Raw genomic sequence first — 288,358 nt, 5'->3', positions numbered from 1 at the left:
CGACCCACTGAGTTCTTCTTACAGATGCTGGTCGACCCACTGAGTTCTTCTTACTGATGCTGGTCGACCCACTGAGTTCTTCTTACAGATGCTGGTCGACCCACTGAGTTCTTCTTACAGATGCTGGTCAACCCATTAAGTTCTTCTTACTGATGCTGGTCGACCCACTGATTTCTTCTTTCTGATGCTAGTTGACCCACAGAGTTCTTCTTACAGATGCTGGTCGACACACTGAGTTCTTCTTACAGATGCTGGTCGACCCACTGAGTTCTTCTTACTGATGCTGGTCGACCCACTGAGTTCTTCTTACAGATGCTGGTCGACCCACTGAGTTCTTCTTACAGATTCTGGTCGACCCACTGAGTTCTTCTTACTGATGCTGGTCGACCCACTGAGTTCTTCTTACAGATGCTGGTCGACCCAATGGGTTCTTCTTACAGATGCTGGTCGACCCACTGAGTTCATCTTACAGATGCTGGTCGACCCACTGAGTTCTTCTTACTGATGCTGGTTGACCCACTGATTTCTTCTTACTGATGCTGGTCGACCCACTGAGTTCTTCTTACTGATGCTGGTCGACCCACTGAGTTCTTCTTACCGATGCTGGTCGACCCACTGAGTTCTTCTTACTGATGCTGGTCAACCCACTGAGTTCTTCTTACCGATGCAGGTTGACCCACTGATTTCTTCTTTCTAATGCTGGTCGACCCACTGAGTTCTTCTTACTGATGCTGGTCGACCACTGAGTTCTTCTTACCGATGCTGGTCGACCCACTGAGTTCTTCTTACTGATGCTGGTCGACCCACTGATTTCTTCTTACCGATGCTGGTTGACCCACTGAGTTCTTCTTACTGATGCTGGTTGACCCACTGAGTTCCTCTTACCGATGCTGGTCAACCCACTGAGTTCTTCTTACCGATGCTGGTCGACCCACTGAGTTCTTCTTACTGATGCTGGTCAACCCACTGAGTTCTTCTTACCGATGCAGGTTGACCCACTGATTTCTTCTTTCTAATGCTGGTCGACCCACTGAGTTCTTCTTACTGATGCTGGTCGACCACTGAGTTCTTCTTACCGATGCTGGTCGACCCACTGAGTTCTTCTTACTGATGCTGGTTGACCTACTGAGTTCTTCTTACTGATGCTGGTCGACCACTGAGTTCTTCTTACTGATGCTGGTCGACCCACTGATTTCTTCTTACCGATGCTGGTCGACCCACTGAGTTCTTCTTACCGATGCTGTTTGACCCACTGATTTCTTCTTTCTATTGCTGGTCGACCCACTGAGTTCTTCTTACTGATGCTGGTCGACCACTGAGTTCTTCTTACTGATGCTGGTCGACCCACTGATTTCTTCCTACAGATGCTGGTCGACCCACTGAGTTCTTCTTACTGATGCTGGTCGACCACTGAGTTCTTCTTACTGATGCTGGTCGACCCACTGATTTCTTCTTACAGATGCTGGTCAACCCACTGAGTTCTTCTTACAGATGGTGGTCGACCCAATGGGTTCTTCTTACAGATGCTGGTCGACCCACTGAGTTCTTCTTACAGATGCTGGTCGACCCAATGGGTTCTTCTTACAGATGCTGGTCGACACACTGAGTTCTTCTTACAGATGCTGGTTTACCCACTGATTTCTTTTTACAGATGCTGGTCGACCCACTGAGTTCCTCTTACAGATGCTGGTCGACCCACTGATTTCTTCTTACAGATGCTGGTCGACCCAATGGGTTCTTCTTACAGATGCTGGTCGACACACTGAGTTCTTCTTACAGATGCTTGTCAACACACTGAGTTCTTCTTACTGATGCTGGTTGACCCACTGAGTTCTTCTTACTGATGCTGGTCAACACACTGAGTTCTTCTTACTGATGCTGGTTGACCCACTGACTTCTTCTTACCGATGCTGGTCGACCCACTGAGTTCCTCTTACCGATGCTGGTCGACCCACTGAGTTCTTCTTACCGATGCTGGTCGACCCACTGAGTTCTTCTTACAGATGCTGGTCAATCCACTGAGTTTTTCTTACCGATGCTGGTCGACCCACTTATTTCTTCTTACCGATGCTGGTCGACCCACTGAGTTCTTCTTACCGATGCTGGTCGACCCACTTATTTCTTCTTACTGATGCTGGTCGACCCACTGAGTTCTTCTTTCTAATGCTGGTCGACCCACTGAGTTCTTCTTACTGATGCTGGTCGACCCACTGATTTTTTCTTACCGATGCTGGTCGACCCACTGAGTTCTTCTTACCGATGTTGGTCGACCACTGAGTTCTTCTTACTGATGCTGGTCGACCACTGAGTTCTTCTTACTGATGCTGGTCGACCCACTGATTTCTTCTTACCGATGCTGGTCGACCCACTGAGATCTTCTTACCGATGCTGGTCGACCACTGAGTTCTTCTTACTGATGCTGGTCGACCACTGAGTTCTTCTTACTGATGCTGATCGACCCACTGATTTCTTCTTTCTAATGCTGGTCGACCCATTGAGTTCTTCTTACTGATGCTGGTCGACCCACTGATTTCTTCTTCCCGATGCTGGTCGACCCATTGAGTTCTTCTTACTGATGCTGGTCGACCCACGGATTTCTTCTTACTGATGCTGGTCGACCCACTGATTTCTTCTTCCCGATGCTGGTCGACCCATTGAGTTCTTCTTACCGATGCTGGTCGACCCACTGATTTCTTCTTACTGATGCTGGTCGACCCACTGATTTCTTCTTACCGATGCTGGTCGACCCACTGATTTCTTCTTACAGATGCTGGTCGACCCACTGATTTGTTCTCCATTGAGTTCTTCTTACAGATGCTGGTCGACCCACTGAGTTCTTCTTACAGATGCTGGTCGACCCACTGAGTTCTTCTTACTGATGCTGGTCGACCCACTGAGTTCTTCTTACAGATGCTGGTCGACCCACTGAGTTCTTCTTACAGATGCTGGTCAACCCATTAAGTTCTTCTTACTGATGCTGGTCGACCCACTGATTTCTTCTTTCTGATGCTAGTTGACCCACAGAGTTCTTCTTACAGATGCTGGTCGACACACTGAGTTCTTCTTACAGATGCTGGTCGACCCACTGAGTTCTTCTTACTGATGCTGGTCGACCCACTGAGTTCTTCTTACAGATGCTGGTCGACCCACTGAGTTCTTCTTACAGATTCTGGTCGACCCACTGAGTTCTTCTTACTGATGCTGGTCGACCCACTGAGTTCTTCTTACAGATGCTGGTCGACCCAATGGGTTCTTCTTACAGATGCTGGTCGACCCACTGAGTTCTTCTTACAGATGCTGGTCGACCCACTGAGTTCTTCTTACTGATGCTGGTTGACCCACTGATTTCTTCTTACTGATGCTGGTCGACCCACTGAGTTCTTCTTACTGATGCTGGTCGACCCACTGAGTTCTTCTTACCGATGCTGGTCGACCCACTGAGTTCTTCTTACTGATGCTGGTCAACCCACTGAGTTCTTCTTACCGATGCAGGTTGACCCACTGATTTCTTCTTTCTAATGCTGGTCGACCCACTGAGTTCTTCTTACTGATGCTGGTCGACCACTGAGTTCTTCTTACCGATGCTGGTCGACCCACTGAGTTCTTCTTACTGATGCTGGTCGACCCACTGATTTCTTCTTACCGATGCTGGTTGACCCACTGAGTTCTTCTTACTGATGCTGGTTGACCCACTGAGTTCCTCTTACCGATGCTGGTCAACCCACTGAGTTCTTCTTACCGATGCTGGTCGACCCACTGAGTTCTTCTTACTGATGCTGGTCAACCCACTGAGTTCTTCTTACCGATGCAGGTTGACCCACTGATTTCTTCTTTCTAATGCTGGTCGACCCACTGAGTTCTTCTTACTGATGCTGGTCGACCACTGAGTTCTTCTTACCGATGCTGGTCGACCCACTGAGTTCTTCTTACTGATGCTGGTTGACCTACTGAGTTCTTCTTACTGATGCTGGTCGACCACTGAGTTCTTCTTACTGATGCTGGTCGACCCACTGATTTCTTCTTACCGATGCTGGTCGACCCACTGAGTTCTTCTTACCGATGCTGTTTGACCCACTGATTTCTTCTTTCTATTGCTGGTCGACCCACTGAGTTCTTCTTACTGATGCTGGTCGACCACTGAGTTCTTCTTACTGATGCTGGTCGACCCACTGATTTCTTCCTACAGATGCTGGTCGACCCACTGAGTTCTTCTTACTGATGCTGGTCGACCACTGAGTTCTTCTTACTGATGCTGGTCGACCCACTGATTTCTTCTTACAGATGCTGGTCAACCCACTGAGTTCTTCTTACAGATGGTGGTCGACCCAATGGGTTCTTCTTACAGATGCTGGTCGACCCACTGAGTTCTTCTTACAGATGCTGGTCGACCCAATGGGTTCTTCTTACAGATGCTGGTCGACACACTGAGTTCTTCTTACAGATGCTGGTTTACCCACTGATTTCTTTTTACAGATGCTGGTCGACCCACTGAGTTCCTCTTACAGATGCTGGTCGACCCACTGATTTCTTCTTACAGATGCTGGTCGACCCACTGATTTCTTCTTTCTAATGCTGGTCGACCCACTGAGTTCTTCTTACTGATGCTGGTCTACCACTGAGTTCTTCTTACTGATGCTGGTCGACCCACTGAGTTCTTCTTACAGATGCTGGTTGACCCACTGATTTTTTCTTACCGATGCTGGTTGACCCACTGATTTCTTCTTTCTAATGCTGGTCGACCCACTGATTTCTTCTTACAGATGCTGGTCAACCCACTGAGTTCTTCTTACAGATGCTGGTCAACCACTGAGTTCTTCTTACAGATGCTGGTCGACCAACTGAGTTCTTCTTACAGATGCTGGTCGACCACTGAGTTCTTCTTACAGATGCTGGTCGACCCACTGAGTTCTTCTTACAGATGGTGGTCGACCCAATGGGTTCTTCTTACAGATGCTGGTCGACCCACTGATTTCTTCTTTCTAATGCTGGTCGACCCACTGAGTTCTTCTTACAGATGCTGGTCAACCCACTGATTTCTTCTTACAGATGCTGGTCAACCCACTGAGTTCTTCTTACAGATGCTGGTCGACCCACTGAGTTCTTCTTTCAGATGCTGGTCGACCACTGAGTTCTTCTTACAGATGCTGGTCGACCACTGAGATCTTCTTACAGATGGTGGTCGACCCAATGTGTTCTTCTTACAGATGCTTGTCGACCCACTGATTTCTTCTTTCTAATGCTGGTCGACCCACTGAGTTCTTCTTACTGATGCTGGTCGACCACTGAGTTCTTCTTACAGATGCTGGTCGACCCACTGAGTTCTTCTTACAGATGGTGGTCGACCCAATGGGTTCTTCTTACAGATGCTGGTCGACCCAATGAGTTCTTCTTACAGATGCTGGTCGACCCAATGGGTTCTTCTTACAGATGCTGGTTGACCCACTGATTTCTTCTTTCTAATGCTGGTCGACACACTGAGTTCTTCTTACTGATGCTGGTCGACCACTGAGTTCTTCTTACAGATGCTGGTCGACCCACTGAGTTCTTCTTACAGATGGTGGTCGACCCACTGATTTCTTCTTACTGATGCTGGTCGACCCACTGAGTTCTTCTTACTGATGCTGGTCGACCCACTGAGTTCTTCTTACCGATGCTGGTCGACCCACTGAGTTCTTCTTACTGATGCTGGTCAACCCACTGAGTTCTTCTTACCGATGCAGGTTGACCCACTGATTTCTTCTTTCTAATGCTGGTCGACCCACTGAGTTCTTCTTACTGATGCTGGTCGACCACTGAGTTCTTCTTACTGATGCTGGTCGACCACTGAGTTCTTCTTACTGATGCTGGTCGACCCACTGATTTCTTCTTACAGATGGTGGTCGACCCAATGGGTTCTTCTTACAGATGCTGGTCGACCCACTGAGTTCTTCTTACAGATGCTGGTCGACCCAATGGGTTCTTCTTACAGATGCTGGTCGACACACTGAGTTCTTCTTACAGATGCTGGTTTACCCACTGATTTCTTTTTACAGATGCTGGTCGACCCACTGAGTTCCTCTTACAGATGCTGGTCGACCCACTGATTTCTTCTTACAGATGCTGGTCGACCCAATGGGTTCTTCTTACAGATGCTGGTCGACACACTGAGTTCTTCTTACAGATGCTTGTCAACACACTGAGTTCTTCTTACTGATGCTGGTTGACCCACTGAGTTCTTCTTACTGATGCTGGTCAACACACTGAGTTCTTCTTACTGATGCTGGTTGACCCACTGATTTCTTCTTACCGATGCTGGTCGACCCACTGAGTTCCTCTTACCGATGCTGGTCGACCCACTGAGTTCTTCTTACCGATGCTGGTCGACCCACTGAGTTCTTCTTACAGATGCTGGTCAATCCACTGAGTTTTTCTTACCGATGCTGGTCGACCCACTTATTTCTTCTTACCGATGCTGGTCGACCCACTGAGTTCTTCTTACCGATGCTGGTCGACCCACTTATTTCTTCTTACTGATGCTGGTCGACCCACTGAGTTCTTCTTTCTAATGCTGGTCGACCCACTGAGTTCTTCTTACTGATGCTGGTCGACCACTGAGTTCTTCTTACTGATGCTGGTCGACCACTGAGTTCTTCTTACTGATGCTGGTCGACCACTGAGTTCTTCTTACTGATGCTGGTCGACCCACTGATTTCTTCTTACCGATGCTGGTCGACCCACTGAGATCTTCTTACCGATGCTGGTCGACCACTGAGTTCTTCTTACTGATGCTGGTCGACCACTGAGTTCTTCTTACTGATGCTGATCGACCCACTGATTTCTTCTTTCTAATGCTGGTCGACCCATTGAGTTCTTCTTACTGATGCTGGTCGACCCACTGATTTCTTCTTCCCGATGCTGGTCGACCCATTGAGTTCTTCTTACTGATGCTGGTCGACCCACGGATTTCTTCTTACTGATGCTGGTCGACCCACTGATTTCTTCTTCCCGATGCTGGTCGACCCATTGAGTTCTTCTTACCGATGCTGGTCGACCCACTGATTTCTTCTTACTGATGCTGGTCGACCCACTGATTTCTTCTTACCGATGCTGGTCGACCCACTGATTTCTTCTTACAGATGCTGGTCGACCCACTGATTTGTTCTCCATTGAGTTCTTCTTACAGATGCTGGTCGACCCACTGAGTTCTTCTTACAGATGCTGGTCGACCCACTGAGTTCTTCTTACTGATGCTGGTCGACCCACTGAGTTCTTCTTACAGATGCTGGTCGACCCACTGAGTTCTTCTTACAGATGCTGGTCAACCCATTAAGTTCTTCTTACTGATGCTGGTCGACCCACTGATTTCTTCTTTCTGATGCTAGTTGACCCACAGAGTTCTTCTTACAGATGCTGGTCGACACACTGAGTTCTTCTTACAGATGCTGGTCGACCCACTGAGTTCTTCTTACTGATGCTGGTCGACCCACTGAGTTCTTCTTACAGATGCTGGTCGACCCACTGAGTTCTTCTTACAGATTCTGGTCGACCCACTGAGTTCTTCTTACTGATGCTGGTCGACCCACTGAGTTCTTCTTACAGATGCTGGTCGACACAATGGGTTCTTCTTACAGATGCTGGTCGACCCACTGAGTTCTTCTTACAGATGCTGGTCGACCCACTGAGTTCTTCTTACTGATGCTGGTTGACCCACTGATTTCTTCTTACTGATGCTGGTCGACCCACTGAGTTCTTCTTACTGATGCTGGTCGACCCACTGAGTTCTTCTTACCGATGCTGGTCGACCCACTGAGTTCTTCTTACTGATGCTGGTCAACCCACTGAGTTCTTCTTACCGATGCAGGTTGACCCACTGATTTCTTCTTTCTAATGCTGGTCGACCCACTGAGTTCTTCTTACTGATGCTGGTCGACCACTGAGTTCTTCTTACCGATGCTGGTCGACCCACTGAGTTCTTCTTACTGATGCTGGTCGACCCACTGATTTCTTCTTACCGATGCTGGTTGACCCACTGAGTTCTTCTTACTGATGCTGGTTGACCCACTGAGTTCCTCTTACCGATGCTGGTCAACCCACTGAGTTCTTCTTACCGATGCTGGTCGACCCACTGAGTTCTTCTTACTGATGCTGGTCAACCCACTGAGTTCTTCTTACCGATGCAGGTTGACCCACTGATTTCTTCTTTCTAATGCTGGTCGACCCACTGAGTTCTTCTTACTGATGCTGGTCGACCACTGAGTTCTTCTTACCGATGCTGGTCGACCCACTGAGTTCTTCTTACTGATGCTGGTTGACCTACTGAGTTCTTCTTACTGATGCTGGTCGACCACTGAGGTCTTCTTACTGATGCTGGTCGACCCACTGATTTCTTCTTACCGATGCTGGTCGACCCACTGAGTTCTTCTTACCGATGCTGTTTGACCCACTGATTTCTTCTTTCTATTGCTGGTCGACCCACTGAGTTCTTCTTACTGATGCTGGTCGACCACTGAGTTCTTCTTACTGATGCTGGTCGACCCACTGATTTCTTCCTACAGATGCTGGTCGACCCACTGAGTTCTTCTTACTGATGCTGGTCGACCACTGAGTTCTTCTTACTGATGCTGGTCGACCCACTGATTTCTTCTTACAGATGCTGGTCAAACCACTGAGTTCTTCTTACAGATGGTGGTCGACCCAATGGGTTCTTCTTACAGATGCTGGTCGACCCACTGAGTTCTTCTTACAGATGCTGGTCGACCCAATGGGTTCTTCTTACAGATGCTGGTCGACACACTGAGTTCTTCTTACAGATGCTGGTTTACCCACTGATTTCTTTTTACAGATGCTGGTCGACCCACTGAGTTCCTCTTACAGATGCTGGTCGACCCACTGATTTCTTCTTACAGATGCTGGACGACCCACTGATTTCTTCTTTCTAATGCTGGTCGACCCACTGAGTTCTTCTTACTGATGCTGGTCTACCACTGAGTTCTTCTTACTGATGCTGGTCGACCCACTGAGTTCTTCTTACAGATGCTGGTTGACCCACTGATTTTTTCTTACCGATGCTGGTTGACCCACTGATTTCTTCTTTCTAATGCTGGTCGACCCACTGATTTCTTCTTACAGATGCTGGTCAACCCACTGAGTTCTTCTTACTGATGCTGGTCAACCCACTGAGTTCTTCTTACCGATGCAGGTTGACCCACTGATTTCTTCTTTCTAATGCTGGTCGACCCACTGAGTTCTTCTTACTGATGCTGGTCGACCACTGAGTTCTTCTTACCGATGCTGGTCGACCCACTGAGTTCTTCTTACTGATGCTGGTCGACCCACTGATTTCTTCTTACCGATGCTGGTTGACCCACTGAGTTCTTCTTACTGATGCTGGTTGACCCACTGAGTTCCTCTTACCGATGCTGGTCAACCCACTGAGTTCTTCTTACCGATGCTGGTCGACCCACTGAGTTCTTCTTACTGATGCTGGTCAACCCACTGAGTTCTTCTTACCGATGCAGGTTGACCCACTGATTTCTTCTTTCTAATGCTGGTCGACCCACTGAGTTCTTCTTACTGATGCTGGTCGACCACTGAGTTCTTCTTACCGATGCTGGTCGACCCACTGAGTTCTTCTTACTGATGCTGGTTGACCTACTGAGTTCTTCTTACTGATGCTGGTCGACCACTGAGTTCTTCTTACTGATGCTGGTCGACCCACTGATTTCTTCTTACCGATGCTGGTCGACCCACTGAGTTCTTCTTACCGATGCTGTTTGACCCACTGATTTCTTCTTTCTATTGCTGGTCGACCCACTGAGTTCTTCTTACTGATGCTGGTCGACCACTGAGTTCTTCTTACTGATGCTGGTCGACCCACTGATTTCTTCCTACAGATGCTGGTCGACCCACTGAGTTCTTCTTACTGATGCTGGTCGACCACTGAGTTCTTCTTACTGATGCTGGTCGACCCACTGATTTCTTCTTACAGATGCTGGTCAACCCACTGAGTTCTTCTTACAGATGGTGGTCGACCCAATGGGTTCTTCTTACAGATGCTGGTCGACCCACTGAGTTCTTCTTACAGATGCTGGTCGACCCAATGGGTTCTTCTTACAGATGCTGGTCGACACACTGAGTTCTTCTTACAGATGCTGGTTTACCCACTGATTTCTTTTTACAGATGCTGGTCGACCCACTGAGTTCCTCTTACAGATGCTGGTCGACCCACTGATTTCTTCTTACAGATGCTGGTCGACCCACTGATTTCTTCTTTCTAATGCTGGTCGACCCACTGAGTTCTTCTTACTGATGCTGGTCTACCACTGAGTTCTTCTTACTGATGCTGGTCGACCCACTGAGTTCTTCTTACAGATGCTGGTTGACCCACTGATTTTTTCTTACCGATGCTGGTTGACCCACTGATTTCTTCTTTCTAATGCTGGTCGACCCACTGATTTCTTCTTACAGATGCTGGTCAACCCACTGAGTTCTTCTTACAGATGCTGGTCAACCACTGAGTTCTTCTTACAGATGCTGGTCGACCAACTGAGTTCTTCTTACAGATGCTGGTCGACCACTGAGTTCTTCTTACAGATGCTGGTCGACCCACTGAGTTCTTCTTACAGATGGTGGTCGACCCAATGGGTTCTTCTTACAGATGCTGGTCGACCCACTGATTTCTTCTTTCTAATGCTGGTCGACCCACTGAGTTCTTCTTACAGATGCTGGTCAACCCACTGATTTCTTCTTACAGATGCTGGTCAACCCACTGAGTTCTTCTTACAGATGCTGGTCGACCCACTGAGTTCTTCTTTCAGATGCTGGTCGACCACTGAGTTCTTCTTACAGATGCTGGTCGACCACTGAGATCTTCTTACAGATGGTGGTCGACCCAATGTGTTCTTCTTACAGATGCTTGTCGACCCACTGATTTCTTCTTTCTAATGCTGGTCGACCCACTGAGTTCTTCTTACTGATGCTGGTCGACCACTGAGTTCTTCTTACAGATGCTGGTCGACCCACTGAGTTCTTCTTACAGATGGTGGTCGACCCAATGGGTTCTTCTTACAGATGCTGGTCGACCCAATGAGTTCTTCTTACAGATGCTGGTCGACCCAATGGGTTCTTCTTACAGATGCTGGTTGACCCACTGATTTCTTCTTTCTAATGCTGGTCGACACACTGAGTTCTTCTTACTGATGCTGGTCGACCACTGAGTTCTTCTTACAGATGCTGGTCGACCCACTGAGTTCTTCTTACAGATGGTGGTCGACCCACTGATTTCTTCTTACTGATGCTGGTCGACCCACTGAGTTCTTCTTACTGATGCTGGTCGACCCACTGAGTTCTTCTTACCGATGCTGGTCGACCCACTGAGTTCTTCTTACTGATGCTGGTCAACCCACTGAGTTCTTCTTACCGATGCAGGTTGACCCACTGATTTCTTCTTTCTAATGCTGGTCGACCCACTGAGTTCTTCTTACTGATGCTGGTCGACCACTGAGTTCTTCTTACTGATGCTGGTCGACCACTGAGTTCTTCTTACTGATGCTGGTCGACCCACTGATTTCTTCTTACAGATGGTGGTCGACCCAATGGGTTCTTCTTACAGATGCTGGTCGACCCACTGAGTTCTTCTTACAGATGCTGGTCGACCCAATGGGTTCTTCTTACAGATGCTGGTCGACACACTGAGTTCTTCTTACAGATGCTGGTTTACCCACTGATTTCTTTTTACAGATGCTGGTCGACCCACTGAGTTCCTCTTACAGATGCTGGTCGACCCACTGATTTCTTCTTACAGATGCTGGTCGACCCAATGGGTTCTTCTTACAGATGCTGGTCGACACACTGAGTTCTTCTTACAGATGCTTGTCAACACACTGAGTTCTTCTTACTGATGCTGGTTGACCCACTGAGTTCTTCTTACTGATGCTGGTCAACACACTGAGTTCTTCTTACTGATGCTGGTTGACCCACTGATTTCTTCTTACCGATGCTGGTCGACCCACTGAGTTCCTCTTACCGATGCTGGTCGACCCACTGAGTTCTTCTTACCGATGCTGGTCGACCCACTGAGTTCTTCTTACAGATGCTGGTCAATCCACTGAGTTTTTCTTACCGATGCTGGTCGACCCACTTATTTCTTCTTACCGATGCTGGTCGACCCACTGAGTTCTTCTTACCGATGCTGGTCGACCCACTTATTTCTTCTTACTGATGCTGGTCGACCCACTGAGTTCTTCTTTCTAATGCTGGTCGACCCACTGAGTTCTTCTTACTGATGCTGGTCGACCACTGAGTTCTTCTTACTGATGCTGGTCGACCACTGAGTTCTTCTTACTGATGCTGGTCGACCACTGAGTTCTTCTTACTGATGCTGGTCGACCCACTGATTTCTTCTTACCGATGCTGGTCGACCCACTGAGATCTTCTTACCGATGCTGGTCGACCACTGAGTTCTTCTTACTGATGCTGGTCGACCACTGAGTTCTTCTTACTGATGCTGATCGACCCACTGATTTCTTCTTTCTAATGCTGGTCGACCCATTGAGTTCTTCTTACTGATGCTGGTCGACCCACTGATTTCTTCTTCCCGATGCTGGTCGACCCATTGAGTTCTTCTTACTGATGCTGGTCGACCCACGGATTTCTTCTTACTGATGCTGGTCGACCCACTGATTTCTTCTTCCCGATGCTGGTCGACCCATTGAGTTCTTCTTACCGATGCTGGTCGACCCACTGATTTCTTCTTACTGATGCTGGTCGACCCACTGATTTCTTCTTACCGATGCTGGTCGACCCACTGATTTCTTCTTACAGATGCTGGTCGACCCACTGATTTGTTCTCCATTGAGTTCTTCTTACAGATGCTGGTCGACCCACTGAGTTCTTCTTACAGATGCTGGTCGACCCACTGAGTTCTTCTTACTGATGCTGGTCGACCCACTGAGTTCTTCTTACAGATGCTGGTCGACCCACTGAGTTCTTCTTACAGATGCTGGTCAACCCATTAAGTTCTTCTTACTGATGCTGGTCGACCCACTGATTTCTTCTTTCTGATGCTAGTTGACCCACAGAGTTCTTCTTACAGATGCTGGTCGACACACTGAGTTCTTCTTACAGATGCTGGTCGACCCACTGAGTTCTTCTTACTGATGCTGGTCGACCCACTGAGTTCTTCTTACAGATGCTGGTCGACCCACTGAGTTCTTCTTACAGATTCTGGTCGACCCACTGAGTTCTTCTTACTGATGCTGGTCGACCCACTGAGTTCTTCTTACAGATGCTGGTCGACACAATGGGTTCTTCTTACAGATGCTGGTCGACCCACTGAGTTCTTCTTACAGATGCTGGTCGACCCACTGAGTTCTTCTTACTGATGCTGGTTGACCCACTGATTTCTTCTTACTGATGCTGGTCGACCCACTGAGTTCTTCTTACTGATGCTGGTCGACCCACTGAGTTCTTCTTACCGATGCTGGTCGACCCACTGAGTTCTTCTTACTGATGCTGGTCAACCCACTGAGTTCTTCTTACCGATGCAGGTTGACCCACTGATTTCTTCTTTCTAATGCTGGTCGACCCACTGAGTTCTTCTTACTGATGCTGGTCGACCACTGAGTTCTTCTTACCGATGCTGGTCGACCCACTGAGTTCTTCTTACTGATGCTGGTCGACCCACTGATTTCTTCTTACCGATGCTGGTTGACCCACTGAGTTCTTCTTACTGATGCTGGTTGACCCACTGAGTTCCTCTTACCGATGCTGGTCAACCCACTGAGTTCTTCTTACCGATGCTGGTCGACCCACTGAGTTCTTCTTACTGATGCTGGTCAACCCACTGAGTTCTTCTTACCGATGCAGGTTGACCCACTGATTTCTTCTTTCTAATGCTGGTCGACCCACTGAGTTCTTCTTACTGATGCTGGTCGACCACTGAGTTCTTCTTACCGATGCTGGTCGACCCACTGAGTTCTTCTTACTGATGCTGGTTGACCTACTGAGTTCTTCTTACTGATGCTGGTCGACCACTGAGGTCTTCTTACTGATGCTGGTCGACCCACTGATTTCTTCTTACCGATGCTGGTCGACCCACTGAGTTCTTCTTACCGATGCTGTTTGACCCACTGATTTCTTCTTTCTATTGCTGGTCGACCCACTGAGTTCTTCTTACTGATGCTGGTCGACCACTGAGTTCTTCTTACTGATGCTGGTCGACCCACTGATTTCTTCCTACAGATGCTGGTCGACCCACTGAGTTCTTCTTACTGATGCTGGTCGACCACTGAGTTCTTCTTACTGATGCTGGTCGACCCACTGATTTCTTCTTACAGATGCTGGTCAAACCACTGAGTTCTTCTTACAGATGGTGGTCGACCCAATGGGTTCTTCTTACAGATGCTGGTCGACCCACTGAGTTCTTCTTACAGATGCTGGTCGACCCAATGGGTTCTTCTTACAGATGCTGGTCGACACACTGAGTTCTTCTTACAGATGCTGGTTTACCCACTGATTTCTTTTTACAGATGCTGGTCGACCCACTGAGTTCCTCTTACAGATGCTGGTCGACCCACTGATTTCTTCTTACAGATGCTGGACGACCCACTGATTTCTTCTTTCTAATGCTGGTCGACCCACTGAGTTCTTCTTACTGATGCTGGTCTACCACTGAGTTCTTCTTACTGATGCTGGTCGACCCACTGAGTTCTTCTTACAGATGCTGGTTGACCCACTGATTTTTTCTTACCGATGCTGGTTGACCCACTGATTTCTTCTTTCTAATGCTGGTCGACCCACTGATTTCTTCTTACAGATGCTGGTCAACCCACTGAGTTCTTCTTACAGATGCTGGTCTACCACTGAGTTCTTCTTACAGATGCTGGTCGACCAACTGAGTTCTTCTTACAGATGCTGGTCGACCACTGAGTTCTTCTTACAGATGCTGGTCGACCCACTGAGTTCTTCTTACAGATGGTGGTCGACCCAATGGGTTCTTCTTACAGATGCTGGTCGACCCACTGATTTCTTCTTTCTAATGCTGGTCGACCCACTGAGTTCTTCTTACAGATGCTGGTCAACCCACTGATTTCTTCTTACAGATGCTGGTCAACCCACTGAGTTCTTCTTACAGATGCTGGTCGACCCACTGAGTTCTTCTTTCAGATGCTGGTCGTCCACTGAGTTCTTCTTACAGATGCTGGTCGACCACTGAGTTCTTCTTACAGATGGTGGTCGACCCAATGTGTTCTTCTTACAGATGCTTGTCGACCCACTGATTTCTTCTTTCTAATGCTGGTCGACCCACTGAGTTCTTCTTACTGATGCTGGTCGACCACTGAGTTCTTCTTACAGATGCTGGTCGACCCACTGAGTTCTTCTTACAGATGGTGGTCGACCCAATGGGTTCTTCTTACAGATGCTGGTCGACCCAATGAGTTCTTCTTACAGATGCTGGTCGACCCAATGGGTTCTTCTTACAGATGCTGGTTGACCCACTGATTTCTTCTTTCTAATGCTGGTCGACACACTGAGTTCTTCTTACTGATGCTGGTCGACCACTGAGTTCTTCTTACAGATGCTGGTCGACCCACTGAGTTCTTCTTACAGATGGTGGTCGACCCAATGGGTTCTTCTTACAGATGCTGGTCGACCCACTGAGTTCTTCTTACTGATGCTGGTCGACCCACTGAGTTCTTCTTACAGATGTTGGTCGACCCACTGAGTTCCTCTTACTGATGATGGTCAACACACTGAGTTCTTCTTACAGATGCTGGTCGACCCACTGATTTTTTCTTACCGATGCTGGTCGACCCACTGAGTTCTTCTTACTGATGCTGGTCGACCACTGAGTTCTTCTTACTGATGCTGGTCGACCACTGAGTTCTTCTTACTGATGCTGGTCGACCCACTGATTTCTTCTTACAGATGCTGGTCAACCCACTGAGTTCTTCTTACAGATGCTGGTCGACCCAATGGGTTCTTCTTACAGATGCTGGTCGACCCACTGAGTTCGTCTTACAGATGCTGGTCGACCCAATGGGTTCTTCTTACAGATGCTGGTCGACACACTGAGTTCTTCTTACAGATGCTGGTTTACCCACTGATTTCTTCTTACAGATGCTGGTCGACCCACTGAGGTCCTCTTACCGATGCTGGTCGACCCACTGAGTTCTTCTTACTGATGCTGGTCGACCACTGAGTTCTTCTTACTGATGCAGGTCGACCCACTGATTTCTTCTTACAGATGCTGGTCGACCCACTGAGTTTTTCTTACAGATGCTGGTCAACCCACTGAGTTCTTCTTACCGATGCAGGTTGACCCACTGATTTCTTCTTTCTAATGCTGGTCGACCCACTGAGTTCTTCTTACTGATGCTGGTCGACCACTGAGTTCTTCTTACTGATGCTGGTCGACCCACTGAGTTCTTCTTACCGATGCTGGTGGACCCACTGAGTTCTTCTTACTGATGCTGGTCGACCCACTGATTTCTTCTTACCGATGCTGGTTGACCCACTGAGTTCTTCTTACTGATGCTGGTTGACCCACTGAGTTCCTCTTACCGATGCTGGTCAACCCACTGAGTTCTTCTTACCGATGCTGGTCGACCCACTGAGTTCTTCTTACTGATGCTGGTCAACCCACTGAGTTCTTCTTACCGATGCAGGTTGACCCACTGATTTCTTCTTTCTAATGCTGGTCGACCCACTGAGTTCTTCTTACTGATGCTGGTCGACCAGTGAGTACTTCTTACCGATGCTGGTCGACCCACTGAGTTCTTCTTACCGATGCTGGTTGACCCACTGAGTTCTTCTTACTGATGCTGGTCGACCACTGAGTTCTTCTTACTGATGCTGGTCGACCCACTGATTTCTTCTTACCGATGCTGGTCGACCCACTGAGTTCTTCTTACCGATGCTGTTTGACCCACTGATTTCTTCTTTCTATTGCTGGTCGACCCACTGAGTTCTTCTTACTGATGCTGGTCGACCACTGAGTTCTTCTTACTGATGCTGGTCGACCCACTGATTTCTTCCTACAGATGCTGGTCGACCCACTGAGTTCTTCTTACTGATGCTGGTCGACCACTGAGTTCTTCTTACTGATGCTGGTCGACCCACTGATTTCTTCTTACAGATGCTGGTCAACCCACTGAGTTCTTCTTACAGATGGTGGTCGACCCAATGGGTTCTTCTTACAGATGCTGGTCGACCCACTGAGTTCTTCTTACAAATGCTGGTCGACCCAATGGGTTCTTCTTACAGATGCTGGTCGACACACTGAGTTCTTCTTACAGATGCTGGTTTACCCACTGATTTCTTTTTACAGATGCTGGTCGACCCACTGAGTTCCTCTTACAGATGCTGGTCGACCCACTGATTTCTTCTTACAGATGCTGGTCGACCCACTGATTTCTTCTTTCTAATGCTGGTCGACCCACTGAGTTCTTCTTACTGATGCTGGTCAACCACTGAGTTCTTCTTACTGATGCTGGTCGACCCACTGAGTTCTTCTTACTGATGCTGGTTGACCCACTGTTTTTTCTTACCGATGCTGGTTGACCCACCGATTTCTTCTTTCTAATGCTGGTCGACCCACTGATTTCTTCTTACAGATGCTGGTCAACCCACTGAGTTCTTCTTACAGATGCTGGTCAACCACTGAGTTCTTCTTACAGATGCTGGTCAACCAACTGAGTTCTTCTTACAGATGCTGGTCGACCACTGAGTTCTTCTTACAGATGCTGGTCGACCCACTGAGTTCTTCTTACAGATGGTGGTCGACCCAATGGGTTCTTCTTACAGATGCTGGTCGACCCACTGATTTCTTCTTTCTAATGCTGGTCGACCCACTGAGTTCTTCTTACAGATGCTGGTCAACCCACTGATTTCTTATTACAGATGCTGGTCAACCCATTGAGTTCTTCTTACAGATGCTGGTCGACCCACTGAGTTCTTCTTACAGATGCTGGTCGACCACTGAGTTCTTCTTACAGATGCTGGTCGACCACTGAGTTCTTCTTACTGATGCTGGTCGACCACTGAGTTCTTCTTACTGATGCTGGTCGACCCACTGATTTCTTCTTACAGATGCTGGTCAACCCACTGAGTTCTTCTTACAGATGCTGGTCGACCCAATGGGTTCTTCTTACAGATGCTGGTCGACCCACTGAGTTCGTCTTACAGATGCTGGTCGACCCAATGGGTTCTCCTTACAGATGCTGGTCGACACACTGAGTTCTTCTTACAGATGCTGGTTTACCCACTGATTTCTTCTTACAGATGCTGGTCGACCCACTGAGTTCCTCTTACCGATGCTGGTCGACCCACTGAGTTCTTCTTACTGATGCTGGTCGACCACTGAGTTCTTCTTACAGATGCTGGTCGACCCACTGAGTTCTTCTTACAGATGGTGGTCGACCCAATGGGTTCTTCTTACAGATGCTGGTCGACCCAATGGGTTCTTCTTACAGATGCTGGTCGACCCAATGGGTTCTTCTTACAGATGCTGGTTGACCCACTGATTTCTTCTTTCTAATGCTGGTCGACACACTGAGTTCTTCTTACTGATGCTGGTCGACCACTGAGTTCTTCTTACAGATGCTGGTCGACCCACTGAGTTCTTCTTACAGATGGTGGTCGACCCAATGGGTTCTTCTTACAGATGCTGGTCGACCCACTGAGTTCTTCTTACTGATGCTGGTCGACCCACTGAGTTCTTCTTACAGATGCTGGTCGACCCACTGAATTCCTCTTACTGATGATGGTCAACACACTGAGTTCTTCTTACAGATGCTGGTCGACCCACTGATTTTTTCTTACCGATGCTGGTCGACCCACTGAGTTCTTCTTACTGATGCTGGTTGACCACTGAGTTCTTCTTACTGATGCTGGTCGACCACTGAGTTCTTCTTACTGATGCTGGTCGACCCACTGATTTCTTCTTACAGATGCTGGTCAACCCACTGAGTTCTTCTTACAGATGCTGGTCGACCCAATGGGTTCTTCTTACAGATGCTGGTCGACCCACTGAGTTCGTCTTACAGATGCTGGTCGACCCAATGGGTTCTTCTTACAGATGCTGGTCGACACACTGAGTTCTTCTTACAGATGCTGGTTTACCCACAGATTTCTTCTTACAGATGCTGGTCGACCCACTGAGTTCCTCTTACCGATGCTGGTCGACCCACTGAGTTCTTCTTACTGATGCTGGTCGACCACTGAGTTCTTCTTACTGATGCAGGTCGACCCACTGATTTCTTCTTACAGATGCTGGTCGACCCACTGAGTTTTTCTTACAGATGCTGGTCGACCCACTGAGTTCTTCTTACAGATGGTGGTCGACCCAATGGGTTCTTCTTACAGATGCTGGTCGACACACTGAGTTCTTCATAAAGATGCTGGTCGACCCATTGGGTTCTTCTTACAGATGCTGGTCGACACACTGAGTTCTTCTTACAGATGCTGGTCAACACACTGAGATCTTCATACTGATGCTGGTTGACCCACTGAGTTCTTCTTACTGATGCTGGTCAACACACTGAGTTCTTCTTACTGATGCTGGTTGACCCACTGATTTCTTCTTACCGATGCTGGTCGACCCACTGAGTTCCTCTTACCGATGCTGGTCGACCCACTGAGTTCTTCTTACCGATGCTGGTCGACCCACTGAGTTCTTCTTACAGATGCTGGTCAATCCACTGAGTTCTTCTTACCGATGCTGGTCGACCCACTTATTTCTTCTTACCGATGCTGGTCGACCCACTGAGTTCTTCTTACCGATGCTGGTCGACCCACTTATTTCTTCTTACTGATGCTGGTCGACCCACTGATTTCTTCTTTCTAATGCTGGTCGACCCACTGAGTTCTTCTTACTGATGCTGGTCGACCCTTTGATTTTTTCTTACCCATGCTGGTCGACCCACTGAGTTCTTCTTACCGATGTTGGTCGACCCACTGAGTTCTTCTTACTGATGCTGGTCGACAACTGAGTTCTTCTTACTGATGCTGGTCGACCCACTGATTTCTTCTTACCGTTGCTGGTCGACCCACTGAGTTCTTCTTACCGATGCTGGTCGACCCACTGAGTTCTTCTTACTGATGCTGGTCGACCACTGAGTTCTTCTTACTGATGCTGGTCGACCCACTGATTTCTTCTTTCTAATGCTGGTCGACCCACTGAGTTCTTCTTACTGATGCTGGTCGACCACTGAGTTCTTCTTACTGATGCTGGTCGACCCACTGATTTCTTCTTACAGATGCTGGTCGACCCACTAAGTTCTTCTTACTGATGATGGTCGACCACTGAGTTCTTCTTACTGATGCTGGTCGACCCACTGATTTCTTCTTACAGATGCTGGTCAACCCACTGAGTTTTTCTTACAGATGCTGGTCGACCCACTGAGTTCTTCTTACAGATGGTGGTCGACCCAATGGGTTCTTCTTACAGATGCTGGTCGACACACTGAGTTCTTCTTACAGATGCTGGTTTACCCACTGATTTCTTCTTTCAGATGCTGGTCGACCCACTGAGTTCCTCTTACAGATGCTGGTCGACCCACTGATTTCTTCTTACAGATTCTGGTCGACCCACTGATTTCTTCTTTCTAATGCTGGTCGACCCACTGAGTTCTTCTTACTGATGCTGGTCGACCACTGAGTTCTTCTTACTGATGCTGGTTTACCCACTGATTTCTTCTTACAGATGCTGGTCGACCCACTGAGTTCTTTTTACAGATGGTGGTCGACCCAATGGGTTCTTCTTACAGATGCTGGTCTACACACTGAGTTCTTCTTACAGATGCTGGTTGACCCACTGATTTCTTCTTACAGATGCTGGTCGACCCACTGAGTTCCTCTTACAGATGTTGGTCGACCCACTGATTTCTTCTTACAGATGCTGGTCGACCCACTGAGTTCTTCTTACTGATGCTGGTCAACACACTGAGTTCCTCTTACAGATGCTGGTCGACCCACTGATTTCTTCTTACAGATGCTGGTCGACCCACTGAGTTCTTCTTACAGATGCTGGTCGACCCACTGAGTTCCTCTTACAGATGCTGGTCGACCCATTGATTTCTTCTTACAGATGCTGGTCGACCCATTGAGTTCTTCTTACTGATGCTGGTCGACCAACTGATTTCTTCTTACCGATGCTGGTCGACCCACTGAGTTCCTCTTACAGATGCTGGTCGACCCATTGATTTCTTCTTACAGATGCTGGTCGACCCATTGAGTTCTTCTTACTGATGCTGGTCGACCAACTGATTTCTTCTTACCGATGCTGGTCGACCCACAGAGTTCTTCTTACAGATGCTGGTCGACCCAATGAGTTCTTCTTACGGATGCTGGTCGACCCACTGAGTTCTTCTTACAGATGCTGGTCGACCCACTGATTTCTTCTTCCCGATGCTGGTCGACCCATTGAGTTCTTCTTACTGATGCTGGTCGACCCACTGATTTCTTCTTACCGATGCTGGTCGACCCACTGAGTTCTTCTTACAGATGCTGGTCGACCCATTTTCTTCTTACTGATGCTGGTCGACCCACTGATTTCTTCTTACAGATGCTGGTCAAACCATTGAGTTCTTCTTACAGATGCTGGTCGACCCACTGAGTTCTTCTTACAGATGCTGGTCGACCCAATGAGTTCTTCTTACTGATGCTGGTTGACCCACTGAGTTCTTCTTACAGATGCTAGTTGACCCACTGAGTTCTTTTTACTGATGCTGGTTGACCCACTGAGTTCTTCTTACAGATGCTGGTCGACCCACTGATTTCTTCTTACAGATGCTAGTCGACCCATTGAGTTCTTCTTACAGATGCTGGTCGACCCACTGAGCTCTTCTTACTGATGCAGGTCGACCCACTGAGCTCTTCTTACAGATGCTGGTCGACCCACTGAGTTCTTCTAACTGATGCTGGTCGATCCACTGATTTCTTCTTTCTGATGCTGGTCGACCCACTGAGTTCTTCCTACAGATGCTGGTCGACCCACTGATTTCTTCTTACTGATGCTGGTCGACCCACTGATTTCTTCTTACAGATGCTGGTCGACCCACTGATTTCTTCTTACTGATGCTGGTCAACCCACTGAGTTCTTCTTACAGATGCTGGTCGACCCACTGAGTTCTTCTTACAGATGGTGGTCGACCCAATGGGTTCTTCTTACAGATTCTGGTCTACCCACTGATTTCTTCTTTCTAATGCTGGTCGACCCACTGAGTTCTTCTTACTGATGCTGGTCGACCACTGAGTTCTTCTTACTGATGCTGGTCAACCCTCTGATTTCTTCTTACAGATGCTGGTCGACCCACTGAGTTCTTCTTACAGATGCTGGTCGACCCAATGGGTTCTTCTTACAGATGCTGGTCGACCCACTGAGTTCGTCTTACAGATGCTGGTCGACCCAATGGGTTCTTCTTACAGATGCTGGTCGACACACTGAGTTCTTCTTACAGATGCTGGTTTACCCACTGATTTCTTCTTAAAGATGCTGGTCGACCCACTGAGCTCCTCTTACCGATGCTGGTCGACCCACTGAGTTCTTCTTACTGATGCTGGTCGACCACTGAGTTCTTCTTACTGATGCAGGTCGACCCACTGATTTCTTCTTACAGATGCTGGTCGACCCACTGAGTTTTTCTTACAAATGCTGGTCGACCCACTGAGTTCTTCTTACAGATGGTGGTCGACCCAATGGGTTCTTCTTACAGATGCTGGTCGACACACTGAGTTCTTCTTAAAGATGCTGGTCGACCCATTGGGTTCTTCTTACAGATGCTGGTCGACACACTGAGTTCTTCTTACAGATGCTGGTCAACCCATTAAGTTCTTCTTACTGATGCTGGTCGACCCACTGATTTCTTCTTTCTGATGCTAGTTGACCCACAGAGTTCTTCTTACAGATGCTGGTCGACCCACTGATTTCTTCTTACCGATGCTGGTCGACCCACTGAGTTCCTCTTACCGATGCTGGTCGACCCACTGAGTTCTTCTTACCGATGCTGGTCGACCCACTGAGTTCTTCTTACAGATGCTGGTCAATCCACTGAGTTCTTCTTACCGATGCTGGTCGACCCACTTATTTCTTCTTACCGATGCTGGTCGACCCACTGAGTTCTTCTTACCGATGCTGGTCGACCCACTTATTTCTTCTTACTGATGCTGGTCGACCCACTGATTTCTTCTTTCTAATGCTGGTCGACCCACTGAGTTCTTCTTACTGGTGCTGGTCGACCCTTTGATTTTTTCTTACCCATGCTGGTCGACCCACTGAGTTCTTCTTACCGATGTTGGTCGACCCACTGAGTTCTTCTTACTGATGCTGGTCGACCACTGAGTTCTTCTTACTGATGCTGGTCGACCCACTGATTTCTTCTTACCGTTGCTGGTCGACCCACTGAGTTCTTCTTACCGATGCTGGTCGACCCACTGAGTTCTTCTTACTGATGCTGGTCGACCACTGAGTTCTTCTTACTGATGCTGGTCGACCCACTGATTTCTTCTTTCTAATGCTGGTCGACCCACTGAGTTCTTCTTACTGATGCTGGTCGACCACTGAGTTGTTCTTACTGATGCTGGTCGACCCACTGATTTCTTCTTACAGATGCTGGTCGACCTACTAAGTTCTTCTTACTGATGATGGTCGACCACTGAGTTCTTCTTACTGATGCTGGTCGACCCACTGATTTCTTCTTACAGATGCTGGTCAACCCACTGAGTTCTTCTTACAGATGCTGGTCGACCCACTGAGTTCTTCTTACAGATGGTGGTCGACCCAATGGGTTCTTCTTACAGATGCTGGTCGACACACTGAGTTCTTCTTACAGATGCTGGTTTACCCACTGATTTCTTCTTACAGATGCTGGTCGACCCACTGAGTTCCTCTTACAGATGCTGGTCGACCCACTGATTTCTTCTTACAGATTCTGGTCGACCCACTGATTTCTTCTTTCTAATGCTGGTCGACCCACTGAGTTCTTCTTACTGATGCTGGTCGACCACTGAGTTCTTCTTACTGATGCTGGTCAACCCACTGATTTCTTCTTACAGATGCTGGTCGACCCACTGAGTTCTTTTTACAGATGGTGGTCGACCCAATGGGTTCTTCTTACAGATGCTGGTCTACACACTGAGTTCTTCTTACAGATGCTGGTTGACCCACTGATTTCTTCTTACAGATGCTGGTCGACCCACTGAGTTCCTCTTACAGATGTTGGTCGACCCACTGATTTCTTCTTACAGATGCTGGTCGACCCACTGAGTTCTTCTTACTGATGCTGGTCAACACACTGAGTTCCTCTTACAGATGCTGGTCGACCCACTGATTTCTTCTTACAGATGCTGGTCGACCCACTGAGTTCTTCTTACAGATGCTGGTCGACCCACTGAGTTCCTCTTACAGATGCTGGTCGACCCACTGATTTCTTCTTACAGATGCTGGTCGACCCATTGAGTTCTTCTTACTGATGCTGGTCGACCAACTGATTTCTTCTTACCGATGCTGGTCGACCCACTGAGTTCTTCTTACAGATCCTGGTCGACCCAATGAGTTCTTCTTACGGATGCTGGTCGACCCACTGAGTTCTTCTTACAGATGCTGGTCGACCCACTGATTTCTTCTTCCCGATGCTGGTCGACCCATTGAGTTCTTCTTACTGATGCTGGTCGACCCACTGATTTCTTCTTACCGATGCTGGTCGACCCACTGAGTTCTTCTTACAGATGCTGGTCGACCCATTTTCTTCTTACTGATGCTGGTCGACCCACTGATTTCTTCTTACAGATGCTGGTCAAACCATTGAGTTCTTCTTACAGATGCTGGTCGACCCACTGAGTTCTTCTTACAGATGCTGGTCGACCCAATGAGTTCTTCTTACTGATGCTGGTTGACCCACTGAGTTCTTCTTACAGATGCTAGTTGACCCACTTAGTTCTTTTTACTGATGCTGGTTGACCCACTGAGTTCTTCTTACAGATGCTGGTCGACCCACTGATTTCTTCTTACAGATGCTGGTCGACCCACTGAGTTCCTCTTACAGATGTTGGTCGACCCACTGATTTCTTCTTACAGATGCTGGTCGACCCACTGAGTTCTTCTTACTGATGCTGGTCAACACACTGAGTTCCTCTTACAGATGCTGGTCGACCCACTGATTTCTTCTTACAGATGCTGGTCGACCCACTGAGTTCTTCTTACAGATGCTGGTCGACCCACTGAGTTCCTCTTACAGATGCTGGTCGACCCACTGATTTCTTCTTACAGATGCTGGTCGACCCATTGAGTTCTTCTTACTGATGCTGGTCGACCAACTGATTTCTTCTTACCGATGCTGGTCGACCCACTGAGTTCTTCTTACAGATGCTGGTCGACCCAATGAGTTCTTCTTACGGATGCTGGTCGACCCACTGAGTTCTTCTTACAGATGCTGGTCGACCCACTGATTTCTTCTTCCCGATGCTGGTCGACCCATTGAGTTCTTCTTACTGATGCTGGTCGACCCACTGATTTCTTCTTACCGATGCTGGTCGACCCACTGAGTTCTTCTTACAGATGCTGGTCGACCCATTTTCTTCTTACTGATGCTGGTCGACCCACTGATTTCTTCTTACAGATGCTGGTCAAACCATTGAGTTCTTCTTACAGATGCTGGTCGACCCACTGAGTTCTTCTTACAGATGCTGGTCGACCCAATGAGTTCTTCTTACTGATGCTGGTTGACCCACTGAGTTCTTCTTACAGATGCTAGTTGACCCACTGAGTTCTTTTTACTGATGCTGGTTGACCCACTGAGTTCTTCTTACAGATGCTGGTCGACCCACTGATTTCTTCTTACAGATGCTAGTCGACCCATTGAGTTCTTCTTACAGATGCTGGTCGACCCACTGAGCTCTTCTTACTGATGCAGGTCGACCCACTGAGCTCTTCTTACAGATGCTGGTCGACCCACTGAGTTCTTCTAACTGATGCTGGTCGATCCACTGATTTCTTCTTTCTGATGCTGGTCGACCCACTGAGTTCTTCCTACAGATGCTGGTCGACCCACTGATTTCTTCTTACTGATGCTGGTCGACCCACTGATTTCTTCTTACAGATGCTGGTCGACCCACTGATTTCTTCTTACTGATGCTGGTCAACCCACTGAGTTCTTCTTACAGATGCTGGTCGACCCACTGAGTTCTTCTTACAGATGGTGGTCGACCCAATGGGTTCTTCTTACAGATTCTGGTCTACCCACTGATTTCTTCTTTCTAATGCTGGTCGACCCACTGAGTTCTTCTTACTGATGCTGGTCGACCACTGAGTTCTTCTTACTGATGCTGGTCAACCCACTGATTTCTTCTTACAGATGCTGGTCGACCCACTGAGTTCTTCTTACAGATGGTGGTCGACCCAATGGGTTCTTCTTACAGATGCTGGTCTACACACTGAGTTCTTCTTACAGATGCTAGTTGACCCACTGAGTTCTTTTTACTGATGCTGGTTGACCCACTGAGTTCTTCTTACAGATGCTGGTCGACCCACTGATTTTTTCTTACAGATGCTAGTCGACCCATTGAGTTCTTCTTACAGATGCTGGTCGACCCACTGAGCTCTTCTTACTGATGCAGGTCGACCCACTGAGCTCTTCTTACAGATGCTGGTCGACCCACTGAGTTCTTCTAACTGATGCTGGTCGATCCACTGATTTCTTCTTTCTGATGCTGGTCGACCCACTGAGTTCTTCCTACAGATGCTGGTCGACCCACTGAGTTCTTCTTACTGATGCTGGTCGACCCACTGATTTCTTCTTACAGATGCTGGTCGACCCACTAAGTTCTTCTTACTGATGCTGGTCGACCACTGAGTTCTTCTTACTGATGCTGGTCGACACACTGAGTTCTTCTTACAGATGCTGATTTACCCACTGATTTCTTCTTACAGATGCTGGTCGACCCACTGAGTTCCTCTTACAGATGCTGGTCGACCCACTGATTTCTTCTTAGAGATTCTGGTCGACCCACTGATTTCTTCTTTCTAATGCTGGTCGACCCAATGAGTTCTTCTTACTGATGCTGGTCGACCACTGAGTTGTTCTTACTGATGCTGGTCAACCCACTGATTTCTTCTTACAGATGCTGGTCGACCCACTGAGTTCTTCTTACAGATGGTGGTCGACCCAATGGGTTCTTCTTACAGATGCTGGTCTACACACTGAGTTCTTCTTACAGATGCTGGTTGACCCACTGATTTCTTCTTACAGATGCTGGTCGACCCACTGAGTTCCTCTTACAGATGTTGGTCGACCCACTGATTTCTTCTTACAGATGCTGGTCGACCCACTGAGTTCTTCTTACTGATGCTGGTCAACACACTGAGTTCCTCTTACAGATGCTGGTCGACCCACTGATTTCTTCTTACAGATGCTGGTCGACCCACTGAGTTCTTCTTACAGATGCTGGTCGACCCACTGAGTTCCTCTTACAGATGCTGGTCGACCCACTGATTTCTTCTTACAGATGCTGGTCGACCCATTGAGTTCTTCTTACTGATGCTGGTCGACCAACTGATTTCTTCTTACCGATGCTGGTCGACCCACTGAGTTCTTCTTACAGATGCTGGTCGACCCAATGAGTTCTTCTTACGGATGCTGGTCGACCCACTGAGTTCTTCTTACAGATGCTGGTCGAACCACTGATTTCTTCTTCCCGATGCTGGTCGACCCATTGAGTTCTTCTTACTGATGCTGGTCGACCCACTGATTTCTTCTTACCGATGCTGGTCGACCCACTGAGTTCTTCTTACAAATGCTGGTCGACCCATTTTCTTCTTACTGATGCTGGTCGACCCACTGATTTCTTCTTACAGATGCTGGTCAAACCATTGAGTTTTTCTTACAGATGCTGGTCGACCCACTGAGTTCTTCTTACAGATGCTGGTCGACCCAATGAGTTCTTCTTACTGATGCTGGTTGACCAACTGAGTTCTTCTTACAGATGCTAGTTGACCCACTGAGTTCTTTTTACTGATGCTGGTTGACCCACTGAGTTCTTCTTACAGATGCTGGTCGACCCACTGATTTCTTCTTACAGATGCTAGTCGACCCATTGAGTTCTTCTTACAGATGCTGGTCGACCCACTGAGCTCTTCTTACTGATGCAGGTCGACCCACTGAGCTCTTCTTACAGATGCTGGTCGACCCACTGAGTTCTTCTAACTGATGCTGGTCGATCCACTGATTTCTTCTTTCTGATGCTGGTCGACCCACTGAGTTCTTCCTACAGATGCTGGTCGACCCACTGAGTTCTTCTTACTGATGCTGGTCGACCCAATGAGTTCTTCTTACGGATGCTGGTCGACCCATTGAGTTCTTCTTACTGATGATGGTCGACCCACTGATTTCTTCTTCCCGATGCTGGTCGACCCATTGAGTTCTTCTTACTGATGCTGGTCGACCCACTGATTTCTTCTTCCCGATGCTGGTCGACCCATTGAGTTCTTCTTATTGATGCTGGTCGACCCACTGATTTCTTCTTACTGATGCTGGTCGACCCACTGATTTCTTCTTCCCGATGCTGGTCGACCCATTGAGTTCTTCTTAACGATGCTGGTCGACCCACTGATTTCTTCTTACTGATGCTGGTCGACCCACTGATTTCTTCTTACCGATGCTGGTCGACCCACTGATTTCTTCTTACAGATGCTGGTCGACCCACTGATTTGTTCTCCATTGAGTTCTTCTTACAGATGCTGGTCGACCCACTGAGTTCTTCTTACAGATGCTGGTCGACCCACTGAGTTCTTCTTACTGATGCTGGTCGACCCACTGAGTTCTTCTTACAGATGCTGGTCGACCCACTGAGTTCTTCTTACAGATGCTGGTCAACCCATTAAGTTCTTCTTACTGATGCTGGTCGACCCACTGATTTCTTCTTACAGATGCTGGTCGACCCACTAAGTTCTTCTTACTGATGCTGGTCGACCACTGAGTTCTTCTTACTGATGCTGGTCGACACACTGAGTTCTTCTTACAGATGCTGGTTTACCCACTGATTTCTTCTTACAGATGCTGGTCGACCCACTGAGTTCCTCTTACAGATGCTGGTCGACCCACTGATTTCTTCTTAGAGATTCTGGTCGACCCACTGATTTCTTCTTTCTAATGCTGGTCGACCCACTGAGTTCTTCTTACTGATGCTGGTCGACCACTGAGTTCTTCTTACTGATGCTGGTCAACCCACTGATTTCTTCTTACAGATGCTGGTCGACCCACTGAGTTCTTCTTACAGATGGTGGTCGACCCAATGGGTTCTTCTTACAGATGCTGGTCTACACACTGAGTTCTTCTTACAGATGCTGGTTGACCCACTGATTTCTTCTTACAGATGCTGGTCGACCCACTGAGTTCCTCTTACAGATGTTGGTCGACCCACTGATTTCTTCTTACAGATGCTGGTCGACCCACTGAGTTCTTCTTACTGATGCTGGTCAACACACTGAGTTCCTCTTACAGATGCTGGTCGACCCACTGATTTCTTCTTACAGATGCTGGTCGACCCACTGAGTTCTTCTTACAGATGCTGGTCGACCCACTGAGTTCCTCTTACAGATGCTGGTCGACCCACTGATTTCTTCTTACAGATGCTGGTCGACCCATTGAGTTCTTCTTACTGATGCTGGTCGACCAACTGATTTCTTCTTACCGATGCTGGTCGACCCACTGAGTTCTTCTTACAGATGCTGGTCGACCCAATGAGTTCTTCTTACGGATGCTGGTCGACCCACTGAGTTCTTCTTACAGATGCTGGTCGACCCACTGATTTCTTCTTCCCGATGCTGGTCGACCCATTGAGCTCTTCTTACTGATGCTGGTCGACCCACTGATTTCTTCTTACCGATGCTGGTCGACCCACTGAGTTCTTCTTACAAATGCTGGTCGACCCATTTTCTTCTTACTGATGCTGGTCGACCCACTGATTTCTTCTTACAGATGCTGGTCAAACCATTGAGTTTTTCTTACAGATGCTGGTCGACCCACTGAGTTCTTCTTACAGATGCTGGTCGACCCAATGAGTTCTTCTTACTGATGCTGGTTGACCAACTGAGTTCTTCTTACAGATGCTAGTTGACCTACTGAGTTCTTTTTACTGATGCTGGTTGACCCACTGAGTTCTTCTTACAGATGCTGGTCGACCCACTGATTTCTTCTTACAGATGCTAGTCGACCCATTGAGTTCTTCTTACAGATGCTGGTCGACCCACTGAGCTCTTCTTACTGATGCAGGTCGACCCACTGAGCTCTTCTTACAGATGCTGGTCGACCCACTGAGTTCTTCTAACTGATGCTGGTCGATCCACTGATTTCTTCTTTCTGATGCTGGTCGATCCACTGATTTCTTCTTTCTGATGCTGGTCGACCCATTGAGTTCTTCTTACTGATGCTGGTCGACCCAATGAGTTCTTCTTACGGATGCTGGTCGACCCATTGAGTTCTTCTTACTGATGATGGTCGACCCACTGATTTCTTCTTCCCGATGCTGGTCGACCCATTGAGTTCTTCTTACTGATGCTGGTCGACCCACTGATTTCTTCTTCCCGATGCTGGTCGACCCATTGAGTTCTTCTTACTGATGCTGGTCGACCCACTGATTTCTTCTTACTGATGCTGGTCGACCCACTGATTTCTTCTTCCCGATGCTGGTCGACCCATTGAGTTCTTCTTAACGATGCTGGTCGACCCACTGATTTCTTCTTACTGATGCTGGTCGACCCACTGATTTCTTCTTACCGATGCTGGTCGACCCACTGATTTCTTCTTACAGATGCTGGTCGACCCACTGATTTGTTCTCCATTGAGTTCTTCTTACAGATGCTGGTCGACCCACTGAGTTCTTCTTACAGATGCTGGTCGACCCACTGAGTTCTTCTTACTGATGCTGGTCGACCCACTGAGTTCTTCTTACAGATGCTGGTCGACCCACTGAGTTCTTCTTACAGATGCTGGTCAACCCATTAAGTTCTTCTTACTGATGCTGGTCGACCCACTGATTTCTTCTTTCTGATGCTAGTTGACCCACAGAGTTCTTCTTACAGATGCTGGTCGACACACTGAGTTCTTCTTACAGATGCTGGTCGACCCACTGAGTTCTTCTTACTGATGCTGGTCGACCCACTGAGTTCTTCTTACAGATGCTGGTCGACCCACTGAGTTCTTCTTACAGATGCTGGTCGACCCACTGAGTTCTTCTTACTGATGCTGGTCGACCCACTGAGTTCTTCTTACAGATGCTGGTCGACCCACTGAGTTCTTCTTACAGATGCTGGTCAACCCATTAAGTTCTTCTTACTGATGCTGGTCGACCCACTGATTTCTTCTTTCTGATGCTAGTTGACCCACAGAGTTCTTCTTACAGATGCTGGTCGACACACTGAGTTCTTCTTACTGATGCTGGTCGACCCACTGAGTTCTTCTTACTGATGCTGGTCGACCCACTGAGTTCTTCTTACAGATGCTGGTCGACCCACTGAGTTCTTCTTACAGATGCTGGTCGACCCACTGAGTTCTTCCTACTGATGCTGGTCGACCCACTGAGTTCTTCTTACAGATGCTGGTCAACCCACTGAGTTCTTCTTACAGATGCTGGTCGACCCACTGAGTTCTTCTTACAGATGCTGGTCGACCCACTGAATTCTTCTTACTGATGCTGGTTGACCCACTGATTTCTTCTTACTGATGCTGGTCGACCCACTGAGTTCTTCTTACTGATGCTGGTCGACCCACTGAGTTCTTCTTACCGATGCTGGTCGACCCACTGAGTTCTTCTTACTGATGCTGGTCAACCCACTGAGTTCATCTTACCGATGCAGGTTGACCCACTGATTTCTTCTTTCTAATGCTGGTCGACCCACTGAGTTCTTCTTACTGATGCTGGTCGACCACTGAGTTCTTCTTACTGATGCTGGTCGACCCGCTGAGTTCTTCTTACCGATGCTGGTCGACCCACTGAGTTCTTCTTACTGATCCTGGTCGACCCACTGATTTCTTCTTACCGATGCTGGTTGACCCACTGAGTTCTTCTTACTGATGCTGGTTGACCCACTGAGTTCCTCTTACCGATGCTGGTCAACCCACTGAGTTCTTCTTACCGATGCTGGTCGACCCACTGAGTTCTTCTTACTGATGCTGGTCGACCCACTGAGTTCTTCTTACTGATGCTGGTCGACCCACTGATTTCTTCTTACAGATGCTAGTCGACCCATTGAGTTCTTCTTACTGATGCTGGTCGACCCACTGAGCTCTTCTTACAGATGCTGGTCGACCCACTGAGTTCTTCTTACAGATGCTGGTCAACCCATTAATTTCTTCTTACTGATGCTGGTCGACCCACTGATTTCTTCTTTCTGATGCTAGTTGACCCACAGAGTTCTTCTTACAGATGCTGGTCGACACACTGAGTTCTTCTTACAGATGCTGGTCGACCCACTGAGTTATTCTTGCTGATGCTGGTCGACCCACTGAGTTCTTCTTACAGATGCTGGTCGACCCACTGAGTTCTTCCTACAGATGCTGGTCGACCCACTGAGTTCTTCTTACTGATGCTGGTCGACCCACTGATTTCTTCTTACAGATGCTGGTCGACCCACTAAGTTCTTCTTACTGATGCTGGTCGACCACTGAGTTCTTCTTACTGATGCTGGTCGACACACTGAGTTCTTCTTACAGATGCTGGTTTACCCACTGATTTCTTCTTACAGATGCTGGTCGACCCACTGAGTTCCTCTTACAGATGCTGGTCGACCCACTGATTTCTTCTTAGAGATTCTGGTCGACCCACTGATTTCTTCTTTCTAATGCTGGTCGACCCACTGAGTTCTTCTTACTGATGCTGGTCGACCACTGAGTTCTTCTTACTGATGCTGGTCAACCCACTGATTTCTTCTTACAGATGCTGGTCGACCCACTGAGTTCTTCTTACAGATGGTGGTCGACCCAATGGGTTCTTCTTACAGATGCTGGTCTACACACTGAGTTCTTCTTACAGATGCTGGTTGACCCACTGATTTCTTCTTACAGATGCTGGTCGACCCACTGAGTTCCTCTTACAGATGTTGGTCGACCCACTGATTTCTTCTTACAGATGCTGGTCGACCCACTGAGTTCTTCTTACTGATGCTGGTCAACACACTGAGTTCCTCTTACAGATGCTGGTCGACCCACTGATTTCTTCTTACAGATGCTGGTCGACCCACTGAGTTCTTCTTACAGATGCTGGTCGACCCACTGAGTTCCTCTTACAGATGCTGGTCGACCCACTGATTTCTTCTTACAGATGCTGGTCGACCCATTGAGTTCTTCTTACTGATGCTGGTCGACCAACTGATTTCTTCTTACCGATGCTGGTCGACCCACTGAGTTCTTCTTACAGATGCTGGTCGACCCAATGAGTTCTTGTTACGGATGCTGGTCGACCCACTGAGTTCTTCTTACAGATGCTGGTCGACCCACTGATTTCTTCTTCCCGATGCTGGTCGACCCATTGAGTTCTTCTTACTGATGCTGGTCGACCCATTGATTTCTTGTTACGGATGCTGGTCGACCCACTGAGTTCTTCTTACAAATGCTGGTCGACCCATTTTCTTCTTACTGATGCTGGTCGACCCACTGATTTCTTCTTACAGATGCTGGTCAAACCATTGAGTTTTTCTTACAGATGCTGGTCGACCCACTGAGTTCTTCTTACAGATGCTGGTCGACCCAATGAGTTCTTCTTACTGATGCTGGTTGACCCACTGAGTTCTTCTTACTGATGCTGGTTGACCCACTGAGTTCTTCTTACAGATGCTGGTCGACCCACTGATTTCTTCTTACAGATGCTAGTCGACCCATTGAGTTCTTCTTACAGATGCTGGTCGACCCACTGAGCTCTTCTTACTGATGCAGGTCGACCCACTGAGCTCTTCTTACAGATGCTGGTCGACCCACTGAGTTCTTCTAACTGATGCTGGTCGATCCACTGATTTCTTCTTTCTGATGCTGGTCGACCCACTGAGTTCTTCCTACAGATGCTGGTCGACCCACTGAGTTCTTCTTACTGATGCTGGTCGACCCAATGAGTTCTTCTTACGGATGCTGGTCGACCCATTGAGTTCTTCTTACTGATGATGGTCGACCCACTGATTTCTTCTTCCCGATGCTGGTCGACCCATTGAGTTCTTCTTACTGATGCTGGTCGACCCACTGATTTCTTCTTCCCGATGCTGGTCGACCCATTGAGTTCTTCTTACTGATGCTGGTCGACCCACTGATTTCTTCATACTGATGCTGGTCGACCCACTGATTTCTTCTTCCCGATGCTGGTCGACCCATTGAGTTCTTCTTAACGATGCTGGTCGACCCACTGATTTCTTCTTACTGATGCTGGTCGACCCACTGATTTCTTCTTACCGATGCTGGTCGACCCACCGATTTCTTCTTACAGATGCTGGTCGACCCACTGAGTTCTTCTTACAGATGCTGGTCGACCCACTGAGTTCTTCTTACTGATGCTGGTCGACCCACTGAGTTCTTCTTACAGATGCTGGTCGACCCACTGAGTTCTTCTTACAGATGCTGGTCAACCCATTAAGTTCTTCTTACTGATGCTGGTCGACCCACTGATTTCTTCTTTCTGATGCTAGTTGACCCACAGAGTTCTTCTTACAGATGCTGGTCGACACACTGAGTTCTTCTTACAGATGCTGGTCGACCCACTGAGTTCTTCTTACTGATGCTGGTCGACCCACTGAGTTCTTCTTACAGATGCTGGTCGACCCACTGAGTTCTTCTTACAGATGCTGGTCGACCCACTGAGTTCTTCTTACAGATGCTGGTCGACCCACTGAGTTCTTCTTACAGATGCTGGTCGACCCACTGAGTTCTTCTTACAGATGCTGGTCGACCCACTGAGTTCTTCTTACTGATGCTGGTTGACCCACTGATTTCTTCTTACAGATGCTGGTCGACCCACTGAGTTCTTCTTACTGATGCTGGTCGACCCACTGAGTTCTTCTTACCGATGCTGGTCGACCCACTGAGTTCTTCTTACTGATGCTGGTCGACCCACTGAGTTCTTCTTACAGATGCTGGTCGACCCACTGAGTTCCTCTTACAGATGCTGGTCGACCCACTGATTTCTTCTTACAGATGCTGGTCGACCCATTGAGTTCTTCTTACTGATGCTGGTCGACCAACTGATTTCTTCTTACCGATGCTGGTCGACCCACTGAGTTCTTCTTACAGATGCTGGTCGACCCAATGAGTTCTTCTTACGGATGCTGGTCGACCCACTGAGTTCTTCTTACAGATGCTGGTCGACCCACTGATTTCTTCTTCCCGATGCTGGTCGACCCATTGAGTTCTTCTTACTGATGCTGGTCGACCCACTGATTTCTTCTTACCGATGCTGGTCGACCCACTGAGTTCTTCTTACAAATGCTGGTCGACCCATTTTCTTCTTACTGATGCTGGTCGACCCACTGATTTCTTCTTACAGATGCTGGTCAAACCATTGAGTTCTTCTTACAGATGCTGGTCGACCCACTGAGTTCTTCTTACAGATGCTGGTCGACCCAATGAGTTCTTCTTACTGATGCTGGTTGACCCACTGAGTTCTTCTTACAGATGCTAGTTGACCCACTGAGTTCTTTTTACTGATGCTGGTTGACCCACTGAGTTCTTCTTACAGATGCTGGTCGACCCACTGATTTCTTTTTACAGATGCTAGTCGACCCATTGAGTTCTTCTTACAGATGCTGGTCGACCCACTGAGCTCTTCTTACTGATGCAGGTCGACCCACTGAGCTCTTCTTACAGATGCTGGTCGACCCACTGAGTTCTTCTAACTGATGCTGGTCGATCCACTGATTTCTTCTTTCTGATGCTGATCGACCCACTGAGTTCTTCCTACAGATGCTGGTCGACCCACTGAGTTCTTCTTACTGATGCTGGTCGACCCACTGATTTCTTCTTACAGATGCTGGTCGACCCACTAAGTTCTTCTTACTGATGCTGGTCGACCACTGAGTTCTTCTTACTGATGCTGGTCGACACACTGAGTTCTTCTTACAGATGCTGGTTTACCCACTGATTTCTTCTTACAGATGCTGGTCGACCCACTGAGTTCCTCTTACAGATGCTGGTCGACCCACTGATTTCTTCTTAGAGATTCTGGTCGACCCACTGATTTCTTCTTTCTAATGCTGGTCGACCCACTGAGTTCTTCTTACTGATGCTGGTCGACCACTGAGTTCTTCTTACTGATGCTGGTCAACCCACTGATTTCTTCTTACAGATGCTGGTCGACCCACTGAGTTCTTCTTACAGATGGTGGTCGACCCAATGGGTTCTTCTTACAGATGCTGGTCTACACACTGAGTTCTTCTTACAGATGCTGGTTGACCCACTGATTTCTTCTTACAGATGCTGGTCGACCCACTGAGTTCCTCTTACAGATGTTGGTCGACCCACTGATTTCTTCTTACAGATGCTGGTCGACCCACTGAGTTCTTCTTACTGATGCTGGTCAACACACTGAGTTCCTCTTACAGATGCTGGTCGACCCACTGATTTCTTCTTACAGATGCTGGTCGACCCACTGAGTTCTTCTTACAGATGCTGGTCGACCCACTGAGTTCCTCTTACAGATGCTGGTCGACCCACTGATTTCTTCTTACAGATGCTGGTCGACCCATTGAGTTCTCCTTACTGATGCTGGTCGACCAACTGATTTCTTCTTACCGATGCTGGTTGACCCACTGAGTTCTTCTTACAGATGCTGGTCGACCCAATGAGTTCTTCTTACGGATGCTGGTCGACCCAGTGAGTTCTTCTTACAGATGCTGGTCGACACACTGAGTTCTTCTTACAGATGCTGGTCAACACACTGAGTTCTTCTTACTGATGCTGGTTGACCCACTGAGTTCTTCTTACTGATGCTGGTCAACACACTGAGTTCTTCTTACTGATGCTGGTTGACCCACTGATTTCTTCTTACCGATGCTGGTCGACCCACTGAGTTCCTCTTACCGATGCTGGTCGACCCACTGAGTTCTTCTTACCGATGCTGCTCGACCCACTGAGTTCTTCTTACAGATGCTGGTCAATCCACTGAGTTCTTCTTACCGATGCTGGTCGACCCACTTATTTCTTCTTACCGATGCTGGTCGACCCACTGAGTTCTTCTTACCGATGCTGGTCGACCCACTTATTTCTTCTTACTGATGCTGGTCGACCCACTGATTTCTTCTTTCTAATGCTGGTCGACCCACTGAGTTCTTCTTACTGATGCTGGTCGACCCTTTGATTTTTTCTTACCCATGCTGGTCGACCCACTGAGTTCTTCTTACCGATGTTGGTCGACCCACTGAGTTCTTCTTACTGATGCTGGTCGACCACTGAGTTCTTCTTACTGATGCTGGTCGACCCACTGATTTCTTCTTACCGTTGCTGGTCGACCCACTGAGTTCTTCTTACCGATGCTGGTCGACCCACTGAGTTCTTCTTACTGATGCTGGTCGACCACTGAGTTCTTCTTACTGATGCTGGTCGACCCACTGATTTCTTCTTTCTAATGCTGGTCGACCCACTGAGTTCTTCTTACTGATGCTGGTCGACCACTGAGTTCTTCTTACTGATGCTGGTCGACCCACTGATTTCTTCTTACAGATGCTGGTCGACCCACTAAGTTCTTCTTACTGATGATGGTCGACCACTGAGTTCTTCTTACTGATGCTGGTCGACCCACTGATTTCTTCTTACAGATGCTGGTCAACCCACTGAGTTCTTCTTACAGATGCTGGTCGACCCACTGAGTTCTTCTTACAGATGCTGGTCGACCCACTGATTTCTTTTTACAGATGCTAGTCGACCCATTGAGTTCTTCTTACAGATGCTGGTCGACCCACTGAGCTCTTCTTACTGATGCAGGTCGACCCACTGAGCTCTTCTTACAGATGCTGGTCGACCCACTGAGTTCTTCTAACTGATGCTGGTCGATCCACTGATTTCTTCTTTCTGATGCTGGTCGACCCACTGAGTTCTTCCTACAGATGCTGGTCGACCCACTGAGTTCTTCTTACTGATGCTGGTCGACCCACTGATTTCTTCTTACAGATGCTGGTCGACACACTGAGTTCTTCTTACAGATGCAGGTTTACCCACTGATTTCTTCTTACAGATGCTGGTCGACCCACTGAGTTCCTCTTACAGATGCTGGTCGACCCACTGATTTCTTCTTAGAGATTCTGGTCGACCCACTGATTTCTTCTTTCTAATGCTGGTCGACCCACTGAGTTCTTCTTACTGATGCTGGTCGACCACTGAGTTCTTCTTACTGATGCTGGTCAACCCACTGATTTCTTCTTACAGATGCTGGTCGACCCACTGAGTTCTTCTTACAGATGGTGGTCGACCCAATGGGTTCTTCTTACAGATGCTGGTCTACACACTGAGTTCTTCTTACAGATGCTGGTTGACCCACTGATTTCTTCTTACAGATGCTGGTCGACCCACTGAGTTCCTCTTACAGATGTTGGTCGACCCACTGATTTCTTCTTACAGATGCTGGTCGACCCACTGAGTTCTTCTTACTGATGCTGGTCAACACACTGAGTTCCTCTTACAGATGCTGGTCGACCCACTGATTTCTTCTTACAGATGCTGGTCGACCCACTGAGTTCTTCTTACAGATGCTGGTCGACCCACTGAGTTCCTCTTACAGATGCTGGTCGACCCACTGATTTCTTCTTACAGATGCTGGTCGACCCATTGAGTTCTTCTTACTGATGCTGGTCGACCAACTGATTTCTTCTTACCGATGCTGGTCGACCCACTGAGTTCTTCTTACTGATGCTGGTCGACCACTGAGTTCTTCTTACTGATGCTGGTCGACCCACTGATTTCTTCTTACAGATGCTGGTCGACCCACTAAGTTCTTCTTACTGATGATGGTCGACCACTGAGTTCTTCTTACTGATGCTGGTCGACCCACTGATTTCTTCTTACAGATGCTGGTCAACCCACTGAGTTCTTCTTACAGATGCTGGTCGACCCACTGAGTTCTTCTTACAGATGCTGGTCGACCCACTGATTTCTTTTTACAGATGCTAGTCGACCCATTGAGTTCTTCTTACAGATGCTGGTCGACCCACTGAGCTCTTCTTACTGATGCAGGTCGACCCACTGAGCTCTTCTTACAGATGCTGGTCGACCCACTGAGTTCTTCTAACTGATGCTGGTCGATCCACTGATTTCTTCTTTCTGATGCTGGTCGACCCACTGAGTTCTTCCTACAGATGCTGGTCGACCCACTGAGTTCTTCTTACTGATGCTGGTCGACCCACTGATTTCTTCTTACAGATGCTGGTCGACCCACTAAGTTCTTCTTACTGATGCTGGTCGACCACTGAGTTCTTCTTACTGATGCTGGTCGACACACTGAGTTCTTCTTACAGATGCTGGTTTACCCACTGATTTCTTCTTACAGATGCTGGTCGTCCCACTGAGTTCCTCTTACAGATGCTGGTCGACCCACTGATTTCTTCTTAGAGATTCTGGTCGACCCACTGATTTCTTCTTTCTAATGCTGGTCGACCCACTGAGTTCTTCTTACTGATGCTGGTCGACCACTGAGTTCTTCTTACTGATGCTGGTCAACCCACTGATTTCTTCTTACAGATGCTGGTCGACCCACTGAGTTCTTCTTACAGATGGAGGTCGACCCAATGGGTTCTTCTTACAGATGCTGGTCTACACACTGAGTTCTTCTTACAGATGCTGGTTGACCCACTGATTTCTTCTTACAGATGCTGGTCGACCCACTGAGTTCCTCTTACAGATGTTGGTCGACCCACTGATTTCTTCTTACAGATGCTGGTCGACCCACTGAGTTCTTCTTACTGATGCTGGTCAACACACTGAGTTCCTCTTACAGATGCTGGTCGACCCACTGATTTCTTCTTACAGATGCTGGTCGACCCACTGAGTTCTTCTTACAGATGCTGGTCGACCCACTGAGTTCCTCTTACAGATGCTGGTCGACCCACTGATTTCTTCTTACAGATGCTGGTCGACCCATTGAGTTCTTCTTACTGATGCTGGTCGACCAACAAATTTCTTCTTACAGATGCTGGTCGACCCACTGAGTTCTTCTTACAGATGCTGGTCGACCCAATGAGTTCTTCTTACGGATGCTGGTCGACCCACTGAGTTCTTCTTACAGATGCTGGTCGACCCACTGATTTCTTCTTCCCGATGCTGGTCGACCCATTGAGCTCTTCTTACTGATGCTGGTCGACCCACTGATTTCTTCTTACCGATGCTGGTCGACCCACTGAGTTCTTCTTACAAATGCTGGTCGACCCATTTTCTTCTTACTGATGCTGGTCGACCCACTGATTTCTTCTTACAGATGCTGGTCAAACCATTGAGTTTTTCTTACAGATGCTGGTCGACCCACTGAGTTCTTCTTACAGATGCTGGTCGACCCAATGAGTTCTTCTTACTGATGCTGGTTGACCAACTGAGTTCTTCTTACAGATGCTAGTTGACCCACTGAGTTCTTTTTACTGATGCTGGTTGACCCACTGAGTTCTTCTTACAGATGCTGGTCGACCCACTGATTTCTTCTTACAGATGCTAGTCGACCCATTGAGTTCTTCTTACAGATGCTGGTCGACCCACTGAGCTCTTCTTACTGATGCAGGTCGACCCACTGAGCTCTTCTTACAGATGCTGGTCGACCCACTGAGTTCTTCTAACTGATGCTGGTCGATCCACTGATTTCTTCTTTCTGATGCTGGTCGATCCACTGATTTCTTCTTTCTGATGCTGGTCGACCCATTGAGTTCTTCTTACTGATGCTGGTCGACCCAATGAGTTCTTCTTACGGATGCTGGTCGACCCATTGAGTTCTTCTTACTGATGATGGTCGACCCACTGATTTCTTCTTCCCGATGCTGGTCGACCCATTGAGTTCTTCTTACTGATGCTGGTCGACCCACTGATTTCTTCTTCCCGATGCTGGTCGACCCATTGAGTTCTTCTTACTGATGCTGGTCGACCCACTGATTTCTTCTTACTGATGCTGGTCGACCCACTGATTTCTTCTTCCCGATGCTGGTCGACCCATTGAGTTCTTCTTAACGATGCTGGTCGACCCACTGATTTCTTCTTACCGATGCTGGTCGACCCACTGATTTCTTCTTACCGATGCTGGTCGACCCACTGATTTCTTCTTACAGATGCTGGTCGACCCACTGATTTGTTCTCCATTGAGTTCTTCTTACAGATGCTGGTCGACCCACTGAGTTCTTCTTACAGATGCTGGTCGACCCACTGAGTTCTTCTTACTGATGCTGGTCGACCCACTGAGTTCTTCTTACAGATGCTGGTCGACCCACTGAGTTCTTCTTACAGATGCTGGTCAACCCATTAAGTTCTTCTTACTGATGCTGGTCGACCCACTGATTTCTTCTTTCTGATGCTAGTTGACCCACAGAGTTCTTCTTACAGATGCTGGTCGACACACTGAGTTCTTCTTACAGATGCTGGTCGACCCACTGAGTTCTTCTTACTGATGCTGGTCGACCCACTGAGTTCTTCTTACAGATGCTGGTCGACCCACTGAGTTCTTCTTACAGATGCTGGTCGACCCACTGAGTTCTTCTTACTGATGCTGGTCGACCCACTGAGTTCTTCTTACAGATGCTGGTCGACCCACTGAGTTCTTCTTACAGATGCTGGTCAACCCATTAAGTTCTTCTTACTGATGCTGGTCGACCCACTGATTTCTTCTTTCTGATGCTAGTTGACCCACAGAGTTCTTCTTACAGATGCTGGTCGACACATTGAGTTCTTCTTACAGATGCTGGTCGACCCACTGAGTTCTTCTTACTGATGCTGGTCGACCCACTGAGTTCTTCTTACAGATGCTGGTCGACCCACTGAGTTCTTCTTACAGATGCTGGTCGACCCACTGAGTTCTTCCTACTGATGCTGGTCGACCCACTGAGTTCTTCTTACAGATGCTGGTCAACCCACTGAGTTCTTCTTACAGATGCTGGTCGACCCACTGAGTTCTTCTTACAGATGCTGGTCGACCCACTGAGTTCTTCTTACTGATGCTGGTTGACCCACTGATTTCTTCTTACTGATGCTGGTCGACCCACTGAGTTCTTCTTACTGATGCTGGTCGACCCACTGAGTTCTTCTTACCGATGCTGGTCGACCCACTGAGTTCTTCTTACTGATGCTGGTCAACCCACTGAGTTCTTCTTACCGATGCAGGTTGACCCACTGATTTCTTCTTTCTAATGCTGGTCGACCCACTGAGTTCTTCTTACTGATGCTGGTCGACCACTGAGTTCTTCTTACTGATGCTGGTCGACCCACTGAGTTCTTCTTACCGATGCTGGTCGACCCACTGAGTTCTTCTTACTGATGCTGGTCGACCCACTGATTTCTTCTTACCGATGCTGGTTGACCCACTGAGTTCTTCTTACTGATGCTGGTTGACCCACTGAGTTCCTCTTACCGATGCTGGTCAACCCACTGAGTTCTTCTTACCGATGCTGGTCGACCCACTGAGTTCTTCTTACTGATGCTGGTCGACCCACTGAGTTCTTCTTACTGATGCTGGTCGACCCACTGATTTCTTCTTACAGATGCTAGTCGACCCATTGAGTTCTTCTTACTGATGCTGGTCGACCCACTGAGCTCTTCTTACAGATGCTGGTCGACCCACTGAGTTCTTCTTACAGATGCTGGTCAACCCATTAATTTCTTCTTACTGATGCTGGTCGACCCACTGATTTCTTCTTTCTGATGCTAGTTGACCCACAGAGTTCTTCTTACAGATGCTGGTCGACACACTGAGTTCTTCTTACAGATGCTGGTCGACCCACTGAGTTATTCTTGCTGATGCTGGTCGACCCACTGAGTTCTTCTTACAGATGCTGGTCGACCCACTGAGTTCTTCTTACAGATGCTGGTCGACCCACTGAGTTCTTCTTACTGATGCTGGTCGACCCACTGAGTTCTTCTTACAGATGCTGGTCGACCCACTGAGTTCTTCTTACAGATGCTGGTCGACCCACTGAGTTCTTCTTACAGATGCTGGTCGACCCACTGAGTTCTTCTTACTGATGCTGGTTGACCCACTGATTTCTTCTTACTGATGCTGGTCGACCCACTGAGTTCTTCTTACTGATGCTGGTCGACCCACTGAGTTCTTCTTACCGATGCTGGTCGACCCACTGAGTTCTTCTTACTGATGCTGGTCAACCCACTGAGTTCTTCTTACCGATGCAGGTTGACCCACTGATTTCTTCTTTCCGATGCTGGTCGACCCACTGAGTTCTTCTTACTGATGCTGGTCGACCACTGAGTTCTTCTTACTGATGCTGGTCGACCCATTGAGTTCTTCTTACCGATGCTGGTCGACCCACTGAGTTCTTCTTACTGATGCTGGTCGACCCACTGATTTCTTCTTAACGATGCTGGTTGACCCACTGAGTTCTTCTTACTGATGCTGGTTGACCCACTGAGTTCTTCTTACTGATGCTGGTCGACCCACTGATTTCTTCTTACAGATGCTAGTCGACCCATTGAGTTCTTCTTACTGATGCTGGTCGACCCACTGAGCTCTTCTTACAGATGCTGGTCGACCCACTGAGTTCTTCTTACAGATGCTGGTCAACCCATTAAGTTCTTCTTACTGATGCTGGTCGACCCACTGATTTCTTCTTTCTGATGCTAGTTGACCCACAGAGTTCTTCTTACAGATGCTGGTCGACACACTGAGTTCTTCTTACAGATGCTGGTCGACCCACTGAGTTCTTCTTACTGATGCTGGTCGACCCACTGAGTTCTTCATACCGATGTTGGTCGACCCACTGAGTTCTTCTTACTGATGCTGGTCGACCACTGAGTTCTTCTTACTGATGCTGGTCGACCCACTGATTTCTTCTTACCGATGCTGGTCGACCCACTGAGTTCTTCTTACCGATGCTGGTCGACCCACTGAGTTCTTCTTACTGATGCTGGTCGACCACTGAGTTCTTCTTACTGATGCTGGTCGACCCACTGATTTCTTCTTTCTAATGCTGGTCGACCCACTGAGTTCTTCTTACTGATGCTGGTCGACCACTGAGTTCTTCTTACTGATGCTGGTCGACCCACTGATTTCCTCTTACAGATGCTGGTCGACCCACTAAGTTCTTCTTACTGATGCTGGTCGACCACTGAGTTCTTCTTACTGATGCTGGTCGACCCACTGATTTCTTCTTACAGATGCTGGTCAACCCACTGAGTTCTTCTTACAGATGCTGGTCGACCCACTGAGTTCTTCTTACAGATGGTGGTCGACCCAATGGGTTCTTCTTACAGATGCTGGTCGACACACTGAGTTCTTCTTACATATGCTGGTTTACCCACTGATTTCTTCTTACAGATGCTGGTCGACCCACTGAGTTCCTCTTACAGATGCTGGTCGACCCACTGATTTCTTCTTACAGATTCTGGTCGACCCACTGATTTCTTCTTTCTAATGCTGGTCGACCCATTGAGTTCTTCTTACAGATGCTGGTCGACCGACTGAGTTCTTCTTACTGATGCTGGTCGACCCACTGAGTTCTTCTTACTGATGCTGGTCGACCCACTGATTTCTTCTTACAGATGCTAGTCGACCCATTGAGTTCTTCTTACTGATGCTGGTCGACCCACTGACCTCTTCTTACAGATGCTGGTCGACCCACTGAGTTCTTCTTACAGATGCTGGTCAACCCATTAAGTTCTTCTTACTGATGCTGGTCGACCCACTGATTTCTTCTTTCTGATGCTAGTTGACCCACAGAGTTCTTCTTACAGATGCTGGTCGACACACTGAGTTCTTCTTACAGATGCTGGTCGACCCACTGAGTTCTTCTTACTGATGCTGGTCGACCCACTGAGTTCTTCTTACAGATGCTGGTCGACCCACTGAGTTCTTCTTACAGATGCTGGTCGACCCACTGAGTTCTTCTTACTGATGCTGGTCGACCCACTGAGTTCTTCTTACAGATGCTGGTCGACCCACTGAGTTCTTCTTACAGATGCTGGTCGACCCACTGAGTTCTTCTTACAGATGCTGGTCGACCCACTGAGTTCTTCTTACTGATGCTGGTTGACCCACTGATTTCTTCTTACTGATGCTGGTCGACCCACTGAGTTCTTCTTACTGATGCTGGTCGACCCACTGAGTTCTTCTTACCGATGCTGGTCGACCCACTGAGTTCTTCTTACTGATGCTGGTCAACCCACTGAGTTCTTCTTACCGATGCAGGTTGACCCACTGATTTCTTCTTTCTAATGCTGGTCGACCCACTGAGTTCTTCTTACTGATGCTGGTCGACCACTGAGTTCTTCTTACCGATGCTGGACGACCCACTGAGTTCTTCTTACCGATGCTGGTTGACCCACTGAGTTCTTCTTACTGATGCTGGTCGACCCACTGATTTCTTCTTACCGATGCTGGTCGACCCACTGAGTTCTTCTTACCGATGCTGTTTGACCCACTGATTTCTTCTTTCTATTGCTGGTCGACCCACTGAGTTCTTCTTACTGATGCTGGTCGACCACTGAGTTCTTCTTACTGATGCTGGTCGACCCACTGATTTCTTCCTACAGATGCTGGTCGACCCACTGAGTTCTTCTTACTGATGCTGATCGACCCACTGAGTTCTTCTTACTGATGCTGGTCGACCCACTGAGTTCTTCTTACCGATGCTGGTCGACCCACTGAGTTCTTCTTACTGATGCTGGTCAACCCACTGAGTTCTTCTTACCGATGCAGGTTGACCCACTGATTTCTTCTTTCTAATGCTGGTCGACCCACTGAGTTCTTCTTACTGATGCTGGTCGACCACTGAGTTCTTCTTACTGATGCTGGTCGACCCACTGAGTTCTTCTTACCGATGCTGGTCGACCCACTGAGTTCTTCTTACTGATGCTGGTCGACCCACTGATTTCTTCTTACCGATGCTGGTTGACCCACTGAGTTCTTCTTACTGATGCTGGTTGACCCACTGAGTTCCTCTTACCGATGCTGGTCAACACACTGAGTTCTTCTTACCGATGCTGGTCGACCCACTGAGTTCTTCTTACCGATGCAGGTTGACCCACTGATTTCTTCTTTCTAATGCTGGTCGACCCACTGAGTTCTTCTTACTGATGCTGGTCGACCACTGAGTTCTTCTTACTGATGCTGGTCGACCCACTGAGTTCTTCTTACCGATGCTGGTCGACCCTCTGAGTTCTTCTTACTTATGCTGGTCGACCCACTGATTTCTTCTCACCGATGCTGGTTGACCCACTGAGTTCTTCTTACTGATGCTGGTTGACCCACTGAGTTCCTCTTACCGATGCTGGTCAACCCACTGAGTTTTTCATACCGATGCTGGTCGACCCACTGAGTTCTTCTTACTGATGCTGGTCAACCCACTGAGTTCTTCTTACCGATGCAGATTGACCCACTGATTTCTTCTTTCTAATGCTGGTCGACCCACTGAGTTCTTCTTACTGATGCTGGTCGACCACTGAGTTCTTCTTACCGATGCTGGTCGACCCACTGAGTTCTTCTTACCGATGCTGGTTGACCCACTGAGTTCTTCTTACTGATGCTGGTCGACCCACTGATTTCTTCTTACCGATGCTGGTCGACCCACTGAGTTCTTCTTACCGATGCTGTTTGACCCACTGATTTCTTCTTTCTATTGCTGGTCGACCCACTGAGTTCTTCTTACTGATGCTGGTCGACCACTGAGTTCTTCTTACTGATGCTGGTCGACCCACTGATTTCTTCCTACAGATGCTGGTCGACCCACTGAGTTCTTCTTACTGATGCTGGTCGACCACTGAGTTCTTCTTACTGATGCTGGTCGACCCACTGATTTCTTCTTACAGATGCTGGTCAACCCACTGAGTTCTTCTTACAGATGGTGGTCGACCCAATGGGTTCTTCTTACAGATGCTGGTCGACCCACTGAGTTCTTCTTACAGATGCTGGTCGACACTCTGAGTTCTTCTTACAGATGCTGGTTTACCCACTGATTTCTTTTTACAGATGATGGTCGACCCACTGAGTTCCTCTTACAGATGCTGGTCGACCCACTGATTTCTTCTTACAGATGCTGGTCGACCCACTGATTTCTTCTTTCTAATGCTGGTCGACCCACTGAGTTCTTCTTACTGATGCTGGTCGACCACTGAGTTCTTCTTACTGATGCTGGTCGACCCACTGAGTTCTTCTTACTGATGCTGGTTGACCCACTAATTTTTTCTTACCGATGCTGGTTGACCCACTGATTTCTTCTTTCTAATGCTGGTCGACCCACTGATTTCTTCTTACAGATGCTGGTCAACCCACTGAGTTCTTCTTACAGATGCTGGTCAACCACTGAGTTCTTCTTTCAGATGCTGGTCGACCCACTGAGTTCTTCTTACAGATGCTGGTCGACCACTGAGTTCTTCTTACAGATGCTGGTCGAGCCACTGAGTTCTTCTTACAGATGGTGGTCGACCCAATGGGTTCTTCTTACAAATGCTGTTCGACCCACTGATTTCTTCTTTCTAATGCTGGTCGACCCACTGAGTTCTTCTTACAGATGCTGGTCAACCCACTGATTTCTTCTTACAGATGCTGGTCAACCCACTGAGTTCTTCTTACAGATGCTGGTCGACCCACTGAGTTCTTCTTACAGATGCTGGTCGACCACTGAGTTCTTCTTACAGATGCTGGTCGACCACTGAGTTCTTCTTACAGATGGTGGTCGACCCAATGGGTTCTTCTTACAGATGCTGGTCGACCCACTGATTTCTTCTATCTAATGCTGGTCGACCCACTGAGTTCTTCTTACTGATGCTGGTCGACCACTGAGTTCTTCTTACAGATGCTGGTCGACCCACTGAGTTCTTCTTACAGATGGTGGTCGACCCAATGGGTTCTTCTTACAGATGCTGGTCGACCCAATGGGTTCTTCTTACAGATGCTGGTCGACCCAATGGGTTCTTCTTACAGATGCTGGTTGACCCACTGATTTCTTCTTTCTAATGCTGGTCGACACACTGAGTTCTTCTTACTGATGCTGGTCGACCACTGAGTTCTTCTTACAGATGCTTGTCGACCCACTGAGTTCTTCTTACAGATGGTGGTCGACCCAATGGGTTCTTCTTACAGATGCTGGTCGACCCACTGAGTTCTTCTTACTGATGCTGGTCGACCCACTGAGTTCTTCTTACAGATGCTGGTCGACCCACTGAGTTCCTCTTACTGATGATGGTCAACACACTGAGTTCTTCTTACAGATGCTGGTCGACCCACTGAATTTTTCTTAACGATGCTGGTCGACCCACTGAGTTCTTCTTACTGATGCTGGTCGACCACTGAGTTCTTCTTACTGATGCTGGTCGACCCACTGATTTCTTCTTACAGATGCTGGTCAACCCACTGAGTTCTTCTTACAGATGCTGGTCGACCCAATGGGTTCTTCTTACAGATGCTGGTCGACCCACTGAGTTCGTCTTACAGATGCTGGTCGACCCAATGGGTTCTTCTTACAGATGCTGGTCGACACACTTAGTTCTTCTTACAGATGCTGGTTTACCCACTGATTTCTTCTTACAGATGCTGGTCGACCCACTGAGTTCCTCTTACCGATGCTGGTCGACCCACTGAGTTCTTCTTACTGATGCTGGTCGACCACTGAGTTCTTCTTACTGATGCAGGTCGACCCACTGATTTCTTCTTACAGATGCTGGTCGACCCACTGAGTTCTTCTTACAGATGCTGGTCGACCCACTGAGTTCTTCTTACAGATGGTGGTCGACCCAATGGGTTCTTCTTACAGATGCTGGTCGACACACTGAGTTCTTCTTACAGATGCTGGTCGACCCAATGGGTTCTTCTTACAGATGCTGGTCGACACACTGAGTTCTTCTTACAGATGCTGGTCAACACACTGAGTTCTTCTTACTGATGCTGGTTGACCCACTGAGTTCTTCTTACTGATGCTGGTCAACACACTGAGTTCTTCTTACTGATGCTGGTTGACCCACTGATTTCTTCTTACCGATGCTGGTCGACCCACTGAGTTCCACTTACCGATGCTGGTCGACCCACTGAGTTCTTCTTACCGATGCTGGTCGACCCACTTATTTCTTCTTACCGATGCTGGTCGACCCACTGAGTTCTTCTTACCGATGCTCGTCGACCCACTTATTTCTTCTTACTGATGCTGGTCGACCCACTGATTTCTTCTTTCTAATGCTGGTCGAGCCACTGAGTTCTTCTTACTGATGCTGGTCGACCCACTGAGTTCTTCTTACCGATGCTGGTTGACCCACTGAGTTCTTCTTACTGATGCTGGTCGACCCACTGATTTCTTCTTACCGATGCTGGTCGACCCACTGAGTTCTTCTTACCGATGCTGTTTGACCCACTGATTTCTTCTTTCTATTGCTGGTCGACCCACTGAGTTCTTCTTACTGATGCTGGTCGACCACTGAGTTCTTCTTACTGATGCTGGTCGACCCACTGATTTCTTCCTACAGATGCTGGTCGACCCACTGAGTTCTTCTTACTGATGCTGGTCGACCACTGAGTTCTTCTTACTGATGCTGGTCGACCCACTGATTTCTTCTTACAGATGCTGGTCAACCCACTGAGTTCTTCTTACAGATGGTGGTCGACCCAATGGGTTCTTCTTACAGATGCTGGTCGACCCACTGAGTTCTTCTTACAGATGCTGGTCGACACTCTGAGTTCTTCTTACAGATGCTGGTTTACCCACTGATTTCTTTTTACAGATGATGGTCGACCCACTGAGTTCCTCTTACAGATGCTGGTCGACCCACTGATTTCTTCTTACAGATGCTGGTCGACCCACTGATTTCTTCTTTCTAATGCTGGTCGACCCACTGAGTTCTTCTTACTGATGCTGGTCGACCACTGAGTTCTTCTTACTGATGCTGGTCGACCCACTGAGTTCTTCTTACTGATGCTGGTTGACCCACTAATTTTTTCTTACCGATGCTGGTTGACCCACTGATTTCTTCTTTCTAATGCTGGTCGACCCACTGATTTCTTCTTACAGATGCTGGTCAACCCACTGAGTTCTTCTTACAGATGCTGGTCAACCACTGAGTTCTTCTTTCAGATGCTGGTCGACCCACTGAGTTCTTCTTACAGATGCTGGTCGACCACTGAGTTCTTCTTACAGATGCTGGTCGAGCCACTGAGTTCTTCTTACAGATGGTGGTCGACCCAATGGGTTCTTCTTACAAATGCTGTTCGACCCACTGATTTCTTCTTTCTAATGCTGGTCGACCCACTGAGTTCTTCTTACAGATGCTGGTCAACCCACTGATTTCTTCTTACAGATGCTGGTCAACCCACTGAGTTCTTCTTACAGATGCTGGTCGACCCACTGAGTTCTTCTTACAGATGCTGGTCGACCACTGAGTTCTTCTTACAGATGCTGGTCGACCACTGAGTTCTTCTTACAGATGGTGGTCGACCCAATGGGTTCTTCTTACAGATGCTGGTCGACCCACTGATTTCTTCTATCTAATGCTGGTCGACCCACTGAGTTCTTCTTACTGATGCTGGTCGACCACTGAGTTCTTCTTACAGATGCTGGTCGACCCACTGAGTTCTTCTTACAGATGGTGGTCGACCCAATGGGTTCTTCTTACAGATGCTGGTCGACCCAATGGGTTCTTCTTACAGATGCTGGTCGACCCAATGGGTTCTTCTTACAGATGCTGGTTGACCCACTGATTTCTTCTTTCTAATGCTGGTCGACACACTGAGTTCTTCTTACTGATGCTGGTCGACCACTGAGTTCTTCTTACAGATGCTTGTCGACCCACTGAGTTCTTCTTACAGATGGTGGTCGACCCAATGGGTTCTTCTTACAGATGCTGGTCGACCCACTGAGTTCTTCTTACTGATGCTGGTCGACCCACTGAGTTCTTCTTACAGATGCTGGTCGACCCACTGAGTTCCTCTTACTGATGATGGTCAACACACTGAGTTCTTCTTACAGATGCTGGTCGACCCACTGAATTTTTCTTAACGATGCTGGTCGACCCACTGAGTTCTTCTTACTGATGCTGGTCGACCACTGAGTTCTTCTTACTGATGCTGGTCGACCCACTGATTTCTTCTTACAGATGCTGGTCAACCCACTGAGTTCTTCTTACAGATGCTGGTCGACCCAATGGGTTCTTCTTACAGATGCTGGTCGACCCACTGAGTTCGTCTTACAGATGCTGGTCGACCCAATGGGTTCTTCTTACAGATGCTGGTCGACACACTTAGTTCTTCTTACAGATGCTGGTTTACCCACTGATTTCTTCTTACAGATGCTGGTCGACCCACTGAGTTCCTCTTACCGATGCTGGTCGACCCACTGAGTTCTTCTTACTGATGCTGGTCGACCACTGAGTTCTTCTTACTGATGCAGGTCGACCCACTGATTTCTTCTTACAGATGCTGGTCGACCCACTGAGTTCTTCTTACAGATGCTGGTCGACCCACTGAGTTCTTCTTACAGATGGTGGTCGACCCAATGGGTTCTTCTTACAGATGCTGGTCGACACACTGAGTTCTTCTTACAGATGCTGGTCGACCCAATGGGTTCTTCTTACAGATGCTGGTCGACACACTGAGTTCTTCTTACAGATGCTGGTCAACACACTGAGTTCTTCTTACTGATGCTGGTTGACCCACTGAGTTCTTCTTACTGATGCTGGTCAACACACTGAGTTCTTCTTACTGATGCTGGTTGACCCACTGATTTCTTCTTACCGATGCTGGTCGACCCACTGAGTTCCACTTACCGATGCTGGTCGACCCACTGAGTTCTTCTTACCGATGCTGGTCGACCCACTTATTTCTTCTTACCGATGCTGGTCGACCCACTGAGTTCTTCTTACCGATGCTCGTCGACCCACTTATTTCTTCTTACTGATGCTGGTCGACCCACTGATTTCTTCTTTCTAATGCTGGTCGACCCACTGAGTTCTTCTTACTGATGCTGGTCGACCCTCTGATTTTTTCTTACCGATGCTGGTCGACCCACTGAGTTCTTCTTACCGATGTTGGTCGACCCACTGAGTTCTTCTTACTGATGCTGGTCGACCACTGAGTTCTTCTTACTGATGCTGGTCGACCCACTGATTTCTTCTTACCGATGCTGGTCGACCCACTGAGTTCTTCTTACCGATGCTGGTCGACCCACTGAGTTCTTCTTACTGATGCTGGTCGACCACTGAGTTCTTCTTACTGATGCTGGTCGACCCACTGATTTCTTCTTTCTAATGCTGGTCGACCCACTGAGTTCTTCTTACTGATGCTGGTCGACCACTGAGTTCTCCTTACTGATGCTGGTCGACCCACTGATTTCCTCTTACCGATGCTGGTCGACCCACTAAGTTCTTCTTACTGATGCTGGTCGACCACTGAGTTCTTCTTACTGATGCTGGTCGACCCACTGATTTCTTCTTACAGATGCTGGTCAACCCACTGTGTTCTTCTTACAGATGCTGGTCGACCCACTGAGTTCTTCTTACAGATGGTGGTCGACCCAATGGGTTCTTCTTACAGATGCTGGTCGACACACTGAGTTCTTCTTACAGATGCTGGTTTACCCACTGATTTCTTCTTACAGATGCTGGTCGACCCACTGAGTTCCTCTTACAGATGCTGGTCGACCCACTGATTTCTTCTTACAGATTCTGGTCGACCCACTGATTTCTTCTTTCTAATGCTGGTCGACCCATTGAGTTCTTCTTACAGATGCTGGTCGACCCACTGAGTTCTTCTTACTGATGCTGGTCGACCCACTGAGTTCTTCTTACTGATGCTGGTCGACCCACTGATTTCTTCTTACAGATGCTAGTCGACCCATTGAGTTCTTCTTACTGATGCTGGTCGACCCACTGAGCTCTTCTTACAGATGCTGGTCGACACACTGATTTGTTCTCCATTGAGTTCTTCTTACAGATGCTGGTCGACCCACTGAGTTCTTCTTTCTGATGCTAGTCGACCCATTGAGTTCTTCTTACAGATGATGGTCGACCCACTGAGTTCTTCTTACAGATGCTGGTCGACCCACTGATTTGTTCTCCATTGAGTTCTTCTTACAGATGCTGGTCGACCCACTGAGTTCTTCTTTCTGATGCTAGTCGACCCATTGAGTTCTTCTTACAGATGCTGGTCGACCCACTGAGTTCTTCTTACAGATGCTGGTCGACCCACTGAGTTCTTCTTACAGAGATTGGTCGACCCACTGAGTTCTTCTTACTGATGCTGGTCGACCCACTGAGTTCTTCTTACAGATGCTGGTCGACCCACTGAGTTCTTCTTACAGATGCTGTTCGACCCAATGGGTTCTTCTTACAGATGCTGGTCGACCCACTGATTTGTTCTCCATTGAGTTCTTCTTACTGATGCTGGTTTATCCACTGATTTCTTCTTTCTGATGCTGGTCGACCCATTGAGTTCTTCTTACAGATGCTGGTCGACCCACTGAGTTCTTCTTACAGATGCTGGTCGACCCACTGAGTTCTTCTTACTGATGCTAGTCGACCCATTGAGTTCTTCTTACTGATGCTGGTTGACCCACTGAGCTCTTCTTACAGATGCTGGTCGACCCACTGATTTGTTCTCCATTGAGTTCTTCTTACAGATGCTGGTCGACCCACTGAGTTCTTCTTTCTGATGCTGGTCGACCCATTGAGTTCTTCTTACAGATGCTGGTCGACCCACTGAGTTCTTCTTACAGATGCTGGTCGACCCACTGAGTTCTTCTTACTGATGCTGGTCGACCCATTGAGTTCTTCTTACAGATGCTGGTCGACCCACTGAGTTCTTACTGATGCTGGTCGACCCACTGAGTTCTTCTTACAGATGCTGGTCGACCCACTGAGTTCTTCTTACAGATGCTGGTCGACCCAATGAGTTCTTCTTACAGATGCTGGTCGACCCCCTGAGTTCTTCTTACAGATGCTGGTCGACCCATTAAGTTCTTCTTACTGATGCTGGTCGACCCACTGAGTTCTTCTTACTGATGCTGGTCTTCCCCCTGATTTCTTCTTTCTGATGCTAGTTGACCCACTGAGATCTTCTTACTGATGCTGGTCGACCCACTGATTTCTTCTTACAGATGCTGGTCGACCCACTGAGTTCTTCTTACAGATGCTGGTCGACCCACTGAGTTCTTCTTACAGATGGTGGTCGACCCAATGGGTTCTTCTTACAGATGCTGGTCGACACACTGAGTTCTTCTTACAGATGCTGGTCGACCCAATGTGTTCTTCTTACAGATGCTGGTCGACACACTGAGTTCTTCTTACAGATGCTGGTTGACCCACTGATTTCTTCTTACAGATGCTGGTCGACCCACTGAGTTCCTCTTACAGATGCTGGTCGACCCACTGAGTTCTTCTTACAGATGCTGGTCGACCCACTGAGTTCTTCTTACTGATGCTGGTCAACACACTGAGTTCTTCTTACAGATGCTGGTCGACCCAATGGGTTCTTCTTACAGATGCTGGTCGACCCACTGATTTCTTCTTTCTGATGCTGGTCGACCCATTGAGTTCTTCTTACAGATGCTGGTCGACCCACTGAGTTCTTCTTACTGATGCTGGTCGACCCACTGAGTTCTTCTTACTGATGCTGGTCGACCCACTGATTTCTTCTTACAGATGCTAGTCGACCCATTGAGTTCTTCTTACTGATGCTGGTCGACCCACTGAGCTCTTCTTACAGATGCTGGTCGACACACTGATTTGTTCTCCATTGCGTTCTTCTTACAGATGCTGGTCGACCCACTGAGTTCTTCTTTCTGATGCTAGTCGACCCATTGAGTTCTTCTTACAGATGCTGGTCGACCCACTGAGTTCTTCTTACAGATGCTGGTCGACCCACTGATTTGTTCTCCATTGAGTTCTTCTTACAGATGCTGGTCGACCCACTGAGTTCTTCTTTCTGATGCTAGTCGACCCATTGAGTTCTTCTTGCAGATGCTGGTCGACCCACTGAGTTCTTCTTACAGATGCTGGTCGACCCACTGAGTTCTTGTTACAGAGATTGGTCGACCCACTGAGTTCTTCTTACTGATGCTGGTCGACCCACTGAGTTCTTCTTACAGATGCTGGTCGACCCACTGAGTTCTTCTTACAGATGCTGTTCGACCCAATGGGTTCTTCTTACAGATGCTGGTCGACCCACTGATTTGTTCTCCATTGAGTTCTTCTTACTGATGCTGGTTGATCCACTGATTTCTTCTTTCTGATGCTGGTCGACCCATTGAGTTCTTCTTACAGATGCTGGTCGACCCACTGAGTTCTTCTTACAGATGCTGGTCGACCCACTGAGTTCTTCTTACTGATGCTAGTCGACCCATTGAGTTCTTCTTTATAATGCTGGTTGACCCACTGAGCTCTTCTTACAGATGCTGGTCGACCCACTGATTTGTTCTCCATTGAGTTCTTCTTACAGATGCTGGTCAACCCACTGAGTTCTTCTTTCTGATGCTGGTCGACCCATTGAGTTCTTCTTACAGATGCTGGTCGACCCACTGAGTTCTTCTTACAGATGCTGGTCGACCCACTGAGTTCTTCTTACTGATGCTGGTCGACCCACTGAGTTCTTCTTACAGATGCTGGTCGACCCACTGAGTTCTTCTTACAGATGCTGGTCGACCCACTGAGTTCTTCTTACAGATGCTGGTCGACCCAATGAGTTCTTCTTACAGATGCTGGTCGACCCACTGAGTTCTTCTTACAGATGCTGGTCGACCCATTAAGTTCTTCTTACTGATGCTGGTCGACCCACTGAGTTCTTCTTACTGATGCTGGTCGTCCCACTGATTTCTTCTTTCTGATGCTAGTTGACCCACTGAGATCTTCTTACTGATGCTGGTCGACCCACTGATTTCTTCTTACAGATGCTGGTCGACCCACTGAGTTCTTCTTACAGATGCTGGTCGACCCACTGAGTTCTTCTTACAGATGGTGGTCGACCCAATGGGTTCTTCTTACAGATGCTGGTCGACACACTGAGTTCTTCTTACAGATGCTGGTCGACCCAATGTGTTCTTCTTACAGATGCTGGTCGACACACTGAGTTCTTCTTACAGATGCTGGTTGACCCACTGATTTCTTCTTACTGATGCTGGTCGACCCACTGAGTTCCTCTTACAGATGCTGGTCGACCCACTGATTTCTTCTTACAGATGCTGGTCGACCCACTTATTTCTTCTTACTGATGCTGGTCGACCCACTGATTTCTACTTACAGATAATGGCCGACCCACTGAGTTCCTCTTACTGATGCTGGTCGTCCCACTGAGTTCTTCTCATTGATGCTAGTTGACCCACAGAGTTCTTCTTACAGATGCTGGTCGACCCACTGAGTTCTTCTTACTGATGCTGGTCGACTCACTGAGTTCTTACTGATGCTGGTCGACCAGCTGAGTTCCTCTGGCAACTTGTAATGATATTGAGGTCATTTGCTTCAGGTCTTAGAACTTGGGGAAGGGACAATCCTCTTGCAACAACAAAGTCAGAAAATGTTCGTTTCTCTCCATAATTCCTGTTTCCAAACTGTTCACTTGGTAGCTCGATAATTACACCCTCTTGCTTTTTATTACACATGTCACCTTTTCCCCTCCACACTTTTAATGCAGTATAGTCTTACCCTTAAGGTATACTTGATGTTTCATTTGAAAGTAGTTGGTGCCGGAGTTTCAATATGTACGTCTTTCTCTGCTGGCTCACAGTATTATTGGTTGTCCTTCAGTTCGAAGAAGACATTGTTGTGCATTTCACCTGTGGACACAATGGTGACTTTGTGGTCCCAGTCTGGATGCGCAGAAGTCTAGCACAATGGGGGCACTGGAAATCCGTTGTTTTTGCTGCTTTGCGACCCTGTTCACAGTTTTCCATTAGTTTTTGGCAGCGTCTGTATTCAAAACTGATTTTGGCTTCATAGTACAGGGCTCACCAACAGGAGCTGTCAGCAGCTGCAGCTTCTACTTCTCTTGTCTGGATGCTACTGTAATGTAGGGTTTCCTTCGCAGTGTCTTTATACTGCTTGTGTGGATGACCTTGAGTTCTCCTTCTGGTCTCCACGTCACCATAGAGCAGTTGATGATGGATACGATGGTCAAGTATTCTCTGTCCCACCCATCGCATCTGGGCTCTGATAATCAAGACTATGTGTGACCTAAGATCTCCAGGATGTCTTGCCAACAGATACCAGGTCTCACATCCATATAGGAGGGAAGGGAAGACTACAGCTCTGGAGACTCCCAGCTTTGTGGAGATGCGGACGTTGTGTTCTTTGAGCATTCTGGTACGCAGCCTCTCCAGAGCCTGGATGCCCTTTTTGATCCTCGAGTCAATTTCTTTGTCCAAAGACCCATCACTCGAGATGATGCTCCCAAGTATTTGAAGCTGTTTACATTTGTCAGCTGGGTGTCGTCAACAGTGATTTTTGGTTCTATGGTGTTGGTGTTTGGCACGGACTGATGGAGTACTTCAGTCTTTTTCAGGTTGATGGTCAGGCCAAAGAGCGTAGCAGCATCTGAGAATGTGTTCAGCATTTAATATAAATCACTATCTTTGTGTGCCAAGAGCACAAAATCAGCACCAAAATAGATTTCTTGAGTGACTGTGTAGAGGCACTTTGTCCGTACATTCAAGTGACGAAGGTCAAAGAGAGAGCCGTCCAATCAGTACCTGATGTACACTCCCTCCTCCAGATCTTGGACAGCACTTGGCAACACTCAAGCGAAGAACAGATTGAACAAGACTGGGGCTAGTACACACCCTGCTTCACCCCATTAGAAATGGCAAATGCAGCTGATGTATCACCACTGCAGAGGGCCTGACTTGTTATTCCGTCAAGGAACAGCTGAATAATTTTTACAAATTTCCTTGGGTATCCGTAACTCACAGTTGGCTCACAGTACATAGAACATTACAGAACAGTACAGGCTCTTTGGCAACAATGTCATGCCAACCCATAGACTATATACCTACCCAAAAAAATACCCAACTCCCCAGCCTCATAACCCTTTCATCCACATGCCTAAGAGTCTCTTAAATGTCCCTAATGTTTCAGCCTCCACCACCATCCCCGGCAAGGAATTCCAGGTATCCACAGCTCTCTGTGTAAAAACGCACATAATTTTTCTCCCTTCCCTTTGCACAGATAAAGTAATGAGATTAAAGTCCCCTTTATTTGCTGCAAATTGAGCTGTCCGGTTTCACTCTGATATCTCATGGGATATAACATTTAACACAAAGCCTAATTTGGCATCAAAAGTGAAAACACGCAGAAATGCTGGAGGAACTCAGCCGGTCTCGCAGTGTCCTTGGGAGGTAAAGAATAAGCAAAGAACAGGTAGGAGTCAGAATAAAGACTGAAAACTGGCTGGGGAAGGAATCCTGACCAACAAATGGTGTTAATTGGATATTTCAAGAAGAGACATGAGAATTGATTTTGGCTCTGTGAAAGGAGACAGAGGAAAAAGGGAAGGGAGAGAGATTGCCCAGGACATCACAGGCAAAACATTGAATACATCTATAGGGAACGCTGCCATCAGAGAGCAGCAACAATCATCAAGGATCCACACCACCCAGCACATGCTCTGTTCTCGCTGCTCCCATCAGGAAAGAGGTATCGGTGCCGCAAGACTCGCACCACCAGGTTCAGGAACAGCTGCTACCCCTTCACCATCAGGGACTCATTTAAGGACTCTTACTTGTTCGCTTTATTGATTTTCTTTCTGTTCTCTGTTTTGGTCAGTCAATTTGTTTACATTCATTATCTGTTTACTGTTATTTGTTTATTTACATGTTTATGCTGTGTACAATTTATTTTTTGCACTACCAATTAGTGGTAATTCTGCCATGCCCGCAGGAAAAAGGAATTACAGGGTTGTACGTGATGTCATGTAGGTACCCTGACAATAAATCAGAAATCTGAGAGAGAGAGAGAGAGCTGGGGGGAAGGTGATGGGGGAAGAAGAAGGGGAAGGGGGGATTTAATGGAAACTGGAGAAGTTGATGTTAGTACCATCTGGATGAAGGGTGCCTGGACAGAAGATGAGGTATTGTTACTCCAGTTTGCAGGTGGTCTCAGTCTGGAAGCATATGAGACCATTGACAGTCATGTCAGCAAGGGAATGGGATGGGGAATTGAAATGGGTGGTCACTGGGAGATCCATGCTATTGTGGCAGACTGAGCCAAGGTGCTCAATGAAATGATCTCCCTGTTTGCGTCCAGTCTCTCTGATGTATAGGAGACCACAGCGGGAGCATCGGATGCAGTACGTGACCTCTACCAATTCACAAGTGAAATGTCTCTTCACTTGTAAGGACTGTTTGGGGCCCCAAATGGTGTTAAGGGAGAAGGTGTGGGCGTGTGGAGCATCTCCTGCAGCCACAGGGCTAGATGCCATGGGGATGATTAGTGGGAAGGGAGGAAAAGACAAGGTAGTCACAGAGGGAGTGGTCCCTGCAGAAGGTGGAGAGGGGAATATATGTCCAGTGGTGGGATCACATAGCAGGTGGCAGAAATGGTGGAAAAGGATATGTTGGATGGGGAGGCTGTTGGGGTGGTAAGAGAGGACAAGAAGAAATCTTGTCCTTGCTGCACATGGAGCAGAGGGAACAGGGCAGATATGGAGGATATGCAGATGAGGGGAGAGTTGATAGTGGTAGAGGGAAGGCCACGTTGATTGAAGAAGGAACCTCGGGATAGTCACAGAATTGCACACGTTCATGCAGGTGCTGCTCTTATGAGCTTGGTTTATGGAACAGTTACTGCTCTTGTGAGCTTGGTTATATGGCGAGCTCTCCACTGGCCACCGAGACAGAGGTGCACCAAAGAAGAGGTACAAGGACTGGCTAAAGAAATCTCTTGGTGCCTGCCACATTGACCACCGCCAGTGGGCTGATATCGCCTCAAACCGTGCATCTTGGTGCCTCACAGTTCAGCGGGCAGCAACCTCCTTTGAAGAAGACCGTAGAGCCCACCTCACTGACAAAAGACAAAGGAGGAAAAACCCAACCCCAACCCACCAATTTTCCCTTGCAACCGCTGCAACCGTGTCTGCCTGTCCCGCACTGGACTTGTCAGCCACAAACGAGCCTGCAGCTGATGTGGACATTTACTCCTCCATAAATCTTCGTCCGCGAAGCCAAGCCAAAGAGAAGAAAGAGAAAGAGCTTGGTTTAGGGAACAGAAAGGCCTTTACACTGTTACTGTGTTCAGATGTTTCTCTGTAGGATGCTTAGCTCTGACACCAGGTATGTCAAAGGTAACGTACCCCCGGCAGCCTGTTGTCCTGTTAACCAGAACTGCTTAATGTTTCAGGAATGAACTGATGGCTGTTCACTTCAAATAAACCTTAAACGAACAGGTCTCCCTCTTTATAATTCACTTCACAAAACCCCAAGCCACTTTCTGGTTACTTCTCCAAACAACCATTCCATTTTATACCAGGACTACGAGTCCAATTCACAATGTCATTCTTACAAAATGAGATTTGAAACCTTTAAAGTTGTACTGTACGGGATCAGCAGAAATACCACAAATATACTTCTCTGTTGTTTGAACATGGGTATTACCCTACTTAATATAAGAAGATTAAATATGAACAATGAAGTCTCTCACCAACACAATGGTGCATTTGCAAGGAAATTTCAATTAATTAGCAACGCTCTTAGTGTTTGACGATAATCACTCCCTGACAGCGTTCATTTCTTAGTGTTAATTTACATGTTTAATTTACTCAATGTAATGGACTTTTAAAAAATGGGTTAATCAGTTGATTTTTTTAATAAAAAGCAGCCTTGCTTTCATGTAGAAGTCCATGCACAATGTTTGCCAAGCTGTTCCATTCTATGTAAAAGCACAAAGCAGGAGAAACTCAGCAGGTCAAACAGAGGACTTGATATAACAGAGAAAAGAACACATAAGCAATGTTTCAGGCTTGAGCTCTTCATCAAGGATTGAGCAAAATGCAAGCAGGTGTCTGAAGAAAAACCTTGCTGAAGGACTCAAGCCCCCAAACGCTGGTTCTGTACCTTTGTCTTTGTTGCACGAAGTTCACCTGCTGAATTTCCCCAGGGTTGTGTTTTCGCTTCAACCATGATGTCTGCAGACTTTCATGTTTTACCTTGCTTTATTCTAAGGATAGTTTTTAACGCAGACCGTTGCTGTTGGTCGAATCTTTTCACCTTTACAGCACGAGAGGTGACTTGGGTTAAAACCTCTCTGGCTTGGTTAATTGCACTTAGTTGTTATTCCGTGAATGGTCCAAAACTTATGAGAGAGAAATATTTCTAAAATTACACTGGACATTGAAGATTTCTGGGTGAATTTTATTTATTTTGGGCTGCTGATCATGAAAATCACTTTCACATGTTCCTACAACATACCATTTTTTTAGATATAACCTATTTTTGTGATTTCCTGTCATATTTAAAATCTACTTCAAGCAGACAAACCAATGAAGTGCAACATAATTGAAAAATTTGCATTTAAACTTCTTCCCTGCTGATCTGGGTGCATGCACTAGGTGCTTTCAAACTGCCTTGTAAAATGGGGTTAACCAGGCAATTTGCCCACTTAGTGCCCCACTCACAAGGCAGCTTGAAAGGGTCCGACCAGGTCAGCGTTGTCCAAAGTCAACAAAGTCCCTGGAGGTAGTCAGGGAACCCAGTTAAACTGACCCACGGCGCGTCCACCAGTGGCTTGAACAGCAAAATAGCCGACCCAGTTACTCTTGTGACATCAATGCTTACTCTCTGGTGTCACAGAGAAACCCCGGCTGAAGAGTCTACTGTGATCAGGGGGAGAGAGGGGTGGCTGCCAGGGCCTGGGGTGGAGAAGTGGGGGAGGGGGTGAGAGGAGAGGTCAATGTCGCAGGGGGGCAGAGGGGTTGGCTGCTGACGGTTGGGGGGAGCACAATTGATGATGCGGTGGGGGGAGACTGACAGCTGGAGGGGTGGAGACTGGCAGCTGGTGGGGGGGCTGACAGCTGGAGGGGGGGAATGACAGCTGGTGGGGGGGAACCGGGAGACTAGTTTGTGCGACACATCACTTTATCACATCATCGCGTGGGCGGGATCCCCCTTAAATGGCCGGGTTGGTGATTTACTGGGCTATCCCCCCACCTAACTGGAGGCACCTTTACCCCATTAATCACACCTGGATCCCAGGCAGGCCACCTGGATACTGCAGCTTAAAAGCACCAAGTGATAAAATGGTGAAAGGTTTCACCAGGACATTGCGACCATGGAAAAGTTGTATCAGGGCAACTGGAATCCGTCAATGCTGGCCGACTGTTGTTGGACACTGACACGAGAGGCCTCAGATGCTGAGTACAAATGAAAATCAGCGGCAAAACATTTTTAGGGCAGTTGAACTAATACAATGTGTCAGCATCATTAAACATGTTAAATTCAATAAAAGTTAATTTATGTTTCTCCAACTTCCCATGTGATACAGCAAATCTGAAATTATCTTTCTGTTCAGCTTGAAGATCTCTATTAATCCCCAATTTTCTTTCAGGAAGCAAATCTTTAGAATAAATTTGTTGTCCAGTGTAATTGATGATGTTAATATTAACATGAATCCAAAAGATCTTAATACTTATTGTAGCATGTATACAAGGTGTTCCATATATAAAATATTTTTTCCCTTGCAGAAGACTCAACATCAATCAAAATTTAAGTGTATATGGTGTGCAAGGAGTTTCCACGTATACCCTGTGACTATGTGGGTTTCCTCGCAATTTCCTGCCACATCCCAAATTAGAGGGTGTTGTCGGATTAATAAGATGTTTCTAATTGCCCCTAGTGTGTAGGTGACTGGTAGAATTTGTGGAAAGTGAATGAGAATGTGTGGAGAATAAATTGTGATTAAAGTAGAAAAAGGGTGGTTGATGGTCAGTGCGGAGTCAATGGGCCGAAAGGCCTGTTTCTATGCTGTACTTCTCAATGATTCCACGGTAACGAAATTAAAATGTGAAGGAAGAACTTTTGAGCAGGAGATTTGGAAAGATGATGAAAGCGATGTTGCAAAACCAACTTCTAAAAAGTGCCAGAGTTTGAAACCACACTGAAGGACTACACTGGAGGCTAATGTTTAAGTCTTTAACTGATAAAGAGTGGGCTATAAATGCAGAAGAATTTAAAGAATGGGGAATGAACAAGATACTTTTGTGTCATTAAAAGATAGAAAAATTCTTACTGGGCAGAATTTTGTAGGGAGCCATTTGCATTTCTCAAATAAGTACCAGCAATTTTGGGATTTTTGTGCATCTAATTCCAAATGAAGTGGTCCTGAACTTTCCCGGAGCTGTTCACCAGTAAAGTTCCAACCACACTTTGGCATTGAACTAAACAAGACCAAGGGTGAAGAGCAAGGTTCAACGATTCTCCTTCCTTTTGGCTGAAAGGTTGGGAGTGGCTGGGATTCCTCTTGACAACCTTCACTAAGTTAGGAGACAAAAGCTGCAAGGAATTGGGCTATTAGCATTCTTGCAATATTTTAATTTTTGAGTTTATTTAAATATATCGTTTTCATTTTTATTTATTAATCTTGCATTTTAGATATTTTTTAAAATAGTTCTGTCGGTTGGATTAATTTTACTACTTTTAGAATGTTTTGGAAATTTAAAAAATTTTTTTTTTTAATTTTTCACACTATAAACCACATTGATCAAGATACATACATTTTCCCTCTTGAACATATACAGTGTCGTTTTCTCCCCCCTCCCTCCTCCCCTCCCTCCCTCCCTACCTCTCCTCCCATTCATTTAAAGTTCAGAAAATAAGATACATTAAACCAGTCAAACAATGTTGTCACTCAATAAAAACAAACAAGAAATTCCACTGAGTCAGTTCTTTTCATTCTCTTCTCCTTCTGTCATTTTAGGTGGTAGATGTCCCCGGTAGGTTTTCTCTATTATGTTTCATGTATGGCTCCCAAATTTGTTCAAATATTGTAATGTTATTTCTTAAATAATATGTTATTTTTTTCTAATGGAATACATTTATTCATTTCAATGTACCATTGTTGTATTCTCAAGTTTCTTAAATAATATGTTATTTTTTTCTAATGGAATACATTTATTCATTTCAATGTACCATTGTTGTATTCTCAAGTTATCTTCTAATTTCCAGGCTGACATAATACATTTTTTTGCTACAGCTAGGGCTATACTAACAAATCTTTTTTGTGCACCATCCAAATCAAGTCCAAATTCTTTGTTTTTTTTATGTTACTTAGGAGGAAGATCTCTGGTTTTTTTTGGTATATTGCTTTCTGTGATTTTATTTAATATCTGGTTTAGATCTTCCCAAAATTTTTTCACTTTCTTATACGTCAAGATTGCATGAATTGTTGTTCCCATTTCCTTTTTACAACGAAAACATCTGTCAGATACTGTTGGGTCCCATTTATTTAACTTTTGAGGTGTAATGTATAGCCTGTGTATCCAGTTATATTGTATCATACGTAACCTCGTATTTATTGTATTTCTCATAGTTCCTGAACATAACTTCTCCCATGTTTCCTTCTTTATCTTTATGCTTAGACCATGTTCCCATTTTTGTTTAGTTTTACCATTTGTTTCCTCATTCTCCTTTTCTTGTAGTTTAATATACATGTTTGTTACAAATTTTTTGATTAGAATGTTTTGGAAATTTTTAAGGCCACTTTGCAATATTGGGAAAGATGATTTGCTTCCTTCTCTGAAAGACATTAGTGAATCAAGTAGTTTTTATACAGCAACCCAGTGGTTTCATTGTTGTTGATACGAATAGCTAGTTTATACATAGAAAGAAAAAGATCAGTGAAGACAAATGGAGGTCCCTTACCGCCAGAAATGGAAGAATCTGTAATGCGGAACAAAGAAGACCAATTAACCAAGTCCCTTTGTTGTGTATTCACAGAAGAAGATACAAATAACTTCCCAGAAATGTGAGGGAACTCAAAAATCAAATGAAAAGAAAGAATTCAAAATAATTGGTATTAGTAGAAAAGAAAAGCTCTGGAGAAGTTAATGACACTGACACCCAATAAATTACAAAGATCTGATAATCTGCTTCCCAGAAATCTAAAGAAGTAATCGTGGAAATAGTGGATGTATTGGTTATCATCATGTAAAATTCTGTAGTTTATGGAATGATTCCTTCAAATAGGGGAGCAGCAAACATTATCCCACATTTTAGATAAGGAGGGAGAGAGAAAACAGGGAACAACTCTGAGTCACTTAGCAGAAAAGGAAATGGTAGGGTATTTCTTAAACGATGCGATAACAGAAACAAGACAATTATCAGAGGAGTTGTACACTTGATAAATCTTTGAGAATGCATTTAAATTTTTTCATTTAAATTCAATAGTGACAGGCCCTTCTGGCCCACAGCCCTGTGCAACCCAATTATACCCAATTGACCTACAACCTCCAGTCGTTTTGGAGAGTGGGAGGAACCTGGAGCACACGGAGGAAACCCATGCAGACATCAGAATGTATATACTCCTTACAGACAGTGCCAGATATGAACCCAAGTCACTGGCTCCATAACAGTGTTGCACTAACTGCTATGCTTACCGAGTAATGGTGTAATTAATAGAATGGAGAGGAAAAACAGAGACGATGGATCTGGTGTTCTTGGATTTTCAGAAGATATTTGCTAAAATCGAGATAAGGGATTAAAGCAATTCTATACATATTATTAGGGCAACATGAATGGAAAATTGGATGACAGAGAGGAGGACAGTATGCCATTATTTTGTGAGGATTGGTGAGTCCGTTCATAGATCAGAGTCTGAGTGCCAGTTGTTCTCAGTATGCATCGATGATTTAGAAGAGGGAACTAAAAGCGGTTATCTAAGTTTGCTGGTGATAAGAAACTGGGTAGAATTAAGAGTTGTGATGAGGAGACAAAGAGGCTTCAATGCAATTTAAGTCAGGTGAGTGAGTGGGCAACTACATGGTGGATGGCTGTCAAGTGGATACAAATGAAGTTTTGGTAAGAGCAACATAATGGCAGAATATCATTTAAATGCCGATAGATGAGAAATACTGGTGTTCAGAGGGACCTGAATGATCTTGTAAATCACTCATTGAAAGCAAATATGAAGGTGAGGCAAACCTTCACTGCAAGAGGTTCTGAGTCAATGTATAAGATTGTCTTGCAAAAGATTAAAGGGCCTTGATGAGACCTTGATGGAGTATCGTGCGGTTATAAACTCCTGACCTAGGAAAGGATATATTTGCAATCAATGGCATGCAGCAAAGGTTCACCAGACTTATGTCAGGGTTGGCGGTTGTGTTGCATGAGCAGACATTGGGTTGATTAGGCCTGTGCTCACTGGGTTTGAGAAGAATGAGGGATGTCTTGATGTCTTGGTGAATATTTTATTTATAAATTTTAAACCACAATATTAATTACATTTCATTAAATTCAAAAATTATTTCAGAAAGTTATACATGTTACATTTTTAAAAAAACCCTTCCCACCCTCCCACCTCCCCCCAAAACCCCTAGTAAGAAAGAAAAAAGTAAGAAAAAAGATTGAGAAAGAAGGACTGGAGAATAGAGTATTTATATCATAAAGTCTAATATTGGAAGTTACCAAGAAGTGAGATCTTCATAGAGTCTATCAAATGTACAAACCCAGTTTTTGTAAATATGGGTGCTATATTTTCCAAAATAAATGATATTTATTTCATAAACTATAAGTAATCTTCTCTAATGGTTAACAGCTACAAAGTTCTGCATGCCATCTGTCCAGACCTAAATCTATATCTGACTTCCATGATATTGCTATACATTTCCTAGAAACTGCTAAAGCAATGAACACAAATTCAATTTTATGAATAGTTAATTTTAATTTAGGTTTTATAACCTTAAAATTTCTCAATAAGAATAACATTGGAACACATTTGAATGTTACAGATGCACCCTCCTCCACTACTTCCTCTGGCAGCTCATTCCATTTTACCCACCACCCTCTGGTGAAAAAGTTTCCTATCAAATCCTTTTAAATCTCTCCCCTTGCACCTTAAATCTATGCCTTCTAATTTTACATTTACCCACACCCGACTATGACTATTTAGCTTATCTCTCACAATTTTATAAACCGCTATAAATTCATCTCGCATTCTCCTACAGTTTTAGGGAGAAAAGTCCCAGTCTACCCAGCCTCTCAAGTTCACCCAGTCCCAGTAACACTTGTGAGAACATTTTTTGCACCTTTTTGAGCTTAATGATACCTTTCCTATAGTTGGGTGACCAGAACTGCATAGAATGCATGTGTAGTCTTATCAATGTGCCATATAGTTGTTAGATGATTTCCCTGCTCCAATATTGAATCCTCTAATCAATAAAGATAAGCAACTCAAATGAGAAAGAGAGAGAATTGCTGTGATCTCTTTTTTTAGACATACAGGACGGTAATAGGCCATTTCAGCCCACAAGCCCATGCCACCCAATTTACACCTCTGGTACATTTAGAACGGTGGGAGGAAACCGGAGCCCCTGGGGAAAACCCATGCATACATGGGGAGAATGTACAAACTCCTTACAGAGAGTGCTGGATTCAAAACCCAGTCCAGTTCCAATTGCTGGTGTTGTAAAGTCATTGCGCTAACTGTTACACCAACCATGCCACCCTTTGATTGCAGTAGGCTTCAATGCTCAAATGTAAAACAAATGAACCCTTTGGCGTTTCTTTCTCCTGTCATCACTGTATTCTATGCTGCAGGGAAGTACTGCAATCAGGGGTCATTTTGTTACTGGTCAGTGATGGCTGAGTCCAGTGTGGAAGCCCATTAAACTACTGGAAGGTACATCACCCCAGGGGTACATCAACTCAGGAGACCACAGGAGTGATCAAAGAAAGATGCCAAAAGAAAGATGTACTGACATTTGTATAGAAATATTAAACTGAATGTATAGATTGAACAACAGCAGAATGCAAAGAGTCTAGGACTATGTTTACCTTTTATATATATTATAAATAGTTTATTTTTGCATTTAAAAATGGATTATTTTCAAACATAAAATGGCAACTGGCAAAAGTCTTAATTTCAACAGGTTTGATAAAAAGATTCTTATCAAAAAGGTGGGCAATGTTTTTTTTGATGATCAACTGAAAATGTCCAAGGATACACTGGAGCTGAGTTTTTTTTATCTTTGGTTCAGCCTTCATTTTCCATTTGAGAGCTGACATTGAGCAAGCATGTGTAATACAAGCAAGATTACTATGATAGGTAGCGGATATCATGTGCTGAAGGAACTGGATAGAAATCTTTGGTAAATCAATAATAGGCATGACTAATTGTTTATGATTCCATTAAGTAACGATGGTGAGGTGAAATAAACATAGAAACATAGAAACATAGAAGATAGGAGCAGGAGTAGGTCATTCGACCCTTCGAGCCTGCTCCGCCATTCCACAAGATCATGGCTGATCTTAAAGTTCAGTACCCCGTACCCGCCTTCTCTCCGTTACCTTTAATACCCTTATATCTAATTCCCTCTTAAATATATTTAATGAACCTGCCTCTACTGCCCTCTGTGGCAATGAATTCCACAGATTCACCACCCTCTGGGTCAAGAAATTCCTCCTCATCTCGGTCCTAAATGGTTTGCCTATTATCCTCAAATCATGGCCCCGGGTTCTGGATTTTCCCATCCTTGGAAACATCCCATCTGCATCCATTCTGTCCAGTCCTGCCAGAATTTTATAGGTCTCTATGAGATCCCCTCTCAATCTTCTAAACTCCAGCGAGTACAATCCCAATTTGCGCAATCTTTCCTCATAAGTCATTCCTGCCATTCCAGCTATCAGCTTGGTGAATCGCCTCTGCACTCCCTCCATTCCTTCGATCAGGTGGCCAAAACTGCACACAATACTCCAGGTGGGGTCTCACCAAGGCCCTGTAGAGCTGCAGTAAGGTATCCTTGTTCCTATACTCCAACTCTCTTGATATAAAGGCCAACATACCATTTGCCTTTTTAACCGCCTGCTATACCTGCATGCTCGTCTTCAGAGACTGGTGTACAAGTACCCCTAGGTCTCTCTGCACTTCCCCATCTCTTAATCTATTGCCATTCAAATAGTAATCTGCCCTCCGGTTTGTATTACCGAAGTGGATAACCTCACATTTATCCACATTGTAGTGCATTTGCCATGTATCTGCCCAGTCCCTCAATTTATCCAAATCTCACTGGAGCTTCCTGACCTCCTCTTCCGTGCACACAACCCCTCCTAGCTTAGTGTCATCTGCAAATTTGGAGATATTACATCCAATCCCCTCATCCAAATCATTAATGTAAATTGTGAACAGCTGGGGTGGAGTACATTAGCAATAACCTCCTTACTGTTGCCACCAGGTTTTATAGGAAACAGCAAAGAAATGGTGAATAGATAGTTGGCCCATCTTGCCTCTGAACTACAATGCAGGAAATTAAATTTGAAATTCAGGGAACTCGGATCAAATCAGAATGACAAATGAAGAAAGTAGTTATTCATTCAAAAAGAAGGAACGCAAAAGCATTGACAGTCCTCTGCAGCTTTACTAACTATTTTTAATGTTATATTTAGCTCCAAGTTTCTCCTAGTGCTTTAAAGCAGGTAGTTTTATGGATCTGGCCTCTTTCTTGGAGTTTTTTCGCCTCTGAAAGGAAGTCTTAAATTAATCTCCACCCACTTTCATTCTGAAAGAAGTTTAGATCAAAACAAAGGGTCAGGGAAGGTGACCCTTAAGAAACATTGGCCCTAACATCATGACTTTCTTTAATTAAATGGAATACGAGTTTCTAGCATCGAGTCACTCTCGCAATTAAATTTAATTTAAAAGCGTAAAATAGCACAATTACTCTGAGGACCCAATAGCAATAAACATTTTGTAAAATCACAATATTTTATTGGTTTCAGATCATTCTTTGTAATTTTGTAGCTATAAACAAAAAAATGTTTCAGATTTGTGAGGAGTTCAGTATGTCACTGAAGACTCTCGAAAACTTGAATCGTGGAGAGCACTCTGGCTGGTTGCCTCACTGCCTGGTACGGAGGTGTGGTCATTCAGGACAAGAAAATACTCCAGAGGGTTATTAACACAGCCTGCAACATCACGGGCACTAGGCTTCACTCCATCGAGGGCATCTACAAGAGGCGGTGTCTTAAGAAACCAGCCTCTATCTTCAAGGAGCCTCACCACCTAAGCCATGCCCGCTTCACTCTGCTACCACTGGGAAGTAGGTCCAGGAGTCTGAAGACGAGCACTCAGCAGCACAGGGACAGCTTCTTCCCCTCTGCCATTAGATTCCTGAATGATCAATGAACCACAGACACTGCCTCACTTTGACTTTTCCTGTTTCTTGCACTATTTTAATTTATTTCGTAAGGTGATTTATATAAATGTTTGCTCTGTGACGCTGCCACAAAACAACAAATTTCACAACAGGTCCATGACAGTAAGTTCTGATTCTGTCCTTACTGTCTAAAATGTGAACTCAATGTTGGTGGTTGTATCAGTTTAAGCTCTGCTTGTTTTCTTTATGGCCTCACCTCTTTTCCCCAACACCATCTAAGTAAACAGCCTCTTGGCCAAAGATAGAAAAAACAGCCAAAGCAGCAACCATGCTGCTCCTTGATTTGGTTCTGCCATTCATAACATTATCCAATCTTTCTCCCAGCCCCATTCCCTTCTCTATTGCCCACCTCTCTATGGCTGTGGATATGAATTGATTTTTGTTGTCAATGGGATTAGTTATTAAGGATCATCCTCAACTGAAATATTAATTCAAGGCTTTTCACTGATTAAATGAAGATGAAAGTCTAAGTTCCATCTCCAGTCTTTGCAACAGAGGACATGCATGTACAATTTGTTGTTCTGAGAATCATTCTGCAAGTATTATTTAATTTATGCTTGTTCATTACAATTACTAATTTAGGTGGCATAAAATCTAGGTTCAAGAACAGTTTTACTACTACCCTAACCATAAACTACACCGGTGCTACCAAACAGACCCCATCTGTTTTTTCTTGCACGAACTGTAACTGTGAATATTTATTTATCAATCTAATCTTTATTTTTATTATCTTCTTCCATACTGCAGTAATTTCATGCCTACTATTGTAGTTGGTGTATCTTTGGTGCCTGTTTTGCTGCCATAAGTAAAGATTTTGGTGCATCTCTGAATTGGACTCATGTATATGACAATAAATCATTGATCGTTATAATTTATCATTATCAAATTAGATCAGCCATGATCACGCTGACCAGTCAAGTCATCTACAAAGGTTCCTCTTTCTTGCAGTATTATGGTCATCGGACTGCATTAGTAAGAGTATTGGGGGAAAAGGCACGCCGCCTATTTTACTGTACGTGCAATGAACTGTGGTTCTGGAATTAATTATTTTAAAGTGACTGGAACTGAACTTCTGAGTCAGATTTCAGTCTAGATTTTATTATTTTGCAAATGAGCAGTAATCATATTTTATCTATTAAATGGGGCATTAATCAGATGATTGTGGAAGTGGGTCTGGACGATCACATGATCAGATGTTCCTTTGAATTAAAAAAAATACCCTTGGTAATTTTTCAGTAAAGCTTATAGAGGTCAGCTGAAGTCCTACCAAAGAACAGGTGATAGATAGGTCATTGAACTGAAAGGTTATCTTTGCTTTTGTCACTCCACAGATGCTGCGTGACCAGCTGAGTATTTCCAGCACATTTTTATAATAGTTTGCTGCCTTTTGTACAAGTTAGTCACAGAAACACAATGTTCCATTGCACATTCTATACTTCAGCCATAATATGCAAGACTTTTATTCACAAAACAGCAAATCAGTCCTATAACAGCAAAGAAGGAGGCTATTATGTCCATAAGGTGCATTCTAGCTCCCAGGACAATAACCTTATTTGCCTTATTCCTGATTTCCCTGCACTCCTGCAGGTTACTTTCATTCACATGCCAATCAACACATCTGATTCTTTTTGCCATTAATCAATACCAAAGAATGATTTAGATTGGCCAAATGATCTACCAGCAAGTCTTTGGGAAGTGAAAGAAAAGCAGAGTACTGAGGGTGCCCCATGCAATCACCCAAGGTCAAAGATTAAACCCAGATCTATGAAGTCATGGGGTAACACTAGTAACTGCTGTGTCATTGGATTGTCAGGTCAGTTTATATGTGGAACAGATGGCATACAAAGAACATAAGCATCTATAATCATAGTTTCTATTTGTGCTCACTGGTATTTTGAAATTTTGGCATTTCTAGTCAGAAGGAAGAGAATTGACCACAACTTCCAGCTCACTTGATTCCAGATATGGGGCTTTACACAGTAGACAGTGAATCTCCCTGCAGTCCTACCCAAGTAAGAGTGTGGGTATTAATAACAAGTCTTGGTGACTTCAATCAGTATCACTTGAAACAGTTTCTGATAAAGTGAGAAAGAAAAAATAATTATTATCTGTGACATATTTTAGGAGAAAGATTGGACAGTAATTGAGAAAAGAGATCTTTTGAGGTGACCCCCAGGAGGTAAATTGGATGTGTGAATTTTATACCAGTTTTCCAATCAGTACAGTATTCCACCCTGTGTCATGACCTGAAACAGAATAGCACTGATGGTTAAGTAATGCCATGTAACTTTGTTTTCTGTGTTGTTCTAGCAATGTGCACATTGCTGGCAAATGCAGACTTTATTGTTCATCTCCATTTGCCTCTGCACTGAAAAAAATAAGAACAAATAAAAATGTAAATAAAAGTTTATAATTGGAAAAGTACATTTTTAAAATGTAAACGTGCAGCATGGTAACAGGTCATTTCGGCCCACGAGTCTGTGCCACCCAATTTACCAACCACCCCCTGTACGTTTTGAAGGATGGGAGGAAACCAGAGCCCCCTGGGGAAAACCCACACAGTCATGGGGAGAACATACAAACTCATTACAGACAGCGTGGGATTTGAACTCAGGCCCCGATCACTGGTGCTGTAAAGCGTTGCGCTAACCGCTACACCAACTGTGCCACCCTCTGAAGTAATACATAAACCTTTAATAAAGATGAGAGTAAATATTCAGCCAACCAAGTGCCTTAATCGTACTTTACTTGTAGCTGCTGTGTTGTGTTTGAATAAAATGGTGTTGGCCAGGATGAAGAGCTGGGTGATTCTCTTGAAGTGTCTTCTTATCCCTGCTTAGTAAGAATCTTTACCTTTATCAGTATATTATTAAGCTTATTAGTAAGGCTTTATCTGTAAACTTGGGTTGGGGGAGGGGGGTTTAATTATCTCTAATATTATTGTTTGTCTTTTGGGCGGATCTGTGGAGGGGGAGGAACCTGCAGATCCAGCAACAGTTAAATGTTTTCAAAGAATGAGATTGAAAGTAAAGTATTTTAAGGTTTATATATTCATGCAAGTGAAGTTTATTCAATGTAAGTACAGTCTAGTATTTTTTTTTGTCTTTTAAACTGTTTACTCTTAATGCAGGTATATTAGATAAGCATTGTAAGAGTAAATCTCAAGCAACCAGAAAATACACTTATTTGGCATCTACCAATCCCTGTAGGTGCCAGATACCAGATGTGTTACTGTATTTCTCTCAGCCAAAGCCTCTGCTTCTGCACCACCCTGCACTGTGTTAATGCTCCTATATTTTCACCCCAGCAAAATGAAAACAAAATTTCTTGCTTCACAAAACCACAGCTGCAATCACTTTATTTAGAATCACAGAATACATTGTGAAAAGGCACTGCAGTCCCACTTTGACAAATACCATCGGTTTTACTTTATATAGTCCAGACAGACCTGTCCATGAAGGACATGAGTGGATCTGGTTGCATTTCACTGACAATCCAGTTGTTTCATCGTTTGTTTTACTGGCTTTTTTTCTTATCTGAATTTAATTTTTTGATTTACAGTATGGTAGAAGCCTATTCCAACCATATAAACCTGTACTGCCCAATTACACCATAGTCATGGGAGAACATACAAACTCATTACAGACAGCATGGGATTTGAACCCAGGTCCCGATCATTGGTGCTGCAAGGCATCTGTTTTGGAGGGTGGGTACCAGAGCAGCCAGGGAAAACCCATGCAGACATTGGGAGAACTTACAAATGCCTTAAAGACAGCACTGGATTCTAGCCTGAGTGCCTGGTGTGTAATAGCATTACTCAAAGTGCTTTTATTAAATATTTTTATTGAAGTGTTACAGTGGCCTTAATGAGATTTGAACATACATCTCTAACTCGTCATTCTAGTATGTTGCAACTTAACAAGCAAGCTTACTGTCCCTGAGCAGATTTCTCTGATTCATGCTATGGTCTGCACTTCTCTAAGCATATCAAAGGAACAAGGAAAGGTTATGTGACCCTCTGAGCTTGCTCTGTCTGTCATTAAGATTGTGGCTGATCCCTTGTACATAGAACAGTACAGCTCAGTACGAGCACTTTGGCCCATAGTGGTGTGCTGACCTACGGAGACCTACCCTAGCATCAATCTAACTCTTCCCAACCCCACAGTCTACAACCCTCTATTTTTATTTCATCCATGTGCCCATCTAAAAGTCTTTTAAATGTCTCTATTCGACCAGCCTTCATCACCACTCCCGGCAATGCTTTCCAAGCACCCACCACTCTCTGTGTAAAATTTTTCCTCTGACCTCATCCTTAAACTCACCTCAAACAGATGTCCTCTGGTTTTAGTCATTGCCACCCTGGGGAAAAGGTGCTAGCTGCCCTCTCCATCTATGCCTCTATTATACACCTCTATTAAGTTGCCTCTCATCTCTGTTGCTCTAAAGAGAGAAGGCCTAGCTCAGTCAACAATATTTATTTACTCTATATGTTTGTACATGAATACTTGTCCTGCATATATATTGTTTGACAGTGTGTTATGTGTGGGGTGTGCCTGCATGTTTTGCACTGAGGACCGGAGAACACTGTTCTGTTGGGTTGTACTTGTACAATCAGATAACAATAAATTGACTTGCCTTGATCTTAAAGTAGGGGAGGGAGATAGAGCAGGCTCAGGGGCTCAGTGGACCAAATTAAAGGGGAGTATATTTAATTCTCTATAATCAGCAGATCGACTTTCCAAGTGGTTCGTGATCAGGAGCAGAAATCCATGCTCCTCACATGATGAGGGAACTTTATGGAGGTATAAAATGCTGAGGGTCCAAGATAAGGTAAATAGCCATAGCCTTTTCCCCCAAAGTAGGAGAACTCTATAACTGGAGGGCACAGATTTAAGGTGAGAGGAGACTTGAATGGCACTTTGCTAACACAGAGGGTGGCAGATCTATGGGCTTGAAATACCACAATGCTGGAAGAACCCAGCAGGTCTCACAGGAGGAAAGATAGACCGCTGACTTCTCAGGCCTGAGCACTTCTTAAAGGTTGAGTGAAAAAGGACAGGAATCTGAATTAAAGACTGGGGATAAAAGGGGGAAGAATGAGAGGGGGGGAAGGAACATAGACCAACAGACAACACATGTTAGTTGGATATGAGAAGGGGAGCGTGAGAACTGATTCTCGCTCTGTGAATGGAGGGGACATAGTGTCATACTGTATGAAAGCAGGCCCTTTGGGCCAACATCCATGCCAACCAAGTTGGCCTTCTGAGCTCATTGCCCTTCCTATCTATAGACCTGACTTGTTAGCATAATAATTGTTCCCACTTCTTCAGCTTCCTTCAGCAGCTTGTACCAGATACAGGGCCACCTTCTGAATGAAAAGAGGCCTCTCTTAAATCTCTTTCCTCTCATCTTAAATCTATGCCCTCTAGTTCTACGATCATCTGCCCCTGGACCAGTACTGTGAACATTCACTTCATCCATACTCCTTATAGTTCTATAAGCTCACACTATTGGGGATTAAAAACCCAGTAAAGTGATCGAAGTGGGTGCAACAGTAATGTTTAAACATCAATTTGACCACTAAATGGATGGGAAAGTTTTAGAGAAGGGGTGGCCAAACTGCAGCCCCCTGCCCATTTTTAAGTCCCCCATTAAGTAATAAGAGGTGCTGGTGCAGAGCAGGAAGCAAAGTCTCAGCGCTTCCCCACAGGGTCCAATCGCCCGGTGTGGCTGCCGTCTTCTCTGTACCAGCTTTAAACAGGCTGTCATAAGGAACCGACAGTGGCTGAAAACTGCTGGGCTTAATCTTGTTTGGCCATGATTCCTTATATTTTTCTGCATGTGGCCGCAACCATAAAGATTTGGCCACCCCTGGTTTAGAGAAATAGGACCAGCTCGGACCACATCCAAGTTGGGGCTATGACACTGACCCAACTTCATCCCGCAGCAGAGCTGAGACCAAGTACCGTGTAGTGCCTGGTGCCAAAGTATCCCAGAACTGGAATCGGACATTCTGACCATGGACATTGCGGTGAAAAAAGTTTTGTAGCACTTTGGTCATTTTAGCGCCCACAGTTTGGCGCTGGCCCGGCTCCCCAATCCGTCCTCGATTCTCTGGACCACCCCCCCCCCCCATCATCTGTGACTGCCTGGACCCCCCACCCTGTCCGCGACTGCCTGGACCTCTGCCCCTGTCCGCGACTGCCTGGACCCGCTCCCAAGGAAACCGCTCCCCTGGCAAATATTTGGGGATTTATTGTTATACAAATAATCACTTGCAGACACATTTATGCGGAGTTTGGGATGCACCATCCAAGTTCATCGATGGCACAAGGCGGTTGAAAGGGGAAGAGAGGGTCCTGATGAGCAGCTGGAAATCAGCTGCTCCCTCAGCAGAAGGTGCGGTACCTGAACCAGGAATTTGGAGGGTAGGGAAGGAAACCCGTTAGGGAACTGGCGAGGCCTTGCCCATGATTTTAACTTCATTGATTTTTTAATAAACAATGTTTAACAATTTAATTAATATTTTAAAACGACAACTGGGTTGTTTTTAATAATTTTAAATTCAATTAATTATACGTAATTAAACTTACGGTAAATATAATAATACATCATTATAATTTACCCAAAGCTCTTATTTTTTTATTGATCCCGACCGTTTTTAATAATTTAAATATATCACTAAAAGCTACGAAAAGCCCTTGCCTGCCGGAGGAGCGGTTTCCCGGGGCAGGGGTCAAGGCAGTGGCGGGACGGAGTTGACCAGCAGCCGGAGGGTGGGGCAGGGGGGCCAAACTGTCCTAGACCCTACCTACCTCCTAGAACCTACTACTACCTCGACCCAAACTGTCCTAGACCCTACCATACCACCTAGACCCAAACTGTCCTAGTCCCTACCATGCCACCTAGACCCAAACTGTCCTAGACACTACCTACCACCTAGACCCAAAGTGTCCTAGACCCTACCTACTGCCTTGACCCAAACTATCCTAGACTCTTCCATACCGCCTAGTCATCATTTGCAAAGTAAACCATCAGGAAATCCAAGGAGACATGAATGAAAACATGAATTTGTAAATATCTGACTCATCAGTCAACATGTGAGGCCAGTTGCCAAGCAGACAATGGAAGCTCATGGTAAGTTCTTGCAGGGTCCGTACATCTCTTGGCGAGTCACTAAGTGGTTGCCAAATGGAGCACTAATAATTACCCAATTGTAGTTGGTTGTCAGATCCCTATTTGTGTGACAGCAGGTATTTAAATGTTGAAATAGAACGATGAAGGTTCATGGACTAGGTTTTCGAAAAGTGAACACAAAATAAACTTGTCTGCAGACTCTTTTGTCTGCCGTCTCCACCCTTTGTTTATATAACGAAGCTTTGGGTCTTGGTAATAAATTGTATGCTTGGGAGGAGAGGGCTGTGCCCTTTGAAGTATCTGCCACTCCTTTTTGACTTGGCAGCAAGCAATTTGGGCCTCACACATACAGGAACCACCCATCCCACATATAATAGGGTTCTTCCCTGTAACACATTCCAGATGCAGTGGCTGTCTACATAATCTGCTGTCTCTCCTGTTTCTACTTGAGCTCTCCCTGTGTCTAATAACATCACTTTCACCCAAGGACCCCTGACTCGGTTATTACAGCTGCCTTCTGGCACTTTTGCAGGGACCCAGTCAAAGTGTGTTCTGGCCGTGGAGCTGATTGCTCCCTGCAATTCCAACACTGTTCTCTGCTGATCGATGGTGGGTACAGGATGCGGTTGTCTGGGTGTGGACTGCTGGTGTTACATGAGGAGTTTCACAACTTCCTGTTTGTAATTCTAATCCAACAATTTTCAGGCCTTAAATCATACAATCAACATGAGTTTATTGTCTCTACATTGTACAATTAACATATGCAGCTGAACAAATAATTTGTAAAACAAATCAACAAAAACAGTTTTAAAAAAGCAAACACAATAGTACATTTAAATGAATTTTGAAAAGACAACAATTGCAAAAAAAAAGAGATGAATGATTGAGAATATGGCTTTAAGGTGTGTGTGGGCACGGGCGTGTATGTGTGGGTGGGGGAAGTTGGAGAGAAGGAATACACCTCTAAGATATGTTTAGGGGGATGGGAAGGGGAAGATGAAGGGAAGTTTAAGGGAGACAAGTTTTTTACGCACTGAATGGTAGGTGCCTGGATTAGTTTGTCAAGTCATGGAGGAAGCAAGTACAATCATAGTATTTAAGGGGCTTCTACACATATGAATACACAGGGAATAAAGGGCAATGGATCATGTGCAAGCAGCAGAGTTTTAATTTCATTCGGCATTTTAATTTCATTTGGCATCTTATCTCATATTCTACACCGACACGTGTGCTGAAGAGGCTGTTCCTGTGCTGCACTGTTTGATGTTCGATACTTTTTCTCTGACAGGGCCTTTTGGAGTTACTCACACAGCCCTCAAGATTTTACCCCAATAAATTGCAAAAAAATCTGAAAATATACATTCTTCTTTTATTAATCAGTATGCTAGTGATACATTTGAAGAATTGATGAGGCATGGATTGAAAAATGACACTACCTTGCACCCTCTGGTATGCATACCTGCCAGGGTTGAAAACCCCAGCTGGAGAGCCTGTGACCTAATAAGCACAGGGGCTGATCCTGTGACTGGGCCTGCCCACATAAGAGCTGCATTTGAAGAGGAAGTGTCTCAACAAGCTAATTCCTTGCAGATTGATGATTTACTTCCCATTTATTTGACGGATATGAAAATGTAGGGATGCAAGCCCACAGTTTCCAAAATTCCTCCCGTCAGGAGCACCGTTCCTCACTGAGAATATCGGTCACTGAATTAGCCTGGGGTCGTACATCTTAAACCAAACCATCTGACTACAAAATTAACCCAAACGACGAAGGGGAAAATTGGTGAACTTGTACATGAATCTGATTCCAGGCACTACCATTCTATGTGTAAATAAAAATTCCCTGCACATGTCCTCAACACATCTTCTTACACAATGCATTCTCTTGTTCCATTTAAAATATAACAGGTGAAGCTTTATTCACTCTCCATCAAATAATTCCCATGTTTCTGCATTATCCCAAATGTAACAAACCGGTTACACTTGGAATAATGAGAAAGATGGTATATATTCTTAAAGAACAGGGATAAATCCAAAGGCATGGTGAATGTTTCCTTTGCGAGCGGACATGCCGTTAAAACTATTTCTGAATCTATTTCTGCATATTGAATCTGCGCCTGCAAATTGATTCAATAATGGATGTAGTCAAATGTCATTTAGCAGGGAGTATTTTGATTGAGAAAATATTGAGCATCTAAACGTAAAATCAGAGCATTATTTAGTAAGGAATTGACGCGCTCAAGAACTGTCTCATTGAATTATAATAATTCCAAGTAATCAAAGATTTTACTTGCCATCAGTTGATTAATAACAATTGTGCATCCACATTGGGATAGGCAGTCTTTCATTTCAAGTACAGGAATAGGCATTCATGTGGATTGCGGCTATACCATCCAAACCAACTCTCGCTTATTGAGAGATTGGAATTGAATTGAATTAAATACCCTTGATGCTGGTCAACAAACTCCACAATCTGGCTCTTTGCTCTTTGTAACCCCCCCCCCCCACCTGCTTGAGTTCCTCATCAGAAGACCACAGTCAGTACGAATTGGAAACAATGTCTCCTTCTCACTAACGATCAGGATGCATGCTTACCCCATTGCTCTAGCCACTCAACACCCATGACTGTGTAGTTAGGCTCCATTCAAATGCCATGACACTGCAGTCACTGGCAGAATCACGGATGGCAATGGGGAAGTGCACTGGATCGGCTAGTTGAGTGGTGTCACAACAATAACCTTGACCTCAACTTTAGCAAAACTAAAGAGCTGCTTGTGGACTTCAGGAGGGGGAAATCAGGAGAATATGAATCAGTCCTCATCAAGGGGTCAGCAGTGGAAAGGGTTAAGAACTTCAAATTCCAGAGTGTGAACATCTTTGAAGATCTGTCTTGTGGCCTCCACGTTGATGCAATCATGAAGAAGGCTCGCCACAGAGGAGTCACGTGATGGAGTAGTGGCCGGACGGAGAACTCCAGCCCTCTCCAGAAAAGTCGGGAAAAACAAGAGAAAATACAAAGGCACAGAAATAAAAGTTAAAGAAAAGTGAGTATAAAGGTGGAAAGAAGATGGAGACAAAAAAAGAAAAATCAAAATCAACGGAAAGAAGAGAGGAAGAGAAGACAACGGAGGAAAAAGATGAAAGCCTTACCTGTCCGAAGAGGCCCGCTGTGGAGAGAGGAGCCCGCATCCTCAGGTTGGTGGAAAAAGAACTACAACAATGGCTCGCAGAGCCGAGTAAAAGTGCGCAACCGCGCATGCGCGAGGAGTCGCGCATGCGCGATGCGCATGAAAAAAAACACACCGACGGGAGGGGGGTCCGGCTGGGGAGTCGATCTCCACAGCCGGCAACGACAGCTGCAGAACACCTGCAGCAAGAAGAGACCACAGAAGACAATAGAAACAAGAAAGAAGAGGAGGAAAGGGCAACAAAGAAACAACAGATGGCCAACCCAGAGGAAGAAGAAGAGGAAGAATACAGTGAAATAGATGAAGGGAAAGGCAAGGTAAAGGATATACTTTCTCTTGTTAGAGGATACATTTAGTCATTTAAAGAATGGCAAACACAGGAATTCAATGATTTAAGAAGAAGAATAAACAACACAGAAGAGAAAGTGAATAAAATAGATATGACCTTAACAGAAATGGGGAAAAAAATGGACAAGATGGAAGAACGGGCAGTAGCAGCAGAAATGGAGGTAGAAGACTTAAAAAAGAAATTGGAGGAATAAGAACTACTAGCTCAAAAAATAGATATAATGGAAAATTATAACAGAAGAAATAACATAAAGATAGTGGGCCTTAAGGAAGATGAAGAAGGCAAGAATATGAGGGAGTTTATAAAAGAGTGGATCCCTAAGACCCTAGGATGTCCAGAACTACAGCAAGAAATGGAAATAGAAAGGGCACATAGAGCATTGGCCTCTAAACCACAACCGCAACAAAAACCAAGATCTATTGTAGTAAAATTCCTAAGATATACTACAAGAGAAAAGGTACTGGAGAAGACAATGGAAAAAGTAAGAGAGGGCAACAAACCACTGGAATATAAAGGGCAAAAAATCTTCATTTATCCAGATATAAGTTTTGAACTCCTAAAGAAGAGAAAAGAGTTCAATACAGCAAAGGCGATTTTATGGAAGAAAGGGTATAAATTTATACTAAAGCATCCTGCGGTATTGAAAATATTTATTCCAGGACAACAAAACAGATTATTCTCGGATCCAGAAGAAGCACGAAAATTTGCAGAACAATTACAAAAATAGACTGAGGGATGAAGACGGGTAATGATCACGATTGATATGTATGCGGGTAAAGAGGTATAAGAGTGAATAGAGACAATGTGCATACGTGAATGTATCTGTAATTAGAGGAAAATATAGATAGTATAGACAAGAATTAATAATGGAAGGTAATGGAATAGAGAGAATAAGGAGGGAATTAAAAGAGTGACCTTTGTGACATATGAAAAGTGAAATCTTTTCTGGGGGGGCTGGGTGGGGGAAAATAGCGGTCACTGCAAAATCAGTTGACGCTTGCGAGTGGATTCGCAAATCCAAATGGAGAGGGGAGATGTGGTTGTCCGACAAGGGATAAAGGACAACTCAGGAGGGGAAGGGGAGATTGGGGATAAAGAAGATAGAAATAGGAGAATAAGGAAAATGTTGGATGTTGTAGGAATGTTGTCTTGTAAAGAGTTGAAAATAAGAAAACAGAAATGGAAAAGGAGGAAAGGTAATGATGGAAAAACGGAAAGAGAAGATAAACAAAATATAAAATGGCTACGCTGAACTATATGACTTTAAATATTAATGGAATACATAACCAAATTAAAAGGAAGAAACTACTAAATTTACTGAAAAAGGAAAAAATAGATATAGCATTTGTCCAAGAAACACACTTAGCTGAATTGGAGCACAAGAAATTAAAGAGAGATTGGGTAGGACATGTAACAGCAGCATCGTATAATTCAAAAGCAAGAGGAGTGGCTATATTAATTAGCAAAAATGTGCCATTTAAAATAGAAGAGGAAATAATAGATCCAGCAGGGAGATATGTTATGATAAAATGTCAGATATATTCGGAGCATTGGAATCTACTTAATATATATTCACCTAACGAAGAAGATCAAAAGTTTATGCAAGATATCTTTTTGAAGGTAGCTAATACGCAAGGGAACATACTAATAGGAGGAGATTTCAATCTGAATTTGGATCCAAATATGGATAAAATGGGGAAAAAAATTAACAGGAAGAACAAAGTAACCAAATTTATAATTAAATCAATGCAAGAAATGAAACTTGTGGACATATGGAGGAAACAAAACCCAAAAGAAAAGGAATACTCATACTACTCGACTAGACATAAAACATACTCAAGAATAGACCTATTTTTGTTATCAGCTAGTATGCAGGATAGAGTAAGAAAAACAGAATATAAAGCGAGAATGCTATCGGACCATTCACCCTTAATACTGACAGTAAAGCTGTATGGATGGAGATTAAACCCCATGCTACTTAAAAGACAGGATTTTAGAGAATTTATTGAAAAACAATTAAAAATGTATTTTGAAGTAAATACGGAATCAGTGGAAGATAAGTTTATACTATGGGACGCAATGAAAGCATTCATTAGAGGGCAAATAATAAGTTATGTAACCAAGATGAAGAAGGACTACAATCAGGAAACAGAGCAGTTGGAAAGGGAAATAGTAAACATAGAAAAAAAATTAGCAATGAAGGAAGATACAACTAAAAGAAGAGAATTGTCGGATAAAAAAATAAAATATGAAACATTACAAACATATAAGGTGGAGAAGAATATAATGAAGACAAAACAGAAATATTATGAACTAGGTGAAAAAGCACACAAAATCTTAGCATGGCAGTTTAAGACAGAGCAAACTAAGAAAATGGTATTGGCAACAAGGAAAAAAGACAAACAAATTACATATAATCCGAAAGAAATTAAGGAAAACTTCAGAGAATTCTATGAACATTTATACCGAACTGAAAACGAAGGGAAAGAAGGGAAAATAGATGAATTTTTGACTAAAATTGAACTACCAAAACTGCAAATAGAGGAACAAAATAAATTAACAGAACCATTTGGAACAGTAGAAATACAAGAGATAATAAAAAAATTACCAAATAATAAGACACCAGGAGAGGATGGACTCCCAATAGAATTCTACAAAACATTTAAAGACCTATTAATACCGCCCCTCCTGGATGTAATCAACCAGATTGATGAGACACAAAACTTACCAGATTCATGTAAAACAGCAATAATTACAGTGATACTAAAACAAGGGAAAGATCCACTCTCACCAGCGTCATATAGACCAATATCTTTGCTAAACACAGATTATAAGATAATAGCTAAACTATTAGCAAACAGATTAGCAGAACAGGTACCGAAAATGGTAAATTTAGACCAAACTGGATTTATCAAAAAAAGACGCACAACAGACAATATTTGTAAATTTATTAACTTAATTCATGCAGTAGAAGGAAATAAAGCACCTGCAGTAGCAGTTGCTTTAGACGCAGAGAAGGCCTTCGACAGAGTAGAATGGAATTATTTGTTCAAAGTATTGCAAAAATTCAGTTTACCGGAGAAGTATATTAATTGGATTAAAGCATTATATAAGGGACCGTTAGCGAAAGTGACAGTAAATGGAAATGTATCAAAGCAATTTAACTTAAGCAGGTCAACGCGGCAGGGATGCCCACTATCACCGTTATTGTTTGCGCTAGCTATAGAACCACTAGCAGAATTGATAAGAATAGATAATAATGTAAAAGGAATAAAAATAAAAGGCAGGGAATATAAAATCAGTCTATTTGCGGATGATGTGATAGTGTACTTAACAGAACCAGAACTATCAATAAAAGAATTATATAAGAAATTGAAGGAATATGGAGAAGTGTCGGGATACAAGATAAACGTAAATAAAAGTGAAGCAATGCCTATGAATAACGCGGATTTCTCAAAATTTAAGAAGGAATCCCCATTCAGATGGCAAATGCAGGCAATAAGATACCTAGGTGTACAAATAAACAAAAATCTAGGCCAATTATATAAACTCAATTACAATCCACTAATGAAAAAATTACAGGACGATTTAGAGCATTGGAAAGAGCTACCACTAACACTGATAGGAAGGATAAACTGTATTAAAATGAACATTTTTCCAAGGATACTATACTTATTTCAGGCATTGCCAATACAACTGACAGAAAAATTCTTCAAAGAGTTAAAGAAAATAATAAGGAAATTTTTATGGAGAGGGGGGAAACCGAGGATAGCACTAGATAAATTAACAGAATGGTATAAACAAGGAGGCTTACAATTGCCAAACTTCAAAAATTATTATAGAGCCGCACAATTAAGATACCTATCAGATTTTTATCAAACAAGGGAAAAACCAGACTGGACGAGATTAGAATTAGATAAAATAGGGGAAAAGATACCTGAACACATATTATATAAATGGGACGAAAAATTGGTACAACATAGAACTTCTCCAGTATTACACCATCTCCTCAATATTTGGAAAAAGATTCATGTAGAAAGAAATAAAACAAATTATCAATTACCAAAACTAATATTGACGCAAAATAAGCTACTCCCTTTTACAATAGACAACCTTTCCTTTAGAAAATGGGAAAAAAAAAGGGATTAAAAGAATAGAAAATTGTTTTTCAGGAAGTAGATTCTTATCCTTTGAACAAATGAGAGATAAGTACAATATAACTGGAGATACAGCGCTGGCATATTACCAACTGAGATCCTACTGGAAAGATAAATTAGGAAGCAATTTGAGTTTACCAGAGGGAAGTAACCTTGAATATGTGATTACAGATACAATGTTAATCAAAAGATTTATAACAAATATGTATATTAAACTGCAAGAAAAGGAGAATAAGGAAACAAATGGTAAAACTAAACAAAAATGGGAACAAGATTTAAATATAAAGATAAAAAAGGAAACATGGGAGAAATTATGTTCTGGAACGATGAGAAATACAATAAATACGAGGCTACGTATGATACAATATAATTGGTTACACAGACTATACATTACACCACAAAAGTTAAATAAATGGGACCCAACAGTATCTGATAGATGTTTTCGATGTAAAAAAGAAAGGGGAACAACAATTCATGCAATCTGGACATGTGAGAGAGTAGAAAAATTTTGGGATGATCTCAATCAGATATTAAACAAAATAACAGAAAACAATATACCAAAGAATCCAGAGATCTTTCTCCTAAGTAACATAAAAAATAAAGAATTTGGAATTGACTTGGAGGATGCACAAAAAAGATTTGTTAAGATAGCCCTAGCCGTAGCAAAAAAATGTATTATGTCAACCTGGAAATTGGAAGATAATTTGAAAATACAACAATGGTATATAGAAATGAATAAATGTATTCCATTCGAAAAAATAACATATAGTTTACGAAATAATATTGAAATATTCGAACAAGTATAGGAGCCTTACATTAAATACAATAGCGAAAACCTACCGGGGACAAACATTACCTAAGTTGATGGAAGGAGAAGGAAAGAAAAGAATGGACTCAGTAGAATTTCTGGTGTAATTTTGTTGAATGACAACATTGTCTGACTGGCTTAATGCAACCTAGATTGTATACCTAAAATGGATGAGGGGGGGTGGGGTGGGGGGGTGGCTTGGGAGGAGGGAGGGGGGGGGAGAAAAAGTCACTGTATATGTGTGAAAAAGAAAAAGTGTATATCATGGCTAACGTGATTTATGGTGTGAAAAATAAAAAATTTTTAAAAAAAAGAAGGCTCACCACACTAGTGGCTATACTTCAAGAGGAGTATGTTAACAAAGACTCTTGCAAATTTCTACAGGTGTATCATGGAAAGTATTCTGACTGTGGCACTGCTATCTGGAATGGAGATTCCAATGCACAGGATAGGAAAATACAACAGAGATTTGAGAATTTGGCCTACACCATCATGTGCATCAGTCTTCACTCCATTAAGGTCATCTATAGGAGGCAGTGTCTCAAAGTAGCTTCTCTCCTCAGCCACCCTGGCCATGTCCTCTTCACATTGTCACCATCGGGAAGGAGATACAGGAGCCTGAAGACAAACACCCTGTGGCTCAAAGACAGCTTCTTCCCATATAATAACCATATAACCATATAACCACTTACAGCACAGAACAGGCCAGTTCGGCCCTACTAGTCCATGCTGTAACAAATCCCCACCCTCCTAGTCCCACTGACCAGCACCCGATCCATACCCCTCCAGTCCTCTCCTATCCATGTAACTATCCAGTCTTTCCTTAAATGTAACCAATGATCCCGCCTCGACCACGTCTGTCGGAAGCTCATTCCACATCCCTACCACCCTTTGCGTAAAGAAATTTCCCCTCATGTTCCCCTTATAATTTTCCCCCTTCAATCTTAAACCATGCCCTCTAGTTTGAATCTCCCCCACTCTTAATTGAAAAAGCCTATCCACGTTTACTCTGTCTGTCCCTTTTAAAATCTTAAACACCTCTATCAAGTCCCCTCTCAATCTTCTACGCTCCAGAGAAAAAAGCCCCAGTCTGCACAACCTTTTCCTGTAACTCAAACCTTGAAATCCTGTCAATATTCTCGTGAACCTTCTCTGCACTCTCTCTATTTTGTTTATATCTTTCCTATAATTTGGTGACCAAAACTGTACACAGTACTCCAAATTTGGCCTCACCAATGCCTTGTACAATTTCATCATAACCTCCTTACTCTTGAATTCAATACTCCGATTTATGAAGGCCAACATTCCAAATGCCTTCTTCACCACACCATCTACCTGAGTATCAGCCTTGAGGGTACTATTTACTACAACTCCTAAATCCCTTTGTTGCTCTGCACATCTCAATAGCCTACCATTTAATGCATATGACCCCACTGACCCCACTGCCATCAGATTCCTGAATGGACAATGAACCACAAACACTTCCTCACTTTCTCTTCTTTTGCACTAATTATTTATCTTTAAATGTAATTTATTGCAATATTTGCAAATGTGATGCTGCCGCACAACAATGAATTTTAAGACTTGTCCGTGACAGTAAGTTCTGATTCTGATTCTATTGTCATGCACACTGAGATACAGCAAAAAGTTTCTTGTTGCATCCTATCGAGGCAAATCAATTCGTACAGCATGTGGTGCAATTATAAATTGTAAACAAATACATAACCAATTAAATAAGAAAATAGTGTAGGAAATACTCTGACTAGAATTTGGGGTGGCACAGTTAGTGTAGCGGTTAGCGCGATGCTATTACAATGTCAGCGTACCCAAATTCGAATCCCACACTGTCTTTAAGGAGTTTGTACATTCTCCCCATGACTTTGTGGGTTTCCTCCGGGTGCTGCGACCTCCTCCCACCTTCCAAAGAGGTTTGAAGTTAGTGGGTTAATTAGTCACAGGGGTGTATTTGTGTGGTGTGGGCTTGTGTGCCATAAGGCCCTGTTACTTTGATACATCTCTAACAAAAAAAGTGTTACAAGAAGGTATGGAGAAAGATAAGTTAAAAACAGTGCAGGGGGCGCCATGTTTTGCTGGTATGAGACCCACTTAAGAGCTTGATAGCAGGTTTGCATTCTAGCCCACGTATCCTCGGCCTTGATAGAAGTGGAGAGAAGAGGGTGTGTCCAGGATGGGATGGGTCAGCAGCTTTGTCAAGGCAATGGGAAGTTGAGGCAGGGTTGATGGAAAAGTTGGTTTGTGTGATAGCCTGACAACTCTTCGTAATTTCTTATGGTTTTGGGTAGGGAAGTTCTTGTTCCAAGCGGTTATGCCTCCTTGCATTGGGGAACTTTACATCAATAAAAGGAAAAACCAAAGAAATTAATATCATATTCTGAACTAGGATCAGACTCGATGCACTTTTTTGGAGTTCCAAGTTTCCAATACACTTTTTGTGTGGTATTAGCATTAACATTAATTGGAACCTTGTCTCTGTATCAATATGTGAAAGGTTTTAAAAGGTAACTAAGCTTGAGCTAAATGTAAAAGTAAATGCTACCCCTCTCCCCACCCCCACTATTTTTTTCAAGTACCTGCTACATTTTGCTCATACCTTGATGAAGGGGTCAAATTTGAAACGGAGGTTGTGTATTTTTATCTTTGCTATCTAAAGGACACTGTTTGACCTACTGAGTTTCTCCAGCATTGTGTCTTTACTTCAACCATGGTGTCTGCAGAGTTTTGAGTTTTAGTCTTAGTTAAAAGTAACTTAGTTAACTGTGTAAATATTTATTTGTAGCTATAATCTTAAGGCCTAAGGGTTGTGTCTGCAACTGCACATACTGTAGGTTTAATGGAATTGGATTCAAACAGGTTAAGGTTCATGTGTCTTTAAAGCTTTTAGCTGAGGCTTCCTCGCCTTTCAAAGTAGACACAACAGTTCGATGGCCCCCTTCTGTTTCTATGTATATCTTGTGATCCTCCCTGTGTATGGAGGAAGGGCGAGAGCAGAGCAGATTCCATCTGACCAATGTGTTACACAGTTCAAAAACTAAGTTATTATCGGAGTGAAAAGCTCTGTGTGACTTTGCAGGAAACCAGTATGAGCTACATAATGAATCCACAGTTTGTCACACTTAGACAAGTCATCTGAAATTTCAAAACTGCTAGTCATTGTTGACTGTGCTTAGATGTGTTAGAACTTGAACAATGCCGTCCACTTAAACCGCCCCAGCATGATGGGAGGATTCCCGTTAAGATGACTCCACAAGATCATCAGTTATTGGGCAGCCTGCTATATTTTGGTGAGATCACAGATAAATGTAGGAGGAAAAAAATACATTTTAATTAGGAAAATAGGTTTGCAAATTTTGCAAAAATAAGTTTGAGACTGGACGGAAGCCAACACCTAAATTGCAAACACAGACTTGTTGTTTTCCATTATTAGATATGCTTATAAACTGTGTGGCTGAGAGGAAAATTGAATGAATGAATAAAGGTTACATGGGTGGTACATATAGAATGCCAAAATAGTGCTGCTCTTAAAGGCTTAGACACTGGGCTGATTTTCATTCTTGTCCAATGTTTCTGTTGAAGAAAGAATGTAATGTTTTAGCTCAGCACAGCTTTTTATTTTGGCTGTTGATTGAACTTTCCAGGGCTGGTTAATACAAAAATAAAACTGGCAACAGCAAAACACTCTCCTCTATTTCCTGGCATTTTACTGGCACTCGTTCAGCTGCATGAAGAGTCATGTGACACCAGCCAGACTCAACTTTACACAACAGGGATGTAAGGTTTGGACCATGTCCATGGTTAAGGCTGGTGATGCAGGAAGTTTTGGAAATTCCGCTTAACAGGAAGGTAAACAAACCTTGTTACCATAGAATTAACATCCCATGTTGAAGCCAGCTCATTCATCTCAGTCTCTGAGAGCGGCCATTAACATGATGCAGTGGATTTGTCTTATCTGCCCATTTGGTCTTGGAATGATGTGGGGAGGGGTGACCTGACAGAAGTATATAAAATGATGAGAGACATTGATCGTGTGGCTGGCCACAGGTTTTCCCCAGGGCTGAAAATGGCTAACAAGAGGAGACGAAGTGCTTGGGAGTAAGCACAGGGTTGGGAAAGGTGGGTGGTGGAATGTGAAAAGGAAGTTTTTCTCTCAGAGTGGTGGGTGTGTGAATTGCACCTGCCAGCGACAGATTTGAGGCAGGTACAATAGCATCTTTTAAGAGATAAGTACATGGAACTGAGAAAAATGCAGGATTATGCAGTAGATAAATTCTAGGCAGTCATTATTAGGTTATTGTGTCCTGTAAATTTATCAACTATAACATTACCATCTCAAAGATGTATAAACATGCAATTCATACCCCTTCTAAATAATACATAGATTAGGTGTGGGGCAAGGCCCTTGGCCTTTCAATCTGTTCTACCTATCAGTTCTATCACTCCTGTTCGGCTCCGAATCATGGGTCCTTTACCGGCATCACCTACGGCTCCTAGAACACTTCCACAGGGTTGTCTCTGCTCCATCCTCAACATTCATTGGAGTGACTTCATCCCCAACCTCGAAGTACTCAAGATGGCAGAGGCCGACAGCATCGAATCCACGCTGCTGAAGATCCAACTGCGCAGGGTAGGTCACGTTTCCAGAATGGAGGACCATCGCCTTCCCAAGATCGTGTTATATGGCGAGCTCTCCACTGGACACCGTGACAGAGGTGCACCAAAGAAGAGGTACAAGGACTGCCTAAAGAAATTTCTTGGTGCCTGCCACATTGACCACCGCCAGTGGGCTGATCTCACCTCAAACCGTGCATCTTGGCGCCTCACAGTTCAGCGGGCAGCAACCTCCTTGGAAGAAGACCGCAGAGCCCACCTCACTGACAAAAGACAAAGGAGGAAAAACCCAACACCCAACCCCAACCCACCAATTTTCCCTTGCAACCACTGCAACCGTGTCTGCCTGTCCCGCATCAGACTTGTCAGCCACAAACGAGCCTGCAGCTGACGTGGACATTACCCCTCCATAAATCTTCGTCCGCAAAGCCAAGCCAAAGAAAGAAGAAGAAGAACATGGAACTGAGAAAAATGCAGGATTATGCAGTAGATAAATTCTAGGCAGTCATTATTAGGTTATTGTGTACTGTAAATTTCTCTATTCTTTTCTTCTTTGGCTTGGCTTCGCAGACGAAGATTTATGGAGGGGGTAAAAAGTCCACGTCAGCTGTAGGCTCGTTTGTGGCTGACAAGTCCGATGCGGGACAGGCAGACATGGTTGCAGCGGTTGCAGGGGAAAATTGGTTGGTTGGGGTTGGGTGTTGGGTTTTTCCTCCTTTGCCTTTTGTCAGTGAGGTGGGCTCTGCGGTCTTCTTCAAAGGAGGTTGCTGCCCGCCAAACTGTGAGGCGCCAAAGATGCATGGTTTGAGGCGTTATCAGCCCACTGGCGGTGGTCAATGTGGCAGGCACCAAGAGATTTCTTTAGGCAGTCCTTGTACCTTTTCTTTGGTGCACGTCTGTCACGGTGGCCAGTGGAGAGCTCGCCATATCTATTACTGCCTTATCAACTAACATTACCATCTCAAAGGTGTATAAGCATGCAATTCCATACCCCTTCTAAATAATACATAGATTAGGTGTGGGGCAAGGCCCTTGGCCTTTCAATCTGTTCTACCTATCAGTAAGACCACCGCTGATCTGTAACCACAACGTGACATTTGCATGGACTCCCAGTAACCTTTCACCCCTTAGCAAAAATTTATCCATTCATAGACTCTGCTTCCCCTCCCTTTGAGGAAGAGAGTTCCAAAGACTCCAAGTGTGCTGTTCCCAGTATTTCTGAGGGGTTGCAATATATTGCCCTAACATTTATATTCTGTGGTTTGATCTATGAAGGCAAGGCAGTTATGTGCCTTCTTCAGCATCCTATCTATCTGTGTGGCCCTTTCAAGGAATTCTGAACTCTTTTTGCCTTTGATACAAGCAAATCCTTGTAAATTTTCCTTATAAAACAAGCTACACATTCCAAGTCTCACTCATTAACCTCTTCTGAAATGCTTCCAATACATTTACATCCTTCCTTAATAAAGAGACCGATATTCTACCTATTTGAAAACAGTGAAATAAATGTAAATTGTGATGTGGGAACCAGGGAGAACCCATTGTACACATAATGTCCAAGGACTATATTTGTTGTTTGAGTGATACATATCAGCCAAAATGCCATCATGATGAATTATCACTGTTGTATAAAATTGAGCCATAGGGGACTGTAACACACCAGAGATACCAGATGAGGCTTTGGATTAACGCCTCATCTGAATGATAATCTTCCCTGGCAACGTGAGTAAACCTAAAGCAATAATAAATTGCTATCAGGCCCAAACCTGCTTCCTAGTCACCACTTCCTGATTCACTTCTCCTCCCTTTACACACGTCAACCATAGGAGCATTTGAACTCACACTGGAGACTTGGTTTTTAAAGACAGGTGGAAAGTTGCTGCAGAATAAATATTCATAAAAATATCTGTGGTGGGAATTTTTAAATGCTCTACTCAGCTCTGAGCTTACACTACATTTCTCTAGCTTTCTGCACTTTTATAGAATAATTGAAATTTATGTCACAGAAGGATATTTGACTTTTTAAGTTCTTTTAAGTTGAAGTTTATTATCGAAACCGGTGCTGTCTGTAAGGAGAGCGCACGTTCAGCCCATGTCTGCATGGGTTTTCTTCAGGGGCTCCGGTTTCCTTCCATCCTTCAAAAACATACAAGGAGTGGTAGGTTAATTGGGGTATTTAGGTGGCACAGACTCGTAGGCCAGAAGGGCCTGCTACTCTGCAGTATTAAATCATCTGATTGCACAAGTACAACCCGATGAAACAGTGTTCTCTGGTCCTCAATATAAGGGAATTTATGCACTCGATTTAGTTTTTCCAAATTTGCTCTGCATGTCTGTTGAAAGAACGTAAAAACTGAATATCTGTACCTCCAAAAACACCCATTGCTGATGAGAAAATCACAAGTTGGTTACACACAAGGAATGTAGCTTGTCCCTCATTAATCTGAGCAGAGTGACTCTAAATTCCCCTGTTGCAGTCTATGATTTTCTCAAATGTGGTCTGGTTCAAAACCAAGCATTCAGGAATCACTGGCTAAAAGTTCCCCCACTCTGAGTTGATGATATATTAGCTATAATGATGTAATCTAAGAGTGATCACGTACGGAGGCAATAAAGACCCAGGAAGATCCCAGGTAAATTCATGGCCTGTTGTTTAAAATATAAATGCTGACAAGCTGGCATATCTTCCAATAGATCTATCCATGTCGATACAGCACTGTACAGAGACTGGCCATTGCTCACCTTGCACTCTGTGACTCAAAGTCCATTCACTCTCGTGTTTGTAATGGTGAAAATGTTTATTTTCTTGGGAAAATATTAACATTTTCAATCTAAATTATGATCAGTTCCATTAAGGGACATTTGTAGAAAGAAACTAGCAGCTCCCAGCTTGGTCAAAGTAAAACTATTTATGTTGAATGAAACATACCTTTTTCAGTTTGTAGTTAAATGTAAAAGCTGGGTTTAGCTACAATTTTACCTGGTAGACTTAGTGCCTACAAGGGGAAATGAATTTTATAATTCTTTCCTGCAAAGTTAGACAAGAAATTGATTGTACTTTTACACTAGTGGATCATAAAGCGTGGTTCGGGAAAAGTGGAAAGAAACAAACCAGTCCTGATGTGGATAAAATGTTTCCCTTGGTAGGTGAATCAAGGACCGGAGGGCAGAGTCTTAGAATAGAAGTTATCCATTTAAAACAGAAATGAGAAAAATCTTTAGTCAGAGGGTCGTGGATTTGTGGAACTCATTGCTGCATACGGCAATGGGAGAGTTTAAGCAGGAGATTGATAAGTATCTAATTGGTCGGGGCATCAGGGAATATGGGGAAAAGCTTGGCAATTGGAACTAGGCGTGAGTATAGTTCAGCTTAGGATAGAGACGTGGAACAGACACGATGGGCCAAGTGACCTACTTCTGTTTCTTTTTCTTCTGATCTTGTGATGTTTCACTTTGAAGCATCGACCATTCTTTTTCTATCACTGATATTGCTCGATCTGTTGCGTTCCTCCAGCGGATTGTGTTTGGCTTCAGATTCCTGCATCTACAGCCTCCTGTGTATCTCCTGAGGCAAATCTATGATAGAATGTCTTACGTACTTCTCCATGAGTTAATAGAAAATAAAATCCAACAGGGTGCAAAATGTTACCCATTTATGCTACTGCTTTTTTTTTTGAATTTTTTTATTTTTCACACTATGAACCATATTAACCAAAATACACACAAACATTTCCATTTATGCTACTGCTTGAGTCTAAATTTACCCACCAGATTTTTAAATGCTAGCCATTTGAAGGTATAACTGTGGTAACTGAAGCAAAGATCAGCATTCTTGCTAACTCATATGTATGGTAGCAGGGAGGTCTATTTATTTATTTACCACATGGTAGAAGCCAATTCATTAAAGCCTATGCCGCCAAATTAACCTGCCAACCCTGGACATTTTTGGAGGGTGGAAAGAAACCTTAGCACCTGAGGGAAAGCCACACAGGTCACAGAAGATAATACACAAACTTCTTATAGACAGCCCTGGACTGGTGTCCAAAGGTCAGTACCTTTGGATTAAAATTAACCACAATGACCTGGGAGGTTAAAGTCAATCTGCAACTCAAAAATTGTTATTAGTAAGAAGAAAGCAAAAGCATTATATAAAGGGCCCTATGAAGAAGAAATTCTATTGTCCAGCAGCATGAATATTGATTTTTCTTATTTTAGCTATTTCAGTCTCTTCTTTAGTTATTCCCATTCATACTTTTTTCTCCAACTCCCCTCTCCCAGTGGTCTCTCTCTATTCATCTCCCTCTCACCCAGACTCCCTCACCTCATGTCTTAGCCCTTGCCCAGCTTCTGCACCCTCACCTTTTCCTCTGTGATATGCTTGGTATCACCCCTTCCTACTTTAGTCTTGATATAGGGTCCTGACCCAAAATTGACAATTCTCTCCAATGGATGCTGTCTGACCCATTGAGTGCCTCCAGCTTCTCATTGTTTACTCAAGATTCCAGCATCCACAGTTTGTGTTTTTCTCTAAAACTTGTTTAGACCCGTAGTGAGATAGTTGACGGAGTGTAGTCCAGCCATTCTCAACCATTTTTTTTGGCTATGGCCCCCTTAGGACTCTGCGCAAGATTTGTGGGCCCCCTTCCCTGTGCAGCAGTCAAGTTTAGTTGGTTTCTTCAGTAGTTCTCTCCTGCCGCCGACCTCATAAATCCGTGACCCTACCCCCCCCCCCCGTTAAAAGTGCTGTGGCCCCTGGGAGATGGGATGGGTATGTATGGTGCCTGTTGAAAATGGGCGGTGTAGACCGATTCAAGACCCCCAGTAATGTAATTCTTAACTAAATTAAGTTGCAACCCATTCAAAATTGGGGGAAATTAAAGATGGAAAACAAAGCCAATATTTCCAGGTCCCCTGTACACTTAAAGAAAATCAAATTCAGTCCTTCTTCTTCATGGATTTTTGAAGATTTACATTCACTTAAAGGTAATGGTTAGCATAATGTAACAGTTAGTGCAATGCTATTATCGTGCCAATAACATGGGTTAAAATTTGGAGCTGTCTATAAGGAGTTTGAATGTTATCCCCATGACCATGTGGGATTTCTTTGGGTGTTCTGGTTTTCTCCCATCTTCCGAAAACATGGGATTGATAGGTTTATTGGGGTGTAATTGGGTGGCGTGCATTTTAATAATTTTATTATTATCATACAATTGTAAAGTTAAACTGGATGAAACAGCGATATTTGGTGTTAAAACATGCAAACACATATATGGACATAGCACACATATTTACAAGTGATTAATATGCAGCATAAAAATAAATAAATATTGTTAAGTAAATAGTAGAGTCTTGGATGGATTGTATGAGCAGTTCAGCAGTCTCACTGTCTGAGTGAAGAAGTTGCTTCTCAGTCAGGTGGTTATGGCTCTGACGGGAGTATCTGGAAAATGCTGTGTGCGGGTGGAAGGGGTCCTTAACAATTTTGAGGGCCCTCTTCAGATGACAAACCTGGTAGATCATGTCAATGGGCAGGGTGGGGGGGGGGGGCAGTGAGACCCCATGATCCTCTCTGCTGCTCTTATGGTCCTGCGGATTGACATCCAATTCTGTGCTCTACAGCATCCGGTCCACACTGTGATGCAGCCAGCTGGATGGATGCCCTCGATAGAGTTCCGGTAGAAATTTGATAGGCTGGTAGCTTTGCCTGTCTCAGTCTTCTCAGGAAGTGGAGTCGCTGTTGTGACTTCCTGATAAGTGAGGAGATGTTGTGGGTCTGGGATAGGTCACTACTTAAGTGGATTCTAAAAAATTTCTATATAGAAAAAAAATACTTTTCTTTATTTGTACATGCAAATAAGCAGGTTTGGAAGCTGTATACAAACAAAAATACATATATATATTTATCAGACACTTCAATGGGCCACCATCTGTCCAAATGCATCATCATAGATGATCATCAGTTTTAAGAGGTACCTCGATTTGACAGGAGAACCCAGAAGGGAATTTAAAGCCTATCTGGTCTGCTTTTGTTAATATTGACTATTTCTGCTGTGCCGTTGATGAGACAATTGATGTTTTAAAAAAAAGCTTGTGGAAAATCAACAAATGCACAACATCTAAATAAAGTGACCCTGTTAATAAAGGATTTGATGACTGCTTGGTCTCACAGTGTGGCCTGACCTGCCATGATTTGGAAGCTAAAGATGAAAATTGGACTCAAATGAATTGCAGTGAAAGTGTGTGGCATAATTGGTGCAACTGCAGATTATTTTCAGCATGTACTAAATCTTTTGGAACAATTTTTTATTAATCTACAGAGGAGCTGGGATATCATTAGAAAACACAGAAGAATTTCAGGATCAATCTAACAAAGGGAAGTGTCCTTTTTTGTCAACGTTGCTCATGTACACAAATCTTAGACAGCGCTAACTAATATACTGTCTGCACTATTGCAACTCACTTTTTTGTAGAATTACTGTGAATATTTATTATGCATCTGATGCATTTATTGTATTTTTAATTCAATTCCATTCATTTACAATTTTTCTTTGCAAGTACCTGTTCAACTGCAGCAAGTAAGAATTTGGGTGCATCTATTTATATACATTGTATGATGTGCGTGACATAAAGTAATAACCCCTGCCTCTGGACTATCTCATTAGGAACATCGGCAGGAAAGAGAAAACGATTGTGAAAGAAGCCATTAATAAACTGCTGGCCAAGGTCAATTTATTTTGTTTGTCTCACTGACAAAAATAAACTAAATAATGTCAATGTCTGTTCCTCCTTCTATGTTTGGTAGCGGTTCAGTGTATATGTACCATTCAGAATCAGGATCAGATTCATGACATGTGTCATGAAATTTGTGTAAAAACGCAGAGAGGCTGGAGGAAGTCAGCCGGCCTCGCAGCGCCCATAGGAGGTAAAGATAAATAATTGGCATTTCGGGACTGAGCCTTGTTCTGCGGCAACAGTTATTGTTCAGGACGAGGTACAAATTGACTATAATTTACAATTCTGTAAACACAGATTTTAAAAAATAGCATCTGCCAAAAAAGAGAAAAAGTGAGGTAGTGTCCATACTTTCGTTGTCTGTTCAGAAATGTGATGCTGTTTTTGTAACGCTGAGAGTGTGTCATCAGGCCCCTGTACCTCCTTCAAAGAGCTCTGTTTTATGGATGTATTATTTGGAATATAATGTGCTTTTGAAATGTGACCTCAACACTGCAGAAAATCTTTCAAATTAAATTTGTGTATATTTGGCTTTCTTCATACCTTTGAGGAAAGGATTGCCCCTTAGATACAGGATAAATCCATTCACTGAAATTCTGATAAGACAAGATAGGAGTTTGTTAATAACTGGCTGCAGTTGAATACCCCTGATCTTATTGTGCAGTTTGGCTGTAATTAATCACCTAAATCTCCAAACAAAACCCTCAGTGTGGTGTTAATTGGGGAACCTGAAAAAGGTGAGATTAAGGCGTGCCAGTCATTGCAATGGACAGATGGTGTTAGGTTTTCACAATGTGATGTGTGATAGCTATCAAATTAAATTGGCTTTGTTTATATCTTTTAAATAGGTTGGCCATATTTCTTGGCTTTACTTAGAACTGAATTATAAACCATCTGCATCCTCTTTCTACATAATTGTACCTAACAATGAAGCATCACCCACACTTAAACTTAAGACAAGCTGGGGCCACAGTTACTCTTATACTGGTGTGACTGGTTAATAGGTTAACGACTGTTGGGGTCATTATAGTTTGTGAGTTTCCAGTGGGAGGTAAGCTACAAAAGAAGCCTTCACTTTTGAAAATGCCTTTCCCTTGGGATGTCTCAAACGTGTTAGAACCAATGAAGTCGTCAGGAGGATTTTACAAAGAATCAGCCCTATTGTCTCATGGGGTTTCTGTTGGTGATCAGTCACTGTTGTAAACAATGGAGTATCAAACTTCAATATCATCAGCTCCAGCAAACAGCAACAAAAGTAAACAGCCTAAACAAGAAAGTCTGCAGATATTGTTGTTGCAGTTTAATGCACAAAAGGGGCCGAGAAACTTAGCAGGTCATGCAACATTCATAGGAAGCAAAGATAAGTAACCAGTGCATGAATGAGGTCAAGCTCAGAGGTGGATATGGGTGGGAGGGCAGAAGAGAAAAAAGCTGGGAAATGATAAGGGGAGGGGCTAACTCTGAATGGTGAGGGGTCAGGATAGGGAGGTGGAGGAAATGAGGAAAAGGCATAGAGAAAGAGAGACAGGGAAGAGGCCCAACAGAAACCAAAGAGGTCAATGTTAATGCCATCTGGTTGGAGAATGCCCAGACGGAAAATGAAGTATTGTTCTGGTTTGGCAGTACATGAGGCCATGGACAGACGTGTTGATAAGGGAATGGGGTGCGGAATTTAAATGGTTGGCTGCTGGGAGGATCCCAGTGTTGCAGCGGTCAGAGTGAAGGTGCTCAACAAGCTTGATCTCCCACTCTGGGTCTAGTCTCTACAATGTAGAGGAGGCCACAACAGGAGCATCAGATGATTAAAAGTGAAGTGTTGCTTCACTTGGAAGGACTGTTTTGGGTACAGGTTTAGCATTTATTGCAATCACAGGGGTAAATACCAAGGTGGGGGGGGGGGAAAATTACTGGAAAGGGATGAGTAGACAAGGGAGTCATGGAGGGAGCAGTCCTTGTGGAAAGCGGAGAGGGGAGGAGTGGAAAAGATGTATTTGGTGATAGGATAACATTGTACGTAGTGGAAATTATGGAGGATAACATGTGCGGAGGCTGGTGGGGTGGTCAATGAGATCAAGGGGAATCCTGACTTTGTTGCATCTAGGGGCAGAGGGGTGGTTCAGAGCAGATGTACGGGCAGTAGAGGAGATATGGGTAAGTTTGAGTTGATGGTGGTAGAAGGAAGACATCTCAGATTATCTGTATTAGAAGACCTTATCCTGGGAGCAGATGTGACAGAGAGGGAGGAATTGAATCCTTACAGGGGACAGACAAGGTGGGACGAGATGTAGTCAAGATAACTGTGGAGGTTGGTGAGTTTGTAGAGAATTTCTGTAGAAAGTTTGTCTCCCGAGATGGGAGACAGAGATATCAAGAAAGGGGAGAGTGAAAAAAAATTGTAAAGTTATTTAAATTAAACAGGAAAGACTGCAGACACTGTGATCATAGAGCAATACTCAAAGGTCCTCGAGAAACTCAGCAGGTCAATGAGCAAATGGTGGCCAGGAATAAAACTTTGGTTCTTCAGGTCTTAGGTTACCTTTGTCTGAGGCTGATGGAAATTCCAGCTGTTTTAACCTTTATATTTGTGATTAGTTTCTGATGTCACTATTTAGCATGATATAAACAGTGGCTGCTTTATTTCGTGCCACATCCTGGACTGGAAGAGTGCTCACAACTGGATAGGAAGGGGGAAAGATATGGTATTGTTAAGAGGAAATGGCATAATATAACAGAGCCACATGATTAGAACTAGTCAGAAGAATGGCAAATGATGTCCTTGTTACACACCAGTAAAAGGATTTTTTTTAATTTAATTTGGACATTCAGCACAGTTACAGGCGATTTTGGCCCACAAGTCTGTGTCGCCCAATTTCTTTTCTTTGGCTTGGCTTCGCGGACGAAGATTTATGGAGGGGTAAATGTCCACGTCAGTTGCAGGTTTGTTTGTTTGTGGCTGACAAGTCCGATGCGGGACAGGCAGGCACGGTTGCAGCGGTTGCAGGGGAAAATTGGTGGGTTGGGGTTGGGTGTTGGGTTTTTCCTCCTTTGTCTTTTGTCAGTGAGGTGGGCTCTGCGGTCTTCTTCAAAGGAGGTTGCTGCCCGCCGAACTGTGAGGCGCCAAGATGCATGGTTTGAGGCGATATCAGCCAGTGGGCAGTGGTCAATGTGGCAGGCACCAAGAGATTTCTTTAGGCAGTCCTTGTACCTCTTCTTTGGTGCACCTCTGTCACGGTGGCCAGTGGAGAGCTCGCCATATAACACGATCTTGGGAAAGCGATGGTCCTTGTAAGGTAAAACATCATGAGATGGGAATGTGTAGGGAGTTACCCGGTACAGGGCAGTAACAAGAAGGGGAGGTGTCCTTGTACTCTTGTAAGGTAAAACATCATGAGATGGGACCGGAGAAGGAGTCACCCAGTACTAAGGAGTAACAGAATGCATCCTTGTACTTACAAGATAAGAGAGACATTGATGGATTGAGAGGCAGGAAGCTAGCAGGGAAAGGATAGCAACAGTTTAAGAGAGACATTGATGGATTGAGAGGCAGGAAGCTAGCAGGGAAAGGATAGCAACAGTTTTAGTCATTGGACAAGTAATGATATGATGATGTTCTAAGCATGTATCCAAGGGTATAAAAAATCACCATTTTGCTGATAACGGCAGAATGCATTCTCCGACTAACTTGTTAGTCGCAAGTGTTACAATCCGGTAATAAAGAACAAAGAACCCTGATTTCGACTCAGCCTGGTGTTTGTCTCACTCATTCATGAACAAAGCAGACCTAACATCCTCCATTCTGGAGACGTGACCTACCCAGCGCAGTTGGATCTTCAGCAGCGTGGATTCGATGCTGTCGGCCTCTGCCGTCTCGAGTACTTCGATGTTAGGGATGAAGTCGCTCCAATGAATGTTAAGGATGGAGCGGAGACAACGCTGGTGGAAGCGTTCTCGGAGCCGTAGGTGATGCCGGTAGAGGACCCATGATTTGGAGCCGAACAGGAGTGTGGGTATGACAACGGCTCTGTATACGCTAATCTTTGTGAGGTTTTTCAGTTGGTTGTTTTTCCAGACTCTTTTGTGTAGTCTTCCAAAGGCGCTATTTGCCTTGGCGAGTCTGTTTATCTCGTTGTCGATCCTTGCATCCGATGGAATGGTGCAGCCGAGATAGGTAAACTGGTTGACCGTTTTGAGTTTTGTGTGCCCAATTTACACTCAATTAATCTACACCCCTGGTAAATATCAAACAGTGGAAGGAATCCAGAACCCCTGGGAAAAACCCATGCAGACATGGGAAGAGCGTACGGACTCCTTACGGACAGCATGGGATTTGAACCCGCCCTGATTGCTGGTGTTATAAAGATGTTGCACTATCCACTACACCAATCATTGCCACCCTTGTTGATGTTGCTGATGTTCAGGTTTAACTCTGTTCTCAAAAAGCAGGACCATCCAGTCAGTTGCCACGCAGGTTGATGGGGTAGTTAAGAAGGCCTATGGGATGTTGGGCTTCATAAGTTGGTGTATTGAGTTCAGGAGTCGAGAGGTCATGTTGCAATTCTACAAATCTCTGGTGAGACCACACTGGGAATATTGTGTTCTGGTCACTTCATTATAGTAAAGATGTGAAAGTTATGGAGAGAGTGCAGAGGAGATTTACCAGGATGTTGTCTGGATTGGAAAATAAGTCTTGTGAGGCAAGGTTAGAAGAAGTGGGACTTTTCTCTTTGGAGCATAGAAGGATTAGAGGAGAATTGATAGAGGTCTACAAGATTATGAGAGGCATAGATAAGATAGGCAGCCAGCACCTTTTCCCAGGGCAGGAACAGCAAACACCAGAGAACATAGTTCAGGGGAGACATCAGGGATACATTTTTTACACAAAGAGTGTGGGTGCCTAGAATACCTTGCCAGGGGTGATGGTGAAGGATGAAACATTAAGGCATTTAAGAGACTCAGACAGGCACATAAATGAAGAAAAATAAAGGGTTATGAGTTAGGAAAAGTTTAGGTTTTATTGGGAAGAATATACCTGTATAGGTTGGCACAACATTGAGGTCCAACACTGTTCTATGTTCTATTTATTACCCAGTCAGTCAACTGTTATTCATCATGTTGGTGACAGAAGCCTGTCATCAGCAGGTCATCTAATGGCACTTTCTACCCATTCATGCTCTGGACTGTTAAAGAGAAAAGTCCAAGGAGTTGTACTCATGGGATGTCCAAGCAAGACTTAGCAGGAGGAAAGAAACTGTCTTTGTATCTGGAAGTGTGTGATTTCAAACTTGTCTATCTTCTGTTCAATAGGACAGGGAGCAAAAGATGTGACAGGTATTTAAATATATTGGCTGCTTTTGTGAAACAGCCAGACGCAAAGACCAAGTTGATAAAGATGATGTGAATTCAGTTTCTGCATATTGGTAATGGTTTTCCTTTAAATCAGCCATTCTCAATGGGGCCCTATGCCCCCTTGAAACACAGCAGGTGTAAATAAAAGCAGTGAAACACCAAAGTCTGCAGATGCTGTGATTATAATAAAAACACAGAGATCAAGTCAAGTTTGTTGTCATCTATTTGTACAAGTATAACCCGACACCCAGCATCTCTGGTCCTTGGTGAAAAACATGCAGACACATAACCAGACATAACACACAATCAGACAAATATTCATATGTATAAATACATATTGTTTTGTGAATATGAGAGCCTCGGATGGTCATTGTGAGCAGTTCCTTTGGTCGTTAAGCATTCTCACTATCTGAGGGAAGAAGCTGTTCCTCAGCCTGGTGGTCCTGGCCCTGATCCTCCTGTATCTCTTCCCCGACAGGAGCAGCTGGAAGATGCTGTATGCAGGGTGGAAAGGGTCCTCACTGATTTTGCACACCCTCTTCAGACAATGATCCTGATAGATTACATCGATCGGAGGGATGGAGACTCCAGTCATCCTCTCTGACACTCTTATGGTCCTCTGGATTAACCCCCAATCCATTTCTCTGTAGCAAATGTGCCGTACTGTGATGCAGCTGGCCAGGATGCTCTGGCTAGAGCTCCTGTAGAAAGTTGACATAATGGTGGCTGTTAGCCTCCACTGCAAGACCCGCTGAGATCCTCCATTGAAGTAAAAGCCTTGTTTTCTTTTCCCCTCAAGTAACTTAAATATTTTTATGTCTTTTGCATAGTCGGTAGGAGAGAAGTACAGAAGAAACCAAAAGTTGACTGCAGGGAAGGGGGCCCAGAAACCTTAAGCAGAGTCAGATGGGGGCCATAGCCTAATAGAGGTTGAGAATGACTGCATTAAATGATCTCCGAGCCAGAACAATGCTGATCGATAAAACTATTAAGAAAAATGATCTTTACACAAAATATTCTTGTCCTTTCATGTGTGAGAAGATATAACACCCTCATTTATCCAGATGGGAGAAAGGGTAGATTTCTACCCAATATATTCAGGCGATAATAGGATTTCCTTTTCTGAAACATTTGACTTTAATTTCAATCTACAGAGTGCGGCAGGCTCTGGTAAATTGGTCAGGAACTTTTTGATATTTCCTTGAAACAACTTTTGAAATGGAAAATAATAAAACTACAATTTATAAATGAATTCTTCCCGCACAGACTTTCCAAATAACTTCGTGATCTCAGGCTCCACACAGAGAACCTTTAAGTCCAGGAAAGTCCCTGGTTCAACCACTAACTGTGCTTGAGTTTAGCAGCATTTGGGTGAAATTGGATTTAATTTTGCCTTGGTAGAAGGGAAAGTTTTCTATTAATCCCATTTCCATTGATCATTCAGTGTCACTTGTAGCTGGGGATTATCCTAAGAATGGAAATATTCACCCCAGTGTATATGAAGACTTATTATGGTCAAAGAGTCAGAGATCTCCAGCTGTACAGTCCAACTCAGTCGTTTCTCTGAGCCCGTCACATTTGGCTGTGCTTGATCCATATCCCGCTAACCCTTTCCTGTCTAGGTACCTATCCCAAACCTCACTGTCTTTGTCCATTTCTTCTGGTAGCTCATTCCATATATGCAACATCTTTGTGTCAAAAAAGTTGCCTCTCAGATCCATGTTCAATATTTCCCACTCCCCTTAAACCTATGCCCTCTAGTTTTAGACTCTCCTACCATGGGGAAAAGGCTGTCATTATTCACTTTATCCAAACCTCTAATAATTTTGTATTCTTCAATAAGGTCACTCCTCGGCCTCCTTCGCTCCAAGGAAAAATGTCCTAGTCTACCCAGCCTCTCCTGAGAGGACCAACCCTGATAGCATTCTTTTTTTTTTTATTTTTTATTTTTCACACCATAAACCACACTGACCAAGATACATACATTTTCCTTTTCAAATATATACAGTGTCATTTTCTACCCCCCCTCCCTCCTCCCATCCCACGCTCCCTACCTCCCCCCCATTCATTTAAGGTACAAAATCTAAGACACATTAAAACCAGTCAATAGCATTCTTAAGAGTAGTTTACCGGTAATATCATCTTTCCCACAGCAAAGTGACCAGAACTGCACACAGCATGCCAAAAAGCATTTTGTACATCTGTAGCAGGGCAACATGATTAGTGTAGTGGTCAGCACGATGGAATAACAGTGCCAGTGATGCATGTTTGAATCCGGCGCTGTCTATAAGGAGTGTGTACGCTCTTCCCCCTTCTGTGTGGGTTTCCTCCGGTGCTCCAGTTTCCTCCTACATTCCAAAGATAAAACATACAAATTAGTAGGTTAATTGGTGTATGAGGGCATCACAAGCTTGTAGGTCAGAAGGGCCTGTTGCCATGCTGTATCTCTAAATCCATATGATGCTTTAATCCCTGATGAAAGCAAGTGTGCCATAGACCTTCTTAACCATCTACCTGTGTCATCACTTCCCTGTACCACTAAGTATCTCTGTCCTAGCACATTCCCCAGGCTGTCCTGACCTGGTTTGATTAATCAAAATGCAAAACCCTGCAATTGTCAGAATTAAACTCCATCTGCTCTCCCTCAGCCCACTGACTCAGTTGATCAAGGTGCTTCTATAATCTTAAATAACCTTTTTCATTCTTCACTATTACACCAGCTTTAGTGTCAGCTGTACGCTTACTAACCATGCCATCTGCATTTTCCTCCAGATCATTATTATAAATGTTCAACAGTGAACTTGGCCACGATCCCTGTGGGGCACCATGTGCCTCAAGAATATCCTCACTGGTACTGCCTTTATGTTCTCCTTATCAAAAATGCAGCTTACTACCCCCTCCCTGGCCCCTGACCTTCGCCTCCATCTCATCTGCGGTGTCTGCAGCCTGGAAACCTGGACTCCCAATCCTGTACCTCTCTCAGGAATTTTCTGTTAAGCCTATAATATCGTAGTCCTATATTCCTATCCATGCCATCCTCCTCATCTGTCAAACCTTTTGCATTAAAATAATGCAGTTAACACCACAAGATATACTTCTCTCTCTAACTTAGACCATGAGATCAGAAGACACAAGGACTACAGAATTCATGTTTATTGTCATTCACATGTAAATATACTCTAAAATTCCAAACAGGTACTTGTAAAGGAAAACTATAACAGTAAACTAATTGAATTAAATTAAAAGAGACAATAAGTAAGACCATAAGACAGGAGCAGAAATAGGCTATTCAACTCTGACCCGTCATTTAATCAAGAGCTGATCCATTTTCCAAGTCAGTCCCTCTACCTGGCCTTCTCCAAATAACCTTTGATACCCTGGCTGATCAAGAATCTATCTCTGCCTTCAATAAACCCAATTGTTGTGGCAATAAATTCCGCCGATTTATCACCTTCTGGCTAAATAAATTCCTTTGGATCTGTTCTAAACGAATGCCCTTTAATGTTAAAGTTATGCCCTCTTGTCTTGTGCTCTCCTAATACGGCCTCTGCCTCTCCTGACAACTGAACCTCCCCATTTTAACTTCTAAATTAGCATCAGCTTTCTCAGATCTCAGATTTATTGTCAAAATACATGAATAACATTACATACAACAATTTATCTGTGGGCCAGGCAGAATTACTACTTATTAACAGTCCAAAATAATAAATCTGTACACAATGTACACATGTAAACAAATAAAGAAATGTAAACAAACTGACTGTTATTGAGGAGTCTGATGGTGGAGGGGGAGCAGCTGTTCCTGAACCTGGTGGTGCGAGTCTTGTGGCACCAATACCTCTTTCCTGATGGTAGCAGTGAGAACAGAGCGTGTGCTGGGTGGTGTGGATCCTTGATTGCTGCTGCTCTCCAATGGCAGCATTCCCTGGAGATGTTCTCAATGGAGGCTTTTGCCGGTGATGTCCTGGGCTGTGTCCACTATTTTTTGCAGGCCTTTATGCTCGGGGGTATTGGTGCCTGTACCAGACCAAGATGCAGTTGGTCAGCACACTTTCCACCACACATCTATTGAAATTTACCAGGGTTTCTGATCTCATACCAACCTCCGCAAACGTCTGAGGAAGTAGAGACACTGACATGCTTTCTTCATGAAGCCATTAGTGTGTTGGGTCCAGGAAAGATCCTCTGAGTTAATGACTCCCAAGAACTTAAATTTGCTCACCCTCTCCATCTTTGGTCCCCCAATGATCACTGATTGTATACCTTTGGATTTCCCCCTGAAGTCAACAATCAGCTCCTTGTATTTGGTGACATTGAGTGCGAGGTTGTTGTTGGTGCATCATTCAGCCAAATTTTCAATCTCCCTCCTGTATGCTGACTCATTACCCCTTTTTATACCACCCACTACCGTGGTATCGTCAGCGAAATTATAGCTGGTGTTGTTGTCGTACCGAGCAACACAGTCATAGGTGTAAAGTGAGTAGAGCAGGGGGCTAACAACGCACCCCTTTGGTGCTCTGGTACTGAGGGAGATTGTGGAGGAGATTGTCAAGTTTATCTAAGGATTGTATTCAGCAGACAGGATCATGTTGAAGTGAATGGGATTTTCTCTGTGGATAGCACAGCAGTCTCTTAGAGGCATTAGTATTGACAATTTTAGTATTGACAATTAATGCATTTATGATATAGAACAGCCATTCTCAACCTTTATTTGGAAAGGACTCTGCTCGATGTTTATAAGCCTCCTTCCCTGTGAAGTAGTCAAGTTTTTTTTCTGTGCTTCTCTCCCACTGCTGGTTAGGTCACCAGGGAGTAAATCCCCTGCCCTTCATTTCACGAGAGATTCATTTAATGCCTTGGTTTAACATCTCCTCTGAAAGAGGAATCCTTCGGCAGTGGAGCACTCACTCAGTCGGGCACTGAAACCTCAGTTATTTGGACTGCGACGTGTACCTGCAAATTCCTGACATAATGGTGAGGGAGTTGAGAAATGAACCATGATTGACACCTACTGCTTTTGATTTTTTCACTTTTTCAGGGGTACGTGAAGGAGCTTGAATTTGTTAGCTTTTCGAGAGGCCAACATAAGTAACCCTGCAGTGGTGGGGCAAATGTGTACACCTCTCCCCATGAGCTGATGTGATGTGTTCCTTTAGAATAATTATGAGGCGAAGATTGCAGCAACTGAAGGATCCACACAGGCCGTGAGCTGCTGGAGACGTGGTCGAAGGACCCACACAGGCCAAGGGCTGCTGGAGACATGGTCGAAGGATCCACACAGGCCGTGAGCTGCTGTTGACTTGTGTTGAAAGGACCCACACAGGCTGTGAGCTGCTGGAGACATGGTCGATGGACCCACACAGGCCGTGGGCTGCTGGAGACATTCAGTCGAAGGACTCGCACAGGCCGTGGGCTGCTGGAGACGTGGTCGAAGGACCCACACAGGACGTGTGCTGTCGGAGACTTGCGGTCAAAGGACTCGCACAGGCTGTGAGCTGCTGGAGACACGGTCGAAGGAACCACACAGGCCGTGAGCTGCTGGAGATGCGGTCGAAGGACTCACACAGGCCGTGGGCTGCTGGAGACGCAGTTGAAGGACCCACATAGGCCGTTGACTGCTGGAGACTAGCTCATGGGAACCAGGTATCGTAACGATTTGAGAGGTTGCTGACAGCGAGAAGGGCTCCTGGAGGAGGTTGAGATCTGGAGCTCAGGTTGCCTATGGTTTGAACCAGATTCTGTGCAGCTGGAGGTAAATCTTCGTACACTCAGTGTCTCTGAGGGACTCTCTTTTGCTTCTCTTTCTCTGAATTGTTGAGGTTGCTGGGCAATGCTCATGGGTGACTCTCCATTTGCCTTCTGGCAGGTAAAAGCTGGTATATCATGTTATTACATTTTTATGTATTATTATGTGACAATAAAAGGAACCTTGAACCTTTTACCTCTGCTTGAAGCCACGCTCAAACCCCTACACTCTCATAATTTTCTACAAAGAGCGTTGTAATGATCAAGAAACTCACCATAGGGATTACTTAAATCACAGAAATGTGCTTCATGTGCACACACACACACACACACACACACACACACACACACACACACGAAGGATGTCACTGGACCAGGTCGAGATGGGAAATTAGAAAGTGATGCGCAGCTATATTATATGATTAATGTAATTTCTGTTCTTTTGCATCCTATTGTGTCAAAGCAATCGTCAGCAAACCACATCATGTATTACTCCTTCTACAGTAAATGACATGCTGATCAGGAAACCACTGGAGTCTCACTTCCACCTTTCCTCCCAAGATGTGAATGAGGAAAAGCATACATTCACCAGCATGTCAATCCCTCTCCTTTACATATTCCCCTTATCTTCTTCCCCAAAAACGAGGACAACACGTGGCTCAGCAGCATTAGACCATCTTTGGCAAGCCTGAAACTTAAGGCCTGAGGCCAAAGAATAAAATAATCAGGCTCCCTTGGTAAAAGATTCACCTCTTTGTTTGAGTAAGGGTCTGGACCCGAAACATTGACTGATCATTTCTACCCATGGATGCTGCCTTACCCACTGAGGTCCTCCAGCACCTCATTGTTGGTTCAGTACTTGCAGAGCCCTGAGCATTGTTGAGAGCGCTACCGTCCCCAACTGTATGAATATGCAAGTTTATTGTTATATACACAATAGACAATAGGAGCAGGACCAGGCCATTCAGCCCTTCGAGCCTGCTCCGTCATTCACTGTGATCATGGTTGATCATCCACAGTCAATACCCCATTCCTGCCTTCTCCCCATATCCCTTGACTCTTTAAGAGCTCTATCTCAGTCTTTCTCGAAAGCATCCAGAGAATTGGTCTCCACTGCCTTCTGAGGCAAAGCATTCCACAGATCCTCAACTCTCTGGGTGAAAAGGTTTTTCCTCAACTCTTTTCTAAATGGCCTACCCCTTATTCTTAAATTGTGGCCTTTGGTTCTGGACTCCCCCAGCATCAGGAACATGTTTCCTGCTTCTAGTGTTTCTAATCCTATAATAATCTTATATATTTCAATCAGATCCCACAAGCACAATGTACTGATGCACCAAAATTCTTGCTTGCGGCAGACACACAGGACACAAGCTACAACAATTACAATCATATAAATTAAATTACCATGTTACAGAAAAAAATATACAGAATGATAAATATTCACAGTTCATGCCAATAAATGGCTTAAAAACCTGTTGATTTCTTTACCTTCAGTAGATTTAAATGTGTATATTTTAGGTTTCTTTGCTCTGCTACTGGGGCTGGGGTGGAGGGTCAAGTTGGTGGAAGGGTCACTAGAAAGTGATAAGAAATTAAAGAATATACTTTTGTACTTTAAAAGAACAGTGTGGGTCTTGAAGTCACAGAGTGATAGAAACATTATGAGACGGAACAATCCTGCTGGTCCCACCCACCCTCTCCCCATAGCCCTGCTTTTCTTTCCCTTTTAATGACATCAGGCTTCCTTTTGAAAAACAGAATTGAATCCATCTCCACTACTCCCCCAGCACTGAAATTCAGATTCTAACCTCTCATGTGTAAAAGAGTTTTACCTCAAAAAAGAGAGAGAGAGAGAGAGAGAGAGAGAGAGAGATGGAGTGAGAGAGAGGAATGGAGTGACAGAGAGAGCAGGAGAGAGAGAGAGATGGAGACATCGGTCAGCATACAAATATCCCCCAGAGAGAGAGAGATTAGCTGCATCGTTTGTTTCTCTTAACTATGACCATAATTCTTTGTTCTGACTGTATTGTTTTTACCACTCCATTTAGCAAATCCAAAATTAAAATAAGTACTGAAACGCTTTAGATGTTTCATAACCAGTGACATTATTAATTCAATTAATAAAAAGCAAACCATTAAATCTTTAAAGCATTTTGATAACTTCCACAGATAGCCTCTCAACCTCATCTGTTGCATGCCTCAGGCTGCATCTATCATGCTTTTGGAGGTTCCCAGGGGCTGTGCATCCCTGTTCAGGTAGCCCTCTATTCCCCTTTCCCTCTTCTTAAGAAGAAAATGTAAGAGAATTCCCAATGGCAAATTCAGTGGTTCCTTTTGAACTTGGTAGAGGAGATTATACTACAGCTTCAAGCTAAACAGTAACAAACAAGGAATAAATTAACTTCCTCAGATTCACTTCCCTACCGATACCCTGAACCCAATTCATATATATGAAGAAGGCACCTTGGCTGAGGTACTGAACCAGTACTATTATTTTCAGGCTGAACCTAAATTTCTGCTTTGGTAAAAGTGTTACTTTAGAGAAGGAAACAACACTGTTGCTATTGGATACTCAGCGACCATCATCACACACTATTTTTCAAACCGTTGATGTTGTCCGATGCCACTTTGTGAAAGATGAGAGGAAATTATTGAATTGTACATAATCATTTTCTTTTTCTTTTATTTTTCTTATAAACATTCCAAAGAATTCTGACTGATTCACTTTGAGGTGAATCAGCGAGTACGTTTCTCTGTCCATTTGGTTTCCTCTCCTGTGCAGCAGTCTCAGATTTTGCCCTAATGGATAGGAAAGGTTTACTTATAGACTGGAAACTTTTGGTCTTCAAATTACACAATGAAAATATTAGCATCTGACATTCAATAGGATTAGGTTAGTGGCATAAGCTTGTATCCACGAGCCTGGGGTACGTGGATGGGAGGGGTATGGAGGGCTGTGGCCTGGGTGGCAAGTCACTGGGATCAGGCAGAATAATAGTTTGGTCGAAAGGCCTGGACAGAGTAGCTATGTCAAAGTTATTTCCCATGGTAGGGGAATCAAGCACAAGAGGGCACAATTTCAGAATTGAAGGGCACCCATTTAAAAGAAAGATTTGGCCTCTGGAATTTGCTACAATGGGCGACTATGAAGGCCAGGTCATTGGGTGTATTTAAGGCAGAGAAGGATAGGTATTAGAATAGACAGGGAATCAAAGGTTACGGGCAGAAGGCAGGAGAGTGGGTTTGAGTGAGAGAATGGATCAGCTCATAATGGAATGGTGGTGCCGACTTGATGGGTTGAATGGCCTACTTCTGCTCATGGTCTAATTCCAGCATCTGCAGCTTCAACAATAGTGACGACTGGATTTAGTACAAACCTAACTGGTTCACTAATGTTCTTTGGGGAAGGAGATCTGCTATCTTTACTTGGTCTGCCTTACATATGGCCCAGATCCAAGACAGTAAGTGTCCTCCTAAATGATTTAGCAAGCTGCAGGCCATGAGTAAATCAAAAATAGCAAATGTCCATGGGTGCTACATCAAACTGTTTCATATCATTATTATACCCCCTAATTTCATTGGACCAGCCATAACTAGGACAGTCCAACCCAGAGTCATGCTAGAATAGTAGAACAAGAATCCACAGATTAAAAGTCATGTCAATACTCCAACTGGGTCACAAGATTTATACCAGGAACACTTCAAAAACTTAGCACTGTTCTCGGAATCAAGCTAATTAGTTGTAATGCGAACTACCTAAAATAATATAAATCTACCCATATATGGAACTTTCTCAGAGAAATTATGCATGACTTATATTGACTTTGGGATAATTTTCATAAAATGATATTCTCCAGTTTATTTCCTTCCTTCATTGACTCTGTATAATCAGTAACACCTAAATAATGTGTTCTAATCTCATTTATAGAAAGAACATAATATCGAATCCATTAAACCCTGTCGTGTCACTCTCAGAGTAATTCCATCAGTCCCATTCCCACACAGTTTTGTGCAAACTATTCTCTCACACATGCCCATTAGCACCCCTTGGATTCTTCCACCAGCCACCTACACTCAGGGCAATTAGCCTCAGTGATTGTGGGGGTACGACAAGTGGTAAATATTCCCAATCCTAATGCTTAGAGGACAGTGAATACAGTTGATGCAAGAGAACTGAAACTTGCTTTGTGTCTGTATACGTTTGTGCAATAGATCTGGCTGCAATCTGCTTTAGTATTGCGAGGAATTTCCAAGCAATCCAAGGATGTTTGAAAGTAGTTTCTTTCCTGTTTCTGATTCCATGTTTCTTTCCTTGCATGCCTTTGCAGGTAATGTGGAACTCATGTTAATTTTCCATACAAATGCCTGCACACAAATCTCCGCCAGGTTATTTGGATTTCCTCCAAGTGTTAGGTCTGCTTTGTTCATGAATGAGTGAGACAAACACCAGGCTGAGTCGAAATCAGGGTTCTTTGTTCTTTATTACCGGATTGTAACACTTGCGACTAAACATGTTAGTCGGAGAATGCATTCTGCCGTTATCAGCAAAATGGTGATTTTTTATACCCTTGGATACATGCTTAGAACATCATCATATCATTACTTGTCCAATAACTAAAACTGTTGCTATCCTTTCCCTGCTAGCTTCCTGCCTCTCAATCCATCAATGTCTCTCTTATCTTGTAAGTACAAGGATGCATTGACATCTTGTTACAGCCCTGTACATTCCCATCTCATGATGTTTTACCTAACAGGAGTACAAGGACACCTCCCCTTCTTGTTACTGCCCTGTACAGGGTAACTCCCTACACATTCCCATCTCATGATGTTTTACCTTACACAAGTTACGCAGAAATTCACACAAGTTCACCTTTCAAGGGATTTGTGGTGATACACAACTAGCCGACTGCAGGGGGTGACCACTGTATCTGCAGGAAGATCACTGGAGGACAGACAACACCTGGCCGGCTGTCAATCAGTTGACTTGAATGGACCAAACCCCACCCGGTCGGCTGCCAATCAGTCGCCCGGGATACAAGCCAGATCCGGCCCCTCTTGAGGTCAGTCACTCAGGAGCAGGCCACAGCAGAGACTTTAAGCTGAATAAAGCCCGTTGTTTCAGTCTTTGAATCTTGTGTCTGCTTACTGTCATTATAGTACATCACAGGGTTGTAGGTTAATTGGGGTATTTGCTCATGGACTTGAAGGGCTTGTTACTGTGCAGTATATCTATATTTAAAAATAAATAAATTCCCTGGAATAATCTGAATGATGTGTTATATCAATTAATCTCAAAAATAATAATTCAATCCACCTGATATTGGCATAATTGTTACAATATTTGTTTCTAGTAGGGGTCTAATTGTCTATTACGTGCTCCCAGTTCATTTTCATTTGAGTGGGGCTGTCACTTTAAGAGAATAAATCAAGCTGCAAATCCTACAAGCTTTGGAGGCTGACTGTGGGCTGACAGGCTGGGGACAGCATATACTCAAATTCACTACTTCTGAAGAGAGAGGAAGGCCCTGGAACACAGGTGCAGAGACCATGTGACCAACATATTAAAGAAACAGTACACTGTTTGATCAGGGGCCATTTGTAAGGAGGTAGCACAGGAGCAAGAGCACTTGAAGTAATATTGAGCTGAAATGGCCTCGTGTGGCAATCGTCTATTTGTCTGATTTATCCCTGTAAGGGGGATGAGTGTGCTCCACCGTGGCCAAAGGAAAGGTCACTTTTGAAGGGGTCATGACCAGAAAGGGAAGGTCACATTTTGACTAACCCATGCAAGGGTTCTGGAAGCTTTATGGAAACCCACTTGCTTCGTTTCCCCTAGAAAATGAAAAGGAGTATTTTGACTACTACATGTCTGAAAGGAAATTTCTTGGGAAGCAACTCAACAAGGATTTGTGAGTTTACAGCAGTCTGTCACCCTGGTCTTTTCTACCTCATTCATAAACACTTCTTTGCATCAATTTAAGAGTCTTTGTTTCAACACTGGATTTCTGAGACTGGATTTCTCCTGATGTTCCACAATTGAGCCTGAACTGTATTGGTTTGGGATATTTTCCACACACACGCTCACAAATATATATAGTTGTGCATAGTTGGAAGTCGTTTAGATAAGTTAGAAAAGGTGTTATATATTTGGTGATTAATAAATCCTCAACATTCATTGGAGCGACTTCATCTCCAACATCGAAGTGCTTGAGATGGCAGAGGCCGACAGCATCGAATCTACGCTGCTGAAGATCCAACTGCGCTGGGTAGGTCACGTCTCCAGAATGGAGGACCATCGCCTTCCCAAGATCGTGTTATATGGCGAGCTCTCCACTGGCCACCGTAACAGAGGTGCACCAAAGAAGAGGTACAAGGACTGCCTAAAGAAATCTCTTGGTGCCTACCACATTGACAACCGCCAGTGGGCTGATATCACCTCAAACCGTGCATCTTGGTGCCTCACAGTTCGGCGGGCAGCAACCTCCTTTGAAGAAGACCGCAGAGCCCACCTCACTGTCAAAAGACAAAGGAGGAAAAACCCAACACCCAACCCCAACCCACCAATTTCCCCTTGCAACCGCTGCATCCGTGTCTGCCTGTCCCGCATCGGACTTGTCAGCCACAAACGAGCCTGCAGCTGACATGGACATTACCCCTCCATAAATCTCTGTCCACGAAGCCAAGCCAAAGAAAAGAAAGAATAAATTAAAATATTATTTTAAAAATAACAGTCTTGGCTAATTTTTTTGCTGCTAAGTATGTAGCGCAATTATTCAGTAAGTATTCTTACAGAGTGAAACACAAAGGTCTGCAGACACCATGGTTGAAGTAAAAATATAGCAAAGATAAAGATACATAACCAATGTTTTGGGCCAAAACACTATATAAAGTACACTGTTTGACCTTCTGAGTTTCTCCAGCATTGTGTTTTTATTCTTACTGAGATTTCTGACACATTAACTAAAATGGTGTTGGTCTGAAATTATTTTTGATCTTTGATCTTTCTTCCTGTTCATTTACTACAGTGGTTCCCAACCTTTTTCTTTCCACTTGCATACCATTTTAAATAATCCCTCTGCCATCGGTGCTCTTGATTAAGTCAGGGATTGCTTGTATGTGAGTGGGAAGGGAAGGTTGAGAATCACTGCTCTAGTTGAAATATTTTGCTTAAGAAAAATTGTTATTGGCCCATTTCCTTTGGAGTTATGAAACCGTGCACATAATGAGTCCATGAGGTATGATTAAAACACTGGTTTTAAAACTTTTTCTTTCCACTCACATCCCACCTTAAACAATCCCTTACTAATCACAGAACACCTATCGAATAGGGATTATTTAAAGTGGGATGTGAGTGGAAAGAAAAAGGTTGAGAATCACTGATTTAGTAGGATTGTGCTGGCAAATGGGTTTTCTTCTGGATGTATCATTAATGATGATACATGCAATGATGGAAAAGAAGAGCAGATCCTTGCAGAAAGCTGTAGCCCATTTGCAAATCTGGTCACCCAGCTATCAGAGGAATGTCATTATATTGGAAAGGGTGCAGAAAAGATTCAAGATTCAATTTATTGTCATAGAAATAAAACAGTGTCACACTACATGAAATTTCTTTTTGCCTGCTGCAAGGCAGACAGATTTGCACTGGCAGGAATTGCCTCAATGCCTCTTACAGTCAGAGAGAGAGAGAAGCAAAAGATAGTCCCCTCCAAGTGTCCATAGATTTGCCTCGCAGTCCCTGCAGTCACACAGAGTCTAGTCCAAACCATTGGCAACCTGAGCTCTAGATCCGAACCTCTGACACAGTCAGGAACCCTTCAGTGCCTCGGCACCTCCTCGCATCCTTGTTCCGATACCTGGGCCCGCTCCAGCCTGTTTGAGCCAGTCTCCAACAGCCCACAGTTTCTGCAGGTTCCTTGCCTCGAGTTGCCAGTAACCCACCACATGCACTGGTCCCTCAGCCGCAGAACCCCCTCACTGGTCCACCGCTGTGGTCACTGTCCCCGCAGGTCATCTCCTCGGCTTCTCCCTCTCAGATGGGGAGGTGGTCTTCCTGTTCCAGCCATCTGCTTCACCGGAGTCTGCAAATTCTCATGGCTGCTGCCAAATAATAGGTACCTCCATCTTGGACACAGACCCACGTTCGCAATGACAGTTGACTGGGCACTGCATCTCCACTCCCTTGCTCCCCGCGGATCCACAACAGCGGCAGTGCCACCATCTTTTCACGTATATGTTTCCTGGACTAGATGGCTTGAGTTATAAGGGGAGGCTGGACAGGCTGGAACTTTTCTTTCTGGAGTGAAGAAGGCAGAGAGCTATACAAAGTTATAGATAAGGTGAATCAGCAGTATTTTCTCAGGGTAAGAGAGTTTAAAAATAAAGGGAATGAGTTTAAGATGTGAAAGACCTCTATTAAATCACCTCTCATCTTTCTTCACTCCAAAGAGACAAGACCTAACTCTGCTAACTTTGACCTAATAAGAAAATCCAGGCAATGTCCTGGCAAAAATGAGCTTTTCACTGTATCTCAGTATACATGAGAATGAGCTTGAACTCTGACTGTTCTCCTTAATGTTGGGATGAGCAGAAGCTCCTTTTTCAATTTCATAGTCGCATAAGTATCTTTGTAAAGAATACTTATGGTTATATTGTTGATTGTAACCTACAGTTGCCCCTTCAAGGTGCATTTCTACCTCTTCACATACTTTAAATATAATTTAAGGTTTAATCATTTCATGACAATATTGCTAGTTCATAATTTATAACTTCAGTCCATCTGAAGTCCATGTCCATATTAGGGCATGAACAGTGATGACTATGTTCTTGTCTCAAAGATAATAAATGTGATCTGGAACTTCCCAGCTCTCTTGCAGGTGCTGAGTGGATTTTATTGTACCAATTAGTCCAAACATCTAGGTGAACTTTCGTGTCATATTATGTATAAAATCCCGTAAGCGTCTGTATAACAGAATGAGGAAACTGTTAATTTTGGTGGAAATAACATTTCCTCCTTTTGAATTTCACGCAGTTGGGAAATACTGTAGTGTACAAGTATCCAAGGTGTTTTAGTTCATCAATTTCATTCTTATTACGTAAAACAATTTTATTCTGACCTAACAGCAAACATTTGTCTGTGATACTTGAAATTCCTATGTCTGCTATTTTTAGCACGTGGGGCTCCATGTTTGCACCACTCAAACAAAACTACATATGAGGTTGACATGAGAAAAACAGAGCAGTTCATATCTTCTTTCCAGCTGTGCTTATTTAAGATCTAAATAATGTCTTTGGCTATCTAAGATGCCATCCTTTTATAAAATTATCTTTAATGCAATATAAAATATATCAAGCATTAAATGCTTCAGTTAAAATTAATGAAGTGAAGAGCAGTAAAGTGTTAGAATGTAGCACAGCTGTGATAGTTTTCCTGTCTAGCAATGCCACTCCTCCTCCTTTCATCCCTCCCCCTCTATCACGACTGAAACATCGGAGCCCCAGAACATTGACCTGCCAGTCCTGCCCCTCCTTCAACCAATAACATCGTAATCCCACAAGCTAATCCACGTCCTAAGATCGCCTGCCTTTCTGACAATACTCTTGCATTGAAATAAATACACCTTAAAACATTTCTATCACATTCAAACCTTTGATTTCTGTCCATCTAGTCTTTTCATGACCTTTATCCTTCTCCACCTCGCTATCTGCTCTAACACTCTGGTTCTCCTCCCCCTATAAATCCAGTTTAACCCTCCCCCAGAACAACACTAGCCAACCTACCCACAAAGCTGCAGTTCAGGTGTAAACCGTTCCATCAGAACAGGTCGCAACTTTCCCTAGAACAGAGCCCAATTGTCCAGAAACATGAAGCCCTCCCTCCTGTACCATCTCTTCAGCCACGTATTAACTTCCTATTTCTAGCCTCACTAACAGGTAGCACAGGTAACACTCCTGAGATGGCAAACCTGGAAGTCTTGTCCTTCAACTTTGCACCCAACTCCATAAACTCTCTTGGCGAGATCTTCTCATCTTCTCATATGTATTCTAATTTATTTTAATTTTTATTAATTTATTTTCCTTGATTTTTTTTGCTGGTTGCTTGAATGCCAAATAACTTAGTAAGAAAGAGAAACTTAGTTTCTACCATGCTTGTCAAAGAACTTTGAAACACTCTGCTGTGTAAGATTATAAAAATCTACACACTTTTCTTTGCAAGGACAATCAACATCTCGAGAGACATGCAAATATAGAGACTGAATTAATTGTTTTCTTTTCTCTTTACAGATGTGACATGAAGTTGCTCCAGTTGCTTTCCTTGCAAACCTGAACACAGTATGTTATTTTGTTTAGCATTTCCCTGAAAATACATTTTACTATAATATTAACATATGTTTACTTCAGCAATTAAATAATTTGGATATTTGGGTTATTAAGCTGTGATAAGTCACAAACATGAGAAGAGAATGAACAATTGTGTAAATAATGAATGAGCTGCCATCTTTTAGTAAATGTAAAACCTCAGAAAGGTGACTGAACACAAGGACCAACACAGGGTGCAGAATCAAATCCAATGATGTCAATGGGTGTGTAATTTTCACGAGCAGGGTTGATATTTACTGGAGAGTGAGTCATTCTCTGCTGGGATCCAATGACGCTTGTGATTCTTTGGGATTATGTATCAACAGCCTGATTTTCAAATTTCAATATAAACCTTTTGATATTTGATAATAAGGATCCACAGAAAAGCCAAGTCATACTGTCCTCTTTTTGCATTAACAGTTAAAAAACAAAGGAAATAAACTGACCAACTGGTAACCATAGCAGTGGTAAATAGGAAAGACAATAAATTTAAATAATAACATAGAACACTACAGAACAGTACAGGCCCTTTGGGCCACAATGTAGTGCCAACTCATGTATACCAACCAAAAAAACTAAACGCTGCCTACCTCGTACCACTCTATTTTTCTTTCATCCATCTGCCTGTCTGAGAGTCTCTTAAATGCCTCTACTGTTCCAACATCTACTACCACCAGGTGCATTCCAGGCACCCACAATTCTCAGCGGGAGCACTGGAGGCAACTCCATAGACACTTGGTGACTCTGGGGATGCTCTTTTGCTTCCCTTTGATTTGAAGGGGTGCCAGGCAATACTAATGGAGAATATGTCTTATACCAGACTAAAGGGAATTTCATGTAATATTACATTTCTGTTTCTTTTTATGACAATAGAAGATTCTGATCTGTATGTATTTCCTGCGAATTTTCCCCATTGAAAATCTTATGTTGTCATTTAAAATTGTTAACTTGCCTCATTGTTTTTAATCCTTCGAACAATGGAAGTGCCTACACACCAGGAGTGGTCGGAGGGTGTAATAACAGTGTGAAAGTTCCTTCAACCAGTTTCCATTGTGAATGTAGGCAGAAAAGAGTTTCTAAAAAGTGAGAACAGACTGAGTGACTTCAAGATAAATTTAACTGAATTATGTTTTCTTCCCGAATAAAAATATAGAGTGCTGTAAAGATACGTAACTGACACTTTGGGCCTAACTCCTTCTTCAAGGTACGAGTAAAATCAGACAGGCACCTGAATTAACAAGCTGGGGAGAAGGAAAGATTGGGCATGGAGAGGAGCACAGACAGAAGGTGGATGGTTTTCTTCCCTTCCTCTAACTGTTTTAACCAGACTTTTACTAAGATTACAGAAATGCTGGAGAAACTCAACCCATCTTGCAGCATCTACAGGGGGTTCAAATAAATATCTGGTGATTTAGGCCTGAGCCCTTCCTCAAGGTAAATCATCAGTAATATATCTCTACCTCCTATGGTCACTGCAAGACCTGCTGAGTTCCTTATTTTGACGACAATCGCAGATTCTGCAGAGTTTCATTTTTCACTTTCACTAGGATTGTGTGTCATGGGCCATTAACCAACATATTTTAGTCTTGAACACTCCCATAGAGTCGTTATACCAGTGGTGGGTTAAACTTTTCAAAAAGTAAATCTATTTGAATTAGTCTGTTGACTGGCACAGTGAAACTTGCTAAACATGATTAATAATGAGAATGGAGTTAAACAAAAAAATCTGCAGATGCTGGGGTTGAGAGCAAGAGAAAAAAATGGCCTTTCTTTACAAAAGGCTCAGGACAAAATTGTTGGTTATCTTTTACTTCCTGGATGCCACATAATCTGCTGAGCTTCTCCAACACAGTTGTGGGCGACATTACCATGAGAATGCTTTTGCAAAAGCAAATCAGGTGATAATTTCCAAATTATCTGTTAAATTTTCATGAATAATAATTATTATAAAATACAGTCACATGATTGATCATCGATACTGCTTTGTTTTTACACAGGTACTTTACAGTATCCAAGCCTCCTGCTTTCTGACTCTCCCTCTACTTTCTTTTATTTTTCTGCTGAGGAGCTCCTGCACATTTTCTCTGTTCAATTACACATTGTCCTACACCCTCCCAGGCTACAACCAGCTCTTTAATCTCAGGTTTTCATTTACCATGAGAAATTAACCTGGTTACTGTCCAGCCAAGCAACACATCAAATGTACAACTCCCTCCAAGGTCTCGGTGCTCCCTGTTGTTTGTCCTTTAACCCTCGTCAACATCCTTCCAGTCCTGCCTCTTGTAAATTCCTGATTTAAAATCCATTGTCCTACACTCTTGGATTCAGAAATATGCCACCAAACTTTCTCTTCAAGAATTTTATTTATTAAGCATTTGTTTCAGCATTTAAAACATTCAATAAACCTGCTCTAGTATTTCCTTTATGGTTGTGTATCCATTAACTGCTGAGAATATTATTTGAAAGATAATGAACATTGTACAGTATTTGGTTTTTAACACAGCATCTTTCTCTTTCCATCATTCCAATCTCACCTTATTTCAAGTTCATTTTGGAGAGTCCACACTACTCCAAATCCTTCAAAATCACATTCTGTCTCTATTGAAGTTGTGCCTCTTCAAGATTCAAGATTATTTTATTGCCATGTCTTTTTCTTTGGCTTGGCTTCGCGGACGAAGATTTATGGAGGGGGTAAAAAGTCCACGTCAGCTGCAGGCTCGTTTGTGGCTGACAAGTCCGATGCGGGACAGGCAGACACGATTGCAGCGGTTGCAGGGGAAAATTGGTTGGTTGGGGTTGGGTGTTGGGTTTTTCCTCCTTTGCCTTTTGTCAGTGAGGTGGGCTCTGCGGTCTTCTTCAAAGGAGGTTGCTGCCCGCCAAACTGTGAGGCGCCAAGATGCACGGTTTGAGGCGTTATCAGCCCACTGGCGGTGGTCAATGTGGCAGGCACCAAGAGATTTCTTTAGGCAGTCCTTGTACCTTTTCTTTGGTTCACCTCTGTCACGGTGGCCAGTGGAGAGCTCGCCATATAACACGATCTTGGGAAGGCGATGGTCCTCCATTCTGGAGACGTGACCCATCCAGTGCAGCTGGATCTTCAGCAGCGTGGACTCGATGCTGTCGACCTCTGCCATCTCGAGTACTTCGACGTTAGGGATGTAAGCGCTCCAATGGATGTTGAGGATGGAGCGGAGACAACGCTGGTGGAAGCGTTCTAGGAGCCGTAGGTGGTGCCGGTAGAGGACCCATGATTCGGAGCCGAACAGGAGTGTGGGTATGACAACGGCTCTGTATACGCTTATCTTTGTGAGGTTTTTCAGTTGGTTGTTTTTCCAGACTCTTTTGTGTAGTCTTCCAAAGGCGCTATTTGCCTTGGCGAGTCTGTTGTCTATCTCATTGTCGATCCTTGCATCTGATGAAATGGTGCAGCCGAGATAGGTAAACTGGTTGACCGTTTTGAGTTTTGTGTGCCCGATGGAGATGTGGGGGGGCTGGTAGTCATGGTGGGGAGCTGGCTGATGGAGGACCTCAGTTTTCTTCAGGCTGACTTCCAGGCCAAACATTTTGGCAGTTTCCGCAAAGCAGGACGTCAAGCGCTGAAGAGCTGGCTCTGAATGGGCAACTAAAGCTGCAGACGATTGCCATGTAATAAAAGAGAAAATCTCATATCACATGAAATTTCCTTTAGTCTTCCATAAGGCAGACAAAGTTTCACCATCAACAGAAATCCCCCCCAGTGTCACTGAGTGTCTGTGGATTCGCCTCAGCCAACCGTGCAACCTTCAGTCCAAACCATCAGCGACCTGAGCTCCAGATGCACACCTCTGACACGATCAGAAAGCCTCAGCACCCTTGGCACCCTCTTGCATCCTGGTTCCGATACCTGGTACCTCTTCAGCCAGTTTTAAGCCGGTCTCTGGTAGTCTGCAGCCTGGTGTGAGTCCTTTGTCCACAGTCTGCATGGGTTCCTCACCTTGCATCACCAACAGTCTGCCGCCTCTGTTCACTCGCCTCTGTTCACTCGCTGGTTCACTGCCATGGACACTATCCTGTAGGTTGTCCCCTCTGCTTCTGCTTCTCAAATGGGGGAGGGGTGGTCTCCCTGTTTTCTGGTGCCCTGAGCCAGTCTTCTGCAACTCCACGTGGATGCTGCCAATCACAGGTAGCACCATTTTGGGCCCTGACCCTGTGGACACGGGATTTTAAAATAAATCACCATCCGCTCCTTTAACGGGCTGTTTAAAGCTGCACGGAGCTGACAGCAGTCAGACTAGCCAATTGAACCCCACAGGGAGGGCTGTGACTTTGTCCAAGGAAGCAAGGTTGTCCACTGCCTCTTGTTTGACCCCAATCTTCCTTCTTACAGATTCCCCACTAGGTTCACTCTTTCAACCACAAAGAGGATGATTCTGTGAGCGGTTGTATAATTTGCATCTTCTTTAATTATTGTTAGCGTTCGATTCGTTTCCTCAAGCCCATTGTAATTTCTAAGATGAAGCTTCATTCATAGATCTCATTTGCATTTTAAAAATCCTAGCAGTGCATTAGCATTCTTTGAAAAGACATTTCAAGTGAACGCAATTTCCTGCGAACCCTATTTCAGAAAGCTGTTTTTCTGTATATTATCCAAATGAAGTTAGTTTTTTGTTGCTGGAGTAGACCATTTACTAGTTAATTTGCATCATCAACTCAAGCATCTGATCACACTTCAATGTTTACCCACCTATGGCCATAGAGTAGGCAGTCAGACAGTCCAGTAGATTTATGCTGGCCTCAATATGACAATTTGATTTGTTTCATTCCCTCTTTAGTTATGTTTTTCAGCCTTGCAAATGATTCATTTTCCCGTCTTTCAGTTCCCCTTGAATTCTGCATCATTATCTAAGGGCTAGTTTAGGGCAGACAATCTGCCGTATAGATCCAGGAATTGAGTACAGGAGTTGGGATGTTATGATAAAGTTGTATAAGACATTGGTGAGACCACATTTGTGTGCTGTTTTGGGCACCTAGCTACAGGAAAGATATCTATAAGATAGAAAGAGTGCAGAGATTTACTAGAATGTTGCCAGGACTTCAGGAACTGAGTTATAGGGGAAGGTTAAACAGTGAGGACTTTACTCCCTGAAGCATAGAAGAATGAGAGGAGACTTGATAGAGGTAAAGGTATTTAAAATTATGATGGAGATAGACAGAGTAAATGTAGGTCGGCTTTTTTTCCACTGAGGGTAGGTGAGATACAAATGAGAGGACATGGGTTAATGTGAAAGGGGAAAAGTTTAAGGGGAATATTAGGAAGAACTTCTTCACACAGAAGAGAGTGTTGGGAGTGTGGAACGAGCTGCCAGCTGAGATGGTGAATGCAGACTTAATTTTAAAATTTTTTAAAAATGTTGACAGGTGCATGGATGGGAGGGGTATGGAGGGCTATGAACTGGGTGCAGGTCAGTGGGAGTAGACAGAATACTAGTTCAGCACAGACTAGAAGGGCCTGTTTTCTGCACTGTAATATTCTATGATTCAATGGTGCTACATGATTTCCTCATCAGAACTGCATGACTTAGCATATTTCCCAGGGACATTCTTCTACTAGCTTTGCAAGGTAACTGACCATATTTTTCTGATAGCTGCTCCCGTGGTAACATAGCCTTCACATTGCAGAGATGAATAGGTGAGAGAAGTAAAACATCCCATGATCTCCTATCAAATTCCCCTAATCCCTTGACCTACATTTTACCACTCCACTCTCCCCAGTCTTTTTTTTAAATTTTTTTAAATTTTTCACACTGTGAACCATATCCATCAAAATACATACAAACATTTCCCTCTTAAATATACAGAGTGGCATTTTCTCCTCTTTTTTTCCCCCCTTACCTTCCCTCCCCCTTCCCATACCCCTCCAAACCCATTAAACATTCAACATATACAATACAATAAAACCATTAAACAATGTCATCACACAATGAAAATAAACAAGAAAATTATGTCATCTACTTTTACACAGGTCATTTCGTCTTCTCATTTTATCATTATGGGTGGGGGGAAGGTTCAAGGCAAGCCCTCTCTGTTATGTTCCATGTATGGTTCCCAAATTTGTTCAAATAATGTGACTTTATTTTTTAAATTGTATGTTATTTTTTACAATGGAATACATTTATTCATTTCCATGTACCATTGCTGTATTCTCAGGCTCTCTTCTGATTTCCAAGTTGACATTATACATTTTTTTGCTACTGCTAAGACTATCATAATAAATCTTTTTTGCACTTCATCCAGTTTGAGGCCTAATTCTTTACTTCTTATATTTCTTAGAAGAAAGATCTCTGGATTTTTTGGTATGTTGCTTTTGTGATTTTATCTTCCCTGATTTAGATCTTTCCAAAACTTTTCCACTTTCTCACATGCCCAAATGGCATGTACTGTTGTTCCCATTTCCTTCTTACAGCGAAAACATCTGTCTGATACTGTTGGATCCCATTTATTTAACTTTGTGTAACCAATTATACTGTATCATACATAACCTTGTGTTTACTATATTCTTCATAGTTCCAGAGCATAACTTTTCCCATGTTTCATTTTTTATCTTTATGTTTAATTCCTTTTCCAATTTTTCTTTGGGTTTATAGCTTATTTCATCATTTTCCTTCTCTTGCAGTTTGATATACATGTTCGTTATAAATCGTTTTATTATCATTGTGTCTGTAATCACATATTCAAAGCTGCTTCCTTCTGGTAACCTCAGTCTGTTTCCCAATTTGTCCTTTAAGTAGGTTTTCAGTGCTGGTATGCAAAGATTGTACCGTGAGTTATTCCATATTTGTACTTCATTTGTTCAAATGTTAATAAATTATTTCCCAAAAAACAATTTTCTATTCTTTTAATTCCTTTTCTCTCCCATTCTCTAAAGGAAAGATTATCTATTGTAAAAGGGATTAGCTGATTTGGTGTCAATAATAATTTTGGTAGTTGGTAATTTGTTTTTTTCCTTTCTACGTGAATCTTCTTCCATATATTGAGTGAATGATGCAGTGCTGGTGAGCTTTTATATTGCACCAGCTTTTCATCCCACTTGTAAAGTATATGTTCTGGTTCCTTCTCCCCTATTTTATCTAGCTCTATCTTAGTCCAATCTGGTTTTTCCCTTGTCTGATAAAAATCTGATAAATACCTTAATTGTGCTACTCTATAATAATTTTTTAAGTTTGGTAACTGCAAACCACCTTGGTTGAACCTCTCTGTTAATTTATCTAACAATATCCTCGGTTTCCCCTCTTTCCACAAAAAGTTCCTTATTATTCTCTTTAGTTCATTGAAGAATTTCTCTGTTAAGGGAATTGGTAACAATTGAAATTGGGAAGACATTAATTTTAATGTAATTTACCCTCCCTATCAATGTTAGTGGTAATTCTTTCCAATATTCTAAGTCTTCCTGTAATTTCTTCATTAATGGCTGATCATTTAATTTGTACAGGTGGCTTAATTATCTAATCTAATACCTAGGTATCAGATTGCTTGTGTTTGCCATTTAAATGGTGATTCTTTTTTAAATTCTGTATAATCCGCATTACTCATTGGCATTGCTTCATTTTTATTTGCGTTGATCTTGTACCCCGATATTCTCCATATTCCTTCAATTTCTTAAGTAGTTCTTTTATTGATATTTCTGGTTCTGTTAAGTCTCTCCCCAGTCTTGATGAAGGGTTCCAGCCCCATTCTTTTTCTCCCACTGATGCACCTTGGCCTGCAGATTGCTCTTTTGCTCCGGATTCCAGCATCTGTAGTCACTCTTACCATCAACTAGTCTTCAGTCCCCTGTGCTTGCAAAATAACCCAGCACTGGTTTCTCAGCAGCAATTGATGTTGTCTCTGGGCACATTCCTAGGGACAACCCAAAGGGCACAGAGTCCCCTCATATGCTACTGAGGTCAGGATGAAAATTGACTTACAGCAGTCCAAAGGAAATTTTGTGTAATATAATACCTGTTTTATTACATGACATTAAAGAAATCTTGAAAAACTATCTCTGCATTTCATCTCACACCTTCTTGACTTCACCAAGTTGAATTAAATTGCTTATTGTCATGTGAATAAAAAAACTTTGTTTTGCCTGTTATCGAAGCTAGTCAACCCCTGCATAGTACAACTGGCAGTGCAAGAGGAAAAAGCAGAAGTGACAGACAGGTTGAGGCTGCTCTCCTGTCACCTCACCATTTTATGCTAGTGTAGCAGCCACAATACTGTGTGCTATGAATAAGGTAATTGGCATGCCCCAATTCCACCTTACCTGCATGACCTGACATTTCAGCTTATGTTTTGTGCTCTGAGTATTTTTTGGGGATCAATTGAGTTGAATGCAGTTCTGACAACCTCAGCTTTTCTTACCAATGACCAGCCTTTGTGGTCATGTTAACCCAGGCCGGAAAGAGGAGCCCATTGGCATTGCTGAATACAATTTTTCTTTAACTCAAAACATGCACGTGCATGCCTGCCTCCTGTACCAAATGGAACTTGCTGGTGTTTTCCGATATAACAATCCTTGTGACTTTTGAGTTGTAGGCTCAAATATATTTAACAGCTTGGTCTAAATATGCTCTTGGCACATTGAAATTGATCTTATGGTGTATGATCTGAAAACTTGCCAAGTTCACAGTGTTGCATCAAATTCTTTAATTCAACAGTGAGACCAGTTGTAATTTCAGGGCTTTTGCTTACAGGCTCCAAATGTGCAACTCCCAAAAGTTTCTGAGGATATGAGGGTAAATTAGCATCATTATATTGCAAATACAATATTGAGCTGCAAGGCAGTAGAAAGCTTACTAGCGTGGGACCAGTGTCGGAGCATTTCCTTTGACAGGTGGCTTTAATCACTATTGTTGACTCTTATTCTGTAATAGTGTTGATGTGGAAAATGTACAACTTTTCTCATTTTCAAGTTTCTCCATGGTCTCAGTACTCGCTGTTGTTAGTTTCCACTAATCCTATAACCCTTTTTGAGATCCTTCCAGTGTTCGCTTGTAAATTCCTGATGTAAAATCCTGATACAATGTCCCTTTGATTCTCAAGGTCCTTTGCTCTTAGATTCTGAAGTACTGTATCCCTCCAAACTTCTTTAAGAATTTTATTTAGTATTCATTTTAAACATTTTAAAGCATTTAAAAACATTTGATAGACCTGCTCTAGTATTTCCTTTATGCTTGTGTATCAAATGGCATTCTAATGAATTTCTGAGACTATTATTTAAAAGATTATGTAGAACCACATGCTGTATTTAGATTTTTGGCATTCTTCCCACCTCTCCAATCCTGAAGATTGTAAATTGTGCTCAGCATGTTGGTGTATATGGTGCTCTTTGCATGTCTATGATCCATGTTTACTTTCAAAGTTGTTAAACTCACCTAATCTTACTTACCATAGTCTCTCATCCTTGTTTTACCAGTGTAGACTCCAGACTTATGGGCTAGATACTATACAGACTCAGGAACCCCAGCAAATGTTCATAGAACATAGAACAATACAGTACAGGCCCTTCAGCCCTCAATGTTGTGCCGACCCATATATTCTTTATTTAAAAAAGTACTAAACCCTCCCTACCCCATAACTATCTGTCTGTCTAAGAGTCTCCCAAATGCCCCAAATGTTCCAGCCTCCACCAGTACCCCTGGCAAGGTATTCCAGGCCCCCAGGACTCTCTGTTTAAAAAAATGTACTCCTCATGTCTCCTCTAAACTTCCCTCCCTTCACTTTGTACACACGTCCTCTGGTGTCTGCTGATCCTGCTCTAGGAAACAAGTGCTGGCTGTCCACCCTATGCCTCTCATAATCTTGTAGACCTCTATCAAGCTTCCTCTCATCCTTCTATGCTCCCAAGAGAAGAGTCCCACTTTTGCTAACCTTGCCTCATAAGACTTGTTTCCCACACCAGGTAACATCCTGGTAAATCTCCTCTGCCCCCTCTCCATAGCTTCCACATCCTTCCTGTAATGAGGTTGCCAGAACTGAACACAATATGAAGTGTGGTCTCATCAGAGATTTATAGAGTTGCAATATGACCTCTCCTCCTGAATTCAATACCCCTATTAATGAAGCCCGGCATCCCATTGGCCTTCTTAACTATGTTCTCAACTTGTGCAGTGATCTTGAGAGATATATAGATTTGGACCCCCAAGGTCCCTCTGTTCATCCACACTCTAAGTAACTGACCATTAATCATGTACTCAGCCTTCTAGTTTGTCCTTCTAAAATCCATCACCTCACACTTATCCGGGTTGAAATCCATCTGCCACTTTTCTGCCCAACTCCGCATCCTGTCTATATCCTCTTGTAACCTTCCATCCACATGTCCTCCAATTTGTGTCATCTGCAAACTTACTGACCATATTTCCATCTCTGCATCTAGGTCATTTATAAAAATGACAATGAACAGGTGTCCCAGAACAGATCCCTGCAGCACTCCACTAGTCACCGACCTCCAGACAGAATACTTTCCTTCCACTACTACTCTCTGCTTTCTTCCTACAAGCCAATTATTTATCCATACACCCTATTTTCCACTGATCCTGTGACATGACTTTCTCGATGAGCCTCTTGTGGGGGACCTTGTCAAACGCCTTGCTAAAATCCCTGTCGACCACATCTACCACCCCATCCTCATTAATTTCTTTTGTTACCTCCTCAAAACTTAATTAGACTTATGAGGCATGACCTTCCCTTCACAAATCCATGTTGACTATTCTTGAGTAGACTATGGACTTCTCTAAATGCACATAGATCCTCTCCTTAAGAATCCTCCCCAGTTGTTTACACACCACTGAAGTAAGACTCACTGGTCTATAATTCTCAGGATTCTCGCTATTACATTTTTTAAACAAGGGGACTACATTTGCCTTTCTCCAATCCTCTGGCACCTCTGCGGCCAAAGAGGATTCAAAGATCATAGTTACTGACCTAGCTATCTCTTCTCTCACTTCCCACAGCAGCTTGGGGTATATCGCGTCCAGCTCCAGGGACTTATCAATCTTGAGGTTTTTAAGAAGATTATTTTACTCCAAGACCTTCTCTAAACTGACTGGTTCAACAAGTCTCTCCATCTAATTGCTGCAACTGAGAACAGTGAGTCACATGACCCTATGTCCTTCATAAGTTAAATGCCCTAAAACCACAGTCACCCTTTCAACAGCTAATTCGAAATACATTGCTGACTAGATGCCATGAATTCTGTAAACCTTTTGCAGGCTTTTTCCATGTAAATCCAAAGAAATTTGGTGGCAAGAGAATGTAGCTTCTTCAGAAAGTTCATCCAGCCTCTTGAACAAAGTAGTCTTTGCATATTAATGCTTCAGGAGTGGACTGACAACATTAATTTTCATATCATGATGGTTTTTTACAGTTGGCCAGATTTTGAGGCTGAAGAACACCATTCTATTTACAAATATTGTGGTTACTGTGGAATTAAATAAAGACAATTCCTGTGTTTGAACAGAATAACTATCAAAAACCCCTTTCAGACTTGCATCCCAGTAAATCAGCCATTCTTTTCAGTGTCCCGGGATAGGAATGGGGGGTTTGGCCTTTCACACTAGACCACTCCTAACTAGGACACGGAACACCTTCACACTTGCAAGGGTTTATCCCCAGCATTTGGTCGGTTCTACCTTTAATAGGAAGGGCCTGCAATGCAATTGCCCATTTCACACTTGCCTAATCTTAATGCCGGCGTCTGCAGATGCTGGAGATTGTACGAGGGGTCGAGGCCGGCAATCCTCAGTGTGAGATGATGCCATCTGACGCCAGCATTGAGCAGATTTTGCTTTCACACTTGCCACTTTAAAGGCCGATTGACGTTTGATTCCTGGGATCACTGGCAAGTGTGAAAGAATCTAAAGTTGCACGTGAGCAAAGGGGATACAACATCATCGCTCTGTCAACTGGCTCAGAAAGACAGACAATTATGTTTTTTACACAGCCACTGCATTCCAGGAAATTATTGCCATTTTCCTGGAATGCATGCTGTGTAAAAAGGTCGGAACGGGAATGAGGGTACCGTTCTTGTACCGACATTTTATCTCCAAGACCCCTAGAAAATTTCCAAGAATGCCTACAGTCTAAAGTTAGCTGCAGATATTCGGTGAACAACATATCGATGACAAGGTTGCAAGTCCCACCTCTTTAATTACCGCACTTCAGGTACGCTGTCTAAACTTGTGTAAGGAAATGGAGATTTCGAGTTTCGGTCATTCATGTGTGACAATCTTCAGACTGGTAAAATCAAGCAAATTCTATCTAAATATTCTAAGAGAGAGGCATCCTGCATTTAAAAAAAAAATCCAGTACACTTAACTTGGGAACCACTGCAAACTTAAAAAACGCTTCTGATTAATGAGCTCATAGCAGTTAATGAAGGAGAGGAACTAAATCGCCCATCTCTGCAGAGTAAAAACACACTGTTGGAGAAAAACAGCAGGTCAAACAATGAACTTTATACAGCAAACAGAAAGATACATTACCAATGTTTCAGGCTTGAGCCTTTCATCAAGGTATAAGCAAAATGTAGGAGGAGTGGGGAGGAAAGGGGAAGATGTTCCTGGTGATGGGCTCAGATCAAGTTAAGATTATTGCCATCTGATTGTACAAGCCCAACCTGACAAAACAGCGTTCTCCGTCCTTGGTGCAAAATGTGCAGACACACAACCAGACATAACACACATCCAGACAATACATATGCAGGACAAGTATTTAATCAATACAAATAAATAAGTAAATACATATTGTTTTGTACAAAATTGTTTTGATCAAAGGTCTATCTCTTTGGCACAAAGTTGGTCATCACCCTCATAAATCATCAGGTGTCTCAACATCAAATTTTACATGTGTAAGTCTGTGAAAACCTGACCACATCGAGGTTGTTAATAAATGCCCAGGTGACCTGAAATTATACATGGCCTCAACTCATGAAATACCAATTGGAGGGTTGTCTGAAGGTCCGACAAAATCCTTAAAGGGTTTGATGGCTTAGACGCAGGGAGGATGTTTCTCCTGACTGAGAAGTCAAGGATTAGGGGCAGGGTTTGAAAATAGGGGGCGGGCCATTTAGTCCTGAAATGAGGAGAAATCTCCTCACACAAAGGATGGTGAATCTTTGGAGTTCTCTGTCCTAGAATTGAGTTCATAAAGCAGAGACTTGGCAATAATGGAACCAAGTGTTGGAAAATAATTGTTGGCAGGCACCAACCTTCATTTTTCTCATACCCCAGGCTCAAGTTGAAACTTTGATTAGGTATCTTTATCTTTGCAATATAATGTATGTTGGTTGACCAGCTGAGTTTCTCTAGCATGGTGTTTTTACTTCAGTCATGGTGTCTGCAGACTTTCTTTCATTTTTTAACTCTGCAGGGGAACAGAAGCCTCCAGCAGCAGGAATAGAAAATAGAGACCAGGAACTGTCAGCTAACCTCATTGCCAGCTAAGTACCAGGTGCACCACTCCATAAAGAGGAAGTCACGCCTAATGTGCTGCCAGCCTTCTGCAAACAAACACCAATGGTCAGCCATACAGTGACAATGGGGTGGGAGAAGAAATCTGTTTCACTGGCTTATAGACTCAATAGCTAGAGCATCAGGATTAACCGCAAAGTATGACACACGGAATCCTGTTCAGGAAGAACTAACACTAGAAATGTGGAAGAAACCCCATCAAAGCTGAGTGGGACTTTGTGGGAGAAAGGACCTCTTTCAGCAATAGGGTTTGCTGGTAAGAATGACTATTGCAGATTAATCCTCTGCTGTTGATCATTCCCGGCCTTGATTTTCATCCTTTCTCACCAGGATAAAGTCCCTGCAGTTGTAGGATTATACTTTGCTGAGGATCTGCAAATAGACAATTGGTATAAGGGGCACAAAGTTGGGGTTACATGGGAGATAGCCACGCAAGCAAAGGAGGAAAAGTTGTTTCTACATAAATGCTGGTTATTTTAAAATATAGACACACCGCATGGTTACAGGCCATTTCGGCCCACGAGCCTGTCCCACCCAATTGATCTACAACCCCCATATGTTTTGAACGAAGGGAGGAAACTGGAGCACGCTGAGGAAACTCAGACAGACAAGGAGAGAACGTCCAAACTCCTTACAGACAGCGTTGGATCCAAACCCCGGTCACTGGCACTGTAACAGTGTTGCGCTAACTGTTATGTCAACCGTGCTGCCTTAATGCTGAGATGGCTGGGGTAACAAAGGTTAGAGAGCAGGGTCGTGGGGTGATACAGCAATGTGAACAGGCCCTTTGGCCTAATTCATCCATATTGACCAGGTTGCCTATCTGAGCTGTTCAATGTTCGAGACGTGTTTATTGTCATATAACGTAGATTCTTACTCAATGCAGCCAAACTAGATGCACCATCTACAGAGTAAAAATTTAAATGGCTCTAAATGCCAAAACAGGAAGACAAAATAACAAAGGGTAGATAAATAAACAGGCTACAGTACAGTACTAAGGGCAGCTGGCTTTATTTGCATGTGTTCAGAGCATGTCCCTCCAAACCATTCCTCCCCCTCTCCCTTTCCAAATGTGTTTTAAGCTCTGTAATTGTCCCCATCTCTACAACTTCTGACAGCTCATTCCATATACCCAGCCCTCTCTGTGTGGAAAAGTTTCCCCTTGGGACCCCTTTATATCTTTCCCCTCTCATCTTAAATCTATGCCCTCTAGTTTTAGATTTGGCGATGGGCAGAAGGCAGGAAGGTCAGGCTGTTATGATGAGAGGGGAGAGAATGTATGGTGCAAAGCGAGGTAAAGTAGCACAGCCACAAGATGTTTTTATGGAGGGCGCCGGCTCCATCGGTGGAGAAAGATTTGCACTGACCTTTTTATAGAGTAGGCCTAAAAGCCTGCTGCAACGTCGCTTTCATGAAGAGCAGTGTCTCGTTTCGTCCTCCGGAGCTGATGGAGGCGGGGCGACTGTTGCCGAGGTGGTACTCATCAACATGATGTCATACAAGCGGCGAGTGGCAAAGAGTCCTATATCAGTAAAGGGAGATCGCAGAGCAGAGAAGAACGATGTTTGTGATGTTCTTGGACTGATGATAAGAACATCCCTGCCGCGCATGTAGTCAGAGTTTTAAAATTCACGCTCCTGCGTCTCAGGCTGACGTCGTCATCGCGATGTTATCAGACCACCCCATCCAGGCGCTTGCAGTGGCAGCGCATTTATGGAGCGAGGTGGAGTGCTCCACTCCACCTGTGTGACCAGCCTGAGGAAGGATCGGATTCAGCACCTTGGAGGGTTTATGGAGGTAGGTTCTGCGATGAGAGGGCAGAGAATCTCTGCCTTTACAGTCGCCATTTTTTTTCTATAAAAGGGCCTTCAGGATGGAGCAAATTGTAATGCGTTGTCACCTCCATGACCCAAAGAATTTAAATAATGGGTGCTGGGAGGTCTGGGCATGGAGCTGGGTCTTCAAAATGTTTATGCACTTTCCCAAGACTATTCCTTGTTTGAGAAAATAAATAAATAAATTACCCGCAGATGCTAAAAATATGAAATAAAAATAGAAAATGCTGGAAACACTCAACAAGCCAGTTAGCATCTGGGGAGAGGGAAAATGTGTCCACATTTTATATTGTCTTTATCAAGTCAAGTTTATTGACATCCATTGTACAAGTCTTCTTCTTTGGCTTGGCTTCGCGGACGAAGATTTATGGAGGGGGTAAAAGTCCACGTCAGCTAACGTCGAAGTACTCGAGATGGCAGAGGTCGACAGCATCGAGTCCACGCTGCTGAAGATCCAGCTGCGCTGGATGGGTCACGTCTCCAGAATGGAGGACCATCGCCTTCCCAAGATCGTGTTATATGGCGAGCTCTCCACTGGCCACCGTGACAGAGGTGCACCAAAGAAAAGGTACAAGGACTGCCTAAAGAAATCTCTTGGTGCCTGCCACATTGACCACCGCCAGTGGGCTGATATCGCCTCAAACCGTGCCAAAGGTACGATGGTCCACACACCCACACAAACAATGCAGGAAGGGTTCATAAATATTGTTTCATCGATAGGAGGGTCTCAGAGGGTGAGTGCGAGCACTTCCTTTGCTCGTTCAGCATAAGCTGGCTCTGATCCTCCCGTCTCCCTTCCCCGACGGGAGCAGCTGGTCGCTGCTGTGCGCGGAGTGAAGGCTCCTCGATGATTTGAGGTTGGAGATTTGGATTTTAAAACACCAGCTCGGTTCATCTCTTCACATCCGTTGCCTGATGTGCTCGGTGTTTGCAGAATGTTTGTTTGATCTTACTTGCCGCGGATCTGTCCAGCAGGGACATCATTGACCAGCTTTGTCACCATTTATTCATTCTGGAGAGGAGCCGAGTCGCTGGCCGGAGCAGTTCAGGGGCTGAACTGATGGATTTGGACATCGTCCTTAGTTACAAATTGTAACTTTCTTTACTAATAGCCTATCCCTAAGGGATGCATTCTTGGATCGAGCAACTCGCTCAGATAAAAATATTTTCAGGTGAACATCTCAGAAATACGTCTCTTGGACTAACCTCTTCTGAGTGATAAGGGAGTTGGGGTTTCCTTTAAACAGTTTCTCCTTTTAGTGCAAACATCAGAAGCGGACAACCCCACAAGCAGGCTGCTCAATGCTCTTGCCCTGACATCTGCTTTGGGTTGGGGTTTGGTGTGTGGGGGGGGTTTGCCATGTGTATATTGTGCAGATCTTAAGGAGACGCCTTGATTTTAAAAGTCTGCACATTCTGTACAAAAACAGCGGTCGAATATGAACAGGGAAATGACTACTTAAGAATGTGAAAAATGTGCCTGTGTGAGGCATCACTGCCGGGAACAGGAACGCCCGTTCTCACTCAAGTGTTGATTTCAAAAATGACAGGGTTGGTGAGTCAGAGAGAGCGCTGGAGAAGACGCTGCTCGGAGACGTCAGCTCAACGTGCAGGGATCCTTCCATTTCCTTCTTTAAACAAGTTAGTCAATAGCATTTGTTCGCGCGATCGCCACACTTTAAAGCGATACATTGGAGATGCTTGTTACCAAGGGAAGAGTACAGTGAATTCTGCATTTGATTTAGTTGCAATGAGCACGCTTTTCAAAAACAGGAAAGCAGAATTAAGCAAGGGAGCTGAAAAAAAATATTTACACGTACCCTAGTTAATTGGAAGCAGGTTTATTGGGGGGGGGGGGGGAAAGGTGTATTGATTTGCGGCGTTAAACACAGACGTGCAACCAGGTGTGACTGACGGCGAGTAGAAACTGTTTGCTGTGACACCAACTCACACGGAATCACGTCACTACTTTGTCCTTGATCGGGAGACTTGAGAAACGCCCAGGGCGCTGCCGGAGAGCCCCCCTGTTCCACACGGGAGCCCAAAGTATCCCCTCTGCTTGGCCGAGCAGGGAACCGTGATCTGTTGGGGTGAAAATCTTTGCTCGGCGGCGGCTCCGACTGTGATTCATTGATTATTGCTCCCGGCCGATGATGTCAGCGGGATGTCAAGGCTCCGCCTTGTTGATCTCCCTGAATTTCAAACTCCCACCACACCCGGTTGCCAGCGTCACATCTTCCCCTTAAATACCACGACCAGCGTTCAGTCAGTCTTAAAGCTGCACCTTCAGAACGACCGTCATCTGCCCGATCTTAAAGGAATTTACAATTTCTACCTCTAACGAAAGGAACCTAAGTGAAGATTTTGTTTTAAAAACCTAAGAGGTGTTTAATTAAACCTGGTAAGCAATTACATTTGACAACATGTTATAGCTCATACATAAGCTGGGATTAAATGGAACTGTCTCGCGGATCATTAATCTGGTTAATAGCAAAGCTTTGTACAAGATTGAGAAAATAGAAAAAAAGTGTAGTAAAGAAATGTTCTAATGTTATAGCCTTCAGTGAAGTCGTTCTGTTGATGCTATGTGTGTGTGAGAACATATAATCTCTCATGCTGAGCTTTTTAAGATGGAGAAGCTGCATTCCAGATGTTATTTTCGAGATGAGCTGTATTTGACTATATCGCCAATTGTAAATCAGATCATTTTCTCTGGTTAGGATCAGGTTCCTTCTTTCCGTACGAAATGTAGGGAAGTTCTGAGAATTGTAATTGACTTGGACGCTCGCTCCGATCAGGTTTGCTTGCGATTGATCGGACGGAGGCGCTGTTGCTCGTGCGCAGAGAGGTAGAGGCGGTTGTTGGCTACCAACCCCCACAGTCTGATTCCACGATTTTAATGCAAACGAATTCTTTATGGTCTCAGGATGCACCGAGACTAAGTTTTTTCCCCCAATGTTTGTCATGTTTTTAAACGTCCCCTTTTTAAAAAAGTTACTGCAGCAGTGAGATTGCATATAACCCCCTCCAAACTAAGTCAGCTAAATGAAAGCTGCAAATTGCTGATTACAAGCGGAGCAAAAGCATTGATTGTTTTGGCGGATCATTAAAGTTTTGAGCCAATTGCGAATTCGCAAAGAATGCAAATATGTTTGACTTGTATTTTTTTTCGCGATCATTATCAATTGTAATAAATATTGGAAGTTTGTTTCCAAATTATTTCGATATTCAAGGCGCCCGCTTTACTTCCGTTGAGTTAATTCACCAATTCGATGCGTGGCTATTCTGATTCGAGGGTTAAACGTTCAAATTAAAATCGATTCATGATTTCAGTCTCTCACCTGTAAGGGAAAGTGAATATGTCAATAGTACAAGTTCCTTAATCATTGCTTTTTCGGAGTTCCGAAAGAGGTTTTAACAGACATCTACCCCTCACAGAATATCAGGTTGACCCTTTGTTTCTCTCGATTCATTGCGTATTTCAATTCAGGTAGACAGAGTATGTGAAGGGGGGGGCGGATCGGGGCTGGCGTCACGTGGCACGCGTCGCAGTCTTTTTTGAATGGTTGAAACTGGCGAGTGGACGGCCTGTTCTGAGTGAGACGTCACAATGGAGTGGCTGCTGATTGGCTGGCGCCGAGGAACAGGTGGATACTTTTGGGAAGCTTGAGGCGTTGCGGATGCGCTGATTGGCTGACGCTGTGTTTTCTTTGTTGCAGACCTTCTATGAGGATTATTCTCCGGGGGATCGCGGGAGAGTGAGCCAGAGTCGGGCTCGTAGGCAGTCAGCAGGGCTGAGCGAAGCACGGCTGAGAACTCTGGGCAAGACTCTTGTGTTTTTTTTTGTTAACCCCCCCATCTCGAGATCGTTCGAAGACAAAAGAACCTCACGGAGAAACCCAAATACATATACCGCACACTTTCGCCGATAACTGTCTCAACAGAGAGCGTCGGGATTTGTTTCCATAATATTTAAGCTCCTAAACCTTGCATGATACCTTTAAGCGTCTGAGGGACTTTCTTTTGTGACTCGAAGACCGTTGAAAGGTAATCTAATGGACCATACAAGCACCAGGAGCTGCTCCCGAGCCGCAACTTGCGAGGCCCGTCAAAACGAGCCTTCAATGCGTGTAGTCGTCAATACAACGACCGGAGCCCAGTATGATCTTTCTGTTCCAGTAGACGAAACGGTAGAAGGACTCAAACGGAGGTTGTCACAGCGCTTGAAGGTTGCGAAGGAGCGTCTCGTCCTCTTGCACAAAGAAACGTACGTACATCCCTTTGTTCTGAGCGAGGCCACGGGAGTTTCTGCGATAGGTTTCTACGGCGAACAGTAGCCATTCATAACTCCGTTTTACTTCACTCATTCCGAGCAGTAAGCCAAATAAACTTTATATTTGGATGTACTTTAGAGCTCATTCGCGAAGCAAGTACCTTTGCTGCATTTAATGTATTAAGGCTCATTATATGGAGCAGCTTTCCTGGTTCTAGATTCTAATCCGTGCTTTTTAAAAAAAATATATTTGTTTTAGGCGATTAAATTCTGGAAAACTGCAAGACCACGGTATAATAGAAGGAAGCAAATTAACCCTCGTTCCAACTGTAGAGGCAGGACTCATGGTAAGATCGACGCCCGACCTCATTTATCGATGTCTGTCGTTTTCTGATACATTTCGAAGGAAACGTGTGCTCACGTTTATTACTTTGCTTTTTCTTCTCTTTAAGTCTCAAGCTTCAAGACCGGAGCAATCAGTAATGCAAGCTCTGGAAAGCTTAACGGAAACTCAGGTAAAATTTAAACCACAGGACATGTAGCCACCGTCTCTTTTGCGATATCTCGTTGATGCAATTCTGAATGTAATACTTCTAAAAATACCCCCTTTAACAATTATGTTTGTGTTATATTTTTGAGGTGTAAATTTGGGAGTACCGAGCGTTATATTTCAAGATGCAGTGTGCATTAATTAATCGTCTGAGCTCCTTGTGATACTGCAGGATAGATTCATTTGACTTGGGTAATGCATGTCTAATTTAAATGTGGGGCGCAGCATCGCCGACTTCAATGTTTTGCAAATCTAGTTTCCAAAACCTCCGAAGACCAGACTCTTCTCCTTTTGTATTATTGGAGCTGTGCGTGTTTCATGCAACACTTGGGAGTTCCTTGGCGACAAGCTCCGTGTTTAATCTAAACAGAGAACACTGTTCTGAGCCAACTCCTCCCCCCCTTAGTGACGACATTCAGACCTCCTACTGAAACATGCTCCACAGTGAAAAGCCTCTCCTTTTGAAGGAGATTTCCTGAACCGTGCAATTCACCTTTCACCTTTTAAATTCACGGGCTCCGTACATTTTTGCCCTAATTACAGCCATTGTTCTCTTTGATCTCCTTCTTTTTGTAAAGTGACAACCAGGCTTGCTAGAACTGCTCGATGACTCGCCGAGCTTTGTCTGTGACCTTTCAAGCTTCTACCAGCTCTCAATGGTTCACTGCCTCTAACTTGCGCATAGCGTTTCTCCAAAGCGTGACGGGTTCTTTAGACTTGATCATAGAGGGCAGCAATGCACAAAATGCACCGCCAAACTTTTACTCCAAGGTCTTCCTGCTTGGCCCGAGTGAAATCCATTTCTTTTGAAATTGTGATTCAAATGGACCAAACTAGAGGGACCCAGCGGGTCAGAGACCATCCGTGCAGTGACATGACCAGTCAACATTTCGGGTCGAGTCCCTTCGTCGAGACTTGGAGATCTATTTGAGTTTCTGCAAAGGTTCTCGCCCCGAAACGTTGACTAACCATGTCTCTGCACGGATGGTCTCTGACCCGCTGGGTCCCTCCAGATTCTTGGTGTTTGCAATGTTCCTGTTTGTCCGAACAAGGGGGTATTTATGAATTGCAGCGTCCTTGACGCGCCGGCAGCGACAAAAAAAATGCATCGTGCACATTCATGAACGTTTTCGTCGGCGGGGTCCGAGGCTGCACTGAAACAGTGCCCATGTTACCCCCTCCCAAGATAGATAGATCACTGGTAATAATTCAGGCGGAACCCCACCGTTGTACACTAACCCGAGCTCAATCTGTATCAATCAGCCAACAGATTAACACAATTTCTGAGCCAATAAATTGTGGGCAGATCGACTTCTGTGTTTGTGGGGGGGGGGGGGGGGGGGCTAAATGAGGTCTCTTGCCTGATACTCCCACTGGCAAAACCTCTGGTTCAGGAAACAGCTACCGGGAAGCTTCTGATTGCTGTATATTCAGGTTCTGCTAAACAATAGTCTAGTATGGGAATTTCTAAGGTGTTTAATAAGACGTAGCAACACAATTGGGAGCTGGCAAAAGGTTTGTAAACTGTTCACCTTGTAATTTAATTGGTATAATATCAGATCGAATTGAGACATCCAGAATTTCCAGCACCCTTTTAAATAATTTAATGATTTGAAGGGCTCCAGCCCAAAACGTTGGATATACACCTTTTGCCATATGAAGCACGCTGTTTGAGTTTTATCAAGAATTGTATTGTTACTTCAATCACTGTGTCTGTAGACTTTTGTGTTTAATGAAAAAAATGAGGATACCACTGGTTAACTGTAAAGATGATTGAATACCATGTAAAAGGTGATGCATTGTTGATTGTTAACTGAGTGAAGAGCATGTATGGAGCATAATTTACCATTCTGAACTTGGCCGGGTTTATTCAAATATAAACAGTCCCAATTAATCAGTTTCCCCAAAGTTTTTTTTTTGTTTAAATGGACTGGCATTGTAGATAAGCATGTTTCCTGGGGATTATGTATTTTTAAATCGGAAATCCTGTGTTCTCTGCAATTGATCTGATGACTAAAGCATGCAGGAAATGTTTCTTTGTCATCAAACAGTTAAAAGCAGCTCTAACACACAGTCTAAAGGATTCTGTGGATAATGCTGTTCTGGGGTTTCTGGTATAACATGTCCCTTTGCTAGATGTGTAGAAGCCACATTGTTTATCCATGCTTTTGATGAATATTTCATAAAACTCGTGTGTCTTTAGTAGCAATATCACAACCAGCCAATCTGGTCCTGTAGCTTGTTCTTCTATTTGATGGGTTATAGTCAAAAGAACATTAAATTCCAGTTGAAATTCTTCATCACAAGCTGACAATGACCCCTCCCCCTCCCTCCTCCTCCTCCTCCTCCTCCCCTTCCTTGGGGAATGGCAGACGCTGTGGAAATTCGTAATCCGGAATTGCAGAAGCATGATAGTGACGTAGGCTAAAGCTGCATCACACTTGATCAAAGAGAAGTACACACTATTGTCAAACATACTTGTGGTATACGGCAGCAATTGCTTTTAGACTGAGAAAGTGGGGGGGGGGGGGGTTGTGCTCGTTGTAGAATGTGGCAATTTGTGTAGTTTGAAAATTTTCTGGATTTAAATATATGACATTTCTTGTGTATTATAACCTTTGTACAGTTAGCTCCAGGCAGTTGAGTGGCCAAAGAATTTTCTGGAAATGCAAGACGACTGACACAGCAAACTAAGCTGTGCAGTTTATAGCTCCATAATCAAATTGGAGCCTGTGTCCTTAATCAAGACAAGACGTCCAGTTACAAATGTGGTCAATTGATCTGAGTCAAAGTTGTGTGATCAGCTATACAGATCCAGTTACAAGTCAATGCATGTGACCACTGGATACATGATTTTAAAGTATCTTTGTATCTGGGCTCAGTATAAATGGTTCAGCAAACAAAAGTGTTCAATTAAACATCATCTTATTTTGTAAACTCTGAGGCCTAGTTCATTAAAATAGTTCTTGAAATTTAGCACATGGTTTGTCTGGGAGCTTCACTTTTTAAAATCTGATTAAAACAATTTATAAAGCTGTATTGTGAGCCTATCCCTTCCCACTCCCCATTGCTTTAATCGACACTGTTTACTTCTACCTTTATTTCCCTTCCTGTAGAAGGCTGCTTGACCGGAAGGTGCCAAGAGCTGGTTTATTTTGAAAGCTGGTCAAACAAGCTCAAATAATTGCCCTGGAGCTGGCTCTGTCACAGAGTCCAGTATGCTGAGGAACAGAGAAAAGTGTGTTAAAGGTCTCAGAAGAGGTTTTCTTTGTTTAAAAAGGGAAAGAAAGTCTGCTGGGTAAATACACAAACAAAAAGCAGACCATCCGTGCTTCCAATAAAGGGAGAGGGGGGGAAGAGAGGAGAAAGCGCTCCGTGTAAGGCAAGACCTAAAACAGAACTTGATCACAAAATTGTTAGATCCAGGGGATGCTTCATTTTACATATGACATTCATAGAATTAAACTTGGGGATACTATTGCATATCCTTCTCAAAATTGCATGTTTTTTATGGGCTTTGCTGTTTTTTTTGTACAGAGTAATGTATTTTTAGCAGCCAGAGAATGAATGAAAAATGAGCATATGCTTTTCAGTTTGAAATGATCTTTTTCCAATGCTCAAAGATTTTGGAAAAACCACTTTTTTTAAACACCATTTGATATTGAGCAGTTTTCAAGATGACATCAAATTTTGCATACAAGCATCAGTCCCTCGGGTAACACCACTACTTGGTGACTTCCGTTTACTCAGTTTCAATATCCTGGATGTGTATTACCAAATTATTGAGTTTGTTGTTCATTGGATGGATCCCAAAACCTGTCCTCTTCACATCTACAGCCCTGCAAGATAACTTTCTCCAAGCCATCATTGGATCTGGCATTTGGGACCAAGTTCCCAAGCACTAGAATTCTTTCCCTAGTTTTCTTTATTCCCTTCTATGTAAGATGTTTCTTCAAATGTGTCCTAATATTCCCATAAATGGCTAGATATCAAATTTGATAATGTAACATGGGAGTTGGCATTATCTGGGGTATAATGCTTGCATGTGTTTTCCATGGTATTATGGTTTTGAATAACTCCAACGTGCACTAGATTTGACTAGATTGAGTTTATTGTTGAAACCGAATCTTACCGTCTGTAGAAGTTAATCAAATGAGCCGTAAATCCATTGGAAACCTCCTTTTATGCACTACTTTCATGGAAGAAGGTGCAAGGATATGATTTTGATTCCAAACTCTCTGGCTTTTTCAAAACGTGAGAATTTATTTTGTGTTCTCGTTTTGGAAGTATTTGTACCAGAGTATGACTGTAATACGAGTTTGTGCATACATGGGATGCTGTCTTTTGCTTCACTTCCCGATGGCTGGGGAACAGAGTACTCAAACTAAAGCATGGCATTTAAAAATAAAGTTGCTTTTTAACTTGCTCACTGAAATGCAGATTTTTAAAAAAAATGCACAGGGGTGTAATCAGAGACACCCTATCACAACTAGTGATTGTTGAGGAAATTGAGCAACACAAACTGAAGGACTCACTGATATTTCTTTGCAATGTACATGAATACTGTATAAAGATGATCTTGAACCAAATACTGAAGCCTTGACCTGATTTAAATGGTGTCAAACTGAAACCGCAGAAAAGTGGGCCTACTGTCTCGCTGGGTTCCAGGAAATTATTCTCATTGCAGTGTGAAAAGCTCTGAACGGGAATGAAGGTGCCATTCCTGCTCTGACAATTTGTCTCCCGGACCCCTAGTCAATTTCCCAGCATGTCTGCAGTCTAAAGTGAACTGCAGGCATTCCATGACCAAGGGGCTAATGAATACGACATGACGATGCACTGCTGGTTTGCTATCTAAACTCGCAGATGGAAACCGATTTGCTTGTGTGAATGACCATTGCCGCACGTCAGGAGACTCTTCCTATCAGTAAAATCCCACAGTCTTTTTTTTAAACAAAACACTAAAGAATCTCTATGCAGGGTCTTTGCTCCTCCAGTTCACAGTAGGTCTTTGAAATGGCTTTCTTCTGTCTGATTTGCTAATTTGCCTAATTAGCATGTGTTATTAAAATTTGAGGGTCCTTTGTTCTTTTAATATTCGCTCCATCTTGTAAATGCAATTGTGCATTTTAATAGACTATGGATGCTATAAATTTTAATTGAATTAACCTCTAGTAAACCCCCCCCCCCCTTCCAAAAGCCCATTCACCACTCCTGGAAGCCATTGAAATGATGGTATTGTATCTGCAGCTGAAGGGCTTTTTAGTGGCACATTTTTAGACCTCATCAAGGTATCTATATATGGTTGAGAGAGAGGTGCATGTGAAACTCTTTTGTTTTGGTGCGGGGGCGAGTCCAATGCCTGATGGCTTTGCATGTGAGGCAGATAGAGAATCTGCAGTCGTGATGTCTGGCATTTTGATGTTGCACCTCTTTTATGATTGAAGTGGCTTCAGTCGTGACCGATTAGATTGCAGGGGACCACCCTCAAGATCCAATTAACGCTTGGCTGTGGTTTTTGTATAAATGCAGTTGGAAAGTATGAGTGGGCTCTAAATGAATTCTGAGAAAACATCAAGAAATGAGCTTACCTGTTTCATTGATGTTTTTAAAAAGCATCAAACACATTGGCAACTTATTTACTTTTGATTTCTAAATCCCAACATAAATGCTTAGTTGCTTTATTATTGGAATAGTGCCACAATATATATGGATCATAACTCTTTAAAGGGTTTTTTTTAAATGCTGGAGCAAAAAAGGGAATGATTTGTAAATTAATCGTTCTGGTGGAAGATAGACTTTTATGCGAGTTGAGCACTGAGGAATTCTATACAGATGAATACTGCAGTACACACCTGTAAATGAGTTTGTGTGAACTACGGACCTCCAATAAATGGATCTGTCAACATTGAATTTTCAAAGTCTAGCAGGTTTCAGCATTTTTTTTCAATGTGATTGCCATTTTGAAGCAATTTGCAGTTTGAGATGAATTCTGTAAAAATGGCTGACCACAAAATGGCTTCGGGAGAAAATCTATTGTAAATGTGTAGTTACTGTTTTAAAGTCTAGTGTAACCAGTGCATCTTGCTTTTAGTAAAGAACTTGCCACTCATTCATTTAGTCATGGAGTAGATTCAAGATTCCTTTATTGTCATATTAGTATAAAACGTGTAATATTACATAAAATGGCCTTCTGCCTGCCATTAAAAATATTGCCATGGATCGGAATATTGGTTGTATTTGTGCCTTCTTGCATGTTGCAAAGCAGAGCTAGAATGAATCGAGCACAAAGGATCTATGCTAGTAATTGTTGTTTTAAAACCGTAATTTCATCACCAGTTAACTTTTAATTGCTAACTATGTGTTTGAATAGGAAAAAAAGCTTTGGTGTGGGCCTGCTACCAATTGAAAAACCAAACATGAGAGCTAATGACTGCAGTTGCATATCGAGTTAAACAAGAAAACCTGCAAATTTTGGGACAAGTGCTGAAGAAACTCAGCAGGGCATGCAGCATCCACAGAAAGTAAGGGGTGAACTCCTGACGAAGGACTTGTCATTGGTTTCCTGTTCATTCTCATGGATGTTGGGTGCCCTGCTGAGTTTCTCTAGGACCTTTGTGTGCATATTGTGGATTTTTGTTTCTGTTCCTGCATGACTTTTTAATAAAAGGAAAGAAATTTGATGGTAGGTCAAAGTCTGCGTCTTGAGCTTCAAAGAGACTTCAGTTGGCAGCTGGTAGAATTTTTTTTAAAAAAGCAAAATGACTTTCAAAAATAGAGGAGACTGGGCTCTGATCCTTATCAGTTTACATTATACGAGTCCAGGATTTGTATTTCTCTACGTGATCAATATATCCCAGGGTGCTTCACTTTTGCAGTATGCTTAGAATTAATGTAAGCTATTTTTCCTGACTGAGATGAGGGGGTGGAAGCCAGGGAAATAAAGAGCCAATAAGCCAGAAATTCCATAGACCTTTCCATTGAGCAGATGAGATTTAGGATTTGGTTGCAGAGATTGAAAGAGCGGTGAGGTTGTGCAACATCTTCATACTCTGCACGTGTAATCAAGGTCGGGTCACTTGGGTTCTACAATCTTTCATGCACCTAGAAATAAAATATTCAGAATGAAGACACTTTGCTTATTTTAATCCTATGGACTCTGTGTCCCAATTTTCCGGGATTGGCTTTGTACTCCACCACCAGCTGATTTATACTAATTTTAACTTTTCATATTGTGGCTTGCCCATGGACCCAGTCTGGAGTATATTACAAAAGGTTTAATTTAAAAAAAAAAGCCTGGAGTCCAAAGTGCTAATGGCACAGGCTAATGTTCAAAGGGTTAATGGCACAGACTAATGTTCAAAGGGTTAATGGCACAGGCTAATGTTCAAAGGGTTAATGGCACAGGCTAATGTTCAAAGGGTTAATGGCACAGGCTAATGTTCAAAGGGTTAATGGCACAGGCTAATGTTCAAAGGGTTAATGGCACAGGCTAATGTTCAAAGGGTTAATGGCACAGGCTAATGTTCAAAGGGTTAATGGCACAGGCTAATGTTCAAAGGGTTAATGGCACAGGCTAATGTTCAAAGGGTTAATGGCACAGGCTAATGTTCAAAGGGTTAATGGCACAGGCTAATGTTCAAAGGGTTAATGGCACAGGCTAATGTTCAAAGGGTTAATGGCACAGGCTAATGTTCAAAGGGTTAATGGCACAGGCTAATGTTCAAAGGGTTAATGGCACAGGCTAATGTTCAAAGGGTTAATGGCACAGGCTAATGTTCAAAGGGTTAATGGCACAGGCTAATGTTCAAAGGGTTAATGGCACAGGCTAATGTTCAAAGGGTTAATGGCACAGGCTAATGTTCAAAGGGTTAATGGCACAGGCTAATGTTCAAAGGGTTAATGGCACAGGCTAATGTTCAAAGGGTTAATGGCACAGGCTAATGTTCAAAGGGTTAATGGCACAGGCTAATGTTCAAAGGGTTAATGGCACAGGCTAATGTTCAAAGGGTTAATGGCACAGGCTAATGATGCAAGGTTCATGGTGTTCCTAGAAAATGGACATAAATAGGAGCTGAATTTGAGAAATAGAGCATTTGCCCTTAAAATAAGTGGAATGTTGTGCTGTAAGCACAGGGGCAGTGTTCCTCATTGATCAAATAGCAGCAGATCCTTTTTCAAGAAATTTCTAGGTGATATGGAACACTTTCTTCTTTGGCTTGGCTTCGCGGACGAAGATTTATGGAGGGGGTAAAAAGTCCACGTCAGCTGCAGGCTCGTTTGTGGCTGACAAGTCCGATGCGGGACAGGCAGACACGATTGCAGCGGTTGCAAGGGAAAATTGGTGGGTTGGGGTTGGGTGTTGGGTTTTTCCTCCTTTGCCTTTTGTCAGTGAGGTGGGCTCTGCGCTCTTCTTCAAAGGAGGTTGCTGCCCGCCAAACTGTGAGGCGCCAAGATGCACGGTTTGAGGCGTTATCAGCCCACTGGCGGTGGTCAATGTGGCAGGCACCAAGAGATTTCTTTAGGCAGTCCTTGTACCTTTTCTTTGGTGCACCTCTGTCACGGTGGCCAGTGGAGAGCTCGCCATATAACACGATCTTGGGAAGGCGATGGTCCTCCATTCTGGAGACGTGACCCATCCAGCGCAGCCCCCCCACATCTCCATCGGGCACACAAAACTCAAAACGGTCAACCAGTTTACCTATCTCGGCTGCACCATTTCATCAGATGCAAGGATCGACAATGAGATAGACAACAGACTCGCCAAGGCAAATAGCGCCTTTGGAAGACTACACAAAAGAGTCTGGAAAAACAACCAACTGAAAAACCTCACAAAGATAAGCGTATACAGAGCCGTTGTCATACCCACACTCCTGTTCGGCTCCGAATCATGGGTCCTCTACCGGCACCACCTACGGCTCCTAGAACGCTTCCACCAGCGTTGTCTCCGCTCCATCCTCAACATCCATTGGAGCGCTTACACCCCTAACGTCGAAGTACTCGAGATGGCAGAGGTTGACAGCATATGGAACACTACAGCACAGAAAACAGGCCATTTGGCCCTTCTAGTCTGTGTAAGAAATTTCTAGGTGATATGGAACACTACAGCACAGAAAACAGGCCATTTGGCCCTTCTAGTCTGTGCCAACCATTAGTCTCATTGACCTGCTCCCATTCCATAACCCTCCAGAACTCTCCCATCCATGTATCTATACAATTTATTCTTAAAACACAAGATCAAGCCCTCATTCATCACATCAGATGACAGCTCGTTCCACACTCCCTCCACTCTCTGAAGGAAGATCTTCCCTCTAAACCTTCCCCTTTTAGTTTAAAACTAGAACCTCTCTTATTTATCTCCCCCAATTTAAGTGGAAAAAGCCTACTCATCTATACATCTCATAATCTATCACTGTCTAAACCTCTCATAATCTTGTAAACCTCTTTCACATCTTCCTCATTCTTCTTCGCTCCAAGGAATAAAGTCTTGACCTGTTTAATCTTTCCCTCTAACTCAGCTCCTGAATACCTGGCAGCATCCAAGTAAATATTCTCTGCACTGTATTCTCATTTTAAAGGACACCTGAATATAGTACACAGGTATCTGCCCTTAAGAGTACTTTTAACATCTCAACGCTGTGGTAAGATGCCACTTGATTGTTTGTTTTATCACTCATTTGGGCCTTGAGGGCAGTGAATGAACCTTTGTTTGGCTTATGCCATTTTTGTTACTGATTATCTGGAGTGGTGGGTCAGTTTAAAATATTTCAGTGGAAATATTGACATTGTCCAGCTTAAATTTGATTGTGTTATTTTTTTTCATGACTAGAGTTTTTTGTAACTGCTATTGATTGGGAAAGTGATGTACATTTTCCATATCAGATAAGAATTACTGGAGGAACTTGGTATGGATTCTACCCATGGATTTCTATCCATGGGTAGAAATGGTCATTTGATGTTGGGGTCTGACCCTTTAATCAAACCAAAGCTTGAACAGATAAAATTACATGTATACAAGGGGGAGGGGCCCAGAGTTGATCGAGATTAAGAGAAAGTGTAGATGGCCAAGAAAAACGGGGATAAACGTGGTGGAACAAAAAGTTAGAGAAAAAGAATACCTACCTACCTATGATTTCCATATGTTGGATTTAAAGATGCTCTGAAATGTGCTCACTCTACCTAATTGAGATGTCAGTTGGTTTTTTTTGATGGAGGTGGAGCTAATTGTATGGGGTGGAGCCAAAGATGACTGACTGCAGATCTTAATTTGAATAAAGGAAACACTTTTGTACTTGGTCTGTCCCTTAACTCTGCTTGTAAATCCTTTCTCAATCCTTTTTCTATCACCAGCTCACCTGCTGACCTTCGGGTCTTGGGGACTGTGAGGTTTTTATGTTTCCCATTCTGCTAAATCCAAGCATGATAAGTTTTTCTTTTATGGTATTGTTCCACATAACCATCAAAATCTTAGCAGTCACTTTCTTGTTTGAAGATTAAGGCCATACTCGTAATGTCAAGTTGGATTTTGGTTCCATTTCGCCATCATCCCATTGCAATTTGGAAGGTCCTTTGGGTTGTTTCAGAAATAACCACCTACAAATTCTTGTAGGCGCATGAGAACTTTGGAATGTCTTTGGCAGATTCCAGATCTAGGTTCTAAGCCCAATACCACTTTTGGTGATAGAGTTATCATCACCTAATGATCTGATTTGGAATGTCAAGGCCATTTATGAGTACTATTCTGGGTCAGAGGCTGAGCTAGCATCTAACCATGCACATGCAATTTGCTCTTTGAGGGGTGGCACTTGAAGCAAAGGCAACTGGGTTGGGAACTATTTAGTTGCCCTACTTTTCTATTAATGAACCTATTGGTCCTTTGCTTCCTTTGCACTTTTCCCCCATTAATCCCATTTCCCCTTAATGTTTAAAACTAGTCATTGTTTTAATCACTTGGTAATGGGGCTTCCTGGCCTTCTAGAGCTTTCCAAAATTTCACTGCCATCTGGATGATGAAATTTCTTTTCATTCACTCTCTATTTTGAGACTGGCTTCTGGTTCTGGATACCCCAGCAAGGGAAAAGATCCTGCATCTGCCCTTTTGAGCTATTGGAGCTAATAGAATGTCAATTGGATTAGTTTTCATTCTCAAAACCCAGGAGTTGGGGGGAGAAACATGTCACTAATTTGTCATCTGTTTGTCCATAGAAATATTAAAGTAGCCAGATGTTCATCTCTATTTAAAGACATTGTAAGACAATTATTTTATTAGCCTCAAACTGATAATGATTTGCTGTATGATCTCTCTAATACTGACCAAAAACGATGATAAAATTTCCAATTTTTGAAGGAAAACCTTCTCTTCATTGATCACCTTGGTTATAATTCTAACATGTATGCACATAATTTGAGATGGAGGTGAATTTTGAGTTCACTCCAGAAGACATTGGAGGATGAAAATATCTACTCCAATGTTAGTTCCTGATGTTTGGATGGGGGAACTGTGTGGGCAGAAATCACTTGATCATTTCTTTTACTGAAATTGCATAACTTTGAAAGCAATAACTATCTGCAATTGACTGAAGTGCTTGAAAGTAGAATTTGATGGTGTGTTTGCTTAGGGATGGACACTGCAATAATTTCTCTTCCTCATTGCTGGTATGAGTTAACTGCAGCACACTTTTGTGAAGAGGTGAAAAGATGGACAGAGCAAAGGCTTTGCCATCTACTGGGGCGGGGATTGGAACTGTCATCTCTGCAGAAATGTCTACTTAATTTGTAACTTTGTTATGGTTTCACCCATGCTTCCCACTGAACAAATATGGAGGGCAAACAAAACCAGACGAAATGCAGACCGTGATAGTAAAGTACGGCAACGGGAGCAACAATGCTTGTTTTCTTAAATTGCTAAGAGAACATCCTCCTGAACAGAGATTAAATCTCTAGTGTCCTTTCCTACCCTCTTCCAATAAACTGTATTTTTGGAATGTTTTTGCAAAAAATATGCTCTTGCAGAGACCATTTTTTTATTTCAAAATTTTGAGTGTGGTATTTCAATTCAGAGCCCCTGTCTGAAAAGAATGCAATGTGTGCTTTGAAATCTTACCTTTTCTCTGGTGAAAGTTGTAGTCGCCCACCTGTATTGGGCCACTTCTCTTTTGGATGACTGATAAACTTTGGAAGTTTGTTCTGGCAAAGCAGAATACATTTTTTATGTAGCCATCTGTTTTCCCCAACAATCAAGTGTCTGGGCTTGAAAGACAGTGAGATTCTTTAGATTCTCTGCCAGCTCGGTAGTTATCATTGAAGATTAAACTGTGGCCATACTGAAGTGCAGCAGCTGTTGAGCACACTGAATACAATGCAATTTGTAGAAGTCTTGCAGCTTGGTGTTGCAGGGGATTGAGGGCTCCTGGAGATGCAGTCGCATTGAGCCTTTGTATGTAGAGAAACCCACTTGGCATTTTCTCTTGAGGCTGACTGTTCGTTCATTTTGAGGAAACCTCTTTGGCCTGTTCCAGCTTGCATTCTCCATTCCCCCCCCCTCCGAATTTGTATTTTGGAAGCTGTTGACTGCACGTGACCACAATTCCAAGTTAGAAATGTAAATATGTACAGCTGGTCTAAATAAGTGGAATCGCGACTGGATATAGAAGCTAAATGAGCACATCATCTGAATCAGTGTTGATTCAGCATTGAGCTAGCTGCTGCAGCCAGGCATTGGGTAATTTAAATAGACATGAAGCGCAGATGTATAAAACAGCTATACACGCCTTTCAACTCCCTTGAGTATATGCTCTATAGGCAAGGCTGCAGCATGCAAGCAATTTTGACATTAAAGTATACAGAATTAATTATAGTCATGAATATTAGAGGTGGAGAGCCTTGCTAGGATGGAAATCCATGTGGGTGCTTCCCTAAAGCAGAAAATTAAATGAAGATTAAAAGACAGCCTTTGTTACCAGTTGATGTTGGTACAGATGTGTTCTCATCAGTTCTGATCTTATAAAATGGATTGTTAAGCTTATTTTTAAAAATACAGTAAAATCAAGCATCTGGCAAAAAAATCAAGGAAAATAAATGGGTTAAAAAAAAATGGAAGTTCAAAATTGGCGTGTCTCACCATTAGTTCACCAATCAACACAACACAGTCTCAATCAACTGGAAAATTCACTTATCTGGCGTCTACCAATCGCCATCGATGTCGGATACCAGGGTTTTACTTGTTTGGCTTTGGGTTAACAGGTCTCTGTATGGTGGTTGATGTTATTCTAGAGCTCAGAACTCTGGTGTGAAGGGAGGGAAATGCTTGCTTTTGGTCACTCCTCATTGATCCTTGAAGGAAGCTTCTCCCTCCGAACACAAGAAGCCAGGTCATGTGGCCCCTTAGGCCTGTTGCAAACACCAAATTAAGACCCGGCTGATCTATTGCAGCCTCACCTCCATTTTCCACTCCTGTTCCCTATGACCCTTGGCTATCCTATATGTAAAAGATCATTCTGTTTTGCCCTTGAATAATCCACAGCTCTCTGGGGTAATGAATTCAAAATATTTGTGGCATGGTTAGTCTAAGGATTTTGTGTTTTTGCTCTCTGTCTGCATGGTTTCCTCCCACTCTTCAAAATGTATGGTGGATGTAGGTTAAATGGGTGTAATTGGGCAGCACAGTCTTGTGGGGCAGAAAGGCCTGTTACTGTGCTGTATAACTTCAAAAATGTTTTTTTTAAAAGGTAGGAATTTCTTGAATTTTAATTTTTAAAGAAAATCTGCCCTTTGTCTAAAAGGGTGTCCTCTGGAGAAGAGAAGCAGCATCCATTTTGGACACTATTGAGGACAAGGTGACACTCGGTTGTGATTCCTTTGCTCTGTGGCCATGTGGTGCATCAGAAATGATTAAAAATGTAGCAAACCTTTAATAATTTGTCACTACACTCCAAAAATCAAGTGGCTCTCTTCAGGAGAGGAGCAGAAGGATTGTATCAAAGAAAGGTTTGATGGGTGGGGGGAAACCCACATCAGACATGGAGAATGTGCAAAGATCTTACAGTAAGCTTCAGATTCAACCCCAATTGTTGATGCTGTAACAGTGCTGCCCAATTAAAAACTTAAATTTAAAGAACCTACTTTTGAAAGATGGTTGCTCTTTAATTAATGGGATAGTTAATTAGCTGACTCCTGCTTTGACGAGTAGCATTTTTGTACTAGTTACATTAAATAGAGAGGTAACTATATTGGCTCACTCTACAACTCCACAGTTCTTCATGAACTTTCAATACAAGCACAGAAGAGGGCTGGAGTGACCACTGTTTTCAGCTTTGAAGTCTAATATATGCCTGCTCTTATCTTTCAGGTCAATGACTTTCTGTCAGGACGTTCACCTTTGACACTTGCCCTGCGGGTCGGAGATCACATGATGTTTGTTCAGCTCCAGTTGGCAGCACAGCAGGCTGGTGGGAGCCAGCTCCAGCACAGGCACGTAATAACCAGTCGAGAGAGCAGTGGCGGGGCAGCCACTCCCAGCTTTGCCAGTACTCAAGGACTTCACAGGCAGACCGTTGGAGCCTCGAACTGTAACCACATATCGGCCTGCCAGCAAGCGATGGCGACCCCTGCAGCCGCCGCCGCCTGCTTTAGCACAGCACGGCCGCCTTCAGTCACTGCTGGAACCTTCAGGTCGCATGGGGCCAGCTCATCAACCACCAGCCATAACGTCGCTGCTTCATCTTGTGCTGAGGTATGATAAAGGGATGGGATAAGAGACTGGAGCAAAGCATCATCTGCTGGGGAATTCAGCAGGTGAGCAGCATCGATAGCAGAAAAAGGAATGAACATTTACCTGCTGAGTTCCTCTAGTGGATTTTGGAAATGAGACCTGAACTGGTGCTTAGTTCCAACTAAATAATAAGTGATATCTCACTGTGTACACCAAGGAAATGTAAATTATGTAATCCCTTTTGCTTCTAAATACTAGCAAATGATCCTAAATTGTGATGTATTATCTTTGGGATGGAAAGAACAATAACTTTGATGCTCAAATTAGCTCTAAGATCACTAGACAAGAGAAGAATTTGAGCTGCCAGTGAATGTATTCTAGTAACTTGTTCAATGTGACCTCCAGTACCGTATGGAGTTTGCATGTTCCTGCCACTGGGTTTTCTTTGAGATCTCCCAATTTCCTTCCATGTGCCAAAGTTGTCTGGGTTGGTCAGTTAATAAGCTGCTGAATATTGCTCCAAGTATGGTTAATGGAGTTGGAGTGTGGAATTTTTTTTAAAAAAGGAATTAATGTAGAATTTGTGTGTAAATGTGTGGTGGATGGTCCCAGATTACTTTAGGATGAAGGACCTGTTTCTTCTGAGGTGCTTCTTTCCAAGTCTTGTAGAATTTCACATATATAGGTGTTAAACATTCATGAAGCTGCATCAGTTTGATCTGCTTCATTGTTTATTTAAATGCAAATGTCAAGAATAGTTAATTGGCATAGAATCACAGCAATCTCAATGGAAATACAACCACACCATGAGTTTGACACTTTTAGGGAGTCACTGGTTGAAGTAAAAGTTGGAGGATTGGGGGCTGGGAGAACTGGTTTACATTCTCCATAATCTCTACCAGCTGCAACTAGACCCTACCACCTACATCTACTCCTTTTAGCATTCTGTTCATCCCTCACTGCCCACCTCTCCATGACCCCTGGTGCTTTTCCATGCAGCCAGAGGAAGTGTGATGCTTGTTCAGACACCTCCTCCCTCACCAACATCCAGTGTTCCGAACAACTCTTCCATGAGAAGCCAAAGTCCACATGCACCTAATTAGGTGCTCCCAATGTCGCCTCCACATTGGTGAGACCAAAGGCAGACTTGGAGACCATCTTATGCTCTGTCTACCGTGGCCTTGCTGCGCTTCCAGTTGCCACTCTATAATCACCCAATCTGTATGGTTAACCCATATGCCATAACCCCTCTGTTTCTCTTGTACTGTCTGTCATGCTTCACCTCCACTCAGTTCACCAATGCCATATGGTGGCCCTGTTCTACCCATCATACCATATTCTCGTCACACTGGCCTCTTCACTGCATTTAACCAGTGTCATTAAAGGGTCTCCCTTCAAATGTTCTCCCTCTGATGCAGTTTAACCTGCTGAGTTCTTCCAGCAGACTGTGTTTCATTGACAAAAGGGAACCTGGTACTCAACATAAAATCTTGGGGGAAATCCAGCAATATTATTAATTAAAGAATATTGTCTGCCCACACCTTCCCTTCTAGTTTAAAGGTGTAGCATTTTGTTCGATATTCTGCAACAGTAATTGGCTGATATTAATTTATCAGAGCTGTTCAGTTTCTCATTCAATTTTTAGTGGATTGAGCTTCAAATTTGCCTTTCAGAATGCAAAAGAAATGGTAAAATGTTTTATTGATGTTATTGCTGTTAGCCAGGTCTGGGCAATGGATTCTTTTGGGAATTGTCAGCTGCCTTTATGCTGTGCCTGCCAAAAGCATTAATTGTGTTGAATTTAAGATAATTTATTATGGAGCTGAGCAGTCCCTGATTAGCTATAATGACCAGCTCAGATGGGTCTATCAGAGAATGGAATTGCTTTAACTGGTGATGTATAGTTTGCATTAGTGTAAAGCTGCCCTGTTAATCGGTCCAATTAACTGAGAGGCAAAGACACTGGATTTGGGTGCAACAGTACAATTGGCTGCATTGTAGCCAGGCCAAGAAATCTCTTTGACAGGAAGAAGGGGATCCAGTCAGTTTCTCTGTGAGCCTTGTGATCTCCCAGGTTCCTGTCTTGCATTCCATGAGAGGTAGGATATCAGTCACAGTGTACATCACAAATAAAAACCACTCAGGTAGAGGGGATCTCAAAAGAAACTGACATTTTCATAGAAAATTGGTCTCCACTGTTGTACTCCTCTGTAGAAAATGAGATCCATTTCCTTATTTGCTTTCTGTGCAATATTCTAAAGTGTTGTGGGTGGTTTAGCAACTTTGTGGATTTGCAATCAATAAGTTGTAACGTAGTCCAGGGAGGGGAAATAGATAAAACAATGCTTGTGGTCATTTTGATTTTGTATTTTTAGTTTGGGCACTGTTGATGTTGAACATTTCTTCTCTTAGGGTGACTGCAGTCCAAGGAACTCTAGTCCGACTGCTTCGGGCAAGTCTCGGAAGCCAGGTGCCATCATCGAGAGCTTTGTTAATCACGCCCCTGGGGTTTTCTCGGGAACCTTCTCAGGTAATTCAAAGCTCACTGCTTTCTGTTCAAACTCTTTCAGTAGTGAAGGTGTTGTAAAGTTGTTGTAAACTGGAGGTGATGGGGAACCAGATTAAAAGCTGCCTACCTGTAGGTTGGTGAACCCTTTATTAACAATTGTGACTTTAACCATAGTATCAATACAAATTGCTGAAGGAACTCAGCAGGTTTTATCCATATGAGGTAAAGATATATTAATGATGTTTTCAGTAAAGTGAACTATAGTATACTTGGAGGGCTTAAGCCTGAAATGTCAGTTATACTGTATATCTTTACCTCCTATGGACACTGTAAAAACCTGCTGAGTTCCTTCAGCATTTGTGTTTTCACTGTAATCACAGCATCTTCAGACTTTTGTGTTTCACTCTGTTCAGTGTTATTCTTTTACCAAGAGAACCTGATCATTTTGTTGTTTGACCTGAAGTGCAGGCTTGCCAAATGTGTAAGTAACTGCTCTCACTTCCAGTGAAGCATTAATGCTGCTGAGCCAAGTTGTCCTCATTTTTGGGAAGATCATGAAGTTTCTGGCTTGAGCCCTTTGTCAAGGCTTTAACCAACCCTGTTTTGTTTTATTTCCTTCCTTCATTAGGAGCCTTTTTTCTTCTCTGCCGCAAGTGCATTGTGTAGTGTTTGTTCCTCCACCTGGGGAATATTCTCCAGTTCCTTCATGTCATGACCTGCTGAGTTTCTCCAGCACTTTGTGCAGTACACTAGACCCCAGGATCCATAGACTTGTTTACCTTCACTCCTGGTGCTGTGGCAGTTAAAGGGATTTTAATTGGTCACTCCCAACAGAAGGAAGCTCTCTATTTGTGCCACTGTTGTGGCAGAGGGCTTTTCCTATTTTGTGGTACACATTATTGATTTGACTTTTCTTCCCAAATCAGGCACTTTGCACCCAAACTGCCAGGACAGCACTGGAAGACCGCGCCGTGACATCACCACCATACTGCAGATACTGAATGATCTGCTGAGTGCCACCCGGCACTACCAGGGGATGCCGCAGTCCCTGGCACAGCTGCGTTGTCAGACCCAGTGCACCCCCAACCCACCGTCATCTTCGCCACCTTCTCCAGGCTACTCAAACAAAACTACCTCCGATGACCTAGTCCAGCAACCACTGCATTCCCTCGTCCAGTGCCAGAGCCAGATCAGGATGTGCAAGTCGAGCGGTGAGTCATCTGTGCCTGCCACAGTTTTGTGGGCTATCGTGGGACTTCCTCAAAAGCCGCGATCCGAAGCTGTGAAACAATTGCATTTGCAAAATACATTTCATGATCTGTCTCAAAACTTGTTTTAAGTTCATGTGGGATGTGACACAGTCTGGATTTGCAAATGGAGGGGTGACGCAGTCTGGATTTGCAAAGTTGCAAATCTTTTTTTCTTCCTTTCACATTGCCTCTTTAATGCAGTGACTTCTTGTTGAGTTTTGATGTGTTGTACTAAAGGTCCATGTGGCCAATATTCAGTTTTTGAATCTCTGAAACATTTTGAATTTTGAAAGGTCTGGACAGAGAAGGTGTAGAAAGGCATTTCCCATGATGGGAGAGTCTGCTTCAAACAGCAATGCAGAGGAATTTTTTCAGCCAAAGGGTAGTAAATTCTTTTTCTGAGATCTGTGGGATTTGTTGCCACAGATTTGTGGTGTATTTAAGGGAGAGATTTGCCAGGGCATCAGGGAAGAAGGGTGGGTAGTGAGTGGTGAAATGTATCAACCTATGATTATATGCTGGGGCAGACTCAATGGGCTGAATAAGTGATTTCTGCTCCTATTTCTTTTGGACATTTCTCTCCACCACCCCCCCCCCCCTCCCTCAGTTTTTGCATTGAGGTGCACATAGTGCTGGGATCATGAGTGACTTCCCCATTGAGCCAAGCAAACATGCTTCCAGAGGGGAATAGTTTTTGGGAAATGTCTCTCTCCCTCCCTGATCAAGAGCTGGTGAAGAATTGATAATTTTCAGGAAGGCAAATGGTGTATTTCCTGCCATCCTGATGTAGTGCTTGCTGCTTTGTGATGTTTGGGAATTTTTGCCAGGACTTCTGAGGACTACCTGAGATTAGAAAGTTTGAAGAACATGGTCATTGGATAGATTGCCATATTGGGAAATGTAAAATAGCAGGTAATTAAATGTTGTTAAAAGAATTGAGTTTTGCTCATTTTTGTTATGCAACACGATTAATCAAGGAACAAATAGGACTGGCTATAAATAGCTTGCCCCATTGGGCATTGACCCATTTTGAGAGAAAAGTACGTTTCCATCTTCATTAGGCACCTGGTTCAGTAATCTATTTCCCTTGTGCATAAACTAATGAAATTTGGCCAGCAAATGTATTTCTGACAGTTACTCTGGTGTATCTGCAGGAACTACGTATCCAAGGGTAAAATGAGGGAAAACTCTGGCCCCAATTGTCTCCTAGCTGCCAATATTTATTCTGAAGATGAATGGAGGGGATGGTTACAGATGGAAGTAATGGTGAAAAACAAAATCCATATAGGATGAATGAAGCATGGATAGGGCTGATAGGATCAGTGAGGGGGGGTGGCATTGTTGTACTGTGCACGGTGAAGTTAAATGTCAAACTGGCTTCATGGGGCTTGATGCATTTGAGAGCATTTTAAAAGTTCTCTGGTTTTCTCTTCAGTGAACTCTTACCAGAGGCTGTCTTGAGCAGAGAGAGTGTTAGCCAATAGCAGTAGCATGTGCGTTTCTTGAGCTGCAACAGCTGTTGATAAAGTCAAACCGGATAGAACAGCCGTCACTGGGGAGCCGGAGGAATTAACAAGGATTGGTACCTTGGGAATGCTGGATCATTGGGCGTAACTTGGACTTGGCTGTACCTGGGCTGCTTTATTTTTGTTCCTCCGGCTTCAGCAGCTTGTGAAGGCTCCTCTTCTGCATGGCTGTAATTATCAGCTTCTGAAACATCTGCCGCATGAACTGAGGAGAGCCTCTTAATGTGTTTCGCTGACTTCATGCTGAATGTACATCATTCAACGCAAACTATGAAGAGTAAATAGAGAAATTTATGAAAGAATTTGTTGGATTTTTTCCCTCCCTCTTTTGAGGCGTCTTTTGTATTTCTATTCTCTCTTACTATTTAAAGACCCAAACAAGGAGAATAGTATTCATACAAATGGGGAGATAGCTGACATTGTAGTAGATGAGGTCAGCAGCTTGGAACGGAATGAGGAAATTGCAAGAGAGGCCATTGACTGCAGTGCACGCAGCCATGAATAATTTAAATCCTCTTGAAATAGTTTACAATGATGCTTTATGCATCAAAGCAGGGCATAGTCACAGCCGTGCACTGTTACCACCTCCCCTTTTTTATTTATAGAAAGAATTCTGAGACTAATTATTTCTTGGTATCAGAGTATTCATTGGATTTTCTCGACTGTGGCTCAAATCTAAAAATGGGTCGCCCTCTGACCGCCACTTCATTTTCTTTTAGTGCTAAGTCTCCAGTGCTGTTTTTTTTGTCTGAGTTTGTAAATTGCATAGCTGAAGGCATTTCCAAGATGCTGCTTAATTAATTTTGATCGCTACTTGTTTCTTGCACATCTTCTATTGCCATTGGTTTCTTCATCTCTTGAATGAAAATTTTTTTTTTTGCAAAAGTGAACACTCCCAAATAAAATCAGCCTGTACTCCACAAGTCCCCATAGCAGTTAATTACTCTAGAGCTCTCAAATTGTTCAAGAATTAAATGCTACTGCTGTATCTGAGGAAGATTTAGCCTGAGTTTTTTCCTACTCTTTCCTGTCATCTGATGGGGCAATGCTGTCTTATCATTAAAGTGGTATGATCTTTTGAATTCTAAGTTTCATTATCCTACCTTTCAACAATAATTCAAATCTCACCACTGCCACTTTTTTGAAACTCATTCTTTGTGACTTCAAGCCACTGGAACATTTTACCATTCATAGAGCTAACTTCTGCAGCCTCCTGAGTATTTCAAAGAAACAAGTGCCTGTGTGACCTCAGTAATACTTCCTCTAATCAACCACGTCCGTATCCTCCAGGTGCATCGCACAGCGGCTTTTCTTTCTGCTTCACTTCTCTGGGGAGGCAAAACTTCTTTGGTGTTTACTTGAGTTTTTAACAGTTGGAGCAAGGTGAACCAAAGGAGGAAGGTTATTTCAATAACTTGAAATGTTAGCAGATTCCACACCCTAAAACACATACATGAATGAACTGTGATAAAGTTAACCACATCTCACTTTATTACTGCTATCGATGAGCAACCTGCAACTGCAAGAACAAGTGGGGTCATTGAACACAATGATCAGGAAACAGAATTCAGTTTCCACCTCGTGATGCATCATTTGTAGTAACGGCCCCAATAGTAGACCTTGAGGCAGTGTTTGCAGACTGACTTAACAGGTGGCTGTAATTCCCACTGTGCAATGTTGAGGAACTGTGTGCCCATGCAAAGATGTTTGGTTTATAGATGTAATGAGTTGGCCTGGGGTAAGTCTGACACAAGGTGAAGGTTAAAGATCTGCCCCAGTGGAAATTGACAAGGGCCCGAGAGTTGGCAAGTAATTTTGGGTAATGCCTCTTTAAGAATTGAGTGATTGCAAACTGTCTGGAACTACAAATACCTTTCTGTTTGCATTTGAGGAGCTGCAGTAATAGAAAAAGGAAGAGAAAGTACGCTGTTGCAAGAAAACTAATGTGCAAATAACTTGCCTTAAATGCATCCTGAAGAAAATTTTTTAAATGCATGCAATTTGGGCTCTTTTTTTCATGCCCGCAGAGAATTTTTGTGTGCGCGCAAAAGCTGTGATGAGAATTAATCAGCCTGAGAGGGGAACAATGAAACACTTTTATCGGATTTGTTTGACAGGTGTGGAGACCCTGCAGGGAATAGGTTTATCAGTATTTGCATTCTTTCTGCCTACACAGCAATAGTGGTGTTGAAGGGGAAGGTAGTGTGTGTGCAGGGTCAGGGGGTGGGGGGGGGGGGGTGGTGGTGTGGGCGGGGAGGGGAAGATTGTAGGCGTTTGGAACAGGAAGATGCATATAGTGTAGCTTGTGGTTTCCATCTCTGTTTTTGTTCCAGGTATTTGTTCAAACTATCACAGAACCTTCATGTTGGCATCGGTTAGCTTCAATTAGTTTTGATGTAACTTGTAACTCCACACAGAAACCCCTGGGTTATTTCTTGTTTGAGCAGGGATGCAGTTGGTAGAGGGCAAAAGCATGATTGCAGTTAACAACTTCCTTGCCATTTCCCCCCTCTCATTACCATTCATACAAGTCAGATTGCATTGGTCTTTTTCCCCCCACATCCAAAGGCAGAAAACTAATCAGTGAAGTTTCCTTTACTGCATCACAAAAGGATCCCAAGGACAAGTTTTGGACTCAGTTGCATTATTAAACGCTGCCAGGTATTTTTAAACCTGTGGTTGCCTAAAAAGAAATCTCTAAGCCGTTACTATATTAAAAAAAATATAGAGACTTGCAGGACAGAAAGTTGCCTAAAATGATCATTTTGCTATAGGATGCATTAGATGCTCTGTGGTTAGTAAGGGACTTCTTGCAGTGATATGTGAGTCTGTTGTCTGCTTTAAAGGGAGCAACAGTTTGGAAGAAATGGCCATAGTTTTGAATTGATGTATTTCCCTTTGGGGGAGGTCCATTGGCTAAAGCTCCAGAATTTTGAGGGTTGATTGGTGAACTTGGCTGAACATTGTGTTCTCCCAGGTTTGCCAGAAAAGCCTTGGAATAGAAACTCAGCTACTCACTCCATTTAGGATTTTTAAACTGAGATCTGATCTGCCTACTCAGCTGGGCGCAAGAGATCATGTGAAATGGTTCTTTCCGTATCCCAAACTAAAATCGTAGAATCTGGATGCTAATTGGATCTTGTTGGGCATTAATTGGTTGCAGTATTTGAATAATGGGAGCATATAAAAAATCTGAAATAAAATCAGAATATACTGGAAGCACTCAGCAAGTCTGGTTGCATTTCTAGAAAGAAACAATGAATTCATCTGGCCTGTGATCTTCTGTCAGAACGGAGTCCTGTACTACTGTGGCATGGTTAGTATTAGCAGTTAGCACATAGCTATTACAGCTCCAGGATTTCAAATCTGGTCCTGTCTGTAAGTAGTTTGTACAGTATGTCTGCGTGGATTTCCTCAAGGTGCCCTGGTTTCCTCCCACCTTTCATAACGTAAAGGGTTGTAGGTCATTTTGGACAGCATGGGCTCCTGAGCTGGAAAAGCCTATTATCGTGCTGTATATCCAAATTTATTTTCAAAATTAAAGAAAAGTTGACTGCCTCTGTTTGCACATTTTATGTCATAGTGGTTCTATTTGGGTATCTTGCATCAGTGATGAGGTTTTTGTAGTTGGTAAAATGATTTGGGAAAGTGAGAGTCAGTTGCATAATGGGCAACCTTGTTATTAAAACACCCATCATAAGGCTAGTATATGAATGGGCAGATGATGAGATGGTTTTGTCCGTCTGTAAATGCAGCCAAATAATACCCAAGACTGTGGCGGCAATGACAAGACGGTCTAAAACAGGAAATGGCATCCTCTTTTGCTTAAACTTCAAAAAGGACTTCCCCAGAATTTGATGCTGAAGTGCAGCCCTGAATAAAATTATGTTGATTACATGGACTTTTGGCAGAAAGGGAAATGAATATTTTCATAAGCTACTGGAATGTAATCTTTTCAATCTTTCTGTCCATCTGTCGTCCAGAGTAAATAGCTAAAATAGCAATAGCAGTTTTGAATAGAGTACCTCGTGACAATTTATAGATGGTCACAATGTGGACTGAACACCACAATGTCCATTTAAAATTGTTCATTTGTACAATAGATTGGATGGAAGGCTATTCTGTCCCATCTATATCCTACACATGTTCTTGGAATAAATCCAAATATTGGAATTTGCATTGCTACACAGTTTAATAAAGGAGCAAGATGCCTTGTATCCTGAAAATGGTACAAAGACCAATCCGCTGGAATAACTCAGCAGGTCAAGTAGCATCAGTAGGAGGGAAAGAATGTTCAATATTTTTGGTCAAATTTCCACTGAGTTCCTCCAGCAGATTGCTTTTGCTTCAGAATCCAGTGTGCCTCCTGAAAAGTGTTTTGATCATGGGGCAATCCCTCCAAGATCTTGACCAACTTGAATATTCCCTTGACAAAAGCTTCCATCGTTCTATGTGATGACCATTGGTTAGTCTCGTAGCTGGTCTTAATACTGGTCTTGTGTGACAGTTGCAAGCACTGCTTCTTAGAAACAGATTGTGGATCCTGATTAAGAGCAAAGAAATTGGTTGGTCTTCCCTTCTCTTGGGCATTGCAACCATAGGGTTGTCTCAGCTGCAATTGACTGTTGGAAATTACATCTGGAATGTGTCACATTTGAGAATCATTGAATAAGCCAGCTGAGTCATTGCAGAAGACCAAAGGTAGAATATTAGATTGGGATAATTCTACAAAAAAAGTTCTTGTGGTGTTTGTAAAATAAAAAAAAACTTTGCTAAAATCCTAATTAGTTTCTTAATCTCTTTGATTAAAGATGATGGGAACTTGATGCAATATGTCTAATATCAGTTGATCATTGCATTAAAAAAAACATACGATCAGATCCTGGTTATTAATGTGTTTCACCATCCTTCAAACAAACTAAAAGCACATCAAGTGGTGTGGAGGCATTAAGTGCTGTTGTTTCTTTAAATCATGTATTCTATTAAAGGAAGATCTGTAGAAGCCATAGGAATAGCCTTTAGCTTTCTGTTCCCATGGTAATGAATGAATGCACCAGCACTGATGTTCAATCAATACAAGTCCCATGAGTTTCCAATGCAGGATTGATCTTCTGTAATGTACTGGCAATTATTTAATTCCATTCAATGGGATGTAGCAAGTTTTTTTTGAAATGGGTTTCTATGACTAATACAACCATGTTTATCTTCAGTGTTTTAACCCTTTTTGAGCTCATTAGGTCTGATTGTATTCCATTTGAACCCAATGCTGGAGAAGCAACAGGCACGGTTAGCAAACAGGTTGGGGGTTCAACCCCATGCTGTCTATACAAGGAGTTTGTTCATTCTCCCTATGTCTGGATTACCTCCAGGTTTCTGTCCACTGTTCAAAATATATTGGGTGTAGGCCAATTTGCTGTAATTGGGAAGCATGGGCTCATGGGCCAAAGGGACTGTTACCCTGATGTTTCCAGTACACCCTGTAGATATGAAAAGTCCCTGTTACTTTGTATACTTGAAGTGATATTCATGTAATAGTTGACTCCACCCACCCCCCCCCACCCCTGTATTTTTGTCCATGGCTGTCTTGCCTATATGGCGGTTCAACTGTAAAACCTTGTCCCGGCCTCCCGCCCATCTGTGCTCCTGACACTATAAATGAGGACATAACCATGTGGTCCCAGCCATCCGAGCACCCAACGCCTTGACCAACGCAGGTAGTTACCATGGTCAAGAGTAGTATCTGTGTAAAAGTCGACCCCCTCCAAATTTGACCTGAAAAATTGGTCCTCAAAACTCTACTATTACACAAGTATATGGTATAATGTATGAAATTTGTACATCAGACCCAATCTTTTCACTGGCTGACTTTCTATACTGGTCTTGCAGGTGATCGACTGAGACAGACGGAGAACCGTGCTACGCGCTGCAAAGTGGAACGCCTGCAGCTGCTGATGCAACAGAAGAGGATGCGCAGGAAGGCTCGACGGGACGCCAGGGCGCCATATCAGTGGCTGCCCAACCGCAAGTCGAGCCGCACAAATAGCAACAGCAGCGTATCCAGCGATGGCAGCCTAGACTTGGACTTTGAGGATTCTGTGTGGAAGCCTGAGGTCAAAGCTGATCTCAAATCTGAATTTGTTGTGGCATAGACCTACCTGGCATGGGGCATAAAAGGGAGGACTTCACTTTTGATTTCAGCGACCAGATGGACTCTGAGCAAACTTCTGGAGATTGCAAATGGAATACATACAGAAGATGGGAGAGGGTTTAAAATGTGGTCTCCTGAAATCAGGACTGTACATCTGAAAAACATTTAGTTCCCACAAAACATGAACGCCGTCTGCAGTTCAAAGTGGAAAAGTCATGTGATTAAGTGGATCTAACAGCGTAGTTGGTGGGTCTTCGGTGACCAAGTATGGCTGCCTTTCACAATGGTCAATTATGATGGAGATCAGAGAAGACTTGGCATGTCTGGACTTGAGAATGCCTTTCCTCTTGATGACAAAAGCTGCACAGTAAGGCTGCTTGTTGCCATGGTTGCACTGTTTTTCACTTAAAGGTAGCAGGAGCGCTATAAATTGCAAAAATGCCTCCTTTGTCTTGCTGAGGAGGAGGGTGGTCTGTACTTTTCTCAGAAAGGAAAGAAATGAAGTTTTAAAAAAAAACATAGAGTATGTAGCATTGTTCACCAACACTCTGAAAGCATTTAGTTCACTGAAATTTTGCACATTATTAAGAGCGTGACAACAGGTAGCTTTCATTTGAATAAGATTCAGTGGTGACTGGGTGTGTCCATGGCGACAGGTGTCTGTTAACCTTTTGGAAATGAGAAAAGTGGGTATTGCTCTGTATCTTATTTGTGATGCATGGTGTCTTGAGGGGAAAGGATTAAATTGCTGACACGAGTAGAACTGTTCTCGTGAGAGTGTGACATTAAATTCAGTCACTTTCATCCTGTTGTTTTGGGAAGGGGGCTGGGAAGCTCTGCACAATGAGGTAGAATAAACTCCTATTTTTAAAATCAGTAATTTCCCTATACAACTGAGCCAGATCACTTAGAGGTACACTTGTGGTACAGTGCTAGCTAATATAGACTGTAGATAAATTGCAAGATCTATTATTGGTTATCTCTATTATTACTTTCTGCAAGCCACATCTTGCACTTGTTTTTTCTGTTTTCAGTGCAGTCCCATTGATCGGCATTGAGTTGGGCTGGGGGAAAGGGTAATTAGTAGATTGCAGGCCTGGGGCTTGGTTGACTCAATGCAAGTCTTGTCTGTTTAGTCCAATGGTACAAGTTTTAATCCTTTTCAAGAAAATAGGCAGAACTTCCCACCAATCTTAGTTTTAAAAACACATTTGCATTTTGGAGCGTGTTCGGAGAGCACATATGACAGGGCTGGTGGGGAAGGGTGGGGTTTGTAAATCAAAACATATTGCATGAGCCTGCATACCCTGGAGAAATTCAGTACCTAGAATCTATTGGCAGTTTCTGGCAAACCTCTCTGCACTCTAACTGCAAAACTAGCTTTCTGCTCTGTGATGGGGCCCAGTTTGAAATGAATTTGAAATGTGTGGCAGATGCTGATCACAACACAAATTCAGTGTGAGGTGTGTTCAAAACAGTTGGCTCTGTGCCTATCTGGCAATGTATCCAAAAGGACAAATTAAGATTTGTATTTGAAGTACCTAAGGTTCAACCGTTGCAATACTGTGATGTCACAACCCAGTCTCTTTCTCACTGGTGTCAGGGACACAAGTGCCTTTTGGATCCCAAGTCTACTTCTACTTCTGTGTCCTTGGCTTCAACTGGGAGAATTCCTCCACTGCCCCCCAACCCCTCCACTCATGCGCCTATCTACAGTCTATGGAAAGACCAGTGCTGTAACAACCCCACTCATTCTTTGCTCTCCCCACTCTTTTTCTGTGTCTACCTATTGTCGGTGTTTTCCCTGTCTTTGTCATTGAATTGAGACTTGTTTCCGCTTGCTACTGTGCAAAGAAAAATGTTAACACTCTATTCCAAGCTTCATTTTAGATGCAACTAGGCTGTGCCTCCATTGCGTGTGTGACCAAGACCCTGCAAGGCCATTGTAGTGTGCCATCTGGACCTGTCTTGTCCTGTACCCTAATGACTAGGCACACATTATAACATCCCACTTCTGTTTGTGTTCACTCCTGCTTGTATTTACTGTAGGTTTTTTATATATAAACATATATATTTAACTGACTTTGTACTGTGTGCTTTCCATTGTGCCCCTATCCTGGTTTTAAACAAAACGTAAAGAAGCATTAATTCACCAATTTGTTGGTGAGGGTTAAATGTATGAACACCTCATTTAAATAGTCTGTATTCTTGTAGCCAATTTTAAAAGAAAAAGATACAATGTTCTAGCTAGGCAGGTGTAGCACAAATGTGACTGTATTAATTTATAAAACCAAAATGGTGACTGTGAACTAGGTATTTATTTGTGCTTTGAAAGTTTGGGGGGGAGGGGGGGTGGAAGAGCAACATCACAGTTTGAACATGGCCAGGGTTGATGCAAAATCTCCTCCATGGAATCTGCAGCAGTTTCCATAATTCTAAGCAATACATTTCATTGTGACTTGGAATGGGCTTTGTAGTTCACTCGGGTTGGGGGTTGATTAAATTTAACCAAAATATTATTGTCACGTGGGATTTTGCATTTACCTCTGCCTTATACACTTGGCAAGACAAGAGGGTTGACGGATTGTCATCCTAAGCATTGGAATGAAGCAGAAAACAGTAAATTATGTATTGGTATGTAGATAAACTTACATGCATGTATCATTAGGACTTGACAATGGTTTGTGGGACATACAGTAATTGGTTGTTATGTGGTAATCTGAACATGTACAAACTTGTATTAGGTTTTTGTATAGCATTGGAGGGAAAAAAGCAACTCCACAGGTATAAATAATAAAATGCCAAATGTTGGTGATAAACATATTTTCCATGTTTTGTGTCTTGCTTTATTATTGTAGGTTCTTGTTTTTCCTTCTGCTATATTTTTTGATATTCATAAGAACTTTTTGTATTTGCTAAAAATTGATAACCAAAAGCAAAAGTTTTGTTTCTCACCAGATGGTATATTTGCTGTGATGTATCTTTTACCTTTTTAAAAAAAACCAGGAACTGTTTTCTTGTGTGATATATAAATATATATATATATATAAATGAAAGAGATCCCTGCGCCAAAGTGTAAACTTTCATATCTGCCCTTTTGCACTTGCTGTCTTTCATATATTGACAATTATTTTTATATCTTGGTCTCAGACCACTTCTATCACAAAAATCCTCAAAGAAAAATGTTCAATTTTGACATGTGGCACAGTAATAGGGCCTTTGGTCCACAAGCCCTCGTCATCCAATTGACCTACACCTCTGGTATGTTTTGAACAGTGAGAGCACCCAGAGAAAACCTATGTAGACACAAGGAGAACATCCAAATTCCTTATAGACAGCATGGGATTCAAACCTTGGTCACTGGTGCTGTAATCTTCTTCTTTGGCTTGGCTTCGCGGACGAAGATTTATGGAGGGGGTAAAAAGTCCACGTCAGCTGCAGGCTCGTTTGTGGCTGACAAGTCCGATGCGGGACAGGCAGACACGATTGCAGCGGTTGCAAGGGAAAATTGGTGGGTTGGGGTTGGGTGTTGGGTTTTTCCTCCTTTGCCTTTTGTCAGTGAGGTGGGCTCTGCGGTCTTCTTCAAAGGAGGTTGCTGCCCGCCAAACTGTGAGGCGCCAAGATGCACGGTTTGAGGCGTTATCAGCCCACTGGCGGTGGTCAATGTGGCAGGCACCAAGAGATTTCTTTAGGCAGTCCTTGTACCTTTTCTTTGGTGCACCTCTGTCACGGTGGCCAGTGGAGAGCTCGCCATATAACAGGATCTTAGGAAGGCGATGGTCCTCCATTCTGGAGACGTGACCCATCCAGCGCAGCTGGATCTTCAGCAGCGTGGACTCGATGCTGTCGACCTCTGCCATCTCGAGTACTTCAACGTTAGGGGTGTAAACGCTCCAATGGATGTTGAGGATGGAGCGGAGACAACGCTGGTGGAGCCGTAGGTGGTGCCGGTAGATGACCCATGATTCGGAGCCGAACAGGAGTGTGGGTATGACAACGGCTCTGTATACGCTTATCTTTGTGAGGTTTTTCAGTTGGTTGTTTTTCCAGACTCTTTTGTGTAGTCTTCCAAAGGCTCCAAGAAAAGTGCAGAGAACAAAACAAAGGACTCTACATCACCTTTGTTGACCTCACCAAAGCCTTCGACACCGTGAGCAGGAAAGGGCTTTGGCAAATACTAGAGCGCATCGGATGTCCCCCAAAGTTCCTCAACATGATTATCCAACTGCACGAAAACCCACAAGGTCGGGTCAGATACAGCAATGAGCTCTCTGAACCCTTCTCCATTAACAATGGCGTGAAGCAAGGCTGTGTTCTGGCACCAACCCTCTTTTCAATCTTCTTCAGCATGATGCTGAACCAAGCCATGAAAGACCCCAACAATGAAGACGCTGTTTACATCCGGTACCGCACGGATGGCAGTCTCTTCAATCTGAGGCGCCTGCAAGCTCACACCAAGACACAAGAGAAACTTGTCCGTGAACTACTCTTTGCAGATGATGCCACTTTAGTTGCCCATTCAGAGCCAGCTCTTCAGCGCTTGACGTCCTGCTTTGCGGAAACTGCCAAAATGTTTGGCCTGGAAGTCAGCCTGAAGAAAACTGAGGTCCTCCATCAGCCAGCTCCCCACCATGACTACCAGCCCCCCCACATCTCCATCGGGCACACAAAACTCAAAACGGTCAACCAGTTTACCTATCTCGGCTGCACCATTTCATCAGATGCAAGGGGGTGCTGTAATAGTGTTGTACTAATAGCTGCACTGCCACTACTGGTGCTGTAATAGCTGCGCTGCCACTACTGGTGCTGTAATAGCTGCGCTGCCACTACTGGTGCTGTAATAGCTGCGCTGCCACTACTGGTGCTGTAATAGCTGCGCTGCCACTACTGGTGCTGTAATAGCTGCGCTGCCACTACTGGTGCTGTAATAGCTGCGCTGCCACTACTGGTGCTGTAATAGCTGCGCTGCCACTACTGGTGCTGTAATAGCTGCGCTGCCACTACTTTAAGCATGCCGCAAATATTCTGATAATTCAGCTTCAGTTTTCAGTGGTTTGTCTGCTCCTGTGAATCCTTTATTCAGTAATATCAGACCGATCCTTAATTCACCAAACCTTTGCTCTCAAGAATTTTGAACAACTTGACCAGTAACGCAATCACATTTTTTTTAAGGTATCAACGAATAGAATAAACTGCTTAATTTTGTCCAAATGTATACCGAATAGGGACTTTGTTTTGGACCAGTTGTTCTGTTTGATCTTTCGCCATCAAGAGCCTATGCTAGGTGCTGATTACTGAAGATCCCTTCCAAATATGGATTGAGGGAGGAGAAAAGCAATCTTTTCTGTTAAGATATTCCCTCTAGCAAGCAAATTAGTGTGGGTTCCTCTAAACTTTAGCAAGCTCTGATCAGAATTTGTCATGATAAATGGTGGCATGGTTAGCACAACACTTGAGCGCCAGTGACTAGGGTTTAAATCTTGTGCTTGTCTGTAAGGAGATTTTACATTCTCCCTGTATCTGCATGGGTTTCCTCCTGGTGCTCTGGTTACTGCCACCATTCAAAACCTAGCCGGTGTGTAGGTCAATTGGGTGAAATTGGCAGCATAGGCCAAAAGGGCCTGTTACCATGCTGTATGTTTAAATTTCTTTATCAATCTTTTTATTGGTTTTAATATATGCAAAATAAAATATAATTTACTTGATATAATTTAATATTTAGTATTGAGTAACGACGAATAAGGTACATATGAACGTGTTATTAAATAGGGGAAAAAAGTAAAAGCATTCTTAGGGTTAAGAATCAAACCCCACCTTATGAGGGTTGCTGGCCAAGTTAAGGATTCCACTACTAATAATAACAAAAGCTCAAAAAAGCAGAGATGAATAATCTACATTTTGAAAGTAGTTAAGAACTCCAAAGGGAAAGTTGAGACCCATTACAGTAGTAGAACACCAATTTTTTTTTGAGAGAGACATACCATCACAGCTGACAACCATTGAGTAAGAATAGGAGGGACAGCATCTTTCCATCTCAGCAAAATGGCCCTTCTAGCAATGAGGGAAGCAAAAGCCACTACATTGGATTGTGAAGAGGTCAGTAGTAAATCCATTTGGCCCAATCACTCCAAAAATAGCAATGAAATATTGAGAACTAACGATAAGGTGTGAATTGCCCCTTGCCAGAAATTAGAGAGGAGGACATAGCCAAAACATATGATACAATATGCCTTCCTCAGTTCTGTATTTTTCACATTTAAAGGTAATATTAAGATTAAAATTTAGCTAACTAAATCTTGAAGTGTGCTCAATGGATGGACTACCTTAAATTGAATTAATTAATGCCTAGCACAAAGAGATGAGTGAAAATGCATTTCAAGATAGAATCCCATGTATTTTCAGCAAATAGTTATTTACAGATTGGGAGTTTCTTAAATTCTTTAACATTGAGATTTCCACAGGATTTAGATTTTAACCTTAGTTTGGAAGTATATAATTTTAAACCTAATCATAAAGGATTGCTTTCTGCCTTTCATGAATGCTGTCGATCTAGGGATGGTTCCCTGGATGATGTTAAGAAATTACAGGAACTTTTAACAAACATTTGTACTTTTAAATTGAAAAATCACAAGATGGGTTGTTTGGCTGCAGCATTACGCGCAAATATTGCTAGAAATGGCATTTCAAAAATAGTGCATGAAAATAGGATAAAGTGAGGTAGTGTCCGGTGTTCATCAGCAATCCAATGGGAGAGGGGAAGAAATCCTTGTGTCTCTGGGAGCTCATCTTCAGGATCCTGTACCATCTTCCTGATGGTAGCAGAGTGAAGAAGGCCTGGCCTGGATATGGAGGGAGTCCTTGAAGATGGAGGCTGCTTTCTTGAGACTGCCTCTTGTAGATGTCCTTGATGCTGGTGCCTGTGATGTTAACAACTCTGGAATTTTTTTTCCTTTCTTCTGCATTGGCACCTCCATACCAGACAGAATAAACACCTAGCATAAACAAGTTACCTCAATGTCATTTTAAGGTGGGTTTAGAACCTCTTAATTTGTGTTAAGGTCCACTTTGATTACATCAAAATGGGCCTGTTGGAATTTTGTCCTGAATGATGGAGCTACCTGCTTTACACCAAATGCCATGTATCTGGTAGAGGTGCACAAAGTTAATTGAACCAAATTTTAAAATATCGCATCTGACCTTATTAGAAGCTGCAATGATCTTTCTCTAAACAGTGATGACCAATTACTTCTCAGGTAGCATGACCACAATTTGAATCCCTCTCAAGTTCTGATGCAATGACATTTCACAGTTCTATCCTTTTGAAAAATAATGTTTAAAAGTTGGTCATCGTCTTGCAAAATAATACCCAAATTAGTGAGGTTTCCATTTTTAACGTAGTGAATGCAATCGGTGATTATGTCAATAAGAGTTTGTGCAGAAACATTCTTTTTTTAAGAAAAAGACAACCACGTGGTCTCAAAGAATGGGTGACATTTATCTAGAAGATAGTAGACTGGGAGGTTGGCTTTGCAATTCTTCAATTTTATTTCACTGACAAAAATGGTGCTTTATTTAAATAAAGGTTAATAGTGAAATGATGAACAACTTTCTGGCACAATTTATTGAAACCCACTCCCAGACATGGAATGCGGTAGACAGTAAAGTCCCCAGTATCTGGCACCTATGGGGATTGCAGATGCCACATATGTGAATTTTCTGGTTGCCATCGATCTTTCAATGCCGAACTCCCTTCAGAGTATTTGGATAAAGGAAGTAATTTTATACACAAGGCTTTGAATTGGATTAAAATTAAGGGGCATATAATTTTAAGAAGCAAGATTGTAATCTTCATCTTCACGAGCACTGATTCCTCTGAGCAGCTTTGTGTGCATCTCCAGAAGGTCCAATGCCAACCCTTGGTTTCCACTTCCCATCGTCCAAAGACCTAAAAACTCCGTCAAGGTGAACAGCAATTCATTACTCACCTTTCAGGTTAGCCTATGGCAGCCATTCTCAATGGGGGTGGCCACAGCACATTTTAGGGGGGGGTGTCCCACAGACTGAAATTTGTTTGAAGGGGTATATGGGTCAGCACAACATTGAGGGCTGAAGGGCCTGTACTGTGCTGTTGTTCTATGTACAGAATAAACCAACAAAATGACTGCCTCACAGGGTGGGGAGCCCATAAATTTTCAGTAGAGTCCTAAGGGGCTTGTAGCCAAAAATAGGTTGAGAATAGCTGGTCTCTGGTATTTTTAATTTTTTTTAAAAAAGTTTAGACATGTAGCAGAGAAACAGGCCTTTTTGGCTCAAGAGTCTAATTACGCCCAACTAACCTACAAACCCTGGTATGTTTTGAATGGTGAAAGGAAACCTGAGAACCCAAAGGAAATGGGGAGAAAGTATACTCCTTGGGGACAATGCTGAATTTGAATCAGGGTTGCTGCACTGTAATTATGTTGCGCGAGCTACGCTGCTCTGCTGTGTGAGCTTGCTCACAATGCAGGCTCCCTACATTGGAGAGACAGAAGGTAGTTAAGGTGGCTCCTTGTGTGGAGTATCTCCAGAAAGCTGACGCTTGCTTTCCAATGCCTGTTTAATCCAGTATTCTACACCAGCTCTGAACTTCCTGCCAATGGAATTTCTTGCAACCGTGTCAGACATCAATGTGAATTCAAGGCACAGTGACTCATCCTTCAGGAAGATGGTAACCCTCGTGTCTCGATGTTCAATTTCTGGTCACTGGCCCTTCCAATGAAAGGTACTTGTCATGTTAGCTCACTTTTTCCTCTGCTTGGAATGGATGACTGTTTAAATGAGCAAGTACATTATTTATAAACTGCACCAATTAGGCCCTGAATGAAGTAAAATCTGAGTAATGCTTAAGAACAGGGATACATGGCATTTAGGTTTGTAAGAGTTTCAAAACAATTCCTAAACAAAAAGAGATCATTAAAACTAAGAGAATACTGAACTCTGAAGCAGCACACATGGAATGCCCAAGTATAATGGAGAATTTGTATAAAATCTTAACATCCTATTGTGATTGCCTTAGTGTGAAGAAATAGAGATTCTAGAACAATGGTTCTCAACTTTTTTTCTTTCCACTCTCATACCACCTTGCTAACCATAAATCACCAATGAGGAAATGAGAAAGGATCTAGTATCTGTGGATTGAGATAAGTTGTTTTTCAGGTAAGGAAGTGTGATGGAAGTCGAAAAAATGCTGAGAGTACAGAGTTTGTATGCTCCTATTAGGATTAAAGGCAAAAGTTAACAGGCATAAGGAAGCTTGGTTTTCAAGGGATATTGAGGATCTGGTTTGGAAGAAGAGAGGTGCATAGTAGGTATAGGCAACACGGAGCAAATGAGATGCTTGAGGACTATAAAAAATACAAGAAAAACCTCAGGAAAGAAATCGGGATGGCTAAAAGACATAAAGTTGCTTTGGCAGACAATGTGAAGGAAACGTATGGAGCAGTAGGTTAATTAGGTGTAAATTGGGCGGCATGGGCAGAAATGCCCTGTTACTGTGCTATCTGTTTAGAATTTTTTTTTAAACCCTAAGAATTTTGAGTATATAAGCACAAGGAACAAAATTAGTCCCCTTGAAGATCAGAGTGGAGCCGAAAGAAATTTCAGAGATCATAAATGGTTTTTTTTTTTGCATTAGTATTCACTCAGGAAAGTGACAGTTGAGAGAAGTAAGGAAAACGAGCAGCGAGGTCATGGCCTATGCAGATTAAAGACGAGGAAATGCTTGTTGTCTTAAAGCAAATGAGGGTGGATAAATACCCAGGGCCTGACGATATATTTCCTTGGACCTTGAGGGAGGCTAGTGTAGAAAATGCAGTGGGCCTGGGAGAAATATTTAAAATGTCCTTAGCCACGGGTATGGTGATGGAGGATGACTGCTTCTCAGACTGGAGGTCTGCGACCAGTGGTGTGCCTCAGGGACCATTGTTGTTTGTCTATATCAATGGTCTGGATGATAATGTGGTTATTCCCATACCTTGATGAAGGGCTCAAGCCTGAAATAAATTGTTATGCATTTTTATCTTTGCTATGTAAAGGACACTGACCTGTTGAGTTTCTCCAGTATTGTGTTTTTACTCGGACTTTATTCCCTGGAGTGTAGAAGAATGAGGGAAGATTTGATAGGTAAAATTATGAAGGAGATAGACAGAGTTAATGTAGGTAGGTTTTTTTCTACTGAGGGTAGGTGATATACAAACCAGAGGACATGAGTTAAGGGTAAAGGGGAAAAGCTTAGGGGAATATAAGGTGGAACAGAGAGTGGTGGGAGTGTGGAATGAGATTCCAGCTGAAACGGTGAATACAGATTCATTTTCAAGAAGAATTTGGTCAGTACATGGATGGGAGAGTTATGGAGGGCTATGGATTGGGTGCAGTTCAGGGTGATTAGGCATAAAAATGGTTCGGCACAGACTAGGAGGGCTGAAGCAGTCTGTTTCTGTGTTGTGATGCTCTACTCATTGACTAATCCAGTTGAGTCACCTTTGTCTTGCAGTGAGAATCCTTATTGAAACATTCTGGCAACATGCTAATTAGAATTGCTTCATGCAATAAGGTCTGAATCATTGGAACTTTCTATGGGGCATTTGCAGAGGTTCAGGAAGGCTCACTATGATTGACTACGGATGGGCAGTGAGAGCTGGGCATGCTTGTGAAGCCCATTTTGTGCAAATGAATAAAAGAGGAGTGATATTAACAGAAGAGGTTAATTGAATATTAATTCCAGGATACTACTTGCATTTGAGCAGATGTGAAACCAATTCACTTCTGCCTCCAAGTAATGGCCCATTTTTTTTGATAACCTTGCAATAATCACTTTCCTTGTCAATTAGTAAATTTTGCAAATAAGAACTCAAACTGATGCATGTTAAACAGCAGCTGCTCTGTGGCTTATTGCCAGACACCTCCCCTCACAGCAGACATTAGCTGTATTTCTGATTGCAGCCTGAATGGTTCAATGGTTCAAGGATGTGGCTAGTCCCAGCACATCTCTGCAGAAGCAAATGGCTCACAAATGTGTCACATGCCACACTATAAAACACTGATTATAAGAAGTGGCAAACACTGTTATATTTGCAATTTGTGCTAACGATTTGAGAACTCCACACATTTTGCTGTCAATTGAGGAGAGTGGGGAAGCAGTTTGCATAATTAATCATGCAAATCTAAAATGGCTTGAAATGTCACAAATAAATGCAGTTGATTTTAGTGTCTATTGCATTCCTTTTGCCTCCATGAGCTGCCAAAGTGAAAGGAGTCAGAATTGGAATTTATTGCCATGAACAAGTCACGAAATGCGAACATTCATATTATAACCATCTTACAATATTATAAAAAAATAATAGTGCACAAAAAATAAGGCAGTCTTTGGTTCATTTGATTATTCAGGAATCTGATGGCAGTGGGGAAGAAGTTGTCCTTTTGTCATTGAGTGCTCATTCCTTGGGCTCCTGTACCTTTTTCCCTGATGGTAGCAGAGTGAAGAGGGCATTGGTTGGAGGATAGAGGCTTCTTTTTTTAAGATACCACCTCCTATAGATGTCCTCAATGGAGTGAAGTCTGGTGCCTGTGATGCAGGCTGAGTTAACAACCCTCTGTAGTTTTTTCTTCTCCTGAGATTTGGTACCTCCATACCAGACAGTCGCAATGCATTTAGCTTTTAATTTAATGTTAAATTGTATTTCTTTTTATAAAAATGTCTTAAAAATAAATTATAGTTAAAATATTGCATCTGTATTCTTAGTAAGTTAGCTGTGGGTTGGTACACGGACATGCTCAAGTCACATCATATTTATAGAGAACCATTGTTTTCAGAAAAGTCTGCTCATTCTCGGAGTTGACATGTCTGGGAAGGACAGAACTAATGGATTTCAAGTGGGTCTTAATTATTCAAGAACTGCTGAAGGAAACCATCTGTTTTTAATCAAAGCTACTTAAGCCTCTTGAACAGAGACGAGGTCAGAGGTTGTTATGGATATCGAATGGGTTTGAAAAAGGAACAGAATTTTGGTAGAAATAAAACTGATGATCATGTGGTTTCCAAAAAATGGGACTCGCCTCAATAATTAAGTAATGGTCACATGATTTGGAGAAATATATTTCTGAATTTAAACATTTTGAGTTCAGCTTTGGAAGAGTTCAGTTTGGAGAGTACAGAAGTCAAAGCCCCTGTAACACAGGCGTTGAAACCTTGTGAAAGACAGGGTTGAGTTACTTGGTGCTGTTGTTTGTGTTACTCCAGGGAAAAGGGGGATGCAAAATCAATGGCTTTTGAAATAAGGAAGACCATTTCGCTGTTTCTTTGGATAAGAAGACAGATTTCTACTGGGTCTATTTTTGTAATGGCCACTTCATTTAACCCTTGTCTGGTTTGTGAATTCATCGTGGAAGAAAATAGCCACATTGTGAGTAAAGAGGCCTGAAGCAATAATGTTTAAAAAGTACTTTATAACTATTTCTGAACTGAGAATTTAAGACCTTCAATCAAGACTAAAATGATGTTGAAATTTTAAAGATTGATTTTTCGGAGTGGGGCTTTAATGACACCGACACATTTATGCATAGTGGGGTTAAGTTTAGAGTTAAGTAAGTTTAGAGATAAGTAAGAAATGTTATGTTGTTAATAGTTTAATTAAAAAACTATTATTTTGAATTTACCATTGTCTGGTGAATTTTCTATTGCTGTTCCTGTGTTAGTGCTAACAAAATTCCTTTATTCCCAAAAATAATTAAAAAGGTTGTTAGTTCATAACACAGTAATGCAACCAGCCAGAACTCTCTCCATAGTACATACGCCTGTAGAAGTTTGAGAGTTTTCAGCGACAAACCGAATCTCCTCAAACACCTCACAAGCATAGCTGCTGGCGAGCCTTCTTCATGATTACATCAACAAGGAGGCTCTAGGACAGATCATCAGACACCCAGGAATTTGAAGTTTTTGATCTTCTCCACTACTGAGCCCTCTGTATGAATTGCTGTTTTCGAGGAAGTCCAGAGCTGAATGGAGAGCCAGCAATATTGTATCTGCTGTGGAGCGATTGTGACGATAGGCGAATTGCAGTGGGTCTAGATCTTTGTTTGGGTCCATGTTAATTCTGGCCATGACCAGCCTCTCAAAACATTTCATCACAGTAGAAGTTAGTGCTACAGAGCAAGAGTCATTGAGGCAGCTCACTGCTCTTCAACACTGGGATGATCGATGCCTTTTCAGCAGGTGGGAACCTCTGACTGCAGCAATGAGAGTTTGAAAGTGTCCGTGAACACTCCAGCTAGTTGGTTGGTGCAGATTTTCAGTATCCTGCCAGGTATGCTGTCAGGGCCTGATGCCTTGTGAGGGTTCACCCTCTTGAATGATGTTCTGATGTCGTCCTCAGAGACAGATATCACAGGGTCCTCAGGCTTTGCAGGAATTCTAGTAGGCACTGTTTGGTTCTTCTCAAAGCAGGCATAAAAGGTGTTCAGCTCATCAGGTAATGAAACATCACAGCCATCTATGCTGTTTGCCCTCACTTTGTAGGCTGTAATGGCTTGCACTCCCTGCCACAGCTGGCGTGTATTTGTCTCTAGGCATGGGAGTCAGAAATAAAACAAGATCTGCAGCCCTTTAAAAGGAAAATTGGTGATGAGGGCATCCTTCAGTTCAGAGCAGCAGGCAATATTTCTGTGGAAATTAAAGAAAAAGTGCCTTCATCTTTCACATTCCTTTTAGGACATCCCATAGGTAGAACAGTACTTAAGATTGTGTGAGCTTGTAACGTTGCAGTCAATTTGCACGTGAAGCTCTGACAAACAGTAGAGTTACTTAACTCTACTGGTTGAAGGATGGATATCGGGTTGTTTGTCACTATGTGCACCATTTAAACAAGATGTTTCAATATAGAGAAACACAAAGTTTGAGGACAGGCAGCAAGCTGATACTGACTTGCGGGCGAGGAACTAAAGCAGGCTGAGCTGCTGACAACTTGAGGTCAAAAGACTCAAACCGGACAGTGGGCTGCTGGAGACTGCCTCATAAGGATCAGGTATCAGATCTGGGATTCAAGAGGTTGCTAAGGGCAAGAAGGGCTCATCGTGTTGGAGGTTTGGATCTGGGCTTGGGTTGCCGGTGGTTTGAACAGGAGCTTGTGCCACTGCAGAGGCTTCAAAAGTGCTGGAGGTGAATCCATGGACACTGGGTGACTCTGGGGAACTCTCTTTTGCTGCTCTTTCTCAGCCTGTAAGAGTAGCCAGGCAATGCTAATTGTGAATCCTTGACTGCCTTATGGTATACTGTCAATTAAGGCAGACTAATGGCAATTTTGTGCAATATTGCGTTTGTTTTATTACATGACAATGAATAGTATCTGATTTGAGTTTTAATGTTAACTGTTTCTCTTTCCACAAGTACCTGTCAACTCAGCACTTCCAACTATTTTTGTTAGATGAGCGGTCATTTGGTAAGACAAATATAACTATTTTTTTCAATTTTCTTATGATGAGAATTAATGTATGAATCACCTTGGACTTCACTACTCAGCAGCTGGTCAGAGTAAGATTTTCTAACTGTTTACTGGAGGTCCTCTGGAGAAGTTGTTAGACTTGCTTGGTAATACATAAACAATGTCACACTATGGAGGCCGTCTCGGTAGTGTTGATACACTCCATATGATTTCAGTTTCAATGTTTAAAACTCTGCGTCAGGTCCAAAAACCATTCTCATCACTGCAGAAGACCAGTTTTATTAAAACGTGCGAACCTACTGGGCTGCCGAATGTGAATATTCAAGTGTGAAGTGCATAAGGGAGCTGTTTAGCTCCTAATGCTGCTTTCCCTTTAAGGTAATTGCTCAAATGTCAAAGCAATCTGTGGTAGGAAAATCCAGGCAATTGGAGCTGCCCATAAATTGTTTAAAATCATTTTAAGCCATATCTGACTGTAAATTGTAGGCTCAAGATCAGGAAAAAAAAACTGCAGGAAATGACTGACTTTTCGACTGAATCGATGAAGAAATTTGATAGATCAGAAACAGAAAAGCATAAATACATCTCTTCCAAACTGAATATGAACTTGGGTGTCTGCAATTCTGAAGGTTTACACATTGTAAAGAGTTACATTGACCTCTGAACAATACTGGATGCTGGCAATGAATGTCAAAGCGATGTCAAGATTGTTCATGTACTTCCATCACTTGAAGGAGCTACGGCCCACTGTGTGGGAACATAGCAACAGTCTCAAAGGCTTGCTTGTTCCTTTGTCCTGCTAGTTTTCCTCTCTGGTGCCCATACAATTTCCTCCTGGATTCACTGTTCCTGTTTACTCCACCTCGAGGGGAGGGGAATTGAAGATCATTGCAAATCTGGTACTGTCTGTAAGAAGTTGATAGGTTCTCCCTATGACCTTGCAGGTTTCCTCTGGGTGCTCTTGTTTCCTCCCACACTCCAGACATACTGAGTTAGTAGAGTAATTGGTCACATGGATGTAAATGGATGACGTGGGTTTGTGGACCAGAAGGCATTACTAGTGTGCTGTATCTCTTTTTTAGAAAAATTAAATGAAATGCCTTTGGTGACATGTCTTAAATTTAGACATATTGTACAGTACAGTAATGGGCCCTTCTGGCCCACGAGCCCTTCTGGCCCACGAGCCCTTCTGGCCCACGAGCCCTTCTGGCCCACGAGCCCTTCTGGCCCACGAGCCCTTCTGGCCCACGAGCCCTTCTGGCCCACGAGCCCTTCTGGCCCACGAGCCCTTCTGGCCCACGAGCCCTTCTGGCCCACGAGCCCTTCTGGCCCACGAGCCCTTCTGGCCCACGAGCCCTTCTGGCCCACGAGCCCTTCTGGCCCACGAGCCCTTCTGGCCCACGAGCCCTTCTGGCCCACGAGCCCTTCTGGCCCACGAGCCCTTCTGGCCCACGAGCCCTTCTGGCCCACGAGCCCTTCTGGCCCACGAGCCCTTCTGGCCCACGAGCCCTTCTGGCCCACGAGCCCTTCTGGCCCACGAGCCCTTACCCCCCTCCCCCCCAAATAACCTACAAACCCTGTATGTTTTTTGATTTGGGTACCTGGAGGAAATCCATGCAGACACAGGGAGACATACAAACTCCTTACAGATAGCACTGGATTCTAACCTGGGTTGCTGGGTGCAGTAATAGCATTCCGCTAACCATGCTGCCTCAAGTCCTTTCTACTTTTGCCACAAAAGCTTCATTTAATATGTCTGATTTTTTTTTGAAGCAACTTCCTTCTATTAGTCTCCAATTTGTACATCTTTATCAATTTTTTTCTCAACCTCTTTTATCTGAAAATGATAGCCTCAGCTTCCTCCAGCCTAATTGTATAGCTGAACCTCATCCCAGGAGCCATTCTAATCAATCTTTCCTACACACTTCATCCACTAATGCTTCTTCTGCAACATTTGCAAACTGAAAATTGAACAAATTGAAGTAGACTCAATAATACCTTCATTGAATTTGTATTGAGGGAAGTGTGTGATGATATGATTTATTGTTTGATTCCTGTTAACACAGGAACCAAAGCCAGGATTCAAGAGGATGCTGAGGGCAAGAAGGGCTCCCAAAGGGCCTTGGGTTCTGAAAGCTTCCTGATTGTACTGGAGGTTTGAAACTCAGATTGCTGATAAATTGAACTGGAGTTTGTGCGGCTGCAAAAACAGTGGGACCACTGGAGGTGAATCCACAGACACTCAGCAACTTGGAAGGACTCTTTTTCTTCTGTTTCCCTCTTACTGTAAGGGGTACCAAGTGACACTAATGGTGACTAAAGGCAATTTCATGTAATATTACATGTTCTGTACTATTACATCACAATAATGGAATCTTGAAATGTAGAGGAGATTTGACTTGCCATTCATATATGAAAATGACTACATTGTCCACGTCCAGTAGGTATGACTGTGAGGAGGTGAAACTGTTTTTCTGAAAGGGTCCTGTGGCTTTGGAGCATTCCATCAGACTGCTGTGGAGGCAGACTTTGATTATTTTTGAGGTGGAAGTGGAAAGATTCTTGATGATCAAGTGGATTTAAGGCTAGACAGGAAGTTGCAGTAGGGGTTACCATCAGATAAACCTACTGCTTCTAGTTTGTAAGTTTGGATGTTAATAATTCTGAAAGGATTCCTTGAAACTATGTGACACTTCATTGACAAGGATGAGGTTCAACTGATTTACACCCCACAACCTTTCAGAAGTAGAATGCTGTTCCAAGCTCTGTGTCCTTTTTGTGTCTTTCTTTAAATAAAAGATAACATTTCATTCTTCAACTCATTTATGATGTTTATTTGGTAGAATCATTTTTAGAAAGATAAGTTCCTAAGATACATTTTGGCTGTTTTATTTAGACTCCATGCGTTTAAGAAATGAAGTCTAAATTAAGGCGAGACACTGATCTCAACCACGTGCATCATTCTGCAGTAACTCGTATGAGATCACACAGAGTTGCATATTGATAAGATTGGCTTCTGCTATACAATTTCACACTATTAGTAAATCAGTCAATTGTGCCATAATAACCTATCCATTTTGCACCTGTGACCTATACTGGTGAATTAATAATAGCATGAAAGCACAGTTGAAAAATATATTTTTCCTTCACAGACTTTGTAATACATAAAGTTGCATTATAGGATTGTGCTTCCTGCAATCAAGTAACATGAAAGGATCTAGTTAAGAACTTTATTAATCAGTTAATAATGAGAATTAATCACAGTAGTAAAACTTTCTTAATACCTAACATTCATTGGCTATGCAACGTAAGGGCCTCCCAGTAATTTATTGAAATCTGGTTTTAAACTCAATTAAAATATTCAACCCTTGATCCTATTTTGCCTTGAGGCTTGGTTCTAGGATAAAGTTGATCAAGTTTAAAGCCTATAGAGCTGCTCTAACAGCAATGCTGCTGCTGTGCGGTTCCATGGAGAGCAGGGAGTGGAGTCACAGATCTCCTGTGGAGTTCAACCACCCACTCTGACTGCTGTCAGCTCCATACAGCTTTAAACGGCCTGTAAATGGAGTCAATGGTGCTTTTATTTGAGGAATCTGGGACTGCGGGGTTGTGTCCAAGATGGCGGTATAGCAGCCACGAGGGGTTGCAAACTCCAGAGAAGCAAAGGACTGGCACAAGGTACCAGAAAACAGGGAGAACAACTCCCATTTGAGAATGAGAAGCAGAGTAGCCAACAAATGGGTTGGTGTCCACAGCACCAAACTAGGGAGGGTTTCTGTGGTTGAAAGGTGGTGGGGCTATTGGTGGCTCAAGGCGAAGAACCTACGCAGGCTATGCGGTCAACAAATTTACACCAGGCTGTGGACCGCTGGAAACTGGCTCAAGAACTGGCTGGAGGGGTTCCAGATATCAGAACTGGGTGCCGAAGGATTCCTGAATGTGTTCAGAGGAGGAGGAATGAGGTGAGAGTGAGGAGGAAGGCAAGGTCATAAATTCAGGTCCTTACTGGGGCTTAAGCCTAGTCAGTTCGAGCAGCAAGTCGGAGGAGGTGGCGAACAGAGCTCAGGCAGTGTTTGGAGGAGGAGGAGGAGCGAGGTGAATGACGTGATTAATTGGTCAAGGGCCAATAGAAGGAGGATAAGGCAAAGGAGTAGCCCAGTGAGTGAAGGGCCTGGTGCAGGAGTGGGGCTTCGAGGCTTTGGCTCGAGAGGCTTCAGCGAGCAGAGGCTGAGGTCAAGTGTATCTGGATTAAGGTAAGACTGTGTATTTGTCACATATATATATTTTTTCCTCTTTGTATGGTGATGGGGGGAGAGAGAAGGGACATGTGTGAGGGCAGTTTTCTGTTCTCAATGCCAGATGTGGGAGGTCCTGGACTCTTCTAGCTTCCTGAACATTCATCTCTGCACTAGGTGGGCTGAGCTGCAGCGTCTCAGGGACCGTGTTAAGGAACTGGAGCTGCAGCTCGATTACCTCGCTCTGGTCAGGGAGAGTGAGGCCGTCAAAGATAGGAGTTATAGCCAGGTGGTCTCACCAGGGCCACGGGAGGAGGATCAGTGAGTTATAGATAGAAGAGGGAAAGGGAAGCGACAGGTACAAGAAAGGGCCTCCTTGCCTGTAGCCCTCAACAATAGGTAGTTCTCCTTGAGTACTATTGTGGGGGGGGGGGGGGGGGGAGGACGGTCAGGCTAGGGAAGGCATCAGTGGCTGTACCTCTGGCATGACAGGATAGGTCCAAGTCTGTTTTTTGTAGGGTAGATCCTGCCTGACCAACCTATTAGAGTTTTTTGAAGAAATCTCAAGTACGATAGACAAAGGAGAGGCTGTGGATGTTATCCATTTAGATTTTCAAAAGGCTTTCAATGAGGTGCCACATATGCCTGCTAAATAAGATGAGGGCCCATGGAATTACAGGGAAGTTATTAAACTGGGCAGGAAAGTGACTGATAGGCAGGAAGCAAAGGGTTGAAATTAAGGGTTCCCGTTCTGGATGGCTGCCTGTAACTAGTGGTGTTCCGCAGGGATTGGTATTGGGGCCGCTGCTGTTTACAATTTATATTAATGATTGGGATTGTGGTATGAATGGTTTTGTGGCCAAATTTGCGGATGACACCATGATAGGAGGCGGAGTGGCAAGTGTAATAGAAACAATAAAGTTGCAGAAGGGAGGAGACTGGGCAAAATTATGGCAGATGAAATTTAACATAGAGAAATGTACAGTTGTACATTTTGGCAGTGGAAACATACATGCAGAATACTATTTGGATGGGAAGAAAATTCAGACCTTGGATGTGCAAAGGGACCTGGGTTTCCTTGTGCAGGGAAACCTAAAAGTTAATGACCAGGTGAAATTGGTAGTGAGGAAAGCGAATGCTATGTTGGCATTCATTTCAAGAGGAATAGTGTACAAGAGTCAAAAGGTGTTGATGAGGCTCTATGGGACACTGGTAAGACCTCTTTTGGAGTACTGTATGCAGTTTTGGGCCCCCTATCTTAGAAAGGATGTGATGTTGTTGGAAAAGGTGCAGAGGAGATTTACTAGGATGATTCCTGGAATGCAAAGGCCAATGTATGAGGAGTGTTTGGCAGCTCTTGGGTTTTATTCATTGGAGTATAGGAGAATGAGAGGAGATCTCATAGAGGCATTTCGTATTTTGAAAGGCTTCGATAGGGTAGACCTCATAGGGTAAGATTTTTCCCTTGGTGGGTGAAGTGAGGACAAGGGGTCATAGTCTGAAAATTAGAGGTTATCCATATAAAACAGAGATTAGGAAGAACTTCTTTAGCCAGAAGGTCGTGGATCTGTGGAACTCGCTGCCGCATACAGCAGTGGAAGCCAGATCACTGGGAGTATTTAATCAAGAATTAGACAAGTATCTCATTAGTGAGGGCATCAAGGGATATGGGGAAAAGGCCAGAAATTGGAACTAGTGTAGATTTACAGAACAGACTCGATGGGCTGAGTGGCCACTTCTGCTCCTTTGTCTTGTGATCACAATAGGGTTGCAGTGAGAAAAAGATTCCGATTGCTTTGTTACTGGGTCCTTGGTAGGCACTGGACCCAGACTTTATGTGCTGCAAAGATTCTGAATTCCTTGCTAAGCACAGAGAACTTGAATTCTCTGACATAACTTGGTGAGGATCAATCCCATTTTTTTTTAAAAAAAGATAATCGAGAATTCCCAAATCCTCTTTCAACAGGGCCTCCTGTTTTGGCTAAAGTTGATGATTGCCCATTTTTAACCTAATTGTGGAAAAGCTCAGTTGGTCAAGCAGCATCCAAGGAGGCACATTTGCACATTGATGTTTTGTGTTGAGGCACTGCATCGGAACTGTAAGGGAAAAGGAATATTTGCCAGTACACAGCAGTGCCAGGTTTACCAATTAAGTACTTTTGTTTTAATGTGCAAAACATTACAGATGTGTAGAGATTAATTCATCTGGTCCATTTCTGAAAAAAAATCATGTTTCATGTACACAATGGTGCATCATCTCCTTAAAAACATCAGTGGGAAATTAGTAAATGACTGTGTGAGATGGCACAGTGATACAGCTGGGAGATTCCTGTCTGTTGGGACCAGACCCAGGATCAGTCCTGCCGTGATATTTGCACGCTTCCCTTGTGACACACATGGTGTTCCTTTAAGTTCTCTGGTTTCTTCACACATTCCCAGATGAGTGATTTGGCAACCAATGAGAGTAGTCCCTAGTGTTTAGGTGAGTGGTAGAATCTGCAGTGAAAGATTGTGGAGAGAATGGGTGTTCCGGAAAATTAATGAGATCGTGCCTTGGGTTGTTGTGAACTGAATGGGGCAAAATGGTCTCTTTCTATATCTTTATGAATTAAGGACAAGGAACATCCTGTGAGCATGAAAAACTATATACAAATATAAGCTCTTTATAAACATTGCAATAGTTGTTTTAACAAACACAGTGGGGATCAGTGCAGAACATTAAATATTTAATAGTTTAAATGCTCTTAATTTATTTCTGGCATGCAAGCATTTTTGAGTAGAGCATTAATTGCTTCTCTCTCGATCACAATAAATGCTTAATATTGCTTAGAAAAAAATTAAACTGTGACTCCAATTCCTCACTAGACAATTGGAGAAATCCTTAGGATTTTTTCTTAATTATTATTGGACTTCCATCATCTTCCTACATGAGGAATGCCTCTTTCTTTTTAGATGGTATAAGTTCCAGACTTCTCAGAAAAATAATCTGCACAGTGAAACCCTGCAAAATGAACTGCAGATCTTGCAAATCTAAAATAAAAGCAGGAAATGTTGCAAATATTTGGAAGATCAGCTCTCATCTGTGGGAAGAGAAGCAGAGTTAATGTTTCAGGTTGAAAGTGTTTTAATAGATCCTCAGACGATGTAGCCTGACCTCTTGAGCATTTACAGCATTTCCTATTCTTATTTTAGAAATCCTAGACTCCTTCATATCAAAAACCTGCTTACTTTTTTGCACCTCGGGGAGGGGCTCAGGCCTGAGGCATCAGTTGTGTGCTTTTGCCTCCTGTGGATGCTGTAGGACCTGCTGAGTTCCTCGGCCATTTTTGCATTTTTACTCTGAAGGGACTCTCTTTTACCTCTATTGTTAGGGGTCACCACACAATGCTCATAGCGACCTCTATCTCTGGAGACCAAGGTTAAGACCATAAGACATAGAAGAAATAAGCTGTTTAGCCCATCAAATCCGCCCCACCTTTCAATCATGTGCTGATCCATTCTCCCACTTAGCCCCATTGCCTGGCCTTCACCCTATAACGTTTGCAGAGATTTGGTATGACACCAGAAACCCTGGCAAATTTCTACAGATGTGAAGTGGAAAGTGTGCTGACTGTTTGCATCATGGTCTGGTATGGGGACACCAATACCCCTAAGTATAAAGCCCTCCAAAAGATAGTGGACACAGCCCAGGACATCACAGGCAAAAGCCTCTCCACTCTCAAGGAGATCTACAGGAAATGTTGTATCATAAAGGATCCACATTACCCATCAGGAAAGAGGTATAGGTGCCACCAGGTTCAGGAACAGATGCTACCTCTCCACCATCAGACTCTTCAACAACAAATTCAATCAGAGACTCACTTAAGAGCTCTTACTTGTGCACATTATTGATTTTGCACAATCAGTTTGTTTGTTTGTTTACAGTTCTTTGTTTACATGTATACACTATGTACAATTTTTTTGCACCTCCAATAAGTGGTAATTTTACTTTGCCTGCAGGAGAAAGAATCTCAGGGTTGTATGCTTTTTGAATAAGTATTTAAAAATTTTCCATACATGTAGTAGTTATAATTGTTATAAATAATACATTTAAGCAGTCCTTGTACCTCTTCTTTGGCGCACCTCTGTCTCGGTGGCCAGTGGAGAGCTTGCCATATAACACGATCTTGGGAAGGCGATGGTCCTCCATTCTGGAGACGTGACCCACCCAGCACAGTTGGGTCTTCAGCAGCGTGGATTCGATGCTTGCAGACTCTGCCAGCTCGAGTACTTCGATGTTGGTGATGAAGTCATTCCAATGAATGTTGAGGATGGAGCGGAGACAGCACTGATGGAAGCGTTCTAGGAGCCATAGGTGATGCCGGTAGAGGACCCATGATTCGGAGCCAAACAGGAGCGTCTGCGCTGGGTGGGTCACGTCTCCAGAATGGAGGACCATCGCCTTCCCAAGATCGTGTTATATGGCGAGCTCTCCACTGGCCACTGAGACAGAGGTGCACCAAAGAAGAGGTACAAGGACTGCTTAAAGAAATCTCTTGGTGCCTGCCACATTGACCACCGCCAGTGGGCTGATATCGCCTCCAACCATGCATCTTGGTGCCTCACAGTTCGGCGGGCTGCAACCTCCTTTGAAGAAGACCGCAGAGCCCACCTCACTGACAAAAGACAAAGGAGGAAAAACCCAACACCCAACCCCAACCAACCAATTTTCCCTTGCAACCGCTGCAACCGTGCCTGCCTGTCCTGCATCGGACTTGTCAGTCACCAACGAGCCAGCAGCAGACGTGGACATACCCCTCCATAAATCTTCGTCCACGAAGCCAAGCCAAAGAAAGAAAGAAAAGAAAGAAAAAGAAATAATACATGATGTCAATAAACAAATTAAAATTACATACATGATGGCTTTCATCCCCCCCCTCCCTCCCAAACACCCCCTCATTAAAAAAAACTAAAATAATATAACTTTATAGGCATAAAGAGAAATAAAAAAAAGCAAAAGAAAGTCTTTGGATTGCAGAGAAACATGTCCTCCTGCACATATCTCTAGATCTATTATGAACACTCACAGGAGAATCTTGTAGGTTTAGAGGCAGAGGAAGGACATCATTACAAATTTAATCCTATTATTTGGGTATACGGGCGTCAAATTTGTAAAAACATAGGATATTTATTCCTCAAATTTTAGGTAATTTTTTTCAAAGGAATAAAACTTGAATTTTTACATACCACCTTGGCATAGCCAGAGCTATATCAGATTTCCAAGTGATTGCAATATATTTCCTCGCTACTGCCAATGCTAATTAAAAAAATTCCACTGGTAGATTGATAATTTTAGTTTAGGTCTTGTACCTTCAATATTCCCTAATGAAAATAAATCAGGACTTTGAGGAAATACAATTCCTATAACTTGATCAAAAAAATTACATAAATCTGTCCAAAAGGGCCTTACTTTAGGACAAGATCACACTGAATGTTAAAAAGATTCTACATCTTTACCACACTTAAAATAGTGATCTGATAAATCTGATTTCAATCTGTTCATCTTCTTTGGTGTAAGATATTGGTGATATAAAAAGTTGTATTGAACTTATGTATTAGTCATACAATCCCTACAAAAATTCTCCAATGTTCATTCATCAATTGTAATATTTAAATCTGATTCCCATCTTTGTCTAGAACAGTGGTTCCCAACCTTTTACTTTCCACTCACAACTTTTGAGGGGGAGAACGTGGACATGTCCTTGGGCCTGTGCAAAGGAGCTCTTAGGTGGAGTGCAGTGTGCGCAGTACTGGCCCCACCCTTTACACCCATGGTTCGTGTGTCGTGGCCAAGCAAGCTGGAACGTGGCACGAGGTCCTTGGGTCATAGGTTTTATATCAGAGTGTCCTTCTCCTATGCAGGTTGCTTAACTGGGCTGAAGAGGTCTTCCTCCCCTTTTAGGTCGAACCATATCTGGAGATCTACGACCCCTGTCCACGATATGGAGTGGTGCACCCTGGAATCGGCCTGTGTGCGTTTACTCCTGCCGCGGCCGAGTGCTGGCGGTACGGGCGAGCTTTCTTCTGCCCCTCTGCTGGGCCCTGGAGCCCCCGGACAGGCGGCTTGATTACTTCCACACCTGGCTGTACCATGCAGGGTCAAGTGGGCAGGAACACACAGGACCACAACCTTTCCCATGCCTTGCAAAACACCCCGGAGGTTCCCCAGGCAAGGCTGCTATGGTGGGGTGCAGACTTGGGGCTTGCCCCTGGCCCAGCCTGTCCGTGTTTGGTGGGGGCCCGCTGACCAGCTGGGGCTCCAGGTGCAGGGTGCAAGAGCCGCAGGCCTATTTCAGTAATAATTGGGTGTAGAGCAGTGATTCTCAACCTTCCCTTCCTACTCACATACCACCTTAAGCAATCACTTACTAATCATAGAACACTTATGGCATAGGGAATACTTAAAGTGGTATGTGAGTGTAAAGTAAAAGGTTGGGAACCACTGGTCTAGATCTATAAAGTCCTGGTTTGGGAGTCCCTGATTGTAATAATGAATTTACCAAATAAGTAATTTTTTTTAACAATTCCAATCCTAATAAGGAGTTCTGCTTTGGTACAACTAGATAAAATCATAGTTGGTCCAAGCTTATCCCTCAAATATGCTCTTAATTGAAAGTAATAAAAAAATGTATTATGCAGTATGGCATATTTATTCCTCAATTGCTCAAATGACATGAATTGATCTCCTTCACAAAAATCTTCTACTGACAAAACCATATATTCAAAATGTGATTATCTATTGAGAAAGCTAAAAAGAGGATTGTGGATCAATGGCATTTTAGGCGATATAGACACTCTTGCACCAGTATCATCATTTATTTTATTCCAAAAATTAAGCAAATATCTCAATAATGGTGTCTCCTTGTCAGCAACCATCAATTTTGGTTCCCACTTATATATAAATTCTTCTGGCTTCCTCTCTCCTATTTTATTCAATTCTATATTAACCCATGCCAATTTTTTTTTACTTTCAAAGAAAGAAGCAAGAAATTTTATTTGCACTGCTTGATAATAATTTCTAAAGTTGGGAAGCTGTAAACATCCCAGTTCATATCGATATATTAACTTTTCTATAGAAACTCTTGACATTTACCTTTCCAAAGGAATTTCCTTACATCTCAGGGTTGTATGTGATATCATGTATGTACTCTGATAATAAATCTGAAATCTTATGCCCTGGCTAATCAAAACCTATCAATCTCTGCCTTAAATACACCCAATGACCTGGGTTCCACAAACATCTGTGGCAACAAATTCCAGAGATTCACCCCTCTGGCTTAAGAAATTCCTACGCATCTGTTTCAAGCGGACACCCTTCAATTCTGAAATTGTGCCCTCTTGTCCTAGACTCTCCCAACACGGGAAACAACGTGATGGGGCAAGTTTCTTCGGCAAGACACTGACGTGGCTGGTTATAGGAAATCAGTTGTGGGTGTTCAGCGAACAACAAATTTCTCTCTGAAAACCTTCAAGAACCTTCCTGAGTGGTAACCATTTTCCTTTCAAGCATCAAAGCCTGGTGAATTTCATAAATGTTAAATTCTGTGCACAGTATAAGAATTGCCTGCAACCAGTGAACTTTGAGGAATGAGAAGTAAGAATGGACTGTGAATCAAATAACTTTTCTAAACTTACACACATATTACATACATGTGCACTTAGAATTAGAAGGGGGTTAAATTAGGTTAGTTAAGTTAACAGTGATAAGTTAATGTGTTATTCTGTTTTCATGTTTAAAGATGCTTGAAAACAACTTTCATTTAAGTAACCATTTGTCTATTGCTGCTGGGTTTATGGGTCCACTTGGCTCGTAACAAAAGTAAATCTGTGACAATTGTCATGGTAGTGAGTGGGTTGCATAAAAAATGATGAGCATATAGGAGGGAGATTGAAAACTTGGCTGAACGGTACCCCAACATTTCCAAAACCAAGAAGCTGATTGTGGACTTTAGGAAGGAAAAACCAGAGGTATACAATCCAGTGATCATTGGGGGATCAGAGTTGGAGAGGGTAAGCAAATTTAAATTCCTGGGAATTACTATCTTGGAGGACCTTTCCTGAACCAAACAAACTAATGTCTTGGTGAAGAAAGCATGCAATCACTTCTATTTCCTTAGGAGTTTGTGGAAGTTTGGCTTGACATCAGAAACTTTGACAGACCTCTACAGATGTGCAGTGGAAAGAGTGCTGACTGGCTGGTATGGGGACACCAATACCACTGAGCCGAAAGCCCTGCAAAAAGGTGGTGGACACAGCTAAAACTCTCCCCATCATTGAGAATATCTGCATGGAATGCTGCCATTGGAGTAGCAGCGATCATCAAGGATCATCCAGGACATGCTCTGTTCATCCGCTGACATCAGGAAAGAGGTCGGTACCACAAGACTCGTACCACCAGGTTTAAAAACAGTTGCCACCCCTCCACCATCAGTCTCCTTTAACAACAAACTTAATCAGAGACTTGTTTAAAGATTTACTTTGCATATTATTTATTACTGTATTGCAGTCAATTTACATTTCTCTTTTATATATATTTGTTCCTTGAGTACAGTTTTCTGCAATACCGATAAGTAGAAATTCTGCCTGGCATGAAAGAAAAAAAAATCTCAGGGTTGTATGTTATGTATGGATACTGAAAATATATCTTGATTTTCTCTACTACATTTACCCATATTTAAACAAAGGTAGGAAACCAATCTCAAAGTACCAGAAAATTTCCTCTGGGCTTTATTGAGGAAGAAAATTAAACTTATCTTAATTTATAGTAGTTTTTTTTTGATGAGACAATGAGCCTGTGACCCTTCCTTTTCCCTTTGGTAGATATGAAAAATCCCATGCTACTGTTTTGCAGAAGACCAGACACATTCTTTCTGTTCATATTTCCATAGATGCTGATGGACTTACGAAGCTTTTCCAGTGATTTGTGTTTCTAGTTTAAGGCCAAAAGTATTCCAGCCAAATCCTTTTTACCATTAGAACTATATACAGATTGGCTTGATTGTTATCACATTTCTTGTTTGTGGGAGTTTGCAAACTGTTTCTTACATATAACAACAGTGACTGCACTTCAAAAGCACTTTGGAATATCCTGAGGATGTTAATAAACTCGCTGCGCAAACAGGAGTTGCTCGTTTTTACTTGCCTTTGGGAACACTATGTCTGAGGCATATCCTGTCGTTTTCTGACATCATTAGAAATATTAATTGACAGTCTCACAGAATAGGAAATAATATCTAAACCCAACCGTGCCATTCCGCACCTAAGCCACCCTGCACTCGCCAAGTTTAACCACTGCCCCAGTTGAGACAAAACTGGGTTCTCTACCTTCATAATTATGGTGTGGATGAGTTAAGAGTAAGGTGATTTGCCACTGCTTTTGCAAAAGCCATCAGGATGAGGAATAAATACTGATCTTATCCCATCAATGAATATTTAAGGCAGAGACTTATAGGTTTTTGATTAGCCAGAAGCACCAAAAGTTCCGGGGAGAAGGCTGGGCAGTGGGCTGAGTGGGAAAATGGATCAACTCATGATAAAATGGTGGGGCAGACTCGATGGGCTGAATGGCCTATTCCTGCTTCTCTGTCTTATAATTTAAAAAAATTAGACATACTTCATGGTTACAGGCACTCTGGCTCACAAGCCTACATCGTTCAAATACCCCAATTAACCTACAACCCCTGAACGTTTTGAAAGGTGAGAGGAAACTGGAGCACGCAGAGATTTGAACCTGGGGTTCTGGTGCTGTAATAATGTTGCATTAACCGCTATGTTATCTATGCCATCCTAATGGTCTTGTGGTCTTAATGAAAAAACACAAGAAGGTCTCCATAATCCATAGAACACTACAGCACAGAAACAGGCCCCTTCAGCCCTTCTAGTCTGTGCCGAACCATTTTCACTTTGCCTAGTCCCACTGATCTGCACCTCATCTATATCTCCCCTATCCATGTACCTGTCTAAATTCCTCTTAAATATTAAAATTGAGCCCACATTCACTTCAATTGGCATCTTATTACACACTGTGAAGTAGTGCCCCCTAAACCTTTCCTCTTTTGCTCTTAACCCACGCTCTGTGGTTTGTATCTCACCTCCCCTCAGTGGAAAAAGCCTACCTACATTTACTCTGTCTATCTCCCTAATTTTAAATACCTCTGTCAAATCTACCCTTGTTCTTCTATGTTCCAGGGAATAATGTCCTAAGCTGTTTATTCTTTCCCTGTAACTCAGTTCCTGAAGTCAAGGCAACATCCTAGAGAATCTTCTCTGCCCTCTTTCCATCTTATTGATATCTTTTGTTTAGTTAGGTGATCATAACTGCACACAATACTCCAAATTTGGCCTCACCAATGTCTTATACAACCTTACCATAACATCCCAAATCCTACTTTGATTTATAAAGGCCAGTATGACAAAAGCTCTCTTCACTATCTACCTGAGTATCACTTTCAAGAAATTCCTCTGTTCTACCACACTCCTCAGTGCTCTACCATTCTCTGTGTACATCCTTTCTTGGTTTGTCCTTCCAAAATCCAACACCTCACAATCTGCATTAAATTCCATCTGCCATTTCTCCAGCTGGTGTCCAGATCCGCCTTCTTCGCTGTCCACAACACCTTCAATCTTACTGTAATCAGCAAACTTGGTGATCCAATTTACCACATTCTTTCTTTCAAGCTTTTTTTTTTAAAATGGGGTTTTTTGTTTCTCTCTTTTCTTTGAGGAGACCTTTAATTTTGTTTGTGTTGGAGCTATGGGGAGGTGCTTCGCCATTTATGGTGTGGTGTTTGAAGAGATGACTTATGGCTAATTTAAACTTTGCTACTTTTAATGTTAACAGTCTTAATAATCAATTAAAAGAGGGTATTGGCATATATCAAAAAATTGAAGGTTGACGTGGCCTTTTTTTTAACAATAGACACATTTGACTGAAAATAAATATCAGAAATTAAAAAGAGATTGGGTTGGACAGGTTATAGTGTCTTCTTTTATTTTCTAAAGCAGGAGGAGTCACGATTTTGATTAATAAGAAGTTATCCTTTAAATTGGACTCAGTTTTTGAGGCACCTGGTAGGCTTTTGATTGTTAACTGTAAAATATTTTCTGAATTTTGGACTTTAATGAATGTTTACACTCCTAATATAGATAACGAACAATTTATGGTTTATTCTTTTCTTAATTTAAGTCAGGTATATGAGAAAATTATGGTAGGGGTGATTTTAATTGTTGTTTAGACCCATTATTAGATAATTCTCCAAAATTGATAATTAGAACTAAACTGGCAATGTGGGACTTTGACAAAAGCCTGACTAAAGTCCAGGGAGACAACATCCACAGCTTTTCCTTTGTAAACTTTCCTGGTAACAGCCTCTAAAAACTCTACAAGATTGATTAAATACAACCTACCATGCACAAAGCCATGTTGACTAACCCTAATCAGTTTCTGGCTCTCCAAGTAATTGTATATCCGATCTCTGAGAACACCTACCAATAATTTACATACTACTGATGTCAGACTCACCGGCCTATAATTTCCAGGGTTACTCTTGGAGCCTTTTTTAAAAAACGGAACAACGTGAGCTATCCACCAATCCTCCAGCACCACGCCCATGGCTGAGAACATTTTAAATATCACGCCAGAGCACCTGAAAATTCTACACTAACCTCCCTCAACGTCCAAAGGAATATCTTGTCAGGCCCTGGGGATTATGGCACCTTATTTGCTTTAAGACAGCAAGCACTTCCTCCTCTTTAATCTGCATAGGTTTCATGACCTCACTGCTTGTTTTTCTTATTTCCCATGACTCTGTGTCTGTTTCCTGAATGAATACTGATGAAAAAAAATCTTGAATTTTTACCCCCTCAATGTTAAGTAATCCCTTAATTAGAATTTGTATTAATCCTGTTAATACTTATTGTGAAGATTGTGACAATATAATTATGCAAGTTTTGTATAATAAACATGATTTCAGCCATTGGATCATAAGATTAGAAACAGAACACTTGGCCCACCACTTCTAAGCTAACTTTTGGTCACCCACCCATATTGATCCCACCTTCAACATCTGGGCAATTCAAGTGGTTGTTTGGAACCTGTGAAATATTGTTACTAACATATTTTATATCTTTATTTACCACACGGTGGAAGCCCATTCCAGACACTGAACCTGTGCCGCCAATTAACCTACCAACTCTTTGCTTATGGAGAGTGGGAGGAAACAGGAACACTTGGATGAAACCCACACAGGTCATGGGGAGAACATATAAACTCCTTTCAGACAGTATTGGGTTCAAACCCGGGCCACTGGTGGTGTAATAGGGTTGTGCAAGCCACTACGCTAACTATGCTGCCCATCTCTTATATATACTGCTAATATCATGCACTATTATATTTGCAATAAACCACTGGCAATTACATGAAATTATGTCACTTGAAAATGAGGCTGTGTTTCACCTCCATCTTTGTGGCCAAGAAGTTATCAAGTTTGGAATTTGTGGGTTTATATCACACATGCCGTTCAATTAAATTGTAGAAGCAATGTTCCTGGCCCTCCTTGTCTCTCAAAAATACTGCAAAATGGTTTGTAATTCAAATTAACCACAAGGGTACTTTATTAAATAAAAGAAAAAATTATGAGTGACTGAATGAAAAAAGAAGTGGGATTAACTCTTACAATTATGGGCAGATTGTAATGTGGTTTAAATACAACTAATGAATTCTTCAGCATCTCACTGAAGGGCTTAATGTAAGTAATATTCTCTCTTTTAACATAATATGAGCAGTAGGCTCAGCCCCTCAAGCTGACCCCACCATTCAATATGTTCAGAGCTGATCTGCTCCAGTCCTCACTCACCTCCTTTGTATCAGTTTCCTGATCTTTCAAAAATCAATCTATTTTTTCTCTAAATATCCCTACCGATCAAACTTCTGCTACCCTCTATGGTAGCAAATTCCAGATATTTACCACTCTCTGTGGGAAGATTTTATGCCTCTAATTTTGTTTAAGATCCTTTTGCTAATAGACACATCTCCCATCCTGCTGCTTCAAAACATGTTTTAATAAGTTCACCAGTCTTCTAAATTAAAAACATAGAACACTACGGTACCAGTTGTGTTGACCTATATAGTCCTAACCAAAAAAAACAAAAACCTTCCTACCTCTTAACTCTATTTTGCTTTCATCCATTTAAATGCCCGTAATGTTTCAGCCTCCACCACCACTCCTGGCAAGGCATTCCAGGCACCCACAACTCTGTTAAAAAAAAGTTCACCTCTGATGTCTCTCCGAAACTTATTTCCTTTCACTGTGTACAGTTGTCTTCTGATATTTGAAACTTCTGCTGTGGGGAAAAAAAGGTGGCTGTCTACCACTCAGAACGTTGTAGACCTTTATTAAGTCACCACTCATCCTTCACTCGAAAGAGAAATTCCAGCTCTACTACCCAAACTTCATAACTTTTTTTTAACAATCCAGGCAATCCAGCTGGTAAATCTCCTCTGCACCCTCTCCATAGCTTTCACATTCTTCCGGAACTGAATTCTAAGTGCAGTATCACCAGAAATTTGTAGAGTTGCAACATGACCTCTTGGACTCATGATGTCCAGCATCCCATGGGCCTTTTTAAAATTTGAATTTCTTTAGCTTCGTGTGTTGGATAACCCTCTTTCAGGAACTAGCCCAGTGAATCATTTTGGATATCCTCCAAACTCAATATATCTTTTCTTGGAAAAGAAAACCAAAACTCTGTGCAGTTTTCCAGGTACAGGCTTGCTAGTTCTCTTTAATAGTTCTCTCTTTCTACTCTCCAATCCTCTTGCAATAAAGGCCAATGTTCCTTTTTGCCTTCTTGATGACTAACTGACCAGTTTATTAACTCTGCATTTCACATGCAATCTATTCTCCAAGTTTTCACTTACTGACTCAAACTATCAATGCAGTCCAAATATTCTTCGCACCTCTCTCTACTCATCAAACTTGGATATGTCACACTCTGCCCCCCCCCCCCCCACTTTTCCAGGTCATTGATATGAAACGTTACAAATTGAGAACCAAGAACTGATCCTTGGGGGACTGTGGTGTGGATTGTGGAGGGTCATGTGACCTCCCAGCTCATCTGACGAGGAGGCCAGGGAGTGACCTCACCTGCCAGTCAAGGCCAGACCTGCCCACAGGTGAGGCTGGCGGCACGAGGGGCTTGTTCTGCTGCTGGGAGCCCATCACTGAAGTGCAGGGAGTTCCAGAGGGCCGACCTCATCCTGGATCCCGAGCCGGGGGCGATGTAGACGAGGTTCATTTATCCGCACTCGGATAGTAGGTCAAACCTACAGGCAATCCACACCCTCCAGCCCGATTCGAGCGACTTCCACCAATAGAATAGTTGCTTGGAGGCCCTTAGAGTTCCAAAACGTCCAGTTGTATTCAAATCCTTTAACAGACAAACGTAACCATCTTTAACGTTTATTGAAATGACTATAAATATCGTTCTATGATATTTATCCTCAATAACAAAACGTTCGTGGAAACGTTCTAATGTGCCTTTGAGGTAACGTGGGCAGAAGTTATTGAGACCCCCCCCCCCCCTCGTCTGTCGACGCTCCCCTTCCAACCCGCGCATGCTCATGACTGCGGACGGGCCGCCGTCTGAAACTGCTGGCGAGCGCGCATGCGCCCAATCCAGCCCTCGCGCATGCGGCCTACGGACCTCGGAACACCGCCGGCAGCGGCAAGAACAGGTCAGGAGCGAGTCTTTGGCTCTTTCATCCTTCCAGCCCGATAAAATTCGGTTTATTCCACGTCTGCTTTCTTTATAATTGACCCAGTCTTCAATCAGTGTTAACCATACTTCCTCCTATGGCATGTTTCATTTTCTGTCCCTGATCTTTATGTGGGACCTCGCCAAATCCTTGCGGAAACTCCACCTTGGACCAATAGGGAACTATCTCCTCCCTCTCGAGGTCCCCTGCCAGTGGCTTCCAGTTATTTGAGCATAACCTCGGGCAAGTTTATCTTCAGCAATCGGAACGTTGCAGCTTTTGGTACTCATTATCAAATGTAATCATTTCTGGTAACTTGCTTTTCGCAATTGTATTGGGATTGTCCAGATCTGCTGTAAGATATCACCTGCCTTTTGCAGAAGCTAATTTTTTTGCTGCTCGCTGATTTGTTCAACATTTCTCTGGCCTGCATTTCACCATTTTAACATATCTGGTTGTCTGTTCTCCCTCTCCCCTCCTCAACCTTCCCCCCCCCCCCCCCCACCTTCCTTCCTCCTCCTCTCCCTCTCTACTCTTCTTCAGAGTAGGATTACCTAGGTAAGTAATCCTAGCCGTGCCCTATCAGAGATCTTTGTCCTCTCCCTCTCTACAATTTAAATCTAAACTTGTTTTCTCTTTTTCCCATTTTTGATGGTGCGTTTGACTGGAAATGTTAACTCTAGTACGCTTTCCACAGCTGAGAATTTCCAGCATTTATTTCTTTACTTCCCAGTGCAATAACATCTTCACTTTCCTCTGTTCTGCTAAATTCACAATAGTGACGCCTTGATGAAGGGCTCAAACCCGAAATGTTGGTGATGTATCTTTCCCCTTTGCTACATAAAGGCACGGTTTGACCTGTTGAGTTTCTCCAGCATTTGTGTGTTTTTTCATAGTGTAAAGTTTCCTCTCCATTCTTTCCATGGTTTAGACTGGTCACTTGCCTTGAAATCCAATGGTCAGTGTATCTTTATTTATTCCATCATCACACTCTGAATTACACTCTATGTCAATGCTCAGTCACGTGATGACTCAATGAGGAGGAATCCCACATGATGACTTGTGTTCCTATTCAGATGCAGGTTCTACATTTCATAATTTCATTAACCAGCACTCCTGAAGTCTTAACTCAGCATTTCTCCCCCAAATCCTGGGAAATAGTGATTCAAATTAACTGCAAAAGAGAAGGCCATGGAGGAGAGAGAGAGAGAGATAGAGAGAGAGAGAGCAGTGTATAGAATGGTAATGCCTGGGGTATTTTGATATTAATAAAGGGGTATGGCTGAGTCTTCTGAAGAACATTAAAGTGAATAAGTCATCAAGGCCAGATGGGATATAGAAAAAGTAAAACATGGAAGTCCGCAGACACTGTGGTTGAAGTATGCTGGAGAAACTTAGCTGATCAAACAGTGTACTTTGTAAAACAAAGATAATGATACATAACCAATGTTTCTGGCTTGAGCCCTTCATCAAGGTGTGAAAAGATGGGATATGTCCCAGGTTATTGAAGATCTTTGATTCGTGTACACAAGTTATTTTGTGTACTAAATAAACCTTTGCTTATAATAAGAGGCAGTTTCCTTGCTGTGACTGGTCTCCAGGCAGTTCTGTTCAGTCTTACAGTGAAATATCTGCATCGATAAGACAGCTGTTGGTCACAGTTTGATTCTTAAAGGGGTACACACTAAATGTTGCTCAAACCACTACATTAAATCCCCTCTTCATTTTACTCCTTTGAATTCAGTATCAATTACAGAAATCAGAACTGCTTCCAAATGTTCTTCCTAAGATAAAAAAAAACCCTTTGATCTTCAACTCCTCCAGGCTCAAGTGACTGTGTTTGACAAGAGAACTCAAATGATAAATACAAGCCTTCACTACCCTTTCAGTCCCTGCATTCCACACCCACGTAACCATATGGTAAAGGAATTTTTCTGCAACTCCCTTCTAATTTTTCATCTGATAGCTTTTCATCTGGGAGTCAAGATGACATTGAACATGAAGCATTTATGGTCCCTTTAATGCAGTTAACCATTCCTGGTCACTTTCATTAATGTTTTAAAGACTAAGTCAAGTAATATGATTTTAGAATAGAGCATCAAAGCTTTGTCATGGGGATTGTAAAGAGTTCCTGAATGAAATAAGGAGAACACAAACCAGTCCTCATTGACGGTTCAGCAGTGGAGAGAGTCAAGAACTTCAAATTCCTGGGTGTCAACATCTCCAAGGATCCATCCTGTCAATGTAATCATGAAGAAGACTTGCTGGCCACTGGACTTTATGAGGAGTTTTTGTCACCAAAGACTCTAAGAAAATTCTGCAGGTGTACTGTGAAGAACATTCTGACTGGCTGCATAACTATCTGGTATGGAAGTGCCAATGTTCATGACAAGAAAAAAAATTCCAGGGGGTTGTTAACTTGGCCTGCCACATCACGGGCATTAGTCTTCACTTCATTGAGGACATCTACAAGAGGCAGTGTCTTAAGAAAGCAACCTCTACCCTGAAGGACTGACCATCCAGACCATGCCCTCTTCAGTCTGCTACCATCGGGGAAAAAGATACAGGAACCTGAAGATGAACATCCAACAGCATAAAAACAGCTTCTTCCTCTCTGCTATCAGATTCCTGAATGAATAATGAACCACAGACACTGCATTACTTTTGACTTTTTCTTTCTCTTTCACAATTTTATTTATTTTATAAGGTTTACATAATGTTTGGACTGTAATGCTGCCACAAAGCAACACATTTTATGGCATGTTCATGACGATAAATTATGATTCTGACTCTTGATTCTGAATGAAGAGGTTTAGAGATGGAATCCATGGGGAAATGGGCAGCCCAGCTTTGGGTACATCCACCTGAGAACATTGATGAGGAGTGGGCCACTTAGCAAGTTTATCTTGCCAGTCACCAGGGGAATAATTTAAATCCTCCTTTTAAAATCATTTTATTCAGTGGAGTCTGGGAATGCAGCATAATGGATGGTGAAATTACCTCCAAACTAAAAGCAAAGTTATGGTTTTTAATTTGTTGAAATCATAGTGAATAATAAATAGTACAGGACATTAGGTGTTCTTTGTAGATGCAGCCTAGGTTCTTTATTTCATCTTTAATGCTATGAATAAAGAACTCTGTAGCATTCTTAATTGGGGTAAGTGTGTGTGCATACCTGTGAGAAACCATAAAGGTCAAATGACTGGAGTAATTGAGGAATCTTCCAAGTGCCAGTAAATTCTGTTTGGACTTTTGTTTCTGGGTGAGTTAAATTTCCCCTTTGCTGGCTCACCATTGAGTGCTCTGAGATCCTATGACATGCAATATGTTTATTCTTTGGTTTATTAAGTGATTTCTCTGAACTTTAATCATTGTTTTAATTATTGGATATGTTATGGCCAATGAACAGCAATGAATAATAGATTTAGGAAATGTACTTTTTTCTGGATATTAGTTATGGAGATTCCCTGAAAAAGCTGGGGTCAGAAACTAATCTCAACAACACATCTTTCAATTAGGAAAATGACATAGTTTTGTGTAAATGATACAAACATAAATTTCTCGAGCTTCCCAACTTTGCATTACTAGTCCAACAAGAAATACTTGAGACACATCACAGAAAATAAAACGATCTTGTGTTCATTTCTCTTAATGACTCACTGGTCAATACTTTCCCTTGAAAATATTAATCCAAGATGAAGATGCATATCTTGCTTGAATAATGTGGGATTACAATTGATTTAAAACCCTAGATAAATGAATGAAATTTATGATCATTTACATAAATACAATGTACAAACTTTTAAAAAATTTACAACACAGCGGAAGTCAATTCTAGCCATGCTGGCTAATACACACACACATTAACCAACAACCAACAAATGTTTTGGAGAGTGGAAGAAAACCGAAGCACCAAAAGGAAACCCACGCAGACATTGGGAGAATATACAAACTCCTTACAGACATCACTGGATTTGAACCTGGGTCACTGGCTCTATAATATGTTCTGAGACTGCAGTTTCCCAGGGAGATAGTCTTGAAGTAGTTTATGCAAAAGTTTAAGAACCAGTTAGTTGTTAGAAAAAAAAACTGCTCTTAAACCGAGAAGTGAACAGGAGATTCGTCCAATCTGTCACACAACGATGCCCTGCTTTAAACCAGAGCATTAAAATACTTGAGTAAAAGTCTGAGTTGAGATGTGCTTATCCTTTCAATGTTCACATGTAACACAGACAGCACTGTTAATGCAGTACAGTTATAGCACCAGCAATCAGGACCAGGATTTGAATCCCATGCTGTCTATAAGGAGTTTGTAACTTCTTCCTGTGTCTATGTGGGTTTTCCCCAGGGGCTCTGGTTTCCTCCCACCATTCAAAATGTGCAGGGGGTGTAAGATGATTGGGTGTAATTGGGCAGCACGAGCTCGAGGGCCAAAAAGGCCTATTACAGTGCTGTGTTATATGGGGTACTGGATCGCTATGTTGCTTGGGAGAACACATCTCTGGGATCCAATGTCAGCAGCAGATATAATATGCTTGTTGCAGAGAAATGGTTCGGAGGTCAATCCGCTTGAGCGAGTCTCCCTTCCCCCCCCGACATGATCTACTGGGATTGTTGTCTGAAGAGGGCGCACAAAATTGTTGAGGACCCCCTCCACCCACCACACAACTTTTTTCAATTAGGAAGAATTTGCAGGCACCACTAGTCTGAGGAATAGCTTCCCACGGGCAGTGAGAATGCTGAACGACTAAAGGAACTGCTCACACTAACCCTCCGAGACTCTCGTATTACAAAACTTTATTTATCAGTACATATGTATATGGCATTTGTGTTGTTTGTCCATCTATGTGTTATGTTTGGATGCCGGATGTGAGTCTGTGTGTTTTTCACTGAGTACCGGAGAACTCTGTTGTGTTGGGATATACTTGTGCAATCAGATGACAATAGCTTGATTTGGCTTGTGATGTGCAAGATAAAAAAAAATTGGGGAAGTCAAGTGTAAATATCATAATCTTTTGCACAACATCGCATTATCCTGTTGGAAAAAAAAGTGCAAAGCTTTCCAATCACCCTGCAATTTATTTAACAGTTCTGAAATTTACAGAGAACTTCAGAAACCCAAAATAACCATATTCCATCATTTTTTCAGCTGTTTCCTGAAAGTCTTGTCTTGAGGATTTGAAAAAGCAAACAAAAGCAAGGGACTCAAGCCAAGTGTGGAGATTCCTGCCAATGGGAGTTTTGCTGTTTAATCACAGGTGGAACCTGTTTGCTGTTTGTCCTGCTCCAGAGTATAAGAAGAATAAAAAACAAAGGAGGAAGGAAGAATCTTGTAAATTGCTTCACTTGAAGTAAACTGGTATTCTGGACTGTTTTGCAGATCAAAATTCATGTGAATTCTCAAGAAAAAATCTTGGTAGCATCAAATTGACTTGAAGTCAATTAATTGTAATGCAGTGGTTAGGTTCCAGTCTGGACAAATTTATAAAGAGACAAATGCTCATATCTCACATCAGCAGCTAGGAAAACTGAAATGAGCAATTGCGGCAGATCAGGAACTTATCAAAATGCCATTAAAATAAAAAGCCACACATAGTATGCTGGAGGAACACACTAAATGAAGATGTGTGTAAAAAAACCCACATAATTAATCCTCCAGGGAAAGGAACACTTAGCTGGTCTTGCCTTCTGCAGAATTGAGTCAAGTCGGTTTTATTACCTTCTCATGATTGCACAAGTACAACCCAACAAAACTGGGTTCTCTGGTCCTGGGTGCAAAACATACAGACATGTATCAAGATGTAACACACATGCAGACAAATAATACATTTGCAGTATTCATATACACAAATAAATATTGTTTTGAAAATATGAAAGTCTCGGATGATTAGCGTGAGCGTCTTACTGAAGAAACTGTTTCCCAGTTTGGTGGTTTTGGCTCTGATATTCCTATATCTCTTTCCCGATGAGAATAGTAGAAAGATGGTGTGTGTTGGGTGGTAGAGGTCCTCAACAATTTTGCACATCCTCTTCAGACTATTATCCTAGTAGACCATGTCAATGGTTGGTGGGTGGGGGGGGGGGGAAGTCTCCACTCTATGATCCTATGGATTGGCCTCTGCATTTCTCTGCAGCAACTGTAACCATATTGTGATGCAGCCGGCCAGCATGCTCTCAGTACAGTTCCTCTTGAAGGTTGACATAATGGTAGGCCTTTGCTTGCCTGTTTCAGTCTTTTCAGGACGTGCAGTCGCTGTGTGCCTTTCTGACAAGTGAGGAGATGATGTGTATCCACAATAGGTCACCAGTTAGATGGATTCAAAGGAACGTGATGCTCTCCACCACAGAGTTAACAATGTGTAGTAGAGGGTTGTCGTTCTTGGTCCTCCTGAAATCCATGATCATCTCCTTCATCTTGAGACTCAGTTTGTTACCCTTGCACAATTTCATGAGATTTTCCATCTCTGTAGTGTGAATCATTGTTGGTGATGAAGCCAACTACTGCAAATTTGATGACCTTGTTGGAACTGGATCTGGTGATGCAGTAATGGATCAGTAAAGTGAACAGGAGTGGGCTGAGCTCGCAACCTTGAGCTGGTCCATGTTTGACTGAAATTTTATTTTAATTTTTGATTTTGTGCTACAGCACAGTAACGGGCCCATCCAAGCCCACTTGCCCGCACTATCCAAATACATCCATGTGACTTACTAACCTCATACATTTTTGGAGGGTGGGAGCAAACAGGAACATTTTGGAGGAACACCACGTAGGTCATAGGGAGAATGTACAAAGTTCTACAGACAGCGCCGGATTCAAACCTGGGTCGCTAGAGCTGTAATAATGTTGTTCTAACTGCTACACTAATTGTAGTGTCTTATGAACAACATCCTTTCTACATATGGAAATGACCAAAGACACTGTCTTACTTTGACATTTTGTGGAGTTTTTAAAAAATTATTTTTTGTAAGGTGGTTTATGCTTGCACTGTGATACTACCCCAAAACAACAAATTTCATGACTTGTTCATGACGATAAATTCTGATTATATATAAACAGGACAATTTACATCAATTATAAAATAGAGGGGATAGGACTTCAATGCATGAAGCTCTCATTGTGTTGATGTGCCATATAAGCAACAGACCAACAAGTGATATCAGGATGTATGGTCTCATTTTATGCTGTGAATTTCTTTGATTCTAACCCATCTTTGAAAAGGGTCTGAGACACCCTGTAGCTTTCTCTTTCCCACATCAGATATCTGTTTTTATTCATTCTCCACTTATAAGCAGTTTATTCCAGTGTGTCAAACCCAAAGGGTCTCCTTAATCTTCCAGCAGTTGGCACACCCATTGCAGAGCAAACTAAATGAGATGCCAAGCATAACTGCTGAGAGAGAGCTTTTGTTTTTTGTTTGAAATGTATTGATCTTTTGCTGGTGTGCCCTATTTTCAGCAAAGATGGACAACTCTTCATGTTTGACTAATGCTGCGTGATTGAGAGCTCATTGGCTGTTAGGTGAGCTCCTTTCTCAGAATATGCTAAATCTGGCGGCTGTAAACCAGCTGTTTTGTTCGCCTGATGTGGCTTTTCCACCTCTTTCAATATTTTTGGTTCATGGCTTATAAATTGCTAAATCTAATTAACAGCAGGTAAATTAGGATTCTGGCTTAACATTTAAAGCAGGATTTAAAAATGGACCAATTTCAGTTAAAAGGCTTTTACTTCACATCATAGAGGTACAGTTGATTGGTGGTTTATTTCACATCTAATTAAATAATTGTCACCATTACTTGAGGGCCAAGAGACTGCAGATCAAAGAAATTGTGAATCTTTGAACGTGCCTTAAGATTGAGAAGTTGTTGACGACTCAAGGTAAGGAATCCACACAGAATGTGGGCTGGTGGGAACTTGTGGTCAAAGGACTCGCACCAGCTCAGGGCTGCTGGAAACTGGCACAAGACTGGTTGAAGGGATACCAGGTATCAGAACCGGGATGCCAGAGGGTTCCTTGGATGAGAGGGACTCCTGAGCAGCTTCGGGCGCAAGTCATAGTGGGGGGGCATTAGGATAATGGGTGGAGGGAGGCACAGTATGACACTAGAAAACTCAATTAGTGGGGGGGGGGTGATGTTATTGGCAACCTGATGAACATTCTCCATCCTGCCAACTTAGCAGAAGAAAGCACTGCTTATATTACATGGAGAGTCTCTAGACACTAGTGACGCAGGTGGGGGTGGGTGTCCATAGTCAAGGGGTGCGAACAGGTCTGATGGTGGTCTGGAATTACAGGAGGAGGGGGGGTTACAATACCTCATGCGGGGGTGATGGCTGAGCCTATGGGGAGGGGGCTCACAATAGCTCATGGTGGGGTGGGGAGGGAAATATCTGTGAATCCCAAATCCCCCCCCCCCCCTCACACAGCGCAGACCCTGGGGCTTCAGAGGTTTTCTGATCACATTGGTGGGTTGGATTTGGTGCTCGGGTTTCCGACGGTTGTGGGCGGTGTTGGAGGTGAATCTATGGACACTCAGTAACTCCAAAAAGACTCCCTTTTACTTCTCTTTCTCCAACTGTAAGGAGACCCGGGCAATTTCTGCTAATGGGTGAATCTTGCAGACTAAATGCATTTTTCATGTAATAGTATATCTGTTTTATTACATTGTAATGCGCACTACAGCAGAATGTAAGACACCCGTGATGTGGTTATAGTCAAGACTGCTTTATTGGTCTCCCTGCCCTTTCTTATTTAGGCCCAATTTCCCAGCTGCTGGGCCTGGTTTTCCTGCCGTTGCTGGCGGAAGTGACAAGAGGGTTGGTGTTCCCACTGCTGGTGGTGGGGAAGAAAGATTATTAGCCTGCACAGGCTTTGCAAGATCGCTGTGTTCATCCGCCATTTTGTGTATTGGGTTGCCTCCTGGTTAGTGGGCCACTACATGCCCCACCCCGCGAACTGTACTTTGATTTTGCTGGCCTGCCCCTGTGTCACAAGGGCTGCGTAATGATCATTTGACTAGTGTCCATGTGTGTTAGTTTGACGCGGTCGATAATGAACGTCTCCTCCTTACTGCCAATGTCCAGCACGCATGTGGATCCATTGTGTCTCGTCATTTGGTAGGGCCCCTTGTATGGTCGCTGCAGAAGTGTGTGGTGTGCTTCCCGTTGCACAAAGACATCATTGCATGTCTTTAGATCTTTGGGGATGAATGTTTTGGGTTGGCCGTGTGGTGAATGTTGTGTTGGGGCTAGAGTGACTAGTTGCTCCCTTAGTTTTTCCACCGTTGGTGGTGACGTACCCCATGGGTTTGGCTGAGGTAAACTGTGGTGTCACGATGGAAGGGCATTTCACCAGGATGTGTGTGAATTCATTGTCAAACACCATGATGGAGTTGAGATGGGGGGCTGGTAATTTAACCACCCAGGGAGAAAGTCCTGGCATGCACCAAATGCTACCATTTGACCCAGAGGAAATCTGTACCCAGGAGAGGTTGTGCCATCAATGCCAGTGTGAAAGACCATGTGAGGCAGTTGAGGCCAAAGCAGAGTGGGATGGTGCGGGTGCCGAAGATCATTATACTGCTATTGTTTGCTGCCCTAAGCCGTTCTCGGTGTTGTAGGCTGACGGGGGAGGGACGCTGATCTCGATGGAAGTGATATCAACGGTGTTCTAGTTGCTGATTGGTCAGCATTTCTGCTGTGTGGGCTGTCAGCCAGGAAGAAAGGCCTGTGCGGGCTTTGCGGGATCGCCGTGTTTGTCCGCCATTTTGTATGTTGATCGCCTACTGGGTAGCAGGCCGCTACGGCATGACAACAAAAAATGTCTTGAATCTTGTATTAGAAGAATGTAAAATGGGGATAATTGTCATGCACCTTAAGACCTCCACTGCCTTGCTTCTAAAGTATCTTAACTGGGCTATGTAACACACAACCAAACCTGTGGAATCAGGAAGTGTGAAGCAGGCCAGAATCAAAGATGGTGAATTTAATCTGTTTTACAAAAGGACAGCAATGACGTGATGGGCTGAAGGACTTGCACTCCATCCATGAATCCATTGTTTGGCCTGAATGGAAGGTAATAATTTCCAGATCCATATTCTTGTGCTGGATGGAGGTGAGAGTAAACTGTAGAGAATTCCAGAATCCTGTGAAGAGAATTTCTACAAACCTCTGATTTAATTGACCAGCCCCTTGATATTAGCTTCCCTCATGAAAGACTCTCCTATTGGTGAAAACATCTTTCCTGTAATAACCCCTTAAGGCTTTATGTTTCAAAAATCTAATTAAACTCCTAGAGAATGTAGAGCCAACCAACACAATCTGTGATTTTGGCAGTGGGGTTGGAGGGGGGTGGTGGTGGGGTAACACATGAAAAATATAATACTGGATAATTGATGGTCTCTGTGGAATCTTCTTCCAAAGTGAGTCAGTTTTTTCAGGAAAGGGTAGAGGACTGGAGAAATGTCCACACCCATTGGCATTCAGTCTACAATTTTCCGTTCTTAATTACGTCATGCTACGTAATGTTTCAGTGCTTCCTTTAGCAGTGCACTGCACTCTCTTGTATTAAGATGGAAATAACTGCACGAGATGAGCTGATAGATAATTGAGAGCACTTCTGCAGTTTAACTCATTGAATGAAAGGAGCTTATACATACAGTAAAACCCGTTATCCGGATTTCATGCAATTGCCAGCCTCAAGGAACTAGCAAAAAAACTGTGGGAAAATAAATATGAAAGTTTAAAATTGGGGCGCTTTGCCATTAGTTTGCCAATCCATGCCACATGCATTCTCAAGCAACCAGAAAATTCACTTATCTGGCATCCCCCCCATAGGTGCTGGATTTTGTGGTTTTACTGTATTCAGTGGTGAGTTTTTTTATACAATGAATAATATTTCAGTTTTGTTGATAAAAGATCACATAAAATTGATACAGTCCATTTAATGATGTGCAGATTTACAATTTTCATATCAGCAAAACACTCAATTGCAAATCATAACTTTACAAGGAGCAGACCTTAAGGCTATAAAAACAGCCTATTCATAATTCCAAGTAACAAAGCATCTTGAGGGTTTTAAACTGTCTTGAAATATAATATATATTATCTAGGTGTTAAGATAGGGAGTGGTTAAAATTTGACTGAAATTTGAGATAAGTTAAAAATCTATGGATGAGGAGCAAACCAAAGATTCAACTGAAGATGATCAGATATTTTTTAAACAAATATAATATTAATTTCTTCCAAAGACCCCTCCAAACATGTGGCAACTGACAATTATTGCCCCTATGTTATCAAACGTGTTCTGACTTCAAATTAAAGAACACCTTGATTTTAAAGCTCTCATTGCTCCATGGTCCTGCCCATCCCCATTTCTGTAATTGCGTACATGCCTTTGAAATTGCGATGATCACCTAATTCTTGCTAATCCCAAAGTTTAATTGCTCCATTATTCAGCTATCAATTGTTTAAGATAATGACTACTTTCCCCGAATCACCCTATTCCACTTTTTTTTCTTGTAAGCATATCATCAGACCTTTCATTCTGACCAGTAGTTTAACCATTAACCCTCATAATACCTTGTATGGTTCTGTGTCAGTGTTTGACAACATTCCTTCATAGGGTCTTGAAACATTTTACTACTCTTAAAAACTACACAAATGAAAATTAGTGATGTGTAGTTGAGCTACTGGAAATATGTCAATACATTAGAAGGGATGCAGAGGAGATTCATCTGGATGTCACTGAGTTATAGGGAGAGGTTGGATAAACTGTGTCTTTATTCCCTGGAGTATAGGAGGCTGAGGGTCACCCGCACATATGTGGGTGCACACACTCCTACACGTGCTCACATACACCTCTGGGGCTATTGGACGAAGTTAAAGTAAACTGATAGACGATTTTACGCATGGATAATTAAAAAGTCTACAAGGTTCATTGTCAAAAAAAAATCCACATCTACCAGTCCCGCTGAATTGCAGATCTTGTTTAGTTCTCCAGCAATATAAAAACGGGTGAAATGGGTGGCTGTTGAGGGAAGGAAGGAAATTTTAAAATAATATTGTATACCTTGAGGTAATGTTGCAGCTCTATTAAACTCTGGTGACACCACATTTGGAGTATTGCGTTCAGTTCTTGTCACCTCATTACAGGAAGGATGCAGAAGCTTTAGAGAGCAGATTTACCAGGATGTTGCCTGGATTAGAGAATATGTCTTATGAAGCAAGGTCAACAGAGATGGGCTTTTCTCTTTGGAGCGATGAATGATGAGAGGTGAAAATAGTCATATATAGGATTATGATGAACAGGAATTGGGTGGGCAGCCAGCACGCTTTTCCTGAGGCAACAATGGCCAATACCAGAGGACATCTATTTAAGGTGAGTGGAGGAAAGTTCTGGAAAGGTGTAAGAGCAATTTTGATTACATAAGGGCAATAATTGTCAGTTGGCACATGTTTGGAGAGGTCTTTGGAAGAAATTAATATTAAATTTGTTTAAAAAATATCTGATCATCTTCAGTTGCCTTACTGCTTATCCATAGATTTTTGACTTGTCTCAAATTACTATCAAATTTCAACCATACCCTATCTTAACAGCCAGATAAAATATATTACATTTAAGTAAGTCTAAAGCCTTCAAGATGCTTTGTTACTTGGAATTACTGGAGAGTAGTGGGTACCTGGAATTCATTACTGGGGTGATGATGGAACCTGGCACAACAGGGACTTTTAAAAGATTCTTAGATAAGAACATGGATGCAAGATCAATAGAGGGTTATTGATATGAGGTCGAGCAGGACGAGGTTGTGGAGTTGGTTTACAAGGTCAGCACAATATCATGAGCTTAAGGGCCTGTATTTGTGCTGTAATGTTCTATGTTCGCATGTAATGATTAATAGCACGTGTAAGCTATGTGTTATTTCTGTTGAAAATTATATTCATTAAAATAGGATAAGCTTCTTCCTGTGCTGGGAGAACAAACTGATGCCTAATTCCAGGTTAACTACTGATGCCTTCCTTCTAATACCATTTCAGTTGCTTTTTAGGTACGGCCAGCTGTGCCAAGGCAAATTACTTATTTATGCCACTCACCAGATGACTGCAAGCTTGATTAGCATAATAAGGAAACCTCACTTGCATGCATAGGAAGAGTATATTGCTAAACAAGGGCCACAGAGTATCCTCTTTTCATTGGTGATATTCCTTTCTTTATAAGTCAGAGAGTTTACCCATGAACATTTTACAGATAAGTGAGGTGTATTGACCAGGTTATGAAATGAAATTGGTGTAGATTTCCATCCTCACTTTACACATGTCAGGCTCTCTCCTCCAATAATACCTGTACAAACCTTTAGTAGCACAAGTGCTATCCTCCACACACGCAGATGGCTGTGATGATGTTGCCTCCCTTCCCCCTCAGCCCATTTCAGGAATAACTGGAAAGTATATACATAAACGAAAGCTTGTGCAATGGGGGGCACAGTAACAGAGTTGTTACATTGATGGTTAGCAAATTAAACCATCAGTCATGGGTTCAAATCCTACCGAGGCAGCTGGGGAATTTAAATTCACCTAATTAAATAAATGTGGAATTTAAAGATAAATCCATTATCAGGAAGGTTTGCAGTGGAGCCAGTGGGTTGCTGTAACTGGATTCTTGTCTAATCAGAATGAAGAGTGACTTTGGGACAATGTGACTGATCTTGGCTATTTGCTGGAGTGAATCAGTAAATCATTCAGCACAAAGGCAATTATGATTGGATGATAAATACTGACCTTGCCAGTGATGCCCACAACTATGAATTATTAAATATCTTTCCACTCAATAGTACTGACCGAGATCAGGGAATGCTCTTGTCCCAAGTGAAGCAGCTTATTTTCCCCATCAACAACAATTTACAACATGCAGCCATAAATCCCAGCCTAGTGATAAATACTAGATCAATGTTTTGAAAAGATTTGGACTTTGAACATCTGAGCACTAGTCACAAGATTGTAAGATGGACACTGAAGGTTATTCATCCTAGTTTAGCTCATCGAGTCAGTGAGAACTCATCACAGGGCGACACGGTTAGTGTAGAGGTTAGCACTATATTATTATTACGCCAGTAACCTGAGTTTGAACACGATGCTGTCTACAAGCAGTTTGTTCGTTCCCCCTGTTTCTGCATGGGTTTTCTCCAAGTGTTCAGGTTTTCACCCTCTGATATATAGGATAGGGTGGCATGGTTAGAGTAGTGGTTAGGGCAATGATGTTACAGCGCCAGCGACCGAGTTAAAATCTGGTGCTGTTCTCCCTGTTTCTGCATGGGTTTCCTCTGGGCACTATGGTTTCCTCCCACCCTTCAAAAAGTACCTGGGTTGTAGATCAATTGGGTGTCATGGGGTAGTGGGCCAAAAGGGCCTGTACTGTGCTGTATGTGTGTTTATATTTAAAAAATTATACCTGGAACTAAAAATTCACATGCTCCAGGGTGAGGCCTGCTGAGTATTTCCAGAATTTTCTGCTTTTACGTCGAATGGATTCAAGACTTGTCTCACCCACTTCAATGACTATTTGAAGGAAAAAGAACATGGTAACATTAGTCTTAAATATCCTTTTAATGCTTCCTTTTCATATTGCTCTTCAATTTGAAGTATTACAAAAGAGTTACTTTTTCCAAGCCATTGACCATCAGATGCAGGAAGTATAAATAAACAAGCAAATAAGTTACTCATGAATAAAATGTTGAAGAGAATCTTGATTTCATCTTGTTAATTTTACAGACTGGTAGTTATCAACATAGGATAGATTAATCTGAGCACTTTGGGATAATGTTATTGGAGGAAGTCATGAGGAAATTGGTCAAATTATATCTTTTAATAGTTGTGGCTAAAAACAAACTGCTGCAGAAGCTCAACAGGTCAAGCAGCATCTATGGAGGAAAATGGATCATCGAAGTTTTGTGTCAAAATCTTGCATCGGGACTAAGGAGAGTCAAGGATGGGTGGTGAGTGATAGACAGATGGAGCCATGTTGGATGTTGGGAGACGAAGATTGCAGAAGCAGACAAAATAATTTTTAAAAAGGGCGCAGATGGAACCAGGAAGGGGAAGGGAAGAGTGAAGGTAGGATGAACTGCTGATGGAAGGTGATTGGTGGGACCATATAAGGGATCAATGGTGACCTGCTGGGAACTGTGGGAGAGGGGGAATGGGTGAGGAAGGGAGAGAAACTAGGCTGGTTGTGGGTTTGGGAAGTAAAGAGTGTGAAGGGACTGAGGCAGAGTGAGTTAGTTGAAGCTGTAGAATTCAATGTCCACGCTGTTGGGAAATGTTTTTCAAATGTGCTTTTGGCCTCGTCCGTGCAATAGAGGAGGTTGAGGAGAGATAGATCTGTGTGTATAGGGAGGGGAATTAAAATGGTTGCCAACCAGATACTCCAGCTGCAGGGTTTGGTCATTAATAGCTAGTTTCTCAGACACTTTTGAAGGAAATGTGAAAGCAATGGGTGAAAAGGGACTGAAAATGGTCCATGGAGGGAATTGTTTCTTCTCTACTTGTGGTGTTTTTTCCAAAGGATAACCCAATTAGCTTGCTGTGTTGCAGTTTAACAGTGATAGAATGTGGTTGCTCTATTGCACACATGTCAAACTCTGGCCCGCGGGCCAAATTTGGCCAGCGATATAATTATATTTGGCCTGCAAGATCATTTCAAAAATGTATTAGAGGTGGCCCGCCTTGCAGCGAAAGCCGATCCTGTTTTTTGGTAATGTCACCCCCACCATCCTCCCCCTTCATTGCACGTCCTTCCCCATTGTAACACGAGAAATTGTAACACGAGAAGTCTGTTGATATCATCAGCCGGCAAGCCGGTTGGAAGGCTCCCCGCACAACCAGTCACTTCTCCCACCTGTTGAGCGGTGCGGCGGATGGGCGAGTGCCTGTGATTTCCTGTCGGCGCGACGGGCATGGCAGGCTGCGCACGGCCCCCGGGCAGCGCGAGCCCCGCGCGACTGGCACCGGATGGCCCTTCCGCAGCGCGAGCGCACTTCTCCTGGTCGCCACGGCCTTCAGCGCTTGCACCCGTGCGGACCCCAGGGACGGCTGGTTCGGCCCTGCACGTGATGGTGGCTGTCCACAAAGGCTGATCGGCAGCGCACTGGGCCTGAGTGGGTGTGTAAGCACGGGTGGGCAGAGGGTGTAGGTGAGGAGTAATGGGCAGGGGAAGTTATGGTGGTGCGAGGGGCAGTTAGAGGGAGGGATGAGTAGAAGAATGGGTGGATAGGGAAGAGGTAAAAGGGGAGTGGCAGGGCGAGTAGGGGAGGGGTGATTAGAGGGTGAGAGACGGGTAGAGGGAGGAACAGGTTGAGGGGAGAAGCAGTAGAGGGGCGTGTATAGGATGGGGTGGGTAGAGGCAGAGCGAGTGGAGTGAGGGGTGAGTAGAGGTTGGGTAAAGGACTGGTCAGGTAGAGGGATGGTGGGTCGAGGCTGAATAGAGGCCTAGAGCCTGAGGAGTGAGCAGGAAATGCTGAGTCCTGATGCAGGCCAAAATGGACACAGCCTGTGAATGCTGACTACATCTCCACAGGGACCAAATATGTTTCCCTCAGGTCAAGCAAAGGGTGAACTTGAGCTACCTACTCCTGACCTGTAACATTATCCTCCTAAAGTTATATCCTAAAGTTTAACATTACATATGTTGAAAGAAGAGAAAACATGCAGATGTTGTTGAAAATTTTCAATATATATTTAGTTCGGCTCTCGACTTAGTCCAAGTTTTTAATTTTGGCCTTCTGTGAATTTGAGTTTGACACCCCTGCTCTATTGGATACTTACACTCTGTCACAAAACCAGTGTGACCTTGACTTTTGAACAGGTTTTTATTGAGTCATTTCTGCATGAAGAATGAGCTGAAACACTCAATATTTTAAGCTCTGAGAAATGATCAAAAGAATATCTTGAAACAGCAAGGTAAAGGGTAAATCAGGAAATTAGAGGTTCATAAACAGCACCTTCATCATGGAGGCTTTACTCAACAAACAATAAGCAAGCCATAACTTTGTGGAAGAGGAACTATTTGAGTGTATGAGCGATTACTTTTTAGATCAGTATAAAAAATAGCGGCGATACTGGTGCAGAGGGTGGAGACACAGCGATGCTGAAACTGATTGTGTTATTAAACTAAAATCCTACAACTACAGATCTGTGCCCAAGATGGTAACGCCTATTTGGAACATTCTCAATCCTGAGGGAATTTCTGAGGAACAACATTTCATGGACTGGAGTGTGCTGATGAGAATTTCAAATGCTGTGCAATGTGCACATTAAAATTGGAATTTTTCAAGTGTGCAGTGCACAAAAGCATTGTGTTATGCAATGTAATTTACAGAACAAATCTGTTTGCAGAAAGGCCTTATTGGCATTCTGGCAAATGACTTTACTGGTGTATTAAATTGAATGTTTTTTCCTTTATTATTTATTTTCAAGGTTTGTGAAAATGTTACCTAATTTTTTTAAATTACAAATCTAAATCTAAATTTAAATTTAAAAAAAATTTAAACAGACAGCATGTTAACAGTTGTTCCGGCCTATGAGCCCATGCCGTCCATTAACCCACAACCCCCAAATATTTTTGAAAGGTTGGAGAAAACCTATCCAGAAAGTGCTGGATTCAAACCCCAGTTGTTGGTGCTGTAATCTTGTTTCTTATTTCGCTAACACTTTAAAATGGAAAATAAACAGCAGGGATGAACACTAGATCATCTTCCTTAATTGCTGTGAATGCTGCAGGCTTTTGTATTCCTTTGTTCTAACTCTTCTATTCATACTTAGTTAAAACACCTGTGTTGCCATGACATTGCTGGAGATTAATGGCAAACATTGTTATGAAGGTTTAAACCCACACCCTGTACACCAGAGCTTTTAAAACTGAAACTTATGGCTGGAGGGCAAAATCTGTCTGTCATTGTGATTGGCATTCTTGCTAAAAGATCAGGGTAACAAGCCAAAAAAGTTTAACATGTGAACACAGCAGTCAAAAACCAAGCAATATTGGAATTACCAAAGTAACCAAAGAAACCAAAAGAAATATAGAGAATACAAGAACTGTAGATGAAATCTTGAACAAAGAATAAGTAGTGGGAGAGGCATAGAGAGAAATGGTAAGTCGGTAGTTTGGATTGGGACACATTTTCAAGATCCAGTAAAAAAAAACGCCTTGATTGTAAATTGAAATTAATTGAATAAAAAAACATTAGATATACACCCCAGAAACAGACAGTTTTGGCCCACGAGCCTGTGTTGCCCAATTATACCTAATTGACCTACAACCCCCCCCACCGGTACATTTTGAAGGGTAGGAGGAAACTGAAACCCCCCCTGGAGAAAACCCACGCAGACACAGGGAGAATGTACAAACTCCTTACAGACAGCACTGGATTCTAATCCCGGTCAAACCCTGGTCGTTGGTTCTGCAACACCGTCGGTCAAACTGCTATGCTAACTGTGCCCTCCTTCACACTAACCGTGCTGCCCTTGCACTAATCATTCCGTCTTTGACTCTGTCTGAAATGAAGTCTGCCTGGAATCAATCTCGTTTTTTTAGCAGCTGAGAGTGAAATGGTCTTGTTTTCCCAGTAACTCTCTTTTCTGAATATCACACCATAGAATTGTCCTAAGATTAGCCATCTTTCATCTTTCTGTGATGTGTTGACATCACATTCTTGGCTTGCAACATCATTAAATCCTACATTTGCATTAAATATTTGAATGGTTCCATGGCACAATGTTTCTCCACCCCAACCCTGATCCCTTGTGACATTGGTCCTGTTCCTCCAAATGTCCAAGTGCTCACTTCCTCAAAGATCCCAGTCATAGTTTTAGAGTACAGCCCTTCTGCCTAACTCGTCCATGTCAACCAAGTTGGCTCCCCAAGGCAGTCCCATTTGCCTGGGCTTTAGCTCACATTCCTCTAAACCAGCCATTCTCAACCTTTTTTATGGCTATGGCCCTCTTCGGACTTTGTTCAAAGTTTATGGGGACCTTCCTTTTGATGCAATCGTTTAGTTGTTTTTTTTTCTGCACTTCTACAAACTACATAAAAAGTATTTAATGATTTCAATCTGTTGCGCCCCCCTAAATGTGATGTGGAACAGTACAGCCCCTGTTGAGAATGGCTGATCTAAACCTTTCCTATCTGTTCCTGTCAAAATGTCTTAAATATTACCATTGTACCCACTTCTCCCCCTTACTCTGGCAACTTGTTCCATATATCCATATTTCTCTGTGTGAAAAATTTACCCCTCAGATCCCTTTGAAATCTCTCTCAAGTTAAATTTATTTTTTATTAAGTTTTTCAAACAGTGGGAGGAAACTAGAGCATCCAGAGGAAACCCATGCAGACATGGAGAAAATGTACAAACTTCTTACAGACAGCACCAGATATGAACCCAGGTCACTGGCACTGTGACAGCATTGCGCTAACTGCTACACTTATACCCTAGTTTTAGATTGCTCAGCCTTGAAAAAAAAAGCTACAAATTATCTGATCTATGCCCCTCTTGATTATTTCAACCTCTAAGACCCTCCCCCAGCCTCCTACACTTCAGTGAGAAAGAAATCTGGACATGTTTTCTAGGAGAGAATAGTGATAATATTTGCCTATGCTAACAATCAATTTGGAACAATTTTTGAAGACAATATTGGTGGTATTCAGCCAGTACCAAGGTATCTACTGTTTGTTAACAAGGACTCAGGAGGGTCCTTCATGTGCATGGTAGACCTTGAGTTATGTATCGTGTTTATTCAAGATTTTTAAAAAAATTGTCATGTAATAAAACAGAAAATGTGATCTATGGAATTTCCTTTCATTTAATGTGAGACAGTAAAAAGATATGCCCTCAGCAGAAATTGCCCAGCGCCTCTTACACTCAGAGAAAGAGAAGCAATAGAGAGACCCCTCAGAGTAATTGAGTGTCCATGCATTCACCTCCAGCAGCCTCACACCCTTCACTCCAAAACTCCAGTTGCAAACCTCCAACATGATCAGCAAGTCTCCAGCAACCTTGGCATCTTATCACAATCCAGTTCCAACACCTGAAAGCAGAGATTCTTAACGGGGGCCACAGCACACTTAAGTAAAAGCCTTGTTTTCTTTTCACCTCATAATATATGTGGTCAGTAGGAGAGAATACGGAAGAATCCAAAACTTGACAACTTCACAGGAAAGCGGGCCCATACATTTTGAGCAAAATCCTTAGAGGACCATAGCCAATAAAAGATTGAGAATAGCTGGTTTAAAGTATATTAAAGGAATGTTTCTCAATCAATGCTTTTTTAAATTTAAAAAAATTTTCACACTGTGAACCATATCCATCAAAATACATACAAACATTTCCCTCTTAAAAATACACAGTGGCATTTTCTCCCCCTTTTTCCCCCCCTATCTTCCCTCCCCCCCTTCCCACCCCTTTCCAAACCCATTTAACGTTCAACATATACAATACAATAATGTCATCACACAATGAAAATAAACAAGAAAATTATGTGTTCTACTTTTGCACACTGGATCAAGTAATTTCGTCTTCTCATTCTATCATTTTAGGGGCTGGAGGACCGAGGCAAGTTGTGTTCCATGTACGGTTCCCAAATTTGTTCAAATAATGTGACTTTATTTTTTTAATTGTATGTTATTTTTTACAATGGAATACATTTATTCATTTCCATGTACCATTGCTGTATTCTTAGGCTCTCTTCTGATTTCCAATTTGACATTATACATTTTTTTGCTACAGCTAAGGCTATCATAATCAATCTTTTTTGCACTTCATCCAGTTTGAGGCCTAATTCTTTACTTCTTATATTACTTAGAAGAAAGATCTCTGGATTTTTTGGTATGTTGCTTTTTGTGATTTTATTTAATATCTGATTTAGATCTTCCCAAAACTTTTCCACTTTCTCACATGCCCAAATTGCATGTACTGTTGTTCCAGTTTCCTTCTTACAGTGAAAACATCTATCTGATGATGTTGGATCCCATTTATTTAACTTTTGGGGCATGATATATATAACCTATGTAACCAATTATACTGTATCATGCGTAACCTTGTGTTTATTATATTCTTCATAGTTCCAGAGCACAACTTTTCCCATATTTCATTTTTTATCTTTATGTTTAAATTTTTTTTCCCACTTTTATAGCTTATTTCATCATTTTCCTTCTCTTGCAGCTTGATGTACATGTTTGTTATAAATCTTTTTATTATGGTTGTTTCTGTAATCACATATTCAAAGCTGCTTCCTTCTGGTAATCTCAGTCTGCTTCACAATTTGTTCTTTCTCAATCAACTGCCTTAACCAAGATGTGAATGTTGCGATATTCCAGGGTCTTGCTATAGATCTTGAATGTTGAGGTGAAGGGCATGGGAGGGCAGTGTAACTTGGTGGCGAAAATCAGTTGTACCACTATAGTGGAATAGCCTGCATTTTACTGGATGCTAATGCGGGACTGGGTCGTGTTGTCTGCTGGAGAGGCTGGTCCCATCACACACCAATGGGAGTGGGGAGTGTGGTGGAGCAGTCCTGGCTGTCTTGAGCCCTGATTAGCTGGGGGTGCTTGTTGGATCCAAATACCAACCGGTTTTGCGGGAGCCGGTCTGGCACAATGTGTGCTGCCTTGCGGTGATGTGCTGAAGTGGTTTCTGTATGGGCTGCTCCTGCACATTTTTCATTTCTTTGCACTCATCAGTCCTTTGAACACACTATGGCAGTCCTTGTTGCTGCCTGGTAGCAAGGGGGATCCTCCGTTGGAGGTCTCTGTTGGCAGGAGTCCTTCCATCGGGGACCTGGAGTGGAAAGTGTTGCACTTAGTGCCATGTAACTGCTTCCTGAGTTGGTTCACTGACACCCTGGCTGCCTGTAGCTTCGACGTGGAATGTGAGAGGTTGCAGTCCATCTTCACTTATCTGAAGGGACTGCTGCTCAAATTCTGGCTGCACTTCAGCCCCACGCTCCTGATCTACGGCCGCCCAGGGCGGACAGAGGTGGGGGGGGCGGGGTGCTGGGCGTTCGGAAGATCATCTTGTGGGATTGCTGTTGGGCTATTCACAGATCGAGGCATCAGATGAACGAGGGTGTGGGGCGAGTTCCATGAACTGTGGGCCCTCAGGTCACATATGTGGTTGATGATGAAAATTGTGTTTTAATTTGATGTGACATACTGAGTAATAGGTTGTAGTGATTACTGCTTTGTGCAGTTTTTTTTTGCTACATGTTAATGGTGGTTTTTAGTTGTATCCCTGTGTGTATTTTGTGTCTTAAAATGTAGTTTTAAATAAAGTTTGCATGTTTTTAAAAAAAGTGTAACTGGGTGGCAACTTCGTCCTTGGATGTTTACTGATTGAGAGAACAGTTTCAGGCAGGAAGCGTGAGGCTGATTTATCACCGGCTGTACAATGGAGCACAATTTCCAGCTGCTTTCGTTCCAGAATATGGAGCCATACTTACCCATTTTCATCCCTATAAGCAACCTATGGACCTTTTGCCTGAGGTCCCTTAAAGATGAACAAAAATAAATACCCTCTTCAAACTGAGCTCCAAATAGAGATCTTGTGCCTTCAGAAAAATCCATTTACTCTGGGATAATCAATTTATTCTGGGATTGATTATCTTAGTCCACAAAGCATTTGTAGCATTCAGAAGGTCACATAGGTCAGAGGGCAACTCTCTGACAATCAAGCCTTCAGCATCACAAGTGTAGGGCAACATATGGACCAGCAAAAAACAAAGTTTCTGTAGGTTACAGGTGGCGGTACAGTTAGTGCAATGCTGTTGCAGCACTAGCGACTAGGTTTGAATCTGGCGCTGTTTGTAAGGAATTGGTACATTCTCCCAGTGTCTGTGTGGGTTTCCTCTGGGTGCTCCGGTTTCCTCCCACCCTAGGTTAATCAGTGTATTTGGGCTGGTGGGCTGAAAGGGCCTGCTGTATTCAATATAATTTTTCCCTATTTCCCTTGAATTTAAAAGGGCAGAAACAGGTATTGCGGGTTCCTCCAAAAGTTTGTTCCACTTGAGCAGTTTTTCCATTCACTCTACCAAAAATGTTATCATGCTTTATTTGAAAAGAAGCACACATATGAACTTTGGTGATATTCCTTATTTTTCTCTCATTTTCACTGATAAACCAGATAGGTCCAGCAAAGGGTATAAGCCAAAATTGAAAAGGCACTGTGTACAATTAGGGGACCTCTGTCAGTTTTGGGTAAAGTCCTTAATTTTAAATTTTAACTTTAGACATATAGCACGTTAATAGGCCCTTCTGGCCCACGAGCCTGTGCTGCCCCAATTGACCTACAACACCAGTATGTTTTGAAGGGTGGAAGGAAGCTTGAGGAGCCAGAGGAAACCCACATAGACTTGAGGAGAACATACATACATACTCCTTACAGGCAGTGCTGGTTTAGATCCCTGGTCGCTGGTGCTATAACAGTTAAGTGCTAACATAAATCTTTGGCACAATGATTGCAATATAATGGGCTTTACACATGTAAGGGCAGATAGAGATTTGTCTTTTTTTAGAGAGATAGGTTGCAAAGGAAGTCAAGTTGGGAATGGTTTGGGGACAGAAGTGGATGAGATGATCAATGATGTAGACTGGGAAGAATATGGTATCACTGGGAAGAAGCTTGCTGGTGGGAAGGAAAATGCGGGGAAATGGAAGATGGAGGTGTTGGACCCAGCAAGGCAATTTTAAGAATGATATCTGGGAAGATAATTTTTTTTGTAACTTTTTATTTATTGCACTATGAACCATATCAACAACAATATATACAAATGTTCCTTCATTAAATATACACAGTGACATTTTTTCTCCCTCCCTCCCCTCCCTTCCCACCCCCCTCAAAAACCAATAAATATTAAACATACAAAATCTTTCTTTGGCTTGGCTTCGCGGACGAAGATTTATGGAGGGGTAATGTCCTCGTCAGCTGCAGGCTCGTTTGTGGCTCAATGCGGGACAGGCAGACACGGTTGCAGCGGTTGCAAGGGAAAATTGGTTGGTTGGGGTTGGGTGTTGGTTTTTTCCTCCTTTGTCTTTTGTCAGTGAGGTGGGCTCTGTGGTCTTCTTCAAAGGAGGTTGCTGCCTGCCGAACTGTGAGGCGCCAAGATGCATGGTTTGAGGCGATATCAGCCCACTGGCGGTGGTCAATGTGGCAGGCACCAAGAGATTTCTTTAGGCAGTCCTTGTACCTCTTCTTTGGTGCACCTCTGTTTCGGTGGCCAGTGGAGAGCTCGCCATAGAACACGATCTTGGGAAGGCGATGGTCCTCCATTCTGGAAATGTGACCTACCCAGCACAGTTGAATCTTCAGCAGCGTGGATTCGATGCTGTCGGCCTCTGCCATCTCGAGTACTTCGATGTTGGTGATGAAGTCGCTCCAATGAATGTTGAGGAAAGAGTGGAGACAATGCTGGTGGAAGCGTTCTAGGAGCCGTAGGTGATGCCAGTAGAGGACCCATGATTCGGAGCCGAACAGGAGTGTGGGTATGACAACGGCTCTGTATACGCTAATCTTTGTGAGGTTTTTCAGTTGGTTGTTTTGTGTAGTCTTCCAAAGGCGCTATTTGCCTTGGCGAGTCTGTTGTCTATCTTGTTGTCGATCCTTGCATCCGATGAAATGGTGCAGCCGAGATAGGTAAACAAAAATACAAGAAAACAAAAACCACACAAAAAAAGAAAGAAAAGTTGTGTCGTCCACTTTTACATATTTAAGTCTAATCATGTTTATTTTTCTTGTCACTTTAGGAGTTGGAGATCCGAAGTTGGCATTTTGTGTTATATTTCATACATGATTCCCAAATTTGTTCGACAATGTATATTTGTCTTTTAGGTTATGCATAATTTTCTCCAATGGAAGACACATTCATTTCTATATACCATTGTTGTATTTTTAGGTTCTTTTCCATTTTCCAGGTTGTCATTAAGCACTTTTTTGCTTCTGCTAGGGGTATCATATAATAGATCTTTTTTGGGGTCTATCTAATTTGAGACCTAGTTCTTAGTCTCATATTATTTAACAGAAAAAATTCTGTTTTTTTTTGGTGTGTTGTTAATTTTGCTTAATATCTGACTTAGTTCTTCATCTGGGGAGATTAAATTGAGGACTGGCGTGCCTAAAAGAAATTCAGGTAGCAGATTGAAGGAGAGATCTAAGAGGAAAGGGGATAGCTCTTGGCCTCTTCTCATTGGAATTTAGGAGAATGAGGGGGATCTCAATGAAACATGTTGAATGTTGAAAGCTCTGGACAGAGTAGATGTAGAAAGATTGTTTGCCATGGTGGGAGAATCCAGGACAAGAGGGCACAGTTTGAGGATTGAAAGGTGTTTGCTTTGAACAGAGGTGCAGAGGAATTTCTTCAGCCAGTGGGTAGTAAATCTGTGGAATGTGTTGCCACATGTGGTTGTGAAGGTCAGGTCATTGGGTGTATTTAAGACAGAGATTGTAAGGTTCTTGATTATCCAGGGCATCAAATGTTACAGGGAGAAGCCCAGGCAGTGGGACTAAGTGGGGAAAATGGATCAGCTCATGAATATATGGAGGAGTAGACTTATCCACAGGGAATATAGTGTGTGAGGGGTGGGGGAGTGTAGTAACCACTAAAGATGAAAAATTAAAGAAGGGGCCTACCTTGAAGTTTATGGACACTGCAGATTCTCTAACGGAGGTGAGGTGCAGTTTAATTAATCCAAGGACTTCAATAGTGCTAACATCTACTTCATTGTCCTAGTTCACACCATCAATCGATGAGCATCTGGCCTGGAAACAAATCTACCTACCCCTACTGAGGTTGTATGTAATTGAATATTCTGAATGAAGTATAGTGGGCGACGTGCTTTATTCATTTTTATTTCAATGAACCATTATGGAGCTCACAAGCTGTTTAGTTTAATTTATCTTCAAGATAATTTGGGTGAAATAACATCAACCAATAGAAGGAAAATAAATGGAAACTGAGATAAATACAATAAATGTTACAATAATAAATGCAACTTCTCTTTAAACTCATTTCTGATGTTGCATAGCAACATAATTATTGCCTTGGTGTTGTGCACTTTTAATGTAAAATTGGTCTAATTAAAAACACATATAATTACAGTTTATATGCTAAGATTATGCATTGGCTGACATTTAATTTTAATTCACAATATTACAATTAATAGTCCAGTGTGAAATGTAGGCTAGTTCCTACATGTTTCATATTCATATCTGATAATTTGAATATCTATGTACTTACAAGAAATGAGAGACTTCCGTCACTGGTTAACCCCTGCTAAACTTTTTTTATATAAAAGCTTAGAAGTTGTACACTAGTTCACTGGGTTTTAAATCAACCACCAACATACTGATGTTGTTTCTGGTATTTGACAGGATGCGTAGGAAGTTCTGTGCTGAAGCTTATAGTACAATTATCTCTATTTATTACATCACATGAAAATTTTGAGTTTGCAGAGAGGAACTTTTTAAAAAAAAATCACATGCAAAGTAAATTTATAGGGAGTTTTGTTGCTTTCTGTAATCTGATATGAAATGAAGTTTACCTACAGTATTTAAATTGGGCCACTTTTAAAGGAATTGCATATTCCAAGTGTGAAAGCCTGCAAGTGTGAGATTTGGTACATTTTCCAACACTGAGCGATTGTTTTGCATGGGTCAAGGGCCGTGTGGTGGAAATCCATGACCTTGCAGCAAATTGTTGTTATCCAAGGAGGAAAAGCACAAATGACGCAAACTCCGCAGGTTTCATTCATTAGTGAACAGGTTTTATTCATTAGTGAGGGGCAATCATCATCTTGGGACAGAAAATATCTCGGGGAAGTTGCAAAATATGAGAACCCTGAGGCGAAGGTCAAAGGTTGCATGCAGGGTAAACACAATGCTGGAAATTCATTGTCTTAGTGAGTAATTTTCTTTATTTCATCAATTGACTTATCAATTGCAAAGAAGGGAGTTATTATCCCAAGCAATATGTATTTCTTGGCCAATATTTGGATGTTAGTACATCTGTTTGTGATCACATTGCTCTTTGCGGGAGCTTGTTGTGTAGAATTTGGCTGTCTTTACGATGGTGACCATGGTGGCTGGAATGACACGAGGTTCTGAAAATTTCAAGGTAAAACCATTTTTTTTCCCTTCTTTTCTTGTCCTCCTCCTCTTTTTCCTATTGGAAACACACCCTTGCTCCCTCACCCATTGTCTTACTTCACGACTGATCTTGGTGATTGAGTTTGGTCAGGTTGTTCCTAAGGGGAGCATTGGCTGACCATTATGAGCAGGGTCACCTGATCCTTCCACAACCACTAGTCATTATTCTTGCCCTTGAATTGGACGCAAAAATAAAATTTGTTGTTGACAGTCCAAGCCCATCTGCTGATTGCATAGATCCATTGGGGGTCATTTTAACTTAGCTCCCATTGGGTAGTTGACAGATCAAGTGCAATACTGGATTTGCATCTCTCATTTTATTCTCCAACAATGGAAGTGAGTAGCATTTGGCATGAAATAGCTTTAGCCATCAGTCAAAAACTGTGGCTAGTTTAAACTGTTCCTATTGTATCAATAAATCACTGTGGGATTTCTTTTGAAATGTATTTTAAAAATACTCCATGCCATTTCCAAGATTCATTATTTGAGTAAAATTCAAGCACTGATACTTAACAATTTTCCACAAAGTTGCTGTCAAACATGTATTTATCTCACAATATTCTCCTTTACTGTTGCATACCCAGCCAAGTGCAGGACACAAACTACTGTATTTGATGGCATACGAGGCCCACGGGCATATTAGACACCCCCTCCCAATTTCAGCAGGGAGTATTAAATTTTTTTTTAGTGTACCTACTGGTAAGTTGGCGAATGGGTTCCTCCTACACCTCTTGCACTGCTGGCCAGGGGTTGCTGTGTCAGCCTTCTCACTGGGAGAAATGAGCGGCGGTGGTGACTCTAGAAAGCACAGTCTTGCGTTGCTGGGCAGGGCAGCTGTGGTCGGCCTTCTCACTGGGAGAAGTGAGCGGCAGTTCGAGAAAGCACGGTCTTGCGCTGGTGGGGGGGGAGGTGTGGCTGCTGAGGTCGACTTTCTCACTAGGGAACTGAGCAGCGGTGGTGGCTCCCAAGAGAAGGTGGCCTGTGAAGCTGCAGGTCTACTTCCTGAACAGCCGCAGCACCTCCACAGTCTTCTTGAAGCTGGGCAAATAGCCGGCGACCTGCTCAAATTCAACTTTGCACATAAGACCGGGAGATATTTTTGAGCCAATTTTTTGGGGAGAAAAAAATGGGTCCTATATACCATCAAATATGGCTTTGACCAAAGAGTGATGGTGAAGAGGTTATTTGATACACAGAACATTACAGCTAAATTCAGCAATATATCCTAAACCAGGGGTTCCCAACCTGGGGTACATGTACCCCCAGTGGTACATTTGCACTTTTCAGGGCGTACATTGAGTCTGACAGAATAACCACCTCTGTACAATACATGGTGTTGTAATCTGCAGTCAGATTGCACAGTGTCGTGTTTTGTTTTTATCTACTCTTTGCAGACGATGCTGCTTTAGTTGCCCATTCAGAGCCAGCTCTTCAGCGCTTGACGTCCTGTTTTGCGGAAACTGCCAAAATGTTTGGCCTGGAAGTCAGCCTGAAGAAAACAGGTCCTCCATCAGCCAGCTCCCCACCATGACTACCAGACCCCCCACATCTCCATCGGGCACACAAAACTCAAAACGGTCAACCAGTTTACCTATCTCGGCTGCACCATTTCATCAGATGCAAGGATCGACAACGAGATAGACAACAGACTCGCCAAGGCAAATAGCGCCTTTGGAAGACTACACAAAAGAGTCTGGAGAAACAACCAACTGAAAAACCTCACAAAGATAAGCGTATACAGAGCCGTTGTCATACCCACACTCCTGTTCGGCTCCGAATCATGGGTCCTCTACCGGCATCACCTACGGCTCCTAGAATGCTTCTACCAGTGTTGTCTCCGCTCCATCCTCAACATTCATTGGAGCGCTTTCATCCCTAACGTCGAAGTACTCGAGATGGCAGAGGTCGACAGCATCGAGTCCACGCTGCTGAAGATCCAGCTGCGCTGGGTGGGTCACGTCTCCAGAATGGAGGACCATCGCCTTCCCAAGATCGTGTTATATGGCGAGCTCTCCACTGACCACCATGACAGAGGTGCACCAAAGAAAAGGTACAAGGACTGCCTAAAGAAATCTCTTGGTGCCTGCCACATTGACCACCGCCAGTGGGCTGATCTCGCCTCAAACTGTGCATCTTGGCGCCTCACAGTTCAGCGGGCTGCAACCTCCTTTGAAGAAGACCGCAGAGCCCACCTCACTGACAAAAGGCAAAGGAGGAAAAACCCAACACCCAACCCCAACCAACCAATTTTCCCCTGCAACCGCTGCAACCGTGTCTGCCTGTCCCGCATCGGACTTGTCAGCCACAAACGAGCCTGCAGCTGACGTGGACATTTACCCCCTCCATAAATCTTCGTCCGCGAAGCCAAGCCAATGTCAATTTTTAGGGGTACACGGGAACCTATAAAAATGCCCAAGGGGTACAGAGAAACAAAAAGGATGGGAACCCCTATCCAAAACCATCATCAAGGTATCCAAGTCTTTCTGGGATTATTGGAATTGAGTTATCATTTCAGGTTAGATTGATGTTTTTTCCAGTGCACATGAATATGCTGGAGAAACTTGGCAAGTCGTTCAACGTTCTTTATGTAGCAGAAGTGCACTTTACATTTCCCAGTTTATTGTGCTATAAATGATATCACATCAGTTTCAATGAAGGATCTTCAGCCTTTTTGAATTGTAACATGCCCTTCATGTTGATGTTTCTTCCAATTTACCGTAATTTGCCTGCATTATGACAGTACCTTTCCAAGCTGTGCTCACTTACACATCTGTCTAAATGCCTCTTTGTAAATCTATTTGATTCCACCACCTCCTCTGGCAGCATATTCCAGATATCTGCCACAACCTCTGCAAAAAAAAAAAAGCTAATGCCACAGATTCCCCCTCTCCCTCTCACCTTAAACCTATACTCCCATTTTTGATGCTCCCAACAATGGAAAAATATTTTGAATAACTACCTGAACTAAGGCTCTCTCATTCTTGTGTATTTCTATCAGAATGTTTCCGGCATTTTTGTTTTTCTTGCTGTCCTACTAAATATTTGTACAGTGAGTTTCACACACTCACCACACCTTGGATGAAAAATTGTCTTACTTTACCTTCCTCTCAACCTTTAAACAATTACCTTAAATTGATCCCTCCTGGATATTGCAATCTCTTCAAAGGAAAACTGATTCTTCCTGTTAATTTGGTTTCTCATAATTTTATGCACTTCTTTTCAAACTCTACTCCACTCCTTTCTCCAAAGAAACAACTTCAACCTATTCAATCTGTAATAGACCAGTCATTCAATACTGATACTACACAGAAATAGGCCTTTTTGCCCATTGATTCATGTCAACTATCAACCACCCATGTTGATTCTCCATCTTTTTTCATGCTACATGCTCATTGACTCATGTTAATTATGTTGCTCCTCTGCAGATGCTGCATGGCCTTCTGTGTACATCCAGCATTTTTCAATTTTAGCTTTTATGAACCACGCGTAACGAGCAGCAATAGTCAATGAAAGATAGTGTTTAATTTTAAAACACATCTTAAGACTAAATCTATACCCAACTATGTGCAGGTGTGCGTGCGTGCGTGCGTGCGTGCGTGCGTGCGTGCGTGCGTGCGTGCGTGCGTGCGTGCGTGCGTGCGTGCGTGCGTGCGTGCGTGCGTGCGTGCGTGCGTGCGTGCGTGCGTGCGTGCGTGCGTGCGTGCGTGCGTGCGTGCGTGCGTGCGTGCGTGCGTGCGTGCGTGCGTGCGATACCCAAACCATTACAGTCCAGGCCAAAATCTAGAAAGTTACTTCAAAGTTCAGTCTTTTAAATTCAGTGTGGAAGTGTTGGCCTTTGAAATTTGATGCCCACAATTAAATGTCGAGCTGCGGCTGCTACAGATTCACGAATTCTCCTTGCGTTTCCTTTGAAGAAATGTCCATCCAAACACAAGCTGTGGCCATAACACTCATGGACCTTTTGTCGGCAAGACTCGAACTGCACAGCCTCCACAAAACTTCCAAGACCCTGGCCCCGATCTTTCCAAGTAAATTCACTGCTAGTCACACTTTAAATGAAGCAGTCTCTCCAAGTGACTTCCACTGTTAGTCACAATTAAAATTAAGCACTTTGCTTCCCAAAACGACCCTCCTGGCACTGTTCAATCAACTGAAAAGCCCCAGTCATTCACAGAGTATGCTTTGCTCTGAATTTCACAAAAATGGAAAAAAGCTGCCTGCTTTCCCTCTAGCCCTCAGAATGGTTCTCGTTTACAAAATCAGTGTCTGCAAATGTATCAAATTCTGGGACAGACTGTGACAAGCCTTCCCTCAGTTCTTCCAATGTATTGAATTGTCGCTGGGTTGTGACTTGCGTTGTGCCTGTGTGAAATGTTAACTGTGTCCATTCAGCCCCTCCTGTCTATATTATCCCTTACAGTGATAATCCCATTTCACGAAAACGAGAGCTCATAATATAGCATCTGTAGGCAAGTTGTTTTTCATTTATATGGGCGACTGTTCTCATTTTGCTAGCTGTTTATTTCTGCAGAGGTTACATTCATATTTGTGGACTGTTATCAATCATAGAGTAACTGAGCACCTGAATGCTGAGACAAACAATTAGGACTAAAAATTGTTAGTATCTAACAATTAGGACTAAAAATAAATTAAGCAATTTTTGCAGTTTAAGGAAAGATGATGTAGGAGCCAAAGAAAAGTTGTTTGTTATCGACAAGGCAAAACATCAACACTTTCTATTGACAGAGGGAAATGGCTCTAAGTGTAAAACTAACATCACGTACTTCTCAAAGGGAAACTAATAACAGCAGTTCATTTTTAAAACTTTCTGCGGATCAGGCAGTCCATGGAGAGAGACTTTTCATCAGGACTGTGGCAAGTTAAAGATGGAATGGGTAATAAGTGCTTCTGGATTGAATTAATATAATGCTTCCATTTTCAGTTTGCTCAAATGACAAAATTTTGATATCCTATAATTTAAGCAGTTTATATTTGTTTATCTAGTGTCACGCATGCACAAACAAGCACGTGGGAGTTGGACACAGACTGAAAACAGGAAGGATCTTTATTAAAACAAACGAAAGGGGATTGCAACAGGAACCGGGGTTCGAAACTCTCACTGACTGTAAGGAGTTTGTATGTTCTCCCCGTGTTTGTATGGGTTTTCCCTGAAGGCTCCAGTTTCCTTCCACCACTTGAAATGTACCAGGGATGTAGGTTAACTGGGTGTAAATTGGATGGCATGGACTCATGGGCCCAAATGACCTGTTACCGTGCTGTATGTCTAAATAAGAAATAAATATTCTCAATTATACAACACAGAATAATCAGTCACATCAGACCTAACACTACCAATACTAGCAACTGTGTACAGACTTATAACAACCAAAGATTACAATACCCTACCCGTCTTTCCTTGTCAAATGTGCATGACTCCAGTGCTATCTAACAGCCCCAATCTCTGTATTAGTGTATACCTTACTAATGACTCCTCCAGTGTTGTCCACAGTTCACGACCTGGAGTGGAGCAGGGTTCCTCTCAGGACCAAAGAGCTACTGTATGTGATGGATTTTATGGTACAGTAAGCTGGAGAGTCCAGGCCAGGTAATCATTAGGTGATTAAAGGGCCAATGGTCATGTGTGCATTAGTAGGTGGGTGGAGTTCAACCTTGATTGGCAGTTGATGTGACTTCCAACTAGGTTCCAGACAGAGGACACATGACCCTCCACAATCCACATTGCAAAAAGCATTTATATATATGCACACACACACACACACACATATATTATATTATATATATGCATGTATATATGAAAAAATATAATTTATATAGATATATGTAGTTTCCTTGGGCTCCTGCTAGCAGCTCAGTAACATCTACATTCAACTGCACACTGCTATTTTTCCCTTGTTGGTTTAGGGTGCCCATCAGGACTTTTGTGTGCCATCAAGTTCAGTCACGTGCATTGCACACAGTGAACTGATTAAAGCTCTGGGAAAGAAAAAGTACAGAATGCAAATGGCCACAGGACCTTTTGTAATGGATGTTTCTGGGTTTAAACTAGCTAACATTGTTTTGAATATATTTCTGACCACGTTTGGCTCTTTAATGCAGGAAGCAAATGGCCATTCTTCACTGACAGTGGGGAGAATGTGGAATGAGCCACCAGCCGAAGTGGTGGATGGGAGTTCAGTTTCAACATTTTAAGAAACATTGGATAGGTGCGTAGTTGGGAGGAGTTATGGTCTGGGTGTAGGTCGATGGTAGTAGGTGGACAGATTGTTTGGCACTGACTAGATGGGCCGAAGGTTTGTTTCTGTGCAGTAGTGTTCTATGTTTCTATGGCATCAGAATTTAACACCCCATTAAAAAAAAACATAGCTCACTTTTAGGCAATAAATGTTGATTGTGACTTTTTGTGGAAAATAATCAGGTGCCAAATCCTGCAAGGATATGGAGTGAGGAAATACTGTAATAACTTTAACGCCTCTGTCTAAATTTGGATAATAAAGAATGGCCTTGATCACTACTTCCACTCTGATCTCTTTCCTTCCCGGAGCTTTACTCAGCGATCTGTGTGTAATGCACATGGCTGAACTTGATCTTTGTAATAATGACTCTCAAAAGTACTGATGGGCTTCCTGAACCAACAAAGGAAAAACAGCTGTGTGCAAAAAGCCACAATTGCATCCATCGGCAGTTCTGGCTCTGAGCAAGCTTGACATTAGATGTGTGTGTATGCATACGGGGTGGTCATCAGGCTTAATCAGGGTTAAGTCCTAAAATAAGTTCGTTTTAGTAACATTTAGATGAATTTAACTGCTTTATTAGATCAATATACAGTAAAACCCCTGTTCAAGCAACCGGGAATAAAAGGAAAATAAATATGTAAAAATTACAGATGTTTAAAATTGGCACGCCTTGCTGTTCTTTCACCAATCACGCAGCATGCAATCTTAAGCAATCAGAAAATCCACTTATCCGGCATCTACCATTCTTCCTAGGTGCTGGATACCAGGGGTTTTACTGTATAATCAAAAGAAGTTTCGTTAAACTGAATATCCAGGGTCTATATAATTCGATATAAAGTGTCGCATGAATTTTTTATTAAGATCTTATATTTTAAAATTGTTTCTAAAATCATTAACAATAGCTTTTGCAGTAACTTCGGATTCAATATGTTTACAATTTTCTATGGTGAGTTGCTATAAATTTTATTCGTAAGTTACCAGTCTGTACAAGGCCAGCCTGTGTCAGTCTGGCCACGCTGTATGTTTTAATAGGAAGACCAAAATGAACTGTTTCCATTTCAATTTGCTTTTCTTGACTCACCCTCTATGTTGCTCAATGCCACCCTCTCATATCCCTGTGAACTACCTGTTGTGTTAAGGTGATCAGGAGGGACTCATCCCTTACTTTAGAATTAGCCCAAGATCCGTTTGGTTGCCACCTTGGGCAGGAGGCCTACTTTCTGTGGGATTTTGGCCTGAGTTTTGTTTCTTTCCTTACTCATGATAAACATTTGCATGAAATCATTCTGCAGTAACTCAGTAATAAGATATCCCTGAATTAACTGGTATCATTAAAAAAAAATTTTGGAGGACAGATGTTATCCTTCAACGAATATCACTCAGCTCGATAATGTTGCTGATATGGGAAATGTTTGTCACCACAGCACTGCCCACTTCAATGTTCCACAGCAATTAAGATGGCCTGAGACCAGAAAGGAGCTATAGAAATGTCATTTGTTTTGTTTTGACCTAGTTTGGGTGATGGGAATCTAACAGGAATGGATGGACCATATCTATTCTTTGATACAGCATGATAACAGGCCCTTCTGGCCCACGAGCTGGTGCTTTTCAATTACCCCCCCCCCCCCCCTCCATGACCAATTAACCGATCAATCCCACCTGTTTTTGGAACATGGAATGAAACCGGAGCACCTGGAAGAAAGTCACAAGGAGAACGTACAAACTCACAGACCGCACCGGATTCAAATCCAGGTCGAGTGCACTGTGTAGTGTTGTGCTAACTGCCATGCAAAAATGTTGCCTAATTTTATTTCTTACAGAAGTGAGTAAAGAGTAATTCAGGTGTTTGGCCCAGTCGAATCTTCTTTCCACTTTAACCAGGGTCTAAAATTATCAATGCAATGTCTGGATCACAAAGCAATATAAAGTTAACTCCTATAAAAGATCAAAGCTGATGACAAAGAAACAAAAAAATGACTTGAGGAAAATCTTGGTGAACAAGAAAATCTTCAGAAGCTGGAGCCAAGTACAATACAAATGCACTGGAGAAACTCAGTTGGTCACACAGCATCCGTAGGAAGTAAAAGATACAGTAACTAACATTTTGTATTTGGGCCCTTCATTAGGAAATCCTTTTACCTGACAAGTGGTTAGGGCCTAGCATTCATTGTAATGCCAAGAGGGAGCAGGAAGGGAAAGAACTTGCAGGGCTCTTTGGAAAGGTGGGTGAGTGGGATCACCCTTGCATTGGGCTAGGATGAATTAGATGGGCCAAATAATTTCTGTCTGTGCTGTAACCTCTCTGCGTGAAGCAACGCTTGTGAATCTGCATGGTAGGAGGGGGGGGGGGTCATCTACTGCATCCTGTTCTCCTGTTGTGGCCTTCTCTGCATTGGAGATACTGGACACAGATTGGGTTTGCTTTGCTGAGCACCTTTGCTGTGTCTACAGCAAGGGCGGGGATCTCCCAGTGGCCAGCCATTTCAATTCCTCACCCCACTCCTGTGCCAAAATGTCTATCCATGCCCTCATGCATCGCCAAACTAAGGCCACCTGTAAATTGGAGGAGCAACATCTAATATTCCTTCTGGGCACCCTCAACCAGATGGCATTAACATCGGGTTCTTTGGTTTCTGTCAGGGCACTCCGATTCCCTCCCCATCTCTCTGTCTCCTTTTCTCCAGCTCTTCAACCCTTTCCTTCTCCATTCAGAAAGCTTTTCCCTCCTCCTCCTATCACTTCTCAGCTCTTTTCTCATGTGCCCTCCCACCCATATCCAACTATGCTCTTGCCTGTGGGCCTGTGTACCTCCCCTTGCCCCTACCCCCCCCCTCCAATTTTATTAAGGCGTTTGCCTGCTTTTTGCCCAGACCTTGAAGAAGGGCTCAGGCTGAAACATTGGTTACTTATCTTTATCTTTGCTACATAAAGGATGCTGTGTGACTTGCTGAGTTTCTCCAGCATCTGTGAACCTTCTACTGTGGGCGGTGTCGTCCTGTGAACAAAGAGATACCAAGAACTGTTAAATCTAAGCACATTCTCAAAAGTAAAGCATATTTAACTATGGCAGGCATGCCAGTCTTCCCTCTCAGGATTAGTGAGCGGTGATCTTGAGCGGTGATTGCCCCTCTGCATGCAGTGAACTATCCTCTGCCTTTTAATGTCCCGAAAATCCCATTGCCTCAGGAAATTAAATCCAAGATTTTTCAGTCAGGTACCTGGCAACATTTTGCTTGTTGATAAAGGCTCCACCACATTATCGTCTGTAACTTCAGTCACCTGCAACATGATCCCTTCGTCATGCTCATCCCCTCTCCACCTACATTTTGCTCATACCTTGATGAAGGACTCAAAATATTGGTTATATATCTTTATCTTTGCTGTATAATGTGCACTCTTTAACCTGCTGAGTTTCTCCAGCATTGTGTTTTTATTTTTATTTAGACATACAGCACATTAACAGGCCGTTTTGGCCCACGAGTCTGCTGATCAATCTATCCCCAATTACCTACACCCTCAGTACATCTTGAACGGTAGGAGGAAACCAGAACCCCGGGAGAAAACCTACGCAGACATGTGGAGAACATACAAACTCCTTACAGCACAGGATTGGAGCCCTGCCCCAGTCCTGTTAATTAAATCCAAGGTTCTCTATGCCTGATTTTTTTTTTGCCCAGAGTTTGCTCAAATGGAGCTTATTTTGTGAGACAAAGGTTTCCCTCTGGGAATTTAGTTGTTGTCTCGCCTGTGCTATCTATTTAAGTGTCATTAATTGTTTCCTTCTCCCAGAGCAAGCCATTGATTGTGAGATCACACACACAAAAGGTAGTTCCTTTATGATGTCAAGGAGGAAACCTGGCAGCCTCTGCTTCCAGTGTGACTCTTGTCATGAGGAAATTGGGTCTGGAGATCACATTGTAGCATTCCATATTCTGAAAGGTCAAAGGAAAACCGGGAGCATTGTGAATTGGAAATGGAGGCAAGCCATTGCTCCACACAGGAAGTGGAACCTCCCAGTTTAGATGCTGTTTATCCATGTTATCGGCAAGTGATCTGTTGCTGATTACCAGGAAGCCCTGGATCCTATCAGGAGGAAGATTTTTGTCTTTTTTATACTGACATTTGAAATTTATTTATCAAGAGCCTGGTCGTAATTTTGGTGCATGGGTCTGTTGTTCTCAAAAGATTAAATATCAACAAAAATATCATGAAATCAGTTGCAGAAGCAGTAAAGAGGCTATTGTTGTATTGATTCACAGGATTATTGCCAGTAAACATTCTATCTCTTTATGTAATTAAAATTTTCCGCAAGAGATAACGAAAGGTTGCAGAGGAGAACCATAATCTCTTGATGAGATTTAATATAAAAATGAATCAAAATCCTACATCTTTTTGAAGGATATGTAACAATTAAGAGAAGCAAATGAAACAATATTTTCTTAGTTTAGTATTTAGGCCCATCCATTTTAATTCCACACCCATTCCCATACTGGCATGTCTATTCCATGGCCTCGTGCACAGCCAAGCAGAGACTACCCACAAATTAGAGGAACATCACCTCATATTCTGCCTGGACACTCTCCAACTGGATGGTATTAACATCAACTTCTCTATTTTCTGTTAAACCCCTCCCCGAGTCTCTTTCCTTATCCCTGTTTCCTTTCGACCAGCTCCCCACCCACTTTCTTATCTTCCTTCTCCATCCAGAGAGCTGCTCCCTCTCTTATCAATTCTCATCTTATTCACCTGTGACCTCTTGCCTATCTGTGCTCCTCTTACTGCTCTTTTCCCCTCTCTCCCCATCCCCTCCTCTCCCCCCCCCTACCTTTTTAATTCAGGTATCTGCCTGTTTTTATTCACCTTGACAAAGGGCTTAAGCCTCAAATGTTGGGTTTCCCTTTGCTTCTTATAAATGCTGTGTGACCTGCTGAGTTTTCCCAGCATTTTTGCATATTGCACATAAAATACCCTTGCGTTTGAGAGGGGACTAAAAGCTGATGGGTTGAATGTTTAATTTTATAAGATGGGTAAAACCATGAAATAAAAAAAAAGTCAGGTAGAAATTAAGCAGGCTCGGCCCAGAAAGAGTTGGTGAAATGGAACCACTCCCTTGTGTATCCTCATACCACGTCAACCCAGCTAGTAGAGGCTTCAGAGGAAGGAAGAAGAAATGAGAGGAAAGTTTCATTATTAGGGCCAACAAAAAGATTACTGAAGTCAAAAAAAGCACAGGATGATTGGAAAAATACCGCAGAGACAGCAGCTCAAGTGAAACACAGAGTTCAAGCAAACATTGGAAATGTCTTCAAGCTTCATGCTGATTGGCACCAAATGAATTATGATGGCTGGCAATTCCATGTATGCTTATTGGAAGACATTTGTAGAAGGTATTTTTTTGTGTAAAGCTGTTTCCAGCTGGCTCCAGTGCATCTGCCATCCTGCCAATTATAGACACACTATTCCACATAAACTTAGCCCAATTTAACAACTGTAAAGTCCGAGAAAGATATTCCACTCTATTCAACATGTGCAAAGCCAAATATCTGTTCAAGCGTTTCCCAGGATTAGTACCAAATGTAATTCCATACCTCCCTGACCTGTTCAAAAGAGAGCCTGGATTTAGGTTGTGGCCTTGTCTGATGTTAGCTGGTCTGAATTATAGTCGACTAAGAAGCAGAATTAGAAGCTGAACCTTTCTGGTAACCTCTGTTCCAATGTGTTCAACTGATGATGGTTAACTCTAAGGTACTGAGCAGCAAAAGGGCCAAACAATGCAGAGAGTCTGAATTCCATAGAAGAATGGGAGGGGATCTTATGGAAACATGGAATTATGAAAGGAAAAGATAAAATAGTGGTAGGTTGGTTAGACGAGAACTAGGGAGCAGAACCTCAAGATTCAGGGTAGTAGATTTTAGGATGGAGATGAGGAGTAACTGCATTTCCCAGAGAGTGGTGAATGTATGGAATGTAACTTCAGTAAACATATTTAAGACAAGATTGGATAGATTTTTGTATAGAAGGGGAATTAAGGGATATGGGGAAAAGGCAGGTAGCTGGAGATAAGCCTGTCATCAGATCAGCCGGGATTTTATTGAATAGCAGAGCAGATTTAATGGGCCAAGTGGTCTATTCCTGCTCCTATTTCTATCTTTAAATGCTCCACCAAGAGTTTCAATGTGTTCAGCCCTGTCACTTCCATCAAAATTCACCAAAAGAATTTTCAGAGGGGCACGCGACAATTTTAACATGGACCACAACTCCTGCATTGCTTTCCTAGATTATGTCATTTCAACAGTCTACGTATTTATTTTATTTTTATTTTAGTCATGACCCAAAACATTGACTGACCATTTCCACCAATGGACACATGCTAGCTGAACACTAACCTTAGATAAACTAATAATGTAACTAGAAGAATTGCTAAATTAAGGGTCTTTGAAAATAGAATAAATGTTGGATATTCCACCTAACTATGCATTTAAGGACAGGTGATGTGGGCAATAGATCCGTGACTCTAAATGTTCAATGCCAAATTGGGGAGGCACAGTGCGTAATGTTAGTGCAACTCTATTCCAGCGCCAGTAACTTGGGTTCGAATCCAGCACTGCGTGCATTAAGTTTGTACATTCTCCATGTGACCTGGGTGAGTTTACCCCAGGTGCTCTGGTTTCTTCCCACCCTCCAAAATAGGGTTGGTAGGTTAATTGAGTGTAATTGGGAGGCTCAGGTTTCATGGAGTGGAGGGTCCCTTCTACTATGCTGTATCCTTAAAATGATATTTAAAACCACAATTATGCAATTTTACAGGACAAGCAAAAGAGCATTAAAAAAAGAGAAGAATTATCAGTAGTAATGCCACCCATTTGATTTTATCAAATGACCAGTTTAAAGCTGCCCGCAGTAGACTCCAGACCCAGCCTCCTCAAGTCTGAGTTCCACCGATGTAGCACAATTTGTGTCTTTTCATGTCCTAAACCAGACTGCCAAATCTACATGGAAACTGGTGGAGAGGTTCAAACCAGGCACAGATCCAGGAAAGTGGAAAGATATATTGGAGACAGCCCAGTTTCCACTGTGTGGTCTGCATCCTCGGTCAAGAACCAATCAGACAGCCAGGGTTGGTGGTAGACCCACGGACCCCAGCACAGGGAAGACACGGGCCTGTTGATGGGACTTGCAAAATTTTAGCACTGTAGTATTTTCAAAACATTTATGACTCCACGGAGCTATTTGTGGAACTTATTTTTTTTTCCCCACAAATTGACCTTTGCAGAGTTTCTGTGGCTTCCCAGGAATTTGAGACCTAGTGACTACAGAGCTGGAAGAGATTTCCATGCTCCCTTAGTAAAGATAATGCTCCTAATTTAATCAGTTGTTGCATCCACTGAGGGAGTTATTTCAAGCTGTGTGGCAATGTTCTAATCCCACATTCGGATATTTCGGGGTGGCATGGTTAGTGTAGCAGTTAACACAATGCTGTTGCAGTGCCAGTGACCCGGGATAGAACCTGGTGCTGTTCAAAATGTACTGGGGGTTGTAGGCCAATTCAGTGAAGTTGGGAGGCACGGGCTTGTGGGCTGAAAAGGCCTGTTATTGCACTGTATGTTTAAGTTTAAAGATGCAGTCTGGTTTCTTTTTTTCAAAAGTGAACATATAACCATTTACGGAGCGGAAACAGGCCATGTCAGCCTTTCGAATCCGCACTGGTTCTCTGATTTTGTGCGCCCTCTTCAGGCATTGGTCCCGGTAGATCTTCATTCAATAACGATGGGCGAATTCAATGCAGGTGGAATCAGATAATAGCAAAACTATGAGCAAACAGATTGGCTGTCTGTGTACCAAAAATAGTAAAACTTGACGAAACTGGATTTATTAAGAAAAGACAAACAATGGACAATATCTCCAAGTTCATTAACTTAATCCATGCGGTACAAGGAAAGAAGACTCCAACAGTGGCGGTTGCTTTTGACGCAGAGAAAGCCATTGACAGGGTAGAATGGAATTATTTATCTAAAGTACTACAGCGGTTCAACCTACCAGAGAAATAACTCTTCAAGTTTCTGCAACATCCTTGTAAATCTCCTCTGCACTCTTAATCTTATTGATCATACATTCAGGTGCCTTTCTGTTCGCCTGGACGATCTCGTCTCTCCATCTGTCACGATCTCTGACTCTCTGAATTATAGTTGTTGCCTCCCTGTTCTCCTTTGGTGAAGACTCCATCTTTGAGCTGAGACTGTAGTCGATGTTGAGTTCATGATTATACAAGCGAAAAATATTGAAGTGGTTTCCCGTTGTCTTCTTCAGTTGCAAGTGTCCATACTGGACGGGTAGCCCTGGCCATTGATCAGCAAATCCATCTGCCCAGCATTTGTAGTTTTACAACCATAAATTCCAATTTGTAGAATCTGCTTATAAAAACGATTCACCATCTGCAATCCATGGCTTCACGTAACCCTGACTGGGAGGCTAAACAATTTTATTGGTACCTTTCTTGTAGTTAGGTGACCATTTTACAGCCCAATTTTCCAGATCCTGCTGCAAGCTTCAAAAGCCTTCCTCACCATCCTCTATATCTCTGATCTTGGTGTCATCTGCAAACTTGCTGATACAATTTACCATATTTTCATCCAGGTTGTTGATATAGATGACAAACAACAATGGAACCAGCACCAATCCTGAGGCACACCACTCATCACAGGCCTCCAGCCTTCCTTCTCATCTCAACTTCAACCTCAACCTCATACAGAGAGCAGGTATCTCCCAAGCAAGGGGTCAGTTTGAACAGGTCTATCCCTAACCATTTAATGGGGACGCAGCTGTTAATGTGTTCTTGGCTTTCATTTTTTTAGTCTGAGTTTGTTACTTATTCTTTTAACAGCCAGGAATGTTTTTTCAGGACACTTTCTAAGTTAACAGAGTTTAATTCATGGTACCACATTTGCTGGTTGCAGTGACTTTGAACTTCTGGATAGTTCTTCCTTGACTATCCCACAGAAATAGGAAGAGCACTGCTGTTGGTCAATTATGTGTATGGACTCAGCTGAGCATATCCATTTCATTGTGTGTGAGCCTAGAGAGAGATTTAAATCAAGGAAGGATCCTTGTGGTACCTGATACACTGCCCTCATTTTCTAACACCATGCCCGGCAGGAACCATTAGTCAGTGCAGGAGCAAGAATCCTGGAAGTCTATTCATTTCCTGAGCAAGAACCAGGCTGAGGTGAGTGAAGGTAGAGAGAGAAAAAGAAATATGTTTCAGCTGGAGGGGAATTAGAGCAATGTGGAGGTGCAGACTACCTTTCTAGATCACGAACCAAGGAGAGTAACGCAGATCAAAGCTCTTGTCTTTTTGAAGAGATGTTGGTTACGTGAATTACCTTTATCATGTTTTCATTACGTCATGTAGCATATAAACTATTCCATGTGACTGTCAAGTGTTTATTTGTATTTATCTCGCTTACAAGGAATTGATCAGTAACCTTCTATGAGAACAATGAAAAAGTCTGCAGACACTGATTAAAGTAAAAACACAAAGCTTGAGAAACTCAGCAGGTTAAACATTGTTCTTTATACAGCATAGGTACATAACCAATGTTCCTGGCTTGAGCCCTTCAAGGTATGAGCAAAATGTGTGGAGGCACCCGAATTATCTTGGATTTAATCTCCAATGTATGCCCTTAGACAATGGGATTTTAGGGACACTAAAGCTGAGGGTAATTCACTGCATGGAGAGGACAATCGTTCACAATTACCCCTCAAGATCATTGCTCACTAATCCTGGGAGGGAAGAACTAATATTTTTAAGTATGTGTTTAGATTTAACAGTTCTTTGTATCTCTTTGTTCACAGGGTGCAGACACCGCCTACATTTTGCTCATGCCTTGATGAAGCACTCAAGCCCAAAATGTTGGTTATATATCTTTATCTTTGCTATATGAAGAAGACTGTTCTCCAGGTCAGTTTCTCTAACATTGAGTTTTTACAGTAACCTTTCATGCCTTGGTGATTCAAATGCTTATCCAGATAATTCTTAAATCTTCCTCACCAAATTTTTTAGGCAGTACATTCCACATTTGAACCATTGTTTAGATCACCTCTAAACTTTACAGCCCTTTCTCTCTGGTTATGAACAACTGTGTCCTAATACCTGCCCCTCATAATTTTAGACACCTCTATCAAATATCCCTCAGCCTCCTGCTCCAAGAGAAAACAAACTCAGATAACCCAGTCTCTCTTTATAAATAAAACAGATCAGCCATTATCACATTGAATGTGAAGCTGGCTCGATGGATCGTGACCTGGTTCAATTTCTTATGTTCTTATGAAACATTCCATCCCACACAACATTCTGGTAAAACAGACTTCACATGTTGGGAATTGGGAACAAAAACAGTGTGTCAGGCACCAGTGGAAGAGACAAAGTGTTGGCTGACATTTCAGATTAAGATATTGCATCAGCATGGAGCATGTAAAGGGGAGATAGCCAGTGGTGAGGAGCTGGCAAGCAATGGGGATCCATGTGAGGAAGAGATGATGGGCAGATAGTGCTGGGGGGAGGGGAGAGTAGAGAATGCACCAGAGTCTGGGAGGTGATGGGTAGAGACCACCAAGGGCAAGAAATGGTGGAATCTGGTGCAAAAGGAAGCCAATAAGTGGAGCCAGGTAAGGGAGGAATGGTGGTCAGGTGGGAACAGATGGGGCCAAGGTTAGGGAACTCTTGAGTGTTTGGGTCATTGGTAAATGTAACCACATGAGGAGGGGAATTAAATTGTGTAACAAGGGGATGGGGATTTGGTTTGGTTAAAGGGGTGAAGGTAGACCTGGGTAGATCAGAAGGAGAGAGAATATGAACAGAGAGAGAGTGTATTATCTGAATGTGGAGAATTAATGTTCATGCCAACGGGTTGTTGATCTCCCAGGTGGAGTATGCACTGCTGTTCTTTAGAGGAGGGTGAGGATGGAGAGATTGGTGTGTGAAGGGGGAATGGAGTTACTATGGCTTGCAACCGGCTGAACATTCTGGTAAATCTCTGCACCCTCTCCAGTGCAATCACATCTTTTTTTGAATATTTTATTTATATCTTTTCCACTAACTCCAACAATTGTCAATATCATTAATATCGTTATCAACATTATTTACATTTCATTCATTAATTTCATATAATCTTTTCATAGAGTTTGAGTTCTTTTTATCCCCTTCTCCCCCCTCCCCCAAACATTGAACACGTAACACCAAATTAATTACAGTTACAGTAACCAGAACACCTACTCCAAAGGTATGAAACTTATATTTGGGGGGAGAGGGTTGTAGGTTTGTCGCGTCACAGCAGTCAGTGCATAGGCTGCCTTTCCCTACCCCCCCCCCCCCGCCCCCACCATGGCTTTTCTTGGTTAGAATGGGTTGGACCTCTTCTGCTCCCAATTGAGGGGTGGATTAGGAGGGTAGGGTAGGGCAGTGAGGCACGGCAGTGCACACTACAGTTGTGCCCCTAAGTAGTTTAATTAGGGGTGCCAGACCTTCAAAAAAGTGGTGTATTGTTTCCTTAGGTTTCTCCAGGTGAACACAGGTCTACATTTCTGTTTTCCACTGTTAAATGCTCAGGTGAGGATTTCCAGGCAACTGCCATGCACTTCCTGGCCTCCACCAATGCAACCATGACAAATTGGATTTGAAATTTGGACAGCTTCATTGTAAGCCTTAATTCCATTACGTTTCCCAACAGGAACAACTCTGGGTCCTGTGGTAATTTTTTGCCTATGATTTTTTTCCAAGGCTTGGCCCAGTTCCACCCAAAAGGATCTCACCTTGTCACATGTCCAGGTTGCAATACCACATCTAAAACATTGGTCTGATAATTCAGGTTTAGATCTATTCCATTTTTGCAGTGTCAGGTACAGCTGGTGTAGAAAATTGTACCAGCCTCCACTTTGCATTGATGATTGCAGACATGCTGGTCTATCACAGATTGGACCAGCACCATTCATCAATGGTTATTCCTAAGTTCAACTCCCACCTCTGCCTTGATTTGTTAAGGCCAGGTTTAGGTCCTTCTGTTTGGAGCAAAAAATACATTGCCAAAATGAGCTTCTGTGTGATCCCCCTTCAAATCATGGTCTCTATATCACTGCACACTGGTATGAATATAGTTAGACCTAATTGTCCTGTAGAAAATATCTATCTGAAGGTAGCAGTGAAACATATGATAAATCATACTTATTCCTAAATTGTTCAAATATCATTGGCCACCATTGCTCGTAAGAGTCCTCTACGTCATTTCGATGCAAGGTGTCCAAAACCTTGTTACCCACCCTCAATGATATTAATTTATTTGGTGACAGGAGTATTTTTGGAGACAGCCCCACTTTGGTTCCTACATATTAGTTAATTTTGTTCCAAATGAGGATTATTTATTTTAAAATGGGGGCAACCTTTTTTTTTCTGATAGCAATTCAGCGTCCCATTTATAAATAAAGTCCTCTGCTACCTGCTCGCCTATCACATGGAGGTCAATTTGTGCCCATGATGGTACACCTCCCCCCTCATAGAGTGAGGCGATGTATCTCGACTGGGCTGCCCAATAGTATTTTTTAAAGTCTGGCATTCGCAGTTCACCCAGACTATAATCCCAGGCCAATTTTTCCAGGGACACTGGCTACCTTTCCATTCTATACTAATCCCCTTACTCCTGAAAATAAATTTTTGAATAATCTCCAGGGCAGTGTCATGAGCAGTGACTGGAGGAGGTATTGGAGCCTCGGCAACACATTCATCTTGATGCAGTTAACTCTGCCCACTAATGTTATGAGCAGGGACATCCATCTATTTAAATTTTCGATTTTCCCAAGCAAGGGGAAGTAATTTAACTTGTATAAATTATTCAAGTTGTTATCTATTCTAACTCCTAGATATTTGATCCCATTTTGCGGCCACTTTAGTTGACTATTTTCTTGATGTGGACTGTAATTCCCCTTTGAAAGAGTCATGATTTTGCTTTTATCCCAAATAATCTCATGCCTGGAGATCTCCCCATAGTCCTCTAGAGTGGTTCCATGGCTAGTACAAATAGAGCTGGAGATGGTGGATACCCCTGTGTACTTTATCTTATCAGTGGGAAGGCTGGGAAATTTGTCCATTGGTTACAACTTTAGCCTTGGGTGCATGGTAAAGTGCCTTTATCCAATTTATAAAAGTTGGCCCGAGACCCAATTTTCCCAGCACTTTGAATAGAATCCCCCTCCAACCCATCAAATGCCTTTTCTGCATCCAGGGCCACAGCTAAGCGCCTCTCATTCCGGTTTTGTGCCAGATGCATAATACTCAACAATCTGCCAATGTTATTTTCCACCTGTCTTTTCTGTACAAAACCCACTTGGTTCTTATTTATTAGCTTTGGCAAATGTTTCACCAATCTACTTGCCAGGGCTTTGGTCTGCATTTTGTAATCTGTGTTTAACAGAGAAATGGGTCAATAAGAGGATGGCATTAATGGATCCTTATCTTTATTTAAGTATCGTCTTATGTCATAGAAGATTCTGGGAAAGTTTAGGTCTCCATTGCCTGGCCCACCACCACCATGTAAAGAAGCATCAATAAATCTTTAGGTGACTTGTTAGTTTGCAGTGAACTTGATGTTGTATTTGACAAACTGTAACAGGAGTATATGGCATGTAAGAGCTAAAATGTGTCAACTTACCTTGTTAGTCAGTATGCCAGGGTGTGTAGGCTGGGTGCAGCTACCTTGATTCCTGTGCGCTTGCGCAAGTTATTGTTTGGCGCATGTGCGGTGGGTTTGTGCATTGGAGTTCATTTGACACATGCGTGAGAATTAAGTGCCGTAACGATATTTAATTCACAGCTTTAATTCTTGTGCCTGCACCATCCGAACTCCAATGCACAAACTGCTCATACGCCAACTGAAGACTCGTACATGCACACAGGAATCAAAATGGCTGCACCCAGGAATCAAAATGGCTGCACCAGTCTACAGACCCTGGGACGTTGACAAACAAGGTAAGTATGCACATTTTGGCTGTATTCCTGTTATAGTTTGTCAAATACCACATAATACACGTAGATTTTATATTTTTCTTTATATTTTTTAACAAATTTTTGGTCGTACATGTGGATGGAGGCAAGTTGCATGGGTCGCAAGTTGGGGAGTACCTGTGGACATTTCTAGGCACAAACAGAATTAAGGATAATTCAAGGAAGGGAGGAAAACAGTACTGATTGAGAGGATTGGCCAAGATTGGATTGAATAGTCACACAGGCTCGAAGGGATGAATGGACCTACTTCTACTTTTGATGTTTTTATGTTTGCTGCTCAGCCTTTGCAAAATGAATCACATGAGGGTCCCACCCGATTTCTCAGTGAGGGTGGAAACCCACGAGGAATGCCATTTACAAATGCCAGCCTCGAACAGTTTACATTATTTAATAGGGCTAAATTTTCTTCCCTCGATTACTCTTCTCAAACAATGAACCCGTAGCCACCTTGTCCTGAGGGAATAACTGCAGTAATTCCAAAATCTTTGAATATCTTCAAAAATTACAAGGTAATGCTTGCAAGTGGGGATCTCATTATTACACTTTTGAAAAATAAACAAGTCCAGTAATGTCTTACAAAGTATTTGCTGTTTCTTGATCTTCACCTTGGTGAACTTTCCATCTTATCAATACGTAAGAACTGGGAGAGTGTGCACTATTTAATCAATATATCTGTCATTCTCCTCCAGCCAATCCTCCTGTTTATTAGGACTGTTATGAACCGCACATGACGAGCAGCAATAGGCAATGAACCAGACGTGTTTAATTTTAAAACACTAATTTTAACTATAGTCTTAACCTTTAAACTATCATAAACGCTAAATCTATCTCCATCTATGCCCAGGTGTGTGTGTGTGTGTGTGTGTGTGTGATATACCTAAACCATTACAGTCCAGGCCAAAATCTAGAAAGTTACTTCAAAGTTCAGACTTTTAAATTCAGAGTTGAAGCGTTGGCTTTTGAAATTTGATGCCCAGAATTGATGTTGAACTGATGTGAAGACTGGAGTTGTGGCTGCAACAGATCCACGAATTCTCCTTGCGTTGCCTTTGAAGAGATGTCCATCCACACGAGATATGGTCATAACACTCCTGGCCCTTTTGAGGGCAAGACTCGAACTGGGTGGCTTCCATGAAGCTTCCAAGACTCTGGCAAGTGACTTTTACTGTTAGTCACAATCAAAATGAAGCACTTTGCTTCTCAAAGACCCTCCTGGAATAGGTCAGTCCACTGAAAAGGCCTAGTAATTTGCAGAGTATGCTTTGCTCTGAATTCCACAAAAATGGCTGGCCACACGAGCTGCTTCAAAAAGCTGCTTTCCCTTGAGCAGCCAGAATGGTTCTCGCTTACAAAATCAGTGCCTTTGCAAATTCTGGGACAGATTGTGACAAGCCTTCCCTCAGTTCTTCCAATGTATTGAATTGTCGCTGGGCTGTGACTAGTGCCTGTGTGAAATGTTAAATGTTAACTGTGTCCATTCTATCCCTCCTGTCCATATCATCCCTTACAATGATAATCCCATTTTACTAAAATGGCAGCTCATAATCGGATCTTCCTCTGACCAGTTTTCCCATCAGAGCGAAGTCCTGTGAAGAAATTCCGCTCCCATTTTTCCTAATAGGCTTAATTTTTTTCTTGCATAATGCATGCATGCACTTCATTGTAATATGCATTTGGCAGTGAATGAATAGCCTTGTGCTCCAAGTTATTTCAAGGTGTTTTGTGGCACAGTTAGCATAGATGTTAGCGCAATGCTGTTACAGCGCCAACAGCCGGGACCAGGGTTCAAATCTGTCACTATCTGTAAGGAGTTTGTACTTCTCCCTGTGTCTGTGTAGGTTTTTTCAGAATGCTTTGGTTTCCTTCCACGTTTTCCAAACGTATCAGAGTTGTAGGTCTGTTGGGGTGTAATTGGGTGGCATGTGCTTGTAGGCTGAGACGGCCTGTCTTCTGCATGGGAGAGGAGGTGGAATGAACTTATTTGCAATCATAGGAGAAACAATATTGGCGATAACACTGAGGTTGCTATGATCAGCAAACGATAGTATATTTTATTCAATTTATTTGCCAGCAAACTTTCAGATTGCTGCCCTTCAGGTAACATATAGGTACTGTGTGTTCTGTACTCTTAATGGGTGCTTCCCCTGATTTCATCTGATAGGATGAAATGTTTCTACCCCACATTGAAAGGCACCATCCCCAGTGAAATGCCAAATGCACTGAAAGCATTAGATGTTAGTCACCCCCCCTCCCCTCAACAGGGGGGGCGGGTTTATCGAACTGCTTGACCATAATCAATGCCCCACTCCTTCATCATTCTGATAGATTTGTACTTCAACCCAACATCTCTGCTGACCAGCATTTGGGGAAAGTTCTATGAACGCAGACATTCTTTGAGTCCATCACTCCTATGGAGTTGAAGAAAGATTTTTATCCAGAACAATTTGTCAGACTGCTCACTGATTACTTCTCATTGTGCTCTCTTGGTTATGGGCAAGGGACTGAGGAGAGAAAAACTTAACAAAGTTAAATACAATTTGTACAGACCTGAGCTCCTCTTGCAAATTTTAACAAGTGTTCCGAGGAGAGCATTCTGACTGGTTGGATCACTGTCTGGCATAGAGGTGCCAATGCGCAGGATAGGAAATAATGACAGAGAGTTACGAACTCGGTCAGCGACATCATGGACATGTCTCCACTCCATTAAGGACATTTACAAGAGGTGCTGTCTCAAGAAAGCAGCCTCTATCCTCAAGGACCCTCACCACCAAGGCCATGCCCTCTTCTCACTACTACCATCAGGAAGGAGGTACAGGACCCTGAAGACGAACACCCAACAGTACAGAAACAGCTTCTTCCCCATCACCATCAGATTCCTGAATGGACAATGAACCCCAGACACGACTTCACTTTCTCTTCTTTTGCACTATTTTTTAAAATGTAATTTATAGCAATTTGTATCTGTGATGCTGCCACAAAATAACGAATTTCATGACATGTTCATTACAATAACGTCATGAAATTTGTTATTTGGTGTGGCACAGTTAATGTGGCGGTTAGCACAACGATGTAATAGCACCAGCGTTTGGGACCAGGGCTCAAATCATGTGCGGTCTGTAAGGAGTTTGTATTTTCTCTCCTATCTGCATGGGTTTTGCCTGGGAGCTCTGGTTTCCTCCCACCCTTGAAAATGTACCGGGAGTGTAGGTTAATTGGGTATATTTGGTTTGTGGGCTGAAAGGGCCTGTTACTGTGCTGTGTCTAAATTAAAATTTAAAAATAAAAAATTAAATAAATTCTGATTCTGATATTGAAACCACTCACCACACTGTAAGGTCACAGAAAGGATCCTTCTATTTTTTCAGGCAGGATCACCATGCTTAAAAAATAAAATGTATATTCTGCATCCTTTAAAAAAAAGGGGGATGTTATGCAACAGTGAGATATCGTCCTCTCAGGAAAGCTGCTGATCACATGATTCTGTTTATATAATTTACAAAAGAGTTTTCTGGAGGAAACAGAGATAACTAAGCCTCTCTACGGAATTTGCTTTGTAGAGTTCTGTCAATACTTCTATAGGAAAATTAAACCTGTGCAAACATTTCCTGCGGGATTAGGTTCATATGCCCTTAAAGGTGCCGTTGCCATGTTTTCTATACAAACATAGCTTTGCAATAATAATCCGAGAGCTAAAATACTGAATGAACTGAAGAAACTGTTCCCGGGAGGAAATTGTAATGTTGCCATGGCAGCTCACATAACTAAAAGCAACCAACATTTGACATCATTTCCCGTTGAGTAATTCTTACTTGTAAAAGTGCAAACAATTTACAGAATAACTGATCAAGATCTTATCACATTCTTTGATTCACTGCAGTTTGTGAACCATCAGATCTGGCCCTTCAGTTTCTGAAATGGGTTGTAATCAGAATATTTTCTTGTTATCATTTTAATTGAAATTTTCTAACTGGCTTTAACAATAGCATTAAATAAAGACTTGCATTTATATAGCACCTTCTTGTATCTCTTTCATGAAGAACTTCGCAGCCAATGAAGTTAATTTGAAGTATATGTGCTGTCTCATTCAGGAAACACAGCAAACTCACACGATAACACTGGACATGAAGATTTTGCTTCCTGAACACTTCTGGGTTTATTTTATAGATTTTAAGCTGCTGATCACAAAAAATACCTTAAAATTTTACTATTACATAGTGTTTTCTTAGATATAACCTATTTTTGAGATTTCCTGTCAAGCATTCAAAATCATGAAGTACAACATGTCATTAAAAATTCATTTTATGCATTCACACTTGGGACTTCTTCCCTGCTGATCCTGGTGCAGTCAGTGACGAACACAGTAAAAGGTTTCACCAGGACATTGCAGCCATTGAAAAGCTGCACCAGGACAACTGGAATCCATCAATGCTGGTCGACTATTGCTGGACACTGACACGAGAGGCATCAGATGCCGAGTGCAAACGAAAATCAGCTGCAAAAAAATTTTAGGTCAGTTGAACTAACACAATGTGCCAGTATGCTAAATTCAATAAAAGTTAATGTTTCTCCAACCTTCTGCGCGTTACAGCAGATCAGAAATTATCCTTGTGTTCATCTTGAAGTAATCTATCATAATCCCCAATTTTTTTTCAGGGAGAAAATCTTTTGAAAGAATTTGTAGTCTAGTGTCATGAATGGAAAATCCTGCTTAATGATAATTAAAATCTACTTAACAGAAAAGAGGAGCTTCAACTTGAAGTCTTGTCTGATAGTATAGCACTTCATTGTATTGTTAGTAATGAACCTATGTGGTTGCCTGAATTCTTTGAGGTTTCTAGTCAGGGTCATGAACTCACAACTGACTGACACAAAAGGCATGTTACCAAGAGAGCCAAAAGTGATGCACTGAATCCAGATGATGAGCCCTCTTCAGTATTTGTTGAAGGATGATACCCTAATGCTATGCTGGTTTCTCTTGTCTCCTTGTCAGGGCAATGATCCTCACTTGTTGCAAGAAAAATTCTGGGAGCTCAGCACATCCCCTAGATTTGTGACATCACTGTACTGTATGAGTGTGTTGATGAAGTTGATTTCTAAGGGAATATGAAACCATAGCAAGTGTAGCAATGGCCTTGCAGCTGAAAGCACTGATTTATGTTAAACCACAAGACCAGAATTGATTTCTGGTAAGTAATCTCAAATGGACCAGCTCTTGTGGCACCTGAACTGCCTCTACACCAGTAATGTCATCAGTGCAGTGGTGACGTCAGGTCAGACGTCATCATCCTAGTGCGTGCCAATGTAGCATAGTGTGGTTGAAGATACTGTGAAGAAGTGTAATGATGGTATAACACTTACAAGTCTAAATACACTTTAATTAGCATTTCGGAAGCATTTCCATGTCTGTCAGGAGACATCTTTCTGATTTCTGCGAAACACCACTAACCTGGTAACAGGAAGCAAAATAATCAAGGACTCAACAGCATCTGTGTAGGAAAATAAATCATTAATGTTTAGTGTCAAGACTTTGCATAAGGGATTCCATAAGACCTTGCATAAGGATATTACACAGTGCCAGTGAACAAGGCTCGAATCCGGCACTGTTTGTAAGGAGTTTTTGCGTTCTCCTCGTGTTTGTGTGGGTTTACTCCGGGTACTCTGGTATCCTCCTACCTTTCAAAATGTATGGGGGTTGACAGTCAATTGGGTGTCATTGGGCAGCATGGGCTCATGAGCCAGAAGGGCTTGTTAGCATGCTGTATGTCTAAATTTAAATTTAAAACTTTGACCATCCCTTTCCCTCCGTGTGTACTGCTTGGCCTGCTGAATTTTTCTAGCAGTTTATATATCATTCAAATTTTCCAGTGTTCAGGGTCTCATATATCCTGGCCTGGTAATAATATTGATTTTTTTTATTGTTGTGTAATGACGTCCATCATTATAGACTGTCCAATAGTCAGAGAAAATTGAAGGCGCAAATCTGTAGAGAGATAGCAGACCGATGTAAGAAACAGAAGGTTGTGATAGTTGGAGATTTTAACTTTCCACATATTGACTGGGACTCCCATACTGTAAAAGGGCTGGATGGCTTTGAGTTCGTCAAATGTGTTCAGGAAAGTTTTCTAAATCAATATATAGAGATACAAGAGAGGATGCAATATTTTATCTAATAGGGAACAAGACAGGTCAGGTGACAGAAGTATGTATAGGCGAACATTGTGGGTCCAGTGACCATAATGTCATTAGTTTCAAGTTAATTAAGGATAACAATAGGTCTGGTCCTTGAGTTGAGATTCTAAATTGGAGAAAGGCCAATTTTGTGGAAATGAGGAAGGATCTAGGAAGAGTGGATTGGGAGAAGTTGTTTTCTGGCAAGGATGTGTTCAGTAAATGGAAGGCCTTCAAAGGCGAAATTTTGAGAGTGCAGAGTTTGCATGTTCCTGTCAGGATTAAAGCAAAGTTAACAGACAGAGGGAACCTTGGTTTTCAAGGAATATTAGCAGTCTGGTAAAGAGGAAGAGAGAGCTGTATATAGAGTGTTAGGTCTGCTTTGTTCATGAATGAGTGAGACAAACACCAGACTAAGTCAAAATCAGGGTTCTTTGTTCTTTATTACCGGATTGTAACACTTGCGACTAACAATGTTAGTCGGAGAATGCATTCTGCCGTTATCAGCAAAATGGTGATTTTTTATACCCTTGGATACATGCTTAGAACATCATCATATCATTACTTGTCCAATGACTAAAACTGTTGCTATCCTTTCCCTGCTAGCTTCCTGCCTCTCAATCCATCAATGTCTCTCTTATCTTGTAAGTACAAGGATGCATTCACATCTTGTTACAGCCCTGTACAGGGTAACTCCTTACACATTCCCATCTCATGATGTTTTACCTTACAAGAGGTATAGGCAACAAGAGGCAAATGAGGTACCAGAAGACTATGGAAATTGTAAGATAATACTTAAGAAGGCACGATCAAAAGAATGCAGAGAAGATTTACTCGGATGTTACCGGGTCTTCAGGAATTGAGTTACAGGGAGGGATTAAACAGGCTGGGACTTTATTCCTTAGAGCACAGAAGAATTAGGGGAGATTTGTTAGAGGTCTGCAAAATTATGAGGGTAGTAGACAGAGTAGATACAAGTAGGCTCTTTCCACTTAGATTGGGAGAGATAAATACAAGAGGATATGGCTTTAGGGTGAAAGGTTTAGGGGGAACATTAGGGAAATTTCTTCACTCAGAGAGTGGTGGGAGTTTGGAACAATCTGCCCTCTGACGTGGTTCACTCTTAAAGTTTTAAGAATAAATTGGATAGATACATGGATAGGAGTAGTCTGGAGGGTTATAGAATGGATGCAGGTCAGTGGGACTAGAGGAGTGATGCACAGACTATAAGGGCCAAATTGTTTGTTTTCTGTGCTGTAGTTTTCTATGGTTCTATGGTCCTATTCAGTTAAATGCATTTAATTTGGGTATTCATATGCATTAGTAAGAGATACTAATCTAAACTGGATCACAGCTCAGTTTTGCTCAGCTTTGAGAAGATAATGACAGTAGGTCTTTTCCTTCTCATGCACTCAATTTTCTCTTTGCCTCAGAGTCACCACTAAATTAGGTAACAGCTGTGATGTCAAAACCTACCCATGAGAACCTGATGCTCCTTCATTGAGAAAATAACAATGGACAATGGTGATTTTTCTTCCTGAACGCTTTTGGGTGTATTTTATGGACTTTGGACTGCTGATCACCAAAATCATTTAAAATTTTCTTATCAAGTAGGATTATTTAGATATAACTAATTTTTGTGATTTTCGGTCATATTTTAAGTCGACTTCAAGCAGACAAAACCACGAAGTGCAGCATATCATTGAAAATTCATTTTTGGCATTTGCACTTGGATGTCTTCCCTGCTGATCTTGGTGCCGTCAGCGACAAACATGGTGAAAGGTTTCACCAGGACATTGTGACCATGGAAAAGCAGAATCAGGGCAACTGGAATCCATCAATGTTGGCCAACTATTGTTGGACACCGACAGGAGAGGCATCAGATGCTGAGTGCAAATGAAAATCAGCGGCAAAACATTTTTAGGTCAGTTGAACTTATGCAATGTGTCAGCACATTATGTGATTAAACATTCTAATTTAAATAAAAGTTAATTTATTGCTTCTCCAACTTCCTACGTGATACAGCAAATATGAAATTATCTTTGTGTTCAGCTTGAAGTTGTCTATTATAATCCTGTTTTTATTTTTCAGGAAGCAAACCTTTTGAAAAAATTATTGACCAATATAATTTATGCAAATAAAGATCCCACAATGGAGAAGAATAGATGGACTCTCACACACATAACTCAGTCTGACAGCTTGAGAGGGTGTATTATTATCAGAATGACTCTTTTTAATTAAAAAAATGTGAAAAATATCTTATTTACAAGCTCCAGTTCAAGTGGGTGTTCAAGATGACGCCACTTGAAGATCAGAGACTTATCAAAGGATTTGCCTGTCTTGGAGCTGGTACCTTGATTATACTGCAGACTAATTAGTGTGTAGCAAGAGGTTATTCCAAAAGGAAATTCTTTGCATATCTTAGAAGAACACACAGGGAGATCTCGTTGAATTGTACAAGCTTTTGAAGAGGAAAATAAGGAAAACATGCAGATAAAGAAAATCTGAAATATAAGTTGCAGAAAAACAGGTCAGGCACCAACTGTGGAAAGAGAAGTGTTAATATTTGAGGTTTTTTTTATACCAGAACTGGGAAGGAGAGAAAAAAAAGTGAATAAGACTTAAATTTGATTAATAAGTTAGATGTCAACTTGCTGTTTTCCCTAGCTGTGGAATTTAGAACAAAGAGATGTTAAGTTCACATTAAGGGGTCGCCCATTTAAGATTAAATTGAAAATTTTCTATGGTAATAACTTTGTGGATGTCCAATTATTGAATATAATGAGGCTTGAGATCAATAGGTTTTGGACAAGGGAATTAAAGGAAATAGGAGAATGATAAGACTATGATTTATTGAATGGCTGACCAGAGTTAAAGATCTTGCCTTAAGGAAGGGCTGCGACCCAAAACGTTGTTAATATATCTTTACCTCATATGGATTCTGCAAGACCGGTTGAGTTCCTTCAGTTTTGACTAAAGATCTCAATTGTTGTGTTCTTTGGCTAATATTCACCTACATAGAGTAATTGGTCATGTGGCTCAGATCTGCTTTGGGATGCTGATGCTATTACACTCTACTGAATGAGTTTACTGTCTGAAAGTCCTTGAACTATTCTGAGTGAATAGCTGTACCTAATCTGCACAGTGAAGCACGTTGGAACTTGATATGTACTCTGTGCCAGCTGGTTGCAGTGGCTACCTGTGAGGTCTTGCATTAAAGGTGTGGTTTTCCACTCTAGTTGTGTACTGACATATTCTTTAGCCCTATGAAAGTAACATCAAACAATGCACTGGAGGAGGTAAGAGGAGGGTGGGAGGAGAGGAGAGAGAGTACAGCAAAAACCCCAGCTTGAGGCTTGTTGGCACCCTGTCCGAGGATGAACACGTCCTGACATGATAAATCTGTTCCTTTGCTTGGTCTGCAAGTTGAATTAGCCCATATACAGATAGACGATGCATCAGACTCATCCTTGACAGTAGACATCAATCAGGTTTGCGGCTTCGATGCCCAACAATGGATTCATTTCTAGAGGAATAGCATAAGAGCAGGGATGTAATGTTGAGACTCTATAAAGCACTGGTGGGACCTTAATTTGTGTATTGTGTACAGTTTTGGGTGCTGTATTTGAGAAAAGGCCTACTGGTGTTGGTGAGTGTTCAGAGATTTACTAGAATTATACCATGAATGAAAGGGTTAGCATATGGGGAACAATTGTCAGCTCTTGGACTGTTCTCCTTGGAGTACAGAAGGATGAGGGGAGACTTCACAGAGGAATTCTGAATGGACAGAGTAGATGTGGCAAAGATTATTTCCATGGTAGGGGATTCTAGGATAAGAAGGCATAATATTTAGGATAAAATGGCGTCAAATTAAAACAGAAATGCGAAAAAATTTATTTACCCAGAGGGTTGTGAGTCTGTGGAAGTTGATGCCACAAGTGGCTGTGGAAGAGAGGTCACTGGGTGTATTTAAGGTAGAGATTGACAGGTATTTGATTAGTCAGAGCATCCAGGGTTACAGGGAAAAATCCAGGGAGTGGGGCTGAGTGAGTGGATGTATCAGCTCATGATTAGAATGGTTAAGCAGTCTAGATGGACCAACGGGCCAACTTCTGCTCGTGATCTTGTGAATGTTGATTTGGTCACAGGGGAGGTTACTGAGATAGAGCGCCTGGATTGGAAAATATTATCTTGTGAGGCAAGGTTAGCAGAGCTACTGAATTTTTCTTTGGAGCGAAGAAGGATGAGGGGCGACTCAATAGAGGTCTGCAAGACCATGAGACTGCATAAATAAAGTAGATAGCAAGCACCTTTTTCTCAGGGTGGGAGTAGTAAACACCAGAAGACATCTTTTCAAAGTGAAAGGATGAAAATTTAGGGGAGACATCAGGATAAGTTTATACACAGGGAGTTGTGGGTGCCTAGAATGCATTGCCAAGGGTTGTGGTAGAGTGAGGAACAATATGGGCATTTAAGAGACTAAGAAAGGCACATGGATGAAAGGAAAATAAAGAGTTCTGAGGTAGGGAGGATTTGTTTATCTTTGATAGGTATGTATGGGACAGCACAACATCGTGGGCTAAAGAGCCTATACTGTGCTGTAATGTTCCATGTTAACCGAGAAGGGTGGTCATTGCCAACCATCATGTGCTGTTTGAGGCAATCATCACCTCCTCCATCCCAATCTCCCAGAGATTTTAAAATCCCATTTCAGGTTAACGGGATATTGAATATTAAAGTTTTGGGGTAAATACAATAAGAGGTACTCGCAGTACAAACAACTCTGATGTTCAGTGGCAATAGACTGTGACTGGTATCAATTGGAGCTGACTAGTTTTTAATTAAATCCAGGCATGCATCCTGTAAAGAAAGGGGTTGTTTAGTGGCTGAAAATGGTAGATGAAATTATTTTACATATTGCTGTCAGCACTGGCTAGTCACAGTGTAAAATGCGCTTCTCTGAAGGAAGGAAGCAGGGGAGCTGAACTGTATAAATAGGAGTCCTTTCTTCTGTGGGACCATTCCCCATTGCACATCAATTATTCCATCGTGGAGAGAGTGGAGAGCACAAAGTTCCTTGTGTATATAAAGAATAACCTATCCTGGACCCACCACACCTCCTTATTAATTACAATACTTTCTAAGGAGGTTAAGGTGGGCAAAGCTACTGGCCCCCATCTTGACAACATTTTACAGAGACATCTGTAAGCTAGAAAGCATTGGACCGGAAGTCAGTGGTGAGGATCATCTAATTGGCAGAGAAGATCACTAGGGTCTCCCTTTCCTCTACTGATGGCATTCACTGGGAGAGATGCTTAAATAAGTGTCAAAGAATCATTGAGGATCCTTTCCATCAAGCGCAGAGTTTCTTTGACCCACTACCATAAAGAAGGAGGTACAGGAGCATCAAAATCAGGGCTGTCAGGTTGGGAAATAGCTTCTTCCTGCAGGCTGTGAGATTGATGAACAGTATCCTGTAACTGAGTAAACCATCCCAAAATATTTACATTTATTTATTTTAAATTATACCTTTATATATGTGGTGTGTGTGTGTGTGTGTGTGTGTGTGTGTGTGTGTGTGTGTGTGTGTGTGTGTGTGTGTGGGGGTGGGGGGGGTGTGGACTTTGATCTGGAGAAGAATTGCATTGCTTTGTCTGTTGCATATGTATAGTCTACTCAGATGATAATGAACTTGAATTTGAGTTGTGTCCATATGATTGAGGCAGAATGTCATTGAGACAAACACCAACTGAGGAGGTTGCAATGGAAAGAGGCAACTCCATCGACTGGATCTAGGAGAGGATGAGGCCTCTGGGGAGCAATGAAGGAAGCATTGTTATCACACCTACTCACAAGTGCACCACTGGACTTGGGTGAAAAGCTCCAAGATGTAATGTTGAAGGAGGATAGGAGATTCACTTGTCACTCACTCATTTTTTAAAAATTTTTTTTTATTTTTCACACTATAAACCATATTGACCAAGATGCATACAGACATTTTTCTTCTTAAATATATACAGTCATTTTCTCCCCCTTTTCCCCCCTCCCTTCCCTCCCTCCCTCACTCCCTTCCCCATTTATTTAAAGTTCAATCTATAAGATACATTAAACCCGTTAAACAATGTTGTCACTTAATAAAAATAAACAAGAAATTTTACTGAGTCAGTTCTTTTCGTTGTCTTCTCCTTCTGTCATTTTAGGTGGTGGAAGTCCACGGTAGGATTTCTCTATTGTGTTTCATGTATGGCTCCCAAATTTGTTCGAATATTGTAATGTTATTTCTTAAATTATATGTTATTTTTTCTAATGGAATACATTTATTCATTTCTATGTATTCTCAAGTCGTCTTCTAATTTCCAGGTTGACATAATAGTCACTCACTCAATGTTAATGGTACATTTGAATTGGTCTGAATCCATTGCAGTTTGTGCGATCTTGCTGTGTTCGGTCTCGTACAGCTGTATCCACACTTTCAATGTTCTTGATTGGCTCTAAAATTATTTGGAAGATTTTGGAAGGGATAAGAGAGAAGAAATGTTTTGATATTTTTCAGACTGAATCACAGAAGTGTTATTGGTATGTCCACTATCTTCCCACACAAGCCAAATTTAAGTTGTTAATTTGCCATCGCAGCGTCAAATAATATTGGAATAAGAATTCTTTCCAGCCCACTATGTGCATAGAGACATTGTGGACAATTTCAAACCCTCAGAATTTGGCTTGGCGGGGAAAAGAATTGGATGTGGAAGGACATACACACTGATATCTGTCTCTAACTGTGGTAATTCCAATACCAGTACAGGCTTGCCATGATAATTGGAACATTGTACAGTTATGAAACAGACCAATTGGCCCACAAAGTCTATACTGACCCTGATCACGAACGAATCTAATGATATTTGGTGCACAAAGTCCATATCCCAACGGTTCATGGCTCCGTCTAAATGTTCCTTAAACATTGCTATCTTATCTGCTTCTAAAAGCATGCTCACTATTAAAATGGCCCACTGTTTCAAGTATGTAAATCAGGCTTCAACAACATTATTTGGGGCAGAAGGGAGATGAAAGCTGTGTGGGTTGCAATATTGCCTAACCAAGCAGAAATGTGAGACTGGGTCAAGAGAGACCTAGAATAGTCTTTTCCTTGTGGACAGCTAGATTACCTGAGCCTTCATTTATGTCTCCTATCTAAAAATGGGATTGAAGGAGGATAGAGGAGTGTTCCCCAGGGCGGTCAATAATATTTGATGGTTGAAGCTTGACATCAAGACTGGACTTGTTTATAACTCCCAACTATTCTTTTCTGCAGTCCAGACGGATGGAAGATACATTTTAAATGTACCACTAAGCCTTCCTATTATCAAAGGTATCCTTTCAATATTCGTCAATGTGATTAGCTGTATTTTACTGACACACTTTCTCAAATATCATGAACAGAACACACGTGTGCGACAACACGTTTCCAGAAAGCAGTCTGCAAACCTGGAGTATAATAAGCAGCATTTTATACCTTTGTTGGTTGTGAAATCAAAATGGTGGTGCTACCGGAGCTGGTGTAATGGCAGTATTGCTGCTGGTACAGACTTGGGAGAGCAGGGTGTGGAGAAATGACACGGCTCTGCAGTGTCCTACCGCCCAGTCTTCGGTCCTTACGAGCATTAAACAGCCCATTAATGGAGCTCACGGTTTTTATTTTTTAAATCCTGCAATCACAAGTTCTGTGCCCAAGATGGCGGGGTCTGTTCTGAGGAACGGAGCACAAGGGGTTGCAGACTCCAGGGATGCAGTGGACCGGGACAGGGTACCAGAAACGGAGAACACCTCACATTGAGAAGGAGAAGCATAGGAGAATAACCGATGGGGCACTGAACACGAACGATGGCAGACCAGTGAGGGGCTCAGCAGCTGAAGGACGCACATAGACTTCCGGCGATATGCAGTTGGGGGACCCACATGTGTTGTGGGCTGCTGGAGACTGGCTCATGGGAACCAGCTATTGGAACTGGGATTCAAGAGGGTGCTGAGGACAAGATGAGCAGAGGCTGCGGGAGCACTGGAGACTCTCAAGGAGCTCTTTTACTATTCTCTTTTGCTTACTTCCTCTTATTGATTGGGGTGCCCGGCAACACTCATTGCAACTCTGTTTGCCTTCTGCCAGGAAAAATGAAATTTTGTGTATATTACATTTTTTTGTATTATTACATGACAATAAAAGGAATCTTCAATCTTAAAATCACCCCTTTAAAAAGAGAATTACTTTCAAAGCTCTGTGTCCCTTTGTGACAGAATGGCAGCAGATCACCTTTTCAATATTGACATCAAGCTGTGATATAAATGAGTTAGGTCTGCTTTGCTGAATTCTACTTTAGGATCTCAACCCAAAGGCATTGACCTTCACTTTGCCAACACAGATGCTACTCAACCCACCTGAATTCTTCCAGCTTTTTCTTTTTTTTTCCTGCGTAAGAACAAAATTGTTTTTCCAGGTCTTTCCTAGTGTTAGGGGGCCATTGGGGAACACGTGCAGCAAAGAGGAGTGGGTGCTATTTCTCAGCCAGAACTTAAAGATATAAGATGTAATCATATATCATGGAAGCAGACCATTCAACCCACTAACTGATGAACACCTGAACTAATTGCATCCTTCAGCACTTGGCCTCCAGTCCCGGGGTGATTCACGAAGGCATAAGCACACTTAAATGCCGTCAGCAATCCTGCTTCTGCAATGCTCAGGAAATCTATCCCAATTCTCACTGCTGCCTGTTTAAAAAAAAATCACCTTCAGATCCCTAATCCATGTTATTTTATCATTGATTTCCAGTTTGAAGCTCTCCAACACTTTAGCCAGAAAATAAAATAAAATGCATATCAGACTGAGGCACTCGTATATAAGATGCTTTGCAATCAGGCTGCAATACATAAAGTAATGAGGAAATGACTCGCCAAGTGTTACGCTCTAGTGTGCTAAGTATGGTTAAGATTCTTTCTGAGTGCTGCCATTTACATGTTGTGGCCTTCTGCATTGCATGACTAAATGAGTGGAGCTGATTGAGTCAGTCTTGATTTTGCAATGAGTGTGTTTTTGATTGATTTCCATATGGGTTGAAACACTGCAAAAATGAGTTTTGTTCAACAGTCCCACTCTTGAAACTGCCCTGTTTATAAAATTGCATTAGAGTTCAACTGTCTTTCCTGTGCTATTATAAAACATTTTCTGCACAAAGTGTTCATCAATAGGAATTAGAATGCTTGCAAATATCAATGCTCTGTGAAGAGTAAGAGATTGCTTAAGGTGGGATGTGAGTGGAAGGGAAGGTTGAGATTCACTGCTCTCGACCCAATAGTTACTGAAATATTTTGCTTGAGAAAAATTGTCATTGGCCCATTTCCTTTGGAGATATGAAACCGTGCACATAACAAGTCAATGAGGTACAATTAAAACAGTGTTTTTCAAACTTTTTCTCTGCATTCATGTCCCACCTTAAGCAATCCCTTACCCATCACAGAGCATAGGGAATACTTAAAGTGGTATGTGAGGGGAAAGAAAAAGGTTGAGAAACACTGGTCTAGACTGATGTTGCCTCATTGGATCTGTTTAGTTTTTAATTTTCTGATTGGAAATTTAAACCTGTTGCACTCAAAAGGTCCAGAGGCAATGATATTCTCACTATGTGGTGAATTTTGTTGGTGTGATAGTGTTAAACAAAAAAGTCTGCAGATGCTGGGGTCAAGTATAATGCACAAACGTACTTAAGAAACTCAGTAAACCAGTCAACATCCACTGTACTTACTTACTTTGGCTTGGCTTCGCGGACGAAGATTTATGGAGGGGGTAAAAAAGTCCACGTCAGCTGCAGGCTCGTTTGTGGCTGACCAGTCCGATGCGGGACAGGCAGACACGATTGCAGCGGTTGCAAGGGAAAATTGGTTGGTTGGGGTTGGGTGTTGGGTTTTTCCTCCTTTGCCTTTTGTCAGTGAGGTGGGCTCTGCGGTCTTCTTCAAAGGAGGCTGCTGCCCGCCAAACTGTGAGGCGCCAAGATGCACGGTTTGAGGCGTTATCAGCCCACTGGCGGTGGTCAATGTGGCAGGCACCAAGAGATTTCTTTAGGCAGTCCTTGTACCTTTTCTTTGGTGCACCTCTGTCACGGTGGCCAGTGGAGAGCTCGCCATATAATACATCCACTGTAAGTAAAAAGTAACCAACATTTCAAGTCTTGGCCCTGTGCCAGTTAGAAGCAAAAAGCAGGCAGGTACCTGAATGAAAAGGTGGAGGAGAAAAGAGGAAGGTGGGGGGTGGGGGGAACGATGACATAGGTAAGAGGTTACAGGTGGAAGGTAGAAGAAAAAAAAGTTGAGGTGATAGAGCGAGATGGTAGATCTTTGGCAGGAGAGGGAAGGGAAGGGAAGGGAACTGCTGTGATTCTTTGCTTTATAGATCACGCTGGTCCACGAACCCACTCTGCACAAATACACCAATATGACCAATCAACCAACCAACCCCGAATGTCTTTGGAACATTTCTCATCTGTGTTCACATCAATGGAGGTCATGGCATTTAGAGAATTCAGGGAAGAAAATGGTGATGTCCTGAATCATATCCACATTAATGAAGAGGAAATGTTGGATTTGGACCTAACTAAGTGTATCCTCGGACTTTGGGGGAAGCTAGGAAGGAAATTGCTGGGGGTCCTGGAAGAAATAATTCTTTCATTGTTAGTCATGGATGAGATGCCAAAAGATTGGAGCATGGCTAATGTTGTGCCTTCATTTAAGTAGATTTACAAGCCCTGAAGCTAAAGGCAGATGAGTCTAACAGAGACACAATCTACCTATATTTGAGAAGGTACGTGGAACAAGAAAGTCTTCAGATGCTGCGGTTGAGGGCAATGCACACACATGCAGGAGAAACTCAGCAGGTTACAGAGTATCGATAGGAAGGAAAGGCAAGGACTGATAATTGACAGTAATGGCTTTTTTCTGCATCTAATTTCCATGTTCCTGGATTTCTATACAATATCAGGCAATTCACATAAAAAAGGATGAGTTCAATTTGCCGGAGAGATAAGGGGCACCGAGCAATAGTAATGGTGAATCTTTGTCTGCCTTATGGCAGACTAAAGGCAATTTTGTGTAATCTGACATTTGTTTTATTATATGACAGTAAATAGTATCTGATCTGACATCCTGCAGTGGGTGCTCATGGATAAACCTATATTTTAACTTCCCAGATAATAGTGATTAGAATGTACAATGTGGCAAACATCAGTCTATTGAGGAGGTACATTTTACATGCAAACATGGAATCAGATCCAGCTACATAGATGTAAATGAATGTCTAGCATTGCTGCGGGACTCTGGCGATGGGGTTTAGAGGGTTGGCTGAAGTCAGTGACGCAGGTTGGCATTCAGCTTCCCTGCGCATCTAATGCTGATACAGGTTGCCAGATTTTGTTGTGGCCTTGAGGGATCTGGCTTCCTTTAAACTGTGGCCCTCCTTCATTAAATTGAATAAAACAGCTTTTTGGTTTAGCAGCAGTTTGACGCTATTTATGAAGGTGAGATCAGATGGAAGCAAATCATTAGGGAATTGATGAAAAAAGAGCAATTTCACACAGAGCAAGGCTTTGCATTCTTTCTCAATTTGTCTGAGTCACTGAATCCTAAAGTCATCAAATCATACAGCCTATTTGGCCCACCTTGTCATCTGTGTTTGCTATCCCCAATGACCAATACAGTAAAATCCCTGTTATCCAGAATTTAAACAATTGGCAACCTCAAGCAACCGACAAAAAACAAATTGCAGAAAATAAATAGGTAAAAAATACAGAAGTTTAAAATTGTTGTGTCTTGACATTAGTTCTCCATTCCAGTCTCAAGCAACCTGAAAACGCTTCTCTGGCATCTGTCAATTGCCATGGGTGCCAGATACTCGAGGTTTTACTATTCTTTGTTCACTTTCCACCATGTGTGGTTTAACCAAGTTTACACACAAGGGTACCTTGCCCTGAAATTCTTCCCCGTAACAACAGCTAGGATTTATGTTTTGGAAAAATTCCCTTCCTGCTCTTAAAAGTACCTGTTGGCAAACATTTTGTTGACGAAGGAAGACTCAAGGCTTTGTAAACACTGTCTATATAAGGAAATGATAGCCTTGTATATTGTAAAAGAAGCATGTCAGTAGGCAAGTGGAAAAGTTGTGTTTACTTGTAAACACTAGGAAGCTCAAATGACTCTGGTAGACGTCAGTGGCTTGGGACAGTGTCACAAAGGTAATATGGAAACAGCAGAAAGGTGCCAACAGAAGTTCTTGTGAAACTACTGCCAAAAAACACCAAGTGCTTAAATGTGTTTGTCCGGCAGCTGGGAACTTTGCAGATGGAGCTTGGAAAATAGTAACATGTCGTGGAATATAAATCCTTAATTGCTTATTCCACCTGAGCAGTAAAATTTCCTTCAATTTATGTTTTCCAAGTTTATAGCTGATGTGAAGAACTCATTTTCTTCTGACCTTACCAATTTCCAGTTCTCTGTATCAAATAATGAACCAGAGGTGGAGAGGGTGAGCAAATGTAAGTTCTTGGCAGTCATGATCTAGGAGGATCTTTCCTAGATTCAACATATATAATGAAGAAAGCACATCAGCACCAATATTATTTTTAACTTCCAATAAATGGTCATTCTGCCTCGCCTGCTTGAAAAAGTGTCTGTGATGTCATGGATGTACTCTGACAATAAATCTAAATCTGAATGTGAATCTGTATCTGAACTCCTATGCTGGTAGTCTTGACGACGAGTGAAAATTAACTGCTGGCTTTAAAGGGTCAGACCTGTTAAGTCCCTGACCACAACTGCTGGAGTAACTCAGCGGATGGAGCAGCATCAGTGGGAGATAAAGAGTGGTTGACATTTTGAGCCATAACCTTTTATTATTGCTTAAAACGTGGGCCTGTAGCATGTTGTGAGTGAGCATCGCACAGAGACTGAAGTGGCAGGCTGTGTGCTCATGTATCACAAGTAACTGATTTTATTTGAATCTTGCATGCAGCCTTTAAGCAAGACTCGTTTCCGCCCCTGACACACCGGTGCTCGCATCACGATAATATGAGCGCATACGCACACTTTCGATGTGTGCTGGAAGAGACGCGGTCTCATGACGCCGTCCTTGCCACGGTTGCCCTGCCACCCGGACATAACAAGCGGGGCCAGTTTGCGCTGAAATCAGGCCATTCTTTTTCTCCCACTGATGATGCTCGACCTGTTGAGTTCCTCCAGCAGACTGTGTTTAGCTTCAATTCTAGCGTATGTGGTCTGCTGGGTGTCTGCTGTTAGGTTCCTGTCCAGTACCTATAATGTGCTGGGTAACTGGTTTAAGCTACATCGTGTCCTACTCCATTGCTGTGTGATTTGGAAGGTTTGGTAGGTGGTAAAAACCCTGCATGTGCAAAGAAGCTGGTTCCCCTATCACAGCCAAACTATTCTGATGAATGCAGAATGCCAGGACACCAGTGAGAAGGATGGTCCTGATAATTGGAGAATGACATCTACTGTCAGCAATAAAGGTCAGTTGCTGAGTGGCCTGTTTTATGGTTCATGGAAACTGTAGCAGCTTAATAATGAGTCCCACAGTACTTCTGCATGCCCAATACTATCCCACCCAAGGTCATGGTCAACCTTGCTCTAAATTAATATTTAAAAAAACCGTGAAGCTAGAAATTGAAGACAAAACAGAAAATAATGGAGTATTAAGCAGGTCAGACAGCATCTGCGGAGAGTTTAAAAAAAGTTAATGTTATAGGCCAAGCTCTTCATCAAATTATTTGTTTTTCTTCCACAAATCTTGCCTGACCTGCTGAATGTTTCCAACGTCTTAGAACAAATAACATTACAGCACAATATAGGCCCTTCGGGCCATGATGTTGTGTTGACGCATATATATCTACCAAAAAACTTAAACCCTCCCAACCTCATAATCCTCTATTTTTCTTTCATCTATGTGCCTGTTCTAGAGTCTCTTAAATCTCTCTATTGATCCAGCCTCCACCACCACCACCCCTGGCAAGACATTCCAGGCACCCACAATTCTCTTTGTGTAAAAAAAACTGATACCACTGATGTCTCTCTTAAACATTCCTCCCCTCAGCTCTCCACCCCCTTCCATCTCTATTCACCCAGCCATCCCTCCTCCACCCTTCTTGCTGCTGGGCCCTCCCTCCCTTCTCCACCTATTACCTCCTACCTTTGTGACCACGATCCTCTCCCCACACCTCTCCCTTTTTTATTCGGATGCCTACCGACATTTTTCCATTCCTTGATGAAGGGGTCAAGCCCAAAACTTCAGTTCTGTATCTTTATCTTTGCTGCATAATGGACACTGCTTGGCCTGCTGAGTTTCTCCAGCACTGCATTTTTACTTTTATTTCCTTCCTTCTCTTTGTTTGGTTACCCTCCAGTGTTTACTGCTCCTGCCCTCTTAATGAGAATGAGGAGCAAAGGTAAATAAAGTAATTAGTCAAAGTATCTTTCCCAGGGTAGCCTAAAACTGGAGAGCATAGTGTGGAAGTATTTAAAACGTAACTGAGCAGCACAGAGGGTGGTGAGATCTTGGAACGAGCAGCTCAAGGAAGAGCTAGAGGTTGTACAATTGTAATGTTTAAAGGACATTTAGACAGGTACATGCAAAGGAATGGTTTAAAGGGTTATGGGTCGAGCACAGCCAAATAGGACTAGGTTGAGAAGACAACCTGATATTGACAAGTTGGGACGAAGGACCTGCTTCGGTGCCCTAAACTCTGACTTTAATGTGAAGTTGCACATTGGGGCTGAGTAAGTCAGTGTTTCAGTAAGCAAGAACTCCAATGAGCCTAGGATAAAGAAGCTGAGAAGATGCAGATTGGAAACAACCATCACTTGTTGCTTTTTAATTACTCTCCAGTGACCCTTGCTAAGCAGTGTGCTGATGTGGTTGAAGTGTGAAGGCTGGACTTGCCCTTGGGTAGTGACAATATTTATTTGATGAAAATAATGTCAAATGTAGACTTAAGGCGATTGTCTGCAGAGAAAGAGATGAGGAAGTTCAAAATGATACCAGTCTTTTTCAGTGAAAATAAGTGAACGTTCTTGAGAGCAAGAATAAAAACACGAGAATAGGTATCCACCACTAATCTGTGAGGTCTCAATTAACCTGGAAAATGGTTAGTCCCTAATCATTATGGTACAGCACAACTCCGATTATCTGAAATCAGATTCTTCAAATTCCTCAGTTATTTTTTAAAAATTTTGGATAAACAAGGATATCTGAAATCTTTATTTATCCGAAAATATTTTTGGAGCCAAACTAACCAGGGATGTTGGGCTTCCCGACGACAGTGGGGATCTCAAACTCCTGGGCAGGAGGGGGATCCTCAGGCTCCCAGCTCGAGCAGGACCTCAGTGGGGAAGTGTCAGTGATTGGCAGTGGCCATCATTTTTTTGGTGAGAATTAAACTTTATTTTAATGCTTTAAAAGCCTTACCTTGTTGTTTGTTGTTGTATAAACACTGTTACAAGTGATTTGCTGTTGCTACTGGGCTGTTTTTAAAAAAATGACAAGTTCTCCAAATAAACCATTTATCCAAAATGGGCCGGCCCGAACCATTTCAGATAATCAGAGTTGTACTGTACCAACAATTTTTAAAAAAATGGCAATCTGCAGTGAGTGCCAAATTGCTGTGGGGATTGCTTATTTAAATTTAGGGTTACAACACAATTACAGGCCTTTCCGGCCCACGAGCCCAAGCCGCCCCAATACACCAATTAACCTACCAACCCATACATTTTTGGAGGGTGGGACGAAACCTGAACACTCAGAGTAAACTCGCACAGGTTACAGGGAGAATGTACAATCTCCTTACAGACAGCGCTGGATTCAAATTCAGATCACTGGTGCTGTAATAATGTGGCGCTAATCGTGCCTTTATATCATCAGAAAAAGTAATTTACAAAGTATCATACAGTATTAACTTGCTTTTGTGAGAAAGAATAATAAGGAATGAACTATCAGAATTTAAAATGTTTTGCATCCTCTCGATTCAAGCTAATATTTGTTGGTGACACTGGTCTTTATTTGCTAAATATTACCTGAAATTTTAGCCCCTTTTCCACTGGCACCCTGTTCCAGGAATTAACTGGGAATTTACTGGGACAGGATCCAGCGGAAAAGGAACACTATCCGGACGCCAGCGTAAAATGATGTCATTTCACGCTGGGGATTAACCGCCTCGACCCCTATTCGTATCCACAGTGTTTGCTGTTGTCATCGTGCTAATAAAATCAGTGGAAAAGGGATGAAGGTAGAACATTCCGATCCCTGGAGATGAGTATGTTTAGTGGAAAAGCAATTAATATTCCAGTTAAGGTGCCCCAGTGGAGCACAAAGGGCTTCCTATCCCGGACACCGCCCGACCAATTAACTGGGATGCCAATGGAAAAGGTGCCATAGCCTTCTTTGCTGAAGAGTGCATGACTCCTATTTTAATTAAGAAGATGACACCTCCCAGACCCCTGTGCTATCATTTGGCTGAGATAAGACACCCAAATTCTGAAATAGAACTTGAACCTACATATTTCTGATTGAACAGATTTACTAAGATTGCATCTAACATCTACAACAATATAGATGGAGGAGTTGGCCAGTGTCTTTGGAAAATTGTGAGCATTCAACAAATCAGACAACGTCTGTGGAGAGTGAAACCTTTTTTAATCCATTGCCTATGGCATACAAAGGTTTGATTGTGATGGAATATTGTTGGGCATCAGAAAATGGCTGCTCCCAGTATCACGTTAACATGCTTTGTTAGGCTAGTGTTTCCGAAGTGACCAAAACTTGAAGCAAGTTGCCACCACGTACATCCAAATACAGATGAAAGATTTTCAACCTATGTTAACTCTATTTCTCCTCCAATAGTGATGCCCTGATCTGTTGAATATTCCAGCATTTTCTGTTTATATTTCAGATTTCCAGCATCTGCAATTTAAAAAAAAATTCTGTTGGATTTTATATTTGGCTCATCCAATCCCACATTATTAATGACTGACACACAACTCCATTTTGGATTTTTAAATTTTATCTTGACATCAGAGACTCATTTAATGACTCTTATCATTTATTATTGGATATTTATTTTCTGCACTGCACAGTCAGTTTGCTTGCACTTCCCTCTTGTTTTCATTTCTCGCTTATGTATACATATCTTTTCTTGAGCTGATTTTTTTGTTTCACTACAATTCAGTAGAAATTCTGCCTGACCCGCAGGGTTGTATGTGATGTCCTGTGTGAACCCTGTCAATAAATCTGAACTTTATGAACTTGTTCCAGTTCGATTGTTGGAACTCCATTTGTCATGTGCGCCCATTGACAAACTTCCAAGTTTCAGATTAAACTTGAACATACTGATGTAAATTACAGTTTAAAATATGAAATGTAATAACAAAGAGGCCATTTGGGCTTCTCATGCTCTCTGGTGGGTTTAAGTCACTGCCTTGCAAGTGTTTCGTTTTTCTGCCTATGTAATTCATGGGCAGGAGTGAGATAAACCGTGAATGGCAGAGCTGGCTTCAATAGCTGATTGTCAAACTCATGCTCTTATTTTCTCTTATTCCATTAATTCACGTTTGAAAGTGACTGATCAACTAGCTTCTACCAGAATCTCTGTAGAACATTCCACACGCAAGAGCTCGCTGTGTAATTTTTTTCCCCTGCCCACTCATCACTTCTGGCTTAACTGGCAGTTTACCTCCAATCTGATCTGAGTCAAAGACATAATGCATGGAAACAGCTCCTTCCCTTTTCGAGGCTGTGCCAAACATCGAGAGTCCATTGACAGTAATTCTGCCTTTTATTCTCCCCCCTGAATAAACTACCTCTTACACAATGGCTAATTTTCTTGAATCAGTGCTATGTGTTATCCTTGGTTGAATTAATTATTGTTCCGGCTCAGAAACATTGTTATCTCTGATGCAAATGCCTGTAACTCTCAGAGATGACCAGGGCGGGGTTGTTCTTCAACACATCAGTGCCGTTTCTTGTCATGCTATCAGTAACAAGTCTTGCTATATAGCCAGCCTGTAACAAGTAGTTTTGCCCAGAAAATCGTTGCAGTCAGTAGCATTAAGTGAAATCTGTATCTATGACAAAGCCCTGAACTTCGCCTCCGAAATTCAGCATGGTTAGCGCAACACTGTTACAGCGCCAACACTCGGAATCATGGTTCGAATCTCGTACTGTCTGCAAGGAGTTTGTATGTTTCCTTGTGTCTGCATGGGTTTCCTCTGGGTGCTGGTGTTTCTTCACACAGTTCCAAAAAAAAATGCAAGAGGTTGTAGGTTAATTGGGTGTAAATGGGCAGCATGGGCTCATGGGCCGAAAGGGCCTGCTAGTGTACTGTATGTCAAAAATAGAACACAATCACTGCTATACATCACAGTTCCTTTGTTCAAATCTAATTCTTTCCATTGATTCCTTCTAAATGAATACACTTTAATCAGCAAAATACTAAAGAACAATGAGAGCGAATTACATAAATCAAAATCAGAAGTATTGGAGATGTGTTTGAGATGTGGAATAGAAATAAGAATGTTCGTATGTGCTACGTGACCGTGTGTGAAGGTGAGACATTTTTGGAAAGATATTGCTGAAATACTAACAAGGATAACCGGTGTGGCCTTCGCAGATGACCCAGGGCTTTATCTTTTGGGCAATTTTATTGAAATAAGTAACAAACTAACTAAATTCCAAATTTTATTTGTTAAAAGTGTGGCGATTACTTGCAAATCTGACTCCCCTCTGCAGAGAGCACGATGGAAGACAGATGAACAGTTGTAAACCTATAATCATATAATCTAAAGAACAAACATAACGTATTTATAAAAATATGGCAACCATATTTGGATTATATATGGGCCCAACTGTAAATTTTTTAAAAAGGTGTTACTATTATAAAAATATGTGATCTCCCCAATGAAGACTTTTTTAAACCAACTGTAAGCCCTGATGGTGTACGGATTTATACTGTGAAAGGGGAGGGCTAGGCGTGGGGGAAGGGGGTCGTTGCGTTCTGTTTTGTAAAAAAAAGGTTTCATACACAATACAACTCCAATTATCAAAATGGTAGGATAAACTTTTTGTTTGGAGAACCATTCATTTTTTTTAAAAACAGCACAGCTGCAACAGCAAATCACTTGTAACAGTGTTTTAAACAACAAACAGCAAGGGAAGGCTTTTGAAGCATTAAAATAATGTTTAATTCTCACTAAAAAAAAATACTGGCCACCACTGATCACTGACACCTTCCCACCAAAGGCCCCGCTCATGCTGGGAGCTCGAGTCCTGCTGCTGCTGGGAGCCCGAGGTCCCAGTCAGTTCTGCTTTGAAAAGTACTTCTGAAAGAGCAAAATTTGTAGATTGCAATTTTAGACCTCAGTACTTTGAGCTTCATAAAGTGTTTTCTTTCAAATAAAAGTCCAGAATTCATAAATGAATCTGTGTGTGAATGTGCTTTTTTTGTGTACGAATCTGTGTGAGTGTACTTGTGTGCACCTGTGTGTGTGTGTGTGTTTGTGGGTGTGGGTATTCCTTTCCCTCAGTCAAAAGTGATCTTAGCACCTCTCTTGCTGTCCTGCTTAAGATCTTTCCAGTTTAATATTATCTGTAAACACTAGCCTCATAGAGAATAGCAGAAAGTTTGGGTGGATGGAACTTCTTTGAACTGATATGGACACTAAAGAATTTTGGCTCCATTGAACTTTTTATGTATCAATGACATCTAAGTGATTGCATTTTAAGACCAGCCATTTGAACTACTGGATTAAAAAATAAATTTAAGATAGGAATATTGGTGAAGGTGTAGTTTAAGGGACAAAGGATCTTACCTTGGAATTCCAAACACCCGGTAGACTTTTCACATCATCAGGGACATTATTAATGTATCTGATATTTCTCTCTTCAGTGTGCCAGTAATAAAAAAGTAAACCTTCTCAAAGTGGAAGTGTGGCTGTCATCTTTCAAAAGCAAACATCATGTGTCTGAATGAAACATTGAATTTAGAATTCCAAGTGCAGCTTCACACTTCTGAATGTTACCAGAAATGATAATTTTGGCAACATACAGCAGAATATTTTCTGTTTGAAATCTGTGAAAGATTTCTCAGGTTATAAAATATGACAGAGACAAAAACACCATTTACAATACAGATAGAATCCTTCGGAACAAATGCAATTAGGTGCATAATATAAAGGTCATTTCATAATTAATTGATTAACTAATGATTGACTAAATAACATTTAAATGTTATGCATAGGCAATACAATCATTTTCAAAGATTAGGCTTTGTTTCCCAAAGGTCACAATGCTCTTCCCCACAACTCTTGTAACATTTACTGACTTTTTGTTATTTAAAGCACTTCTCTAAATCTGTAGATTTCGGAAGAAGACTGGGAGATTGCTTCACTGAGCACCTTCACTCTGTCCGCTTCAGAGACTGTGATCAACCCAGTGGCCAACTATTTCAATTCTGCACCCCACATGTCTATCCATGGTCTCATACTGTCAAACCAAGACCACCCATAAATTGGAGGAGAAAAACTTGATTTTCCATCTGGGCACTCTCCAAATGGATGACATTAACATTGACTGCTCTGGTTTCGGCTAGCCGACTGTCTGTTCCCCCTCTCTCCACTCACAGAGCCCTGTTTGTTGGTGTGCCCTCTCTCCCTTCTCCACCTATTACCTCCTGCCTGTGGGACTGTGCTCCTCCCCATCACCATTTTTTTTCAGGCGCCTGTTTACATTTTGACATACCTTGATGAAGGGCTCCAGCCCGAAATGTTGATTATGTTTGACCTGCTGAGTTTCTCCAGCTTATATTTTACTGCAGATTTTAGAGTTTAGAGAAATTTGTCAAAAATCTTCACATACAGCACATCCAAATTTGTGATGCCCAAGTCAAATCAAGTTTATTATTATCTGATTGTACACGTCCAACCTGACGAAGCAGCGATCCCCTGGTCCTCGGTGCAAAACACACAGACGCACAACCTGATATAGCACACACACAAACAATGCATATGCAGGACAAGTATTCATCTATACAAATAAATAAATATTGTTTCATGAATATGAGAGTCTCAGATGGTCAGTGTGAGCAGTTCCTTTGGTTGTTCAGCATTCTCACTGAATGTGGGAAGAAGGTGTTCCTCAACCTGGTGGCGCTGGCTCTGACACTCCTGTATCTTTCCCAAGGGAAGCAGCTGAAAGATGTTGTGTGAGAGGTGGAAGGGATCCTCAAAGATTTTGCATGCCCTCTTCAGACAATGATCCCGGTAGATCACATCGGTAGTGGGGGAGGGAGGCTCCAGTGATCCTCCCTGGTTGTGTGGATTCACCAGGATTGAACCTGTTGCATGTAAAAGCAGAAAGAGCTCAAGAATGAGCTTCCTGCATTTTCTGTTTCTTTTAAAGAGTTTCCAGCGTATTCAGGATTTTGCCTTTGCGGTCTTTATCTACAGTTCTTGATTTTCTCTGTCCTTCTTGTTTTAATAAGAGGTGGGGATGAAATAGCAAACTGAGCAAGGCTGGTTTGGACACGCGCTTGATTCTATTCATTTGGACACACTCAGACATGATTATCTTATTTGTGCCCCAAGGCATGGATGGCCCGTGGCCCAACACAACATTGCCTATAAGAAACGAGGCACTCTTTGTTGGTAGTTCAGAGCACTTATATAGTCTAGGCTCCTTCATCCATGCACTCCACACCTATCCTTTTAAAGGCCAGGTGTCGAGAAATTCATCTCCAGCCAGTGGCACTGAATATATGGCATGGTAGCAGCAGTGTTTTGTACTTTAACCATGAAATTTATTGAAATAAAATCAAAGGAATGAACTTTAAAAATAATTAACAAATGAACTGGGCATTAATTTTGACAAAAATATTTTTTAGCCATCAAGGACAGACTGGCTTTGGAAGCAGTGGAGGGGAGTTTCACCAGGTTGATTCCAGAAAGGAAGGAGTTAATCTGTGAGAAGAGGTTGAATAAAGTAGGACTAGAGTTACTGGAGTTTAGAAGCGTGAAAGGATCTTATAGAAATATTTAAAATTATGAAAGAACTAGATAAGATGGGAGTAGGAAATGTCGTTTCCACTGAGACTAGAACTAGGGGACATAGCCTCAAGATTCAGGGGAGTAGATTTAAGATGGATGAGCTGCCTCTCCCCTATGTAGTGAATCTGCAGAAATGGAGGTGTTGCTGGAGCTGCTGGTAATAGCAGCTCTACTGTTGGTTTGAACCCACGGAAAACAGGGACCAGAGACACAGCATTCGCCCGTGTGTCTGACTGCCTTCAGCTCTATACAGGCTTTGAACAGCTCATTAAAGGAGCCAGCAGTGGATTTATTTAAAATCATGTGACCATGGGGTCAGGACCCAAGATGGCAGTGCTTATGATTGGTAGCAACCATAATGGGTTGAAGACTCTGGGGAAGCAGAGGACTGGTGCATGGCACCAGAAACTGGGAACAACCCCCCTCCCCCAGTTTGAGAAGGAAAAGCAGAGGAGATGACTCACAGGATGGTGACCAGGGCAGTGGCACAACGAGGGGTTCTGAGGCTGAAGAACACACAGGTGATAGGCTGTTGGTGACGACAGAGGCTGCAGGATGCTGGAGACTGTGGTCAAAGGATTCAACCAGGCTGCAGACTGCTGGAGACTGAAGGGGTATCAGGTATTGGAACCAGGGTGTGAGATGGTGCCAAGGGTGCTGAAAGTTTCCTAATTTTGCCAGAAGTTTGGAACTGGAGCACGAGTTGCCAGCGGTTTGGTCTGGAGTCTGTGTGGCTGTGGAAACAGCAGGAGCACAGGAGGTGAATCTACGGATACTTGGTAACTCTAGGGGGACTATCTTTTTCATCTCATTTTTTGACTGTAAGAGACACCCAGCAATTAATTTCTGCTGATGTTGAATCTGTCTGCCTTACAGAAATTTTTTATAATATTACTGTTTTTATTACATGACAATAAAATAATCTTGAATTCTCTGTTCAGGCTACCTCATTAATGCATTTAATATACATTTAATATATATTTTCAACAATAAGAGAATTGAGGGTTGTGGGAAACAGGTGGGTAAGTGGAGCTGAGTTGTTAGGTCAGATCAGCCATGATCTTAATGGTAGAACAGGCTTGATGGCCTCCTCCTGCTGCTAATTCTTGTGTTCTTTTGTTCCTCTTGTTACATGCAGGTAGATAAAATACCACCCTTTCATCAGCTTTATTTGCATTGGTCCAGCCTGATGCACAAGCACACCTATTTTTCTTGGAATGCCTCTGATCTACTGCAAGCCAAGATCAACTGGAATCAAACCCAAACAAATGTGCCTGTTGGCTGACAAACTCACTGCTGCTGGGGCATGAAGCAAGTTGCTGAGGGTGGACACCAAAGGTATGCTGAACTATGGGTAAACACCAACAAACAGGAGGATTCTTGCCACATTGCAGTGATTATATGTTGTTGATTAAAAGACCAGACCTGTGTTTTTATAGAATTAATAATTGCATATTGCTCCCTGATTGTGAAATTTAATGAATAGCCCATGTTAAGTGCTCAAAAGGGTTGAGTTGTGTACAGTCTGTGTTGCCATGATGTGGATGAATCTAGTACACTTTTTTTTAACATGGGTGGTGTCTATTTGGTTATTTCCTGCTGATTTAATTACAGCTGGGTTTCCCAATAAGAAGTCACTGGCTTGACATGCAATTCAAAATACTTAAATGCAAATGCCTAGGTTGCAAAATTCTGAAAATCATTTACATAATGCAATTGCAAAGATTCTCTGTGGGAAGTGAAAACAGGTTGCTCAGAAATTTAGGAGCTTCAAAATTAGGAGAAAATATGCGAAGGAAGAATTAAACATGTGGGGGTAGGAGAACAAGATTTAAATTTATGACAAAGGTAAAAAATTTGAAAATGCTTATCTCACAAATATGAAGTGATTCCTTCATGCAAAAATGCATTGATTTATTTATTTCAGTTTTCATTTCATCCATTCACTAAAGGGGATGACCATTACATGGAGGATTTATACATCCGTGCGCCATGACCCCAACTGATAGAGTAAAGCTGGTGTTAAATTACAAGATCAGTAAACCAGGAGGTTGAATTGTCAGGAGACATGATTTCACATCCCATCCTTGTAGCTAAGAATGGAAATCAATAAAAAAAATAAAGATGCTGGAAAATCAGAAATAAAAAAACCCCAGAAAATGCTGGATACTCTCCACAGTTAGGTGGCGTCTACAGAAATGTTGACTCTTTATCTGATTCCCATTGATATTGCCTAACCTACTGAGCTTAATAACAATGTATTAATTAAATGTTAATTAAAGCCCAACTAGTTCTCGAACTTGACCAGGAAGAAAGCAAATTGTGAATTCTGATTCCTGGAATTGCAGTTGACTCTGAATTACTCTTTAAAATGGGTTTGTATGCCACTCAACTAATGCATAATTGGAGCTGAATATTAAACACAAACCTCACCCAGGGACACCTATGTTTTGAGTGAATTTTGAAAAAGAGCACTGGACCTCTTAAGAGTACTTCAAGTCATTTATCAAAAACAGCCATTCTATCAAAAACAGTCATTCTATCCATTCTCCACGGGGGCCCTAACCCATCCCCTCCCCTAGGGGCAGAGCACATTGAAGTAAAAGCTTTGCATTATTTTCACCTCGCTTAACATAAATATTTTTAATATTTTTATTATGCAGACAGTAGGAGTGAAGTATAGAAGAAATCAAGGCAGCACAGTTAGCGTAGTGGAAAGTAAACTGCTGTTGCAGGGCCAGCAACCTGGGTTCGAATCCGGTTCTGTCTGTAAGGAGTTTAATCCGGGTGCTCTGGTTTCCTCCCACCTTTCATAACATACCAGACTCCTCAACAACAAACTCAATCAGAGACTCATTTAGGGACTCTTGTGCATTTTATTGATTTTCTTTTGTTCTCTCTGTATTGCACAGTCAGTTTGTTTAAATTCATTATCTGTTTACAGTTCGTTTGTTTACATGTTTACGCTGTGTACAATTTTTGCACTACTAATTAGTGGTAATTCTGCCACGCCCAAAGGAAAAAGGAATCTCAGGGTTGTACATGATATCATGTATGTACTCTTGACAACAAATCTGAAATCTGAATCTGCAATCTGAGTGCTTCACAAGGAAGAGGGTCCATAAACTTTGAACAGAGTCCTGGGGATGCCATAGCTGAAAAAAAAGTTGAGAATGGTTGATCTAAAGGGACAATAGATGATAAAGAGTATTAACTTTCAGCTGCACAATGCCTTTTCACAGGATCAGGTAAGTCCATGTTTTAGCCATCCCATCTCTTTCTTGGAAAGGTGCCTTTTTCTTTGACCTGTTGCAATTCTGATTTGATTGTACTCCTATAGTGAAGAGCAAAGAAGCTCAGAAATCACAACAAAGGTATCCTGTTCCTTTTTTTTTGTTTAGACTTGACAAAAGGCCCAGGCCTGAAATATTGGTTATCCTTTACTTCCTATGGATGCTGCGTGACCTGCTGTGTTTCTCAGAATTGCAATCCTTTTCCATTTCCAAGTCAGCAGGGTGGCATCCTCAACCATTACAGGGGGCAAACAAGAGTTAACCACAAAGTTGAGGATCTTTAGTCATGGTTGGACCCAGACAAAGACAACAGACCGGAGGTTTTAAGAGGACATCAATGAACAAAGTGGGTTTCAAAATTTAGCTTTTATTGTAAGAGTGCATACATGGTTCTTTTACTGACTGGCGAGGCAGAATGACCACTTATTGTGAGTGCAAAAATTAAACTATTCTCAAGAAGATATGTACACATGTAAACAAATAAAGAAATGTAAACAAGCTGACCGTGCAATGCAGAAAGAAAAAAAATCAATAAAGTGCAAAAGTAAGAGTCCTTAACTGAGTCCCTGATTGAGTTTGCTATTTAGGAGTCTGATGGTAGCAGCTGTTCCTGAAACTCGTGGTGCGAGTCTTGTGACACCTGTAACTCTTTCCTGATGGTAGCAGTGAGAACAGAGCTGGGTGATGTGGATCCTTAATGATTGTTGCTGCTCTTCAATGGCAGCATTCCCTTAGAGGTTCTTGATGGTGGGGAGGGTTTTGCCTGTGATGTCCTGGGCTGTGTCCACTACCTTTTGCAGGGATCTTGTGATTCTTAGAGGTGACAGTGTTTTTGTGATATTGCTGGTGAAGGAATCACCTTTGCTGTAAGCATTATAATGTTGTTGACTGTAAACAGTAAATACTTAGGTTGCTGTGGTCGAGAGATGATAAAAGAATATTCAAACATTCTGCTTCCAACACTCTTTGAGCAAGAGTTCTAAAGACCCATGATAATGAATTTATTGTCATATACATTGTACAATGTATGTATGCACTGAAATTCTTGCAGGCGAACAGGTATTTGTGAAAAAAGTTATATAGTAAACTTAATTGAATTAAAATAGACAATAAATATATGATAGATAATAAGTAACTCCAGTAATCCTAGTGCAAAATAAAAAGATGCCATACTGTAAATAGTCCTTTTGAGGTGTCAGAGCAGTCCACGATTAATATACCAAGGGGAGATTCAAGAGCCTAATACCTGTTGGAAAAAAAACTGTTCTTGAACCTGGAGGTGCTGGTCTTCAGGCTCATATACCTTTTGCTTGAACGCAGCATTAGAAAAGGTTGTGACCAGGGTGCTTGTGATAGCGGATGCCTTCATGTAGATGTCTGCAATGAATGAGAGTTCAGAGCCTTTGATGGTCTTGGCTATGTTCATTACATTCTGCAGCGTTCTGCATTCTTGAGCACTTGGATTTCCAAAGCAGGCAATGATGCAACAAGTTAGTGTTTTTTTCCACAGTGCACCTATTGAAGTTCTCCTGGAGAATGAACTTCTGAAAGAGAAAAAAAACCCAACTTTTGTCTTAATAAGACCATAAGCCATAGGATCAGAAATAGGCCATTCAACCTTTTTAGTCTGCCCCACCATTTAATCATGTACGGACTTACTCAGCCCCACTGTCTGGCCTTCTCCCCATAACCTTTGATGCCCTGGCTAATCAAGAACCTCTATCAATCTCTGTCTCAAATATGTCCGATGACCTGACCTCCACCTGTGGCAACAATTTCCAGATTTACCATCCTCTGGCTGAAGAAATTCCTATGTTCTTCGCGGATGCCTTTTAATCTTGAAGTTATGCCCTTTTGTCCTAGACTCTCCCACCATAGGAAACAACGATCTTAACTGGGGATGTCTTATTTTTAAACAGGCCAAATGGAACATCTCAACATCAGCTGTGAGAGATGACACCCCCATTTGACACTGACCAGGAGCTTAGATATTGTACCCATACCTCTGTAGTAATACCTGAACTTCAGAACTTCTGACTGAGAAAGCATCCTAATAATAAAAGCCTTTGGCTGCCAGTTTGATCAAGTGCAGAGGAAATGAAGCACATTTCCCTGTGCATTTTAGGGACCTTACCATTTTAAACTAAATTTGTACCATTCAGGCATGAGATCAGAATTGCCTTGTTTCAGCCACCTGACCTTAAATTTAAACCAAACAATGAACTACTGGAAGAACTTGGGACAGAAATGGCCAATCAACATTTTGATTCAGGACCCTATATCAAGACTAAGTTCATACAGACATAATCAAGTCTTAACAAAGGGTCCTGACTCGCAACATTGACTGACAGTTCCCGCCCGTAGACGCTGCCTGACCTGCTGCGCTCAGCCAAGATTCCATCATCTGCAGCTTTTGTGTTTCTCAGCTTGCCTTCATTTCAACTGAGTTTCAATTCATTGCATCCTTGAGCTTGTTGATCCTTGAAATCAAGTGCAGAGAAAGTGGCTATGTGTGCTTCCCCAATTTGCAAGCTGAACCCATATTTTGGCTATAATTGTGGTGCAATGATTGCCAGAGCAACTCTCGGAACGGAAAAAGAGCAGGATGGGCTCAGGCCTGAAGCATGACTGTGACTACTCATGGCTTTGCTTATTGCTGTGTTCAGCAAGCCAGCAGCTGTTACCGGACGCAGATATAATTTTGACATGGATTTATTTCTCATTTTGTTATAGAGGAAGTCTGGCTTCCTTGCCTTCATTCAACATTACTTGTGCACCACAGGAACATTTTGTTCAGCAGGGTGCCAGACATTTCTGTGATGTTGATTTTCTCTTTCATATTTTTAAGCAAAGTCTGTGACAGTTGCCAATGTTGGGTAACAGAATGGATATTGCTCGCCTTGTGTTAAATAGTAGCCACTGGGGAAACAGTGAGCACAGGGTAGCACCTTTTAATTGGATGGCATTAGCACCAACTCTGGTTTCCATTAGAAACCCCCACCCCAATCTTTCCTCATGTATTCTTTCATCTAGCTCTGAACCTCCATCTCTTCCCTTTTCACTCTGTCTCTTTTCATAGAACCAAAATCAATTCTCTATCATAGCCTCTATCATTGCCTCTATCATAGCCAATTAACACCTTTCATCTATTGGTCTGTTCTCCTCCCCTCCCCTTCTTCGCCCTTTCTTTTCCCTTCTTTAATTCAGTATTTTTTCACTCATGCCTTGAGGAAAGGTTCTGGCCTGGAAAATCGATAATCTATCTATTGACACTGTGAGACCTGCTGAGTTCATCCAGTATCTCTGTGTTTTGACCACAATCACAGCACCTGAAGACTTTTGTGTTTCACAGAGTAGAAACTACCCTCCATCAGGGATAAAGTTAGAGGGTAAAATATCACTGGGATATACTAAAAACAGAAAATGCTAGAACCACTCTGCATCTGTGGAAAAAAAAAACAATGAATGGTCCAGGTCTTGTATGCTTTGTCTGTTTTGATGAAGGATCAAGGACTTGAAATGATAATTATTTTCTTTCCACAGATACTGACTGACCTGTTGTGTGATTACTGCATTTTCTCTTTGTATTTCATACTTCTGGTAATGTGCAAACCAGTAAATAAAATCCTCAGTTTCTAAGTATATTTGGGATAGAGATAGATACAGAATTCAAGCACTGGAAAAAAAAATTGTGGAAAAAAAATAGTTAAAACATACTGAAGTTTAAAATGGCACTCCTCACTGTTAGTTCGCTAATTATGCAACACACAATCTCAAACAATTGGAAAATTCACTATTCCAGCATCTACCAATCCCCAGATATGCTGGATACCGGGGGGTTTTCTGTACATTTTTGAATGTTAAGAGGGTCTCAGGATATGGGATTAGTACAGAAAGGAGGCACAGAGGTAAAAGATTAAAGTGGTAAAAGATGGCAGATTGTACACAAGGAGCCAAAAGAACTACTCCTATTCCTAATTCTTGTATTGATTAGCTTGAAGAAAAACACTCAGTCTGATCAAAAACAACTTCCATTTATATGGTGTTCTCTCAAGCAGCTAAACCATCTTCCAGGAGCTTCATAGGATAGTTATCAGACAAAATATGATCGGTGCTTAATTAACGTCATGTTCGAAGTTATATCTGAAAGATGGAAGGAGAAGTGGAGGAAAGTAAAAACCACCAAGTTCCTTGGAATTCACAAGAAGTGACCTATCCTGGATATGTAACATTTCACTTCTCAAAAAGGTGCAACAATGACTGTATTTCCTTAGAAGGGTGAGGCAGCAAGAATCACTAGGGTCTCCCTCACCCCACCCCCCCCCCACCACCTCCTCACTGATGTGATTTATCAGGATCATTGTTTAAAGAGGGTTCAAAAAACCTTTGAAGACCCCTATCACTCTGCACACATCTTCCAACTATTTCCACCAGAGAAGAGATACAGAAGTATTCGAGGTTAAACCACCAGGGTGAAAAACAGCTTCTTCCCACGAGAATGCAGAATGCCTGTTGAACTGCTAAAATCAAGATTCTACTATTCATTAATAAAATGTATTTTAATATCTGAATCTAGGTTCTGTGCATATGTATCGTTTGTCTGTATGTGTGTTTTGCACCATGGACCGGACAATGCTGTTTTGTTGGGTTGCACTGATACAATCGGACAATGAATAAATGTGAACTTGAAATTGATGAGGTATAATGAGTGAATTCCAGAGCTGAGAGCCTTGGCAGCTGGAGCTGCCGTGGCTTTATAGGGCAGCAATGAAACACAGTGATGGTCAAATGTAAAAGAAACTGAAATGAGGTCTCAGAAAGAAATCTTTGCATAACTTGTTAGTGCAGACAGTACAAACCTTATGGTATCTAAATGGTAGAAACCACCTTCTGGTCAATGAATTTTTAAATTTAAATTTTAAATTTAGACATACAGGATGGTAAAAGCCCTTCTGACCATGAACCCATGCTGCCCATTTAAATCCAATTAACCTACAGCTCCCCATATGTTTTGAAGGATAGGAGAAAACCAGAGCCCCCAGAGAAAACCCACGCAAACACAGGGAGAATGTATAATCTCCTTACCGACAGCATGGGATTCAAAGCCGAGTCGGTGGTGCTGTAACAGCGTTGTGCTAACTGCCACATGCAATGAGAGTTTCTTTCCTTTCTTGAGTTTTTTTTTTGATCCTTCTTTGTCCTTTCTCGTGCAGCGTAGCCCAAGTGAATCAATGTTAGTTTCAATGCTGCGCTGACATTGGGGGCTGCTCATTTGGCCATAGCCTCTTTGGGTCCAACCTGTAACCATAACGTGAGCACAGCAGCCAACACATTATAACATCTATTTTTAAGTGAAGGCTAGTCAGTCTGTGCTGACTTTGTAGCATATATGGGCACTATATCACACTTAATGGAATGTCAAATGATTTAATATTTCATATTTCGGATTCATTGTCGGAGTATGTGCATGACATCACACAACCCTGAGATTCTTCTTCCTCCAGGCAAGGCAGAATTACCACTTATGGGTAGTGCAAAAATCTTTACTCAACACACACATATAAACAAATTGTACAATACATAATATTAAAAATAATTAATAAAGTGCACAAGTAAGAGTTCTTAAATGAGTCCCTAACTTAGTTTGTTGTTGAGGAGTCTGATGGTGGAGGAGGAGCAGCTACTCCTGAATCTGGTGGTGTGAGACTTGTGGCACCTAGACCTCAATCCTGATGGTAGAAGTAAGAACAGATTGTGTGCTAGATGGTGAGGATCCTTGATAATTGCTGCTGCTCTCCGACGGCGGCATTCCCTGTAGATGTTCTCTATGTTGGGGAGGGTTTTGCTTGTGATGTGGTGGGCAAGGTATCCACTATCTTTTGCAGGACTTTACAATCAGGGATATTGGTGTCCCAGACTGTGATACAACTGGCTAGCGCACTTTCCACCACACCTCCGTAGAAATTTGCCAGGGTTTCCGATATCATACCAAAAAAAATCATGGTCAGAATTAAAGAAATGTTTACCTGCTGAGTATAATCTATGCAAGAGAAGGTGGCAGACTTGCAGCACTGGACTTGTGAAGTCTATAGGGTGACTTTATCTCCCATACCTACTGCAGCACACTAAATGGACTCCTGCACATGCATAATGGTGCTTTTTTTTAAAAAAGCAATTGAAAACACGCATTCATTTCATCCCTGTCCCTTATCCTGGAAGGCAATGCAGGAACTCAGAGCTGATTACATGCGCATTGGGGCTGATTGAGGAGGGAAATCAGTTTGTGAAGCAGAGAGGGAGAAGCAAGCTGAAAGAAAATAATGGCTCAATGCTTATGAAGAAGTGTAGAAGAAAACAGATCGTCAGTGTCTGCATTATAAATTGCACAATAAGCCTGAAATAGATTTATTTGCAATAAGGGCTTGTTCCTATTTGGCTCTAAAACCAGAAATTTTTGGAAACTTAGACAGATCATTGATTATTGGGAGTTTTGGTGATCCTAAAATGTTTTTGAATTGATTCAATATTTTAGCTGAATAAACTTGAACCCCACTGTTGGCCAAGGGCAAACTTTTAAAATATAGCAGAACTATAAGTGGTCTTTGCCCTCAGACAGCTCCAAGAAAAGTGCAGAGAACAAAACAAAGGACTCTACATCACCTTCTTTGACCTCACCAAAGCCTTCGACACCGTGAGCAGGAAAGGGCTTTGGCAAATACTAGAGCGCATCGGATGCCCCCCAAAGTTCCTCAACATGGTTATCCAACTGCACGAAAACCAACAAGGTCGGGTCAGATACAGCAATGAGCTCTCTGAACCCTTCTCCATTAACAATGGCATGAAGCAAGGCTGTGTTCTCGCACCAACCCTCTTTTCAATCTTCTTCAGCATGATGCTGAACCAAGCCATGAAAGACTTCAACAATGAAGACGCTGTTTACATCCGGTACCGCACGGATGGCAGTCTCTTCAATCTGAGGTGCCTGCAAGCTCACACCAAGACACAAGAGCAACTTGTCCGTGAACTACACTTTGCAGACGATGCCGCTTTAGTTGCCCATTCAGAGCCAGCTCTTCAGCGCTTGACGTCCTGTTTTGCGGAAACTGCCAAAATGTTTGGCCTGGAAGTCAGCCTGAAGAAAACTGAGGTCCTCCATCAGCCAGCTCCCCACCATGACTACCAGCCCCCCCACATCTCCATCGGGCACACAAAACTCAAAACGGTCAACCAGTTTACCTATCTCAGCTGCACCATTTCATCAGATGCAAGGATCGACAACGAGATAGACAACAGACTCGCCAAGGCAAATAGCACCTTTGGAAGACTACACAAAAGAGTCTGGAAAAACAACCAACTGAAAAACCTCACAAAGATAAGCGTATACAGAGCCGTTGTCATACCCACACTCCTGTTCGGCTCTGAATCATGGGTCCTCTACCGGCATCACCTACGGCTCCTAGAACGCTTCCACCAACGTTGTCTCTGCTCCATTCTCAACATTCATTGGAGCGCCTTCATCCCTAACATTGAAGTACTCGAGATGGCAGAGGCCGACAGCATCGAGTCCACGCTGCTGAAGATCCAGCTGCGCTGGGTGGGTCACGTCTCCAGAATGGAGGACCATCACCTTCCCAAGATCGTGTTATATGGCGAGCTCTCCACTGGCCACCGTGACAGAGGTGCACCAAAGAAGAGGTACAAGGACTGCCTAAAGAAATCTCTTGGTGCCTGCCACATTGACCACCGCCAGTGGGCTGATCTCGCCTCAAACCGTGCATCTTGGCGCCTCACAGTTCGGCAGGCAGCAACCTCCTTTGAAGAAGACCGCAGAGCCCACCTCACTGACAAAAGACAAAGGAGGAAAAACCCAACACCCAACCCCAACCAACCAATTTTCCCCTGCAACCGCTGCAACCGTGTCTGCCTGTCCCGCATCAGACTTGTCAGCCACAATCGAGCCTGCAGCTGACGTGGACATTTACCCCCCTCCTTAAATCTTCGTCCGCGAAGCCAAGCCAAAGAAAAGAAGTCCTATGAGCCTGTTGTACATCCTTAATCCCTTGTAACTCACAAATATCTTTCCTGTGCCATAAACTCGACAGGTCACAATGTTTTTGCAAGTGAAACATACTCTCAAGACACTCTGCCCGATTGACCTGTGAAAGAATTGATAGTTTGTGTAAAGCAAACCTCCAATAAGGCATTGACTTTCAAGTGAATAGCAAGAGCCGTGGTGATGGCCTTGCCTACTCTTCAGGGGAGGGAGAGGGAGTAACTGTGCAAATACGTACTTAGGGTTTAGAGCACATCAAGCAATCATTTCATAGCCTCAGGCTCAAATTATTCATATCTCTTGCACCTCTTATACCTGCATATGCTTGTTGATTTGGATTAACCACACACACAGGATAGAAAACCTCAACAGCAAGCTTCCTGATTTCCTTGGGAGGGGTCTGTCCTATTGTGGAAAGTTTTGAATACTGATGTATTTTGTTACCAAGTTGAGTGCCTTAAAAATGGCACACACTTATACAAAAAAATCATTCAGCTATCAATATACAAAAGGATAAAAGTCAGATTCCTGTGGATTACAGACACAATAAAGCAATGATTTACATGGGCTGTCTAACCTGATTAGCACATTATGTCATCTATGTCAACAAAGGTTTGGTTTCCATAGTCTAATAGATTATCCTGATGAGTTTGGGATCACATTCCCTGGAGACTGAACCAAAGTGAAGGAGGCATAAAATTGTGCTTCACCTGGCTCAGTGGTTTCAATGCTGCTGAGCTTTAGTAACAGAGGATCAGCGATCACCTACTTTGTGTCAATGAGAAGTCAAGCTTCAGATGAACATTCAGTTAACTCACTCAAAATGTTGGATGAAGATTCACCTTTTACATGGGGTAGGTCCAAGAGAAGTTCAGGTGGTTTCTTAAAATATTCAGTAAGATCATGGATCTTGGCGTCAACTCTATCTTTGTGTGTGCTCCTCATCAGACTCTTCCACAACAAACTCAATCAGGGGCTCAATTTTGCACTTTATTGTTCTCTTTCTTTATTTGTTTACATGTGTATGTTGAGCACAGTTTTTTTTACACTCCCACGAAGTGGTGATTCTGCTTCGCTTGCAGGAAAAATCAAATGTAATGTCATGTATGTGCTCTGGCAATAAATCTAAAAGCTGAAATCCAGAAACATGTTGATCTTAAGTTTGAATATTTTCAACAATTCACCCCTAATGGTGTCAAGATTTTCTTCTCTCTGAGGGAAGAGGTTTCTCTTCACCTGCTTGTTAAAAGGGCAAATCCTTATTTGAAATGATGTCTCTTAATTCTTGTTCTTGGACAGAACAAGCATAATTTTGATGTGTTCCCTGCAAATTTCTATCAGAATCTTGCATCTTCTTCTGCCTTTACTGTACTTACTGTTTAATTTCACACTTGAAGAAGGTAAATCCATGAAGAAAGGTTGCAGGCTCTGGGGCAACAGTGGACTGGCGCAGGGCACCAAAATCAGGAAGAACACCCTCCACTGAGAATGAGAAGCAGCGGAGACGGTGCCACGGAGTGACTGAGGGACCCACCCAGGCTGTGGGTGATTTGAGGTTGGGGAATCTGCACGGGTTGAGGGTTGGTGGAGACTAGCTTATGGGAATTAGGTATGACCAAGATATGAGAGGGTGCTGAGGGCAAGAAGGACTCCCGAAGGGCCTTGGGCATTGAAGGCTTCCTGCTTGTGCTGGAGCTCGGGTTGCCGCAGACAGAAGGCAATTTTATGTAATACACTATCACATGACAATAAAGGAATCTAAAATCTTAGAAACGATTTGTGGGATGTAGACCAAGTGTAGGCAAATGGGTCTAGCTCTGATGAACAACTTGGTCAGTATGGACGCATTGGGCCAAAAGTCCTGTTTCTGTGCTGTAACATCCGATGATGCTGTAACTGTCTTTCCTGAAATGTTCTACAAGGTTTAAAATGCTTGCATATATCACCAAGGATCCACTATTGGAGGAGAGCAAAACACAACAATAAAAACAGAAGACTTTGAGAAAGGAAGATTAAACTAGTTGGCAATATTACACAACAATATAATTTGCCAGCAAGCCTTCTCCACATGTGTTGTATTAAAACATAGAAATAAAGTGTGCTTGCTTTACCTCAATGTTCCCTTTGTACATTGAACTTCAAAATCATAATTACAAATGTGGATTTCAAATGGCTGCTGGATTTTAAATTAAATCCGGTGTACAATAAAACAAGTTGAAGTAAATCCTTAATTAAACATTATTCTAATCACTGTTTCGTTAAGTACAATAGCACTGCAGGGTAGATGGGAATAAACTAATACCAATATATTTTCATTGTACAAAATGTAAAACAAAAAGTGTGACAACTACAACCCAGTCCTGGTATGTGGCCCCACATGGAATAAGTGAAAGCTGGCAGCTGTGGGTAGAATTATTTGGCAGGCACTTCAGCTTAATGTTTTGGCCACAAAGATTTGGAGGCTGACAAACAATGCGAGGGATAAATGTTGAACTTACAACTGTCACATTTTTTTAATGCTTCCTGAGTATACTCTGTT

General features: G+C 42.7%; 1 protein-coding gene and 5 long non-coding RNA genes across 10 annotated transcripts; 4 read left to right on the top strand and 2 right to left on the bottom strand.

Moving 5' to 3' along the window:
• Positions 1-104,859: 104,859 nt before the first annotated feature.
• On the bottom strand, positions 104,860-138,594 carry LOC138758805 (uncharacterized). Of its 2 annotated transcripts, none has more exons than XR_011354480.1 (3): positions 136,167-138,594; positions 133,748-133,902; positions 104,860-105,140 (listed from the first exon to the last, which is right to left on the bottom strand). It is a non-coding gene; the product is annotated as an uncharacterized lncRNA (long non-coding RNA). The 2 variants fall into 2 exon arrangements; XR_011354479.1 differs by lacking the exon at positions 104,860-105,140 and adding an exon at positions 131,376-132,752 and having other exon boundaries at positions 136,167-138,588.
• midn (midnolin) lies at positions 136,142-168,004 on the top strand. The gene is made up of 8 exons (XM_069928182.1): positions 136,142-136,616; positions 137,935-138,482; positions 138,748-138,835; positions 138,941-139,003; positions 153,386-153,769; positions 156,161-156,278; positions 157,184-157,468; positions 164,920-168,004. The coding sequence occupies exons 2-8, from the start codon at positions 138,271-138,273 to the stop codon at positions 165,180-165,182; spliced, it is 1,413 nt and encodes a 470-aa protein (XP_069784283.1). The 5' UTR covers positions 136,142-136,616; positions 137,935-138,270; the 3' UTR covers positions 165,183-168,004.
• A 10,928-nt stretch (positions 168,005-178,932) lies between these two features.
• On the top strand, positions 178,933-182,433 carry LOC138758800 (uncharacterized). Its single transcript, XR_011354476.1, has 3 exons — positions 178,933-179,238; positions 179,601-179,652; positions 181,722-182,433. It is a non-coding gene; the product is annotated as an uncharacterized lncRNA (long non-coding RNA).
• A 9,903-nt stretch (positions 182,434-192,336) lies between these two features.
• On the bottom strand, positions 192,337-198,856 carry LOC138758799 (uncharacterized). Its single transcript, XR_011354475.1, has 3 exons — positions 198,633-198,856; positions 198,074-198,356; positions 192,337-192,512 (listed from the first exon to the last, which is right to left on the bottom strand). It is a non-coding gene; the product is annotated as an uncharacterized lncRNA (long non-coding RNA).
• LOC138758798 (uncharacterized) lies at positions 198,537-282,504 on the top strand. 4 transcript variants are annotated; one of them, XR_011354471.1, is made up of 5 exons: positions 198,537-198,663; positions 230,869-230,989; positions 240,753-240,874; positions 241,971-242,076; positions 275,612-282,504. It is a non-coding gene; the product is annotated as an uncharacterized lncRNA (long non-coding RNA). The 4 variants fall into 4 exon arrangements; XR_011354473.1 differs by lacking the exon at positions 198,537-198,663 and adding an exon at positions 230,697-230,759; XR_011354474.1 differs by lacking the exon at positions 230,869-230,989 and having other exon boundaries at positions 198,538-198,663.
• LOC138758801 (uncharacterized) lies at positions 198,670-204,560 on the top strand. The gene is made up of 2 exons (XR_011354477.1): positions 198,670-198,982; positions 203,834-204,560. It is a non-coding gene; the product is annotated as an uncharacterized lncRNA (long non-coding RNA).
• Positions 282,505-288,358: the final 5,854 nt, after the last annotated feature.

This window comes from Narcine bancroftii, chromosome 3 (assembly GCF_036971445.1).
Source record: "Narcine bancroftii isolate sNarBan1 chromosome 3, sNarBan1.hap1, whole genome shotgun sequence".
In the NCBI taxonomy this organism is placed as follows: domain Eukaryota; kingdom Metazoa; phylum Chordata; class Chondrichthyes; order Torpediniformes; family Narcinidae; genus Narcine; species Narcine bancroftii.
This window is presented reverse-complemented; position numbering and strand designations above follow the sequence as displayed.

Excerpts from the sequence above, each read along its gene's own strand:
- midn (XM_069928182.1), top strand. The coding sequence starts at position 138,271 with ATGGACCATACAAGCACCAGGAGCTGCTCCCGAGCCGCAACTTGCGAG. Across the intron at positions 153,770-156,160 it reads CTGCTTCATCTTGTGCTGAG|GGTGACTGCAGTCCAAGGAA; the intron begins GTATGATAAAGG and ends TTCTTCTCTTAG. Across the intron at positions 157,469-164,919 it reads CAGGATGTGCAAGTCGAGCG|GTGATCGACTGAGACAGACG; the intron begins GTGAGTCATCTG and ends CTGGTCTTGCAG.